Source organism: Pinus tabuliformis, chromosome 6 (assembly GCF_031772625.1).
Source record: "Pinus tabuliformis cultivar Carrire ecotype Pingquan chromosome 6, CPIR1, whole genome shotgun sequence".
Classification (NCBI taxonomy): Eukaryota; Viridiplantae; Streptophyta; class Pinopsida; order Pinales; family Pinaceae; genus Pinus; species Pinus tabuliformis.
In genome coordinates, this window is record NC_142292.1 from 1,784,416,739 (window position 1) to 1,784,705,096 (window position 288,358).

Genomic DNA, 288,358 nt, shown 5'->3' on the forward strand with positions numbered 1-288,358 from the left:
TTTTGATATAGTAATCCATATGGATTGACTAAAACATATTATAATACTTTTATAAAAAAAATTAAATCATAACATAGTTTTAACATTTTCTCCTTTTCGTGTAGTTTAACTACCTCTTATAATTTAGTTTTTAAATTAACAATGCGATATTGCAGATGCAAGTTACTTTATTTCAAGGAAAATGGCATTATCTAGAATGATTAATTAGATGTTTATAAATGGTTACTGATTAATTAGATGTTTATAAATGGTTATTGCCAAATATTTCTAAAAACTAAATTAACAATGCGATATTGCAGATGCAAGTTACTTTATTTCAAGGAAAATGGCATCATCAAGAATGATTAATTAGATGTTTATAAATGGTTATTGCCAAATATTTCTAAGTTTTAGGTTGTTAAATTGTTTCACATTTACTTAAAAAAAAAAACAAAAATAACTTTAAATAATATTTCAATTTCAAAAAATTTTTTTAGCATATTTGAAATATCTATACAATTCTATTAAATTTATGTATGCAAAAATTATGTTTTAAAAAATATTAAAAAATCATTTTTTTATCTCAAATAAATAAATAAAATAAAATTATGTTTTAAAAAATATTAAAAAATCAATTTTCTATATATAACTGGGTATCTTTAAGTCGATTGCAGATTCCCGGAATATTCGGGAATCAGACAGACATATGTCAGTCCCATTCCTGAATATAACTTGGAAAAAATTGCTATAAAACTTGGAAAAAAATGTTATGAGGCTCGTGTCCACCCTGTGAATTCATAGGTAATGTTTTTGGTAAACTCTATGGCCGTTAATAATCATCCTAGAAATCCCAACGAAGTCACCAAGCAACGTTAGCAGTCGTCAGTTGTTTGATTTATTTTTGGCTCCTCTTTCCATTCATTGGATGGACGGTCTCTCATGTAATAAATTTCACCCAATTTCTTGGAAATTTGAGGAAATTGAGCTTAGGGGGTTGAAAGCCACAATTGTAATTATTCATCTAGGCAATTCCAGACCTATAAGTGGCTAAAATTATGGATTTGCAAACGACCCTTGTGAGACAAAAATTCCACCTAATTTCTTGGAAATTTGAGGAAAATGAGCTTAAGGGGTTAAAATCCCCAATTGCAATTATTTGTCTAGGCAATTTCAAGCCTATAAGTGACTAAAATTGTGAATTTTTAGATGGCCATGGCAAGGAAAATTTACAAAGGAAAAAATTTCAAAGCATGTCTGCAAGTTATTTGAAATTATTACATGTGACAAATTCCACCCAATTTCTTGGAAATTTGAGGAAATCAAGCTCAAATGGTTGAAATCCCCAATTAAAATTATTCTTATAGGAAATTTTAAGCATGTAAGTGGCTAATATTGTGAATTTGCAGATAACCATGGTGAATTTGGGAGAAAACCCCAAAAAGATTTATGCGTATTTTTTTCATATTCATTCCCAAGGAGGACCAAATGGTTTGAAATTTAGGTACAAAGGAAAAATGTGATGCATGCGAGTTTGAAATGGGTCGAAGGGAAAAAAATAAGATGTATTGATGGAGTTGGAAAATTGGAAAAAACTTGAACTTTTAAATTTTCTCACCAGTGACATTAGTGATGATGTGGAGATGCCAAGTGGTAGTTGATTCAACACATGGAGTAACACATGTGTCATCACGAAGCTCATTGAAGGTGGTATGATTTTTTTTATTGGATGAGCATTTCACAATCCAAATTGAATGTGGATTGGAGATCACAATCATGTTATACCATTACGTTTTTCGGAAATAAGATAGTTCATTATTAGGTGATCAACTATAATTCTAAATCAAATATGGGCTATTGGATTGGATGAATCTCCATTGTTCAATTTTTCAGAGTCAAGTTGCATGGTTAATATCTTATCATCTTTAGGTCCAAATTTAATCTACATCATTCGATCGAATCAGTATCAACCATAAAATATTTCAGAGGCAAGTTGCTTGGTTATGGATCAAACACTTTTGAATCCAAAAATGATTACAATTTTGTTATCTATCCTAGATCATAACTATCATATGTCATGGGTGTATAAGTTGTGTTCCAGTGGATAAAATTGCAAGGTGGGATCCACCCCCCGTTGTAGTTAGTGATTGTGTGCAAATTGGATTGATTCTAAAGGAGATTGGACCCTCACATCTCATCAAGGATTAGAAATGTGTCACATAGACTATAGGACCCAAGTGGGGCTGAAAGAAAAGAAAATAAAATGTGGGAAATATGGCTACATAGGTGGCATGTATCAAAGGGAACATGCATACAAAGGTTGATGGAATTAGTCAAAACCGCCATTCAACCCTTCCTCTATCATAGTTTACAATTCCATGCACTATGCCATTCTTATATACCCGTAATCTGTTGTTGAACTAAGTGGAAGTAAGCTGAAATCAATGAAGTATATGTGGGATTGTATTCCACATAAGATGCCATATCATGCGTTAGATTTGTAGTATTATTATAATTCTTTCATGATTTTCTAGGTCCTAAACATATGGGGTTGTTTTGAGGCCGCATACAATGGTTTTCTGGAAATTTCAGGACCTATGTGTAGTATTATCACACCCATGCCATGTTATTAAAATGAAAGTGCTTAGTGAGATCTTTCTGATAACCTTTTCTTAGCTTAAAATAGAGTTATTATGCAAAAGTTACACCTATAATAATGTAGGGAGAGAAATGAGGTGTCAACTTACTTATAGGAGGCATAGGCTTCGTGCGTAGAACTTAAAATGGAGCATGGAAGAAACCAATAGAAATATTTTGGATAGGAGAATCCAACCATGGAATAAGAATTGGATTATGATCATCCTTAGCATAAAAATAACTAGTGAATTTAAATGGAAAAATTAGGTAAATTGACAAAACTTCAAAAGGTCATAACTTTTAAATCGCAACAAAGAATGAGGCATATGAATATTCAACAGAAAGCTTATGAAGGCATAATCCAATGGTCTACCAAGAGTTTGAAATTAATTAGCATAACTCTTTAATAAATTGAGAGAAACCATCTTATGGCTAATCAAATGGCAAGATAATGAAGCCTACAAAGGTTGAAACTTTGATTAAGAAAATTAACCAAAACTCAAAAATAAAAATGAAGTAACCTCAAAAAATATGGTTGAATTTTCAAATAAAAGAAAATCTATTGCATAAATACAAAAATAATAAACACTAATAATTACTATATAAATACTTTAGACAAATAAGGCTTTTTTTTTCCAATAGAAAAAACACTTTCATTAAGATGAATTAAGAAAGCACAGATATCCAACATGACATGCCTATCTTAATTGGAATACAGGAACAAAGGTCATTTCAAGATCGTCTTCAAATGTCTTATGTCTTTACAAAATAAGAAACAAAAACAGAAGGGAAACAAAGAGATGTCAATTTAATAAAACAGAGTTGCATTGCAAAACATCAAGATTCCCCTGATTGTCATCTATCAAATTATTTTCGGTTCCAGGTGATGCATTGAGGAGCACAGGAGAAATCTGAGAAGGGTCTTAAGAGCACGAATGTCAATACTCAATTGTAGGAGAAGGCTCTACTATAGAAGAAGTTCTCAAATGTCAATGTGTCTAGATTATGAAGGAACACCCGAGACAAAGGATTGAAAAAGGATTTGTCCAAGAGAAGCGTTGCAACCAGATATGGAAAGAGCATCAGCCTCGCCATTCTAGGACCTGTAGATGTGGGATATGGAGAGAGAACTGAAAACTTGCATCATGGAACAAATTCTTTGTTTCTAATTTGAGAGTGAAGGGGCATCTAATTTGAAAATTCCATTGGCCCATTTAATCAATAGATTTAGAGTCTCCAAAAACCATGAAATCTCTAATACCAAGCCATATAGAAAAATGTAGAACTCCCCAAAGAGCTAGGAGTTACGCCCGAGAATTAGAGCCCAAACCACAGAGCTAGTGAAATCTGAAGTAAACTTCAGGACCCAAGTTTATAGCCATTCCACAACCACAAAGATCGAAGGAGGAATCTCCATCGAAGAATCCCACTAGAAAGTTGGACCAAATGTTTTTTGAAGGGTGGGGGAGTTTAGGGCAACAAATGGGGGAAGAGAAGAATTCCTTGTAGTAAGCAAAGATCCTATTGCTAGTCCTCCAGATATCAGTTGGAGTCTGTTCAAAGATGAGATCATTTCTAGCATACCAGATACCCCAAAATATTGTCCAAGGTCAACTGATGAAGGCAAGTTACAATGTCAGACCAGTCCCAGACCACTTGAAGTTGAAGAGAATAAAGCATGGAGAGCCAAACTGATACAACAAATGGACAATGTAAAAACAGATGATGGATGTTTTCAGGTAGTGTCTAGCACAAAGCACACCTATTGGGCCCCTAGAATCCCCACTTTGAAAGATTGTCCCAAGACAACACTCGGTTGTGCGCCACCAACCAGATAAAGCAATTGATTTTTAGAAGGGTATTTCATTTCCACGATCGTGATAGCCAAGGAAGATGAGAGGGTGTTTCATATGGAACAGACAAATAAAGCTTTATTAGGAATCAAAACAAAAACACAAAATATTTGAGAGGTATCATCACTTTCATCAAAGGAGCCTCTCACGTTGCTTTTTTTTAAATAATTATATTTTTAAATTCTAAATGTTAAATAAATAAACACACATAATCTGACTTTGAAAGCCAAAAATATTTGGCCTAGGTCCAGACCAGCCTAGATCCATCTAACTCCAAATTTACCATGCGCGGATCTTTTTGGAATGTAGAATATATTAATTAATTAATAAATTAAATTATTTGTAAATAATTTACAAATAATTTATAAAATTATTATTAAATTTATATTTATATTACTTAATTATAATAAATTATTAATATTTAATAATAATTTATTTTTTAATTAATGTTATTAATGACATTAATAATTAATTAGCATTAATATTTTAAATAATAATGAAAATGTTATTGAATGAATAATGACATGAGGGATCATATTCCAGGTTAAGATCCATAATAGCTCCATTACTAAATACCGATAAAAGATAAATATTTCAAATGGTTAATTATGGAAAAATAAATTATTAAAATTGAAATAATAATTAATTATCTAAAATCATGAGATATTTATTTTTAATGGTAAATAATTCAGTTTATTCCCATAAATATGATTATATATATATATATATATATATATATAAATAATTACATATAATTCTAATAAACATTTGTTTTTATATATATTTTATAATAACATGTGTCAACTTCAAACAAAATTATATATCACTCCTTATACTAAAATCTCATTATACTAAAATGTAAAATGCAACTCAATGCAATCAAACAAAAACATAGTTGATTTTTTGGCTGCTCTTCGTATTATGTAAGACGAATCAATATACCCTTACCTTTAAGCTGAGCTTACAAAACTTACCAAGATGTCTACAATGTTGAGGCTATGTGCATTTTCTGCTTCAAACCTAGGCTTCTTTTTGTTCTAGTTTTGATAAGATTATGTTGTGATGATTGAATACATTAATAGAAACCCCCATAGGTTTTCAAGCTTCTTAACACCAAATTGTTCCCCAGAGATGACCATTCTTTTTGGACATGTTAAGGATGGATTTTTTATGTGTTAAGAGGTCTATGTCAACACCAAATTGTTCTCCAGAGAGCAACCTTTTTTTTTTTTTTGGATATGTGAAAGATGGATTTGTTATGTATTAAGAGGTTAATTTTAAGTATAGATTATTATTATTATATTAAGTATATTAAATAATTTAAATCTAAAAAAAATTAGGTTTTTAATAATATTAATTATTAAAATTATATTAAATAAAGATTATAAAAAATGGGGTTTTAAATAATATTAAAAAAAAAATTGAAGTTTTTATAATATTTTAGTTACTTGTTTCACTGTTTTCTAATGGCTAGTTTTCAATAGCTAACCTGGGGCAATGATGCATCTTTACTATTTATTCCTAAAGATTGTACGATTCCTTTCACCTTGTCCTGAGGATGAACCACATTGGTTGGTTTGAAACATCGACCAAATCCTAATGATATGATTATTCCGAAAGACATTTATCTACAATATGGATCACAAAATTCTTAGATCTAACATGCGGTTAAAAAATCAAATCTCTTCACATGTAAACATCTTTTAGAGTGTAATATTTGGATAAAAATAATTGTATATTTCTCATCTCTTGATAAATCCTAATGAATTTGTAGTGGTTTTCTATATATATATATATATATATATATATATATATCTATATATAATGTGTAATTTTTCATTGTTTAAATTGTATTTTTTAATACTATATAAAGTACATAACTTAAACTTGTAAGTCCAAAAAATTCTTGTTATATTTCAAGAAAAATTGACACACACACACATATATATAGACTACTTCAAATGTTTTAACCATAAAAAGATATTATTCCAATTACTATAGAGAGTGTGTGTGTTTACATCAAAATATTTTACGTAACTTTTGCATTGAGACATTTTATTTATGGACATTATCCACATTAAAATGATTTTTTGTTATTAATATATTTTTAAATATACTTTAACATTACTTAATAGTGCATATTAAAATATTTTATTTTATTAATGACTCATATTTTTTTTTTTTTTTTTTTTTTCTGAATATGTCTACTCATATATTGATACAAAAAATATTTACATAGAGGCAGCGGCCTCGAGAAGTCTAGCCCAGAGAGGCGGCATACTCACATTACATAGTTGAAAATTGACCAAAAAGACTTGTTGTAAACTGACTAGAAGAGCTTCTAGGACCAGGACCATGATTAGTACATGGACATAGAAAACAACATTGTCAAAACTGTAGATTAACCAGAGGTAATTCAGGGACCAAAACGGATTGTCTGGGCTTATGCATATAAGCAAGGAAGCGTTGCCCAGGTCAAAACTGTTATCTGATCCAAAATGCAACTATACTTGTAACTTTGAGCAACAGGGAAACAAAAACCAAAGAGTGCAGACCTGTTTATGCTTCGTGAGTGGTGGAAGGCGACTCTTCGACAATACAACACCCATAAGTGAAGGGATCATCATCATCAGAGGGATGGCCCTCTTTACCTGAAGAACCGCCAACAGTCGGGACACTCGGACCAGCTTGAGTTTGCGTTTCCTAGGTAGCAGTACCACCTGGAACCGTATTCTGTTTGTTGTGAAGCTGAAAAGTGTCAGGTGAGTCTTCTGCCCTCATCTCCATAGTCGCTCCTAGAGTTGCGGCCACCAGACCCACAGTACCCTCGCACAGCTCAATTGTGACAGAAGCAATGAAAGAGTGATTACTGAGAGTGCAGGGGAATTGAAAACGAGCAATGCAAGAGTGAGAGTTGTGAGAGCTCGATGCTAATCCATGTTGCCCACGACCTCGTCCACGACCGCTCCTGGTAGCGGGATTGCAATCAGAGCCGAAGCCCAAGGAGTACGACGAGGAATCCGTGGTAGAGGACGAGGGTTGGCGAATAACTCGCCCGCGAGGGCTTCCCCTTCTGCAGCCCATTCTTTGGCGCAATTTAGGCATGTTGAAAAGAGCAGTAGAAGCTAAACTGGCGGCAGGATTATGCAGGTCGGGGGAGACTAAAAGGGGTAGAGCTTCAGCACGCAGAGGAGCGTTGAGAGTGACAGAGGCCGAGTGACACTTAAAATTGCAGGAAGGACTTTGGAAAGCATGAAATCTCAGCTAAGAATCAACACTACAATCTTGAGCATAGCGATTACCTGGACTGGACCGAGAGCAGGGCTTCGTGGCAGCGAGGGAGCAATACATTCACAGGGGAGGAGCATTGAGGAAATGGAGGAGCGCCATATCAAAAGGACGAGAAGGCAAGTATGGAGGAACAAGCTGCAATAACGCAACATTGAAGGAGCTTGCAGAGAGTATAAAGGCCGGCAGCACGCGAGGCCAGATGGCGGTGGGAATGAGCCACGCGCCATCCCACCAAGTCGCCTTCATACCATATGCAGTACTATACACCCGCATCTGGGAACTCATATTAAAAAGGTTATTATTATGATTATTTTTAAATGTTACACATATTTTATATGAAGAATTGAATAAATTACACATTTTCTCTTTATTTTCTTTTTATGGCATATATACTATTTTTTTTTTTTTTTTTAACTTTCAATTATATTTTTAAGCATTGAATATTTTATTATACACAACATTAAAATATTTTTTATTCGTTTTCTAATTATAAATATATATGAAGTTAATATCTACATAAATAAGTTAAAATATATCTTCAAAATAGTTTTTCTTTCAAGATTAAATATTTTATCATATACAACATTAAAATATTTTATTTTAGTGTTTTTTTAGTTGATATCTATATAAATTAGTTAACGTGGATTTTCAAATAATTTATTTAAACCATTAGAATGTTTTTCAAAATATAAATGTTCATCTTACTCACACTTTTTTTAACTTCTAACTCCTTTAGTTTTTTTAAAGTTGATGTGAAATTATATTATAGACATGGAAATATTTGAGAGTGAATAAAATATTTTTATCACATTGACTACAATGAGTTTGGGATTATTAATGGTCTATGATATTTTTAATTAAAACTAATCAAACATACATATTCATTTTTGTTTTCTATGATAGTAAAGACTGCTTTTTATTGACATAATATTTTATTTTCATTTTAAGAGAAACATCTATATTGAAAAAAACAAACTCACATATTATATCATTTTTAGCTGTAAAATTTATCTCTCTATGCAATTATAAAAAACTAATAAATATAACAAACTTAGAATTATTGAATTTTACAATATATTTAATTAAAACTAACTTAAACATGCATATTAAAATTTTTTTTTTAATTATGAACAACATTATTTTTTATTTACAAAATATATTTTATATTGACTCTCGATACCACGTTTCATGAACAAAAATCAAATTTTGCAAACTCGCAAGGCGAGTCTCGAACGTACTATTTTCTGCTTAGAAACAGATTTTACAGGCACCGTTATATTCGGTTGATTATTTGTATTTTTTATTATTATTAGGTTGTTATATCAACTGTCTGTGGCAAACCAGTAGTTAACAAACTCGAAGTGGACGTGCCGGAGTGGTTATCGGGCATGACTAGAAATCATGTGGGCTTTGCCCGCGCAGGTTCGAATCCTGCCGTCCACGGTTAGTTTCGCCGTTTTACCAGCCAGATTTAGATGGCACATTTTGCAAGTAGGATAGTCACTGCATATATCTCATGTTCACCGCCCTAGGATCCTCACACTGTTCACCGGGATTATATATATTTCATGTTCACCCCCGACGTCATGAATATCTAGCGGGGATAGCTCAGTTGGGAGAGCGTCAGACTGAAGATCTGAAGGTCGCGTGTTCGATCCACGCTCACCGCAACTGTACGTTGGTGGAATGAAATCTTGGTTGATAAAGGGAAACCTTAGAGGGTTTAAGAGACTTGGGGAGTTGTGTCGATAATAGACAATATGGAGTTTCGATTGACTAAACTCCATATGATTTTATGTGTTCGATCCACGCTCACCGCAACTGTACGCTGGTGGAATGAAATCTTGTTGATAAAGGGAAACCTTAGAGGGTTTAAGAGACCGGGGAGTTGTGTCGATAATAGACCATATGGAGTTTCGATTGACTAAACTCCATATGATTTTAGCTAAATAGATTACGGTTTTTTCTGTTTAATACATTCTCGCTTTTGGCATGGTATCCAAGATGATGTGGGCAACCTTTCATAACATTTTCTACAAGTTTGACAGTGCTTTTGGGGTTCTTATGAACAAGGGCAAATCGGTCTTACTATTTGGGGAGGGACAACAAGAGGATATTAAACATATCGCAAACCTATTTGGTGCGGAAGCTAAACCAATCAGCGCTTGATTGAAATATTTGAGCTTTAGTATCAAGCTAAATAATTACAGCGTCAATGATTGGGTATGGATTGTTGACAGATTTCACATAGATGCTTAACTCTTGGAGGTAGACTCACCCTCACACAGTGGGTTTTGCAGCAATTAGTAGTGTATTGGGCACATCTTTACTACCTCCCTACCACTATCATTTCGAAAATAAATAGGATTATGGCTAAGTTTATTTGGGTAGGATCTGGAAAATCTTACAAATTTCACCTCACCAAGATTGAAAAGATCACTAGGCCTAAGTGTCTCGGGGGATGGGTTATGTTGAATATAACACTGTTTGGTTGGGCTCTTCTGATTAAATCATTATGGCGAGGATTATTCGATAATGTCTATGGGTTGATATCATCATATCCAAATACAACGTAACCAACATCAAATCAAGTAGTAGAGAAGAAAATCTCAAGAACCTACATTGAGAAGATATTTTGCTCCTAGAGATAATCCTGATAGATCTGTAAGATTTCAAAGGAATCAAAGTCCTTTTGTTCCTTTTGTGCATAATGTAGAATGTTACGATTGTCACAATTTTGGGCATTTTGCAGCAAATTGTTAGGGCAAATCGTACAGACCATATCAATAGAGATTCCAGTAATTCCATCCTCCAAGGAGAATGGCTAATAGGTATAATTATTCTGCTTATGGTTATTGTAACTTATGTCACATGTTTAGCCATAAGGAAATAGATTGCAGGTCCAACCGTTGGAGGAGAGACACATTTCATGCATGGTTTAGATCTGGCATGAGCTAAAGAAGAGTTGATCCTCTTAGCCACGTGGAGTGTTATATTTTCCATAGATTTGGACATATGGAAAGAGATTGCTTGTTGCCCCATTATTCAAGTGAAAATCGTCAAAGGCAACAAAAACCAAGAGGATCTAGCACTAAACCTGTGAAGCAAGAGAAGAAGCAAATGAAGGATGAGAAGAAGTAGCCCAAAATCGTGTGGAGAAAAAAGGAGCAGTGACTCTTCATCTAGTGAAGAGCATGCCCTCCTATATTCCATGATTATTCATGCCTATTTATAGAGGACTATAGATCATGAGAGGTGCATAACCTCAAGGGGAGCATATGATGGAGTTTGCAGCACCATTGATGAGTTCATTTCAACCTTCATGCACTTTCAGGTCCACGGGATTAGCCTACCTCTTGGAGGTATGTTGAGCTCAATGGGAGCTATGCATGGTATGAAGACTCATGATTTGTTTTGTCTCTTTCACTCTTTTTTTTATCATGTGATTGTAGCAATTTTATATGTCTTTCATCAATATAAAGATGATCACATTTTCAGCCATGTATATGCTTTTGGTTTCCACTAACAACTGGTTGAAAAGATGTGCAACCATGAATAGATTTTGATCATAACTTGGGATGTATTGTGATGACATGTGACAAGGACCATCCATGTATAGATTGTTATATGATGATTACTACAATCGTTTATTTCCTATTGTTTTGTCATTATGTATTGGTTGAGAGTCCAGTGAATAGTTATTGAGTCATCTTGATGATAGGTTTGTTTTGGAGGAGTCTTATGGAGTCATTTTGCAGTAGCATGTATGAGCTAATGATGATGCAATTGTCATGATGTATCATGTATTTGATTCATTGGTCCATAGGAGATGATCATAGCAGGCATGTATTTCATCATATGGTCATGTAATAATCATCTATGAGGTCTTATGTCACTGCTAAAACCTTGTATTTATCATCTATATGTCATTTGATTCATGGTCATGTGGAGTCTTGGTCCGTATGGTGCTTTTATTTGTCAAAGGAAGCATTTTATGCAGTGGAAGCGGTCATTTCAACCCAACAATCGGTATCTCTACTACTTGGAGATGGCATGTGTTCAGGGGTGCAATTATTTGTTCCTATTTACTTAAGTCATACATTATTGGCATTATGATTCACTTGGAGGTGTTCATGCTATGCCTCATACTATGCTATGGCATTGGGGTTCTTGGTCTCATGTGATGAGATATTTTGGTAGTTGTTGCTATGTAGTTATGGGGGAGATTGTGTGTGGTTACCTCATATGATGGTGCATTTTATGATGTTGCTATGAGGAGGAGTGATGGTTTGATGCTTATGTGCATATTGATGCATGCACTTGATGTTTCTCATAGTTTCTATTATGATGATGTTGTTCATGGTTGTCTTTATGTTGGCATGTTATCCCTTGCTGCTAGAGGTGTTGGTGGTATATTACTCTGAATGTTGTTTGGATATATTTTTTCTACTTATTGTTACTGATATGTGGAGAGATAAAGGATGATTGTTATATATGTTGCTTGTTTCTTATATGGAGGCATGGATGATTTTTTATGCATTATATTTCAGCCATGTAGAGACGTACGCTCCAGTATTTGCTTCAGTTATTGGTACCTAATCATATGGAGTTTACCTTTTGCCATTGATGTCAAAGGGGGAGAGAACTTGGAGAGATTTGGATGGATAGAGTGCAGCTTCATTTTTTGGAGAGTGTATGGAAATTAGCCTCACATGTTGATGAGGTTGACATCAATGCCAAAGGCAGAGTTTGTTGGCATTGATGTCAACAAGGTCATGGTCATGGTCATGGTCATGGTCATACTTGTCACATGCATGTGTGATGGATATTTGACTTGGGGGTCCTATTGGTTTGCTTTTATGTATTGACAGTGAGATGGTTGTGTTGGTGTTGATGCAACACTTAAGGTCGTGCACTTCAACCTCATGATGATGCATATTGATGGACCATGGTGTATGTTTGCATGTGTTGGAATGTACATTGATGGACATGTCATGATGATTGTTTATGTTGTTATAGGTAGCTGGTGATGTTACAGTTGATCATGTTGATCTACATGTGTTAGATATGGTTGATGGCACACTAATTGAGTTTTCAACTAGTTCCTCAGTAGGTCTTCATGTCTATGCCTATGAGGATGACTTGTAGTAGTGATGTGATGACCTCATGATGTGATATTGATGTTTCATAGGTCCTTCAGATGTGTTGCATCTTGCTCAGAGGTATGATGGAGAGTGGAGGATTTGTTGGCACACTTGTCAACCTTGTTTGTTACCCTTCTAGGTTAACTTGGAAGTGAAACTTGGGAGGCTTGTTTTATCCACTTGCAGATGTGTCATATGCCATGTTAGGGGTCTCGAGGCATGTACGGGAGCTGAAGAAGATCATCCAACAAGTGGCAGAGGTTCTAAGACGAAGTCATGATGCTTTCCCTCAATTTTAGCCATAGTCACATGCATATAAGCCTATGGGAGAGGTTGGGAACCTATAGCCGCATGGAGACAGGCTCAAGGGAGCAGTGATACCCCAGTGGATTTCAGATAGTGTCAAGGGAGCGACTACAAGATTTCACGAGATTTCCTCCGCATTCATCGCATTTTTTGGAAGAAAATTAGATTGGAAATTCCTAGAGGAATCTAGAAAAAGTGAAAAAGGTCAGAAATGGTTTGAAAATGTCCTCTCATGATGTGAATGCATTTAATGCACTAGTAGTGACCTTAGTGGATTTATTTGGTCCAATTTGTGCACCTTTGATCCTAGCCCCAAGCTCAATTTCACCCTACATGTTTTACATACTTCATCTTGGTGCTAAGGATTGATTGAGGATGGATGGATGTGAGTGAGAAGGTTACAGAGAGGTAGTGTATGCTTCAGGCCTAGTGGAGAGCATAGATGTTTCAGTCTATGAGTGTTATTGACTGAATAGTGAGTAGATATGAAGCATGATTCAATATAGATCAGAATTGGAGTTTTCGATGTAGAGATTGATTGAAGAGTGTTGTATGTTATTGGTTAGAGTTTTTTGGAGACTCTCACACTTGTTTTTGCAGGAGTTGTTATTACTTTTGGTGCATAGCCTTAGTGTTGTATGTTTCTAATTGTAGTATGTAGTAGTTAAATTCTGATGTGAGGGTTTGATATCAGATTTGTGTGGCCATCGTTTTTCTCTTAGAGAGCACATGTTTTGTGCATTGTTTTTATTTTGATTTGATGATGAGATCTTGCTTCTGAGATCATGTATGCAGAGATGATTTATGGTTGAGCATAGTGTCTTGGGATCCATTTTGGAAATAGATTAAAGGAGGTATGCATGGTGGTGAGGAGCAGTGACTTAATGGAGGTGGAGAAGTGATATCAAAGCTTCAGTGAAAGCAAGAAGTTTCTCAATTCAATGGTGGTTGGATAGTCCAATGGTAGTTGGGTGAGGATCAACTAATCGTGGTGGCCTTCAGTAGATGGTAGTCCATAGAGATTATAGAGAACAAATTTTTCTGAGTTGATCAGTAGTATTCAGTCTCCTAGCCAATGGGAGTTGGAATTATGTATATGGCATGGAGTCTCCATGGTGATGGGAGTCTCCACACTATGTAAAAGATAAATTACTTGACATAATAGAAATTCAGAGTAGAGTAGCAGCAACAAGGGTTGTTTTTCTCCCAGAAGGGTTTCCACCAGAAATCTTGTGTCTCATGTGTGATGATGTGATTGTGTGCATTGTTTATTTTTTATGTTGCTCACATGGTTTATGATTTAGCTTCTTATATGTTTATACATGGATTATCTAATGATTTGTTGGTGCATATATGTGTGATTCAATAAGTGAATTTAATAAAAGGAAAAAATCATATATAGATCACACTACTAATTCACCCCCCCCCCCTCAGTAGTGCTCAAAGGTTTCTAACGATTGCGTTGCAGGCGTATAGTTGTATGTTGTTGAGCCTCATTGATGATATAGTGTTATATTGATGAGGAGGATTGTTGAAGCAATATGTATATGTTTCTACCACTGTACAATTCTATTTGTGTTGCTGCTACTAGATCAAATTATTATATTGTATAGGTTTATGTTGAATATGGTGGTTTTTTGCAAAAGTTTTGACCCAGTATATTGTGGTAGTGTCATGGTATTCATGGTATTTCTTCAGAGGAATAATCACTACTATTGATTGGTTTGATATGTTGTTGATATGATTTTTGTATCAGTATTGTTTGTTGTTGTGTTTTAGTGGCTTGTGAGGGTTGCATATGGAAAAGAACCTTCATTGATATCTTGTTTGTATGCTACTATAAGCCTCCAATTATTGCCATGTATTTGATGCTAAACCCTTGTAATATGTTACTACTGAGAACTTAGACTATGGCCTAGGTGTTGAGATTCTGCCATGTGATATCATCTGCTATGCATTGTCATTATATTGAAATATTGTGAAAAGCACATATTGGTGCTTATTCCTACCTTGTATTTCTACCAAGCCATGAAAAGCTAAGTGGAGTTTAGAGCATGTGAAAGTAGACAAGTTGTTATTGTTGGGATGGATTCCTTGTGGAGTTTTTAGATAGAGATGATCGAGTATGTTGTTAGAATGTTGGTTGCTAATCAATGATTTTGCAGCTGAATGTTGGCATATTTAGTATGACTCATAGAGTGTTCCCTTTTTCCATTGATGTTAAAGGGGGGAGAGAAAGAATAGATGACCTAGTGTTTGTAGGAGGTTGTCATCAATGTTAAAGGGGGAGATTGTTGACATTATGGTTGGTTGGCATGTTGGCATTGATGTCAACCTAGTGTTGGATCGTGGTCTTGATGAATTGTTCATTGTAAGAGGCTAAAATGATGTGTTCTGGTGTTATTGTAGGTGCTAGACAATAGTTGGAGGCTCTGGAGTTGATTTATGAAGCTAGAAGTTGGTCTGGGCAAAGAAGGTTAAAGTTTTGCAACTATACAAAGACTGTTGTGGTCTTAGCACTCTCACAGGGTGGAACTGCCTTACTATCATGCTCTTGCTTTGTCATGCACGTGACAATTATTGAATTTGCTCAACCAATGCAAGTGACACTACACGTAGGTGAAGAAACAAAAAAACCTCATGATTAACTAGTGAAATTGCCCATGGATTTGGTATCAATATCAACTTTTGATCTAGTCATGTGTAATTAATGATGTGATCATTGGTGAGTGGGTTGATTTAGTCCTAATTTATTATTCAATTTAATCCATCAATCTGGGCACGAAGTAGTGTGTGAATTGGTCCAAATCCTCCAACTAGGCGTAATGGAGTTAATACATTGTGCATCGATTTGGTCTCGTTGTTATGACTTGATCGATTCTAACCTGAACATTGAGAAAATAGTTTAAATGGGCCAAAGTATTGAATCATAAAGAGGTTAGATAAAGTGAATATCATTTTAAAATGTGCATGGGTAGAGTATATGGTTATAAAGTGTGTTGGTTAATTTGTCAGAAAACATGTGGAAATCTAATTAATGGGAGAATGATGAGTGTAATGAAGCAAAGGCAATGATATGTAATGTTTTTGTGATTTTACAGAGATAGATGAAGTAGAGAGTGTTATGCACACATGAAATGACATAGTAATGTGAAATGGTGATTAGAGTACATACATCCCTGTAGTGGGTGCGATTGCAAAACTTGGTGCAATTGCAAAACCTTGAAGAGATCAATGCATTGGCATGGTTGTGAATAGCTCGTACGATGTGTAGAAGAGTGTGTTCGATCATATGGACATCATAGCAAATATAGCGAATAATAGAATCCTCATATTTATGGAGATCGATGTGTAGTTGGTCTACCTATAGCAGAGATTATGACTTGATTTGTGCATGAATCAGTTATACTAAAAGTTGTGCACAAGTGCATTGAAGAATTGTATGCAAAGATCATTGAAAGAATATGGGCAGAGATTGATAGTTGGGAATTGTGCTAATAGTTTGTGTTTTCATATGTGTTGATGTGCCAGGGTTTATGTTGATGTGATGTATGGTTGAGTGTGGAAGTTTGTGTGAGGTTCATGACAAAGTTTATGCTTGAGTTGTTGATGTGTTGCAGAGATTGTGTGTGTTAGAAAGAGAGAGATTATTTGTGTCAGAGGGAGAATTGGTATTGCAGTGGTGTTTTATGTTGAGTTGATTGTATTTGGGTCCAGTATAAATATTGATGAAAGGGTAGCCCATAGTGATTGAGGAGGTTGGTACATTCGGCAAGTTATGGCTTCCCAAGATAGGGAGTTAGGGCTTCCTAGATGGTAGTGTCCAACAAATAGTTGATAGGGAATTTGGGATTCCTAACTGATAGTGACCAACAAACTATTGTAGGGGTGGTGACTTCTTGTTGGTAGTGGCCAACATAATTCATATAGTGGAGTAGTGGCTCCTAGCTAGTTGGGGCTAGCATATATTGTAAAAGAGATTGATTGATAATAAGAGAAGAAAGCGGAAGAGCAGCAGGGTGGTTTTTCTCCCCCTGAAGGTTTCCACGAGAATTACTTGTGTCCTATGTGTTCGATTATCATGTTTCTTATGTGTTGATTCCCATGTTGTATTTACATCTTCTAATCATTGATTATATGTTGTGTATTGATTGTGTAATGAATTGGAAAAAAGGTTTGAAATTGTATAATTGTTACCACTACTGATTCACCCCCCTCTCATTAGTTATATGGTTCCAATAGTTACAGAGGTTGTGTCGTTATACTATTGGTACAACAAGCTATAAGAATAGATTGTGAAAATAAAAGTGCAATCTTCGTAGTAAAGAATCTAACATATTATTATAAGAAAATGCATATTGTTGTTGCAATACCACTTTGGGAGTGATATGATTGAAGATAAAAAGGTGTTGCTAGTGAAGGTGGACACTTTGAAGAATGTTGTAGATTCATTAACAAAACATGTGAGCACTAAGAAGTTAATTTGAAGTAATAAAAAATGGGAATTATTTCTCAAGATTGTTGATGTTGTATTTTTGTGGCCCCTTATGTACAAAGAAAACAACAAGTGGAAGAATGTAAGGTATATGTTATATTCTTTGCACGACTACCTCCACGTGTTGTACATTGCAGTGGGCGTAAAAGGGGATCATGGGCAAGTGAATCCACCCTTGCTTGGGTGATTTGGGGATAGTGCCCTAGGAAGAAGAAAAAAATTGAGTGATTTTTTGCATCTGTTTTTAGTGGTTTTCCCCTTTTCCCCTTTAGTCGTTTTGTTGCGCATAGTGGTTTACCCCATTGTTTTGTAGTTTCAATTAAGGAACTATATTTGTATACTAATATGGACTAAATTGATTGGATATTTATGGAGGTTTATATATATATATATATACTATAATGAAGAGTATATTGAAAAATCTTTTAGTTTTTTATGGTTTAGGTTTCGAGGGTAAAATCTTGTGTTAATGTGTGTGTTTGATATTGCATCTTTTTTGTTTCATTAAGAATTTATTTAAAACAATTAAATGTACAAGGTTAAAATATACACATCAAAGATAGAGGTTGTAACTCTAGGCTTGCATGGGCCAAAACCACCATGTCGCAACAAAATTTATAGAGGTAAAACTTCCAGAACATGTATGAAATCTATTTGAAAAGATCTCATATTCCACCCAATTTCTTGTAAATTTGAGGAAATTTAGCTTAGGGGATTGAAGCCACAATTGTAATTATTCATCTAGGCAATTCCAGACCTATAAGTGGCTAAAATTATGGATTTGCAAACGACCATTGTGAGACAAAAATTCCACCTAATTTCTTGGAAATTTGAGGAAAATGAGCTTAAGGGGTTAAAAGCCCCAATTGTAATTATTCATCTAGGCAATTTCAAGTCTGTAAGTGACTAAAATTGTGAATTTTTAGATGGCCATGGCAAGGAAAATTACGAAGGAAAAATTTTCAAAGCATGTCTACAAGTTATTTGAAATTATTACATGTGACAAATTCCACCCAATTTCTTGGAAATTTGAGGAAATCAAGCTCAAAGGGTTGAAATCGCCAATTAAAATTATTCATATATGAATTTTTAAGCATGTAAGTGGCTAAAATTGTGAATTTGTAGATAAACATGGTGAATTTGGGAGAAAACCCCAAAAATATAATTATGAATTTGCAGATAAACATGGTGAATTTGGGAGAAAACCCCAAAAATATTTATGCGTATTTTTTTCATATTCATTCGCAAGGAGGACCAAATGGTTTGAAATTTAGGTACAAAGGAAAAATGTGATGCATGCAAGTTTGAAATTGGTCGAAGGGAAAAAAAATAGGATTTATTGATAGAGTTGGAAAATTGGAAAAAACTTGAAATTTTAAATTTTCTCACCATTGACATTAGTGATGATGTGGAGATGCCAAGTGGTATTTGATTCAACACATGGAGTAATACATGTGTCATCACGAAGTTCATCGAAGGTGGTATGAATTTGTTATTGGATGAGGATTTCACAATCCAAATTGAATGTGGATTGGAGATCACAATCACGCTATACCATTACGTTTTTCGGAAATAAGGTAGTTTGTTATGAGGTGATCAACTATAAGTCGGAATCAAATCTGGGCTATTGGATTGGATGAATCTTCATTATTCAATTTTTCACAGTCAAGTTGCATGGTTAATCTCTTATCTTTTTAGGTCCAAATTTAATCTCCATCATTCGATCAAATCAATATCAACCATAAAATATTTCAGAGGCAAGTTGTTTGCTTACGAATCAAACACTTGGGAATCCAAGAATGATTACATTTCAGTTATCTATGTTAGATCTAACTATCATATCTCATGGGCGTGTAAGTTGTGTTCCAGAGGATAAAAGTGCAAGGTGGGATCCACCCCCATTGTAGCTAGTGACTGGGTGCCAATTGGATTGATTCTAAAGGAGATTTGACCCTCACATCTCATCGAGGTTTAGAAATGGGTCACAAAGACTATAGGGCCCAAGTGGGGCCAAAATAAAAGAAAAGAAAACGTGGGAAATATGTCTACATAGGTGGCATGTGTCAAAGGGAACACACATACAAAGGTCAATGGAATTAGTGAAAACCACCATTCAACCCTTCCTCTATCATAGTTTACAATTCCATGCACTATGCCATTATTATATACCCGTATGTTGTTGTTGAACTAAGTGGAAATAAGCATAACTCAATGAAGTATCATGTGGGCTTGTATTCCACATAAGATGCTATATCATGCGCTAGATTCGTAGTATTATTATAATTCTTTCATGGTTTTCTAGGTCCTAAACATATGGGGTTGTTTTAAGGCCTCATACAATGGTTTTTTGGAAACTTCAGAACCTATGTGTAGTATTATCACACCCATGCCATGTTATTAAAATGAAAGTGCTTAGTTAGGTATTTCCAATAACTTGATTTTAGCATAAAATAAAGTTACTATGCAAAAGTTACACCTAGAATAATGTAGGGAGAGAAATGAGGTATCAACTTACTTCTAGGAGGCATAGGCTTCGTGCATAGAGTTTAAAATGGAGCATGGAAGAAACCAATAAAAATCTTTTGGATAGGAGAATCCAACCACGGAATAAGAATTGGATTATGATCATACTTAGCATAAAAATATCTAGTGAAATTAAAGGGAAAAAATAGGTAAATTGACAAAACTTCAAAAGGTCATAACTTTCAAATTGCAACAAAGAATGGGGCATATGAATATTCAATGGAAATCTTATGAAGGCATAATCCAATGGTCTACCAAGAATTTGAAATTGATTAGCATAACTCTTTAAGAAATTGAGAGAAACCATCTTATGGCTAATCAAATGGAAAGAGAATGAAGCCTACAAAGGTTGAAACTTTGATTAAGAAATTTAACCAAAACTCAAAATAAAAATGAAGTAACCTAAAAAAATATGGTTGAATTTTCAAATAAAAGAAAATCTATTGTATAAATACAAAAATAATAAACACTAACGATTACTATATAAATACTTTAGACAAATAAGGTTTTTTTTTCCAACAAAAAAAACACTTTCATTAAGATGAATTAAGAAAGTACAGATATCCAACATGACAAGCATATCCTGATTGGAATACAAGAATAGAGGGCATTTCAAGATCGTCATTATATGTCTTACGTCTTTACAAAAGAAGAAACAAAAACAGAAGGGAAACAAAGAGATGTCAATTTAATAAAACAGAGTTGCATTGCAAAACATCAAGATTCCCCCGATTGTCATCTATCAAAGTATTTCACGTTCCAGGTGATGCATTGAGGAGCACACGAGAAATTTGAGAAGGGTCTCAAGAGCACAAATGTCAATACTCAATTGTAGGAGAAGGCTCTAGTGTAGAAGAAGTGCTCAAATGTCGATGTGTCCAGATTTTGAAGGAACGCCTTGGACAAAGGACTGGAAAAGGATCTGTCCAAGAGCACCACTGTAACCAGATTTGGAAAGAGCATCAGCCTTGCCATTATGGGACCTGTAGATGTGGGAGATGGAGAGAGAACCAAAGACTTACATCAGGGCATGAATTCTCTGTTTCCAATTTGAGAGTGAAGGGGTGTCCAATTTGAAAATTCCATTGCCTCATTTAATGATAGATTTAGAGTCTCCAAAAACCACGAAATATCTAATACCAAGCAAGATAGAAAAATGTAGAACTCCCCAAAGAGCCAGGAGTTATGCCCGAGTATTAGAGCCCGAACTGCAAAACCAGTGAAATCTGAAGTAAACTTCGAGATCCAAGTGTATAGCCTTTCCACAAGCCCAAAGATCGAAGGAGGAAGCTCCATTGAAGAATCCCACTGGAAAGTTGGACCAAATGTTTTTTGAATGATGGGGGAGTTTAGGGCAACAAATGGGGGAAGAGAAGAATTCTTGTAATAAGCAGAGATCTTACTACTAGTCCTCCAAATATCGGTTGGAGTTTGTTCAAAGGTGAGAGCATTTCTAGCAAGTCAAATACCCCAAAGGACATAAAAAGGAAAAGTTCGATGATGAATATTGTCCAAGGTCCACTGATGAAGGCAAGTTACAATGTCAGATCGGTCCCAGACTGCTTGAAATTGAAGAGAATGAAGCACGGAGAGCCAAACTGGGACGACAAATGGACAATGTAAAAACAGATGATGGATGTTTTCAGGTAGTGTTTGGCACAAAGCACACCTATTGGGCCCCTGGAATCCCCGCTTTGAAAGATTGTCCCGAGTCAACACTTGGTAGTGCGCCACCAACCAGATAAAGCAATTGAGTTTTAGAAGGCTATTCCATTTCCAGGATCGTGATAGCCAAGGAAGATGAGAGGGTGTTCCATATGGAACAGATAAATAAGGCTTTATTAGGAATCAAAACAAAAACACAAAATATTTGAGAGGTATGATCACTTTCACCAAAGGAGCCTCTCACATTGCCTTTTTAAATAATTATATTTTTAAATTATAAATGTTAAATAAATACACACACATAATCTGTCTTTGAAAGCCAAGAATATTTGGCCTAGGTCTAGATCAACCTAGATCCATCTAACTCCAAATTTATCATGCGCCGATTTTTTTGGAATGTAGAATATATTAATTAATTAATAAATTAAATTATTTGTACATAATTTATAATATTATTATTAAATTAATATTTATATTAATTAATTATAATAAATTTATTAATTTTTAATAATAACTTATTTTTTAATTAATGTTATTAATGATATTAATAATTAATTAGCATTAGTTATTTTAAATAATAATGATAATGTTATTTGATGAATAATAAGATGATTGAGGGATCATATTCTAGTTTAAAATCTATAATAGCTCCATATACTAAATACCGATGAAAGATAAATATTTCAAGTAATTAATTATTAAAAATAAATTATTAAAATTTAAATAATTATTAATTATTTAAAATCCGTAAATCTTTATTTCTAGTGGTAAATAATTCATTTTGTTCTAGCAAACATTGTTTATATATATATGAATTACCCTTACCCTTTAAGCTAAGCTTACAAAACTTACCAAGATGTCTACAATTTTGAGGCTATGTGCATTTTCTGTTTGAAACTTTTACATATCAGTTAGGCTTCTTTTTCTTCTATTTTTGCTAAAACCCCTCGAGTAACCAATATTTAAAGTGATAAGTTTATGTTGTGATCATTGAATACACTAATAGAAACCCCCATAGGTTGTCAAGCTTCTTAACACCAAATTGTTCTCCATAGAGCAACCATCTTTTTGGGATATGTGAAGGATGGATTTGTTATGTGTTAAGATGTTAATTTTAAGTACAGATTTAAGATGTGTTATAGATTAGATGGATTATAGATGTGTTATAGATTAGAGTGTAATATTGAGATAAAAATAATCGTATATTTCTTATTTCTTAATAAATTTTAATGAATTTGTAGTGATTTATATATATATATATATATATACAATGTATAATTTTTCATTGTTTAAATTGTATTTTTGAACACTATATAAAGTATATAACTTAAATTTGTAAGTCCAAAAAATCTTGTTATATTTCAAGGAAAATTGACACACAGGCACACATATATAAACTATTTCCAATATTTTAACCATGAAAAAATATTATTTCCAATTATTAGAGAGTGTGTTTACATCAAAATATTTTACATAACTTTTGCATTGAGACATTTTATCTATGGACATTATCCAAATTAAAATGATTTTTTTGTTATTAATATATTTTTAAATATACTTTAACATTACTTAATAGTGCATATTAAAATATTTTATTTTATTAATGACTCGTATTAAAAAAATTGTTATTGTCGAATTGAGGCTTTTGTGATCCATATCAAATTTATGAGAGATTTTTCGGCGTAAATCACATGATATTTCATTTGTCGACGCATTTCGAACCAACCAGTGTGGTTCATCGTCAGGACAAGTTGAAGAATCAGATCAAGCATTGCATGTTAAATAGTCCCAGCAGAACCTCCAATGGCTATAATTCTTGACCAGGCAACGACTATATTGACTAATGGCTAAATATGACTGTGGGACAGTTAGACGGACCATGGGCATAAAAATAAGTTAATTATATTATTATTAAATTAAAAGTCAAAGGGACATATGAATTTTCTTAGGGGTTTTAAATATATATATAAATTAATTAATTTTAAATGATTATTAAGTAGATAGTTAGTATTAACTATCTAATAAAAATATATAGTATAAATACTAGAATAAGTCAAGTGTTAGAAAAAATAAGATTTTAAATAATCAGATTTAATTAATTGTTTCTCTAATTGTCACATTAACCTAGAGGTATTAACTAATTTAATTGTTTATATGAATTTACCTAAAGGTTGTTACTATTTTATAAATATATATATATATATATATATATATATATATATATATATATATATAATTTTTTTATTGAAATATATCATTCATATATATATATAATTTATTAAGATAATAGTTAGTTATAAACAAAAATATATTGATAGACTAAGTCAAGTGTTGGAAAGAAAATAGTATAATTAATCGCTTATCTTAATTGTTAAATTAACAAATGATTAAAGTGAAAAAAAAAAAACAGGCCAAAGGATACGGGAAAACAAGAACAAGCCAAAAAACGAGGGAGGGGAGGGAAGAAAACGATTAGGAAGAGAGTGTTGGGACCCAACAACTACTAATCTTCCAGCCATCTTCTCTATTTAGATTGCTCGGCCTTTTTTCAATCTCAAAGGCTTCCCTAAATTTCCGATGGTGGAATTGAGAAACTCTAGCAATCACACTAGCCTCCTCAATACACACATGATGCTTGGTTCTTTCCACATGTTCAGCTAAAGCGGAAGACTTGTTTCTCCTATGTTTAAGGTCTGTTGCATGCTCACTAATCCTTTGATTAATGGAGCGATCAGTGTCACCACTATAGGGGGTCCCACAGGAACAAAGGATAATATATACCCCTTTCATATCCTTAGGGTCGATAGGATCCTTCATTGATCTGAGGGACTTACGAATGGTGTTAAGGGGCCTAAAGGTTGCGGGGACATTATGCTTTTTAAGAATCCTTGCAATCTTATCAGTGTTCCCCTGAACATACGAAAGATGGACACCTGGAATCTGCTCCTTCGGTTCTCTTTTAGTTAGTGAATTATTGGCAACTTTGAGGAAAGCTTTCTGACCCAAGAATCTACTATAACCATTCTTGACAAAGACATCAAGGAGATGGGATTTCTCTCTCTCGAAGCTCTATTCATTATAGATCCTTAAGGCACGAGTAGCAAGGGTGTTGAGAACACCCATCTTCTAAGTCGAGAAATGGTGGGAACTAGCAGGAAGATACTGCTTCGTATATGTTTTCTTCCGAAACACCTGGTGGGAGAGGGAACCATCACTATTCTTAGAAATAAGAATATCAAGGAAAGGGAGGCAACCATCGACTTATTGTTCCTTAGTGAACTTAATGGCCGAGGATTGATTGTTGAGATGAGCGAAGAAGATATCTAACTCCTCTTGGCCTTGAGACCAGATGACATTGGTGTCATCTACATACCTTTTCTAAAGTTTGGGCAGGAGGCGGGCTGAGTTTAGAGCCTTGGATTCGAAATCTTCCATAAAAAGATTTGCAACGACGGGGGAAAGGGGTGAGCCCATGGAAACCCCACAGGTTTACTCAAAGAACTCCCCCTCAAAATTGAAAAAGGTGGAAGTGAGGCAGATCTCAACTAACCGAGCGGTGTCAGGATCTGTTAGGCGGTTAATTACCTCCATGGCCTCATTTATAAGGATGCAAGTGTACAGGGAAACTACATCAAAACTAACAAGAATGTCTTCAGAGTCAAGTTTAATGCCCTTGAGCTCATCAATAAAGGAAGTAGAGTCTTTTACGAAGGACTCTGTACAGCCAACTAAGGGCTTAATCCTTAACGCAAGGAATTTTGCAAGAAGGTAGGTAGGACCTCCAATGGTGTTGACAATGGGCCTTAGGGGAGCTCCTTCTTTGTGAATTTTAGGGATCCCATAGATTCTAGGAGTAATGGGGTTGCTCTCAATGAGTTTATGGTGCAGGGGACTCACTGAGCTACTGGATTTAATGGAAAGAGCCACATTCCTAGAAATCTTTTTTAACGGGTTTTTGGGAAGCTTCTTATAACTTCCACTATTATGAAGATGATCCAACATCTTATTGTAGTAATCTACCCTATTAAGAATGATGGCTGCTCCACCTTTGTCAGCTTTTAGAACAACGATATCTTTGTTTTGGTTTAAGGATCTGAGGGCAACAGATTCTTCCTTGCTCAAGTTGCTCTTAGGGGGCTTCGCCTTTCTCAAGACAACGACACAATCCTACCTAATAGGTTAAGAACACTACCAAGAGGAGTTAGATCTCTTCTTCGATCATCTCAACAATCAATCCTCGGCCATTAAGTTCACTAAGGAACAAGAAGTCGATGGTTGCCTCCCTTTCCTTGATATTCTTATTTCTAAGAATAGTGATGGTTCCCTCTCCCACCAGGTGTTTCGGAAGAAAACACATACGGAGCAGTATCTTCATGCTAGTTCCCACCATTTCCCGGCTCAGAAGATGGGTGTTCTCAACACCCTTGCTACTCGTGCCCTAAGGATCTCTGATGAAAAGAGCTTCGAGAGGGAGAAATCCCATCTCCTTGATGTCTTTGTCGAGAATGGTTATAGTAGATTCTTGGGTCAGAAAGCTTTCCTCAAAGCTACCAAGAATTCACTAACTAAAAGAGAACTGAAGGAGCGGATTCCAGGTGTCCATCTTCCATATGTTCAGGGGACCACTGATAAGATTGCAAGGATTCTTAAAAAGCATAATGTCCCCGCGACCTTTAGGCCCCTTAACACCATTCGTAAGTCCCTTAGATCAGTGAAGGATCCTATCGACCTTAAGGATATGAAAGGGGTATATATTATCCCTTATTCCTGTGGGACCCCCTATATTGGTGAGACTGGTCACTCCATTAATCAAAGGATTAGTGAGCATGAAGCAGACCTTAAATATAGGAGAACCAAGTCTTCCGCTTTAGCTGAACATGCGAAAGAACCAAGCATCATGTGTGTATTGAGGAGGCTAGTGTGATTGCTAGAGTTTCTCAATTCCATCATCGGAAATTTAGGGAAGCCCTTGAGATTGAAAAAAGGCCAAGCAATCTCAATAGAGAAGATGGCTATAAGATTAGTAGTTGCTGGATCCCAACATTCTCTTCCTAATCATTTTCTTCCCTCCCCTCCCTCGTTTTTTGGCTTGTTCTTGTTTTCCCATATCTTTTGGCCTGTTTTTTTTTTCATTTGTTAATTTAACAATTAAGATAAGCGATTAATTATACTATTTTCTTTCCAACACTTGATTTAGTCTATCAATATATTTTTGTTTATAGCTAACTCTTATCTTAATAAATTTATACTATTATATATATATATATATATATATATATATATATATAATAAAATAGTAACAATTTTTAGGTAAATTCATATAAACAATTAAATTAGTTAATACCTCTAGGTTAATGTGACAATTAGAGAAGCAATTATTTAAAATCTTATTTTTTCTAACACTTAACTTATTCTAACATTTATATTATATATTTTTATTAAATAGTTAATACTAACTATCTACTTAATAATCATTTAAAATTAATTAATTTATATATATCTATATATTTAAAACCCCTAAGAAAATTCATATGTCCCTTTGACTTTTAATTTAATAATAATATAATTAACTTATTTTTATGCCCCTGGTTAGTCTAACAGTCCCCCAATCATATTTAGCCGTTAGTCAATATAGTCGTTGCCTGGTCAAGAATTATAGTTGTTGGAGGTTCTGCTGAGACTATTTAACATGTAATGCTTGATCTGATTCTTCAACTTGTCCTGACGATGAACCACACTGGTTAGTTCGAAACGCGTCGACAAATGAAATATCATGTGATTTACGCCGAAAAATCTCTCATAAAGTTATTATTAGGATTGTTTTTAAATGTTACATATTAATTTTATATGAAGAATTGAATAAATTATACATTTCCATTTTATTTTCTTATTATGACTTACATGATATTTTTTATTTTATTTTTTAATTTTCAATTATATTTTTAAACATTGAATATTTTATTATATATAACATTAAAATATTTTTTTATTTGTTTTTTAATTATAAATATATATGAAGTTAATATCTACATAAATAAGTTAAAATATATCAAATAGTTTTTCTTTCAACATTAAATATTTTATTATATACAACATTAAATATTTTATTTTAGTGTTTTTTTAAGTTGATATTTACATAAATTAGTTAACGTGGAATTTCAAATAATTTATTTAAACCATGTGTTAAAATGTTTTTAAAAATATAAATGTTCATCTTACTTACACTTTTTTTAACTTCTAACTATTTTATTTTTTTTTAAAGTTGATGTGAAATTATATTATAGACATGGAAATATTTGAGAGTGAGTAAATAATTTTTATCACATTAACTACATTGAGTTTGGGATTATTGATAGTTTATGATATTTTTATTTAAAACTAATGAAATAAACATATTCATTTTTGTTTTCTATTATAGTAAATATTGTTTTCTATTTACACAATATTTTATTTTTATATTAAGAGATGTCTATGTTGAACAAGAACAAATTCACATATCATGTCATTTTGAGCTCTATAATATATCTTTTGGTGCAATTCACATATCATGTCATTATAAGCATTAGCTATAGAATATATCTCTGGGTGCAATTCACATATCATGTCATTTTGAAGATGAGCCGTAGAATTCACATATCATGTTATTTTAAACTACAGAATATATCTCTTAATACAATTATAAAAAACTAATGAACATAATAAATTTGAAATTATTAAATTTTACAATATTTTTAATTAAAACTAAATTAAACATGCATATTAATTTTTATTTTTATTTTTTAATTATGATCAACATTATTTTTCTATTTACAAAGTATATTTTATATTAGCTATAGATACCACGTTTCATGAACAAAAATCAATTTTTGCAAACTCGCAAGGCGAGTCTCGAACGTACTATTTTCTGCTTAGAAACAGATTTTACGGGCACCGTTATATTAGGTTTCTATTTGTATTTTTTATTATTATTACGTTGATATATAGACTGTCGTGTGACAAACCAGTTCTTAAAAAGCCGAAGTGGACGTGCCGGAGTGGTTATCGGGCATGACTAGAAATCATGTGGGCTCTGCCCGCGCAGGTTCGAATCCTGCCGTCCACGGTCAACTTTTTCCAGTTTTGTACTCGGATTTAGATTGCAAATTATGCAAGTAGAATCGTCACTGCATATATGTCATGTTCACCGCTCCAGGATCCTCACACTGTTCACCGTAACTACATATATATCATGTTCACCGCCGATGTTATGAATATCTAGCGGGGAGAGCGTCAGACTGAAGATCTGAAGGTCGCGTGTTCGATCCACGCTCACCGCAACTGTATGTTGGTGGAATGAAATCTTGGTTGAAGGGAAACCTCAAAGGAACTAAGAGACCGGAGTATGGTGTCGATCATTCTGAATGAAATGCCATTCTTGAGGGAATGGCCTCTTTTTAATGCTTACATCAGTGCAATTTCCAAGCACTCATTGTCGATTGGGGAATTAGGATCTTACACGGCATCTCATCTTTGTTGATGATATTCTCATTTTTGACATGATATCCAGGGTGATGTGAGCAACCTTACATAACATTTTCTACAGGTTTGGCAACATTTCTAGGCTTCTTATGAACAAGGGCAAATCGGTCCTACTATTTGGGGAGGGACAATAGGAAGATATTGAACATAAACCTATTTGGTGTGGAAGCTAAACTGATCAGCACTGGACTGAAATATTTAGGTTTCAATATCAACCCAAATAACTACAGGGTCAATGACTGGTTATGTATTGTTGACAGATTTCACAAAAGGATATCTGGATGGGAACATAGAGTCACCCTCACACATTCGTTTCTATAGCAATTAGTAGTGTATTGGGCACATCTTTACTACCTCCCTGCCACTATCATTTCGAAAATAAATAGGATTTTGGCTAAGTTTATTTGGGCAGGATTTGGAAAATCTTACAAATTTCACCTCACCAAGATTGAAAAGATCACTAGGCCTAAGTGTCTGGGGTGCTGGGGTATGCTGAATATAACACTGTTTGGTTGGGCTGCTCTGATTAAATCATTATGGAGAGGATTATTCGGTAAATGCCTATGAGTTGATATTATCATATCCAAATACCTCAAAGGAATTAAGATCATACATTGGATGAGAGAGGGTCTTGTTGGTAAAATGATTGGTTCCACCATCTAGGCTAGCTTCAATAAGGTCAAATTTTGGTTTTTTAAAAGGCCTTGTTGGATATTTGGAACGGGAAGGAGATTATCATTGGCGGGGATCGCATCCTTGGAAATGGGATTGAGATGTATTACTCTGATGATCTCACATGCGCCCTTAACTCCAGAGGATACGTTTACTTTGATCAGGCTCTCAGAACATGGTCGGGCATCACTCCAGTATGGAAGAGGGTAGAGGAAATCGGATTGACATGGGACGTGGTCAGGGCCTAGAAAAATATACTCGAAGCGCTGTGTAATTTTGGTATTTGCAAAGTTGAGCATGACGATCAAATTGGGTGGGATGGGAAGTTGAAGAGAGAATCTATCTCAGTGTCAGATACCTATCTTTTCATTTGCAGCTATATACATAACACTTAGAACTATTGTTGGTTTACAAGATTCTGGAAGGTACAAATCCCAATCAAGATCATTTTATACACCTGGCTTGTATGGAAGAACAAGACACTGACCTGGGAGAATCTGAGGAAGAGAGGCATGCTTGGACCAGGTTTATGCGTATTCTGCAAGCAGGAGGAGGCGAGCAATTCATACATTCTATTAGCTTGCCCGGTCATTGTACAGGTTTGGAAAAAGATTAATGTTTTACTCTCTTTCACTCATATTGATCATGTGTCTATTGAAGCTTCCTTGATATGGTGGAGTACACAAGTCAAATATAGGGTGGCCATTCCCCTTGTGACATCTTGGGAAATCTGGAAAGCAAGAAATTACATCATTTTTTAGGACAAAACCTCAATATGGATCAAATTATCAATAATATTCTCACATGGACGAGACCTCTGCTTCTGTCCTATTCTGATCGACATTTGGTCTCACATAGAACATTTGGCACAGACATATCCTTTCCAATGGTTTCTTTGATGGTGTTAAGCAAGGGGTTATATGTGGATGCAAGGTATGGATTCGCATTGATCAAAACCAACAATATAGGATCCATTGGTGAGGTGGCAAAGGGACTAAAATGAAAGTTGAAGCTATTGCACTTTAGGGGTTATTATGGTTCGCTAGTTTCCTGGATATACAAAATCTGAACATCTATGGAGACTCCCAAGCCATCGTCAACCATGTGTTGGGAATCTCCACTATTTAACTTCCACACCTACAGGGTTGGCTCCAGAACATCATTCATCTCAAGGGCACACTTCAAGAGGTCACCATTCAGCACATACACAAGGAACACAATACAATAGCAAATGCCATGTCAAAGTTGGGTCTTATGGTATCCAATGAAGGTTTGCATATCACTCTGGAGGTGGATGGTTGTTCCATCGATGATGGATAATTTCCATTCCCCTAACGATGGACTTCTGCCAGTATCTCCATTGTTGTTTATGCTTTTCTAACAATGTAGGTTCATATATGCCATTGTTCTCTTTTTTTGGATATGCTCTTTCCATTTCTGTTTATGGACTTACGATGGACTATCTGTTGTTTTTGGTTTCGTTTCTAGTTTCTTGGGCTTATATTTGGGGTTCATACACCAGCCTAAGGACTTGATGGGCCTACTCTATGGTTGATATTGTTATTTCGGTTTTGGTTGCAGTTCTTACATGTGGTGTTCTCATATATGATGATCTTGATGATGTTTCCTAATGAACTAGATGTACTGGTTTTCGCATAATTCAATAAAACTAGCATTTTTTTCTTACTAAAAAAAGGCTTCATATGATTTTAGTTACAAGGGATTTAGAGAATAGAAATGGCTTCTTTAGGGAATGACCTAGTTTTGTTTTTGGTAAGAGTAGAATAGAAATGGCCTCTTTAGGGAATGGCCTCCTTTTTCTTTTGGTAAGAGTAGAATAGAAATGGCTTTTTTAGGGAATGGCCTCCTTTTGCTTTTGGTAAGAGTAACTTCTTCCATGAAGCCAAAGAAAAGCTTTTTTTTTAATATCTTAGACAATATTAATTTATAGCATAGCCACCTTATAACTTCCAAAACTACATTAGATATCCATGCTAATGACATCAGGTTTACTGGATCCACATTCACTGCAATTGTATGTGCGTAAATTGAAATTCTAGTTAATGTCTCATACACAAGAACTTAGAGGATAATTTGTGAGATTTGTTGAAATTTTGGGAATATGCATAGAATGAAATTTTGATTTTATGTCTTTGTTTTTAAATTACTTCATCTTCATGGCCAACTAGATTCCACAAGCAATATTGTTTTTTTTATTAATTTTTTTAAACCATGGTGACTTGTTGCAATAATTTGGGCAACACCCAATATCAAACTTAGTAGCTGCCACTATAACACAATGGTTTGTTGTTTTTAAATAACTACCTAAATTCATCATATGTCCGTTCTTTTTGCAATGTATCTGAAGTAGGTGTCCTACTCTTTAAAATTAAAGACATAAAAACTTTGGATTTTGATAGGCTCTAAATAACACTTGTTGATATTTGATGGTCAAGATATCTATCCTAATATCAATAAAAGGTGAAAATGTGAAATTGGGAAACACTTTTTGCAGTGTAAGGATAAATCAAGTTGTCATTTATGAGTTTCTTAGCCAAAAAAAGCCAACAAATTTTCTCCTTACAAAAAAAAACTCCTTTCAAAGTTTTACAATGTTTTCGTATGAGAGTTTGGTCTAGTTAATGCCAAGATTAAAAACTCTTAGACGAGAGTTTGACAAGTTTTCGACCAAAAAGTTTGGTAAAAAAATTATCGGACACAAACTCTCACTCGAGGGTTTAGATTCTATTTATAACTCTCGGTCGAAATTTTAGATTCCATTTAAAACTCTCGACCAAGAATCTAGATTCTAATTAAAACTCTCACCCAAAAGTTTGGATGGTATAAATAGAAAAAATAAAATCTCGCCTGCCATTTCTGTCGCGACAAAACTGGCCCGCAAATGCAATTTGTTGAGTACCCTTTCTCGCGATAGGAATTGCTCTGCAAAAGAGACTTGTCAAGTGAATTGCCCCACGAAAGTGACTTGCCGAGCAAATTTCCCCACAACAACGACATGCCAAGCAAATTAGCCCGCAAAGGCAACCTGCATAGCACCCTCCCGTGCGAGTAAGTGCCCAGAATCAACCTAGGTATGTGAATTTATTTACCACTCTTAGAGTTTAAATGGTTTTTAGTTTTACATTTATAACCAATTTGGTTTTAATGGCTTCCAAATGGAAATGAATGTGTGCCTAGTGTTCTACCCATCGTCTCTTGCACCAATTCACTGAATTATATACACAATTATGTGGGGTAGGGTTCATTAGTTAGGTTTCATGGCCAGTTTTTTATTTTTGTGGCTTCCAAATGAAAAGGAATATGTGCCTGATGTTCTACCGATCGTACCTTGCCCGATGTTCTTCTAGCCTCTATTTTTGTCTTTATCACCTTGAAACTAATATCAAATATTTTTCTTAAAAAACAAAAAAAAAACAACCTCGGTTTTTGTCTTTAGCACCCATAATTTCATGTTGATGGAAAGAAATTCAATGCACATATGGTTTTTTTCAAGTTTACAATGTTACCACATTCGCCAGCTTTTTGATAATTCAATACTTTTATTTGAACATCCTTAGCAAGTGCATATGAAAATCCATTCACCAATTGGGTAATTATAGACACAAAAGAAGAACTTCTGCATAAAACTCAAGCAAATATTCCAACAGTCACCTTTCTAATGTTACTTTCTTTATTTTGCCAAATTAAGAAAAAAATAGCTTAACATCATTTTCATTCATTTTTAGAGATAAATTATGGATATATGATATGTAATAATCCATAACAGAAATTGTTAACACTTGGGGGAATTGTTTTTCTATGATGCACGGAGACCTCTTAGGTTACCTCGTATCGTTCTCCTTAAGGAGATAGGGAGGAATTCATCATTATGCACACGGTTATGTGATGGAAAAAGAACAAGTTGAAGGGCATATCAAAAGCATATCTATTGATCGATTGCATCACCTAGGCTATGGATTTGTCTTCTTCTTGTGCATCATGATTATTGTTCTCAATTTCTTCTACAAAAAAAATATGTTATTAGTAGGAAGCATCGTTTCTTTGCATAGTATTTGTTTATGAGGCAAAATCTATTGTCTATTTAGATTCTCATATGGTGTATAAGGGATTGCCCCAAACGGAAAGCAATCATCCAATGCAAGTTTTACTACCTTTCCATAATTAAATCCTAGAAAAAACCTTTAAATTTCTTACTATGGGTATTTGAGGAAATAATTTATTGCAGTGAGTATGGTCTCATTGTTCTTGGCCATGGCAATGAAAATGTTGACATAGAACCACATATAGCTAAAGATTAAACAAAATATGGTAATATATACATAAATTTTGATATATTTACCATGGATAAAGCTTTCACAATATGCTTGACGAAATGTTATTACAAATTCCCTAAGGCTCTTGAACAAATCTATAAATAGGAAATTCATGTTCACGTAATATTTATGGGGGAGACATTGTTGTTTTTATTATTATAAAATTAAATGTTGCATCAACTCCTTCATGTCTAAATATTTCCCCATCATAGATATGTTCCTAGACTACATTTTCAAAATCATAAGCAACATGGAGTATTGTTGTAACATTTCCTCCCACCCCCTTGAACTATTTTGGGTTGTGGAGGCACCTTACCCTAATCTCCATGATCAAGTATGAAAATGGGGTTATGAAAAATGTTCCTATGATTTTTAGTATGGTCTCTTTCTTACAAAAAGTTGTGTTAAACAAATGCTAAGTTGTTGACATATCATGATCTCATTGTCATATTATCATCTTCAACAAAAAATTCCTCATACAAATAAGCACACTCATCTCACACATAAAAACTAAGATATTAATATATGAATTGAATAATTGTATTTTTCATTTTTATAAATTATAATTATATTCATCTTCTTTTCTTTATGAAATGAAACCATTGTCAAATTTACTCAAAACAATCTTCTTTTAATTATATGTAATATTAAGTTAAACAATAACTTATCCCAAAGTAAAAGTATCTTCCTATTCTTAGAGGATTCCACCAATAACTTTATATTAATTATATGTAATATTAAGTTAAACGATAACTTATCCCAAAGTAAAAGTATCTTCCTATTGTTAGAGGATTCCATCAATAACTTTATAGAAGCATAAATTTCCATCCATCAACCTGAAATTCCAACAACACGTGAGATATCTTCATTTTTTTACATTTTTAATTTTGCATCCTTGATTTTAGATATTTAATTCATTTATAGCTTGATTGTAGCCCAATAAGTCCATCAAACTAACAATCAAAATTGCTTGCCTCCTAACAATGTGCTTAATGAAACCATCAAGGTTGTCTTAAACTAAGTCTCCACTTTTATTTTACTATCTTCCCGGTATGCTTATTAAGGCCATTTGAAACTTTAAGGAATATTAAACACTTATCTTCAAAATATACCAAAGCCATATCGACAACTTCTAAAATTTATTTCACAAGTTTTTCAAATTTCACATGATAGTCTCATTCTAGATATTTTAAATGTTCTTTCAATTTCCCTTGATTTTTGTCTCAATAAACCCATTGAAGCACTCTAGAATTACGTGAATTACTGATGTTCATTTTTTAATTTCATTCACAAGTGAAAGTTCAATCCCTTAACATTAATTTCACAACAATGTTGATATCAAGAAGATTGTGAATCCTCGAGGTAAATGCATAGCCTCTTTCATGTTTAATAATTTGGTTGTGTATTACACTTGTTCCCATGGTTAGAGTGGTCGTTAACCAATCATTATGTAAGAGAATTTTCCTACATAAAATATTATCATGAAATCATTCATGACTAGTATGAAGAAGCCATAACTTTCAAACTAAAAGTTTCCAAGATTTGATGAACCTATGTTGAAATCCATAGAAATTGTGTTTTAAATTGAACAAATATATCTTATTACATTTTGGAAATGCATGTGTGCTTCTTCATTTTGTTCTCTTGTCCATATTTTCCTCAAGGTAAGTCACTCTACCCAACTCGACCCCATTATAACATGTTGAATTAAAACATTGTATTTATTGTTCTCTTGTCCATCTTAATTAAAACATTGTATTTATTGTTATCTGGCCCATCTTTTCCTGAAGGTAAGTCACTCCATCCAACACCACCACATTGTATCATGTTGAATCTCATTATAACATTGTATAATATCTTGGAATTAACACCACACTAGCGAAATATGTTTGATGTGTGCACCACAAGGTGTCCAACAAATAGAAGGTGGTTCAACTTGAGACTCTCTGCCATGCATTCTCCTTCAATTCATGCTTCCAAATCCTTTTGTTATTTTCATCCTTTCCTTTGTTGTTTTACAAATCAAAAAGTGGTTGCATTAAATGTAAACAAATGTCCCATGTAGGTATTTATATAACAACTCTTTTGTTATTTTAGAAATTAACATGTAGTTGCATTTAATATATAGTTTAATATATGTTATGTGGCTTAATATATGTATGATTTTAATACCATAAAATATGTTTTAATATATGGTTTCTTTACACCACATGTTATATATTTGATAAACCATGTCTGTGTTATGAGACTTGATACCTTAATGAAAACCTGCACCCAAACTGAAGTTGACCTTGACCTGTCGACTTAAATGTCATATGTTGAGTAGTAAAAATGCGACATGCATTGATTCCTCACAAACTTCAACAAGCAGTTTCTCATTCATCTAAAAGCCAAATGCACCCGTTCAAGTTGCGTTGGAGTTGTTTCTGCGATCTCTACGGAATGGTGTTGCTTCCACTTGAATCCAGTAACTTTGACTTTTAGGTTTTTTCTAGATCCTTGATCATCCATTGATCAATTTCAGATCAGCATATTTTTTATCCCTTAGATCAAATGTAATGTAACATTGTGTTAATGATTGTCGCATTGCGACAATGCTTGTCACACTACAATGTTGGATAAATTTTCATACCATTCCAACATCACAATATTAAACACTAATATTAAACCAAATATAATAAATCCTAATATTAATATATTAAATCCTAAGTTTAATATATTAAACCCTAGGATTATAACCCCTAAGATTGATATTATAAACCACAAGATTAATATCATAAACCCTAGGATTAATACAATAAACCATAATATTAAACCACAATATTATAAACCCTATTACTAAACCCTAATTTTGTAATATCGCAATGCGACATTGAATAAATTGCAATATAATGTAAGATTGTGACATTGATTGTCAAATTGATTGTCAAATTGATTATCACATTGAGACAATGTTTGTCACAATGTGTCGTTGGATAGATTTTTGTACCATTCAAATGTCACAATAGTAAACCCTAATATTAAACCAATTGTTATAAAACCTAACATTATAAAACCCTACATTATAAACCCTAAGACTATAGACCCTAATTTTAATATATTAAACTCTATGATCATTAAACCCTAAGATTAAACCCTACATTAACATATTAAACCATATTAAATTTTAGTTTAATATTATATATTAATGTAATAAAGCATAGATTAATTTTATAGAATGATATAATAAACCCTAGCTTAATATTATATATTCATATAATAAACCCTAAGATTACAAACCCTTAGAATAATATTATAAACCATAAGCTTAATATTAAACCCTAGGATTAATATTATAAACCGCAGGAATATAAATCCCAAGATTAATATTATAAATCTTAAGATTAATATTACAAGCCCTGGGATTAATATCAAACCCTATAATAGATATTAAAAACCATAGGATTAATATTATAAACCCTAGGATTATAAAATCTATGATAAATATTATAAACCCTAATATTATTATATTAAACCCTAAGTTTGATATACTAAACCCTAGGATTATTAAACTTGAGATTAATATTATAAAGCCTAATATTTTAAACCCTAACATTAATATTAAACCCTATGATTAATATTATAAACACTGGGATTTTAAACAATAGGATTAATATTATAAATCTTAGAATTAGTATTAAATCCTAGGATAAATTTATCAAACCTAAGACTATAAGCCTTGAGATTAATATATTAAACCCCAATTTTGATATATTAAACCCTAAGATTATGAACTCTTAGTTTAATATATTAAATCTTTAGATTAATATCATAAACTCTAAGATTAATATTATAAGTTCCCTAACACTAATATTAAATCTTGAGATTAATACTATAACCCCTAGGATTAATATTATAAACCCTAGCATTAATATTATAAACTTTGGGAATTATAAACCTAAAGATTAATATTATAAACACATGATTAATATTTTAAACTTTAAGTTTAATATATTAAACCCTAGAATCATAAATCCTAAGATTAATATTTAACCCTAAAACAATCATCTATATCAACAACAAAAATTCAATAAAATAATGATATTACATTAATGTGATTTGTCTTAGAAAGAAGTTGTATCATATATTAAGCACAAAATTTTAAAAATAAAAATAAAAAGAATTAATCATTATTGTTTTAAGGTGGAAGAGGTATCTATATTAAATATGTATTTTACTCATGCTTTTACATTTACAGTGCACATTGATATTTAGTATTTTTATTTTTTATTATTATATAACAAATATATATATATATATATATTTTAATAATTTTTTTTTTTATTTTTTTTATTTTTTAATTTTAATAAATAATTTAATAATTATGGTTTTAAAGATGAGAGATGGTATAATAAGATATTGAAGGATACCAAGATGAGATCTTTAAAATGGGAAGATTTATCCTCATTCCTCATCTCCACAAGCTTCTCAATTTGGTGGTAAAGCATGGCTTCCGTAAGATTTGGACACAAAGCCTTATTGTGCCTATCTTTAAAAATGGGGGCAAAAGCATTCCCTCTAACTACATGACCTTTATAATCAGCCACATCCTAGCCAATCTATATGCGCTCATTTTGGAAAAGAAGCTTAGCCTTTGGCTTGAAAACCATGGTAAAAGAGTTAAAGGGCAAGCTAGTTTTAGGAGGCATCACTTAAGTATCGAACACATTATCACTCTCGGGATCATTGCAGAGGAATGTTGCAATAGGAAATTCGATCTCCTCTATTGTTTTGTGCACTTTAGAAAATCTTTCGAAATTGTTCCTTAAGATAAGCTCTAGGAGAGACTTGAAGAGATCATGGTTCCTCCCGAATTGAGGATTGTTGCGATATGCCTCTACGAGACTGTCATTGCCAAGATTAAGACAAAAGAAGGGTGGTCTAAAGATATTAAGTGCAATATCGAGGTTAAGCAAGGGTGTCCCTTATCCCCTACCCTTTTTGGCATTTACATTGATAAACTAGAGGAGTGTCTGGAAACTGCAGGTTGCAAGGGCACCGAGCTTGTTGGTATAATCATAACTCTTCTCCTTTATGCTAATGATATTGTTCTTCTTGCAAAAAGGCATGATGACCTAGACAAGCAGCTTAAGACTCTTCATGTATACTGCTCCATGATGGGTATGACAGTCAATATCGACAAGACTAAAGTCATGATCATCAAATCCAAAAAGATCACCTTTGGTAGTTTCGTCTAATAATGCTAACCATTACTTAGAGCAGGTTTCTTCTTATAAATATTTGGGTATTGAATTTCCTCATCAGCTCAACTGGAATTATAGCATCGAGAAAAGGATTATTGGAGGCTGGAAAGCTTATTATGAGCTTGAAAACAATTGTAAGTCAATCGATCTTTTCATTTGGAGTAAAAAAAGGTTCCTCTTTGAGAATCTTGTCACCACTATTGTCTTATACGGATGTGAAGTTTGGGGTTGTAGTATATCAGAGAGTCGTGGAGAAAGATTGAGATGATTCAAAAGCAATTCATAACCTGTAACCTCAAGATCAATGGAAATACTCCCTATCCTATCCTCTTGATCAAAGTTGGCCTATCCCCCATTGAAAGTACGGTTATGTTTAGATATCTGATGTATAAGAAGAAGCTTTACAACATGGAACCCAAGAGACTCCAAAAAATTGCTTCTAACTTTAGTCAAAACCCCCACCTTTGCCTTAAGCACAGGTGGCATAAGGATGCCCAGTCTTGGCTCAACCATTGGGGGATTAAGGAGGAGATCATCATGGGAAGCAAGGATAGTGTCAAAGATACTATTACCTCCAATTTTAAGGACAAGTTGTGGGATGTGTCACGCGGAAAGAGTCGTTAGTGCGGACAAACCAACCTTCCTAGAAAGCCTAAGACTCTCTAATGACAAACAAGACAAATAAGAGCAATCCTTCTCTAAATATGCTTTTACAATATGAGAAATCAAGTGTTTAGATCCTACCTGTAATCCAACGCTGTTGTAGTAGTCCAGCTTCATTGATCCGGATGAGCTCCTCCTTCCCTTCGAAACCTGCATTCACCAACAATCAAACGATTAAATAGCACCTGAATATCACATAAAATAAAACATATTTAACATATAGACCAAGGAGTATATGAAACAACTCATTAATAACAAATTGTTGAGAAGAATGGACTAATTTGTATTAAAAGGTAACAAAAGGAACCATTACAACCTGAGCCTTGGTGTTGTGCAAACTCCTCCCAGGGTCCACAAGAGTTCCCCCTTACTCTGATCAGCTCACCCACCTCCCTATGGAAACAAGTAAAGATGGTAATCTCTCCTCACAAGCTTCTACAAGGAAGTCCTAATTCCAGCAGCATCTACCCTTAGGAATGTTCAGCTTTCAACCTCTCCTCCCTTTGTCCCAATGCCTGTATTTATAGTGCTCTAGAGGAAGTTATTCAGGTCCACCATCAATGGGATAAGTCCCTCTTTGGATGGGATAGCTCCCCTATTGATGGGATAAGTTCCTCTTTGGTAGGGATACATGAACCATCTGGAGGCGCTTCATACACGTCAAACATACTTCTAGAAGACTCTAGAAATGACCATAAGTAACTTTTTTGGAGTGAAACTTGCGCCTTTTGACCTTTACAGGAGTACGCACCCACCCCTTTACATACAGAGCGTACAAGTACGCAGGTATTGTGAACTTGGATTGCGTACCCGCAGGTAAGGTAAGAGAAACTGCGTACCAGAGATAATTGACTTTAAATGACTTTTCTCTCTTTCTTGAAGTTTGACATGGAGAGCAGAGGCATGAGACTTGCCAAGGAGGATAGTATGACAGTGGATGGAGCCATACTAACTGCAAATAGTCATGGTGACATTTTTTAGTGTAACAGATTGCCCCCTAAAGTGCGAAGCCTGTAGTAGATTAGGGTTTTTATGATCTAGGAAGGGTGAAGTACTTTATCATTTCAAGGAGTATCTTGCGGAGGACCTGGTCAGAACCTGCAAATTTTCAACACAAAATACATATATAAGATGATATCATCGCTGAGGTAGGCATTCCCATACTCAGATTGAAAACTTTAACTAACAATCTAACTACTGCTCTGATACAAGAATGATTTTGCAGTACATTACAATTATAGACTTTTGTAGACACAGTATGGACGCAGCCATCTGTTTATGATTAGTCTACTGTATAATGAATACAAAACTCCTCGCAGCCTGGATGGTGGAAACTAGATCCAGGGTCTTCATTTCTACTTCCCGAATTGGTACGATTCTATCCATGCGAATAAATGAGTTGATGTCGAGCATGGTAGAAACCACTTGATTACCAGTCAATGATGTAAGCTGTTAACAAGTGTGAGAGAGACCACCAGTGATGTCAATGGTTCTCAAAGTACCCAGTACAATCCATGAAATGTGAATGAATGAGTTGATGTCGAACACGTCACGGAATCCTTCGATCGAAAGTCAATGATGTAAACTGTCGTCAAAGGCGAGAAACCTGCCATTGATGCATGCAGACTTCAAGGTACTGTCGATTTCTAAGTCAACTTTCTAGATAATGTGCTGATGTCGACAGAAAGTGACTCGTTGCAGGCAAGCCCACAACACGAAATCATTGTTCAAGTTGAAGAAATGTTGCTGTAAGGACTGACTCAGGGATGGTCAAATAGATGACAAGTATTTTGCATATGAATGGTTTATTTGCAGAGACCTCTTGAACACATAACGACACGACAGATGGCTTGGTGACGATTGACCCAAAGTTAATACCCGGAAACGGTTGAAGACTTTCAAAGTGGTTTGATCAACTCTTAAGGCAAAGGATTTCCCAACCCAGGTGAATGAAAAGTGTCGTGTTCAAGAGCGGTGATAAGGTTCTTCTGTAACAAAGGATGACAAATTGGTTCATTCTTCTCTCTTTTCCCCCACCATTTCTGGCAAGTACCTCTTTATTTTTTACAAGCTTGAGGAGGATAACATATGCTTGATTATAAGCTCATCCTTTGGATGAGTCCAACTTAGTTTAGATTCGGACCCTAAGAAGGAGTGGTCCGTTCCTGTTTGTAATCGAACAGGTCCTTTACTGTGAAATTTTAACGAGTCCAGTATAGGAGAAACTCGGTGTTTTTCATTTTTAGAGAGTCTGAAAAAACTAAAGAAGACTCCACGGTGAACTTTTTCGTAAATTTGTGTCTCCCAAGCCCGAAAAAGTATAAAATAATACCTGAGAGAACCGCTTGATCTCGCGACCAAGGAGTACTTTCGTGATTAGTGTCTTTGACCTGAAAAGTAAAAAGCGATCAAGGACACGTCGTTTTATTTCCGTATCGAGTTTGAAACGACAAAAACCCGGCAATCTTTTCCTGTTTTTACGGTCAGAAAAGATCTATAAGGGGACCGTCTTTTAGTTCCGTTTTAACGAGTGTAAAAGAAATGCTCGGCAATCTTTTCATGTTTTAGGAGTCAGAAAAGAGCTTAAAAGATGACTCTGATGTTTTGGTTCGTGAAAAATGATGATTTTACTCTAAAGTCCTTTTGTCCTGCACCAAAACGACACATTACTCATACCTGTTTAAGATGGGTAAAAATACATTGAAAAATGTCCTTTCATGGTGAAAAATAAACAAACTGAGCATTTATTCATCCAAAAAACCTATAAAAAGACTTTTTACCATGTCATTTTTACCATTTTATTGCTGAGGTTGAGAAAAGGGCTTTTGACAAGAAAACTTCCTGTGGACTTTGCGAAGAATCCGACCGTCAGAATCGAGCGCCGTCTCTTTCAGGTATTTCACAACATCCTCCTCTTCAATTTCATCCGTTTAGAATTTCATTTCAAGTTTTAGTTTGATTTTTTGGAGGGTTTAGGGTTTTAAAATGCGTTTCTCGGGGGACGCAGGTGCCCCATGGGCGAACTGCGTACCCCGACTTTTTCGTATATGGGAAAAAGGTCGGGGTACGCAGCCCGCCTTCAGGACAGCTGCGTACCGCCGCTCTGTCTTCTGAACGCGGGGTGCGTACCCCGTGAAACGCGGTTTTTGAAAACCCAAACCTCAATTTTAACCAATCAAAATTTGTTTAATGAATTCTAACTATTGCTTTTTGGTGTGTAGGTCACTCACCATGCTAGATTGGCGTGAAAGAGAGCACGAAGACGTTGATTTGGCCGCAATAGGTCATCAACCTTCTATTGATGCGTTAAAGGCATGCGGTCTCTATAAGTACTGGGTTATACCTGGCATGAGGGCCCAGGTGCCATTCTTAGAGTGGCTGGTTGAAAGGTGGAATATTCAGGATCAATGTTTTTACATCGGAGAAAACCAGCTCGAGATAGAGTCCTCCGACATATACTTTCTCACTGGCTTGCCTAACAGGGGCGAGCAACTCTCTCTATTCGGGACTAGGCCAGGTGACCAATCCCTTGCTAGTCTCCGACTAGAGTGGTGCAACAATCAAAACCAGGAGAAGGGGATAGAAATCAAATATATATCCCGACCTGAACTCATGGTAATTGCCTTTACAGTTACCAGACTTTGCGGCGCTGCCGCTTTGCACATAGCCACTGGTTCCCAAATGCGGATGGCTATAGATTGCTTCCAAAGCACCATTTTCAACTGGTGCGATGCTGTGTTGGCCAATATGAAGGGCCAACTAACCAGGGCAAAGAGAGGACAACTGAAGACCTTTGGATATGGGCCTTTAGTTGTGAGCTTTGCCCTAGAGAGAGTTCCAATGCTGATCCCCCAGCATCTTACAGTTCCAGTTGGGGCTCCTCGGGAGCCTAAGTTGACGAGATGGGTCGCGGTAATGGCCCGACATCCTGACGAGGGAGCAGCAGTTGTTCGATTTCCTGATGGTTACTTTCACTGGCTGGAGGGCCAGGTCTTTGCGATTCAGGATTTTCCGTATGCCGGAATGGATTTTCGCAATGATCCGGACATGGTTCTTCCACAGGGAGAACAATGGGACGACAGAGGTATTTCATTTTTCACAAGTTTTTAAATTATGTATTTTTTTGTTTTTTATATATCGCCTCAAAACTGATAGCACAAATTTTCAAAATGCAGATGTAGGTCCACGGCGTCCGGCCAACCTCCGGGCTTTTGAGAGGAGAGTACCAGCTGTACCAGCACCAGCCCCACAGGATGCGGCCGCAGAGACCTTAGCCGAGCTGGAACAGGATCTAGAGCGTCTGACGGCGGATATACCAGAGACCACTATAGATGACATTCCTATCCGACTTCAGCGCTACGTGGTCGCAGTCCCAGGACCTTTCAGGAGGTTCCTGTGTAGGGTAGCGCGAGCAGTGGTCTCGTATAGAGAGCACCACCAGTGATTGGCTAGTCACTTTTGTAGACACATATGACATTTTTGGTTTTTGTACTTATCATTTTTGCCGATCATAAGGTGTTTTTCAACATATGATCGAAGACGATGTATATTTTTGACACACTCCTATCTATATATATCATTATTACCGGCTTATTTTGTTAAACATGTGTGATGAAATGTTTATAAATTTACATTTATGATTGTTACAAATGTCTATTTAACATTCGAGACGCCATTGCATCTGCTAATGTATTTAAAGACCTTGGAATATGCTGATATTCAATGTAATCAAATTCACGTTCCAAGAGACACACCCTCAAAAATAATCTTAATAACACTGGATTTCTAATGGCATAGACTCTATTAAGCTGTAATACAACGAGTTCAGAATCTAACCTCACTATCAAACTCCGAATCCCAAATGAAATAGATTCAGATAATAATTCAATCACTGCACTGTATTCTGCAATGTTGTTTGTTGTTTGACCGAGGCTCACCCCATGCATAGAAACTAACTCGTCAGAGGGCGAATAGATAACCCAAGCTGCGGAAGAGATATTCCGTGTACTACGACAAGCACCATCAGCAAATCCAATGTATGTTTGGAGAGGCGTCGACATCTGCAATATCAAGAGTAAAGCCAAGATAAGCCAGAATAACGACCAAAACACACTCTTTAAACTAAGCACACAGCCTAAACTAAGCAAACATACCAGCTAAAAAGAAAATTAACCTAACTAGAACTAACTAAATCTCCATACCCACCATTTAAGCATAATACCTCTTTAGGTAAAGTCCATTTCTGGGCTTACCCAAAGAGTCCCCATCAAAATCTACCAGCTCATAGGCCCCTTTTGCCAGCTTTCGCTTGAAAATGTAGGGCCCATGCCACATGGGAACGAATTTTCCAGCACCCAATTTATCGTTAGCTTGATCATATAATAGCACTAGGTCTCCTTCCGAAAAATTACGAGGGGTCACGTTACGATCATACTGAGCTTTCATCCTTTTTGCGTGAGTCTCGATTGCCAAAGCAGCATCACGTCGAGTCTCATCTAATTTAGCTAAGTATAACAGACGCTTCTCCTCTTCAGAAGTAGCTGGGAGTAATTCGATAGCCATTTTAAGTGATGGGATTTCGCATTCAATGGGCAACACTGCTTCCAAACCATAAACTAGCTGGAAAGGAGTGAACCCTGTTGATGTTTTTACTGAGGTTCGATACACCCAAAGCGCTGAGAATAACATGTTGTGCCAATTCGACCGATGAATACCAATGATTCGTCGAATCATGATAACTAGAACTTTGTTGATGGATTCAACCAAACCGTTTGCTTGAGGATAATAAGGAGTAGAACTGTCATGGCGTAAACCAAGCTGGCTTGTAAGTTCTGTCATCATAATGTTTCGAAAATGGCGCCCATGGTCAGTGATGATCGCTTGTGGGACACCAAATCTAGCAATAATATGATTGAATACGAAAATCGCTGATGTTTTGCCGCTTGCCTCGAATGTAGGCATCGCCTCGGCCCATTTAGTAAAATAATCAACCGCAAGGATGATATACGCATGCCCCCCGGCCGAGTGAGGGTTACAAGTAATAAAATCGATACCCCATTTAGCAAAAGGACCAACGGCAATTATAGGGTGGAGAGGAGCAGGTGGTGCGCGCATCTTGCGATCAAACACTTGACAGTTGTGGCATTTTCGGACCGCAATGATACAATCTTTAAACATGGACGGCCAAAAATAGCCAGCACGCAACACCTTCTGGGCTGTGGCATACCTAGACATATGACCGCCACATGCTCCAGAATGACAGTCATTCAAAACCCTTTATGCCTCTTCATGAGTTAAGCAACGACGAGAAACCAAGTCCGCCCCACGACGATAAAGAGTATCTCCAATAATTCTGTATTGTTGGGACTGGAATCGAATTTTCCGGCGTTCCGACTTTGAAGCTTCGGGCCGAAAGGATTGGGTTTGGAGATAGACGATTATATCCCCATACCACGGATCTAAAGTGCTGATAAGAAACAGAGATTCGTCCGCAATGGGTTCCTCTGCCACAGTTTCCGTGTCAGCACGCGGGAAGTCACACATTAATTCCGCAAAAACTAAGGATTTCTTAGACTTGGACTTCTCAAACTCCAAATCGAACTCCTGCAGGTTAACAATCCATTTGGAGTACTTGCCCCCTAGCAATTGTTTTGTCAAAATATAGATCATAGGGTTGCAATCCGAAATCACTGTAGTTTTACGGAGGAGAATGTAATGACGAAAACGCTGAACAACCTGAACAGCTGCCAGGGCCAATTTCTCCACATGCGAATATTTTAGCTCAGTGGGATTTAACGTCCTACTAAGATAATATATCACATGTTTCGTTCCGAATTCATCTTCCTGAACTAAGACCATTCCAATGGTGGAGTGGGAGGCGGCGAGATACAAAAAGTAATCCTGGTTGTAGTTGGGAGGATGCAGCAACGGTGCATGGGTCAACGCGTGCTTAAGTGCATCAAAAGATTTCTGAGCTATCTCATCCCAAGAAAATTGAGCGTTTTGTTTCAACAACCGGGTGAAACCCTTTGTAACCTCGGCGTAGTTAGGAATGAATCGACGTAAAAAGTTTGCTTTCCCTTGCAAACTTTGGAGTTGGCGCAAACTCGAAGGAGGAGGTAATTTGATGATGGCTTCGACCTTCGAGGGATCGACGCAGATACCGGCTTTTGAAACGACAAATCCTAGCAATCGTCCCACTTTTATGCAGAAGACACATTTGTGTGGGTTCAACCGAATTCGATAATGCCGACACCTCCTAAAAATAGCGCGTAAGTGGACAAGGTGATCAGCTCGATGTAAAGAATGAGCAGGCAAATCATCGAGATACGGTTGCACAATGTGCTTGATGTCGTGAAATGCGTAAGACATTGCCCGTTGGAAAGTGGCTCCGACATTCTTAAGTCCGAAAGGTAATTTGCAATAAGCAAATGTCCCCCAAGGACAAATGAAAGCCGTTTTTGGTTGATCGGCAGGTAGAATATTGATTTGGTTGTAACCGGAAAAACCGTCCATAAAGGAAAATATTTCACTGCCGACACAATCATCAATTATTTGATCGATATAGGGTGTAGGATAGTTGTCTTTGGGACAAGCACGATTTATATCCCTATAGTCGATACATATTCTTATTGTTCCTTGTTTCTTGTTAACCGGAACAATATTCGATACCCAATCCGTTAACGGGATCGGATAAATGAAACCTGCTTTCAATAGCTTCTCGACTTCTGCTTTAATCGCAGCCGCTTTCCTAGGGTGTATCTGACGCAGACGTTGCCGAACGGGTTTAGCGTCGGGTAGGTCTTGATTTCATGAACAACAATGGAGGGATCAATTCCTGGCATTTCTTCATACGACCAGGCAAACACGTCGCGGAATTCTTGAAATAGGACCTTGTATGTTTGAATTTCGTTATCTGTACACGAGGCACCTATATGAATGTTTTCAATAACTCCGGTTTTGACTGAAATGTCGATGGCAATAGTTTGGGAAATGTTTCCCAAATTCAACTCTGAATCAGGATGTTTCATGGGATTCTGAACGTCCTTGACATATTCAGATGTAAAAATTGATGAAAAATCATTTTCAAAGTCATCAGCCTCAGGTAAAAACGAAGATCTATGATGAAGATCTTCCCATGGTATATCGTCTACACTTAGGATTTCACGAAGTTGTTCGTCAGATGACACAACTTCGGGAAACGCTATCCGTTCTGAGGTTGATGTGAAAAGTGATTCCTCACGGACCACATTCATTTGGTCAAATTGGGTTGAACTGGAGTCAGAAAAAGACTGCACGGCCTCATAAGCAATTTCATATGGACTCAAAGGCATTGCATTACCGAAGGAGTCTATTTCAGATTCAGATGGGACAATCCAAGGATCATCGTAAATAATAGTGTCTGAAGTAATCATATGAATGGATGCGAATGAAGGGTCTGCATTGATCGAAGGAAAGGGAAAAGTTCCCAGTAAACCGGAATCTTTAACCAATCCTACACCAACATCCTTGTAAGGGATAGTCGTTTTACCGACATGCTGGATACTCTCTGAAGAGGCTGGGTCGGATGAAAAGTAAGCCAGCTGGTCTATCGTCACGATCTTACCATTATGTGGAAACTTTATAACTCTGAAGACCGATAACACAACCGCTGTCATAGCGTAAGACCAACTGCGACCCAAAAGAAGGTTGTAGTCTAGAGGGGCATCAACCACCTCCACATCCAGACTAACGGTTTTCCCTTCAACCCCTATAGGCAAATCCTGTAGAATGCCAAACGGATGGAACCCACGGCCATCAAAGGCCTTAAGAATCGTCGGGGATTGGTTCAGTGAAGGAGAACCAAGCGATCTCCAACACTGAATCGACATAATACACGTAGAAGCTCCTTCATCAATTACAGTCCGATGAATAGGCCTGTTTTTGACTATCACTGGAATCTGGAAAGCCATTTGATGAGGGAGACGCGGTGTACTATTTTCTAGATCAAAGATTATCAGGTTCGGGTCCTGAATATCAACAGCTCCTATAGCCGACAAGAGTAATTTTCGTTGTGCTGGGCATGATTGCAGCACTTCCAAAGCCGACATTGCTGAGGGTGAAACAGCTAAATCCTCAACAATGTTATAATTCTGAGCTGCTCTCGCATGTGGATTGAAAGCAGACTTTCGAAGTATACCCTTGGCGGGCGGTTTAATTACCAAGTCCGGGTTAGGTTTCTCGATCTGTAGTGGATCGGAACCGGGAGCTGAGGTTGATGGATTAGAATGAGAAGATTCTGCTTCTTTACCATCAACAGGATTCTTACTACCATAATCTTGCGATCGAGTCGCAATCCGTACATGAGACATCATCAATATGGGTTCTTCACTGGCACTCGAGGAAGAACCTATCATTTTACTCTCCTGCTTCGGAAATGGATCTTTCAAAACAGCAGGAGTTGGGGAACCCTTAACGATTTTCACAACCTCTGCCCGATGAGGGCAATCTCTTGTGAAATGATCTTCTTCACAAATTAAACAAGGATAGTGAGGTTTGCGCTTTTCGTCATTAGATTCCGACTTCTCTTTTTTCTCCTTTGGAGCCTTGTCTGCTTTATCCTTCTTCTTGCCTTTCTTCTTACCACCGTTTTTTGATTTAGCCGTAGATGACTCTACAGCATGAATATCGGCAGTAATTTCAGGAGAAGATTCTCCTGTCGGGGAGTCCGGTAAGGTTATTATTGGAGAAGAATTCTTTGAGGATTTCTTCTTACTTTTAGTATTCACCGTACCAATCATGCCATCAGCAGCATGAGACCACGAAGGAGCAGCAGCAATTTGATTCGACTTAGGAAGATCTGGGATCTTCTCGTGCAATGTACCCGACTGAGTGTAAACTAAGTCAAGGTACTGGGCTTGAGCAATGACTTGCTCCTCAGTAACTACTCCGGCCTTAGCTACATCTTCAGTAATCTTCGGTAATAATGATTTTACAAACCATTCAGCTAAGATTTGGTCCGGGATAAAAACTTTCACTAAACGTCTTCGACGTCTCCATTCATGAATATGATCGGAAATGTAGGTGGAGGTCCACTGTTTTAATGAAGTTAATAGCTCCGTGCCATTATCGTATCTGACCGGCAATTGAAAATGAGTTAGGAACGAGGTAGCTAACTGGCTAAAATTGTAAAAAGAGGCCCGTGGTAACTCAATGTACCACTTGGCCGCGAGACCAATGAGCGTACGTTGGAAAAGACGTAAGCGGATCGAATCATCCGAGATAGAATTGGAAGCACACCAGAGGTGGTAAGTCATCACGTGATTGGACGGATCCTCTCCAGACTTACCTTCGAACTTGGGTATATCACTGGGCAACTTATTTGGCATTGGCGGCCAGAACGAAAGATATTGAATTGGATCGTTCGTTAGGCGCGTCAAGTCTGGTAAATCCAAAGTTGCGATAAACGGTAACTGCCGGTTAGGATCTCTAAAACTCTGGGTCACAAGACCAGTCCCAGGAAGAGGATATCCAGGATAACTAGGAACAGGAATCGCATTAGGGATATTATATCCTCCTGGAAAACCAGGATTAACCGGACCGTACTGGGGTTGTTGAGGTTGTTGATAAGTGTACCCAGGATACGGTTGATACTGGTAAACCGGTTGTTGGACAGCAGGACCGACTTGGTACTATCCCTGGTACTGTTGGTGGGTAAATTGAGGTTGACTTGTTACAACAGTACTTAAACCAGGCTGCTCTACAGGCATCTGGACCGTAGTTTGAATCGTAGATCCGGACAACGGTAAAGATGTCTGAGGAGTGGTTGCAGAGACAGTGGAAACCGGAGCTGTCGATACTCCAGAAGTAAGTGCGGTAGATGTTGCGGTAGTTGCAGCAACCGTTTGAGATGGAGTACTAGGTGCAATTGGCGGCTGAGTAACTACCGAAGTTACAGAAGTTTGAACATTTGACTAGACAGGTTGCGGTTGCTGGGGTGAAACAGAAACTACGGGCTGCCCAGTTTGAGGTAACAACTGTATACTTGGCTGCAACACCTGTTGACCCTGTGATGGATCCCACACTATCATTCCGGGGTATTGACCCGTAACAGGTTGAGGATACTGAGATCCATAACCGGATTGAGGATAGGATTGATAACTGAAAGGCATAGTTCCCATACCTTGAACATATGACTGACCTTGAGGTGGTTGATAACCTTGACTCGAGTATTGACCTTGAGGTTGATAACCTTGGGGTAAATACTGATACTGGGGTTGACCTTGACCTTGAGGTTGATACCCTTGAGGTTGATACCCTTGAGGTAAATATTGATACTAAGGTTGACCCTGGGGTACATATTGAGGCTGGGGTTGACCTTGAGGCATGTATTGTACCATGGGTACATACTGACCTTAAAGCTGCCCCCCAGACACAATTTACCTTGAGGTTTCCCCCCAGGCGTTAATTGAGGCTGCCCCCCAGGCGGTAATTGACCACCCTGAGGTTGAGAAACGGGAACTGAACCTAACATCATGTAGATGTCCCCTACACCCAACGGTTTATTACCATTGTTTCCAGCTAATAACCCATGATCAATGGGTTGAGGAGATGCCCCCGCAAAGGTACCAGAAAGTGACTGATACCCGGTGGGAACAGAAGGACCGCCGTGTAAGAAAGATTCAGGAGATTGAGTAAACACGGACGACTAACCAGACATATTTACAGGAGTATAAATACCTCCAGGTGGAAAAGGATTACGAGGTGGAGAAAAACCTACCCCGGAGTTGTCTAAATAATTGGTTAACGAAAGGTACCAAGTAGTACTTCTAGGAGGACTGTAAAATATAGATTCACGCTCCCTTAGATCAATAGTAGGTTGATCTTCAAGGGTAGATATGCCTAATTCTTCCTCTGGAGCAAGTTCTTCAATAGCTATCAAACCAGTAGGAAGATTTTCGGTGATGACTCTTTCTACCCTAGGTGAATCTGGTACACTAGAAGTTGGAGTAACAGGTTCAGATATTTCAGGTTCTTCGCCTATATCACTAGTAGATGAAAAACTACCAGCAAGCTCAGAAACTTCAACTGCTTCAGGATTATAACCTGTTTCTAGACTTTGGTAATCTTTATGGACTACCAACGAAGACTCTCCTTCTTCTGGTGAACCTACTCTACTGCCGCTAGGAGGAGTTACAAGGACCTTTAAACCTTCGTAATGACTTGGGACCTCTTGAGGAGATTCACCCCGAAGTCTACGGGATCTTCTCAACAATTCGGCCACAGAAACAACCTCAGGAGACTTGCCCCGAAGTCTACGGGACTGTCTCGGTAATTCCGCCACAGTTAAAAACTTTTAACTACTGCACACGCAAACAAAGTAAAATCTCAAAGCAAACCACCTAAAGTCTCTAAAGAACCAAACAAATTTGAATCATACGCCTAAAGAATCTAGGGCGTCAAACCAAGCACAAACAGTAGCCTTCCAGACCGAAAACGCTAGTTGGAGATGAAACCCAACATCGCCGGATTCAGTACAGAAGTGGCGGGTGGAACAGTTACCCCGGCAACCTGCTTAATGAATAGACCGGCACAAGTTCCTCCACTTTAACCGTCTCGAGTGAAGTGAACCCCCCGGAAAATCCAAGTGAGTCTAGCCGACGTCTGCTCCAGGTACAGTGGGATCTTCCCTCCACCGTCACCTCGATAGAATCCTAAAGATAATGGTCACTAAGGTTACCAACCGCAACAAATGCACCTGGGGGAACAGTTTACACTCTGACAGCACGCAAGGGCAGAGTATCAAGCTCAATCCCCTTGCCAGTTCCTTGACAAAAATCCAAGGTTTACCGACAAGTGACCCTTGGCTCCTCGACAATGGTTAATCCGAGGTTTACCGTTTGTAATACGTGAGTGTCTGGCGTCGTTCCCAACGAGGGAGGATTGATCCCCTCACTGGTTCGGACACGAGCTCGTGCTTCTCCTTTAAGAGGAGCTTTCCCATAGTACAAATGAGACAATTTGATTTATTCTATCACAAGATAAGCTACTTGTTTGGTTTTGTTGTCTTGGAGAGTTAATTACTCTCCTACTCCAAGACACTAGCCTGATCTAAATTGGTGTTTCAGAGCCCTAGTAAATAAAAGTTACTACGTTGATTTTACTTTAAGCGTTAATTTTATGGTTTTTCTTAAAGACAAAAAGGTGATGGAGATGAAACTGGTGGTGTGTAGACTCGCAACCACTACAAAGATGCACCTAAGATGATTTACACTACTTTTCCTTTTCAATGAATCTCCTAACTAAGAGAGTTGGAAAATGCAAATTTTATAGAAAACATCTTTCTTAGTAAAGACAATCAAAGAAACAATTCTCTTTATCTTTTCAAAACACACAACTCATGACCACTAATTACTCTACGAAATTTCCTTTTTCTCTCAAAAGTCTACAAATGCTACCAAAACAAACTTTTTCCAAAAGAATTTTTGTGTTTTTTCTATGTTAATAAAGCATATAAAACTATTTTATCAAATCGAATTTAACAAATCTAAGACAATCAAATCAAATTCACTCAAAAGCAAATTAAAAGGAATTTTACCTAAAAGTAAAAATAATGAGGACAAAAGCCTACAAGAATGATTCCCGGATGTTTTACTTAGTCAAAATGCAACTAAGGATTAGTTCATGCAGAATCATAAACTAACCAAAAAACAAAATCGAAATCTTTTTGTTCTTTTTCCTCAAGAATGGAATTCAAAGCTTTAACCAACAAACTTTTCGAGATTCGCAAAGAGAAGACACAAAGGTAGGTCTCTCACTAGGGTGACTTCTATGACAGGTCCGACTCCTAAGAGGACTGATCAAAACCAGGGAGATCCAAAGTTTGACAACCTCTAACGCCAAAGTCACTACAAGACCAGTTAAAAATCAAACCCTAAGGCAAAATCCCTATGAATTCCACTAAAACCCTCGACACTAACGAGACAAGTTCAGGTGAAGATCTTTGACAGTGAACTGATGGATCTGGGCAGTAAAAACAAATTGAAAACAAAATCTAAAGAGCAAACAAGCAAAAATTGAAATTTTCTCAAAATTGACAGGGGTACGCAGGTCATCTGTTCACATAGGCGCGGGTACGCACTGTGCGCAAAGACGCAGTGCGTACAAGTACGCACTGTGTTAAACCCAGAGACTGCGTACTGCTGGCAAGGCTAAGAAAAATAAAAAACTAAATTGACTCTGAGCTAACCCACCCAAATACACAGCTAGACAACCAAAAATCAAAAAACAAGCAATTTTTCTCAGACCAAAATATCAAATCAAAAAGAACTCAAACACATTCATGGATTCCCCAGTGGAGTCGCCATTTTGTCACGCGGAAAGAGTCATTAGTGCGGACACAACCGACCTTCCTAGAAAGCCTAAGACTCTCTAATGACAAACAAGACAAATAAGAGCAATCCTTCTCTAAATATGCTTTTACAATATGAGAAATCAAGTGTTTAGATCCTACCTGTAATCCAATGCTGTTGTAGTAGTCCAGCTTCGTTGATCCGGATGAGCTCCTCCTTCCCTTCGAAACCTGCATTCACCAACAATTAAACGATTAAATAGCACCTGAATATCACATAAAATAAAACATATTTACCATATAGACCAAGGAGTATATGAAACAACTCATTAATAACAAATCGTTGAGAAGAATGGACTAATTTGTATTAAAAGGTAACAAAAGGAACCATTACAACCTGAGCCTTGGTGTTGTGCAAGCTCCTCCCAGGGTCCACAAGAGTTCCCCCTTACTCTGATCAGCTCACCCACCTCCCTATGGAAACAAGTAAAGATGGTAATCTCTCCTCACAAGCTTCTACAAGGAAGTCCTAATTCCAGCAGCATATACCCTTAGGAATGTTCAGCTTTCAACCTCTCCTCCCTTTGGCCCAATGCCTGTATTTATAGTGCTCTAGAGGAAGTTATTCAGGTCCACCATCAATGGGATAAGTCCCTCTTTGGATGGGATAGCTCCCCTATTGATGGGATAAGTTCCTCTTTGGTAGGGATACATGAACCATCTGGAGGCGCTTCATACACGTCAAACATACTTCTAGAAGACTCTAGAAATGACCACAAGTAACTTTTTTGGAGTGAAACTTGCGCCTTTTGACCTTTACAGGAGTACGCACCCACCCCTTTACATACAGAGCGTACAAGTACGCAGGTATTGTGAACTTGGATTGCGTACCCGCAGGTAAGGCTAAGAGAAACTGTGTACCAGAGATAATTGACTTTAAATGACTTTTCTCTCTTTCTTGAAGTTTGACATGGAGAGCAGAGGCATGAGACTTGCCAAGGAGGATAGTATGACAGTGGATGGAGCCATACTAACTGCAAATAGTCATGGTGACATTTTTTAGTGTAACAGGATGATAAGGGGTTGGAGGGTAAAAGGAAGCTAAGATACTATAAGGAGGTGATCAACCCAACCTTTGATAACCATAATTATCTATCTGTGTTGACCAACACTAAGAAAAAAATGAACATTGCTAGGATAAGAACTAATTCGCACGAGCTTCAAAGTGAAACTAGGCGGTGGTATAATCCCATGATTCCCTGGGACGATAGAATCTATCATATTTGCGATACTAAGAAGGTGGAAGATGAAAAACACTTCCTTTTAGATTGCCCGACTCTTACTCACATTCACTCTTAAGTCCCTAACGTCTGCCACACTTCCAATCTTCTTGACTTATTAAGCTAGTCCAACTATAACGATCTTGGAGCCCTTCTTTCCCCTCTTTTTGATCATAGAAACAAGATTTTGAAGAATCACAATTAAATTCGTTTTCTTTTCTTAAGGTCTGATAGACTGCATTGGTCTTAGTGAACATTAATCATCATCATCATTACATTTTTATTTTTATTGATTCACTTGTATAACCCATAATAACATTTGACTATGGTTTTAAAGATGAGAGATACTATGAATATAAATTATTTTTTATTGATTTACTTTTGTAACCCATAATAACATTTGACTTTATTATTATTATTATTATATCATTATAAATTTATTATTATCCCTGCCGCAAGGCAGGTATTACGCATTCAATATGCGTTGAATTTGAAATAATTTTGCTTTGACCAAAAAATCAAACCAAAATTTGTAAAGTTAACTTTATGAAAGAAAAAAACAATTTATTTTATTTATTATATTAATTTTATTTTTTCTGAATTATGATTGGTTAAGAAAGCTTGGATCTTATTTTGTAATGATGTTGTAGCTGCCGGGAGATTGTTTGTAGTACGTCGTACTTTATTGCCAAGACAAGTTTAGTATAACTTGTAAAGAAAGTTACTAGTGCAACTAAAAATAAGATAGTTATTGTGATCATGAAATTTTTTCTTATTCATGTGTTTTATGAGCCCAAAACTCTTTGCATCGTGTATCTTTATGTGCAAAATACAATTATAGCTCAAGATGGGTATGATGTTCGCTACTGCCACAATTATAGCTCTTTGCTCAAACTTTCCAAAAAAATCCAAAATTTAATAAATATATAAACATCAGTGTGAAAAAAATCGATACCAACTATCAGATCTAATTAATATGCATTGCTACTATGGCTAAATCTTTACTTCGGAAGTTGTACGTTTTTAACACTCGTTTCATATCAGTTTTAAATGCGGTCTTCCAGTACCACGAATAATCTACCAAAAAAAACTTGGAGTTCGTTAAGACAATTATAATATTGTTCAAGTTGAATTTGAACAAAATTAAGAGAGTTCAATAATACGCAACCAGTTTAGAAACTAACCATGTGTCTATGTTGTGCCCCATGCCTAATATATCAAAGAATCTAACCAAGAAAGCTTATTTTATTAATACATTCTAGTTGTCAACTAAATGTGGCCTGTTCTATTAATGCATTCTAGTTGTCAACTAAATGTAGCCTATTTCTTGATGTTTCCCTAGTTGTCGACCTTGGGGTGGCAATGAAGGAATAATGATTTTTTTATAAAAGGTTGTTTCTATTGTTGTTTTTTAGACAGCCCCTATGTAATATATATTCTTATTAGTGTGATAGTAATAATAAGATTTATCATAATTAAAAATAATATTTTTTTTCTTCAGTTAAATAATAATATTTTTTTGGAAAGAGTTAATATTTAGTGTAATTAATTATTATTGATAAATGTAATAAGGCATAGTTTCAATCTTATCATATATTATAGAATTTGAATAATTCAATGGATTTTAAATAATTCAAATTATTTGTAGTTTTTAAATGTAAGATAAGAGATCTTTTTGGAATAAAATTGCCATTATAATCTTGAGACATTGATATTATTTGTTTTAAGGAGAATTCCACCTATGCACAACTTATAAACCTCTAAAGTTTAGTGTTTTTTTTCCTTTTTGGTTGAAGTAGTTCTATTAAATGCAAGGAGAGAATCACGAGAAGACTGAGATAATTTTCATTATTTTATTAATGGATTTTTTTATTTTTAATTTTAATTTTATAATATATTAAAGTCTAACTAAAATTAAATGATGGTGAAGACATAAAATTAAATTAGTTATCACCATTCAACATCAATAGCCTAGTATGATTGTTCTAAAAGTTCCTCTCCATCTATGCATAATCTTCCATTCACATGCATGGATGGAGTTGCTAATGAAAACCTTGAATTCTATGAGACATTTATCAATTGCAATATTTTATTTTATTATCTTTAACTTTAATCAAGAATATTGTACAAATTATTAATAAAAATAATATATTTATCAATAACATATATTTTAATTTAATTATATTTAAACTAAGTTAATTTAATTATTTTAATTTAACATCACACAACCTTCTTTTCCCATGAGAGTGTTTCTAGAAGGCAATTGTACATTTAAATGAACACATATGATATTAAAGTTTATAAAAAATCATCCACAAATAGAGTTCTTATTATCTCTATGTAGCGAGAAATAATGCAATCATGAATTATCTTGTTATTTCAATTGTAAATTTTATTAATATAAAGTTGTATGTCTCTATTGTTTTATTACTCTAATTTAATTATATTTAAACTAAGCTAGAGTAGCTACTTTGTAGCCCTTGTTCAAATATGAGAATTAGTTCATACCTTTCAAAACGCAATAATTAAACTAAGCAACAGGGAACGCTAACTATGCGGCCTTGTTATTATATCATTATAAATTTTCATTGTGAAATTTGTAATGTAAACTATATATATGTTTTATTTTTAAATTTGATTAATTTAACTTCATACATTGCTATAAAATCTTTCCATTTGACTTTTCTGATATCGCATGTGAGATCACATGCCAAAGGAAGCGCAATAATGATGGATTTGTCTTGTAGAATACAACTCAGGGAACCATGGATGTAGCCATTAATCCAATATTTCATTTGGTTTAGGTCCTCCTTAGGAATTTTACCTTTTTTAGGGTTGAAATTTCAATGCTTTATAATGTCATTATATATCTTGTGGCTAGCAGTGTTAGGTGCGAACATTACAAAAATAATCAAAATACTATTGTGTAGCCTAATATTTTTGTTTCAAATTCCTTAGGCTTCCAATGGACTTGTGGGGACCCACCCAGACTTCTTTATGAACAATTTTGCACCCATATGGTGTTAACATTTTTTTTGGCTCACAACATCTAGATTAGTTTATTTTTTATAGTATAGTCTATATTTCATTTTATTTGCTCAATCCAAAGAACATCACACTTCTAATGCAAATACCAATTATTGTTCTCATTAGAAGTTGAGTTGTTGTCCCAATTACTAAACATGATTTCATTTTAGTTTGTTAATTCACATTTAGCTAAGGTCTTAAAAATCGACTTCCCTTTTTTATTTGGTTCCTAAAACCCATGTCCTTTTCATCTTGTACATTTTTTTAATATGTATATTTCAATTCTTAAATTAATTTCATTTCATATTGTTTATTACAATTAATAGAATCTTAAATATCAAACTCATAAATCCTTAGATAAGGAATTTTTCATCAAATAAATTCTCCTAAACAATGCTTGAGTGAGATATACATCTTATATAAAATATTGAAGTTAAACATAACTTTGTGACTTGATTAAGGTAATGAGCTCTTTTAGTGAGAAGCCTCGACCTCTTATCTTTCATTAATATGTTATTAATTCCATATATTTTTCATTTTGTACATTTTTGTTTATTTTTAAACAAAAATATGTACATTTTAACAGTTAGATTAATTTTCAGTTGCTAGAGGTTCATGGCGATTCACAGGTTGTCATTCAATGTATCAAAAAGTTGTTAAATGGGCACCCTACTGACAAAACGGTGCACAGTTGGCACCTAGAGGATGTGGTTTCTAATATTAAACATTTATTACCCAAGTTCGATTATATTATTGTTCAACACACTTATCGGGAAGGGAATAGGGTGGCGAACGAACTGGCTAATTAGGGGTGCCAATATTGAAACCTTACCTTGGACGAAGAATGATTGATTTTTTATATCAGGGATGAAGTACAATGTATTCAACAATGGGTGGAGTGCGATGAAGCTTCCTGGGAAGACAATATCCCCGATGGGGTTGACATTAAAGACCCATGTAATTGCATATTATAATTAATTAACATGTTGCAGATGCGAGTGGAGCATGCGTTGGTGGCCTTCGAAAAGAGTGGCACACCCTACACTTGTCAACTCCTTGTTGTCGCATGGCATAGCCTCTGTTCCCAAGGTTGGGGTCATCTACCTCAATCCCGTCATGTTAAATGCCTGCAGGTGGTAGCATTTGGGGAGAAGTGCGATGCTTTGTTTAGCAATCTTGTTTATCATTCTGCAATTAATATGGATTGGTTTTCGCAGGGTGGATTGCCCATTGTCTCGGGACACCCCGACATACAGTTTTGTGAGCCCATTAATGAGTGCATGGTCTACGGGAGTAATGTGGGTTTTAAGTGTGTGTCAGGCCTTACACATGTCCATTCATGGACCTTGCATATTGTGGTAAATGCCTTCAAACGCTAGGTCATAAGACATCATCCCTCCATTATAAATGCATGAGATTTTTACCAGAGTGCCGACATTGTAACATTATGTGGGGTGGTGAAGAGGGTCTCTCCTCACCGAGCTACTCTTGGTTTCCATCTTTGGTATTCTCTGGATGTGAGGGAGGTTTGTTTCCTTACCTTGGTCAAATTCTTATTAGCTCTTGTTCCTTTGTCAAGGCGCCAATCATTTGGTCTTATTCCTTCAGTTTTTGGAGTATAGGTGAGGGTCAATGTTTTTCGTATTGTTTCTTCATAACACAGGGACTAGTCCAACATTTGAACTAGTGGTAGTTTTACCCACCTCGTCGCTTCAATGTTTTGATTCCGCATGTGTTTCCTTTAATTTCCTGATTCTAGTTTGTGGGGTCTGGTATCCAAGTACTTTCTCCATCTGGTTTTAAAGTTGATAATTTTCCTTCTAGTTTCATAATACGTTATAGCTCTTGGGTCATCCTTTTCATTTGCATCATTCAAATCAGGATTTATTCAGTGTTTGGGTTTGGGGGTGTGTTAAAGTTCTGGGGACATCTCTTATTTCACATTCCTCGAAAGCCTTCAAAATTCAAGACAATGGTTTACTTAAACTTTCGATGGGGGTTCTATAATTGAACGCCACATGTATCAGTCTATATCAAAGGGTGCTCAGTCATAGGTAGTTGGCCAGTCTCCAATGTTCTGCAAAAGCTTTCCTAGTGTATAGTGTCGGTGATGATGCTCTCTTGGTTGTGATGAGTATTCTTGACTTGAGAGTTTGCCTCCTTTTTTCTTCGCTTGAGTTTTGTGTTTATCTGTTGTGTGAGTTTTACTTGTTCCCCTCTATCATTATGGCTCCTTGGCAGAAAATGCCAATTCATAGAGGAGGCGAGTGGTTGATCTTTTCATCGTCGTTGGTTGTTTGGGTGGGAGTCTATGGCAAACTACTTTGATTATGTCGATCTAAAAGTTACGAAGGAAATTCTCCACCTAGAGTGAAAGGAGTTTGGAGATCAGTCATATTTATTTGATTAAGAGGTAGGAGCTGTGTGCCTCAAATGGATACCTAACATGTGGAGATTTACAAAGTGCAAACTCCATTTTCTTCATTCACTTGCAATGCACCAACAAATGGAAACCCTCCTTCGCATGGTCCTTAGAGATAAGTAGGTAGATAATTACAAAATGTTTGTAAGTCAAGAAGATATCAAGGACATTCTCTGGAAGATCCACTTTTTCTTGTATGACATTGTGTGCAGATTAACAAGGGCAAAGAAATATGTGGTTTCCGACTCGGACACTAAGTCAGGGGAGCTTATTGACTCTCTTGTGGTCATAAATGCTCCCCTAGCTATTGTATCTCCTCTTGCCATTGTTTCTCCATAAGTAAATTCCTCTACTCTCTCTAGCCATCATCTCAGACTAATGTGGGATTGATTGCTTTAGTACTCTCCTTTTAAGGCGGTCGTAGGCATAGACATCTTGGAAGCTATCGTTATTCTCTCAAACATCTCGATGATCAACACTTTAATGTTTTTTTGCCGTATGAATCGTGTTTCTGCTTACATAAGGATGGCATATGATGATCCCTCACTTCTTATCACTCTCCAATGTACTCAGTGATTTGCAAGTCCAATAGCGTATGGTTATACTCTTGTCATACTCTTTTGTAATTTGTAAAGCTTATTGGCGGTGACCAGGAATAGATATGGTTGATATAGTTTTTACCCTGCGTCTTAGTAAAGTTTTGTTTCCAAATTTTAAACTAGTAGAAATGGTAGTTCTTTAAACGTACCTGGTTAAAAAATGGTTCTCAAAATTATCTTTTTAGAGTGTGGAGAACTTTATGTACTCATTGTAATACCTCTTTTTATTAATGAAAATCATTTACAAAAAGTTAAAAAACAATTATTACATTAATTTCATTTCATATTATTTATTACACTGAATAAAATCTTAAATATCAAACTCATAAATCATTAGACACATAATTCTTCATCAAATGATTTCTCCTCATTATTACTAAAGTGAGATATATATCTTATATAAAAAATTGAAGTTAATCACTAAAGTGAGATATATATCTTATATAAAAAGTTGAAGTTAATCACCTTTTAAAGTAAAAGCTTTGTGAATTGAGTAAAGTAATGATCTCCTTTAAATATCAAAGTCATAAATCATTAAACACATAATCCTTCATCGAATGAATTCTTCTCATTATTACTTAAGTGAGATATATATCTTATATAAAAAGTTCAGGTTAACCACCTTTCAAAGTAAAAGTGACTTAGTAAAGTAATGATATCCTTTAGAGGGAAGTTAGGAGCTATTTTCTTTCATTAATATTCTATTTATTTTGAAAAGATCATGAAAATCAATAAAATGTTAAATAAATTAATGCAATTCTTTTAAGTGATTTTGGTCTCTTTTTTAAAATGTATAGGATTTTATTTATTTATGTTTAACTTAAATATGGCTAAATAATAACTTGGTATGACGTGAATAAAATGAAATTACTTTAAAACTAATGTGGTTAAATTTATGTAAAGGCGAGAATCTTGAGGTCTAAGCAATCAACCAATATTAGATGGAGTCTTTTTTCCAAAAGTTCCCCTCTGCATTGAAAGATGAAGATGTTGGTAAGATGACCGAAAGAGTTCAAACCCTCCTCTTCTTCCCATTCCTATTCAGATGTGCTTAAAAATTAATGTTGTTCCCCAACAATAACAACAACAAAAAAGATCACAATAATAAAACACTCAAGTCCTGAAATCTATCTTGCATCTCAATTTCGTCTTCTAGCTATTTATAAAAATATTATGTTCATTCTTTGTGTAAGTAATTTGTTAAAATTTACTCCTCTCATAAAACATTAAGAATAAATATTTGAAGATTTAATTTTGGACCTTTGCATTTTTAACTCTTTCAAAATTTTGTTAAACAAAAACAATATAAATCCTGCCACGTCCAAAGATATATTTTCAATATAATCTACCTATTAGTTTTATTTAAATTAAAATAAAATTAAAACAAAATTAAAAAAATAAAATAAAATAATCTTTTCAACAATATAAATCCTGCCACGTCCAAAGACATATTTTCAATATAATCTACCTATTAGTTTTATTTAAATTAAAATAAAATTAAAACAAAATTAAAAAAATAAAATAAAATAATCTTTTCAATGAGAAATACAAGAAAAAGAAAGATGGGGACACTTGTGTTTGTTAAGCCGACCAATGTTGCACCAAATCAATTTAATTAAATTGAAACGAAACATCCTTTATCTTTTTGTCTCCCGGAACAACAAAAGCGAGGATGAACGTGACTTTCAAATTTCCACGAGCCCCTTAAAATACTACAAATTTTCATCGAACTTCCCAATAATTTATAAAAATAAAATAAAATAAAATAAAAATATTTTTTTTGTTTTTATTATTATTTTTCTTTATTTTTATTTGATTTTATCACGTTTTTATATATTTTTATTTGATTTTATTATTTTTCTCTATATACTTGTTTATCTACTTAAAGTCATTTCAAGTAAAATGGTGTATCCAATTCATATAGCTTGGTTTTTTCATAAGAAATTACAGGTTCAAAATTAGAGGGGTGGAGTATGTATCTCTTTATAGATTTAGCAGTCAAATTTTTGAGCGAAAATGGGTTTGGGAAGTGGGTCCCTTGTCTCACAAACAAAAAAGTCTCCTACACCAATTTAGTATTGAGTTGTCTTTAGTGCGACTTTTCAGAAGCTTTTTTGGTGGATTTTTCCGGTCTAATTTCTCTAAAATCCGGCATGAATTCATTGAAATCACATGTTTGATGAGTAACCTCTGCACAATAGAAGTGCCCTAAGAGTTTTTCAGGGTGTTGATCTGTATATACACTCAAAAAACTAGTTTAAATAATACAAATTAAGAAACCACAAATTTAAACTTAAAATTCTGACACCAAAATTCCAAAAATCACACTAAAAACAACTCCATTAAATATCTAACTTAATCATAACCTTAAAATTAAATAATAATAAAAAATATCATACTTATCCCACCTAAAAAAACATACCTAAATTTGCTAAAATTTTCTTGTTATTTTCGTATGATGTTGTTTTATGATATGGGTAGGAGAGAAAGTTCACCTCAACTTCAATTTGTATAAATGCGTGTTTCGTGATGGAAGATTTTTCAATGGGATGGTGAGCAAACATTGTGAACTTTGGAAATAAAAGCTTCACATAAATTTTTATTTAATTTACAATTTAATTACTAGATAAAAATCAACAATATTTTGATTTTGAAAATATGGATAATGAAATTCATTTAAGATTGATAAATGTAACATCTTTACGATTTTCCTAATAGAAATTCATCCATTTCAAATAAAATTATTAATATTAATGTTGAAATTTTTATTTTAATGTTATATTTATATAAAAGTTAAATATTTACTTAAAAATAATCTTGGTCATAAAATTTATATATTATTAATATTGATATTTGAACAAAATTATTAATATTAATATTGAAATTTTTATTTTAATGTTATATTTATATATAAGTGTTAAATATTTACTTAAAAAATGATAAGATGATGAAATTCATTCAATATTCTAATGTTTGTTAAAGAAAAATTAAACATGTAAAAGTTAATTTATTATAATATAATATTGGTTTATAATATTTTTTAAATGATTGTATCATAAAATTTATTTAATATTCAAATGTTTATAAATGATGTTTAGTTAATATATGAGAATGGTTATAGTAGATACCTGGATCAGAAAGCTTTCTTCAAAGCTGCGAAATATTCATTAATTAAAAGAGAACCTAAAGAACGGGTCCCAAGTGTCCATCTTCCATTTGTGCAGGGGACTACTGATAAGATTGCAAGGATTCTTAAGAAGCATAATGTCCCCTCAACCTTTAGACCCCTCAACACCATTCGTAAGTCTCTGTGAAGGATCTTATCGACCCTAAAGACATGAAAGGGGTATATATTATTCCTTGTTCCTGTGGGACCCCCTATATTGGTGAGATTGGATGCTCCATTAGTCAAAGGATTAGTGAGCACGCAGTTGACCTCAAGCATAGGAGAACCAAGTCCTATGCTTTAGCAGAGCATGTGGAGAATACCAAACATCATGTTTGTATGAGGAGGCCAGTGTTATTGCTAGAGTTTTGCACTTCCATCACCGCAAATTTAGGGAAGCCCTTGAGATTGAAAAAAGACCGAGCAATCTCAATAGAAAGGACGGATGGAAGATGAGCAGTTGCTGGATCCCAACCCTCTCTTCCTAGTCATTTTCTTCCCTTCCTCCTCTCCCTCTTTTTTAGCTTGTTCTTGGTTTAATATAAGTTAGTTTCCCCTTGTTATCATGTATCCTTCCCTGTAGTCTATGGTGAGTTGTTTATATAATTGAGATATTGTACTAGTTATATTCTAATAATTTTAACTTAATTAATAAAAACAAAATTTATTACTTTTAAATTGATGGAAGATAATATTTTATTAATTTATAATTAAAATAGTTAAACAATTCATCGATTAATTAAACAACTAAATAAATCTATGAATTTAATATATTATAGTTTTATTCTATATATATATATATATATAAAATAATAATAAAAAATTAATATAAATATAAAATAGTTAATAGTATAACTAATTATTAATTTAATTTAATATTTATATATTTGTATATATATTTATAATAAAGATTAAATTAATTATAAAATTATTAATTTTTTTATGTAAATTCATATCTCTCTTTAATTGACTTATTTTAATTTTTAATTTAATATAGTTATACCCCGGGTCCTATCTAACTAGCCATTTCCCAGTCAAAATTAACGGTTAGTCAATAAATCTATAAATTTAATATATTATAGTTTTATTCTATATAATACTTAAATTATTTTATTTTAATATTTATAGGAACACAAATTAAAATAATTATAAAATAGTTAATACCTCTTATGTATAACTAACTATTAATTTAATAATCATTTAATTTAATTTAATATTTATATATTTATATATTTGTATATATATTTATAATAAAAATTAAATTAATTATAAAATTATTAAAACTTTTATGTAAATTTATAAGTCTCTTTAATTGACTTATTTTGATTTTTAATTTAATATATTTATACCCGGGGTCTTATCTAACTAGCCGTTTCCCACTCAAGTTAGTCGTTAGTCATTATAGCCATTGCCTGGTCAAAGATTATAGCCGTTGGATGTTTTGCATACTGGATCTGATTCTTCAACTTGTCGTGACTATGAACCACACTCGCGGGCTTGAAACGCATGGACAAATGAAATTTCATGTGATTTACGTCAAAAAATTTCTCATAAAGTTGATATGGGTCATAGAAGCCTCAATTCAACAAATGTTTATACAATTAAATTGATAATGATGTTTATTGATATTTATTATTTAATTAATATTACTATCTAAAATGATGATATCATGAAGTTCATCAAAGAGATTTAGAACAGTCGCAGTGCTGTTAAGGTGCTCCGTAAGCAAAATGTCACCGGTTCTAGTCTGGCCGATACCAAAAAATCTAGCAAGGTTTCCATTGGTGCAGTTCAGGCCGGGTGCAATCCCCGAATGACTTTGACGGCTTAGATGCCCTTGAGTCGTAGCCTCTGAGCCACAGGGTAAGAGTGATTTTCAAGATTCACCCACTTATCAACCAAAAAGAAAAATGATATCATGAAATTCATTCAATATTCAAATGTTTATGAATTTATTATTACGCTCTATTAATATTGATATATAAATATTTTTTTAATTAATAAATGAAAAATATTTATATAATTAAAATTGAAAGTAAATAATATGTCTCAAATATTAATGTAAATACTAATATTACACTCAAAATATTATTATTAAAATAAATCTAAATATTAGACTCCAAATATTTTAGTCCAGTAATCTTACATTAATATTGATTTACCGGTAATAAATATTACACTCATATTTGCAACATTGAAAAATCTCGACTTACGTCGCACCTTCCTACCCAGAAGTCTGTCCACTGCAGTGTGACATACGCTCACAGTAATAAAAGAAGCTTATCCGTGTCAGGTGCAGAGTTCGAATCCATCAAAGTGAGGTAATAAAATTTCTGCCCCTTGCTAGGTTTAGAGCTCAAATCTACTGGGGACGCACTGATATCTGTAGCACTCTAACCATGGAAGTCGACTCGAAGATTCACCCGTTTCTTTCTTACGTTCTATCTCGGAGGCCCCTGCGGCAGCCATTAAAGCTGAGCTCCAAACCCTCGTTTTCGAGCGCCATTAAAGTGGATTTTGAAGCGAATGAACCTCATGGCGAGGATCTGCTTAAAGAGATGCCCATGCTCCGGGAGCCGAAGCTCGTGGCTAAAATGACGGCCGTTGTTTCCGACGTCGTTCAGACAAGATCCGTGCTGCAGTCCCTGGGAGAGCGTCCGGATTACGAGGCCGTCGATAAAGCCCGTTTCCGCGTGGCAGAGATCGAGCGCGAACTTTCCAGGCGACTGGAAGAAATTTTTGCTGTGAAAACCCCGGAAGGATCCGAATGGAGGTCTCTGCAGGTTAGTTACTATTATTGCTTCCAAGAATATTCTAGCGCCTGGTTTAAACCGTAATATTAAAAAAAAGACTTAAACACTCTTAGATTTCTTGAAAAAAAGATTTAATCACTCTTATAGTTAGATTTCTTGCATAATTTTGGCCAGATTTTGATGAGAAATTTCCTGTCCTAACTAATTTAAAATCCTGGTTACAGGTTCAGTCTTTTGATTGGCCATAAATCCTTGAGGGTACTTAATCTATTTTCATTAAAAAATAAATAAATTTAAACAGTCTTATAGTTAGATTTCTTGAAAAAAAACTTCAACACTCTTATGGTTGTTGGATTTCTTGAAAAAAAGACTTAAACACTCTTATAGTAAAGATTTCTTGCATAATTTTGGCCAGATTCTGATGAGAAATGTCCTGTCCTAGCTAATTTGTGACGTTGAAAAAACACTTAAACGCTTCCATAATTAAATTTCCTACAGAATTTTCATCCATTTTTAATGAGAAATTTGCTTTCCTAACAAATTTGTGGCCTCAGACAGCGCCTTTTTTTCTCAGGTTCGCTTTTATGTGTTCGGCTCGATGGTGATTTTAAAGATTTCTTGGTATTGCAGGTGCAGAAGGAGAAAGAGGCGCGGGCTGCGGCCGAAAAGGCGAAATTGCCACACAAGACGGTTGTTCAGCTGTATGATATGCATGTGGCCTATGGGGATTTGTTGCAGGAGGCCGAAGAGCGGCTTGTGAAGATATATCGGGCGGCCGAGAGCGGGTCGGAGATCGTGGATTGGACTGATGAGGCCGATAACGAGATGGACGAGGAAGTCGTGCGAATATTGCAGGAAGCTTCTCAGAAAGTCATTCACAGAGTGGAGCTTACGGGGAGGAGGCTCCATTTTTTTCCCGAGGGGTTTTGCAAAATGACCACGCTCGTTTCAGTGTACCTCTCCGACAACAAAATCCAAGTAAATCTTCCCATTTTTATTTTAAATATGCTTTCGTTGTTTTAAAGTGGTATGATAAATATGCGTCATAAAGAATTTTATTTTATATATATATATATATATATATTATAAAGTTTAGCGAGATAACGTTAACTTTGCTTATCAACTCTTCAACAATATTTTAGGGATTTCACTATCAACTTATTTCAACCACTAAATCACATAAAAATTACAAAACTGACCTTGCAACTTAAAATTAGAAAGATATAGTAATCATATCGCTAGAAAGAATTGGTAATGAACGTTATAAAAGTTCTTTTAACCTTGAAGCTTAAAATTATAGGAATATAACAATCATAGGGCTAGAAAAAGGTGGTGATGAACTTTATCAACCCTTCAACCGTGTTTTAGAGATTTCATTATCAACTTAATTCAACTATTAAATCACATAAAAAATACACAATTAACCTTGAAAGATTTCATTATCAACTTAATTCAACTATTAAATCACATAAAAAATACACAACTAACCTTGAAACTTAAAATTATAAGGATATGATAATCATATCACTAGAGTTGGTGATGAACTTTGTAAAAGGGTTTTTAACCTTGAAGTTTAAATTATAGGAATATAATAATCATATGGCTAGAAAGAGTTGGGGATGAACTTTGTAAAAGTAATGGGTTTAATATTATGCTATACGTTAGTCCTTTTTATATAAATTTGTGTATCTCAACATGTTTCAAGTAGATTTTAGGGATCTTCTCAATAATTTTCAAGGGTGTTTCAAGTATATTTCAACTATTTTCTAGTTAAATTTGAGAGATAATTTAGGTATATATTTTCATTTTCAATAATTATAGATGTGGATGATTGGACACTCTCATTATTTTTCTAATTCACTGTTTTGTATTGTATTTTCTTAATTTGTTGTATGATGGATTTTAATTTGGATTTTTAGTGATTTAAATATTGTATTTTTAGCAATAAAATTACAACAAGCAAAGCATTCATGTCAAGAAAACATGACATTTTAGAGGGTTGACCTTTGTGGTTATTGTTCTAATTTTTTTGTGTCATCTTAGCTTTTACTTATTGTACATGGGTTTCTAAAAGTCATTAAAGTCTAGTGCTTCCACCATCCCAACCTCGAACATTGTGAAAACAATTAGATATTAGTGACCCTGATTGGGTAATAAATGATTGAATAAGTTCTTTTCAATAACCTTTTTAATCTAGAACATGTATATAATCTCTTTACAAAACCAACGTGTTGAAAGTATATAATCTCTTTACAAAACCAACGTGTTTTATTTTCAACACGTTAGTAAAAGTTCGCAAAATCTATTGAAAAGGGAATGTCTTTTACATTTTAACATAATCTTCATTATCAAAAGACATGACAAAGAAATGCTACTGTAAAAGATTGTTCTTTGTTTTGTAGAATCTTCATGGACCTTACTGGAAATTGTATGTAGTTTCACTTAAGTTTCCTAATGCTACATTGTATTTTGCTCATGTATAGTGGCCAATAAGGGGGTGCCACTCAACTTTTTCTAAATTGCTCTAGATTTTTCAAAATTGACAAGTGTAGAGGTTGTGCATAATACCATATAGTATTGCTTGTTTTATGTACAATATTGAAGCAACTTACAAGCTTGAAGCAACTATAAATGTTAATAATGAATTATGACTGTTTAATATATATGATCAAGGAGGATCCCTAATGACCCAAAAATCAGAGTCCTTGAATCGCAACAAAAATAGGACCAGATCGAAGAGCTCGCCACACAGAACTCAAAGACGCAAATGACATTTCAATCCGACTTCGTAAGCAGAAGTTATGTTCAGTCAAAGATTTGGTCAAATTTGGCAAAAAGACAAGATTTAGTTGTTGCTAGATAAATTTGGAGCAATTCTAGTTGGGCAGTCTCACCAAAACAGTGGTTAAATTTGGCAGAGGTCCAATAAAATTAGTGAAGGTTTTAACTAGAGTTAAAGTTGGCAGAAACGCTAAATATAATGGCATCTCACTAAATTTGGGGCAAGTGAAGTGACCCAATAACATGGGGCTACGTGGCCAAATCAGATGGTGCCACATGGCACCCAGCAAGTGGTCAAATTGCCCTGATCCAACTAAAATCGATGGTTTCTAGTTTTGGCAGTAGATGAACTATTCGACGGTGAAATTTATATACAACAATTTGTAAAACTGATCTAGTGGCTTCATAACCGTTAGTGGACAATTTCGATGGGTCAACATATATATTAAACTACAAATATAATTGGCGGTCAATTTTATGTTTCAACGATGACGGTTATATATATAACATTTGATGGTTATATGACGAAGCGACGATTATTGTTAAACAGTCACATTTTAAAGTGCGAGTTCAACACACTGTTTGTATGTAATAACAGTTGGCGACAATATATATACGGCGACAGTTTAAATGGTGCCAACAATATATATATATATACAATGTGGGATTTGACCTCGGGTCACGACCCAACAAACATTCTATATACATGTTGTTAACTAACCCACCAACTAGCAAGACTTTGTTAAGTCTGTTGGCTTGGCGCTATTTAAACTTGCTTGTTCCCATTCACTGTGGAGGAGGGTTGAGCGAAACTTAGTGTATTGGAACTAGTACGAGGGACGGAACAGAGAACAAAACTAGGAGTCAGAATCGCGTGGTGCGTAAATCGAGGTGGGTATATTCTAGGGGAACATTCCTTAGAATATTTCCTAAATGGATTAAACATTGTTGTGGAATCTGAAGATTCTCTGGGGGTCCAGAGATAACAGTGGCAGAATATAGTTGAGTTTATACTCATTTTACTTAGAATTTCGCAATGATTTCATTGGTGTAGTCAGATTTAGGATTTGAGCAGCGGATCTTAAAGCTCATGACAAAAGCCCACATACTTCATTAATTGCTTGGCACAGAGTTTGAGACAACAATGCATCTTTCAGAAGTGGGTCATGTTTACAGTCGAAAATCTCATGAGGACGAGACAAACGTGTTGGTGCTTTGATTGTTGTGTTTTGAGCAATGGAATTCCAAGTCATTCCCAGGATTGGAAGTATACTGATGTATTTTTCCATGTACTCATTTTCATTTTTGCTGAGATGAATGAAGTGGCTTCCCCATTATTGAAGCAGGACCCAGAGACATAGTTCACATTAGGCGAACTTTGTTATCAAACTTTTGTGTGCATTGTCTTTACGGCGTCCTTTATGTTGTTTATTCTTTAAGTGTTTGCACATATGGTTTTTACATGTTCTTACATGCAATTATGCTAAGATCAACCTAAGAAAAGATCTTGGATCATGCTGGTATCATAGACATACCATATATATATATATATATATATAACCTCCCTAACCTGTCATCCCTTGGATATTTTGGGGGTGCTCTTTGGTCATCCTGGGGACACATCCTCCATCTGCTCCTCCCTAAAACTAGTGCAACATAGGTTTAATGATTAAAAAATGTGTTTCTTTTGGAAGTTATAAGTTCAAATCATGGAGTAAGGTGTATATACTTCATAAACTATAATAATCAAGTCTATTGGAAGAGAGTCCCTTATCCAACAAACAAGAGGACCTCATATACTTTATTAGATTATTAATATTATAATTATTATGTAGGATCCTTTGTTATATGGGAAAATCTTATGATGTCAATTTGATCCTACAATTTAATGTAAATCAAAATTAAATGGTGGATAAATTCATTTATTTTTTTCAAAGTTTTTGTTTACCTTTTAATTCATTCATAGATGTAAAAAAAAAAATTAAATAGCGGATGAACTTAATTTTTTTTTTTTTTTTTATAAATTCATTTTCTGCCTTATAACTCATTCCTATATATTACTTTGATATGTGATTATGATTTAAATTTTAAAGTTAAACATTGGTTAAACCCATTTATTTTAGAAAAAGATTGAGTTGAGTCAACATTGTTTGTTTTCTAACTTTACCTTTATTACATTCTTAAATGTGGTTTAATTTCTCTAAGTCAAACAAAAGTGAATGTGAAATGGATTTGATTCTTTTGGGTCTCAAACACACTTAACCATGGATTTGTGATAAATTTTACTACAATTGATTTGCAATAAGGGCCTATAAGACTCTGTACATTCCATGACACTATTTTTGTTACAAACTTATAAGATTGAAGTCCATTATTTTCATATCTTCATGACTTTCCATGGAGTTGAAAGGGTTCATGGAGATCATATTCTACATTTTAGGCGGGAACCAATAGTTTAGAATTATGTTCCTTGGTTTCTTTTGGGAATCTTGAACCATAAGAGTCCTTTGGGATGCATCTAGACTCGAGAGTGGAGACCACACATTATGCTCACCTCGCCCACCAAGAGGTAGTGGGTTGGGAATTGTCATTGGAATTTGTAATGGCTACATGGCTCATGGGCTTCTTTTAAGATGGGCCAAAGCCATATTGAAAGGTTAGTTGGGTTGCTAACATTGGGGAGTTTTTGTTTTCTTAAGAGCCTTTAATCGTCCTTCATTATCAATATGGGGCAAGGCTCATTGGGCCTAACCTTGAACATCAACACCTTTGTTAGTAGTATTGTCATTTTTCGTTAGAAGGGGGGCAACCATTGATCCGATCATTTGGCCTCTAAAATAAGTGTTAGGGAGAATGAGATACTAGATTTGTTGATGGATGAATTTCCATGATCTTGAATATACACATGTAAATATCCAATTTGGGATAGATCCTTTGTTGAGGATGTGGTTTAAAGGACCACATTAATTCATGATAGATGAATATGCACAGTGGCACATAAATACACACTATAAATTCGTAGTATTCAATGGGAACTCCAAGTAACTCTACCCATACTACACAATCAAGTTGAGATGCTTCTTTAGCCAAAAGTTATTCACACCATTCAATGAGGACAATCAAAGTGTTTCGACACATCCATGAACTATAAGAATTCATGTCATGACAACGAGTGTTTTTAACAAAGGTAAATTGGGAAAAAAAACCTTACTTAGGATTCAAATTGTTGTGCAAATTCACTCTTAAGACTCTGTTGACGGTGTTGGACCAGCCAACATTCAAGGATGTAATGGTGTCTTCGAAAAGAAAGAAGGTGTGCCTGGTGAGTGTTCAGTTGTAAATGTGTCAAGGTTCTTCTACTGCGGAGAGGGGATAAAAGTGAGCCTCTAAGTGAGAGGTAGTAGTACCACCCAAGAAGAGACACACATGAACTAGAAGGATCCGTCTAACATCCAACAAAATAGTCCACAGAGGATGTGACGGTCGTTACAACCAACAAATGAAGAAATATATGTCTAATATCCTGCGGAATAATCCACAAGGATGGGACAACAATAACAACCATTACAACACATTCTCAATAAGGTAAGTACTAAAATAATTAAAATAGTTCAACTATCTTAACACATGTGAAAGCAAACATGAAATACAAACATCTGCAGAATAGTTTTACAAACATTCATAATCCATGCATGAAGAACGTGTTGGCCTTGAAGGCTTATGTTATTAAGTAAAAGTTCCAAGACACATGTTTACAATGTACATCACTAGCTCCAGTAGTGGAGCATTGGAGCCACTCCTTACTCCTCAAAGAACTAGCTTATCTATCTAATTCCTTGCGGGAGGAGCCAAGGTGAAAAGTCCTTTGCTCATACAATGAGGAGTATATATAACGACCTTTTGACTACCCTCATGACTGTTTGACTTCCTATGACTTTTCAACTTACATGACTTTTTACATTCCATGTGTGTCCTTTGGACTTCCACTTTACAACACATTTTGAATACAATATACATGATCCACAATCGTGATGTGGCATATGACCACTCATGACATCATGACATGGCATGACATGACACTACTGACGTGCATTGTTTGATGATGTGGCAATGTCAAGCTACTGTTGCTGCTAAGTGTTGGATGTCTTCTTGAAGATGCTTTCTTTTCACCTCTGCATGGCTTGGTGATAAGGAATCTTCAGCGGTCTCAAGTCTTGGATAGTGGTCACAAACTAACGTCCCTTCGGTCTCTCTTGATCGATCAACTTGTAGGTTCAACTACAAGAGAGTCTTTAAGAATGCTTCCCTCCTCCTTCTCTTTCTCCATCATCTTGCCATGACATGATAAGGTACTTGCTCCTGCAATTCACTCATGATGAGACGACATCAATTTGAAAATCCCCTAGTCAAAGATGATGCATTTTGATCCATCGACTAAGCCCAGAACAAGTGACAGGTTGGGAGAGGGACTCAGTGACTGCACAGTGCACAGTTCCAGTAGCCAAGGGAAAATCTTGAGCTCTGAGACTATGCAGTGCGCAGCTTAGGTAGGTTTGAGGGACGTGACTGTGCAATTTTCGAAGCCAGTGGGACATGCTGAGGAAATGGGCGATAGGAGAGTTAAATGCACAGTTCTAGGAGTCAAGGAAGGTTGGGCTACTGCACATTTGCGCAATTCAAGGGTTCAGGGGATGATCTTGAGTCTTAAGGATGCAAAGTGCGTAGTTTAAGCTAGGCTAGGGACATGATTGCGTAATTATGGAGGTCAAGGTCAGATCTTGGGCATAGAAACTATGCAGTGCAACAGTCCTTGGAGGTAGGAACTACGCATTGCGCAGTGCTAAGCAGCAAGGTCACAGATAGAGGACTAAGACTACGCAATGCGCAGCTCAAGAGAGGCACAGTGAAGCTAGGTTGCTAGGTCGGTAAGTTTTTTCCGAAAATGGTTGTGTGGGATCAGCGAGCTTGGTGTGAATGGTGATGAACTTTGGCTAGGATCACACACTTACAATATTTTGGCGACACAATAACATAGATCATCTGAACACATAAACAAAGCATTTCCCTCCGTTCGACAACTTTATGGCAAGTTACGACAAGTGCCACACTTAAGATAGACTTTGAGACAACCGTGATGACACTTGTGCAACAATGCTCAGAACTTTGTGTATGAGTGCGACAGATGTTTACATTGTTAGGACAACTCATATACAAAAATACAGACCCTTAAAACTATAAGAATAGGCTTGTACACATTATGCGATAGCCAAATATGCCAAAAGATGACAATTTACCCAACATGCAAAAGGGAATAAAACACTTCAAGAAAGGTCATGAAATAAGCTTCGGTGTTTGCGACAACAATGTACAAGACCAAGGAAGGCTCTGAAATTGAGCGTAAGCCAAAATTTCGGAGGGTGTTGTAGCATCTACAACACTTGGCGACACACTGGTCGAATTCCAACTTCTCTATCTCGGTCAACTTTTTTTGTGCAGGACCTCGGTTCTTCAGGGAGTATTGATTCCTCGTGTAGATTACTTTGGTCTTCAAACTTGCCCCATGAATAGACATGGTCCCCTTTATGCCTTCTTGGTTGAACACTACATGAGATTCAACGATATCACAATGTTTCGAGTCGGGAAGGGTATAATGTAGTTCATGAGCTTAAGATTTTTAGAGTATGACTTTTCATCTCTGGTGTTGCTCTGTTTCCAGCAAGCTTGAACAGTACCCTAATGGAGTCATGTAGGAACACAAACATTGTTCTGTTGGCAACGAGCCTAGACAATACTCTAGCGAAGTTGCTTACTTAACCTCTCTGCGCCAGAAGCCTTTCTCGTCTTTCGCCTTTATTTATTTATTTTAAAGAGAACTTTGCATCGACACTTATTTATTTTGAGATGGAAGAGGGATCATGGCTTATTGAGAGTAGAAGACGTTGTTACTTCAAAGAAGCATATAGAGACCTCTGATTTAGGTTTGTTCGTTTAGATTTTCCCCTTCTCTACTTCTACTAATTGGATAAGCATGAAGACACCGAAACATAAAGACCAAGTGTAGGCATGAGGTTTCTGGAATAGACATGGGTTCATGGTTGGACCAAAACTCTCCTTATAGACGAATCGTATTTTCCGTCAGAACTTCATCAGCCAAAAGATATAACCAACACAAGGAAGATGGACAAAAGGTTAGCCAAATGTTGAAGTGTCACAAGACTCTTTAGAGTTCGGCCACACACATACTTAGAAGCCACAACATGTACATGCACAACACTTATTCACATGATGAAAATAAAACAAAATTCAAGCAAACAAGAAAGAAAAGACTATGTACACAGTGTAGGGCACAACCCCAGATCTTCATTGGAAGTAATGTTTTAAGTCTTGGCCATTGATAGGGAGAGTCAATCTTCCCATCAAGTGATTGAAGATGATAAGTGTGTTGGCCAAGCCTTTCGTGTACTGTGAATGACCCAATCCACAGGGACTGAAACTTAGTGTGTTTTTCTTTGTCCTCGTGGGCTTTATCCCACTTCAAGACTAAGTCACCCACACTGAAGTTGTTCTTCCCTGCAGACTTCTTGTCAAACCACCTCTTGATACGATTCTGGTGAAGTGAATTTTTTTTCTTTTGCTTTCAACCTTTCTTCTTGTAGCTTGCAAGGGTGTCCATCTTACGCTGCACTGATAAACACGACTTGCCTTGGGGATTCTTGTGAGATTTGGAGAGAAAACAAGTAGATGTTGGGCAGGAGGATGGCTTCTTTTTCGTATACCAGGAAGTAAGGGGAGGTGTTCAGGGAAGGCTTCGACATGACTCGGTCAGCCCATAAGGCATTTACCAAAGCAGAGTGCCTTTTTTGTTGCTTAGAGAATATGGTCTTTTTATTATGCGGATTAGGTTCTTATTTGTGGATTCAACAAGACCATTCCCCTGCGGATAATAATTAGCTGAATGTTTCAATATAATACCATTTTACAATGCAAATTAGTAAAGTCTTAGTGATGAGAAGTATGTTGCATTATCGAAAACAAGTGAAGTAGGAATGTTGAACTTGGAAATGATGTTTTGTTGTATAAAGCTAATGACTTCCTAATCATTCACTTGTTTGAGCGGAATTGCTTCTGTCCACTGCGTGAAGTAATATGTGGCAGTAAGGATGTAGTGGTGCTGCTTTGATGAATGCGGAAATATTTCTCCAATAACATCCAAGCTCTAATGTTGAAAAGGTGTTTCCATTGCAATGGGCTGTAATGGGGCGGCTGACTTCTTGTTTTTGTCGACACACCTCTAACGGACCGGACACTTGCGGGGGTAAGCATGAGCATCTCTAAATAATGTAGGCCAGTAAAAGCCGGCCTGCATGATCTTATGTGCCGTTGTGTTGCCTGCAAAGTGTCCCTCGACTGGTCCGTTGTGGAGATCACACAATACCTTTTCCGAATCATGTGCTTCCAAACACCTAAGCAGTACGCCATGGGGGTGCTTTCTGAAAAGCACCCCATGCACCAACTGATAGGATAATTCTTTAAGTTTGAGTGCCCTCTTCTACCGTGCAGAAAAGTGGGAGGGCATGGTGTCGTGCTCAAGGTATTGGCACACATCAGCGTACCAAGAGTTTGTGCTAGTAGTGGGGGAGGCTCACTTGACGTTGTACATCTCAATTTCTTGCTCCCATCCTGAAATATCTTCTTCTTCTTCCTTTGCGTTCACTACTTCTGCTGCTAGTCGACAAAGACCATGGCCCTTGATTGTGTGAACTGGATTGATCTCTAGATTATATTCTTACAGCCCAGTCATCTAGTTCGCTCTCCTTTCACCCATCTCTTGTTGAACGAGCAATGATCCTATTATTGGGTGCGAAACAAAGATAATGCAATGATTTTTCAATAGATAGGGCCGAAAGTGCTTTACTGCTTTGTATACCGCATAAGCTTGTTTATCCATGGTGGGGTAGTTAATTTCAGGTCTTTGTAGACTCCCGCTCATGAAAGAGATAAGCCACTTGTTGTTCAAATCACCTTTTTGGATGAGTACAACGGTGAGAGAAGGTTAGAAGAAAAGGTTTAGAACAAGAAATTATTATTGAAATTTGGGTTGTACAATGCGGGTGCTTCTGCGATAGCCTGTTTAATACAAGAAAACACATCCTTTTTCCTTTTATCCCATTTATAAATTGCATCCTTCTTCGTCATCTCTTCTATCAACTTAACAATTTGAGCGTAGTCGAAGATGAACTTGCGGAGGAAGTTGATTTTCCCCAAGAAGGACTGCATGGCCTTTTTGTTCACTTGGAAGGGAATTTGCGTGATTGTTTTGACCCTATCGGGGTCTAACATAGTTATCGATCAAACGAGAAAATTACCTAGTATCTGTTTTTTTGAGGTAGCAAAAAATCACTCGATTTTGAAAAATGGTAATTCAGAATACACATTTTTTAGGAGCATATTTTTATGTATCAAGTATGCACATTTTTTTTTTTAAATGTTAGTGATTTTCACGCTGATTTTGAAAAGTGTTGATGAAGCATCAACACATTTTTTTAGAGGGTTTATTTTTGATACTTCAAATTTTATTTTTATTTTTATTTTTATTTTTATAATTTTTTTTTTCTATGTATCAAGTATGAACAATTTTTTTTCATTAGTGATTTTCATCTTAATTTTGAAAAGTGCTAATGGACATCAACCTTTTTTTGTTTAGAGGACTTATTTTTTACACTTTAAATTTTCTAATGTATTAAGTGTGGATAATTTTTTTTAAATGTTGATGATTTTTTGTTTGTATATATATATATATATATATATATGAAAAAAAACATAAAAATGTAAAAAAAAACCAAAATCAACTTGTAAAAATAAAAATAAAAATAATAAAAAATTAACCAAAAATAAATAAATAAATAATAAAAAAATGAAATTAAAATATATATATATATATACAAGTTAAGAAAAAAAATTTGAACCAAAAAAAGAAAATCTAAAACCAATTTTTTTATGTTAAAAATATAAAAAATAAAAGCTTCATATATATATATATATATATATATATATATATAAATTTAAAATATAAAATAAAAACAATTCAAAACCATTAAAAGAATAAAAATAAATAAAAAAATAAAATAAAATAAAAAAATAAAATAAAATAAATAAATTTGAAATTAAATAAATAAACAAAAATAAAAAATAGAAATGAAATTAAAAAAAATCGCTGCCCCACCGCGCCCTTCGTTACACCTGGACCTACCTCCTTTCCCATGACCGCGCCCCTCCCTCCATACCTCTCCACCGCACTCCACTCCACCCCTCCCTTGCACCTCCCTCCCCATCCATCGCTCTTTCCCCCTAACCCCACTCTATCCTCCCTCCGAGCCCACCTTGCGGCCCAATTGACCCGGGGTGGCGAGGGGCCGATTCCCGGAACCAGCCCTTTGGGGTGGAATCAGCCCCTTGCCGCCCCAAATCGGTTGGTTCGCAAGGTAGACACGCAGCTCCCTCCTCGCCTACCCTGCGGCCGAATCAACCCCTTGCCACCCAGGGTCTGTTGGGCCGCGGGGTAGGTGGGGAGGGAACATTCAGGGGATCTCCCCGATGTGAAGTCTCAATTAGACCTCACACCATTTGGTGTAGGAGTCTCATATGGTATAAAGGCCCAATTGCCGAATCCTTAAAGATTTTCCTTGGCTCTAACTGTCAACAAGAGAGAGGGATGCAATGGTGCCTTCGAAAAACAAGAAGGTGTGCCTAGTGAGTGCTCAATTGTAAATGTGTCAAGGTTCTTCTACTGTGGAGAGGGGAGAAAAATGAGCCTCTAAGTGAGAGGTAGTAACACCACCCAAGGAGAGACACACATAAACTATAAGGATCTGTCTAAGATCCAGTGGAATAGTCCACAGAGGATGCGACAATCGTTATAACCAAAAAATGAAGAAAGATCTGTCTAATATCCTGTGGAATAGTCCACAAGGATGGGACCACAATAACAACTAGTACAACATATTCTCAATAAGATTACTAAAATAATTGAAATAATTCAACTATCTTAGCACATGTGAAAGCAAACATGATGTTAGGGTCCTATAATTTATAGGATCTCAAGGTGATCAAGTATTTCATATTAGGAATATTACATTGTAAATAATTGTCAATTTGTAAACGATTTCTAAATAAAAGAAAAATAGAATAAAAAATGAAAAGAGAGTTAAAAAAAAATGAAAAAAAAAAGGAAAACAAAAACATTGAAAAAAGAAAAAGAAAAAAAGATTGAACCTCGCCAAAAGAAAGAAAAACAAAAAAATAATATTGAAAGTGTTGCAAGTCTAAATGCCATTACTGATAGATAGTTTTCTTCATCATTGATAAATAAAGGTTGTGTGCAACTTGTTTAAAATGCCACAATAACTAGTTATTTTTTTAATCATACAGTATAATCATGGTTAAACATGTTTAAATTTCTGTTAATTGGATTAGAGAATACGGATTTGCCAAACAGTTTAAACTTGGTAAATCAATAGTTAGGTAGAAAATGACAATGATTCAACTGCTTAATCTGAATCAATAGGAGAAATAAGTGATATGATTTAGATAGTTTTCTATTTTTCATAAAAGAAAATAATGTGGGTTTGCTAGTCTAAGCGCAACCCTTAGAAAAATAAAATACTGGCTTAGTTAAAAGGTAGGTAGGAATAGTTCATTTCATAAATATGCCTATGTGCCATTTTATCCTAAGTTTTAATGACATTGTGAAAAAGCAAAAAGGCACGAATGGATAAAGTGTTTTTATATATTTCATTTTTCTTAACTTCATCCTAAGTTCAAAAGCAAGAAATAAAGGTACATATGGACAAAGGTTTCTTTGTCATATTTGGTTAAAGGACACCGATGTCAGAACATCAGGATTCTCCACCCCTCACAATCCACGGACCTCATTCATTTTCGCCCCCACCCCCCCTCCATCCTACCTTTATTGGGGGTGGGGACGGGTCCGAAAAGGTAATTTCTCTCGCCGGGCCCCATCCATACGTGGTGCCATCTCCTTATTTCGCACTCCCCTCGGTTGATACTGCTTACCACCCTCCACCCCCTCTGAAACCGCCTTCCCCTCATCCGCGTGATCGTGTCCCTACCACGACACCCCCGCCACTCACCTCCTGCCATGCCGCATATTTGTTACCCAATTAATTGCTCTCCTGGCAAAATTACCATTCGACACTCAATTTGCCTTCCTAGGTAACCGTTCAAACTTTAACGGTCCCACGCCACCTCCAATGGAAATTACCTCTCTGCCTTTAAAAGATTTCGAACCATAGTTTTTCTCCCTTTCACTACTTATTCTCTATAATTCATAGTTTCCATAAGCAACCAGTCTCAAAGCATTTGTTCAACCTGAACCGGAGTAGAATTGTCAGCACTGTGTCTCTTTTTTTCCTGACAATTTCATTTACCTCAAATTGTTCTCGGTAAGTTGTTCTGTCACTTACTGTTACTTTTCGTTAATCTAATCATGCCTCCAAAGAGAAAACACAGGACAAACCTGCCAATCCATTGATCCCTCCCTCCGTAAATTTAGATCACATTCCTTTAGCCAACAGGAATTATCGGATCAGTGAAACCAAGTGTGACTGTGACTTTTTAGAGCTCTACTGTTGGTTGGAAGACAAACATGCCGATAAAATCGATGAAATTGTATTCTGGGAGTCCAATCTTTCTCATTATATCTTCCCTCTGATCTTCCATGCCCTTGAATTTACCAGAAAATGTCAAGCCTGTTATGTCCCTAGCTAAAGAGCTATTATGGCCCCATTTGGTGACATCCTGTTTACCATTACTGCCAAGTCTATAAACCAAATGATGCTGGCTCCCTCTATGGAAAACAATGCCTCATTTTCCTTAGAAGCCCTCAACCAGCTTTATCAGAAGCCTGATTTTGCTACAAGAGCCAAAATCTTTGAGATCTTCTTACCTGAAAATGCTCAATTACCCAAGAAGAACCCTCCATACCCTTCCTCAATCTTCCTTGATCAAACTAAACAGATTATAACCATTATTTCATATATTTTGGTTTTTTTTTTTATTATTGGGTAGATGAACCCATTTTAGGCTTCCTTTCTATTTTTTCCACAGACAACAAACCATCCATTTTGTTTTAACTTCAGTTAATTCTTGGCTGATAACATTCATGAACAATTTCTAAAATTTCTAATAGAGCAGGTATTTAATTAGACTTCCATTTTAATCTACATGTTTCTTTATTATCAAGCAGAGATGTTCAGTTTTGCAATGCAGAAGCTAGATGATGAGGGAAACCAGCAGCCTCTGATTTTTTGGACTTCATTGGTTATGAAGGAGTGGCAAGAATTCTCATACAAATAGTTTATTGAGGAATTTATTCACCCAACTATGAACATCCTTAACAGTTCCATATATCCCAAAATCAGTGAAGATATCAAAAGGATTTTACATCTAACAGATCAGGCCAAGACTGGGGATTGGTATTTATACCAAAACTATACAAAACTTAGAGTTTATGGATGCGATTTAGCACCATATAGACTCCCTAAATACCTCCCCATGATGATTTTTGCCCTGGAATACATCAGACAAATGCTAAATTCTGATGACATTCATTTTGTGGTGGCAAAGAAGAAGTTGTTGAAAATAGTAACAAGAAATGCTAAAAATAGCACTACTATAAATAACATTTCGGGATGCATTCCAATTTTAGTTAGTCCCTAAACTAAAATTGAGAATTAAAATTCGAATTTGATCTTAGCAACTATTTGTAAAATAATTAATTAATTCATCTTGAGTTAATTAGTTGTAGAAAATCAAACATGAAGTCTATGTGAAGACATGCAATAGTTTCTCCATTGATTGAGGAAGTTATCCCTTGATTAAAGGAGATCAGGATGAGTTGTACTTTGAGTTGTAATTAGTCAGCTCAATTAACTGAGTTAAGTCTAGTTAGATTAGTTCAAATAGTTTGTTGAACTAATTGTGAGTTCAGTTAGTTAATGCATGCATGCATGTAACTGCTGCACTTCAAATAACTGAATATTCTCTCATAAATAACTCATGCATGTCAATTCAGACAGAGACCAAGTTGAGATCAGATGATGGGACATTGTACTATCAGTTGCAGGAATATTCCATGGAGGATATCTCTCGCATGCAGAAGGAATTCATTCCTTGGAGATTGCATAGTTACTTTTGAGATTGATGAGTGTGTGATGAGGCCAATTCACACAGGTGGCAGCATTGGACCCCAAGAGAAACTGCGCAAGGAAATAGGAGGCTTGGAGAGCTGAGGGAAGGCATATCTTGTGTCTATTCAGAGTGTGAGCTGTATTGTTGGATTGTACTGAGAGCATGATAGCTTGTGAGCTAATGCTTTGTGTAATCTGAACATATTTCCACTTGTATGATAATACAGAGATCAGGGTTTTTAGCTGAGGCTTTCCCTAGAGTATTCTTCTGTGTTCATGTGCGATTGCTTTCTCATCTCAGTTATATGTGTTCTATTTGATCTTGCTCAAAATCGATTCAGCTTCCGCAAGTTTGTTGTAGAAGTATATCTTGTATTTTGCTTTAGTATATTGCATAATCTGTTGATGTACAGTGGGAAATTCTACATTGTTGTAGATCTGATCCAAAGATATTATGATAATAGACTAAACCCAAGAAATAACAAGATAGAAATAGATAGAAATGCTTCTTTATTATCAAAACCCTTACGGTAGGGCAACACCATACATTCACTCCTTAAGGAAGGAGAACACTCCACAAGCCATATGCCTGTTCATACAATAATCCTTCACTCTCTCCCATGTGGAGTCTCTAGCCTCTATATAGGCCTCATACATACAATACCATGGGTCATTACCATGGTTCCCTCATACCATCAACTAATACCATGGGCCCATTATATTATTATTAACTACTTGTGGTCCCTTACATGACATGGGTTAACCACCTTATTTATTACTATGGCCCATCCCATTATTACATTATTACCTTGGGTACCTCCCTTGGTACCCCATATTATCCCCCCTAGGTATATAACATAAAATAAGCCTCCTTAATTGCAAATTTTATGGCAGCTTTCTTCAGTCTAGCAATTTCAAAGTTGGCCGATTCCAATCTCTTTTTCAAGTCTTCCACACTACCTTCTTCTTGAGTAGCAATTGTTTTGCCTTTATCCTTTCTTTCATGAGGCCGTGTCACCTCCCCTGTTTCATTTGCTCTTGGCGGTACCTCCTGTACTTGTTTGAACTTCCTCGTTATGGGTCTCCTGGGCTTAAAAACAAATTGATCAACTTGATCATCAAACTTGAGTTTCTTTGAGGCTTTGACTCTCTTAGCCTTCTCTTTTCCTGACTGTATCAAATCAGCTTGAACTAGTGGGGACTCTTCAATGTCAATTGCTTGCAATAAATCATTTAAGTCTCCCTTTGAAACAGGGCTTTCTTCAATACTCATTGACTTACCTTTTTCTTTAGCCACCTGGCTCCTAGTCCTTCTTCTTTGAACTCCTTTACCTATGCTTGATTCATGTGCAGTTTCTTTGACCTGAGTTTTCTCTTTAATGGATTGCTGGGGTCTATCCTGAATAGTCAGTGGCCTTGTAGATTCCCTTACTTGTTTCCTTGCCTTTAACTTTGAAAACCTCTGGGATCTTGTTTCTGCCTGAGGACCGGATGTTGTTGAAAGATCTTTTGCAGCTTGAGGGCTGAGACCAGTCTTGCTCTTGAAACCAGACATGAATATGAATGTGTCCCAGTCTCCGCCTACCCTCTGGAGTTCATGCAGAACAATCAACTTAATCAAGCCATGGTGGAATAATGAAGTCTCACAGGCTTCTTTTCTTAGTTGCACCTTGTCACACATTTTACTTAAGCTGCGGAATAAGTAAAAAGGTAGATCAATAGATGTCTTCCCTGTGAAATGCAACAAAAGTTTAAAATGGTATGAATACACTTTGTTATATCTCCCTTCACAGGTCAGGTACTTCTGTATACAGGTAAGCAAATGGGCATATGATTCTTTGACATAACTTCTAGGAACAGACTTGCTTAAATCTGAGTTAATGAACTCCTGCTTTAGAAATTCTTTGCATGGGTTCATATCAAACTTGAAATTATTGAACCAACTTTCTTGCCCTCTTGGAATCTCCGTAACTATGGATATCATGTCTGGTGAGACATGCAATTCCAACATACCAACCTTTGAGTTTAGTCCTGTGAAATTCAGGGCAAATTCCTTAGTAACTTGCGCATGACCTCCCTGGAGCTTCTTGCAAAAATTCCAACATCCAGCTTGTTTAAATGCATGTTCGACTTCTTTGTTCTTCAAGGTTATGTCTAAACCTTCAGGCTCATTTCTCAAACATTTGCTTGATCTGTGGTCTTTCCTTTCTGCTGATCCCTCCATGAAGATTCAGTGTAATGAAGGCTGGAAATGCTAGCGCTGCTCAAACTCCAATCTCTGCCTCGCTTGATAGCTGCCTCGCTTGATGACAATGTTTTCAAATTGAAATATTGCAGACTTTTTTCTCATGCAAGGCATACAATCATCATTAAGACTGTGCATGCTTGGCTTTTCTTGGAACTTGTAATCCGTGTGTATCAACATACCTAGTGGTTGTAATAATGGAGATAAGCGATTGGACGTGATATGTGGAGTGCATAAACTGACAATGAATGACGCAACCATAGATTAACTTGACATATTTGACAGTTGGGAAAGATTCGCTGCGGAATGCACAAATCTCCGATTTCGCAGTGCGGTCAGTGTAAATTTTGAATTATGCGCTGCGAAATCACCTAAAGGACTTTTGCGCTGCGAAACTGCTAAAAGGATTTATGCGCTGCAAAAACACTTCAAAATGGTTACATGCGCTACGAAATCACCTAAAAGGCTTTGTGGCACATAGTAATTTTCAAACCAAACTGACACATGGCTATGAGACCGATGATGAATGAGAATGACTAGTAATGGAAGAGAATGCATACTTGACCCAAGACCCCCTAAGACTCAGACTCTAAGGAAAAACAAAATCAAACTTAGACTAGCACCGACCTTTATCATCAAGCTAGTATGAGAAATTTTAGCATTAGAATTCTTAAGTGATAACACCTAGAGCGAGTTCACACAGATGTTTGTGGACCTTTCTTTACAGCCTCCACCGCTAAACAAAGGTACTATGTTATTTTTATTGATGATTTTTCTCGTAGATGTTGGATCTACTTTATGCAAAAGAAAGATCAGACCTTCTTAAGGTTTTGTGAGTTTAAAGCCTTGGCAGAGAAAGAATCTAGAAAGAAAATAAAAGCCTTGCATAGCGACAAGGGTGGAGAGTATGTCTCCCAACATTTTAAGGACTTCTGCGTTGTAGAAGGAATTAAACGGGAGTTGACGGCACCCCATAACCCACGGCAGAATGGGGTGGCCGAAAGGAAGAACAGATTGATTGTGGGAGTAGCTCGGGCGATGTTGCATGACCAAAGCCTACCACTTCATTTGTGAGCTGAGGCATGCAATACAACAGTATGCTTGCAGAACAAAAGCCCGCACCATATACTGGGGATGAAGACACCTATGGAGGCCTTTTCTGGGAAGCGACCAGATGTGAGTCACTTCAGGATCTTTGGATCATCAGTTTATTGCCATGTGACCAAAGATGCCTGGAAGAAGCTAGATCCAACAGCTGAGTTGGGGATACTTGTGGGGTACACTGATACACCCCACAACTATCGAGTGTTCCTGCCTACCAGTCAGAGGACAATGGTACGCAAAGATCTGAAGTTCAACGAGCAGAAAGCCATGTGAGTATCACTTGAGAGGGAGCTCAAGTTGCATGCAAAGGAGGAACTTTCAGTTCCTAAGGAGGAGGAGCCTCAGATTGATGTGGAGTAGCCGCATGCAGAGGATCTGGGAGTGGAGACATCCACTCATGTTGAGTCTTTTAGAGATGGGCGGAAACGCTTAAGGGAAGCTGACAGGTTGATGATGGATGCGAGAGAATGTGGGACAACCATCTCCTCAACGTAGACAGAGGAGGTCACCCGAGCGGTACACTGGTTACATGGCCCTGGTTAGGGAATGTGTAGAGACCGAACCTTCTTCATTCGAGGAGGCAGTGCAGCAACAAGTCTGGTTTGATGCAATGGTAAAGGAGTACGACTATATCATTCAGAACGGTGTGTGAGATGTTGTCCCAAGACCTTAGGACAAGTTAGTGGTGAGTTCCAGATGGCTTTACAAGGTAAAGCAGGCAGCTGATGGTAGTGTTGAGAAACATAAGGCAAGATTTGTTGCCCGTGGTTTCTCACAGGTCGAGGGGATCGACTACGATGAGACCTTTTCTCTTGTAGCAAGGTACTCATCTATCAGATCGATGTTGGCACTATTAGCTCAGATGGGTTGGAAGATCCATCAGATGGATGTGAAGACAACGTTCCTCAATGGGAAGATTGAGGAAGAACTGTACATTGAGCAGCCGGAAGGTTTTGAGACCTTCGATCATGAGTTGCATGTGTTCCGACTCAAGAGGGCTTTGTATGGGTTGAAGCAAGCACCTTGTGCTTGGTACACTAGGATCGACAACTATTTCCCCGAGTTGGGCTTTACCAAGAGTGAAGCAGATGCAAACCTTTACCACATCATGGTAGAAGGTAAGCCATTGATCATTGTTCTTTATGTGGATGATCTTATTTTGACAAGTGATGATCAGTTGATCAAGTCTTGCAAGGAGGACCTTGCAAGAGAGTTTGAAATGAAAGACATGGGTCTGATGCACTACTTTCTAGGCATGGAAGTGTGGCAGAAAGATGGGGAATTATTTGTGTCTCAAGGCAAGTATGCCAATGAGATACTCAGGCACTTCTACATGGAGAAGTGCAAGCCCATGCAGACTCCTCTATCTGGGAATTGGAGGAAGGAGGATGCTACTTCAGGTGAGGTAGTAGCTGCTATTGTTTATCGGCAGCTTGTGGGTTCACTAATGTATCTAGTGAACACATGACCAGACTTATGCTTTGCGGTGAACCAGCCGAGTCAAGCTATGGTTCAACCTATCAAGTTGTTTTGGAAGGCAACGAAGCATGTGCTGAGATACCTTAGAGGCACATCTCAGTATGGATTGTGGTACAGATGGATAGAGGGAGTGAAGCTTTAGGGCTTCACAGATGCAGATTGGGTAGGGAGTCCATCAGATCAGAAGAGCACTTCTGGAGGAATCTTCAACCTTGGTTCAACTGCAGTTTCCTGGTACAACAGGAAACAGAGGTCAGTTGCACTTAGCTCAGCAGAGGCTGAATACATGGCTGCCAGTCAGGCAGCATGTGAGGCCATTTGGATGCGGAAGATTCTAGTGGGATTGTTTGGTCAGAGGATGGATCCAACTGTGATCTACTGCGATAATCAGAGTTGTATCAAACTCTCTGAAAATCCAGTATTTCATGATAGGTCCAAGCACATCGATATCCGGTACCATCATCTTCGAAATTGTGTGGTGAAGAGGATCATGTTGTCGCTGTATGTGTCGACCAAGGAACAAGATGCAAATATTTTGACCAAGGCATTGTCAAAATGCAAGTTCGAGTTCCACAGAGACAGGATTGGAATGACTGATAATCCCTTTCTTGTTGAGAGGGAGTGTTGAAAATAGCAACAAGAAATGCTAAAAATAGAAGTGCTAAAAATAACACTACTATAAATAGCATTTTGGGATACATTCCAATTTTAGTTAGTCCCTAAATTAAAATTGAGAATTAAAATTCGAATTTGATCTTAACAGTTGTTTGTAAAATAATTAATTAATTCATCTTGAGTTAATTAGTTGTAGAAAATCAAACATGAAGTCTATGTGAAGACATGCAACAGTTTCTCCATTGGTTGAGGAAGTTATCCCTTGATTAAAGGAGATCAGGATGAGTTGTAATTGGTTAGCTGAGTTAACTGAGTTAAGTTCAGTTAGATTAGTTCAAATAGTTTGTTGAACTAATTGTGAGTTCAATTTGTTAATGCATTCATGCATGTAACTGCTGAACTGAGTTAAGCTCAGTTAGATTAGTTCAAATAGTTTGTTGAACTAATTGTGAGTTCAATTAGTTAATGCATTCATGCATGTAACTGCTGCACTTCAGATAACTGAATATTTTCTCATAAATAAATCATGCATGTCAGTTCAGACAAAGATCCAATTGAGATCAGATGATGGGACAATGTACTATCAGTTGCAGGAATATTCCATGGAGGATATCTCTTGCATGCAGAAGGAATTCATTCCTTGGAGATTGTGCAATTACTTTTGAGTTTGATGAGTGTGTGATGAGGCCAATTCACACAGGTGGCACCGTTGGACCCCAAGAGAAACTACACAAGGAAATAGGAGGCTTGGAGGGTTGAGGGAAGGCATATCTTATGTCTATTCAGTCTGTGAGTTGTATTGTTGGATTGTACTGAGAGCAGGATAGCTTGTGAGCTAATGCTTTGTGTAATCTGAACATATTTCCACTTGTATGATAATACAAAGATCGGGGTTTTTAGCTGAGGCTTTCCCTAGAGTATTCGTTTGTGTTCATGTGTGATTGCTTTCTCATTCTTAGTTATATGTGTTCTATTTGATCTTACTCAAAATCGATTAAGCTTTCGAAAGTTTGTTGTAGAAGTAGATCTTGTATTTTGCTTTAGTATATTGCATAATCTGTTGATGTACAGTGGGAAATTCTACAGAAGTCACAATTTCGCATTAAGACACAGGTGAGCCCATTCATATGCAATACCAGGACAACAGGAGAAGAGGCAGACAAAATGCTTAAATAAATGAAATTCAACCTGAGTTTTACATGGTCTTATGACCCTTGGGGTATTATTTCAAAGCTCAAAGTAGAAAATAAAACTACTCCCTATATTCATACCTCAAGACCTAAGATAGAAAAGTATGCAAATTAGTTGGAATGGGTAGAGAATACTTTGTAGGAAGCTGAATAACAACTGTTTTCTACTTCAAGTCTACAGACTCCCACTCCTCAGGAGAAAACAAGTAAGAGACATAGAGAGGAGGGATCATCATCAACAACATGAAGTGAAGCTAAAGAGTTCAGAATCAGTTACAGGAAAATGGCAAAAGTGACTCCTAGGACTGATGTTGAAAAGGAGACAGAAGACCATGCTGCCATCATAATTATAGATTCACCACCTACAAGCAACAAATTTGTTACATCTCCTATTGGAACTTCAGCATCACAAGGTTAGAAAGAAACCGAGCTAGATTCACAGAATGTCCAAGAAGAGAAGGAAAACACTGTTTTTGATAGGTACAGAGAAATTAAACTTAAGAATGAAACTTCAAGCTCACAAAGCATATTACTATTAGTTTTTTATATAGAGCAAGGAAAGATGCAGATGGTCGTCCTTGAGGCCCAAATTCCACATCCAAAAACATCAACAGATTACAAGAGTACTACCTCTGAGTTCAGCACCAAAGATATCCATCCTATCGATCAAATGGAGATGCATAAGCAGACTGGTGAGATGATTTCTTCTACATTAACTAACACTGCCATGTCATTGCCTAAGTTGCAGGTTTCATATGCCAATATTCAGTCCCAGTTGAAAATGGAAAAAGTATCCTCCTTAGCAAAGGATAATAGGATCAAATCCTTGGAAGATTTGGTAGTCAAGATAGGATATGATCCTAAAGATGTAAATGTTGTAGAGGAGATCATTAAGAAGAAAAATCTGGATATTGCAGCATTGAGAAAGCAGCTGAAGCTGCCAGCCACAGAGGATCCCTTAACCAAAGACATTGAAGAAAATGAGGCACAAAAGGCTAACATGATGAAGTTGATCATAGAGTAGAATATACAGATCAAACAGATGGAGGCAGAAATGGAAAAAATGATCAAGGAGAAGGAACAGAGTCAGAAGATGGCCATAGTCCCCTTGGATTCCATACCCATCACTCAGCTCCCAACAACAAGAACAACCACTGTAACTACTTCTTCCACTCATACTACAAGTGCTAAACAAGTGACAAAAACCCTGGAGAATATGTCAATCCAGTCCGAAGAGATCAAGGCATTGCAGGGACAGCTCAAAGCTCTGCAAGAACAAAAAACAAGAACTAAAGCCTCTCATATGGCCGAAGTACCTAAATCATAGAGATTGTTGGAGAGGTTGTAGAAGGTAGAAAAATATACATCATTTGGTTAGACCTTGGCCCAAGCCAAGGAAACGATTTGAATAGGTATTCTGGACTCTATGAATGAGATTTGGCCATGTATCCAAATAATTTTTGAACGGAAAGAGTTGATAGAGAAGGCCACATAAACCATTGTTCAGGTAAGGGAAAAGTTGGGAGATATGCCCACATAAACCTCCAATATCACCAAATTCCTGAAATCGAAGACTAAGTATGAACTTGAAGAACTAGGAATTAGTGATAGGACTGCCATTATTTTGGAAGTCAAGAAAGTTTTTACTAAAAGGAATCTCATTGATGAGTTGGAAGAAAGGTGTGAAACATTAGAGCTGGGAGTGAACATGTTTACCAACAAAATTAAAACATTAATCCAGAAAGGATTGCCCAACGTATATGTAATTAATGATAAATTAATCACTCAAGAAGATTATGCTCTGAAAATGAAGGAAGTGGCTAGAAGCAGTGTCAAGTTGAGTGGTATAAAGGGCAGTATGATAACAAGAGAATTTTCAGAAACCATGGTAAACGACTTCTATATCCAGAATGAAATGAAACATGTTTTTACAGTAAAACCAACATTTGCCAAATACACTGAGGTTGATGAGATTTACCAGAGGGTAATTAAATTAACCATACCACATCAAAAAATATGGGAAGAATTATGTGATTTATTGGATTAAAGGGCAATTTGAATGCAGTGAAACAACATCCAACACATTAGTGCACACAGTTTCGACGTTGATTCATCAACTGAATCCACCAAAACAGAGCCACCTTTCCATGCAGTTGTCTACGTGGCTTATATTTTCTGCCAAAGACAAATTTTATTGTTTAGAGTTAGGCTAATAATACATTGTCGCTTGAGACAATGATTTTGTAATTATTTGTATAAATACTTCACTGTTTGAAGTATTAAGGGTTGATTTCTGAATATAATTTCTGCTGGAAAATTGTAATTTCTCAAAGTCGCTGGAGCATCAATAATACAAGGACATTTTCACAGGATTCATGTGGTGTACCAAATGGTTATGTTTTTCTTCAATTTATGTGTTTAAACATTGTTTTCCTTTCTCAGTTATTTACGAAAATCTCAATTACTTAACAGAAACTGTGATGAATATGACATGTTACATAGAGCACCCTATACTGGCTATTAGTAATTTTCATGTTTTCTACTGAAGTCAAATTAAGGAATTATTCATTGCTCCTTATTTTCTACCGAATCTTACATTTCTTTTGTTTCATAATCCATTTAAAATTATGAAAGATCCAACTAGTTCAACCTAGCTTGCCCTGTGAAACTCCTTCAAAATTTAATGCAGATCCAGTTAATCTTTAGACTCCATAGCCCAATGGAATTATAGCAATTTAATCAACCAAGCAATCCAATAAAAAACAATCAGTACAGTCATAACTAGCCTAAAATTTACACCAAAACATGGCTAAATTTTATAGAGAGATCCCTCTGTAAAGCTGGAAGGGCTAGATCCCAGCTTCCAAAGTGGTTTTGATGTTGTCCTATGTGTTTACTCCCCCAACCTCAAAAATACAGAATGACAACACATGAAATACAAACATCCGTAGAATAGTATTACAAACATTCATAATCCATGCATGAAAAACGTGTTGGCCTTGAAGGCTTCTGCTATTAAGTAAAAGTTCCAAGACGCGTGTTTACAATGTACATCACTAACTCCAGTAGTGGAACATTGGAACCATTCCTTGCTCCTCAAAGAACTAACTTATCTCTCTAATGCCTTGCAGGAGGAGCCAAGGTGAAAAGTCTTTTGCTCATACAATGAGGGAGTATATATAACGGTCTTTTGACTACCCTCATGATTGTTTGACTTCCTATGAATTTTCAACTTACATGACTCTTTACATTCCATGTGTGTCCTTTGGACTTCCACTTTACAATACATTTTGAATACAATATACATGATCCACAATAGTGATGTGGCATATGACCACTCATGACATGACATGACATGACACTGCTGACATGGACTGCTTAATGATGTGGCAATGTCAAGCCACTGCTGTTGTTGAGAGCTAGATGTTTTCTTGAAGATGCTTTATTTTCACCTCTGCATGGCTTGGTGATAAGGAATCTTCAATGGTCTCAAGTCTTGGATAGTGGTCGCAAACTAGTGTCCCTTCACTTTCTCTTGATCGATCAACTTGTAAGTTCAGCTACAAGAGAGTCTTTAAGCATGCTTCCCTTCGTCTTCTCCTTCTGCATCATCTTGCCATGACATGATAAGGTATTTGTTCCTGCAATTCACTCATGATGAGACAACATCAATTCAAAAACCCCCTAGTCCATGATGATGCATTCTGATCCATCCACTGAGCCTGGAACAAGTGACAGGCTGGGGAGAGGGACTCAGTGACTGCGCAATGTGCAATTCCAACAACTAGGGGAAAGGCTTGAGCTCTAAGATTGCGTAGTGTGTAACTCAGGCAGGTTTGAGGGACAAGACTGCGCAGTTTCTGGAGCCAGTGGGACAAGCTAAGGGATTGGGCACTGGGAGAGTTAACTGCATAGTTTTGGGAGTTAAGAAAGGTTGGGCTACTGTGTAACTACGTAGTTTAAGGGTTCAGGGGATGAGCTTGAGGCTTGAGGATGCGAAGTGCGCAGCTTAAGCCAGGTTAGTGACATGATTGCGCAATTCTGGAGGTTAAGGCAGGAGCTTGGGCACAATGCAACAATCCTAGGAGGAAGGAACCACACATTGTGCATTGCCAAGCAGCAAGGTCACAACTAGAGGACTGATACTACACAGTGCGTAGCTCAGGAGAGGCCTGGTGAAGCTAGGTTGCTTGGTCATGAAGTTTTTCTGAAAATGGATAAGTATGGGATCAGTGGGTTCAGTGTGAATGATGATGAACTTTCGCTGGGATCACACACTTAGAATATTTTGGTGACATGACAACATAGATCATTCGAACACATGAACAAAACATTTCCCTCTGTGCGACAACTTTATGGCAAGTTACGACAAGTGCGACACTTAAGATAGACTTTGGGATGACTGTGATGACACTTGTGCAACAGTGTTTAGAACTTTGTGAATGAGTGTGGCAGATGTTTACATAGTTAGGACAACTCATATACACAAAGACATACCCTTAAAACCATCAGAATATGCTTTGTACACATTGTGTGATAGCCAAACATGCCAAAATACGACAGTTTACTCAACATGCAAAAGGGAACAAAACACTTTAAGAAAGGTCATGAAATAAGCTTCGGTGTTTACCAAGACCAAGGAAGGTTTTGAAATTGAGCGTAAGCCAAAATTTTGGAGGGTGTTGTAGCAGTTACAACAAACTCCCAAAGTGTTGGGTGTTGAGCCTGATTATCTTATGTATTCAAAGGTATTGCAATATTCGCTACAGGGGGGGTCCGGGGGGGGCAGTGGCGACCTTTGGGAGCTCCCCCATGGGGGGATCGGGGGCAACGCCCCCGAAGCTAAGAATAGATGTAAAATTGCCTTGTAAAATGTTGTAATTTCATAGTCAATCTGGGCCATTCATTAGGCGGAGATCTGACGGTAGAAGTTATGTTTAATTTAGGTTTTTTGCCCTAGAAGGCAACTGCTTGCTATATATGAGGGAATTGTATTGCATCTATGTACATCTGTATTCTGAGTGAGGAAGAGAGAGGAGATTGAGAGCGAAGAGGGAGTTACAGCAGATCTGTTGTAGGTTGTATCTCTTCAAGTTGCTGGATAATATAAAAACAAGGATTGGTTGTTTCTCCGTGGATGTAGCCCAAACTGGGTGAACCACGTATATCTGTGTCACTCTTGTTTTAAGCGTTTTCTGTGTTTATATTTCTGCAATATTTTATGTGTTCCATTGCTCTGTAATATATAATTTTCTAACACAAAGATCCCTAACCTAAAACTTAATTGCATCGAGAGGTGTATTCTATGTTGAGAAATGGCAGCAAGAAATTCCAATTTAATTTTTCCTTGAATTAAACTGAGAATTAAAATCGAATTCTATTCTCATAACAACTTGTAAATACCTAATTAAGTTTAATTGACTTAATTAGCTTAGGAATTTCAAGTTGGAAGTCTTTCTGTAGTCATGTATATGTTCTCCCTAAATTTTAGGGGTCTAGGATGAGTTTATTTGAGTTGTAATTAGATAACTCAATCTGAGTTATGGGCAGTTAAACTAGTTTTAACTATTTTTAGAACTAATAGAGGTCTAGTAGTGAGTTGGTGTGCATCCTCAGTGCTACTCTAGTTAACTGAATATTCCCTCATGAGAAACTCATGCATGTCAGTTCAGAGAAAGACCCAATTGAGACTAGAGTGTAGGGGACAATGTACTATCAATTGTATGATTTTCCGAGTTATACAAATCATGCATGCAATCAGTTGTAGACCTATTTTTGGATTGCACAATTTTGGAAGCATGATTTCCCAATTAATATGGGTTGATCCTCCAAGGAGTTGCGCAAAGAAATTGTTAGGGTCAAACACTAACCCCCTTATTTATGTAATAGGATCAAGTCATAGTTATAGTTAAGTAAAGAGTCAATAAAGCCCATATTAATAATTGTAAGTGGTTAACCCGCATTTAATGAAGGGACCACTGTTAGTTGCAAATGGGCTATGGTATTAGATAGATGGTATTAATAAGAACCATGGTATTGCATGTATGAATCCTATATAAAGGATAGAGACTCCCCTCGAGGAGCATTGTGTCTTATTTTGTAATTGAGCTCAGCTTTATTGGAGGTTGCCCCCTCGAAGAAGCAAGTGAACATTGGTTTCTGAATAATAAAATACTTGCTGTTATTTCTCATTTTTCTATGTTTTGGGTATATTTCTTCGCATATTTGGTATTCTGGTATCGTCTTGCAGGTTAAGAGCATAACAAGTGGTATCAGAGCGCTTTCCAGGGCCGGTGGGATCTCCAATTTTTAGCAATTTTTTTTTTGGCTAGAGACGTGTTTCGGCATCTTTAAACTACGGGATTTGTTGTTGAGCGCATAAACCTGCGGATTTGGGGAGGCATGCACGCAGGAAATACAAGAGGTGGTCACGCTTGTTGGACTCCCTTGTAACCCTTGTGGGTACCCCTTCGAGTAGTAGCGCATTAGACAGAACTGCGAATGGACTGTCTTCCAAGTACCCTTTGGGTATATCGGATGCCCCCTAGCTTCCTTGAAACCTCGCCATAGATAAACCGTCGGCCGTCTTGTTGCTAGAGTACAACAATAACAACACTCGGAGAAATTACTCGCGCATACGATAGGGTAGTCAGGTTGTAAGGCTAAGGGTACGGTTGATCCTCCTTGGTTAGTGCCCTGAAAAATTGGGCCGAGTACTACTGTCAGACCCTTATGTATATTGCAATCTGTAGTACCTCACACCCTTGGAGACCATAGTTTCCTTCTCTATCTTGGGATCACGCATAATCTTTGTCAGATCAGATCTTGCAGGTGGGGTTTTGTTGCAGCAGCAATAATCAGTTCTGTCATTCAGATCTATCAGATCAGCCATTAAGATCTCTCAGATCCATCAGATCCGCCATCCAGATCTAGCAGATTGGGCTTTGTAGCCATCGCAACAATCAGATCAGCCATTTAGATCTGACTAACTGTGTGGGTTCCTATACCTGGGCGTGATTTTTGCATGACTTTGGGTAGCATTGACATTTCTGGGATTCGGCTACTGCAGTATTCCAAAGCAAGGAGTAAAACTCCATTCGGAGTAAAAAAAAATAAAAGAAGTCAGAGACCTCCCGAGACGCTTATTGGTGACTTAGCCCATATGAATTAGGTTGACGAGCTAAGCAAGGTGGTACCATTCAATTGTTAGTGCCAAAAATTTCGGGCGGTTCCAAATTTCAAGTACATCAGATCGATGCATGGTACAAACTAGAGCTCAAGCTATGGCCAATGAGAGGATTGACAAACTTGAATCACAATTGAACGATGTCATTTTGCAGCTGAAGAACTTAAATGAAACACTCTCTAAGGGCAAGGTGGAGGAACGCGCGGAGGCATATATTGGCAATGAAAACATGGAGGGCGAGTCTAGCCAGTCTCTTCACCTCTTTGGCACCCACCAACAATCCCATCCGCGACCACCCAAGCTGGACATGTATAAATTTGATGGCTCTCACCCGGCTGCATGGATAGCACAAATGGAGCAATATTTCACACTGAATTACATCTTGGATGATGTGACTCAGCTAAGTGTGGGTATCATGTACTTGGACGATGAAAGATGGCAATGGTGGCAATGGTATCAATGTTACTATGGAAGGCCCTTGACTTGGCAGACATTCAAAAAAACTCTTACGGATGGCTTTGACCATGAATCTGATTTTTTTGGGTCGTCTCACTGAGCTCCGACAGACAAGAATAGTGAACGAATATATTACAGCATTTGAAGCCTTAGCTTTCTGCACTGGAGGTCTACACGGTGAGTTCTACGTGGAATGTTTTGTCAGTGGTCTCAAAGATTCCATATAAGCCCACGTCCGACTGCACCACCCTAGATCATGGTTGCATGCTTGCAGGATAGCTCGTGAAGTAGAACGTGCGTTAGCGGCCCAGTCCAATCACCCAAATTTCATCGCCAAGGGTTGCCCTACACAGGCTCAAAGCACTACCCAAACACTCAACGTTCAAAAGGTGTCACCAATAGAAATGGCGGAAAGAAGAAAGCAAGGATTGTGTTACTACTGTGATGAGAAATACTCCCTCGGGCATAAATGCAAGGAGCCCAAATTCTTTCAAATTGATGCTATTGATCACAGTTCATCGAAGGAAGCCCCACCACTTGAGGAACCAGAGGAAGAAAAAGAGGACAACTAACAGGGCAATGTACCTGAAGAACTAGTTATCTCGCTGCATGCTTTGGCAGGGATTTCTTCTCCCCAAACTCTCAAAATCAGAGGTTTTATTAAGCATCGCCCAGTAGTAGTCTTGATTGATAGTGGCAGTACACATAATTTTATCCATCAAAGAGTCGCAAAAGCAGTGCATTGCTTTGTCCGAGCAGTTTCTAACTTCCAGGTCCAAATTGCTAATGGGGGGGCCATGAAATGTGAAGGCTGCTGTGAAAATGTCAAATTTCAAATGGGGGATTATCAATTAAAGACCCACATGTTTACCATACACATGGGAGGGTGTGACATTGTCCTAGGTGCTAAATGGCTTCGCACACTTGGCCTAATCACAATGGATTTCCAGGAGTTATATATGAGCTTTAAGCAGAACAACCACACACATATCCTCCGCGGACTCCAGGCGGGAGCTCCCTCTATCATCAGCTCATATCGGATGGAAAAATTGTTAAAAAAGGGCCACCATGGAGTTATAGCCCAATTTAATGCCATCCAGGCCTTCAAACCCAATTCTCTTCATATTCATCCTGAGATGCAACAGATCTTAAACAACTATCTGCCAGTCTTTGACAAGCCTCATGAGCTTCCACCCTCGAGAGGGGAACATGATCATAGCATTACTTTGGTCCCAAGGACCCAACCATGAAATGTGCGCCCATATAGGTATCCATTCACCCAAAAGAATGAAATTGAAAAAATAACCAAGGAACTCTTGGAAGCAGGCGTCATTCGTCCCAGCTGTTAGCCTCCTGTTGCAACAGGTGTTCATATTTCATGATTGACAGTTTTACATGCCAAGTATGTCATACTTTGCATGCTGCAATGCTCCATATTTCCTAAAGAGGCCAAAAAAAAGGCCATGAGAGTGTGCCAGTCTAAATGCCACTGTTTTATTCCAATTTTGATGGCTTAACCATTTTTGAAGAATGTTCTGTAAAAGGGAAGGCCAAACAGCTTAATCTTGGCCTCCCTAGGTTTCAATTTCTTGCTTTAGAAATATAGAATGAATATCTGTCCAAACAGCTTAATCTTGGCAGATTTGTAGATAGGTAGAGAATCAAAGGAGCCCAACTGCTTAATCTGGGCCCTTGGCAGAAATAAGTGTAGATCTAGATAGGAGGGCAGTCAAAAAAAAAATTGTAAAGCAGGGTTTGCAAGTCTAAGTGCACCCAAACCAAAAAGAAGAAAAAATGCTAGGTAAGTAGGCTGGGTAGGTAGTTTTTGAGGTTGCAGAATGTTGATATGTGATCAATTTTGTGTTTTAAAGTGATATTGTACTTCAGATCACAAGTTGGAGGTAGTTTTCCATTTGGAGGAGCTCAAACTGGACATCTCTAACCTCCCCTTCTTCCTCTTCCCCCAAATCACTTACTAACTTCCCTGAAGAGGTCAAGATCTGCTTGATAACTCTTGAGCTCATCATCTTCCATTATATTTGCTTAAGTAAAGGTCCTCTTTGCTTAGGAGCACTGTGGTTTCACTCTGTGAGTCTTGTTCCCTTTCAAATAGCCTAAGGTCTCTCACCTTAGCGCTTTCTTGTCATTTTCACATTAACTCCTAACTCTATTATTTAGCTCCCTAAATCATTTCCCTATCCCCTAATATGTAAAAATATATAAAAAATCCCAAAAAAAATAATGAATACCCCCTTCCCGGCATTATAGCTATATTTTCCTAAGTCTGGGAAATAACAGTCCATCTAGGGTTGTTTTTAGCCCATCTGTGTTCTAGCTGGAGTTAGTCTGATATCTGGTCAGACTAACAACCTTTTCCCCTAACCCTAGCCCTACAAAACCCATGTTTCGCCCTTATTCCAAAGTCTCAAATGTAAAATATTTAACCCGCTCACTCATAAATCCATAAAACCCACCTTTCCTAAGTTTTAAACCCCCCGCAGCGCTGTATAAAAATTCGGATATTCACCGCGGGCCCGGTCCTTTATTCCTCCGCCGCCTTGTTTGCTTTGCCAGCCATCCGATTGCCCGCGCCGTAGATCAACGGTGGGCGGGTCTTTCCATCCGCCGATCTGCCGATGGTTAGCGCTCGGGAGATGGGCGGTTTTGCCATCGTACTCCTGCCACGCGTCACCTCCTCGGCTGTGGCGGAGCCCCCTCCTCCGAAACCACTTCTGCTCTAAGGCGGTGCGCCCGAAACCGTAAACCACCTTCCCCCCTCCTGCGTCAGCACCACGTCACCGCTGACATCACCATCCCGCGTCGGCCCCCTGCCACCATGTCCTTGCCACGTAGCTGCCACCGTACTACCACGTCACCCCGCTGACGTCACCCTGCCACGTCACCGCCGTATTGGGACCCGCCTGCTGATGTCATGCTGACGTCACCGTCAAAAAGTGCGAAAGGCGCAAATCACAGCCTAGGAAGCCCGGAATCAGAATCTGAGGCAGTTTTTCATGCGCGATTAACGCCTATGGGAAATAGGCCAAAATGGAAAGCCCCTTCGTGACTCGGCCTCCAGCATGCCCGAAAGGCGCAAAATGACCATATTTTCTTCGCGAAGCGTTCAGAAAGGGGCAAACACAGTTTTTAAAGCAACAGAGGGCCGAACAACTGCCATAAAGGTCGATGGGACAGTCTAAAGCACTCAGAAGACATTAAAGAGGCCAGGTTCAGCGCCAAAGAGTATCAGGAAGCGGCAAAGAGTATTAGTTCAGCAACATCAAAGCAGGTGAAAATTAAAAACCTTCATCGAAGTCAGCAAATCATTTAAGGCCATTTAAAAACTTATCTGGTCGGGATTAGTGCACATTAATGCCACCAAACAGCAGCAGAACCAAGTTAGAGGTGGAGGTAAAAGACAAATCACAGTTATTACAGAAAGACTGTACCAAGCCACCCAGGACAGACATTAACTCAGTTTGATACAGCTGCCCTCAGTGCAGCTCAAAGATATTTTCATGCATTTATTTTTGGATAAGATTAGGTTAAAGTAATCATTTTCTTTTAGACCTGTTTAGGTCGGCTGTAATAGATTAATTCTGGATAATTTTTCCTATTTATACGACCCTCTGCATTGTTAAGGGGGTTGGTTGGTTGATAATCTTCATTAGAGACTCGCATTGGATATCTGAGATGTTTTACTTAATCAAAGATTGCTGAAAAGATTTGGAGGAAAGACTGTCTACTCTGTGTCTAATGGTTTGAAGAATTGAATGTGGAATTCTTGTGCTGCAGTATGAATCAATAAGTGTTCCTTACTTCTGTTATTTCAATTTCACATATACTCAAGTCACTGAAAAAAGGATTGGTTTAGAATTTGCTTAGCTGCACTCTATGCTCAGTTTCTGTGGCTTCTTAATGTTTTCCTCTTGATTTAGGCATAAATATGAATTCTGTTATGGCTCATGTTTGATGTATTCCACATATAAATGACTGTTATCTAGGAATTCTTAACTGCTCCTAGATAGGGCTCATTTATCTTCCTTCTGCTAACCTGAATGAGAGATTCTTAATTGCCCCTGATTCCTTAGCCTTTAATCCATCTCTTTACCTTGAATGATTGTTTCATATGCAGCTGTCTTGCTCCATAATTCCCTCTTGTGACCAAGAAAACGCACCAGCAGTCCTACTCCTTGACTCCACGCCCAATGGTTCTAAAACTTTCATGTTATCCCTGCCTTTTTACTTGAAAGCATCATCCTTCCCACCAAAATCAAAACAAAACCCCTTGAATTCAATAACTAGCCTAAAACCATATCAACAAAGCTAAATCAGAAAGAGAGAGCCCTCTCTGATTGCAGGTGGGCTAGAACTTGCAGTCCAAAGATTGGTCTGTGGTTACCTCGGCCATATCCTTTTGAGATGACCAGAAGGACAACCTGAGTGATAACACCAGTGTTAGTCCTTATTCATTGCCGGTGGTCATGGTGCTCAAGAAAGATGGGGAATGACATATGTGTCCAGACTTCAAGGCCCTCAATAAGTTGATGGTCAAAGATAAATTTCCCATCCTGGTTGTCGATAATTTGCTGGATGAACTAAACGAGGCTCAATTCTTTACTAAGCTAGACCTTCGCTCGGGCTACCACCAAATTCGCATGAAAGAAGTAGACATTCCAAACACTGCTTTCCGAACTCATGAAGGCCATTATGAGTTCCTGGTCATGCCATTTGGTCTTTGTAATGCCCCATCCACTTTTCAGAGCCTTATGAACCACCTGCTCAAACTAGATCTCAGAAAATTTTTCCTTGTTTTCTTTGATGACATCCTCATCTACAGTTGCACCTGGGCCACACATCTTCAACATGTAGATCTGCTCTTACAACTGCTCCGCACGCATAAATTATTTGTCAAGATGTCCAAGTGCTCGTTTGGCATGGAAGAAGTTGAGTATTTGGGCCACATTGTGGGGCGTGAAGGTGTTAGGGTGGACCCCAAAAAGATCCAGGCAATGTAGGATTGGCCTCAACCAAAGACCTTGAAGAGCTCGAGAGGATTTTTGGGTCTCACAGGCTACTATCGCAAATTTGTCCGCAATTATGGTCGTATTGCTAGGCCCCTCACTCAACTCCTCAAGAAAAATTCATTCTTCTTGAATGATGAAGCACAACAGGCCTTTACAGCTCTCAAACATGCCATGTGTTCCACTCTAGTCTTAGCACTACCCGACTTCACCAAATCTTTTGTGATTGAATGTGATGCTTCTGGTACGGGTATTGGGGCGGTCTTAATCCAGGAAGGTCGACCCTTGGCCTTCACGAGCCAACAACTAAGTGGGAAGAATCTGGGACAATCTACCTATGAGAAGGAGATGATGGCCATCTTACATGCAGTAGATACTTGGCAACCATACTTATTGGGGCGACGTTTTCAAATCTGCACAAACCATCAAAGCCTTAAATATTTTTTGGAGCAACACCTATCCTCACCACAACAAAATAAATGGCTCGCCAAAATGCTCGGATATGATTATGAGATAATTTACAAGAAAGGGCACGAAAATATTGTAGCAGATGTGTTATCCCGCCAATTTGAGGAAGAAAGTACCCTGCTTGCAATTTCCCTTCCCATTCCAGAATGGATTGAAGAGGCTTGCAAGGAATGGTTTTCACATCCGTGGCTCTCCCAACTCATTAATCAATTGCAAACGGATCCAAATTCAACAGCAGGCTACTCGTGGCAAGATGAGATTCTTCGCTACAAGGACAGAGTCGTAATATCACCAACATCCACCCTCAAAAGCCGCGTTTTGGCGGAGTTGCACTCATCTCCCACTGCAGGACATTCAGGCTTTCAGAAGATGTATGCTCGCACTCGAAGATCATTTTTTTGGACAAGCATGAAAAAGGACATTCTTATTTTTGTAGCTGAATGCGACGTTTGTCAGCGCCACAAAGGAGAAACAGTCAAATCCCCAGGCATATTACAACCATTGCCCATCCCGACCTCAATCTGGACGGAGGTTTTTATGGATTTCATTACGGGTCTTCCAAAGTCAGGAACAAGTCAGTGATCATGGTGGTTGTGGACAGACTTTCTAAGTATACTCATTTTTGCGCCCTACCCCACCCTTTTACACCGACTTTGGTTGCTCAATATTTCATGGATCAGATCTTCAAATTGCATGGCATGCCCACTTCCATTGTGTCTGATCGTGATCCGATCTTCACCAGTGACTTTTGGTAGGAACTCTTCCAACTACAAGGTACCCAACTACAACTCAGTACTTTCTATCAACCACAAACTGATGGTCAAATTGAAGCAGTCAACAAATGTCTGGAGACCTATCTTAGGTGTTTCACTTCAGAAAAGCAACATCTTTGGGTACAATGGTTACCTCTAGCCAAATGGTGGTATAACACCAACTATCATGCCACCACCAAAATGACTCCACATGAATCCGTTTATGGTCAACTCCCTCCTTCCCCTACTTCTTATATCAAGGGATGCTCGAAGGTACAAGCAGTGGATCAACTCCTACATAACTGCACAACCATGCTGGCCCACCTTAGAGAGAATCTTCATCAAGCCCAAAACCGCATGAAGCAACAGGCAGATCAACATCGCTCAAAACGCCAATTTCAAGAAGGGGATCAGGTATTTTTGAGGCTACAACCATATAAGCAAACATCACTCAAAGACAAGGGTTGTCAGAAATTATCTCCAAAATTCTACAGACTGTATCAAGTACTTCAGCGCATTGGAGAAGTTTCCTACAAGCTAGCTTTGCCACCCACTGCAAAAATCCATCCAGTCTTCCATGTCTCATGCCTCAAGAAAGTGATTGGGAACCATTGCAGAATTCAAACCAGTCTACCTGAAGTGGATGAAGAAGGGTCAATCTGGCTCCAACCTGAACAGGTTCTTGACACACGAGAACGGCACCTACGTGGCCGCACGATCAAGGAAGTCCTCATCAAGTGGAAAGACACCTCTCCGGAAGATGCAACCTGGGAACCAGCCACTATCCTTCAGCAGTTTCCACAGCTTTAGCCTTGAGGACAAGGCTATTCTTATGGGGGAGGGCATGTTAGGGTCCAACCCTAACCCCCTTATTTATGTAATAGGATCGAGTCATAGTTATAGTTAAGTAAAAAGTCAATAAAGCCCATAATAATAATTGTAAGTGGTTAACCCGCATTTAATGAAGGGACCACAGTGAGTTGCAAATGGGCCATGGTATTAGATAGATGGTATTAATAAGAATCATGGTATTGCCCCATGGTATTGCATGTATGAATCCTATATAAAGGATAAAGACTCCCCTCGAGGAGCATCATGTCTTATTTTGTAATTGAGCTCAGCGCTATTGGAGGTTGCCCCCTCGAAGAGGCAAGTGAACATTGCTTTCTGAATAATAAAATACTTGCTGTTATTTCTCATTGTTCTATGTTCTGGATATATTTCTTTGCATATTTGGTATTCTGGTATCGTCTTGCAGGTTAAGAGCATAACAGAAATAGGGGCTTGGTAGGCAGCAGAATTGGCTAAGTGTTGGTTAGAGCGAGCTTGTGAGGTAGAGAGTTGATCATACTTATGCACAAATTGTTCTAGTGAGAAAAAACTTTGTATTATCACTCAAATTTCTGATTAATGCAATATAAATAATCAGGGTTTTTGAGTAGTAAGCTTTCCCCATAGAAATATTGTGTTATGAGCCATTGATTATCTTCCTCTTGTTGATTATTGTTTTCAATCTATTGATTTCTGCTATTGAAGAAGTAGAGTAGATTTTGTCTTGTGTTTTAGCACATTACATGAGCTGAGAATCTACAGGAAAATCTACATGGTACAAAGCAGAAAACAATATACTAGAGGAGATTTCAAAGTTTTGAGTTTTGGGTTACAGGAGAAATTTGAATTTGCAATACATACTTCAGGATTGACAGATGGCGTTCTACGGTTTGCGGCTTGAGTATGCTTTGGAATGCACCTCAAATTATATGGCTTGGAAGGACATGATGGAGGTTGTGTTGGAGGACATGGCTTGAAGGAATTCATTAATTAAGACATACCTAAGCCACCAACACCGGATGCAAAAGATTTGGCTGAATGGAAGAAGTATGTGGCGAAGGCGAGGTGGATAATCCTTGAGGGAGTTCGAGACCACATTGTCTCGAGTCTCCATGGAAAGGAAACATTGTATGCTATGTGGAAAGCATTGACGGATCTGTTCCAGAACAACAGTGGCCATATGAAATTGGCACTGAAATACAAACTTCAAAAAATCAAAATGGAGAAAGGCGAGACCATTCCAAAATACTTGACCAAGTTTACTCACTGTCGTGATGAACTTGGAAGTGTTGGAATAATTGTTGTCGATGATGATATGGTGAGCCTAGCTCTCCTAGGCCTTCCCAAGAGTTGGAATAGCTATCAGGACTCTGTCAATGGGAGGAAGAAGATGTCGGATTGGGAACGATTGTGGTCGGATTTGATGCAGGAGGAGATCAGAAGAAACACCAGAGATGGTTCCTCATCAAAGACTGATGATGAGGAAAATTGTGCCTTGGCGAGTAAGGCAAGGAGAGGGAAAGGGAAAAAGTCCCATTCCAAATCGGATTCTTGCCATGGATGTAAGAAGAAATACATGTCGAAAGTTAAGTGCTTTCATTGTCACGAGCTTGTCCATTTTACTACAAATTGTCCACTCAAGAAGTCCAAGAAGACGTCCTCAGGAGGCGCGGTGGGTGAGGCTTTGGCCTCTCAATTCGATTTGGACTTTACCCTCATTGCATGCATGGTGTCATCAATGATGGGTAGTGTATGTTACCTTGACAGTGGAGCTTCATTCCACATCACTGGTGACAAAGAGTTGTTCAGTGACCTAGAGGAGAAAGGTCTCCAGATGCACATTGAGATGGGCGACGGGAGGTATAGTGCTACTGGATTGGGCACGATTACTTTTCAGAGGGAGCAGGGTGCTCCTCTCACCTTGAGAGATGTGATATATGTGCCCGGGTTGAAGAAGAACTTAGTATTAGTTGCCATGCTTGAGGATAGAGGCTATGATCTGATTTTCTTGAAAGGAAAGACGTTCCTTCGACACCGTAAAGAAGATAGGGATTCGAGTTAAGAATCCCTATAAGCTAGAGGTAGAGGATTGTGTTGCTTTGAGCATAAAATCAGAAAGGGGGCAAAGCTGAGACATTGGCGAGTTGTGGCACATGCAATTAGGCCACTTGCATCATGGGGCTTTGAATAGATTGCAACAGATCTCTACCTGTCTTCCCAAAGGTACGCTTGAGCAAATTGATACATGCAAGGGATGTACTTTGGGAAAATACACCAAGGTTTCCTTTCACGACAAAGACAATTGAGCAGAAGCGATATTGGAGTGAGTCCATTCAGATGTGTGTGGACCATTCTCGACAACATCCATGACCAAACAAAGGTATTATGTTATCTTTGTTGACGAATTTTCTCGTAAATGTTAGATATTTTTCATGCAGAAGAAGGATCAAACTTTCACCAAGTTTTGTGAATTTAAAGCATTGGTTGAGAAAGAGTCCGATAAGAAGGTTAATGCTCTGAGGAGTGATAATGGTGGTGAATATGTCTCAAATGAGTTTAAGAACTTATGTGCATAAGAAGGGATTAAACGGGAGTTGACAACACCCCATAACCCACAACAGAATGGGGTGGCCGAGAGGAAGAACAAAAGCATTGTAGGGGAAACACAGACGATGTTGCATGATCAGGGCCTACCACTACACTTGTGGGTTGAGGCATGCAACACAACGGTTTATTTGCAGAACCGAAGCCCGCATTAGATTCTTTGGATGAAGACACCAGAAGAGGCTTATTCCGGTAAGAGACCAGATGTTGGTCGCATAAGGATTTTTGGGTCATTGATATATTGCCATGTGACCAAAGATGCATGGAAGAAGCTTGAGCTGACAATAGAGTTGGGGATATTTGTGGGGTACACTGATACACCCCACAACTCTTGGGTGTACTTGCCAACTAGTAGGATGACAGTGGTTCACATGGATATCAAATTCGATGAGGAGAAGGCCATGCGAGTTTCCCTTGAGAGGGAGATTGAGCTACATGCGATTGAGGAGCTCTTAGCTCCTAAGGTTGAGGAGCCTTAGATTGATGTGGAGCAACCACATGCAGAGGATTCGGGAGTGGAGGGAACCACTCAGGTAGAGTCTTTCAGAGAGGGGAGAAAGCGCACTAGAGACGCTGACAGATTGTTGCATGATGCATAGAAGAATGTGGGAGAACCCACATCTCAACGTAGACAGAGGAGGTTATCAGAGAGGTACATTGGATACATGACTCTTATGAGCGGATGTGTTGACAAATAGCCATCTTCCTTTGAGGAGGTACTACAACAACCAATGTGGGTTGATGCCATGGTGGAGGAGTATGACTCCATAATTCGTAACAGTGTTTGGGATGTGGTCCCGAGACCGAAGGAAAAGTCAGTGGTGAGCTCCCAATGGATTTACAAGGTAAAGCAAGTTGCAGATGGTAGTGTGGAGAAGCATAAGGCCAGGTTCGTGGCCCGTGGCTTTTCACAGGTAGAGGGGATTGACTATAATGAGACCTTTGCTCTTGTTGCAAGGTACTCATCGATCAAATCTATATTAGCACTATCAATGCAGATGAGTTGGAAAATACATCAGATGGATGTAAGGACAACCTTCCTTAATGACAAGCTTGAGGAAGATGTGTACATAGAGTAGCCTGAAGGTTTTGAGACCTTTGACCATGAGTCGCATGTGTGCCAACTTAAGAGAGTGTTGTATGGGCTAAAGCAAGGACCCTGTGCTTGGCACACTAGGATAAATAGCTACTTCACTGGGTTGGGCTTCACCAGAAGTGAAGTGGATGTGAACCTGTACCACATAATCGTGGAAGGTAAATTGTTGATCATTGTGTTATATGTCGACGGTTTGATTTTGATAGGTGATGATCAACTAATCAAGTCTTGTAAGGAGTATCTCGTAAGAGAGTTTGAGATGAAGGACATGGGGCTCATGCATTACTTCCTAGGCATGGAAGTATAGCAGGGTGACTGGGAATTGTTTGTGTCTCAGGGCAAGTATGCCAACGATATACTTTGGAAGTTTCGCATGGAGAACAACAAACCCATGTAGATTCCTCTAGCAGGTAACTGAAGGAAGGAGGATGCTACTTCAGGGGAAGTAGTGGAAGCTGTTGGTTACAGACAACTTGTGGGTTCACTCATGTATTTGGTGAACACACGACCAAATATGTGCTATGCATTCAACTAGCTTAGTCAAGCGATGGTTAGGCCTACCAAGCTGTATTGGAAGGCGACAAAGCATGTGTTGAGATACCTCAGGGGCACTACTCAGTATGGATTATGGTACAGATAGACAGAGGGAGTGAAGCTTCAAGACTTCACCGATGCAGATTGGGTAGGGAGTCCATCCAACAAGAAGAGCACATCATGAGGGATCTTCAGTATTTGGTCAACAACTGTTTCTTGGTACAATAGGAAAGAAAGATCAGTTGCACTCAATTCGTCAGAGGCATAGTACATGGCAGCTAGTCAGGAAACATGTGAGGCCATTTGGGTGAGGAAGATCCTAGTTGGGTTGTTTGGCCAGCAGATGGATCCCACTGTGATTTACTGCGATAATCAAAGTTGTATCAAAATCCAATTTTTCATGGTCGGTCCAAGCATATTGATATTTGATATCATCATCTTCGAGATTGTGTGTTGAAGCAGATTATGTTGTTGGAGTACATTCCCACAGAGGAGAAGGATGCTGACATTTTGACAAAGGTATTGTCAATATGTAAATTCGAATTTCACAGAGATGGGATTGGGGTAGCTGATAATCCCTTTCTTGTTGAGAGGGAGTGTTGAGAAATGGCAACAAGAAATTCCAGTTTAATTTGTCCTTGAATTAAACTAAGAATTAAAATCAAATTCTATTCCCATAGAAACTTGTAAATAGTTAATTAAGTTTAATTGACTTAATTACCTTAGGAATTTCGAGTTGGAAGTCTTTTTGTAGTCATGTATATGTTCTCCCTAAATTTTAGAGGTCCAGGATGAGTTTATTTGAGTTGTAATTAGATAACTCAGTTTGACTGAGTTATGGGCAGTGAAACTAGTTCTAACTGTTTTTAGAACTAATAGAGGTCTAGTAGTGAGTTGGTGCACCCTCAATGCTACTCCAGTTAACTGAAGATTCCCTCATGAGAAACTCATGCATGTCAATTCAGAGAAAAACCCAGTGAAGACTAGAGTGCAGGGACAATATACTATGAGTTGTATGATTTTCCGAGTTGTACAAATCATGCATGCAATCAGTTGTATGATTTTCCGAGTTGTACATATCATGCATGCAATCAGTTGTTGACCTAGTTTTGGATTGCAAAATTTTGAAAGCATGATTTCCCAATTAATATGAGTTGATCCTCCAAGGAATTGCGCAAGGAAATCTGGGCTTGGCAAGCATCATAACTGGATAAGTGTTGGCTAGAGCAGGCTTGTGAGGCAGAGAGTTGATCGTACTTGTGCAGGAATTGTTCTTGTAAGAACAAGCTTTGTATTATCACTTAGATTTCTAATTAATGTTATATAGATAGTTGGGGTTTTAAGTCGTAAACTTTCCCTAGAGAAATATTGTGTTATGAGCCATTGATTATCTTCCTCTTGTTGATTATTGTTTTCAATCTATTGATTTCCGCTGTTGAAGAAGTAGAGTAGATTTTGTCTTGTGTTTTAGTACATTACATGAGCCGAGAATCTACAGGAAAATCTACATTCTATAGCCCAGTTTGAGGGTGATGTGTGATTCTATTTTTGTTCAAGATAGAGTTGACATGTGTCCCTATTGAAATAAAAGTAAATTATTCTCTAAATAGAAAAACAATGTGGGCTATAATGGAAAACAAAATGAATATGCATGTTTAGTTAGTTTTAATTAAAAACATTATAAAACATCAACAATTTCAATCCCACTATGGTCGTTTTATTTGTTGTTAATATTACAATCCAATGTGATAAAAGTATTTAACTCACTTTGAGTCATAAATAAAATATTCCAATGTCCACATGATGTAAAAATAGATAAAGTAATTAGAAGTAAAATAAAGTGTGAGTAAGATGTTTAAACCTTATACTTTTAAAAAAATATTTCAATACATGATTTAAATAAACTATTAGAAGATCTATGTTAACTAATTTATGTCAATATCAATTTTATAGATAGAAAGAAAATGTTAAAAGAAATATTTTAATGTTGTATATAGTAAAATATTCAATGTCCAAAGAAAATAATAATTGATATATATATATATATATATATATTCCCAATAAGAATAATAAGAGAGAGACATGTCATTCATTCAATTCTTAATATGAAATTAATATGTGACATTTAAAAATAGGCATAATAATTAAAAAATTCAATCTAAATCTTCAATAAAATATTTTAATATGTAGGATTAAGTAATATTGACATATGCTTATCCCGGGTGTGGGTGTACGCCAAGACTGATCTGATGGTAGAGGAATGGGACGGCAAGTGGCATAGCCACATGGCCACCCATAAGCCCACACACAAAGCAATTAAACCGTTTCGCAGCAGTAGTAAATGCCATTCAATTCGGCACTCGAATCAACTCACCAATGCCATCACGCCTCGGCTCTGCATCATGGAGCCCTCAGGTAATATTCGACCCACCTCCTCTGTTTCAACTCCTCTGCCTCTGAGTTGCAAGTGCCCCCTGGCTGTAGTGGAGCCAAGTACACGCACTGCAACAGGCAGGCGATGCAACATTCTCTGCTGCATAGAGTTTGGACAGGGCAACCATTACTCTCAGAGCTTGATCTGCAACCTGACTTTCGATTCTAAGCTTTCTGAGCCTTCCACCTCAGAGCTCCACTCAGTGCCGACCTCTCACAGGCAGTCTCTTCATCCCCACACCATCATGCCCAGACTGCGCCATCGAATGCGAAGCAGGAGGGGTAGTAGCAGAGGTAGACTGCCCCGTTCTATGCCCTCAACAGTCTTAGACTCCTCTTCCCCCTCGACAAATTACGCCTCAGCCCATTATCCTGATACTCGCAGTGATAGAGGCCGCATACACGCTGTCCACTCCCAGCCTTTGCAAACAACCATTCCAGCTACTGATATCCCTTCAAGCTCTCAGCAATCCAACCATTCGGCCCAATTCATCTACCATTGCTCTCTGAATCGACCACTCATCAAAGCTACCATCACAGTCACCTTCCACGAGGAGCCATCCAGCGACGAAGGACAGCCCACCAGCGCAATGGAGAAGAGGGATAATGCTCAGGGCAAGCCTTCTGCAGCGGAGCGAAATCGAGAAGAACCTCTGACGAAGGATGACATGGGTGCGCTGCAGAAAGACGAGGACGACCTCGACGCCTACAGATGTTTCATTATTGAAGAACACCCGTCAGCACCAAATGACACATAATTCACCACGCGTCTTCAGATTTCAGGTTCCTGGCAACCAAGTCTATGGGTTTACTTTTGAATTTTTGAGCAAAATAGTTAGTCTTGAAACTGAAGTCAATAGAATATTGCTCCATGTTCATATGCTGGTTTCCCCTGCGCGGGCAGCAAACTTATTTTGGACTGGACTGGTTTCCCACCTCTGGGCAGTCTTAATTTTGTTTTTGTTGCATTATGCCATGAACCTTGGCTCAGAACTGCAGAGGCCACAACCTCCTTGTATCATTTTGTTATAGTAATAGATCTTAGACTTATTTAAAAAATATATATATTGACATATGCTTAAAAATATATTAATAACAAAAAAAAATCATTCTAATGTGTACAATATAGTCCATAGATAAAATGTCTTAATTCACATGTTAAGTAAAATATTTTAATGCCAACTATTTATATATATTATATATTGTTTAATTTTTTATGTATATATCATATAAAGCAAGGAAACAAATAAGTTTTTATTGTGCAACATTCTCCAGTCCATTATAGTTGAGATGTTGACATGTTTTGTTAAACATTGTAATGTCATGTTAAACATTTTAACTTAGTTAAAATAAAATTAAAAATAAAATAACATGAAAATGTCTTGTTTAACATTTTCACTAAGTCATGCTAAAAATGCAGAATCTGGACACTAAGCAAACGTTTTGCCTCTTCAACGTTTACTCTCCAGTCAACGTTGGGGAAAAAAAAGATTGTTGGGACTCTCTAAGACAGCAAGCAGATCTGACAGATTTGGAGAACATAATAATTGCTGGCGATTTCAATCTTACCCTTCACCCATCAGAAAAAAGGGGAGGCAGCATAGTCAGAGATCCGGCTAGAGAATGGGTTGAGGACATAGTGCAAGACTGGGATATGCTGGACATTAAACCCTCCTCAGGTAAGTACTCTTGGACTAATAAAAGATTGGGCCCTGGCCACATTGCTGCCAGGCTAGATAGGTTTATAATTCAAAGCTCCTTTCTGCTGCTAGGATTAGAGCCTAGAATGCATATACTTGCCAACAACACCTCTGATCATAAGCCCATTATGTTAGACTTGGTAGCTCATCATGATCTGGGCCCCATTCCATTTAGGTTCAGTCCTCTTTGGGTAAAGGAGAATGAATTCATGCAAATAGTCAAGGAATGTTGGAATTATCCGGTCAATGGATCGCCATTTTATATTTGGGAGGAAAAACTCAGAAGGATGAAAAGAGTCCTAAAAAGATGGGCCAAAACGCTGCCCAGCCCAACCACAACAAGGAAAACCATTAAAGCAGCTCTTACTTCTCACCAATCTGGTATGGAAAACGCAGTACTTACTAAGGACTCAGTAGAACAAGAAACCCATCTACAACAACAATACCACAAGGCCTGTTTAGCTGAAGAAGAGTATTGGAGAATGAAATCTCGAAACCTCTGGCTCAAAGCAGGGGATAGGAACACTGCTTATTTTCATAAGAAAGCCCAGGCAAGGAAATGCTTCAATACTATCTCAGAAATTAAAGAGGAGGGAGATATCCATAAGGACTTCGAGCATATAAAGAGAGCTGCATTTACTCACTTTCAGAATTTATATAGTGAAGACAAGGACCCAAGTCATTCTCCGGAGATATTGCATAATATACCCTCTGTAATTTCTCAGCGAATCAATGAATTGCTGGAGACCAAAGTCACAAAAGAGGAGGTGAAAAAGGCGCTCTTCGACATGGATCCGGACAAGGCCCCTGGACCGGATGGTTTCTCAGCTAGATTCCTCCAAACGTGCTGGCCAATTATTGAAAAAGATCTTCTCAAAATGGTACAAAAATCCCAAAACACTCAGAAAATCGGAGGCGGTACAAATTCTGCGTTTTTAACACTCATACCCAAAGAAAAAGGGGCCAACAACTTCAACAGATTTCGGCCAATTTCTCTATGTAATACAGGGTACAAGTTGATCACCAAAGTAATTGCAAATAGATTGAAGTTTATCCTCCCCAAAATAATCCCAGAGAACCAAGGAGGTTTCATCTATGGGAGGCAGATCGTTGACAATTTTCTCCTGGTCCAAGAAGCAATACACTCGAGCCAACTCTGCAAAGAACAAGGTATGGTGATCAAACTTGATTTAGCAAATGCTTTTGATCGAGTCAATCATAGCTTTCTATTGAATGTCATGTGTAAGCTAGTTTTGGAACAAACTTCATTAATTGGATCCGCGTTTGCATTTCGGAGCCATGGATAGCTCCACTTGTTAAAGGAAGAGCCACTGACTTCTTTAAAGCCTCGAGAGGACTCAGGCAGGGGTGCCATCTATCCCCCCTGCTCTTTGTCGTCCAGGCCTCAGCGCTCAGCTTCCTGCTTGATAAAAAGCTACAGGACCAAGAGATCAATGGACTGCGCATTGCAAGAGGAACCAAAAATATCAATCATGCTTTATTTGCAGATGACACATTGCTGCTAGGTCCTGCGTCTGCCCTTCTGCTACAAAGTTTAAAGAGGTGCTGGATGAATTTAGTGAAGCTTCAGGCAGTGTGGTAAACAAAAGCAAATGTCATATTTTCAGTTGGAACACTTCGCCTAGGCTGCTATCTGCCTTATCAAGATGCTTGGGTTTCAAAGCTTCCTCCACCTGGTCAACCTTCAAATACCTGGGCCTACCAATATCTCAAAAGAGACCTACCAGCAAAGATTGGCTTCCACAGTTAGAAGAGTTCAAGGCAAAGATCCAAGCCTGGGGTTACTCCTGGCTGAATGTTGCAGGCAAAACAGTGTTAATCAAATCAGTTCTCAATAGCTTGCCCTTATTCCAATTTGCAGGTCTCCTCGCTCCAGCATCTATCCTAAACAAAATGGAGGATTACATAAGGAGATTTTTTTGGAAGGGAGGGAAACAAAATGAAAAAAAATCCCTCTTGTCAGCTGGGATACCATATCCAAGCCACTGTGGGATCATCGCCCCCAATCCTGGCTGGGCTCAAAAGGTGATCTGGAAAAAATATTTCAGAGGACCAAGATTAAGATGCTTAAAAAATGTGATCCGCCTGGCTAATTTGACATTCCTCAAAATTTATGACAGAGCCGCATCTCTAATCATCGACCACTCCTTTTGGATACTAGGCAACGGTAAAAAAATCAATATCTGGTATGACAGAATCATGAACAAAGAGCCAATTGAAGCCAGAGCCTCCATTAACTCGCTGCGTTGTTGGATGGACAGAGAAGGAATGAAATCTTTGTGGGATATTTCATGTTGGAGCAATCTGATTTGGGCAGGCTGGAAGCGACTAAATGTGTCAGACAATCTGAAAGCTGAGTGGAGCACGCTGTTAGACGCCCTCCAAGGATTGGCTCCAACGCAATTGAAGAAGAGAGACTGTTTAGTCAATTTAGTGTTCCTAAATTGATATCATTAATTGTCAACCCGGGGCTCGTAAGCTGATGAAGTGAAGGTGTACTATATGTACTTAAGCAACCTCTTAGAGCTTTTTGTCGTTTGGGGTGTTGTTTGTGGTTAATTTATCTTCCTAAAATGGAGTGGTGATTTATAAACAGATGAGTGATGGTGTGTGTAAAGTGAATTCTAGATGAGTGAGAGTGTGTGATTAGTGATTTCTAACTACTTGCTGAAAAGGAAAAGCTTGAAGGAAATAAATAACTTGAAATAACTTGAAAGCAAAGAACCACTTTCTAATGGCATTAGACACCGTTCATGCTGCTGCAAATAAAAGGTAAGAAAATCACTTAAAAGACCAATGATAAAGTTTATCTCTTCCTAACTCTCTGCCTCTAACACATAGTACTGTGTAAGACACGATTAGGAAGTAGCTAAAGATAAGTCTAAGAAATGATAAAAATGAGAAAAATTTACTTTAAAGACTAGTTATGATGTTCAGCTCTCTCTAACTCTCTGCCTCTAACACATAGTACTGTGTAAGACACGATTAGAAAGTAGTTAAAGATTAGTCTAAAAAGCACCCAAAGCCAGCTGCAAGTTATTAGTATTCTGATCTCTAAAAGATAGACAATTTATAATAAAGAGACCATTCATATGTTAGCAAACCACTTTGAGAAATAAAACTAAAAAATCAGCTATGAAAATAAAGTAAAGGCAGCAACTTAGAATCTGTCAACTGAAACTACCACTAGATATAAAGCAAATACACAAACACAAAATCAATCCCGGGTTAAAAACCTGCAAAAGAACAATGCTGATCAGCTTAAAATAAAGGCTGGAAATGAAATAACAAGAAAGTAAATTACGCTGTACATGTTTCAAGAAAAGGAAATGCTGAACATAAAATACATAAAATACTATACAAGGCTAACATGAACAGGGGCCCTCCATTCATATCATCCAAAGAAGACTCAGAGAATTGTAAACTTCAGAACAACACTGCTTCTATTACTCCATGTGCAGAAAAATACAGTCAAGAGTGCTAGAACAGCACTATAAAAACAGAGTCTTCGAATGCACTAAAATGATAACAAGTTTATAAAATGCAGCAACTAAAAAGTAACATTAAGCGTATGCAAACGCTAGTTTTTATAGGCATCTGAAGGACGGCCTAATGCGTACAGCTAAAACTGAAAAACAACTAACTGTCATGCGTAATTAAGGTTCATAACACGTCATAAGTCTGCGTGGATGAGCTGGAGGTTCTGGTCATTATGGGCATTGAATCCAGAGTTGGATTATGTCCCCCACGGCCTGCATAAGACGGACAAGTCACCGTTTGAACTGACGTGACCCAACAGCTTACGTATCACCGTTAAGCTGCCTTTGTTGACCGTAACTTGACCCTCGTTGACCGGAGGTACAGATGACGTGGATGGCTGAACAGATAGCACAGGAACCTCGAGCACCTTGATTCCTAAGTGCCCATGTGGCTCATTTGGCAAAATGACACGTGGAACCTTGAGATGAACAAAAAGGCTGCGGGATCATCAGATGGCTGCGGAATCAGCAGATGGCTGCGGAATCCCTGTAAATATGTCAAAATCTAAACAAAACAGTCACACATTAGCAAAATTCCTTAATCATGCTTAAAGTCATATAATGTAATGATCTGGGTTGGTTTGCAAGGAAAATGAGGCAAAAGTGAGAGATGAATGAGGGAAAACTGTAGGTAATGGTGGATAATCAAGTGTAAAGTAGAGGCTCTACATACCCCCACTACGAGGGTATTGCATGTCCTCATGCAATCAAAAACATTGCTCAGTCCACCTGCTGGGATGCCTCTGCCAAGACATCCAACCTTCTCTTCTTTCTCTGTGTGGCCACATTGACTCTTGGTCTTTTCATCAAACACCTGAATTTCAGATTGATTAAAGCTCTGTTTAATTTTCTGCATCTCTTCTTGAGCTTTTTGTTTTCCTTTTGCCACAGGCCCATATGAAGCATGGTGTTATCTTGGACCATCTTGTCCACATTGCCCTGTATCTTCAGTTTTTCATTTTCTTGTTTGATGTGGCGATTTAGTACCTCCAGTTCAAATATTTCCTGCTTCAGTGATTGGACTTGCTGCTCCAAAGGTTGAGCAGTGCTTGGCCCAGCCACTGCTTGTTCTAGCGTCTCCAGGTAATTATAAACTTTCTGTTGATCAGGGTCAACCTCTGGTGACCGCCTTGGGCTAGGTTCATACTGAAATTCGGATCCATGTTCAAATTCAGGCTCATGCTCAAAAGGACTTTCCTCACGTGGAGGACTGGTCTCTACATACTCAGCGTGTGAAGGACTTTTCTCCAAGTCAGGACTTGTAGCACCTTTTTGAGGTGTGCTCAAGTCAATAAAGAATGACTGTTTACCCTTTGTGGCCCCTACTTTTCTGTTTTGTAATCTGCTGCTCCTTCTCACGGAGGTGGTACTCTGTTTTTCTTTTTGTACTTTTTGTTTTTGTTTTTCCACCTTCTTGGAAAGGGCAGTTTCATGGAGTTTGGCCATTCTTTGTGCTAAGGGCTGAGTATCTTCTTCACTAGAGTTCTCAGGAGTAGCGTAAGTTTCTTGAGCTACAGCTTTGCCTTTATCTTTCTTTTGTTTCATCCTACTCTCTTTTCTCTTTTGAGCAACTTCTTGGGCAAGTTCTGAGAGGGTTTCTGTGATGATTCCTTGAGCTGTTTGATCAGTGTCCACAGCAGGCTCAGGATCAATTTCATGTTCAGAATGATGTACATCAGTTTCTTCTTCAATCTGTTCTTGGACAGTTTCCTCTTGGACAACAGTTTCAGGGGTAGCCTCTTTTCTTTTTCTTCTACTCTTTCTAGGCACAGAGGTTTCTCCTGCTTCTTCAAAATGGTTTCTCACAAGAAATTTCTCCCAGGTATCTCTTTTTGCTTTCCACTGTTCCTCAACTAGCATCTTAACAAGACCATGATGGTACAGATGTGGTTCAATGTTTGTTGGGTTCCTTTGGGCAATTGAACACATTTTTCTAAGACTTGAGACTAGAAAATATGGAAGGTTAATATCATCTCCTAAGAAATGCATCATGACTTTGGCATGGTAAACATATAAAACTCCAAACCTTCCCTCACAAGTAAAGAATTTTTGTACTAATAACAGTAAAGTTGTCCATTCTTCCTTGACATAAGTAACAGGAATCCCTTTTGTAAAAATGCTGGTATCCATACCTGGGTTCTTCAAGATTTGCTTCCACTGTTGGTCTTGTACTGATCGGTTTTTAAACCATCTTTCTCCAGTTTGTGGGAGTGAAGTGGCCTGTGCTATACTGCTCTCAGTGACTGTAAACTTCAGGTCCCCTATCTCCACTTGATTGTCTTTGTCTCTGAAGGAACGTGCAAAGGCCTTCGTAACCTCTTTGTGGTAACCTCTGAATTTCTGGATGCATTGGAGCCAGTTTGCTTTCTGCAAAGCGTCTTTAACTTGAGGATATCCCTCCAGAAATTTTGAACCCTCGGGTTCTACTCTCAAGAGTTTACCCATTGGCTCTACGGCTCTGTTCTTAAAATTTTTGGAAAAGGGAGGTTACACGGCTTCAACAGTGGCCTTTACACAGTGAATTTACGGCTCTGTTCTAAATCAAAAGGCTACACGGCTTCAACAGTGGTCTTAACACCGTAAATTTACGGCTCTAATGTAACAGCCGTAACACTGATAACCAGAATTAGCAGAGAGAAAGACGTAAAACAGAGTATGGCTAAGGTAGCAGCGTAGTGAGCACAGCGGAATAAGGGAAATATGGAAATGAAACAGCGTGAATGGAATGATATGAGCGTATGAGGGTTATGAAATGATGGGTAGAAACGGTTAGGTCCTTAGGTTTCGGTCATGGGTTTACACTTGGCTGCGGGAATTATGACACAGAGAGACGTAGTACAGTAGTCTACGTCACTTAGGTACGAAACCCTTAATGGAAGAGCAGCCGCAATCGAGTTTCAAAATCGTGATGAATCATGACCGATGAGTGGGAAGAATACGTGGATTTTTGGTCGAATGATGGGAAAAACTGGTTATCATTACATTAAATGGCAAGAAACATAATCCCGGAAACTTTGCAAAATGAGATAACCGTAAGTTTAAGATTTAGATCATACCTCAGATCCGCGCTTGAATTGCCTTTGATTATTTTCCACTAACCCTTCGTTGTTTTATTGCTGTTGCATGACCCTTTTCCACTTATTGTTGATGACTTCTGAACTGTAAATTTCTTTTCAAACAGACTGTTTTTTTTTATGCAGGTGCAGAGAGCTGCGGAATCATTAGATGGCTGCAGAATCTCCAGAGGGCTGCGGAATCTGCAGTGGTACCCTTCGGCTGCACAAAATAACTTTAGTTGTCTAAAAAAAATGACTTTATTGATGAAATGAAATGTAATGAATGGATTAATGAATGGATGGATGGATGGAAAGAAATGAGGTGAGGTGAGAGTGATTAAATGAATGAGATGGTGAATGAGGTGGATGAAATGGCGAAATGAGATGGAAGAGAGAAAATTTTTTTTGGAAAACATGAGGTGTCAGGTGACCCTGATTTTCACCTTAGGTTTTCTGCATGAGACTGCCAATCAGAGATTGGTTTTCAGGCTCATACATTTATTCCTTTTTTTTTTTTTTTCAAAAACCAAAGATTAGGCTGATGGAGGAGAAGAATCCTTCTCCACCAACCTGATTGCAGAATCTTCTTTAAACAACTTGACAAACTCTTCTTTTGAGAATGGCTTTTGATAGATTTTCAAGCGGTGGCCATTCACAATAAGAGGAGTATGAAATTCATCAATAGTTTTCACTCGAACTGCTCCATTGCTAAAGACTTCATCAATCTCATATGGCCCAAGCCAATGAGTTTGAAACTTTCCTTTGAAGTCTTTGAACTTTGAATCAAACAATAGAGCCCAATCTCCTTTCTGAAACTTTCTTTCTTTGATATGACGATCATGCCATTTAGATCTTTGGTGCTGAACTAGATCGGTCCTTAGAATTGCATCTTGTCTTATTTCATCTAGCTCATTTAGCTGGTCCATTCTGTGTCTTTGAGCTTCTGAGAGGCTCATTCCCAATTGGACTGCCATCTTGAAGGTCTTGATTTGGAACTCAATGGGGAGCAGGACTTCCTTCCCATAAACAAGTTCATAGGGAGAATGTCCTGTTGTGTTCTTCCATGTAGTCCTATAGGCCCATAAGGCTTCAGGGAGTCTTTCCGCCCAATCTCTTCTATGAAGATGAACAGTCTTGGTGATAATGCCTTCAAGAACTTTATTGGTAGATTCCACTTGGCTGTTGGATTGCGGATGGTAGGGAGTGGATGTTCTGTGCTTGATCTTATATTCCTCCATCAGCTTATCCATCAGTTTAGATGTAAACTGGCTGCCCTGATCTGTCACAATTTCCCTTGGGACACCAAAACGAGTGAAAATATCCTCAAAAAGAAATTGAACAACTGAATTTTCAGTGGCAGAAGGCAATGCTTTTGCTTCTACCCACTTAGTAACATAATCAGTACAAACCAGTATATACTTCTTTTGCTTTGATGGTGGATTAATTGGTCCAACGAAATCTAGAGCCCATTTCTCAAAGGGTTCGATGCATACCTGAGGTTGTAGAGGCATTTCATTTGAAGGAGTTGGTTTCCCAACTCTTTGGCAGTTGTCACACCTTTTAACATACTGCTTTGCATCTTTAAAGAGAGAAGGCCAATAATATCCTAGAGAAAGGATTTTATAGGCTGTCCTCTTGTCAGCAAAGTGCCCGCCGCATGGTTCATCATGACATGTCTTAAGGATGTTAGGCATTTCATCTTCCCGAACACACCTTCTGATTATACAATCTGGCCCTGTTTTGAACAATTCATTAGAAATCCAAGAATAATGTGCACTCTCCTGAATGATTTTCCTTTTCTCATTAGGAAATAAGTGTAGAGGAAGCTTCCCTGTAACAAGATAATTAGCCATATCTGCATACCAAGGAGTCTTGGTAGTCACTGCAAACAAGTATTCATCTGGAAACTTATCTTCTACTGGAGAATTCTCATTAGTGTTTTGGATTCTAGACAAGAAATCAGCTACTGTGTTTTGTTTTCCAGGTCTATCTAACACAGTAATGTTGAATTCTTGTAAGAGTAAAAGCCATCTTGTAACTCTACCATTAGTGACAGGTTTGTTCATTAAATATCTTATGGCAGAGTGATCAGTGTGGACAAAGGTTTCATAGCCGGTTATGTAGTGTCTAAACTTGTTGATTGCATGTACCACAGCTAAGAACTCTTTTTCTGTAACAGTATAATTTAACTCAGTAGGAGTCAAATTCTTACTTGTGTAATAAATGGCATAAGGGATCAAATCCTTTTGTCCCAAAACAGCTCCTAGAGCTGTATCTGAAGCATCAGTAGAAATGTGGAAAGGGAGTTTCCAGTTTGGCCCCCTTAAGATGGGTGCTTCAGATATTCTAGACTTTAAAGCTTCAAAGGCAGATTGACACTCGAGATCCCATTTGAACTCACAGTCCTTGGTAAGCAATTTGAAAAGAGGGGATGCTATCTTAGTGAAGTTTTCAATAAATCTTCTGTAATACCCAGTGAACCCAAGAAAACTTCTAACATCCTTCTGGCAATTTGGAACAGGTAACTTAGAGATGACTTCAACTTTGGATCTATCAACCTTAATCCCATCTCCTGAAATATGATGTCCTAAAACAATCCCTTCAGTAAACATCATAAAACACTTTTCATGACTTAAAGAAAGATTTGTTTCCTTACATCTTACCAGTACTTTTTCCAAATTTTCCAAAGCTTCTTCAAATGTGTTACCATAAACTGTGAAATCGTCCATGTATACCTCTACACAATCATGAATCAGGTCTGAAAAGATTCCTAATACAGCCCTTTGAAATGTAGCGGGTGCATTGCACAATCCAAAAGGGAGTACTCGGTAGGCAAAAGTTCCCCAAGGACAAGTAAATGTGGTTTTGTCTTGATCTTCAGGTGCTACCTGAATTTGATTATACCCACTAAAACCATCCAAGAATGAGAAATACTTTTTACCCGCTAAAGTGTCTAGTACCTGATCAATAAAAGGTAGAGGGAAATGATCCTTTAAGGTTCACTTGTTCAATTCTCGATAATCAATGCAAACTCTCCATTTACCATTCTTTTTGGGCACTATAACCAAGGGAGAAACCCATTGGCTATCTAAAATGGGGTAAATGAAGTTTACCTTGAGCAATTTCTGGAGTTCTTCTTTCACGATTTCCCTAAGGTTTGGATTCATCCTTCTTTGTGGTTGCCTAATAGGTCTGCTATTTTCTTCAATATAGATGTGATGAATACAAGTCTTAGGATCGATTCCTTTCATGTCAGTGTATTCCCATGCAAAGGCAGTGGAATGTTTTTGCAACAGTTTAGTTAATTCTTCTTGTTGTGGTCTTCCCAAGTTTTTGTTAATGTTCAATGTTTTTCCTGGAAGGATTTCAACTGTAGAACTACCAAACTCTTCCATTGAGAAGAGAGACATCTGTCTAGAGGAGAGATATTCAATATCTGCATCTATCTGAAAATGTGTAGAGTCATATTCTAGAGATACTTCAAAATTTTCTAATGTATTTAGAATTTGACTGTCTTCACTAATCTCAGAGATGGTTAGAACAGGTTGAATAGTATCTTCATCCTCTACCCATTCATCTTCTCCTATTTCTGTTATAGCTTTTGTTGGGGGATACAAGTTGAATTTCTTGGTGGAATTACCATCTGATATATACATGTCCCCAGACCTACAGCTTATGAAAGCATCAGCTGTGGCCAGCCAAGGTCTTCCTAAAATAAGAGGATGTCCTCCTAGATTGTTCTTGGGAGTTAAAATCATAAAATCAACTGGATATTCCCAAGAATCTAGAGAGACTGGAATATCTTCCAATACACCATCAGGTTTAATGATTGATCTATCTGCAAGCTGCAGCAAAGTAGGTGTAAAGAGAAGGTTAGGAAGCTTTAACTGATCCATGGTCTGTCTACTCATGATGTTGATCGCGGCTCCTAAGTCAATCAAAGTATTTGGGATTTCAACCCCATTAATATGAGTTTTGACAATAGGGCTACCGGGATCTACATATTTTTGCATGGTAATCTTACCCATCATTATGTCTGCAATTTTTCCAACTAGATGTATCCTTTTAGTATCTCTGGTTCTTTTTCCTGTTTTTTTCAAACTCAACTCCTTTATTGTCTTCGCTAGAATGGGAATTTCTTTAATGGCTTGTAACAAGGGAATCTTGATACAGACATTCTTCAATTCATCTAGGAAACTATAGTCAGGCACCCATATCTGCTTTTCCACTCCTTTGTCAATTTGCAATCTTTCAGGAAAAGGAGGTGTAGCTAAAGGTGTAGGTTGCTCAACTATGGGAGTTGTAGAGGTTGATTCTTTTTCTTTTTCTTTTTGGATATTTTGGTTTTGAAGTGATACTTCAGAACCTTTATTGACTTTGAGAGATTCTTCCTCAGAAATGCTTGGTTGTTGAATACTTGTAGAAGGTTGATCTAAGATTCTACCTGATCTGAGTTGTACTTCATTGAGAGGAACAACCATATAGGTAGGGAATGGTTGACCTTCCATCATGTAAGCATTTTGAGGGTTCCTATTATTTGGATTTGGTAATGGCTGAGAGGGAAGTTGATTTGATTTCTGCTGGGATTGAAGTGATAGTTGAGAATTTTGATTTTGTGGAGGAGGTTGTTGTTGTTGAGGGTATGGCAATGATAGTTGTTGACCTTGGTTTGGAAGTTGTGGAGCTTGCTGATTCTGAAATGATGGAGGATATTGATAGAATTGAGCAAATCTCCTATAAGGATTTTGCATGCTCTGCATCCATGCTTGAAAAGCATTTTGAGGTTGAGGCCAAGGTTGTTGCCAAGGATTCCAATTTGGTTGGGATTGAGAATTCATAGAGTTGTTAAACCCTTGATTCTGTTGTCCTTGCCAAGGTCTCCTTGCAATAAAACAGAGAGATTCAAGTGTATCTGGATCCTCTTGAAACACTGCTTTGAGGCCAGGAATTGAAGGACAATCCTTGGTCTCATGAGTTTCTGAGCAAATTACACATGTTTCTACAACGTGTGCATCTAAGGGACATTCCCTTAAAGCATGTTTCTTTCTGCACTTTGGGCAAAAGATAGCCAAAGCCTCAGCTTCTGCTTTTTGTTTATTGTGAATCTTAAGGGTATCAAGTTGTTCACTAAGACTCCCTAAGATGTCAGTTTTAAATTCATCAAGCATACTGCCGATTTCAGCCCTACTCACTGATCCTGTTGCAGATTTATTTGCCCTAAGGAGAGAAGGATCTCTAGGCCCTTTTTGAGTTTTTGATTTGCCCCTTGAGAGATGGATACAAAGTTCTGCTATATCATTGAGAGAAAGTTGAGAAATATCCCCTTTCCCCATCATGTTTAAGATGTCTATCCATTCATCCCTAATGGCTTTTAATAAGAGGGCTTTTAAGGTCTCTTCATCCAAGGTATTCATTTTTGCTCTTTTCAAGTTATATTGAAATCTTTCAAGTAAATCTTCTAGGCTCTCATCTTCTTTTTGTATCATTTTAAAAACCTCATCCTTGTGATTAGTAGGCATACAATAGTCTAAATACCTATCCAAAAATGTCTGTTTCATCTCATCCCAAGTCCTAATGGATTGAGTGAGTAACCCCATGAACCATTTCAAGGCTTGATCCTTCAGTGTTGAAGGGAACAATTTGAGTTTCTGGGAGTCATCCAGGTAGTCATAAGTTCGACACACCACTTCAAACTCAAATAAGAATGTTTCGGGGTCCTCAGTCCTTAACCCATGGAAGTTAGGGACGACAGATGGTGATATGTTTTTCATAGTGGCTCGGGAATCCTCATTAACAATGGGAAACCCAAATGAATTATCCCCATTTCTATTTCCTCCTCCAAGGGGACCTCTTCCTCCATTATTGTTATTGTTGTTTCCTCCTCCTCCTCTACCTCTACCTCTACCACCTCCTTCTTCCTCTGCCATGATGATTCTCCTAGGGATTTCAAAATCTTCTGGTTCCTCTACAAAAGGTGAATGAGAAGAGATTTCTCCTTCTTCTTCAGATGATTCCAATTCCTCAATTACAATTGGTCTTCCTGTAGGAGAAAGAGAAGAGTCTCTTCCTGGTTCAAACTCAATAGAAGGTGTGGGAGAGTCAACTCTTGGCTCTTGAATTCCAGGAATTCTAGGACTAGGAGTTTCGGTTGGAGATAAGGGGGGTGTCTCTTGTCTATTCGAGCTCTAGCTAAAAACCTTCCTCTAGAATCTCTAGCTCTATGCATGTCATTTTTTTTTATTATTTTTCTTCAAGTCAAGTTAATAGTTCTTTTTCTGATCTTCCAGTTCACTCTAGGTGCAAGAAGAGAGCATACTCAAGAAACTACCAAATCAATAACTTTCTCTTTTCTGATCCTCCAGATCACCTTGCAGTGCAAGAGGAGAGCATACTTTGATAGGTTATCAACTTCTTTCCTTGAAATTTTATGTTTTTTTTTTCTAAGAATATGGTTACTTAATTTCACTTCCCCGGCAACGGCGCCAAAATGTTTAGTCAATTTAGTGTTCCTAAATTGATGTCATTAATTGTCAACCCGGGGCTCGTAAGCTGATGAAGTGAAGGTGTACTATATGTACTTAAGCAACCTCTTAGAGCTTTTTGTCGTTTGGGGTGTTGTTTGTGTTTAATTTATCTTCCTAAAATGGAGTGGTGATTTATAAACAGATGAGTGATGGTGTGTGTAAAGTGAATTCTAGATGAGTGAGAGTGTGTGATTAGTGATTTCTAACTACTTGCTGAAAAGAAAAAGCTTGAAGGAAATAAATAACTTGAAATAACTTGAAAGCAAAGAACTACTTTCTAATGGCATTAGACACCGTTCATGCTGCTGCAAATAAAAGGTAAGAAAATCACTTAAAAGACCAATGATAAAGTTTATCTCTTCCTAACTCTCTGCCTCTAACACATAGTACTGTGTAAGACACGATTAGGAAGTAGCTAAAGATAAGTCTAAGAAATGATAAAAATGAGAAAAATCTACTTTAAAGACTAGTTATGATGTTCAGCTCTCTCTAACTCTCTGCCTCTAACACATAGTACTGTGTAAGACACGATTAGAAAGTAGTTAAAGATTAGTCTAAAAAGCACCCAAAGCCAGCTGCAAGTTATTAGTATTCTGATCTCTAAAAGATAGACAATTTATAATAAAGAGACCATTCATATGTTAGCAAACCACTTTGAGAAATAAAACTAAAAAATCAGCTATGAAAATAAAGTAAAGGCAGCAACTTAGAATCTGTCAACTGAAACTACCACTAGATATAAAGCAAATACACAAACACAAAATCAATCCCGGGTTAAAAACCTGCAAAAGAACAATGCTGATCAGCTTAAAATAAAGGCTGGAAATGAAATAACAAGAAAGTAAATTACGCTGTACATGTTTCAAGAAAAGGAAATGCTGAACATAAAATACATAAAATACTATACAAGGCTAACATGAACAGGGGCCCTCCATTCATATCATCCAAAGAAGACTCAGAGAATTGTAAACTTCAGAACAGCACTGCTTCTATTACTCCATGTGCAGAAAAATACAGTCAAGAGTGCTAGAATAGCACTATAAAAACAGAGTCTTCGAATGCACTAAAATGATAACAAGTTTATAAAATGCAGCAACTAAAAAGTAACCTTAAGCGTATGCAAACGCTAGTTTTTATAGGCATCTGAAGGACGGCCTAATGCGTACAGCGAAAACTGAAAAACAACTAACTGTCATGCGTAATTAAGGTTCATAACACGTCATAAGTCTGCGTGGATGAGCTGGAGGTTCTGGTCGTTATGGGCATTGAATCCAGAGTTGGATTATGTCCCCCACGGCCTGCATAAGACGGACAAGTCACCATTTGAATTGACGTGACCCAACAGCGTACGTATCACCGTTAAGCTGCCTTTGTTGACCGTAACTTGACCCTCGTTGACCGGAGGTACAGATGACGTGGATGGCTGAACAGATAGCACAGGAACCTCGAGCACCTTGATTCCTAAGTGCCCATGTGGCTCATTTGGCAAAATGACACGTGGAACCTTAAGATGAACAAAAAGGCCGCGGGATCATCAGATGGCTGCGGAATCAGCAAATGGCTGCGGAATTCCTGTAAATATGTCAAAATCTAAACAAAACAGTCACACATTAGCAAAATTCCTTAATCATGCTTAAAGTCATATAATGTAATGATCTGGGTTGGTTTGCAAGGAAAATGAGGCAAAAGTGAAAGATGAATGAGGGAAAACTGTAGGTAATGGTGGATAATCAAGTGTAAAGTAGAGGCTCTACAAAGACGAGATGGGCTGGGGATCAAACATCAAAGGCTATGCCAAATTGATTGAGAAACCTCACGTCCCTCAGAATCCAGCCCCGTGGCAAAGCGTTTGGCGTCAGCCCTCATGGCCCAAGGTCGATTTCTTTGCCTGGGCATTCTGTCGCGGGAAAATATTAACGTATGACAATCTGCAGGAAAAAGGCTTCCACGACCCTTCCATGTGCCCTCTGTGTAATGAAAGTGTTGAGACAGTAAATCATCTAATGTTAGAATGTAATTTCTCTAGGCAGATTTGGTCCCATTTTACTCACGAGTTGGATCCAAATTTCGCTGTCCCTTGCTCCTCTTACGATCTTTTCGCTGAATGGTCAAACAGATTCCCAGGTCCTCCCCCCAAAAATCTGATTATCAAGGCAACATGGGCTTTCCTTCCAAAAATCATCTGTTGGCAGCTGTGGATAGAGCGAAACAAAAGAATCTTTAGAGACACAAAGTAGAATGACAAAGCCCTGGAAGCCAAAATAAAAAGCCATATAAAGGAATGCCTAATGGATATAAAAGATGACAGTAACCTCAGACAACAGGACATAGCATGGGGATCACAGCTTGAACTCCAATTTCAGCCAGCAGTAAAAAAAGTCCCCACCCTCAAAGAATGGCAAATAAGAAAACCTGAGAATGACTTTCAAGAGTGGCTAAAATCGCAAGCAAGGCACTTCCTTTTCTTTGACGGAGCAGCTAAGAGAAATCCGGGCAAAGCAGGTGCAGGAGGTGTTGTCCTAAATCAATCCAGGGAAAAAATTCACTTCTACGCCTGGGGACTAGATTACACTACCAGCATCCAAGCTGAAGCCTTGGCCCTATTCCAAGGTCTCAAGATCCTCAAAGCACTGGACATAAAGGAAGTAATCGTCATAGGTGACTCTCAAGTCATTATAAATGCAATGATTACCAACACCCCAGTACAGGGCCTCAATCTTGCAAGGCTGATTATCAAGATCAAAGATATGGAAAAAAGCTTCCAGGATTTAAAATACTATCACGTGTTAAGAATCCATAATAAAAAGGCGGACATCGAAGCCAATAAAGCTGTCCTCCTTTCTGCTGGGACCAAAAAGAAAGAGGATGAAGAATCATGGGAGCCCATTCCGTAAATAATTTGCTGTCATGTTCTACTGTCTGCTCCTAAACCAATTTGTTTGTATTTTCAAGTGGGGAAAAATCTCTGAAATCAACTCAGTAGGGGTCTACCTTAGGAAGAAAATTGTAAGCTACAGCTACATTCTTAGCAAAGAAATGCAGCAGGACAAAGAAGCTCAAAGTGTAATCAGAATTTGGCATTTCGCCTAAGATTAATATAAAGCATCATAACCGTTCCTGTAAAAGAAATAAAAAAAAAAAATAAACAAACATTTTCACTAAGTCAAAATAAAATAAAATTAAAATATTTATAAAAAAGAGATTTGATCCCTTTAGGTCCTTGGCAATCTAGAGTTAAGATGGATTTAGGTTGGTGGTTAAAACTTTTGAAGTAGTTTCACTAATTTACATTTTGGTCTCATTTTTAAGGTTTTTTTTTTTGGGTAAGTTTTCCCTTAAACCTAACAAATATTGTTTGGACTTACAAGTTTAAGTTATGTACTCTATATAATATTCAAAAATACAATTTAAACAATGAAAAATTACACATTATATACATATAGATAGAATTACTACAAATTTATTGAGATTTATCAATAAATGAGAAAAATGCAATTTATTTTTATTTTATTCTTAATTTTAGATTTAAAATAAAATTACACTTGAAAAAATTCGATCTATGTTTCAAATTCGATCCATTTTATTACATGTTAGATCCATGATTCAAATAAATATATACTAATTATATCATAAAATAAAAGACATCTAAACCATATATATTTTAAATTATTAAAATAAACATAAAATATTATAAAACATTCATTAAAATACTTTTAAGCAGATCTTTCATAAAACCTTTGGTGCTAAATCCTTAATTGCAAACTCTATGCATAATAACCAAAATTAAATCACGAGTTGTGGTGATGATATCAGTGCCCACCCATTGCCTTCAAAGTGCAACGCAATAATCATTGTAACAGAAAATCCTAACCGACCTTAGATGTGATAATCATATAAGCTTAATTTTGTAATAACTCCAACTTTAATCATTTTATGATAAGTAGAGCTGATGTTTGATAATCATTGTAACAGAAAATCCTAACCGACCTTGGATGAGATAATTATATAAGCTTAATTTTGTAATAACTCCAACTTTAATCATTTTATGACAAGTAGAGCTGATGTTTGAGATGATTAATTGGAAAAGGTTAAGATGCATTTAGTATTTCTAGTATGGTTTTTTTTTAATTATCTCGTCCTAACTCTAATGGCTCCACTCTTGCGCTAAGGATCATGATCATGGCCCTCTCATTAATTATTACTCTGTTTTTAAGATATTTAGTTCATTAGTGAGTTTTATTTATTTTAGATGGGAGGTTTTTGTGATTTATGATTTAAGTATTTTTTTTTAGAGAAATCACATAGATATTTTTGGATCGACGCGTTTCAAAGTTTTATTGATGGCAAAGTTGGAGAGCAAAATCAACAAATTAAATATTTATATAAAAAATACAACGGTAAATTTTTAACAATAAAAAAGATAAATAATATAAAATAAAACGAAACATTATAAGATTGAAATAAATAATTAAAATAAGTAATTTATTAATTAATGCATTAATGAATTATTTATTTATTATTATTTTAATCTAATATTCTTATATGACTTTGACAAACATTAACACTTATTTATAACTACTACTAATAATAACAATAATAAAAATAAAAATTAATAAAAAACAAAATTTAAAATAAAATCACAATAAAAATAAACTAAACTAAAATCAAATCAAAATAACAAACATATAAAAATAAGGAGAATACAAAAAAAAATTATTAAAAAAGAAACCAAGGAGGGGAGAAAAACAAATGTGGGCTTTGGAATAAAGGGAAGGGACCCACTAACTGCTGATCTTCCATCCATCGTCTCTATTAAGAGTATTAATTCTCTTCTCAATTTCGATGACTTCTCTTAATTTATGGTGATGGAAATGATCAACCCACTGAGGACCTTAGAGTCCTCTAAACATATATGGCGTTTCATCAATTCAGCATGTTCCGCTAAAGCAGAGGAGTGAGTCCTACAGTGTCTAAGGTCTGCTGCGTGCTCTTGAATTCTCTAAAATATGGAATGACCAATCTCTCCAATGTAGGGGGTTCCACAAGAACATGGAATCAAATAAACACCCTTCATGTTTTTGGGATCCACAAGGTCTTTGATGGATCTTAAAGAGCCACAAATGGTTTTTAATGGTCTAAAGGTGGAAACCACCTTGTGCCTCCTAAGGATCCTAGCAATCTTGTTAGTAGTCCCTTGGATAAAGGGAAGTTGGACACTAGAGCCCCTCTCAATCGACTCTTTCTTAGTCATAGGCCCCTGGCTAACTTTTAAAAAGACTCGGATACCTTGGAACCTATTATAACCAGTCTTCTTAAAAACATTAAGGAGATGGGTTTTCTCATTAACAAGATGGTCTTCATCAGAAACCCTTAAAGCCTGAGTTGCTAGTGTGTTGAGAACACCTAGCTTTTGGGCTGGATAGTGATTGGATTTTGCATGTAAATATTGTTTAGTGTGGGTTTTCTTACGAAAGACATGGTGAGAGAAAAAATCATCATCTTTTTTTGAGATAATCACATCAAGGAAGGGCAAGCTCCCATCAACTTTAGATTCCATGGTAAATTTGATGGAACTGGATTGATTGTTGAGATGCTGGAAAAATAAATCTAATTTCTCATGACCATGGGGCCATAAGATGAAGGTATCATCAACAAATATTTTCCATACTTTTGGCTTAAATTGAGTCGAAGCTAAAGCTTTAGATTTGAAATCCTCCATAAAAAAAGTTTGCAACAACGGGAGAGAGGGGAGAACCCATCACTACCCTGCACGTTTTCTCATAGAATTCGCCTTCAAAACTAAAGAAGGTCGAGGTAAGGCAAATCTCTACAAGCTTGGTAGTATCAGGATCAATTATGTGATTGATATCTACAACCTCCCTAATAGGGAAGCCAATGTAAAGAGAAACAATATCAAAACTAACCATAAAATCCCCAGGCTTAGATTTAACCTCTTTTAACTCATTCACAAAAGAGAAAGAATCCTTAACAAAAGAACTAGACTTACCAACCAAAAGCTTAAGCTTTCAAGCTAAATATTTAGCAAAGAGATACATAGGCCAACATATGTTATTGACAATAAGTCTAAAAAGAACCTCTTCCTTATGAATCTTAAAAAACCCATAAATCACTTTCTATAAACTTATGACTTATTAGACTCACAAATTTATTAAATTTAATATTCAAAGCAACAACTTTTGAAACCTTTTTAAAGGGATTCTTATCCGGCTCTCTATAGCTCGCACTTTTACACTAGTTTCATTTATTCTTTGTTTTTCTTGTGCCTTGTTAAAGGAAAATAGTTAACACATAGATGCAATATAATATTTTGTCTTTTTTAGAATCCCTAAATTTGCTGTACTAGTCGCATTTTAAATTTTTTAGAAGGTGGCTATAAAATTAAGGTCATAAGCCATTTTCAAAATAGGCTTTGCCACTTTATCATGTCTTATTCCGTATAGTTTTTTATTTTATTTTATGTTAATTTATTTTATATGCCATTTTATCATGTATTTGGTGTAGGGTTCTTATTCGTATTTTGCCTGCTTTTTTATGTTATGTTAACTTATTTTATATTCAAAATTTATTAGATTTATGTTTGGTTGTTAACTTAAAATTTATTAGATTTTAATTATTATATATGATTTTGTTTTTAATTAAATGATATTAGTGAAAATTGCATTTTTTTTAGATATACAAACTATGTGTATTTAGATATCCAAAAATACCAAAGAAAAATAAGTATCTGTGAGAGCTCAAAGAAAAGAGGGTCTTGTTATGAAGTAGGGATTGTGGTCATTGACAGTTATCCATGATGGATCTTCTTTTTTTATTCAGGATTTCAGTATCAAGGGAATGTGACTCCTTTCTATTGCTTAGAAAGCCAGTTCATTGATCTTCAGCACCATAGAAATGTGACTTATTGTGTTTTAATTCCTGTTCTCAGAAGGTGTAGTAACTTTTGAATACATGTGTAGTTTTTTTGTCTCTGTTTTCCCTGAAACTGTCAAATCCGTTCCATGCATTGTGTTGGTTATGGACAGCTCTCACTGTCCCGAAACAATGTAATGCAGATCTTTATATCATCTTAATATAAATTTATAATGATTTTTTCTGTCGAAAAAAAAGCCCCTGTCATTTGTGAGTCTAATTACATGCTAAAACATCAGAAAGTTTGCTGATAAATAGATAGAAATACAGTTTTTTTTGTGGCAGCCAAATAGGCCATAAAAAAACTAGTTGAAAAACACGCCCATCATAGAGTATGATGAGTAGAAAATATACACTGATTATGATGTTGCTAATCGCTGGAAAATGTCCCTGTAGGGCTGGTGATGAAGTTTAAAAATTTGATCATCTTTGTGTTCTACAATGTTGAGCCCTCCTTTGACAATATGTCAGTTGTTGTATTTCTGTCTCTGTGGATATAGTGACATGAGAAACGAGAGAATGAACTAATGATACACATGATTTCTTCCATTATTGACATACAGATGATATTTCTGCAGGTTTGAGAATTGTTTAAATAATTTATAATGAGCATTGAATTCCCAAAAATCTAGATTTGTGTGCAACATTTCCCAGGCAAATAATAAAAGAAATTTGCAGCTAGGAATTATGCCGGGTTGTTGAATCATTATGTATGAATATTTATAAAGTTATGGAAATTTATTATTTATTAAGTAAATTAGAGTTATAAATATAAAATTAGAGGCAAACATTGAAATCATATACTAAATATTATTAGTAATATTGAGAATTATCTCGAGACCTACGTGTAGGAGTTCCATCACACGCAATGCAATGCCACCGTTTAACCCCACTTGTAAAGAAGTTGATGTGCAACATCCGAGTTTTCCTCACTCGCATGAATTTCGGGGGTTAAAAAATGAGCAAAGAACCTATCCCATGTCTTAAATAGAGGCGTATATGCTTCAAAGTGTTGTCGGTGAGTGTTCATACCAAGTAATATTTTCTCATGCCTATCCTTTTGACATTAGAAAAGGATAATGAAGTGTGAGTCACTTGTCATGATCTACTAATATTTTATTAGGCATTTGTCGCACCATTGTATACTAACATGTACTTATTAAATATTTGACATTTGTCATACATCATGGTGCATTGATTGGATGTTTGACATGTGTTATGAGTTGAGTAGGTTCTCATGATTGATCTTATCTATGAGCTGAGTAGGTTCTCATGATTGATCTTATCTCTAGTTTGTACTTCTCACATTATGGTCCTTTCTCTCTCATGGATATTGATGTTTTATTTGTTTTTTATCATTTACTTATCCAATTTAAATGATAGGAATTTTTTAAATTTACCACACCATCAATAATGAGGCTTTCAACTTAATTTTTTATTAAATTATGTATATGCAAATATTAAATCATGATAATGTTTTTTTTAAGTTTTCATCACATTTTTCTCTTTCTATTTTTTTAACACAATGAGAAAACTTATCATAACTCAGTTGTCAAACTAGCAGTAGCACTGGCTACTACCCGCAAATGCACGCTGATTTATCATTGTTATTCAAGGAAAACCATGTCACCTGGAACTACCCGCGGGTGATTCATAAGGGGGCATGCCTTAACTCTTACCAAATGTCTATGTGTCATTGGCCCTTAACCTGTTTCCATACGTCCAAAGAAGACAAGCTCTTAGCTAAACAAAAACAATTTCATGGCATACTTTAGTCACTTAAAGTCCTCACGATCTACAAAACAAAATAAATTTTTAATATTCCCAAAATTTAATATTCATATTGTTAATATTATATATATTGGCATCTAAATAAGGTATTATAAATATATTAATATTTTTCAAAATACATTATTATTATTATTATTATATATATATATATATATTTGTTATTTTTAAAAATAAAATAAAATAATTAATGAATAAAAAAAACTAATGATATTTATGATATTAATTATAAATCTACAAAATTCTAGTTATAGAAAAATATATCATTTCAAATTTTCATCATCTTTATTATCTTACATCTGGGGTTATGACACATTTAGAAAACTATGTAAAAATCTTAAGTAAATCTATAAACATTTTATAATTTACAATTGTAAAATTAAAAACAATATTTTCTTCATAAAAGTTGATCTTCCCCATTACAAGTATAGATATAAACAAGTATTTAATGTAAAATGGAAAACAAATACAATGAAAAGACAATAGACTTTTAGCACTTAAAGTCCTCACGATCTACAAAACAAAATAAATTTTTAATATTCCCAAAATTTAATATTCATATTGTTAATATTATATATATTGGCATCTAAATAAGGTATTATAAATATATTAATATTTTTCAAAATACATTATTATTATTATTATTATATATATATATATATTTGTTATTTTTAAAAATAAAATAAAATAATTAATGAATAAAAAAAACTAATGATATTTATGATATTAATTATAAATCTACAAAATTCTAGTTATAGAAAAATATATCATTTCAAATTTTCATCATCTTTATTATCTTACATCTGGGGTTATGACACATTTAGAAAACTATGTAAAAATCTTAAGTAAATCTATAAACATTTTATAATTTACAATTGTAAAATTAAAAACAATATTTTCTTCATAAAAGTTGATCTTCCCCATTACAAGTATAGATATAAACAAGTATTTAATGTAAAATGGAAAACAAATACAATGAAAAGACAATAGACTTTCTAAAATTGCTTTAAATTTCTCTAATCAAAGCCCTTTACAAATTGAGATGGGTTGAAATAAAGATGTTGACTCTTGTTAAAATATTAAAGAATGAAGGAAGAGATCACTATGTAAATAATTAATAAATCATATTTAAATTTAATGACAAATTATGATAAAATAGATATAATTATATAAGAATGAAGAAAAAGATTACTATGTAAATAATTAATAAATTACATCTAAATTTAATAAAAATTTATAACATAATAAATATAATTATATGATAAAAAAATATATATATTATAAAAATATCATTAATCTTACTTTGAAAAATAAAAAATAAATTTGTTTATTATAATTAAAAGAAAAATGTTATATTTTTATTTCAAAATATTTCTAACCATATCAATTTCCCTGAACCTATATTATATTATATTATATATCAATTTAGTTGAATTTATAATATAATAATATATAATAATTTATTTTATATTATATTATATATCAATTTCATTGAATTTACATTATATTATATTATAATATAATATATTATATAACATTATAATATAATAATTTATTTTATATTATATTATATTATAATATAATAATATATATTAGGAAAATTTATATTATATTTATATACATAAAAATTAAGAAAACAAATATATACATTATTTTATTATTATATATATTAAATTACCATTATTATTAATAATATTAAAATAATACTTTAATCTATTAAAATATTATGTAAATAAAATAAAATATGATCACCATTAAAATATAAATAATTGTGTGTACACACAACCTTGTATCAGGTGAGTAGGGAAGACTTAAAGGCACTGCCACTTTGCGCAATCATAGCGAGTGACATGCCCTTATCTTATGTTAATACTAGAACGGTGCAATTACTGTTTAGGCCAACTCATTGGAGGTTAACACAACTCACATGAAGGTTTGTGAGGATGGCAATGTCCATTACTCGTCCCTCAGCATTACTGAAGCACTTCAAGCTCTCCGCTCTTACTTTTGTCTCACTCGATTACAAGCGGTGGTCATTTGTATTCTTGATCATGAAGAATGTGTGGTTTCCTTCCTCCACATTGTTGTTTTCCTCTTCCCCATCGCTCGCTTACAATCTTGGTTGTGAGCTCTCTCTGCCTCGCCTCATAGTGAGTAAGGGAGAGCATTCACCTTTGAAGTGTCTTCTTTGCATTCTTTTGAGTCTGCACGATATAGTTTACTGGCTACCAAGTCCTGGTGTTTGATGCAGTCTAGCATGGTTAGGCAATGAGCTTGTGTTGATGTGGCAATAGTAGCCGAGGGGAGGAGGGGAGTTTGTTTGCTTGTTTATGGGAAAAAGCCTCCCCTTAGGTGTATGTTGAAATAGATTTGAGAGATGGTTCATGAGGAGTTGTGGGAGATGGAGGTGATTGTGGCAGTGGATCGTGCTTGCACTTCTGACTCAGAGGTCATGGCTGATATTTCAGACTGGGTTCCATACTTAGGGCACACATGGGGAAGATATTGGTCTCCTTACCATTGATCTCTGTTGGAAGTTAAACATGTTGTTGGAAAAGGTCATCATGGACAGAAATGAAGCCAAAGAGGAGATGTTGCTCATGTTGGACAAAGTAGAACTGAACTAGAAGGAGATGAGGCTTCACCTTAAGCATATTTAAGAACAACTTCCTCATGGCCCTAGTCCAAGTGGTGACAATTGTTAGTTTCTGTAGCATCAGATGGTGTTCTAGTTTCGACGGTTGTCGGAGAGGCTAAGAAACACTAGGACTCTAGAACCTAGAAAAGGTTTCACGAAAATCCACCTAGAGATGCCTTAATTAAGTTAATTAATTAGTAATTAATTTTTTCCTAAGTCTAACTTAGAAAAACTGATTAATTAACAAGAATTAATTGAGGAAAGTGAGATTTCTCTACAAACTCACACGGATCGACTTGGAGATGATCTCAGCAATTGATTAAGTTTTAATCTTGATCGTTGGAGTCCTAATTGGAGATTATAAGAAGAAGTCGATGGGTAGATGGAGGAACACACTATAGATTGATTTCCTTGGGCAGTTCGATTTTCCAGAGAGCAATAACAATTGTTGTAAGAGATCGAGCCAGAGAAGGGAAGCATAGACAAGGAGGGGCAAAGACAGTGAGTCCAAAGGAATTTTTCCAGTTCTGGAGAGTCAGAAAGAGAAGGCCGAATTTTCTCTAGGAAGCAGCGTAGGGACTACATAGTTGCTTTAGAAGAGCAATTCGATCCAACTGAAGAGGAAGACGTTTTCAGTTCCAGAGGTCAGGAAGAGGTTCCAGAGGGCCGAAGAAGCATTTTCCCAGTCAACATTAGGTAGGATGGCTAGATTGACAGTTGTTTCAAGAAGTGCATTTGGCAGGCAACAGTAGGGTGGCACAAACCACTTGGAGGGCTCGCTTTTTCAGAGGTCAGACATTGCAGAGATTACTCAGAGAGAGGGTAAAATCCCTCAAAATTTTTTTGATAGTATTTCTCTTGGATAGATTCGCTAGTTTGAAGATATTTATTGTACTCAGCAATTCTCACTGCTGCTTAATAATAAAAATCTTCAGCTGCTACACTGGTTTTCCCAAGTTGGGTATTTGCAGGGACATTTGTCGAAAAATAACTATCATTTTTATGTGTGTGTCAATATTTTCTCAATTTCCAATTTATCTTCTACAACATTTTATTTGTGAAGATTGCAGTATGATTAATTCATTGTTACCATAGCAATAAGATGCATAATTATTTTTTACAGTTAGAAGAATTAATTCCAGTCGCCACAATAGAAATTTCATAGAAATTTTCACAACGACAAGGAGTGCCACAACTCAAATGAGGTGGATGCTACAAATTCTCAATAATGTTCATGGCTTTGTTTACTTAGTTTTGTTGGTTCCTTAGTTTAGGTAGACATAGATGTTATGCTAAAAAGGGCTACTTATCAAGCTTTCTATAGACTTCACTAGGCTTAGTTTCTTTTTTGTTTTATACTGCATGCAACTTTGTCAATAAATAACTCATTGTCTCAAACTCGAAGTCTATTTTGACATAAATCCTTTACTACTTAATGGTCTAATTTTCCATATATATATAATGCTAAATTCTTATTTTTAAAAATAAACTAATCTAAGGGAAATGTGACATTTTTGAAAACCTTCCCATGGATTTATCGAAACCTTGGTTAAAGGCATTGTTGGTAATTTTTAGATTGATTTTTTTTTTTAACATCATCCTTGGTGTTTCAGATTTCCATTCTTCCTTGGAACAACATAGGAACATCATCCTTCATTTCATATTCTATTTCCCAGGTGGCATCCTCAAGCCCAAAGTGCTTCCATTGCACTTTAACTTGGGTGATGGCTCGATTCCAGAGTGCAGTTTCTCTTTGGTACAAAATTTGTAGAGGCTTGACCTGAAACTCTCCTTCTAGTTCGACCTGGACAACATTTCAATCAATTATATGAGTAAGATCACACACACACACACACACACACACACACACATATATATATATATATTTTTCTTCAAAAGACAAACAAATCATTTTCAATCTAAAAATTACAATAATTTAGCATTTAGTTTTTATTGCAGTGTTAACATGATTCTTGGATTCAAAAGAAGTAAACAAATATATTAAAAAAATAAGATATGTATGATGAGGATGACGATTATAGTTTTTCAGTGTAGTGTTCAATTTCTCCATTAATTGTGTATATATATATATATATATATATTTTTTTTTATTTTTTATTTTATTTTTTTTTAATTTTTTATATGAGTTATCAAAATCATTTAATAAAGAAAGGTATTTTTTGTTTTTTTCTTTTTTTTTTTTTCTTAAGGAAAATTCAGGTAGATCGACTTGAAGGGATCACATTTTGCCAACCAAACTAGGAAAACCTAGCCTCAAGGGTGTCAAGGAGAATTAACTCCATGGCCTCCCATTGACGACCTACTTTAACAACGAGAACTCAACCACTTGAGCTAACCCTGTCGGTTCGTATTTACATGATATGAGGTTGATTTCGACCACTACCACTATAACCCCTAGGTGCCTAAGTATGCCCCTTCTGTAGACATGGCCAAGTTATGGAGAATATGAACCTCAAATATCTTAATACACTAACATTGATCCATCTCAAGTACAAATCTAACATGAGCCCAGAGGGATCAAATTTTTTCACGTGCAAACTTCTTTAGACTGCAAAATACAACGTTATTTTTCATTGTTTAAATTGTATTTTGGAAGCTAAATAAAATATATATAAGACCAAATAATTTTTTTAGCCATAAAACTTATTTTTTTCATGATATGTACATATTTTTTAAAAAATGATATATAATATATACATAATCGACATTAAAATATTTTGTACTTAAAAACATTTTATTACCCAAATTAAAATGATTATTTATTATTAATGTGTTTTTAAATATATGTCAATATTAATTCATATTAAAATATTTTATTGATAACCCACATTGAATATTTTTTTATATATAACATTAAAATATTGGATTTTAACATTTTTTTTTCTATATATAGATATATATCAAGTTTATATCGACATAAATTAGTTAACATATATATTCAAATAATTTATTTAAATCTCTAGTTGAAATATTTTTGAAAAGTGAGATTAAAACGTTTTACTCACACATTTTTTTTTACTTCGAGTTACTTTATAACATTTTTTTAGCCAATATTATTTTTTATTTAGAACATATTTTTTATTTTTTATTTTTATCTTGAAGGGGAACAAACAGACAAACTTACACATCCCCTCATACTAGGTTGTAATTTTTTTTTTATTTAGAACATATTTTTTATTTTTTATTTTTATTTTAAAGGGGAACAAACAGACAAACTTACACACCACCTCATACTAAGTTGTAAAATGAGCCTCTCGGCTCAATAACACTTCATTTTCATGGTTTTTGCCAATTGAGTTGCCCTATGAAGGCTATAATTTTTTTTTAATGATGTAGATAAATTTACAATTTAACAAGTGACTCCAAAATGTATAGAAATTTGTCAAATGGGTTTTTGCCAAATTTGTGGTTAGAGAGAACTCCTTTTTAAGGAAATTAACCTACTTCTTATTGATATATCACTAACCAAGTCTATTGACAATAGTATATTGTCAATTTTTATCTCAATAAATGTGTAATGTTGGGTACAAGTTTGTGTTAATGTAAAAGCCTTGGTAGGTCATGACACTTACGCAATGATGATAGGTTCATGCAGGTTGTGGTCTCAATTTAGTTTAGATCTATCTTAAGACTAGATCTATTTAGTATTAAGAAGGATCAAATTTCTCTAGATACAAAAATAGATCTTTAAACCGTAATAAAGATTTGTACCTTGAGAAATTTGAATCAACCTTCAAATCTTAATAGAGATATACACTTTGAAAAATTTGAACCCTAATTGTGTTTAAAAAAACAAGATTAAAATACATTAAAGTGAGTATACTAACTCTATTTTTTAATTTTAACTTAATATATATTTTCGTGTTATTATCTTATTACTTTGTGACCCATTTTGACACCTCAACATGAATTATTAAAATAGGCATCTTCATACCATTCATAAATTATTGGAATCTGGGCAATCGAAGGAATCTACTCGTCGTCTTATCTCGAGCCTGACCCGAAGGGTGTCGAGGAGATTTGACTCCGTGACCTCCCAATTGGAAATGTATTTAGCACCGGGAATTCGACCAATTGAACTATCCCTTGGGGCTAATGCAAAATTAGACTAATGCAACCTCTTTTATATATGTAAATAGTGAAATTATCCAATATATATATATATATAATCTCAGTTTCACAATCTTTGTAACAATAATGACCTTCCTAGCCTCTTACAATGTCAAAATTATAGTGAGCTCGGGAGGCTTCTCTCCAAGCTTTTTGAGTATAGGAATAAAATCTTAAATCAAAATAAATAATTTGTTTCTTTAGGTCGATAGACCATTGTTTGGTCTCAACAGACATTAACTACCACCACCATCATCATCATCATATATATATTTTAAATTTAATATATATAACAATTATATTTTTAAAATTAAAATTAAATTATATATAATCTCAGTTTCACAATCTTTGTAACAATAATGACCTTCCTAGCCTCTTACAATGTCAAAATTATAGTGAGCTCGGGAGGCTTCTCTCCAAGCTTTTTGAGTATAGGAATAAAATCTTAAATCAAAATAAATAATTTGTTTCTTTAGGTCCGATAGACCATTGTTTGGTCTCAACAGACATTAACCACCACCACCATCATCATCATCATATATATATTTTAAATTTAATATATATAACAATTATATTTTTAAAATTAAAATTAAATTATTATTATTATAATATAAACATCCATAATCCAACATCAAACTACTTTGTAATTCCAACACCAAACCACCTTGTTAGGAAGACCTTGTTAGGAAGATGTAAATTATGTTAACAAATATTGGCTAGCCACCACCTAGGGTCAACATAGCCACCCAAAAAAACAAATAATCCTCTTCAACAAATTCCACTTCTCAACCATTCACGAGGAACGTATCTTTTAAATTGAAAACCGTGTCCAAAATACCTCAACACTCCCTTCCATCAAATTCACACAAACTTAAAACTCCATATAACTAATTTTATGGCCACCATATACATAATTGTTTTCCCGTCATTAAAAACTCATTTTTCTTTTTTCCATCTTATATAATTGTTTTTCTGGCATTAAAAACTTATTTTTCTTTTTCCTATCTCATATAGAGGTATAATCTGATTTATAAACAAAATGACATTTTTACGATATGTTTTTGGTTAGTTTTAATCAAAATTTGACAATTTTTTTAAAAACTTTGTTCAATATACAGAATTCAAATGTTTTAAGGTTTCCAAAGTGCTAAAATTTATTTAGCAAAAAATCATATACTTTTATCAAAAAAAAATTTGACGTAAATCACAATCAGAAAATTATTGTTGACGCGTTTCGAACTAACTAATGTAGTTCATTGTCAAAACTAGTTTCTTCTGATAATTATTATGGATACCAAAAACTTAAACTATATATATGATATTTTTTTTAGGTTTTAGATGAAATTTACAATGATGAAGAATATAAATACTTTTCAAACCCTCGATACATGCAACATTATATTGAAATATTTTTTTAGTTATTATTATTATTTTTTAAAAACATTACCGTTATCCATTTAAATGCATTCCAGGCATCTTCCCGAATGTTGTTGCGTGGCACTTCTCGTGGGGACAATTTTTTTTTTTAATTTTAATTCCATTAAAATATATAGATTTATTGATTTAACATTTAACTAAGTCGTTCCGTCCGGTCCCTTGTCTTCTCGTCCTTTCGAAAACAAAACCCGTGGGCTACTTACTACCCTGCCCGTTAGCCGAGATAAAGGGCCGTTGATTCTTCTGCAGGTTTCTGATCGATACCCGTGGGCTACTTTTTACCTTCCCGTCAAACCAAGAGCTGGTGAACACCTGTGGAATTGTCTGGCTTATTACGCTCGAAATATTAAAATGCTTTTGCCCTCACTAGGTTTAGATTTCGAATCCTTTGAAGTCCGTTAGAGGAATAAAAGCTTCTGCCCTTTGTTAGAATCGATTGAATTTGTGAATGCATGTACTGAGATCTGTAGGAATCTAAGTAATCATGGAAGTCGATTCGAAGGCTCATCCGTTTCTTTCGTACATTCTCTCTTTGAGGCCTCTGCGGCAGCCATTGATGCTGGCCTCCAAGCCCTCGTCTTCGAACGCCATTGAAGTGGATCTCGAAGCCAATGAGCGGCATGGCGAGGCTCTGGTTAGAGAGATGCCTAAGCTTCTGCAGCCGGAGCTCGTGGCTAAAATGACCGGCGCTGTTTCCGATGTTATGCAGACCAGATCCGTTCTACAGTCCCTTGGAGATCGGCCGGATCACGAGGCTGTGGACGAAGCCCGTCGACGCGTTGCAGAGATCGAGCGCAATCTTTCTAGCCGATTGGAAGAAATTGCCATGGAGGAGCCCCCGGAAGGCTACGATCGGGGGGCATGGCTGTCATTGCAGGTTAGTTTAGCTGGACTGCCTGCTATGGCCGCGTTCAATATTTTAATATTTTAATAGGGTTTATATTTTTTGCGTTCGGCTCGATAGTGATTTTAAGGGTTTGTTCGTATTGCAGGCGCAGAAGGAGAAAGACGCCCGGAAGGCGGCCGATAAGGAGAAATTCCCATTTAAGTCAGTTGTTCATCTTTATGAGATGCACGTTGCGTACGAGGATTTGTTGCAGGCGGCCGAAGAGAGGCTGACGAATATATATCGAGAGGCCGAGAACGGGTCACAGACGGTCCTATCCGATGATGGGAATGATGATGGTGGTGATGAGATGGATGAGGAAGTCGTACGAATACTGCTAGAGGCCACAGAAAAAAGGCTCGACCGAGTGGAGTTGAAGAGAAGGGGGCTCAATCTCTTTCCTGAGGGATTCTGCAAGATCACCACACTCGTTTTAGTTAATCTCTCCGATAATAAAATCCAGGTAACTTTCCATCTCTTACCTACTGCATTACAGGGCCGTCAAACTGGCCAATGCATACACTGTCATTGGGCTCTATGCGTGTATAGGTTTATTCCGGTTGGGTTTGAACTTGGGTTGATAATGGCAATTCCGCATCTCAATCACCCTTCCAAAGTATACAAACTCAGTTTTTGTGGTGAGTTTATTTTTTTTGGACGAGGTAAATTCCACCTTTAGCCACTCCTTTTATTTTATTTGTTTTTAATTCCAATAAGATGGGTCTCTTAAAATGGGACAAAATACCTAGGGGAAAAGTCTATGGTTGAGATTCCATCATGGAATTATTACTTCCAGCAAAATTCTTGTCAGATTTGGAGAAGAATTCCCTTGGAAAGAGAGTGAGTTTTCCTAGGTAATTAACTTATTCTCTACTTTAATAATAATAATAATAATAATAATAAAGAACCATGGTATTCATGTGATTCATGTGAAATATAATAATAATAATAATAATAGAACCATGGTATTCATGTGATTCATGTGAAATATAATCTATTTAAGGGGTAAATTAAACTAGATTAGATCCATCTTAGTTTGATGTTATACCTATATACATAATTATTAATTAGTTGTAGAAAATGATGGTGTTGAATCCATGTAGCTTGTAAAGGCAAAACATTTTTATGGATATGTTTATGTTGGGAATTTGTATGGATAAGTTTGGTGGCCCTATGTCTTTTTGTATGCTTTGTTTCTATCATTGAATGGGTGAATACATAATGTGCATAAATGTGTAGAAGCTTTAGAGCTTTGCATTTCATTTGTTGGTCAGGACCCTTCACCCGACCTTGGGAACTTGCTGCTTAAAATTCTACGCTCGCTGTAACGACTTTATGTCATAGATATTAGGTTCTAGGGTTACAAACTCAAAGGTCTTAGCTGGATTCATTATTTTAAGTTATGTAGGGTCCTGAGTAGCAGATCAGGCCCGAGAGCTTCAATTGTATGCATTAGCAAGAGGCTTGAGATGAGAGAATACATCAAACATCCTTGCGAGAGTTGTCCTTCCCTTGGCTGAGAGTAACATGTGAGTAGTTTGAAACCAAAGTTCGAATTGTTGTATTGTTGGGGTTTCGTTCAAGGTTATTCAGATGTTTTAATATAATATTTCCTCCAATTTTATAGAGTTGATTCACTAGCAAGATCAGGAATATGTGAAGAGAATAGTATATGATTCCTGACAGATGATTTATGCTATTTGTGAAAATTTCTGAATCTAACAAACTAGAAATCCTACTACAGTAAACTGATTTGCATTACCTACTTGTGTTCTTCAGTTTAACAAGTCATTTTTAGAATATATTAATGCAAATACATTGCAACTTACACCATTATACAGATCAAGTATTGAAAAATAAATGAGACAACCACACAAAGGACACACTTATTTTTGGACTAGACGTCCCTGGAAAAACTCAATGTAGGAAAACCAGTGCAACAGATATGAGTGTTTTATTATTAAGCAAATTTCTGAATACAACTAGGGTGCCAAATCCGACTCACCCAATAGAGAATAAACTTAGCAAAAGTACCTCTATCTGGAGACAGATATTTTGGTGAATCCAGCAATTGGATGAACAAACCCCACAGGTGACTGCGTTGTCCCCAGTGCTGTGCAGCGATGGATGCTCCCAGCTCTGCGCTGGAATTGCGTCACCCTTCCAGTGAGCCTTCCCGGCTCAGAAATCGATCTACTGAACTGTTGCCTGATCTGCCTCATAGAAACCCCAGCACTGCCTCTAAGTGACTGTGTCAGCAACCTCTAGCCTCTACATCACCCTTTTGGAGCTGCTCTGTCTCTCTGTGGTGCTGTGTTGCCTCTCTACTATGTATTTTCGACCTTGCACTGAAGTCCCTTTGCTGAATTGCCCCCCTTTGCACTAGAAGCTCGCTTCGAAATTCTTAGTAAACCACGCCCTAGAATTTAGATTTAGCTTAAGCGCTGCTCTCACTGTGTGTTCTCCAACTAGCCTCAAGCTTTCCTTTGTACTTTTCCTGTTGAGAAATCAACATCCGTGATCTAATCTCTAATCAATGGCTAAGATTAAATTAGACTTGATCTTCGTTTCTTAGAAGCTTTCCCCCCATATTTTCATTAATACCCATTAATATTTTAATTTTCATAAGTTTAGACTTAGGGACCCCATTAAAAATATTAATTATTTTAATAAATACAATCTGGGTGGAGTTTCTCCAAACAATTTCTGGGTCTTGGAGATCACATGTGTTCTTGTGCCTCCACAAAATTTCAGAGCTATAGCACATCCAATGCTACCCAAAAAATCAACACTCCCTCTTAGCGAGGATTGTGCTCTAGCAATACTTCCCAGCAGAAATATCACACCGATCCATGACATCAGTTCTCTGCGCTGTTGATGCTCGGCCTGCTGCCCTTCATCCATTGCATTGCTGCAATCTGTATGTTGCCTGTGACACTGCCACTGTCACTGTTGCATTTGTACTGCACCTTCCTCTCAAGATGCTGCATCATGCTACCCATAACACTGCCATTGCTAACTGTTGCACTGCAACTTAGTTGTTGAGATGACGCTTGACGCTAAAGCTACCTCTGCTGCTAATCTGTGCTAACCCTTTGATGTTATTGCGTTATGCCTTCCACACTACTGCAACAATCTACTGCGTTGCTTCAGACTTTGGCACTCTAGCTCTACCACTGTTGCTCCATCATCCCTTGCACCAAATGACTCCCATCATTCTGTTACTGTCATTAAGGGCTCCCTTAGCTGTATGTGATCCAAGAGTTTGGGCACCTCAAGGATCCTGGCTTACATGTAGTCCTCCTGACTACAACTCAATATTGCCCCACCTCCTCTAGAGGTGCATGAGCACTCATGGTGCAATCATCATTGTCCTCGTTGTTAGCTTAATGGAGCAGCGTTTGAGTCAGATTTCTCTTCTTTGCCCTTCATCCGAGGGCACTGTGTGGCGAAATGACCCATTTCTCCACATCTGAAGCATATGACTTTGGATATGTCCTCCTTCTTTGATTTCTGCTGCCCTTGTTGTCCTGATGCGAGAGCCACATCCTCCTCTTCCTCCTTGATTTTGATCCCTTTGTTGCTGCTTTCCGCCTTGGTCAACCGTTGATCTCTTCTTGTAGAAGAGTTGCCCACATTTACTATCAACTGGGAAGAGAAGCCTTGCCCAAGATACTTTGGACAAAGGTTTCCTAGTCTTCATTGGTTGCATTTAGGGCAGTCCTGACCATAAAATCAACATCTGGTGTAGACCCTACGAAAGTTAGTTGGTCACAGATCCTTTGTAATATGAGAAGGAAGGGATTGATTTCTTCTCCTTTCTGCATTTGAATTTGTCTCAGTTGACTCTCAAGCAACATCTTCTCCTGAACGGAATTTCCCTCGTACAATGTGGTCAAGGGCTCTCACATTTCCCTTGCTGTGTCTTTCTCAGCAATATGTGGGATCACATGATCCTTGACCTTGTCCAAGATCATGCACTTTGCTTTTGCCTGAGCCTCCTCGTACTTCTTGAGAGGATCAACATCATCCGGAACGACAACCGTCCTCAAGGCATAAGCCTTGTTGCGATTTTTATCTAAAATTGCTGGGATCTTGGCCTTCCATATGATGAAGTTGGATGCTCCATCCAACTTGTCCTGGTCCCTCAGTTCGTTAACGACCAACTTTGCTCAAATGAATGTCGAATTGGTTTTCTTCTCCATCTTTCGCTGCTACCCCAACAAAACTTGGATTTGGATTTCTTTGGCTCTAGAAATCCTCTAAGGAACAAGCTCCCTTTGAATTTTGATTTCCTTCACAGAAATCCTTCTGCCAATCACTGTCGAACCACCCCTCATTGATCTCTCATTGCTGTTGCTCAGCACTGGATCTAGATTTCTTGGCAAAAAATCTTTTGAGGAACTGATTCCCTCTACTTTGCTTCTGCCCATAGTTTTAAAACTCCGACTTCGACTCCGACTCCGACTCCGACTCGGCCGAGGATCGACTCCGACTCCGACTCCGAAACGGTAATGACTCGGCCGGTTCGATTTCAATGACTCGGTCGTTGTAAAAAATACATTAAATATTTATTTTTTTTTATAAAAAAACATAATTTTAAAGATTTTCATTCATGTTTCCAAACACACAGCATTATAATATAGATGGAAGACAACATATGATCAAAGTAGGCTCATGAACCAATCCATTATATCAAAATGGTACCCAATGGCAATACATAGTCAACTGTCATACATGATCGAAGACTCAAAACAAAAAACACATAACCAAGGAGGCTAAAAATGGCCTCTACAACAAAAGTAAACTGTGACCAGACTCCAGTACTAGTACTACAGCTACTGCCAGAGGAGCCAAGATCATGTTGATCAATCTTTGGATTATCATCAGAGTCAGATAGGGGGCCCCATGGCTCCTCCTCATCATCATCATCTCCAACTGCAGCTGTAGAAGTGGTACCACTAGCAGGCTGTGCAACTGCAGCAGATGCAAGCTGAGATAGAGTAGATATGCGGCTGTGCTTCTGTCATGGCTGAGCAGAGGAAGCACCTACAACTGGAGTCCTCGCTGGCTGTGAGACTGAGGCTGGTGGATTGGGATCTGCATTAAACTGAACAACATGTTCAAGTTCAACTGATGTCTCAATATCTAAATCTAAATCAAGATCCTCATCAGGATCAAACTCTGCTGGACGACTCTCCACTACCCAATGTGATGTTGGATCAATGTCTTCCAACACAATGGGATCTGAATCAGGTCTTTTGTTCAACAAATGGTTTCATCTGAGCCGGAGGTTGTATTGGACATAAACTAGATCATTTAACCGTTTTTGATCCAAACGGTTTCTCTTCTTTGTGTTACTTGGGAGCAGGAGCGACATTTTCAGAAGCTCCTGGTTTGGGAGCGAATCCCAGAGGAGTTCGACAACCAATGTCACTAACATCAAGGTACATAGAGGGATTGGTGCTCTTGATTAAATACGAGTTCCATACCCTAATACATGACAAAATTCAATGGAAACATTGCAATCCTCCAATCTTGAAATCTTGAAAAACTGATAAGTCTGCTGGATTTTGAATGAAATCTAAAATTCTACTTTCTTCATATGAAATCCAATGAGGCCGAAACCACTCTCAAACATCCTGAGTCATTTCATGGTAATGTTAAAAATTTAAGTAAAAGGATGAAAATGAAGATTAAGGAGAATGTCACTTTTACTTTAAGAATTTAATATTACCATGAAATTTGAATAGCATATCAATAGTAGAGAGCATTTGAGTGTGTTAAATAGGGTTTGGGAGGGGGGAATGGACCCCAAATAACATTTAACTAATTCATAAAACACATTGGAGTTCAAACCAATCAGCAAACACTTCAAAATGTCATTAAAAAAATGTCAAATCGCTGTTTTGATGGGGTTACAGGCCACTGGTTATGACTCGGCCGAGTCAATACAGAAACGGCCGAGTTGGCCGAGTCAGCCATGACTCGGCCTACTGAACCGTTTCCTCCACCGAGTCACATTTTTGGGCAATGAAACGGATCAACTCGGCCATTTCCGTTTCGAATCGGCCGAATTTTAAAACTATGCTTCTGCCCCAATAAGTATTTTTTTCACCAACAGAATCAACAACGCGGTAGCAACTCCAGATGAAATCTGCACTGCACCTCTAGCCACGAAAATCAGAAAAACGAGACTCAACAGTCTCTGCGTTGGCCCAATAACCACTGCGTTGCCCTCTGCAGCAACAATGTCACCCAATCAGGCTGACGCAGGTCTGTGTGAGCCTCCCTTGGTGACTGCGTCACCCCTCCTTTGCTCTCTTGGCAAGAAATTGCACCTTCTCTTGGGACACCTGTCTTCACACACAGATATTCCTCTGTCCTTTCGCCGATGGCTTTAGTCCTCCTTGATCTGCAATCGCTTTGATACCATGTGAAAATTTCCGAATCTAACAAACTAGAAATCCTATCGTAGTACATTGATTTGCATTACCTACTTGTGTTTTTAATTTAACAAGCTATTTTTAGAATATGTTAATGCAAAAACACTGCAGCCTACACCAATATATAGATTAAGTATTTAAAAATAAATGAGACAACCACACAAAGGGCACTTATTTTTGGACAAAATGTCCTCGAAAAAACCTAATGCGGGAAAACTGGTGTAACAGATATGAGGGGTTTATTCTTAAGCAGATTTCTGAATACAACTAGGGTGCCAAATCAGGCTCACCCAACAGAGAATAAACCCCCGACAAAAGTACCTCTATTCGGAGACAGATATTTTGGTGAATCCAGCAACTAGATGAACAAGCTCCACAGGTGACTGCTTTGTCCCGAATGCTGTACAAAGAACGTTGTTCCCAGCTCTGTGCTGGAGCTGCGTCACCCTTCAAGTGAGCCTTTCCCGCTCAGAAATTGATCTGCTGAACTGTTGCTTGATTTGCCACACAAAAACCCTAGCGTTGCCTCTAAGTGACTATGTCAACTCCTCTAGCCTCTGCGTCACCCTTCTGGAGCTGCGCTACCTCTCCCTAGGGCTGTGTTGCCTCTCTGCTATGTATTCTCGACCTTAGACTGAAGTCCCTCTGTTACACTGCCCCTCTCTGCACTAGATGCTCACTTCGAAATTCTCAGCAAACCACGCCCCAAAATTTTGATTTATCTCAAGTGCTACTCTCATTGTGCGTGTTCTCCAACTAACCCCAAGCCTTCCCTTATACTTTTCTTGTTGAGAAATCAACGGTCGTGATCTAATCTCTAATCAACGACTAAGATTAAATTAGACTTGATCCTTGTCTCTTAGAAGATTCTCAGTCATATTTTCATTGATACTCATTAATATTTTAATTTTCCTAAGTTTAGACTTTAGGAACCCCATTAAAAATATTAATTATTTTAATAAAATACAATCTGGGTGGAATTTCTCCAAATGATTTCTAGGTCTTGGAGATCTCATGTGTTCTAGCCCCTCCACAAAATTTCGGAGCTAGAGCACATTTGATGCTACCTAGAAAATCAACACTATTGTGTATCCCCACATTGTCCATGAGAATGTGAGTTGTTTGTACATTATTTGATGCAGCTACTGCATGGACTTGATTTGGGGTTAGCTCCTGTGTTTTCCATGTGATTGTGGCGGGCGAAGAGAGGATGAAGGGCTACAGATGGATGTGGCTTACCATAAATGGCTTGGCATACTCGTCGCACTCCTAGAGGCTATTCAATGATTGATGAAGGTGTTTTTAAGAAGAGTAGGGTTAAGCAGGATTGTGTAACTTACAAAACAATAGTTGCTTCTTCATTCTAATGGCTTCTTTGATAATCACTTTAATATAATATTTGTAATATATTCTCTTAATTCATGTGTAATAATGGTTCTATAGAGATTTGATGGATCTAGGATGGTAAGCTTAGAAATGAATAAACTACTATGAAAGTGAGCTAGGATGAGGGGAGGATGTGGGGAAAATATTAGATAAAATTTAATTGTTACATTTTATTTAATATTTTTTTGAATACCTCCATCCACTCTTTACTAGGTTATATTGGATAGAATATAACTCTATAATATTACATTTTATCGGATATTTCCCCTCAACTGGTCCACTTCTTATTTTAATTTTTCCATACATTTGAAGTTTAAAAGTAAACAAACTCAACTATAAAATTAACAAGGGTGAGGGGAAATATTGACTAAAATGTAATATTTAGGTTGGGGGGTGACCAGAAATATTAGGTAAAATGTAATAACATTACATTTTAATTAGTATTTCCCCCCACCCTTTGCCACTTTTTATTGGGTTAGGGGTGTAGTAATAAATATTGGTTAACATATAATACTATAACATTATATTTTATCCAAGATTTCCCCTCACCCGATCCACTTTTTATTAAATTCTTTTCGTTATATTCGAGGTTCATAAGTAAACTTAAGTCCTATGTAAATATTTGATCCTAGTATGGTAGAGATGTAACCTTTAAAATTTTGACTTGGTAAAAATAAACTAAATAAAATAAAGTTAAAAAAGCATAAAGTTGATAATTATATTTATATTTATAATTAATAATTAAAACAACCCAGATCCGTCTTAACTCCAGATCTACCAAGCATTGAGAGGGATCAAATTTCTTGCGATGCAAACCTCTTGTAAAGTGAAAAGGGATTTGATCCCTCTTGGCGCTTGGTAGATTCAGAGTTAAGATGGGTCTAGGTTGGCTTGATTTTTCATCGTGTATTCTAAGTTAGAAAACTCAGTGTATTTGCAATTGAGATTTCCAGTGTACCAGCTGTTCATATTTCTAGGTTTACACTTGGAGAATTACGAATTAGTCACTGGGTTTTAAGGAAATCTAACATGGTATCAAACCAAGGTTTTGATTGAAGACCAAACACAATTTTTATCTTTAAGAGCACGTTTTGCGATTCAGAGGGAGCGAGCTTATCAGATTGATTTGGTCGCTAGGTCGCTAGGCTTTTTGGAGTAGTGCTTATTGCTTCTAGGAAGTGTGATTTGGCAGTATGGCGTATCAACGTCTCAAATTGAAGAACAAATTAGACAGTGCATCCAACTTTTGTTCTTGGCGTGAGAGGGTAGCAATGGTGCTCATTCCTCACTTGATTGGGAAGAAGACAACCAAAGCGATGTGGACAACCATCATTGGTCTATATTAGTGTTTGAGCAATGCCAAAAAGTTGGAGGAGCAAGACCAAAAATTTGGAGGTAGCAATGGTGCTCGAGGAGCAAGGGCTGTGGGAATTTGTTGATAATGCCCCAACGCCATCCATTGACGCTTAACAGATGGCTCATTAGAAGAATCATCTTGGAGGGAGTCAAAGACCACATTATTCCTCACTTGACTGGGAAGAAGACAACCAAAGCGATGTGGACAACCGTCATTGGTCTATATTAGTGTTCGAGCAATGCCAAAAAGTCGGTGTTAAAGGACAATAAAAAATATAAAAAATGTCCAAGTCAGATTCTATGGTGTCTTACCTCACCAAGTTTACCCAAGTAAGGGAAGAGTTGGTTAGTGGGGAAAGACAATTCCATATAGAGATTTGGTAAATTTTGCTCTGTTGGGTTTCACCAAGTCTTGGCAAGCCTTCACGGATGGGATTTGTGCTACAAAAATGCTTCTAGATTGGGAGCGATTGTGGGGTGACAACATCCAAGAGGGGATTCACAGATAAGTTGGGTCTCGTGTTAAGATCGAGGATGATGAAGAATTTTTTTTCCCTAGCCAACAAAGGGGGCAAGGCAAAGGGCAAAAAGAGCAGTTGTGGTGGAGAGCTGAGCTCCAAGGGTGAGAAGAAGAAGAAGGATCTCAGCAAGATCAAATGCTTTTTGTGCCACTAGTTTGGGGATAATGCTACTAAATGCCCTAATAGGAAGAAGGGTTCCAAGAAGGACTAAGTAGCAACCTTTGTAGAGATAGATGATTTCTCCTCTAATTTTGAGAAGGAGTTTTCACTCATTGCTTGCATGGCAAGCTCAGTGGCTACCGGTTTATGATATGTAGATAGTGGTGCATCTTGTCATACGATGGGAAACAAGAAGAATTTCAGCAAATTGTTAGAAAGGGACATGCAACTGAACATTGAGATGGGAGATGATGGAAAGTACCAGGTTGAGGGCATTGGTACAATTCGATTTGAGAGGGAGTTAGGAAACCCTTTGTATCTCAGAGATGTCCTTTATGTACTTGGGCTCAGAAAGAATCTTGTTTCAGTTTCAACATTAGAGGATAAGGGGTACGAGATAACTTTTAGTAAGGGTAGGGTTTTTATAAAATCCTTAACTCTAAGTTGGCTAAGAAGATTGGGGTTAGGCACAAGAGACTGTACAGGTTACAGTCTGAGACAGTTGCAATATTAACCAACAGAGAGAGTCGTGACTCAAGCAAGGAGCTTGGGGAATTGTGGCATAAGCTCATGGGGCATTTTCACCAGAGTGCATTGAAGATTCTTAAGGAGATAGCGACAAGACTGCCATAGTGCAGTGTGGATCGACATGAGGTGTGCAAGGGTTGCACACTTGGAAAGTATGCCAAATCCTCTATTCCCAACAAATATAACAAGGCCAAGGGTATCTTGGACCTTGTTCATTATGATGTTTGTGGTCCTTTCTCTACAGTGTCCCTTAGTGGGTACAAGTATTATTCACCCTCATAGATGATCACTCGAGGAAGACCTAGATGTTTTTTGATGAAAAATAAGGATGAGGTCTTTTCGAAGTTTTTGGAGTTTAAGACCCTAGTTAAGAACTAGACTGATAGGAAAATCAAGGCGTCGAGGTTTGATAATGGTGAGTACACCTCAAATGCATTTCGGGAGTTGTGTGCCAAGGAGGAGATTAGGAGGGAGCTGAGTACACCATATAATCCTCAATAGGATGGGGTGGCAGAGCGCAAGAACAAGGCCATAGTTGGAGCGACCAAAGCCATGTTGCATGACTAGGGGCTACCCAAGTTTCTTTGGGTCGAGGCATGCAATACTGCAGTTTTCTTGCAAAATCAAAGCCCACACAGAGTGCTGGGGTGAGTCACACCAGAGGAGGCTTTTATAGGGAAGAAACTAGATGTCACATTTCTAAATATTTAGCAGCTTGGTGTACTGTCATGTGTACCAACAGAGAAAAGGAAGAAGTTTGAGCCCACTATAGAGAAGGGCATTTTTGTGGGCTACAATGAGACATCCAAGGCGTACATGTTGTATATACCAGCACTTAGGAAGACATTCATAAGGAGAGATGTAAAGTTTGAAGAGGGAAGGGCTTTGAGCAAGTCATTAGAGCGTGAGCAGGCTACAGTGCAGGAGGAGGAGAAACAGGTTCCTAGGCAAGAGGCTCAACCAACACCTCAGATTACATCTCTGTACATGTTGATGGGTAGGTTGAGCAACATAAGGACAAGGGGGACATGCAGTTGGAGGAGAGAGTAGAGCCCACTCAAGTTGTGACTCCTAGCACAGGGAGAAGGAGAGTGAGATGTGCATATTAGCTAATCTAAGAAGTGCAAGAGCAAGTTGGTGCTCCCAGCACATCAATTCGATAGAGTAGACTACCACAAAGGTACACAAGATAAATGGCACTTATGACGAAGTTATTGGATGTTGAGCCTTCCAGTTATTAGGAGGCATACATTCAACATGTGTGGATAGATGCCATGTTGGAGGAATTTGGCTCCATCATGAAGAATGATGTTTGGGAGGTGGCACTGAGGCTAGAGGACAAATTTGTGGTGGGCTCTTGCTGGGTCGACAAGATCAAGCATAGGGCTGATGGGAGCATCGAGAAATATAAGGCAAGATTTGTGGCAAAGGGGTTCTCGCAGGTAGAGGTGATCGATTATGACAAGACCTTTGCCGTACTGGCCAAAATTTGTCTCACAAGGCTATTGTAGTGTAGATGAGGTGGAGGATCCACTAGATGGACGCTAAAACAACATTGCTCAATGGGGTTGTTGAGGAGGAGATTTACATTGAGCAACCGAAGGGATTCATGACATGTAGTAGGGATACTCACATTTGTAGACTTGAGAGAGACTTGTACAGGCTCAAATAGGCTCCAAGGGCATGGTATGCTCGGATAGACAATTACCTTTAGGGATTAGGCTTCACCAAGAGTGAAGCGGATCCGAACCTCTACTACATTGTTGTTGGAGGTGAACCACTTATTTTGGTGCTATATGTGGACAATCTGATTTGAGAGGTGCATATAAGCTCATCTAGGAGTACAAGTGAGATCTTGCAGGCGAGTTTGAGATGAAGGATATGGGGCTGATGCACTATTTCGTTGGACTTGAAGTTTGGTAGGGTGATGGCGAGATCTGCTTGTGGCAAGGCAAGTACGCTCTGAAGATTCTAAGGAGGTTTCACATGCAGGATTGCAAGCCCATGACCACGCCTCCAATCACAAACTGGAGGAAGGTAGATACATCCAAATTGGAGCAAGTAGATGCTTCACTTTACTAGTATTTGGGTCACTGATGTATTTGGTAAACACACGGCTAGACATGTTTTGTATTTAACTCTTTGAGCCATTTTATGGTCGAGCCTACCAGAGTGCATTGGGTTGCTGCTAAGCATGTGTTGAGATATCTCAGGGGAACAATAGATTACAGATTGTTGTATAGACAAGTTGATGAGATGAGTCTTGAAAACTTCACGGATTCAAATTGGGCAGGGAGCTCCACAGATAGGAAGAGCACATGGGATTGCACATTCAATGTTGGATCAACAACTGTTCCTTGGTTTACCTGGAAGTAAAAACTTCAGTTGCATTGAGCTTAGTTGAAGCCAAGTACATGGTTGCCAGTTTTGGCAGGATGCGAAGCTTTTTGGTTGCCAGTTTGGCAGGATGTGAAGCTTTTTGGTTGACAAAGTTTCTCATGGGCTTGTTTGGACAGGATTTGGAGCCCACCATGATCCCTTGTGACAACCAGAGCTGCATCAAGCTTTCTGAGAATTAAGTATTTCACAATTGCTTAAAGCACATTGCCATATGTTATCATCACATCATGGACATTGTTCAGAGAGGTATAGTTACACTCCAGTACGCACAAACAAAGCAGACAACAAACATTTTGACCAAGGCTTTGCCAGGGACCAGATTTGTTTACCTCAGGGAGAAGTTGGGTGTAGTGCAGAACGCCTTCTTCTTTAAGAGGGAGTGTTGATTGGAATAGGGCAGTAAGGGTTTCTGCTTGACTAAGTGCTAAGGCTAGCAGAGGGACCCACAATACAACAACTTTAGCAGAATATTAATTTATTTAACTATTTCCTAAAGTTTGACTTAGGAAAAATAAAAAATTCCTAAGTTAACTTATGATTTAATCTTATCCCTTCATCAAGATCTAATCTCAGCCGTTGAGAGTGATATTAAGGTTGAGGTCAAAATTATAAGAGGAGATAGAGCAAGTGGCCAGTTCTATGAGCACCAAGGGTGTGTGATTGGCTCAACAAGAGAAGGGTTTTCAGCACTCAGTGAGCAGATCAGGGATTGAGAGGCAAGAAGGAAGAGACCAAACAGCCTTAGTGCAGCTCAAAACCTATGCGGTTGTGCAACAATTTGCAATGTGCAAGGAGAGATTGACTTGTTGGGCCATACAAGGATTTGCAGTGCACAAGGAGAGTTCGACCTGCACGGCCATACAAGTATTTGCAGTGTGCAAGGAGAGATCGACCTGTGTGGCATCTGTGCACAGAAGAGGAGATCTGCACAAACATTGTTCAGGGGTTGCCTTGATTTTGATTCAGATAAGTTATTGAGTGGAGTTTGCTGCAGAAGGGAAGCATTCCCTTGCTGTATAAATCTCTGGAAATTTTATTATTTGCTTAGCTAATAGAAAACACTTGCAGTTGTAGGTTTTCCTCGGAGTTGGGGTTTTTTGGGTATATGTTGTGTTTTATGTGATTGAATGTGTTTGTCTTCAGATTTATTTTATTTTCCGTTGTGTATGCTAAGTTAGAAGACTCAGTGTATTTGTAATTTAAGATTCCAGTACAGCAGTTGTTTGTATTTCTGGTTTTACACTTAGAGAATTGTGAATCAGTTACTGGGTTTTAAGGAAAATCTAACAGATATTCACCTGTGCTAATGAATTCTCTGAATTTGATAATGGATGTTGTTATCTAGAGTTAAAAGCGAAAACAGTTATTATCTCTAGGCAACTCCTGGGTTCGATTCGTTGACTGCCCGGCATTTTACACAGATAATTATTATCTTTAGCTGCCCTAGCCAAGCTCTGGATTCGACTCCTAGTCAGTCCAGTTTCAACCATAGTTACCAGGATTGCGAGTTAAACTCATGATTTGCTGAGTTTGACTCTGACCAGATCTGAATTGAGTTTTTCCTCAACTTCCTGAGTCAAACTCGGTTTGAATAAGTTTGACGTGGTCCACGTGAATTTGATGCATGATTAATTGTGAATCTAACTTTGATTCATGATTTATTGTCAATCAAATTCAGTTTGACTGATTTGACTTGCTCAATCTAACGTCTGCTGGTTGCATGTCAAAATATACATATATCTTTTTATTTTTGGACTAGCGGAATTTTTCTAGTTCAAGTCAAGCTATTGTCTCTTTTGCCTTGCAGAGATTTGGCTAATTCTGAATCTGGTGACATTATCAATGCCAGTGGCAGAATGAATGTTTCTTTTTAGAGCTAGGACAGTTATCACCTACATCAAACACCATTTACCATCATTTTCATGCATGCTTTCAATTTATGTCTATTATCTTGATTATAGCTCAGTTACTTGACATGGAATCATCGTACTTTTTATTAATTTTGCAGTGACTGTTAAAAATTGCACAGAATGCATTTATTGTTTCCATGCAAGATTTTAATGGCTGTTTATTTGCGTGATTGTATTCTCAGTCAGTCAATCTGAAATCAATGACCTTCTCATTAGTTCTGCAGTGACTGTAAAAAGCTGAGCAGCAATGCTTCCTTATCAAACTTTCAGCTGTCTAGACCAACATTGTGTTGTTTCCTTGATGATTTATTCCTTTGTCTGATTATTGCATCTATGTAAAACTACAGGCTGTTACGGATTCAATTGCTGGTCTTGTAAACCTGGAAACACTGGATTTGAGTGGCAACGTCCTGGTCTCTTTGCCAGATTCACTTGGACTTCTGAAAAGATTAAAATTCTTGAATGTTTCAGGAAATAAACTAAAATGTTTACCAGATAGCATTTCGATGTGCAGGTAATGTCCACTTATACTCCGAAGTTGAAGTTTCATGTCATAACTTAGGCTTCTGTGACTCTTGTTGTTGTATGTATCTGTTTGTGTATATTTTCTAGGGATCCTACTTAAAATTTAGTTTGGCATTGGTGCTAACACATGCTGTGATGGCAGTGAGTTGATTGAGCTGGATGCCAGCTACAACCAGTTGATCTATTTGCCAACCAACTTCGGTTATCAGCTTGCCAACCTCCAGAAACTATTGGTTCAATTAAACAAGTTAAGGTCTTTGCCGTCTTCTTTCTGTGAACTGAAATCTCTAAGGTACTTGGACGTTCATTTCAATGAGCTACGATCTTTACCAGATGCCCTTGGAGACTTGAAAAATCTTGAGGTCCTGAATGCTAGCAGCAACTTCAGTGATTTAGTAAGTTTACCAGAATCAATTGGTGAATTAACAAACCTTGTTGAGTTGGATGTCAGCAACAATCAAATCAAGGAACTGCCATATTCATTTGGAAGTTTACAGAATTTGAAGAAGCTCAACCTGGATCAAAACCCCCTCATGACACCACCAAATGAGATTGTTGTACAGGGTGTGGAGGCTGTAAAGGAGTACATGGCCAAAAGATGGTTGGATTATTTGCTGGAAGAGGAACAAAAAAGCATGTCAGCCAATAGCAATAATCAAACAAATAATGGTTGGGTGCAATGGGGCAGTTCTGTGCTTGGAGGTTTGATTTCAGGAACGAAGGAAAGCATCAGAGGATATCTAGGGGCACCAAACAAACGTCAACTGGATCCTTACCTGGAACAGCAGTACTGAATTACTTGCCCATTAACACTTTTAATAGTTTTTATACCACACAACTTTGCATATTAACTAGTTCTTTCTTTCTCACAGTTCTACTGTTGAGAAGACAGGAGGATACAATCGTTTTGGGATCTACTCAATTCACCAATGTGTTTGCATCTGATTTCCAGAGTGAGGTAGAATTAACTTGTGGTGCTTGATATAGCATGCAGCTTGAATTCAGAATTTACATTTGCTCGTGCAAGCAGACAAAAATGATCTTTGGGTGTTCTAGGCCATGCACTTGTATACTGAAACAATATATGTATGCATTGCGAGGAAGCAGTAGGATATGATGCCCAATGACTACCCTGTCAATGCATGCACAATAGGTCTAATGACCGCATGAATCTCCTGCCATTAACTTGTGCTTGGGTTAGCCTTGTCAACGATTAATAAGGAGTGCTGATTGACAGTTTGATATTCAATGGGGATCTAAGGCGTCCATGATGTTAAAAATTGTTCATATTTGGTTAAAGTTGCAGATCAATGAATCGTGCTTTTGGGCAGCTAATGTTGAATATTTTGAATTAGGTTTTTTGAGAAAACGGGTTAGTAATAGAGATAAATAGGGAAAACCAAAATTAGGGTCTTTGCAATGACTTTCACCTAATTGAGTTATATTTGATTCAGGAGCTTTGTAGTTGGAATAATTTTCCTGCAGTCTTTATTATTCTACTCAAGAAATCTTCACAAACAATGGTAATGCGAAAGCATTGATCTACCTCTTGGGAGGAACACGCAATCGCTGCGTTCATCTTTATCATTCTCCGGAACCGTTGTATTAGAACAGTGCTCTAGCTTATGGAAGCAGTTTGGTTTCTAAGCACAACTGTTTCTTCCTGTGAGAGGATAACTGCAACATCAGTTTTTCGGTCGGTTGTAGATACTAAATCAGCAGGTATAGTGGAATTATGAACGTTTTGTACTATGTTGTAGATACTAATTCAGCAGGTATAGTGGAATTATGAACGTTTTGTACTATGTTGCAGAAATAATCAAAGCAATGTAAAGGTGTTTTGGACTTAATATTCTCTCTTGGGATTTTATCTTTTGACTCGCTATACAAGTCAGACCAAATTAGTTTCCTGAATTCACTCTTTGCCGTTGTTGAATTTGCCAATGAATATAATCTATCATTGCTATCAATTTAATCTATTCCTAACTATTTGAAAAAATGTTTAAGGAAACTAACTAGAAGCCAACTACTCATTTCACCCTCCAGCTTGTAAAGGTAAGATATATTTTGTGGTTAATGCTTCAATTGATGGGTAAGATGTTTTTAACAGTTCATTCATTAAGAATGAACATAGTCACAATTAAAAGTTGAAGATGGATATGGTGGATAACCATTCTTCCTTTCAACGATCAATGGATAGTCCTTTCGATGATCGATGCTATCCACACGTGATCTAGTTGACACATATTTCTTCCACTATAATTTATATATATATATAAATTTTCAATGTTGACACGAATATATTTCGTCCGTTTTAGAAATATATTTATTTTGATTTTTTATTTAAACTTAAAATTATTTTCAAAAATTTTACATAAATTTCAATACATATATATATTAAAATGAAATAATGTCCCTAAAATGAATTTTTCTATATCTTTAGAACCATTGTTGAAAGGTTTATTTGGTTATTTCAATACATATATATATATATAAAAACTATTTGGTTATTTCAATACATATATATATATATAAAAACGAAATAATGTCCGTAAAATGAATTTTTCTATATATTAGACCCATTGTTGAAAGGTTTATTTGGTTGGATATGAGTTACTTTATAAAAAATATGGTCAGAAAATTTGTTTTTATTTCTAACAACAAAATCAATTATCTAATATTTTCAACTTTAATTCAACAAAACTAAATATTAACTTTAACTCAACAATACTATGGTGATTTGAGAATTTTTTTTTTCCACTTCTTTTTAAGCATAGAAATAGAATTCTAATTAATCTCATAAGATTTAGAAATTTAATCTTTATTAATGTCCTAAGATCTAGGGAAAGTTAATCATCATCATTTTTTAAAAAATGAGCGGTTATAAAAAATTGGTTTGAAGGCCATATCATTTTACATCTAGTTCCCTACTACTAATGCAGTTCATCCAAAATGAGATTTTATTGGGTTTTCTTTTGATACTATTTACTATTCTAAATAGAGTGTTGAAAATTCTCCAAGAAACACCTAGAACTTGGTATTTACATAACATGTGCTAATATAGATCAATATTGTTCCATCTCACCCAGGGTGAGGTGACCTTGATTCCTTCATTAATTATCCACTTCCTATGCGATGGGTCTAGATCCAAATGTCCATTAACGATGCCTTCATTCTTCTCCCGTGCTTTTTCCTTGCACTGTACCACGAGGGTCTCTTGGTTGTTGCCATGTTCCTCCTCTGCATTTGGGATAGGCACCATTGTGTCCATTTGTAGATCTAACAAATCCTTTGCTAGTGACTCTCCAGTTGGATCTTAGTTATATCTAGCTTTTGCTTCATCAACTCGTAGTGAGCCCTGGGCTCAGACAAGATCATGTCCAAGTGCTTCAAGAGTAACGAGATGATGGACTTCTGAATTTAGGTTATTTGATCCATATTACATTACAAAGAGTCTTTTCAGTAGAAATCACATAGGAGAAAATTTTGCTGACGCGTTTTGAACCAGCTAGTGTGGTTCATCATCAGGACTAGATGATGAACTCCGACATATCCGCCATAACCATCATCTTCTTAGCATTCTTATCTCTTAATCATTATTAAATTTAGTGAAAGTAAACATCATCATTGAATGTGGAACTTTGATGGGTACCTTGAACATCCTAACCAAGCCTTTTTCCATCCATAGAAGCAAGAAAACCTAAAATGAGTTCTCCACGAAATGCCCAATCAAAGCTATTTTCTAAGCAGTGTAATGTCCTTCATGACTACATCCTCAACCAATACAAAACTCATCTTATCCTTACACATTCTGATACACTTCCTCTTCCTTCAACTCTTAAAGCAACTTACAGTAGTTAGGTTTTTTTCCTCTTAATTACTTTCTCACCACTGCCTACTAATTTTGCATGGGATAAGGGTCTAAACCCTTCCTGTGGAAAAGATTGTTCATTGATTGGTGACACCTATCCTATCTCCAAGTTTTGAGCCTTTAAATCCCATTGTTTGGGAATAATCTTCACTTCTTGTCGAGTGGCAATAATAATGGAAACCCCATCTTAGGCCATTCAAAATTTACTCCCTCTTTAGCATTTGGTTGTTATACATTCTTTGACAATGATTCGGATTATCCCTTAACAACATTATCAATGGCCATTCAAAATTTACTCCGTCTTTGGCATTTGGTTATACAGTGTTTGACAATGATTTGGATTATCCCTTCACAACATTATCAATGGACTTTTCATCTGGCACATAATAAAGGTTTCATACCTTGAATGCTTTTGAATCATTTGATAAAAAAATTACATTTGAAAAAATTGGGTTACTTTTGGCATGTTTTTGTCCCACTTTTTGGTGTTTTTCAGCCATGGTATCACATCCCATTGTAATATAATTTTAGAGAAATAATCTAATCTAGGGTACCCTCTTTGGCATTTGGTTATACATCTTTGACAATGATTTGGATGATCCCTTCACAACATTATTAATGGACTTTTCATGTGGCACATAATAAAGGTTTCATACCTTGAACGCTTTTGAATCATTCCACAAAAAAATTACATTTGAAAAAATTGGGTTATTTTTGGCATGTTTTTGTCCCACTTGTATCACACCCTGATTTTAGAGAAATAATCTAATCTAGGGTACCATATTAGGTTCTGGATGCAACATGATCTTATATATTGTATTGTGAATGAAGTAAATACATTAAGAATTAAGGGTATTGTTGTGAGTGTGAGTTAAATATTTCCATAGTAAATTTTAAAGTATTATATATGCAACTTACTATTTACTTTTATGAAGAATTTGTGTGTGCATTATTTTACTTTAAAATTTTAAAACTCTTCACATATTTCAAAAATAATTGAACTTTAAATTAAAGATAGATTTCAAAATTACCTCCTTATTCTCACAATAATTGAGTACTTTCCTTCTTCAAAATATCCTTATAAAATAGATATATATAAAATTAAAAATATCTTACAAACCAATTTAATTAAAGAACTTTTTAGTAAATTTTAAAGTATTATATATGCAACTTACTATTTACTTTTTGGTTTTGAAAGAATTTGTGTGTGCATTATTTTAGTTTAAAATTTTAAAACTTTACACATTTAAAATTTTTTTAACTTTAAACTGAAGATAGATTTCATTTTTGTTGTTGGTCAAAAAAACTTTTATTAAGTTTTCAAAAGAGTACATCTTGCAGTCTAGATCATCCTTGCTCTCCCGACGTCACTCGGACCAGATTTGTTAGTCAGGAGAGAGATACAAAAACACAAAATATATTGTCAAGTTTCAAACGAGCTATATAGAGAAAAAGGTCTAAAATTCCAAAATACTAATAACACCAAGAAGCAACATGTGTATAACATTTATAGGATCAGGTGCTTGAACAACACCATCGCTCGCTGGGCGACCCAAGTCTTCATGAACATGGAAATCGATATGGGCTAGATGAGCTTCAATTTCGTCCAGCCACTCGGTTCTATGCTGACTCTGGAGAATCAAGGCGAGCTACTTCAAATTTTCCCCTTGGATGAATTGCAGATCATTAATATACGCAATGAGTTCATTACAATCTTCGTACCTTTGCTCCTATAGAATGTTTAGGCTAGCCACCATGCCTCGCTACTACTCAACAATTGAAGCGAGCGAGGGCTCTTGCTCCACCCTCCTCGGTCACTGGGCATGGATGTGGGTAACCTCACCCTCCTCGGTGATTGGGCATGGATGTGGGAAACCTCGCCCTCCTCGGTGACAGGGCATGGATGTGGGCAACCTTGCCCTACTCATCGACTCTTTCTTCCTCCAAGACTGTTTAGTCTCGCCACCCCTCCATGCATGACCCTGCTGGTGGTTCATCCATGCAATGGGCACACTACACCATAAGTGCCGGGAGACCAGTACACCGAAGCCACTCCGACTCGACCAACCAGCGTAATACCACCACTAGGGTAGTCAACCACTTGACTCCCACAATTACAACGTCTGCTTCCAACCACAAACTGGCCACTGGGGTAGGAAAGTTCCCGAATAGCCTAACATAAGACCCCCAAACGCCACAAATTCTCCAAAAACAGAGCTTAGCAAAGCAATTGACACGCCTCCTGCGATTTAAATTGTCGCCACCTTTCAGAGTGTCAGAAATAACAAAGCCGTAAATGGAAGAGGCACGCACAGAACCTCCTCCCTTAACACCCAAACCGAGCCAATGGCTAAAAAAAATTGAATCCAGACGACCCAGTTACCCAAAACAACCAAGTACCAACACAAGGACAAGGCCACGACCACTGACCAAAAGCATAGGACGAGAGGTAGTAAAATCATAGGTGAGAACTATCACTTACCCCAATTCCAAACATAATTTGAGACGTAGGGTTGCAAATGAACACCACACTTCGAATTGAACCAATAATAAGAGCTTTGGACACCGCGAACTTGGTCTATAGACAACCTTGACACCCTTCTCCTAGATCCCACATTATCTTACGGAACCCCCAGTGAAGATGTCCATTGCACACAAACCATATTTCTCCATCAACGAGTGAACTCAAAGAACCTGGCCTAGAGGGCATGCATATGTCGCAGGCTTGTGCATACTTTGTCTCATTAAAACTGCTTAACCTCCCTCCCATAACCAACTAGTGAAAACGCCAATGGTGTTCACCCACTGACCTATATAACAACCTTGCCCCTTTTCGATGGTTTCGACATTCCCCTGCTGCATGTATTGACTACCGCCAAAGCTCCTAGCATGCGTCATGTTGAGTGAGATCACTTGTCGAAAACTGTCTCGTAATATCCATTCACTCACCCCATCAGGTACAATAAATTTCAAAATTAATATAATATTAAATTAAAATATGCACTTACATATACCTATTAATTGTAATATTTAATACATGTATCTATTGTAGTATTTAGTACATATACTAAGCTTCTAGTATTCGTCATGTTGAGTGAGATCGCTTGTCGAAAACTATGTCTCGTACCATCCGTTCACTCACCCCATCGAGTACAATAAATTTCAAAATTAATATAATATTAAATCAAAATATGCACTTACATATACCTAATATTTAATACATGTATCTATTGTAATATTTAGTACATATACTAAACTCCTAGTATGTATCATGTTGAGTGAGATCGACCATCGAAAATTATGATGTCATGTAGTATCCCATTCAACCACCCCATCCACCCCATCCGGACAATAAATTTCAAAATTAATATAATATTAAATTAAAATATGCACTTACATGTATTTATTAATTGTAATATTTAATACATATACCTATTTTTACTAATTGTAATATTTAATACATACACCTATTTTTACATTCTTGTCCATTATAATATTTAGTACATATATTAAGCTCCTAACATGCATCATGTTGAATGAGATGGCCATTCACCCAACCCAACCCCATCAGATATTAAGCTCCTAGCATGCATCATGTTGAGTGAGATAGCCATTCGGCCACCCCAACCCAACCCAACCCAACCCCACCCCATCGGATATAATAAATTTCAAAATTAATATAATATTAAATTAAAATATGCACTTACCTAGCATGCATCATGTTCAGTGAGATCGCCATTCACCCACCTCAACCCCATCGGATATAATAAATTTCAAAATTAATATAATATTAAATTAAAATATGCACTTATATATATCTAAATATCTAATACATATAACTATTTTTACATTTTTGTCCATTGTAGTAATATTTGTAGTAATATTTAATACATGTAAATATTTTTTTGGTTTGTTTGTACATTTATTTTTATAAGTTTTTTTTGTTTTGTTTTGTTTTTCATTAGTATTGGAATAATTATTATTGGCTATTAAATTAGTAGTGGGATAATTATTGTTAATTGTTATTTGTGAACGCAAATTGATTCATCATTTTTTTGTTTGGGGTTATTAACTTGTTTCTCTAAGCCCAAGAAATACCAATGCATGGCTAAGGAAAAACAATTTTAGGACATACTCCAAGCCTAATTTTTAGTGCAAAATTACAATATAGTAATGTTATAATGCCTTCTACAACCTAGTATGGGGTAGGGTTGTACGGAGAAACAATTTCAAGACATACTCCAAGCCTAATTTTTAGTGCAATATTACAATATAGTAATGTTATAATGCGTTCTACAATCTAGTATGGGGTAGATCTTATGTAAACTTTGACACTTAACTTTTAACTTTTTTTAATCTAATGATGTATGATAAATAAATAAAAATATAAATAAACTAGAAGTATTGTAAATAAATAAAACCTCTTTTTATATTTACTCCATAAACCTCTTTATATTTAGAATAACTCAAAAAAAAGATTGCTAGTGGTTTTTAACGGGTCTAGGGCCATTAACTTGTTTCCTTAAGTCAGAGAAATACCATACCATTGCTTGGCCCATTGCTTAGCCAAGCAGTAACAATTTCGGGGTTGGGGTCATTAACTTGTTTCCTTAAGTCCGAGAAATACCATTGCTTGGCCAAGTAGAAACAATTTCAGGACATACTCCTGGCCTAATTTTTAGTACAAAGTTACAATATAGTAATGCTATAATGCGCTCTACAACCCAGTATGGGGTAGATCTTATGTAACCATAAACATGTAAACATAAACGTAAACATTTAACATGTAATGTTTAACATTTAACTTTTAACATTTTTAATCTAATGATGCATGGTAAATAAATAAAAATATAAATAAACTAAAGGTATGGTAAATAAATAAAACCTCTTTTTATATTTACTCCATAAACCTCTTTATATTTAAGATAACTAAAAAAAATGTTCTATTTAGGTGAAGATGGGCCAAATACCATTTTAACACCACTGGCTAAATACCATGAGCCAAATACCATATTTATAAAAGAGGTATGAACCTAAATAAATAAATATAAAAGAGGTATACATAGGTATGGTAAATAAATAAAAATATATCAAATAGGATAAATACCATGAGCCAAATACCATATTTTTAAAAGAAGTATGAACCTAAATAAATAAATAAGAGGTATACATAGGTATGTTAAATAAATAAAAATATATCAAATAGGATTATAAATCAACATCTAATTATATACCAAGCCTATGGGCCAAATACCATAGTAAATAAAAAATGTATGGTAAATAAATAAAAATATAAATAAACCAAAAATATGAAAAATATATCAAATTTCTTTTTATATTTTTTTTTTACACAAGATCGTTTACTCATATATTAAAAAACTGTAGAAAGCCAGAGCTATTACATAGGATTCAAGAAGAGCGGGCACAAATGAAGTCCAAAACCGGGACGCAGCCCGTGACTTCTGTGAGATTAAGTTGAAAAGAAATTGCTGGAAAAGATGCCTACTATACTGCCTTACAAACAAACCGTCTATTAGCTTTACTTTGCTGTTCATTTGACTAACACCAGAATTAGTTTACTGTGTCTTCCATCTGAACATCCCTCTGTTCATCCTTTTGGTGCCTTAAGTCACTCGATTTCCTTTCTCTGTTTTATCAGCTTCTTTCTTTTTGAGCGGCTGTCTAATTCAAAATCGTCCCTCAGCTCTTTGTGGTGTTTAACAAAACGAGCAATCATGAAAACGTGCTCTTTACAAAGTGTGCAGGTATCATTCCCTATCACCCTGTCCAGGGGATTCCCTTGACGCGTTGCGCCCTCCTGTGCTGCTGGCTGCTGCCTGTTCTCTGCCATGGCTTGAAAGGAGCGGATTAGCAAACAAAAATCTGAGAAATAGTTTGATTTATACCTGAGGACGGCTTGAATGGCTTGAACACCGAATCTCTGATTGGTAACATGCTTTGTGCTGAGAAGGAAAGGGGAACTCAAAGTTCTGGGCGCGCTCTGGACAGTATCACTCCCTTGAACAACTATTCTAACCTCAATGCTCCATACTCTTTTTTGCTGTAACTGGGGCTGCAAAGCTTGATTGAGGAAATCGCGCAGGGGAGCAGATATATAAAGGGAAGGAGAGAGCCATACTAGACGATAGAGCGGGATATTTAAACCTGTGAGCACTGTATGCATAACTTGTTGCGGATTCGAGGTGCACTGTCCGGGAGGCTTGAAGAGACATTTGCCTACCAAACCAGAGGGGATAACACGGGAGGGGCTGGGATCAAGAAGAGAGAGGGAAGACGGAGGAGTGTAAGGTAAGGGATGATCATTCGATGACAGGCTGATGGGATGAATATTGATCTGGCAAGGTTCAGAGGGGCTTTTCTGATGAGCTAGATGACGGCTTGACTGATTAGGGGATCTCTTTTTCATAGATTTTTTCATTTTCACTAACCTGTCCCTGCTGTCGGTTCACCGCCTTGCTGGCAAGGGAGTCAGCTTCTGCGTTGTGTTCCCTCAGCACATGCCTGAAGGTGACTTCCCCCAAACTTCTTGTGTTCTCTGTGATTCTCTTCCTTATGTTATTAAGACCTTCTTTGTTGAAGTCTTTATCGCTGATCATGGCTGAAATTATGATAGCCGAGTCCCCAATTATAATTGGGTTCTTTAGTCCCAATTTGGATAACATTGTGGTGCCAAGGAGGAGACTGTAAGCTTCTGCTGCGTTGTTCGATGTCCTTCCCAGTCCCCATTCATAACTGCAAATGTGGTTTCCTTCATGGTCTTTTATTATGCCTCCTGCTCCCGCTGCTCCTGGGTTGTTCTTTGATGCGCCGTCAAAGAACAGGAGGGGGCGGTCTTGTTTGCTGATCCATTGTCTTATTTCTTCTTTAGTTCCCCTGAGCTTCCATTTGGGCTGCTTCTGGTTGGCTTTATTCTGTGGAGGAGGATTCTGAGAGTGGCTTACATTGAAGTTACTGTACCAGTCCCTTTCCTCTTGGGCCCAACTCTTCTGGTCTGGGAAGGCTATGAAGTTTGCACTGACCGCTTCCGAGATGTTTGCTATAGTTTTGGCTATTACACTGTCCATGTTAGGCCTTTTGTTTTTGAAAACGTAGTTGTTCCTAGCTAGCCAGAGGTTCCAGCATAGAGTAGCAGGGATACACTTCCAAATTCTGTTGATATTATTCTTGCCCTTCTTAGGGTGTGGAAAAACTCTTTTCCAGTTCTTCTGGAGATTGTGCATCTGATCAGGGAATCCTCTGATGTCCAAGGGGCTTGTTATCCTTTTCCAACACCTTTGAGCAAACGGGCAAAGAAGGAAAGAGTGCTGAATTGACTCCTCCTCTGCCCAACAGAAGCAGCAGATCGAAGGTCCTTGTATTCCTTTCTTTCTAAGGTTCTCCGCTGTAAGGATTTTCCCTTTTAAAAGGGTCCAGTTGAAGTGCTTTACCTTTGGGAGGCTTTCTGACTTCCAGGCAGCTGAGTAAAGGTCCCAGTTTGCTTTGGGGGTTGAATTTTGGAGAGATTTGTACCCTTCTTTAACCGTGAAGGATCCTCCCCCTATGTCCCAGATATATCTGTCCTCGTCGTCCCTTTTTGTTGGAGCTAGTCCAGATAATGAGAGCTTCAGATTGTGCCACAGAGCTTTTAGATCCGGAGGTAGATTCAGGTCTTTCCAAGCCTGCCATCTATTTTGATTCCATAAGGATATGTCATGCAGGGTGATTATTCTCCTTTCCTCCATCCAGTCTTGCAAAGGTCTGAACTCTTGAAGAAGGGTTCTTGGATTGGAATTCATTATTCTGTCAGTCCATATGTTGATGCTTTGTCCGTTGCCTAGGAGCTTGGAGACATTTTCTTTGAAGTGTGGCAGAACTTTCTTGACTATATGCCACATCGGAGTGCAAGGCTTGTCTGCTATTGGGTCGTTGAGGATATTGGAGTTTAGGCCTCTAAGGTATTTTCTTTTGATTGTCTCCACCCACCACGAGCCAGCTCCTGTGAGAATCCTCCAGATCAGTTTGAGCCCCAGCGCCTGGTTGGAGAGGCTTGGAATTTTTATGGATAGGCCTCCTTTTTCATAAGGAAGAGTTACTTGGTCCCAGCTAACCAGACTGAATTTTTTTGTGTCCTGTTTACCTCCTTGCCAGAGAAAGCTTCTCATTATGAGCTCCATGTGTTTGTGGATACTAGCAGGAGCCATAATGATTGCATATTGATAAATTGGGAGTCCGGAGAGGACAGCCTTTATAAGAATGGTTCTGCCTGCTAGATTAAGCCAAGAGACGCCCCAGTTTTGGAGATGGCCTCTCATTTTTTCAATGTGGTTTGTCCAGACCTCTGCTTTAATGTGTTCCTTTGCCAGAGGCAGGCCCAGATAAGGGAAAGAGCTCCAATTTTTTTGAAGAGGGATATCCAGGATTTGGGATATTCTTTGCTGAATCTGATGAGGCACATTCCAAGTGTAAAGCTTGCATTTTCTGTTATTCAGTTTGCCTCCTGAGGCTTGGAGGAAGGCGTCCAGAACTTTTTTGAACCTCCTTGCCATTAAACTGGAGGCTCCCCCAATTAATAATGTGTCATCCACGAACAGTGAATGGTTTATTTCCTTTATTCCTCTTTCAATGCGGATGCCTGTGATTTCTCTTTTGCTGCGAAGATTTTCTAGATGGATGCTGAGGGATTCCGCCATGATAATGAAAAGGAAAGGGGAGAGGGGGCAGCCCTGCCTCAACCCTCTGGAACTTCTGAAAAAGTTGCTGGGTCTACCATTAATCAGTGGGGCGGTCCAGGAGTCGAAGATACAAGCTCTGATCATATTAATAAAATTGGGAGAGAAGCCGAAATTTTTTAAGACCGCACATAGGAAGGAGTGATCTACTCGATCAAATGCGTTGGCCATGTCCAGTTTGATGATCATTCCACGCTCTCCTCTGTTGTGGCTGCTATGTATTGCTTCCTGGATTAAAATAACATTGTCTATGATCTGCCTCTTTGGGACAAAGCCTCCCTGATTCTCTGAAATTATGAGAGGAAGGAGATTCTTTATCCTATTTGCAATTATTTTTGTTATGATTTTATATGAGACATTACAAAGCGAGATGGGCCGGAATCTATCAAAGGATTTGGGGTTGGCTTCCTTGGGGATCAAAGCTATATGTGAAGACTTCGTATTGTCCCCCAGTTTGTGTTTTCTAAAAGCATTTTTAACCATTCTTACAAAGTCCTTCTTTATAGTTTCCCAATGCTGTTTATAGAATGCAACTGTGAATCCGTCCGGCCCTGGGGCCTTATCTTGCTGCATACCGAAGGTAGCCTCTTTGATTTCTTCTGCTGTAGGTTCTTGCTCCAGCTTGTTGTTGTGTGCCTCTGTTATCTTACTTTTGATTATACTTAGAAAATCATCGCTGCCATGGTGCTGGGGATCCGCCGAAAGGAGTGCTTTAAAGTGCTCATGTGCTGCGTTTTTTTATGTCTTCTTGATCCTTCAATTCTCTCCCGTCGACTTCAATTTTGTCTATCTGATTGATTGCTCTTCTGATCTTGACATTGTTGTGGAAGAAAGAGGTGTTTTTGTCCCCAGCTCTCAACCAAAGACAGCGAGATTTTATTCTTTGCTCCTCTTCCTCCATGCGGTTCTGCCGATATAGCTCTTTGTACAGATTTTTTTCCTTGTCTAGGTCCTCTGCTGTGTATTGCACTTGTTCTTTTTCTTTATGCCATCTCTCCATTTCTAATAGCAGCTCTGTTTTCTTTTTCTTTTTAGAAATTGCCTTTTCCCTTGCCCATTGCTTTATAGCTGTCCTAAGGTGCTTTAGCTTTGATTCCCACACGAAATGGGGTGAGCCAAGGACTTCAATCGTCCATTGTTCCCTTACAAGGGTGCGAAAATCCTCATGGGAGTCCCAGGCTCTGTTATATTTAAAAGGGAGAGGGCCCAGATTTTCTCCTTTGTCCATGGAGAGGACCACGGCCTTGTGATCCGAGGTTGTGCCATGGATTATGTGGCTCCTGATTACTTGGTAATTTTCTGCTACTCCTTCCTGGACTAGGAACCTGTCTAGCCTCTCTTTTATGTTGTGTATTCCTGCCCTTCTGTTGGTCCATGTGTATTTGCCATTTGACAAAGGGGGATCAATCAGCTTGAAGTGTTGGATAATGGATTCTATCTTATCTCTGGACGGGTCGGCATGGTAATTTCCCCCATGTTTTTCATCTACCTGCCTTATTAGATTCAGGTCTCCTCCAAGGATTACCTAGCTGCTGTGAATGGTGCTGAGGTCCGTTTCTAAAGTGTTCCAACAGCTTGCTTTATCTCTGTAGTGGTTAGGAGCATAAATGTTGTAGATGTGATGAGTCTCCCGGGTGCTTTTATTCTTTAGATCTGTTCGGATCCACCAGTTGCAAAGCTGGGAGCTAGTAATTTCCCACTTATTTGTATTCCATAGTGTTCCTATACCTCCTGATGCTCCGGATGAGCCTTTTGATATACCTAGGTAGTTTCTGAATCTTTGAGTTTGAAGAAGGAAGTCCTGCTTGGTGGTTTTGGTCTCCTGGATTAGGAGGATATCTGGCTTTTCCTGGTTTATGAGATCCTTGATTGCTTTCAGCTTTACGGGTGAGCCGAGCCCCCTACAGTTCCAAGAGACCAAATTCATTATTTACCAGTGTTGGGGTGGGGTCCTGATTTCTCCTTGGCCTTCTCACCACTTCCTTTTGACTTGCCTAGGAAGGAGTCCATTGGCTGTTGGGTGCCAGTTGCCATTTCCTTTGCTGCTGTTTCATCTCTTAGCTCTTTATTCGTCTTGCGGCCGACTTTTCTCGGAGGGTCAGATGGCTGATTTGTTTCTTTAGCTTTGTTCCTTGTGAGGATTCTTTCAATGGTGGGAGGGGGGGAGGGTGGAGGGTTAGAGCAAGGAGAGGCAGGACGAGGGGAATGGGGAGGGGAGGCCGGAACTTCTTCTGTTAGGGATTCGAAAGGGTTGGAAGAAGATGGGAAGGTTGAAGAGGGAGGAGGAGGAGGGGGGGGTTGTTTTGATACTGGAGGGGCAGTGGTACTGATGCCCGGGTTCGAAGAGGACTTTTTTCTTTTTACTTGTTCCCATGAACCTTCAGCGTGTTCCTCATTTTGTGCAACCTCATTTTCTTTTAGTTTACTGCATCTATTAGCAAAGTGGCCGTATTCATGACATACCTTGCATTTGAAGGGCAGCTGTTCGTAGTCCAGCTGTTGAATGTGCATCCATTGATCCACTTTTAGCTTTATGGCTTCCGGCAGTCCTTTCCCAAGATCAACTTCAACGCAGATCCTAGCGCATGCATGCATATTCTCCCTTGGTTCCGATCTGTCTATGTATTTTCCGACTGCATTGCCGATCGCCTTGACCGATTCATCCCCCCAGCAATGCAAAGGCAGATGAGGGAGGCGCACCCAAACTGGGACTGCTTTGGGTATATCCATTTCCGGATCGAAGTCCGGGGTCCATCGGTTCAGGTATAGACCTCTTGTGTCCATGAAATAAGGCCCGTTGCGAAAGATGAGGTGCTTGTCTTCTTTGGTCTCGAATAAGAAGGTGTAGTATCCACGCCCGCAGAATTTGATGGCAATCTTCCCTTGAATCATTGTGCTCTAGTTACGCTCCACCCATTTTTGGACAGTTCTTGGAGAAGGCCAGAGGCCTGTGAACTGCCCTACCAGACCTCTTTCTGAAAGTGCTATTGCCGATTTCCTGGGAAGAGATGGGGGTAGATTGACTTCAGGGATCTCATCCAGCTTCTTTATGAACTTTGATAGGGAGGGCCGGGTTCTGGCTTCTGAAGGATTTGTCAGGAGGGCAGCGAAGGTTTCTTCTGGGCTCTCAGAGACCGCGGGGGGTGGGGGAGGCGGATCCTGCCATTGCAGGCCCGCTGCGCACAGCAGAGGGGCAAACCGTCCAGAGGTGGGAACCCCGAAAGCGAGGTCTGCGCTAGTCGAAAGGGGGCAGGAAGAGCAGGGAGGGCCCGGCCAGGCAGAGCCTGGGGGCAAGGGCGAGGACACGGGGTTCAGGCGGGCAGGGCTGCCGCGTCGCAGAGCTCAAGAGTCGTCCGTCTCGTTTTCCTTTTTTAATGTGTATTCATATTCTCTATATAAATTTCTTTTTATATTTACTCCATAATGCCCTTTATATTTACGAACACTAAAAAAAAAGTTTTATCTAGTGAAAGCCTATAGACCAAATACCTTGGGTCAAATTATTATTAATATCATGTAAAAAAAAAAAATTATTAACCCTAATATTAATATTAAAATTATTATTATTATTAACCTTTACATATACCTAATAATATTTAATACATGTAAATATTTTTATACTCTAATCTATAATCATTTTTAATACATATACTAACTTAACCCATTGTAATATTAATACATATATCTACTTAGTCATGTTAATGAATGATAACTCATTTTTGTTGAAAGACGAGATACAGTGGTATAAGCTATGAAGTTTGTCTCTCTTTTTCCTTCTTTTTTTAATAAGTAGAGAGTGCATTGTAAAATTTAATACATATATCTACTTACTCACTCATTTGTATGGAATGATAATTCATTTTTTTTAAAGATGGGATATAGTAATCCAAATAATTATGAAGTTATTTTCTTATAAAAAAATTGAAGTGTAAAAAATTATTATAATTTAGTTGTTAAATTAGTAGTGTGATATTTCTTGTTGGTTGTTATTTGTGAATGTAAATTGATTCATCAATTGTTATTTAAAGAAAACAATGCCACCCAGAACTGTTAGTGATTTTTAAGAAAGATTTGTTTGGGGCTATGTCACATACCCGTGTCTACATAAAAAAAAATTTCTTTTACATACATATATATATGGTCTGGTAATAACACCTTACCTTTGTTGACTTGACTTCGCATGATTATGCGTATGATTTACATATATAATTATGCAATGAATATATATATATATATATATATATATATATATATATATATATATATATATATATCGCTGACTTAATTACACATGGACTCGTGTATGACTACACATATGCTTATATATGAATGCGCACATAAATATTATGGTGCAATCTTTACTGTAGGCTAATTGATTCATAGTGCGTGAACCTTTATGTTGCACACCTTATGACCGATGAGGACTAAGGTTATTTGGATGATTTTTAATTCGAGGCAAGTCTCCATATGTGCCTCGGCGTTGCCAATTTAGCAACCCAAGTGTTGCCGCCGGCGTTTCTGCAATAACAGGTGTACTCCGCATTCATTCCGCCTGCTCCGTTCACGTGAAGGGGAGATGGGTTGACATTAACCCTTTCGGCTACCCCTTTGCCGCCTTATTCCAATGGTGCCGATGGCTCGAGGTAAATCCAAGGGCTGAGACGCCCCCAGGTGTCCCTCTCCGGGTAATGGCGGTATAAGGTTGATCTTCTCGACTGTTCGGCTTATTGTGAGCTTTGGCAACTCTCTGCCATCCTCTGCGCCACCTTGCTGCAGTCTCTGAGAAACTCTCAATGCGCCGAGCGCACATTTCTCCGCCGAGCATGTATCCGGACGCCGAACTCCCGCGCTGCTCACCATATATATTCTTCCGAACTGTTGAGGTAAGACACAGGTGGTATCCCACCGGCTTCATCTCTTCTGGTTTCATGCTATGCATTGTGCTGTTTTTTGTTTGTTTTCAAGTCGCACAATGTATTCCACTTGAACGATACTAATGGCCCTTGCCGTGGGTGTGCATGCAGTGGATCTCACTTCGGGTTCGATGTGGATGAGGAGCCCCTTCCTCTTCGAGGCTATGGTGCTTCCGGTCTCGCGATGGTTGTGTTCTTCACAGACCTAAGGTGCGCAGATTTGAATGGGGTTCTATTTCTCTTCCTTTGTTTGGCCTGTCGGCAGAGGGTTTCCCTTACGCCGCACCGTAGCCCACCTAACCCTGCTGTGATTGGTCGCAGGTGGCTACGGAAGGCCCTCCTCTGCCTTATTCCGAGACCTTCTGCTGCTGGCTATGGGTTCCCTCAACCCTAGCGCGTTCGATATTGAGGCTGGAAGTCGATGGAACTTTTGGGGACTGTGTTCGCATCCTTCGTTCAATATGATTTGCATTGTTTACTGTTTACTATTTGTATTCTAACAATGTTTCAGGCCACGACCTACTGCATACAATTGATGGGCACGAGCCCTTTTGCTTCATTTGTATGAATGATTACCGCCGTGCGGTTTGTCTGAGTTTTGGCAACATATATATATATATATATCTGGTTCTGTGTTATGTCAGCTACGAGTTCTCTTTTTATATTAAGGGTGGCATGGGTTCTGTCGACCCGATGCTGATTAATCTTGCAACACAACTCGGTTAATATTTGCGTTATGGTTATTTGATTATGGTAGAGGTTTTATACATATTCATATTGTCGCAGATATTCGGAATCTCCCGTTATTATTTAGTTTTGTTCCACGGCTGTCCTTGGGCGGAGTAAATGGCTCGGTTACCCGGCCCTGTGTTTACTCTGGAAAGGAACCAGCCGAGATTTGCTCTTGCCAAGAGCCATAATGGTTACTTGTTTCATAACTCGGTTTTCTGCTATTATTGTGCATCAAAACCGAGTGGATAGCCAAACACGGCTTGGCTTTAATTTCACAGTTCTGTTTGTTAACATGCTTAGATTCCGGTTCTCTCGCTCTGAGTTAGCATATTTACATGTGCTCTGAGGTTCTCAAGTGGTTTGCAGTGTTAAATATTTCTTTTAACAATATTCTTGGCCGCAGGGCTAACCCCCACCACAGGATTTACGTTGCTTTAGTTATGTTACATTCTTTTCTTCCCGTGATATATATTCTGTATTATATTCTGTAACATATTCTGTTCATGGATTCAAAGTGAGATTTATGAGACAGGGTCAGCCCGCATCACAGGGGTTACCCGATGCAAATGTTTATGCTTTCTTTTATCTGCTATATATATTTACATGTTCGTTTTCCAAGTTTATAAGCTAAGCTCGAAAGAGGTATTATGTCGGCCAGCAATATGCCGAGGTTATGGTTTTAATGCTTTGCATAGATATACATATAACCCTTAATCTCTTTATTTGGCCGACTCTCTTCCCCGTTTATCTGTTCGGGAAGTTAGGGTCGCTAGCCTCTCTGTTACCACCGACTTTCATTTACCCTTGCTCGGGTTACCCTGACAGCGAGACCCTCAAACTACTCTGTTTGGTCCCTGTCCAAACCCAGGATACGGGTTCCTAAGTTTACACACTTAGGTTCTGTCCGGAAGCAGGACGCCGATTCCTAGGCTTATATGCTTGGGTTTCTGTCCCACTCTAGCATCATCAGACAGTAGCAGTGGTAATCCCCCAAACAAATAAGAGATACATATGAGTCATACAATTACTTGCGTGGTTTAACACAAATGATTTACAGGTATTTGCAGAAAGTAATTTAAGAGTTCAGTCTTACTTACCTGGTCTCTGCCAGCCTTAAGTCCTTAGTAGGTCACCTGCAAATTCATGCATATCGATTTACCGCCCATCCATGAGACTCGTCTTTCGAGACCAGAGTCTCCCCCCTAGCTCCCTCTTGTCGGATCTCTATCCTCAGCAAGGTTGCACTGTGTGCTTGACTGTCTGGTCCTTACCAGACTTAGTCTTTCAATCACTTCCTCGTTTTTTCTCTATTCTCTGCCTGTCTCTACAACACAGATTTTTGCCAACCCTCCCTCCCTTTTCCCTGGGAACTTTTCCAGTTAGGGAGGGTGGTTAAAGTCAGTTCCAATAACCGACTTTTCTTGTCAACTCCCTCCCAGGAGTTGCCAACACAATCATGAGTATTCTTTATTAAACCTTTTCAATGCATTTGAAAAATAAAAGAAATACTCATAAGATCCTTTTCTTTTAAAACAAAATAATAAGATAGTCTTGCAATGTCATTTTTACTTCAGTCTTTTACCGTAGTGAAATTTAAATATTTACATTCTCCTGGGGTCATCACATCTCCCCCTCCTGAGATTGGACATCGTCCCGATGTCTGCTGTTCAAAAACAGCCCCGGATAAGCTTCCTTAAGAAGCTCTTCATCTTCCCAGGTGGCCTCATCAGGCCCATAGTGCTGCCACTGCACTTTAACTTGGGTAATAATTCGTTTCCGCAGCTACACTTCTCTCCGGTCGAGAATGCTCAGCGGTTCGACCAGGACCTCTCCTTCCGGTTCGACCTGCAATCAACAACCGTATCAGTCAATTTTCATTTCCAAAAATACATACCAAATAGTTCAACTGAAATCAGTTCTTACCCGTATGTCTTGCCATTTGATCACATGCTTAGGGTCGTAAATGTATTTTTTAAGCATGGAAACATGGAATACATTATGAATTCTAATATGGCTTGGCAAAGCAAGCTGGTAGGCTACCGGCCCAACCCTTGCTAAGACCTGAAAAGGTCCAAAATAGCGGGGTGCGAGTTTAGCGCAACCACTCCATTGCAAGGTACTTTTCCGGGCTTGTATTCTTACATAAACATGGTCGCCCACCTGATACTCTTTGAACCTTCGCTTCCGATCTGCAAAATTCTTTTGCCGATCCTGGGCAGCCTTTAAATTAGACCGTACTCTTTTTACCATGTCCTCCATTTCCTTGAGCATTTCTGGCCCCAACCTTAATTTATCTTCCGGCCCACTCCAGCTTGAGGGCGTACGACATTTCCGTCCGTACAAAACTTCAAATGGAGACATCTGGATCGAGGTGTGGTATCCGTTGTTGTACGCGAACTCTACCAAGTGTAAATAATCCTCCCATTGCGTTGGTTTTTGCATGACACATGCTCTCAACATGTCCTCAACAATCTGATTTACTCGTTCTGTCTGTCCGTCAGTCTAGGGATGGTAAGCTGTACTGAAATTCAGCTTCATACCCAGTTCTGTAAACAATGCTTTCCAAAAGGCAGATGTAAATTTTACATCTCGGTCTGATATTATCGTCTTTGGAAGCCCATGCAGTTTGAACACGTTTTGCATAAAAATGTGTGCAACCTGTACTGCTTTGTAGGTAGACTGCACGGGTATAAAGTGTGTTGCCTTACTTAGCTTGTCTACTACAACCATAATAGAGTCATTATTCCTCCTTGTTCTAGGCAGTCCAATTATGAAATCCATGGATATGATCTCCCATTTCCATTCCGGAATGGGCAAGGGCTGCAATAACCCTGCTGGATGTAGGTGTTCTGCCTTAATCTACTGACATTCCAAACACCGCGCTAAATACTCAGCCACGTGCTTTTTCATACCAGGCCAATAGTATTCCCTTCGAAGCGCAGTAAGCATCTTCTGGTATCTAGGATGACCTGCATAGTGGCTGGTATGAAATTCATCCAAAATCAGATTTTTAAGATTGTTGTCGTTAGGTACAAACAACCTCTTTTTATAGAGCAGCATTCCATCCTCACCTACTTCATACCCCTGCTGACTTTCCTTGCTGGAAAGTGGTATTTGCTGTTTCATTTGCTGATATACTGCATCTTGGTCTGCTGCTGTTCTTATCATTTCTTGCAAGGAATTCTTCCATTTACTGAGCGTAACTTCATATAAGCATTGCACCTTTCGACTCAGTGCGTCAGCCACGCGATTTTCCTTTCCTTTCAGATGTTTAATGTCGAAATCAAATCCACTTAAGAAATCTGCCCAACGGGCTTGCCTTGCATTCAGGGTGAGCTGACTGAAATAGTTTGTCAAGCTATGATGGTCTGTTAACAACAGAAATTTCCTTCCTAGTAGATAATGCCGCCACATTTTAAGTGCATGTATGACGGCTGCCAATTCTAAGTCGTAGGCAGAATATTTCTGCTCATGCTCCTTCAACTTTCTCGACTCATAGGCGATCACTTTTCCTTCTTGCATTAACACACCGCCCACGCCTTCCCGACTTGCATCGGTACATACCACATAATCCTTATCAGGATCGGCTATACTCAAGATGGGAGCAGAGGTGAGCAAATGCTTAAGTCGTTCAAAGCTTTGCTGACATTCCGGGGTCCATTTGAATGTTCTTCCTTTCTTCTGCAAGGAAGTGATAGGATATGCTACCCTTGAGAAGCCTTCCACGAATCTTCTATAATAGCCGGCCAGTCCCATGAAGGACCTGATATCCGCCACATCCTTAGGTACAGGCCAATCCATTATGGTCTTTATTTTCTCAGGGTCCACTGCAATCCCTTTCTTTGTAATTACATGGCCTAAATACTGAATCTCTTCTTTGTAGAAGTCGCACTTGCTGAGTTTAGCATACAACTGATGCTCTCTAAGAGTTTGCAGTACCAATCGGAGGTGTTCCTTGTGCTCCTCCTTTGAACGAGAATAAATCAAAATATCATCAATAAATATCAGCACAAATTTGTCTAGAAATTGATGGAACACACTGTTCATTAAGCACATGAAGGTGGCGGGTGCATTAGTCAACCCGAAAGGTAACACTACAAATTCGTAGTGTCCATACCGGGTTCTGAAAGCTGTTTTTGCGATATCCTCCTCTTTAATTCTGATCTGATGGTAACCAGATCGCAAATCAATCTTAGAAAATACTGTTGCCCCTTTGACTTGATCAAAAAGCTCATCGATCTGGGGTAAGGGGTACTTGTTTTTGATTGTGAGTTTGTTTAACTGTCGGTAATCAATACACATACGGAGGGTTCCGTCTTTCTTCCAGACGAATAGCACCGGAGCTCCCCATGGTGACACACTAGGACGGATGTAATTTTTGTCTGGCAATTCCTGTAATTGCATTTTCAATTCGGTTAACTCAGGTACACTCATTCTGTAAGGTGCCCGCAAAACTGGGGCAGCCCCCGGTAGCAATTCAATGGTGAAGTCAATATCTCTTTTAGGAGGTAACCCCGGGATCTCTTCCGGGAACACATCTGCGAATTCTTTTATCATCGGAATATTGTCCAGTGCGGCCGTTTTATCCTTGGTTTCTGCATATCCCACCTGAATGGCATATATCTGGCACCGTTTTCTGATGCACTTTACTAGCTGGGATGCGGTGATTGGTCGGACCTGAACTGGTCGCTTAATCCCTTGCATCTCTTGTTCTTTTCCAAAATCATCTTTGTAGCGAATGATTTTCGTCTTGCAGTTCACTATTGCCCAATGCTTTTCCAGCCAGTCCATTCTGATTAGGACATCATATGAGCCAAGTGGAAGCATATTCAGATCTGCTACCACTGGCTGTCCTACTATTGTTAGGGGACAGTTATTAATCTTTGCCATTACTCTCCTTTTAGCCCCCATAGCTAGTTGTACCAGCCAAGGGTTCCTGAATTTTTTAGGTTGTAATTTACACTGTTCAACTATCTTTGGGCTAATATAACTTAAAGTAGCTCCTGGATCTATTAGAACAGTGATTGAAAGCTCTGAGATTTTACCTTCAAATTCGACCATGGTGGGCTGGTATTCCGCCTGGCGATTGTCCAGGGCTGCATTTATCCTTGGCACACTTCGTCCCACATCGTCGACAGTTGACGCCTCATGAATCTGGGATATCTGATCAGTTCCCTTCCGTTGCGGGCAGTTCTTGATGTAATGCGGTCCGCCACAACCCCAGCACTGCACTGGAGGTCTGGTTATTCCTTCATTGTCCAGCTTGGCAGATTTCTCACCCATTCTGGTTTCGCCGATTGTCTTAGTTCTGAACGAACCTCTGGGTGCTGCTCTATTGTTCTGCCCTTTACTGCTTCCTTTAACTCCGCTTCCTCGACCTCCTTTACTGTTTCCAGCAGTTTTGCTATTCTTTTTCTCACTCCATTTCCTATTGGAAATGTCTCATTTCTGTTTGTTCTGCTGATAACAGATTCTGGCCTTGCGAATAGCTTCATCCATTGTTCTAGGATTGTCAAATTCAATCCTTTCTCTCATATACATGGGTAAACTGCTAACAAATCTTTGCACTTTGGCCTTTTCTTCCTTCAGGTAAGGCACATAACGAAGCAGGGAAGTAAAACGATTAATAAACTCATCCATGGTCTGCTGTCCTAATCGCAGATCATGGAACTCCTTCGCCTTTTCATCATAAAAGCGCTCCGTCAAGTATCTCTCTTTAAAATACTTCTGAAACTTTTCCCACGTTATGGTTCGTTCACTTACCCCTTTAACAATTTTGACTTCCTCCCACCACAGGGTTGCCTTCCCTTGCAGCTGGAAGATAGCCAATCGTGCCTTCAAATTATGGTCGTACTCATATAGCTGGAAATATTTGTTCATATTAATTAACCATGCTTCAACCGCCTCCTCTTGTTCTCCATCGAAGTGTGGGGGTTTGATTTTCCGAAATTCTCCTTGCAGTTCTACCCTTTGACGTTTTGAGGTCTGCAGCTCGGATGCATTGCCATATCGATCCTCACCTTCTGCCGAACTTTCAGGTTCCACTTGATCGTGCTGTTCCTCCGTCATCCTCTGCTGTTCTGCACTAGGATTGGCCAGCGATGGGTTCTGCCTTTCAGACAGACTTTTCAAAATTCTTTCTTGCTCCATTGTCAATCGCGCATTATCCTCCCGCAACCGGGCCATCTCATTTTTCAAGTCCTGGACTGTCTCCAATATAGCCAGGTTCGTGCTCCGTGTTTCCTCACCAAGCTGTACCCACAGCTCTGGATTATCTCTAGGATTGGTTGCAGGTCCCTGTTCTGTTGGGGACCTGTGCGGGGCACCGCTAGCTCTCTGCATACTGGCTGTTACTATCTAGTGTCTTCTGTTGCTCTTCTTTCTTCTTTCCTGGTATAAAATTAAGGAAATATTAGCACTGTAAGTTACTTACACAGTTTAGCTACAAAAAATACAACACTATGATCACCTCCCATTTAGCAGGTTAGGCTCGTTCCCAGAGGTCACAGTATGGGAACCTCTGCTCTAATACCAATTTGTCACATACCCGTGTCTACATAAAAAAAAATTCTTTTACATACATATATATATGGTCTGGTAATAACACCTTACCTTTGTTGACTTGACTTCGCATGTGTTATGAACTAGCTCAAGAAAAGATAGAAAAGAAAGATCAACGCCTTAGAATTCAACCTCTTCGAGGGGGCAACCTCCTTTACATTACATAAATGAACAATTCTTGGATGATACAAATGACAAAACCTCCTTTCTATATATAGGAGTCTAAGGAGTCACAATATAATCCAGCCGACCTAACAATAATAATATAAAGCCACAAAAATAATAATAGAGGGATTCTATGGGGCACAGAAATAACAATATGTGGGTAATAGGGGCACAACAATATAAATAAGGGGTATAACTACAATAGTAATGGGGTAATCACTAGTATTATAGGGACCCAACATGCCCCTCTCCTTCAAAAAAAGTGTTGTCCTCAACGCTTGAGCAGTTCTGGATACTTCTGCATAAAATTCTCATCCTCCCATGTGGAATCTTCAGCGGATAAGTTCTTCCACTTGATAAGATACTCTGAAATTGATCGATTTCGTAGCTGTCGAGTTCTTGTTTCTGTGACTGCTTCCGGTTCCAATATAATTTTTCCTTCCTCGTCAAGTTCTGGCAATATTGTTTGAACTGGGAGCTTGTCGCCTATAACCTTCTTTAAACATGAAACATGGAAAACTGGGTGCAATCGAGAAGCTGCAGGAAGCTCCAATTTGTATGCCATAGTACCAATCTTTTCCAACACCTTGTACGGACCATAATACTTTGGTGATAATTTATTATCCTTCTTAGCTTGCTTTAGGGACATTTGCTTATATGGTTGTAGCCGTAGGAATACCCAATCACCTACATCAAAACTTCTTTCACTGCGATGTTGATCTGCCTGTTGTTTCATTCTATTTTGTGCCAACACGAGGTTATCCTTTAAGAGTTGGAGGACTTGTTGTTGATGTTCGATGTGATGTTCCACTGCTTGAACCTTAGAATTTTCTCTTAAATATGATGTGATTGATGGTGGTTGATACCCATAAAGTGCCATAAATGGGGTCATTTTTGTTGCTGTATGGAAGGAAGTGTTATACCACCATTCAGCCAGAGGCAACCATTTGACCCATTGTGTCTGTTTATCAGATACAAAGCAACGAAGATATCCTTCCAAACATTTGTTTACTATCTCAGTTTGCCCATCAGATTGAGGATGATAAGATGAGCTATGAGCTAACTGAGTACCAAGACAAGAAAATAATTCTGTCCAAAAATTTCCAGTGAAAATGGGATCTCTGTCACTTACAATAATCTTTGGGTTTCCATGTAGCTTTTGAACTGTTTCCATAAATGCAGTAGAAACTGTACTGGCTTTAAATGGATGTGATAATGCACAAAAGTGTGCATACTTGGTAAGTCTGTCAACTACCACCATGATGACACTCTTTCCCTCAGACTTGGGTAAACCTGTGATAAAATCCATTGAAACCTCCTCCCAACGTTGGCTTGGAATGGATAAAGGTTGTAATAGACCCGGTGTCTTAATTGTTTCAACTTTATTTTGTTGGCAAACCAAACATTCCGCCACAAACTTTTGAATATCTGATTTAAGGCCATCCCAAAAAAATTCCTTCTTAACCCTGTGGTAAGTTTTTAAAAATCCTGAGTGCCCTCCTAAGGGAGAAGTGTGCAATTCCATAAGAATCTTTTGTTTTAGCTGGGAATTCTTACAGAGGTATAAGCGATCTTTGTACCATAACGAATCATTTTTCCAGCTAAATGTATCAGAAGTACTGGAATCTTGTTGTAGCTTTCGAATAAGTGCCCACACTTCTTCGTCATTCTTCCATTCCTCCTTTGCTTCGTTTATCCAATCTGGTTGGATAATAGAAATGGCACACAACAATGCTTCCATATCCTCATCCTTTCTTGAGAGTGCATCTGCCACCACATTTTGCTTCCCTTTTTTGTAGATGATTTCAAAGTCATAACCCAACATCTTTGTGACCCACTTTTGTTGCTCTTCAGAGGATAATCTTTGTTCTAAAAAGTATTTAAGGCTATCATGATCCGTTTTTACCTTGAAGTGTCTTCCCATTAGGTAGGGTCGCCATTTCTTAAGTGCATGGAGTATTGCCAACATTTCCTTCTCATAAATAGCTTTGCTTAAAAACTTTCCCTTGATTGGACGACTTTCAAAAGCAATGGGTCTTTCATCTTGCATTAGAACAGCACCAATTCCATTTCCTGAAGCATCACATTCCACAATAAAGGTTTTTGTGAAGTCCGGTGTAGCTAAGACCGGTGCTTGGCACATTGCCTCTTTAAGATGTTTAAAGGCCTTTGTTGCTTCCGGAGTCCATGAAAATGAATCTTTCTTCAATAATGTTGTTAGAGGTGCTGCTATTCTCCCATAATTCTTAACAAACTTGCGATAATACCCTGTCAACCCAAGAAATCCTCGCAGATGCTTTATGGATGTGGGGATTTTCCATTCCTTAATGGCTTTAATTTTGCTAGGGTCTACCTTAACTCCTTCATGAGATACAATATGACCCAAATATTCCACCTCCTGGACTCCAAAGAAACATTTGGATCTTTTTGCATATAATTGTTTCTCCTCCAATAGTTGTAGCACCTTGTCAACATGTTCAACATGATCCTTCCAAGACTTGCTGTAGATTAGTATATCATCAAAAAATACTAACACAAATTTTCTAAGGAATGGTTTGAAAATTGAATTCATCAAACCTTGAAATGTTGAAGGTGCATTGGTAAGGCCAAAAGGCATGACCAAAAATTCATAATGACCCTCATGAGTTCTAAATGCCGTTTTCGGAATGTCTTCAATCTTCATTCTGATTTGATGATATCCCGAACGAAGATCCAACTTGGTGAAGTAAATTGATCCATGCAATTCATCCAGTAATTCATCAATGACAGGAATGGGGAACTTATCTTTAATAGTGAGCTTGTTGAGCTCCCTATAATCTGGACACATGCGCCATGATCCATCCTTCTTGTGCACCAATACTACTGGAGCTGAGAAAGAACTTTGACTCGGTTGAATTATACCAGCCTCTAGCATTTCTGCAACCATACGTTCAATTTCACTTTTTTGGACATATGGATATCTGTACGGCCTGATGTTTGGAGGAACACTTCCTGGAATCAGATGAATAGCATGATCATGATCACGCATAGGTGGGAGACCTTTGGGAGTCTCAAATACCTTGGAATGATTGTCCAGGACTTTTTGGAGATCTGGAGAAATAGATGATTCCAATGTGGAAACATCTAGCGAACATAATTGTGCAATTACACCTCTTTGCTCCTTTTTTAGAAGCTTTGTCATGCCATTAGAGCTGATTATCTTTCCTGGTTTCCCTGCAATACCCCTTAATTCAACTTCCTTTCCTTCCACAGAAAATTTCATGAAAAGTTCTTGAAAATTAAAAGCTATTGTACCCAAGGATTGTAGCCATTGGACTCCTAGTACAACATCAGCACCTCCCATTGGAATGGAAAGCATTGGGCTAGTCAATACATATTCTCCCATGGATAGCTTGATATTATGGCACTTTCCAGAACAATTTATTGTTCCTCCATTTGCAATCATCACTTGACACTCTGGTGCTGGATATAGGAAGCAATTCAATTCTTTTGCTACCCTACAATGAATAAAATTGTGGGTGCTTCCTGAATCAATCAACACTATTACCTTTTTCTTCTTGATTTGTCCTTCTATCTTGATGGTTTGAGGAGTGGTAATTCCCGCCAATGCATTACAAGATATGGTCGGATTTATTTGTTCTTCATCTAGGCTTTGTTCCTGGAATATATCCTCTTCTTTTGACCTTTCTTGCTCCTTTTCTTCTTCCTCTTCACAATCTATGTAGAATAATTTCTTCTCAGCACACTTATGACCTTTTGTGTATTTGCTATCACAATTGTAACAAAGCCCTTTTGCTCTTTTTTCTTCCAATTGTTGTGGTGTCAACCTTGTAGGTTGTGGAAGACTATGGGCAACAACACTTCCGTCTTTATAGTTGTGAATGGTATGCTTCCTAGTTGCCATAATTTTGCTTTCCATTTTTCTTGCTAACCTGAATGCCTTCTCTAATGAATCAGGTTCCCAAAGGCGCACATCATGTTGGATATTATCCTTTAAAGACCCTATGAACACATCAATCCTATGCTCCTCTGGAATATCTTTTACCCTTATGTTCAATTTTTGGAACTCCTCAATGTGCTCCATTATTGAACCCTTTTGTTTGAGACTTATCAATTGGCTAAAAAAAGTGTTGCTTTTTGTATCCTCATAATGTGCTATCAATTCTTCCGTAAAAATTGCCCAAGTGATAAATTGTTTACGAGAACAAAGCCATTGATACCATACAAACTGATTTGGTTCCAAATATAAAGTTGCCATACGTACCTTTTGTGTGTTTTGCACATTATTGAGATCGAAGAATTGCTCCATCTGTAATATCCATGTGGCGGGATCCTTGCCATCAAACTTCCTCATATCGATTTTTGGAACATGGTGAGTCTTCGATCCAACATTAGAGTCTATGGAATCATGATTAACATTTCTTTTGTTCTCATCATGAGTTTCCTTTAGTACTCTTTCACCCTTAGTGACCATTTCTTGTAGCAACTTATCCATCTTATCATCCATGCCATCAATTTTAGCGTCCATGCCATTCACCTTAGCTTCCATGCCATCCATCTTAGCTTCTACACCTTTCTTTAAACCATCCATCTTAGCTTCTACATCTTTCCTTAAACCATCCATTTTAGATTCTGTTGCTTTTTGTGCAAGTGACACTTGTTGCACTTGTTCTTGTAATTTTGATATATCATGTAGCATTTCTTCTTCTTCTTCATGAGTCATGCTAGAGCTTTCAGGTTCCTTACTAGGTGTTTGCATTTTCTTTCCTCGGGGCATCAGTTACCGATAATAATTCTCTAATATGCCCTTTGAATTCCTTCAAAATAAATTTTCAAACCAAGCTTAAGCAAAAATTAAAGAAAATCTACACACCTTTTTTCACTTTGTAGGAGCTCGATATTGCCTCTGATGTATCTCTGTACTTTCTGATTATCTAGTTCTGAATTTGTGACCTGTAGTAGCCCTCTGTGTCCTCTTTCCAATGCCACAAGTCTAACCCAAATTGGATTCTCCAAGGAAGAGTTATGCGAAATCTCCCACAGTGACTTGATTATAGACTAGTTCAGTAGAACGAACTTGTACTACATGCCACGTGTCACTGTTTCAACCTTTGACTCTGAAAACTATATAAAAGAAAACTACAGTCCGTCCTCTTTCTGTAACTTCTTACGAAATTTCAATCCGATGCTCAGAAAGAAAGTTATGACGATTTTCCCCAGGTCACCTGTTTTGAGTGTAATTCAGGAGTCTGCAAAAAGACCAACTTCCTCAGATCATATCTCCGAAAATATCGCGCGAAAAACTCTGAAATTCGGACCCAAGGTTCAGCGCGATTTCTTCTCAAATGGGTTTTTTTTTGCGACTTCTGAAACGTCACAGAAAAAAAAGTTATAGCGAAAATGCCACTATGACCTGTTTGGAGCAGCGAAACCCTAGAATCCAAAGCTCTGATACCAAATGTTATGAAACCAGCTCAAGAAAAGATAGAAAAGAAAGATCAACGCCTTAGAATTCAGCCTCTTCGAGGGGGCAACCTCCTTTACATTACATAAATGAACAATTCTTGGATGATACAAATGACAAAACCTCCTTTCTATATATAGGAGTCTGAGGAGTCACAATATAATCCAGCCAACCTAGCAATAATAATATAAAGCCACAAAAATAATAATAGAGGGATTCTATGGGGCACAGAAATAACAATATGTGGGCAATAGGGGCACAACAATATAAATAAGGGGTATAACTACAATAGTAATGGGGTAATCACTAGTATTATAGGGACCCAACAGCATGATTATGCGTATGATTTACATATATAATTATGCAATGAATATATATATATATATATCGCTGACTTAATTACACATGGACTCGTGTATGACTACACATATGTTTATATATGAATGCGCACATAAATATTATGGTGCAATCTTTACTGTAGGCTAATTGATTCATAGTGCGTGAACCTTTATGTTGCACACCTTATGACCGATGAGGACTAAGGTTATTTGGATGATTTTTGGAATGTTTGATTAATTCGAGGCAAGTCTCCGTATGTGCCTCGGCGTTGCCAATTTAGCAACCCAAGTGTTGCCACTGGCGTTTCTGCAATAACAGGTGTACTCCGCATTCATTCCGCCTGATCTGCTCACGTGAAGGGGAGATGGGTTGACATTAACCCTTTCGGCTACCCCTTTGCCGCCTTATTCCAACGGTGTCGATGGCTCGAGGTAAATCCAAGGGCTGAGACGCCCCCAGGTGTCCCTCTCCGGGTAATGGCGGTATAAGGTTGATCTTCTCGACTATTCGGCTTATTATGAGCTTTGGAAACTCTCTGCCATCCTCCGCGCCACCTTGCTGCAGTCTCTAAGAAACTCTCAATGCGCCGAGCACACATTTCTCCGCCGAGCATGTATCCGGACGCCGAACTCCCACGCTGCTCACCATATACATTCTGCCGAACTGTTGAGGTAAGACACAGGTGGTATCCCACCGGCTTCATCTCTTCTGGTTTCATGCTATGCATTGTGCTGTTTTTTTTTGTTTTCAAGTCGCACAATGTATTCCACTTGAACGATACTAATGGCCCTTGCCGTGGGTGTGCATGCAGTGGATCTCACTTCGGGTTCGATGTGGATGAGGAGCCCCTTCCTCTTCGAGGCTATGGTGCTTCCGGTCTCGCGATGGTTGTGTTCTTCACAGACCTAAGGTGCGCAGATTTGAATGGGGTTCTATTTCTCTTCCTTTGTTTGGCCTGCCGGCAAAGGGTTTCCCTTACGCCGCACCGTAGCCCACCTAACCCTGCTGTGATTGGTTGCAGGTGGCTACGGAAGGCCCTCCTCTGCCTTATTCCGAGACCTTCTGCTGCCGGCTATGGGTTCCCTCAACCCTAGCGCGTTCGATATTGAGGCTGGAAGTCGATGGAACTTTTGGGGACTGTGTTCGCATCCTTCGTTCAATATGATTTGCATTGTTTACTGTTTACTATTTGTATTCTAACAGTGTTTCAGGCCACGGCCTACTGCATACAATTGATGGGCACGGGCCCTTTTGCTTCATTTGTATGAATGATTACCGCCGTGCGGTTTGTCTGAGTTTTGGCAACATATATATATATATATATATCTGGTTCTGTGTTATGTCAACTACGAGTTCTCTTTTTATATTAAGGGTGGCATGGGTTTTGTCGACCCGATGCTGATTAATCTTGCAACACAACTCGGTTAATATTTGCGTTATGGTTATTTGATTATGGTAGAGGTTTTATACATATTCATATTGTCGCAGATATTCAGAATCTCCCGTTATTGTTTAGTTTTGTTCCACGGCTGTCCTTGGGCGGAGTAAATGGCTCGGTTACCCGGCCCTGTGTTTACTCTGGAAAGGAACCAGCCGAGATTTGCTCTTGCCAAGAGCCATAATGGTTACTTGTTTCATAACTCGGTTTTCTGCTATTATTGTGCATTAAAATCGAGTGGATAGCCGAACACGGCTTGACTTTAATTTCACAGTTCTGTTTGTTAACATGCTTAGATTCCGGTTCTCTCGCTCTGAGTTAGCAGATTTACATGTGCTCTGAGGTTCTCAAGTGGTTTGCAGTGTTAAATATTTCTTTTAACAATATTCTTGGCCGCAGGGCTAACCCGCACCACAGGAGTTACGTTGCTTTAGTTATGTTACATTCTTTTCTTCCTGTGATATATATTCTGTATTATATTCTGTAACATATTATGTTCATGGATTCAAAGTGAGATTTATGAGACAGGGTCAGCCCGCATCACAGGGGTTACCCGATGCAAATGTTTATGCTTTCTTTTATCTGCTATATATATTTACATGTTCATTTTCCAAGTTTATAAGCTAAGCTCGAAAGAGGTATTATGTCGGCCAGCAATATGTCGAGGTTATGGTTTTAATGCTTTGCATAGATATACATATAACCCTTAATCTCTTTATTTGGCCGACTCTCTTCCCCGTTTATCTGTTCGGGAAGTTAGGGTCGCTAGCCTCTCTGTTACCACCGGCTTTCATTTACCCTTGCTCGGGTTACCCTGACAGGGAGACCCTCAAACTACTCTGTTTGGTCCCTGTCCAAACCCAGGATACGGGTTCCTAAGTTTACACGCTTAGGTTCTGTCCGGAAGCAGGACGTCGATTCCTAGGCTTATATGCTTGGGTTTCTGTCCCACTCTAGCATCATCAGACAGTAGCAGTGGTAATCCCCCAAACAAATAAGAGATACATATGAGTCATACAATTACTTGCGTGGTTTAACACAAATGATTTACAGGTATTTGCAGAAAGTAATTTAAGAGTTCAGTCTTACTTATCTGGTCTCTGCCAGCCTTAAGTCCTTAGTAGGTCACCTGCAAATTCATGCATATCGATTTACCGCCCATCCATGAGACATGTCTTTCGAGACCAGAGTCTCCCCCCTAGCTCCCTCTTGCCGGATCTCTATCCTCAGCAAGGTTGCACTGTGTGCTTGACTATCTGGTCCTTACCAGACTTAGTCTTTCAATCACTTCCTCGTTTTTTCTCTATTCTCTGCCTGTCTCTACAGCACAGATTTTTGCCAACCCCCCCTCCCTTTTCCCTGGGAACTTTTCCAGTTAGGGAGGGTGGTTAAAGTCAGTTCCAATAACCGACTTTTCTTGCCAACTCCCTCCCAGGAGTTGCCAACACAATCATGAGTATTCTTTATTAAACCTTTTCAATGCATTTGAAAAATAAAAGAAATACTCATAAGATCCTTTTCTTTTAAAACAAAATAATAAGATAGTCTTGCAATGTCATTTTTACTTCAGTCTTTTACCGTAGTGAAATTTAAATATTTACATTCTCCTGGGGTCATCACAGGCTATTAACTTGTTTCCTTAAGTCCTAGAAACAATTTCAGGGTATACTCCAAGCCCCATTTTTAGTACAGAGTTACAATATAGTAATGTTATAATGGGCTCTACAATGTAGTATGGGGGTAGATTTTATGTAAACGTTAACATGTAAACTTAAACGTAAATGTAAACATAACGTAAACATGTAAACATAAATGTAAATGTAAACGTAAACATTTAACATGTAATGTTTAACATTTAACTTTTTACATTTTTAATCTAATGATGTATGGTAAATAACTAAAAATATAAATAAACTAGAGGTATGGTAAATAAATAAAACCTTTTTTTATATTTACTCCATAAACCTCTTTATATTTATGATACCTCAAAAAAGAGGTTTTTATTTAGGTGAAACTTATGGGCCAAATACCATTTTAACACCATGAGCTAAATAACATGGGCCAAATACCATATTTATAAAAAAGGTATGGTAAATAAATAAATATAAAAGAGGTATATAGAGATATGGTAAATACATAAAAATATATCAAATAAGATTAGAAATCAACATCTAATTATATACCAAGCTTATGGGCCAAATACCATGGTAAATAAAGGAGGTATGGTAAATACATAAAAGCTCTTTTATATTTACTTCATAATCCACTTTATATTTACGAACACTTAAAAAAAAGGTTTTATTTAAATGAAGCCTATGGGCCAAATTATTATTAATACTATGCAAAAAATATTATTAACCCTAATATTAATATTAAAAGATTAATATTATTATTATTAAATCTAATATAACATTAATATATTATAATATTAATGTTATTAAATTTAATAACTTTGGATTAGTACAATATTAAATTTGTTATAATTTAATATTATAATATACTTTAGTATATTATGATATATATTAACTCTAGATATATATGGGAGGGAAGAACAAAGACATAGAGTGATAAAGGTGGAGAGATAGCGGGAGTGACAAGGGACAAAAAGAGATAAAATGAATGAGAGGGGAAAGGAGGAATAAAGAGAGAGAGGGAGAGGTTTGATTTGCACCTCCAGAGATTTGATCCCTCTCGGCGGTGCAGAGTCAAGATGGATCTAGACTGGTTCAATTTTAAAGTTATACTTAAGTTAAATAATAAATTGGTGTTATTTGTAAGATTAAAAAATGGCATTATGTTAATTGAGTTTTTTTAGGTGGTTGTAAAGAATGATTATCATCCTCTTTACATGTGATTGATTTCTACCACTACCAAGGATCAAATTTGAAGGGTAGTGTTATATTTCAATTTGAAGGATTAACTTCATTTTGACTTTTCAGTATTGACAAGTTAAAATAAAGTATTTTCTTCATTTGAAAATGAAACATAATTTTAAATTTCATGTATTTTTGAGTCATCTCTCCATATACACTTGGACAAATACACATAGTATTAAATATATATAGAAATCATATAGAGAGAATTTAATAGGACCATTTACTTACACTTTATATATGAATCACATAGAGAGAATTCAATTGGATCATTTACTTATAATGTAAATAAGAATCATATGGAGGGGATACAGTGGGACCATTTACCCTTATATTTCATGGATTTTTATTTATTTATTTATTTTTTAAAATATAATGAACTTGTTTTTCTTTCTTATATGGTAACTAGCCAAATCATTTAAACAATATTTTTTTTTTAAACAATCAAAATATAATATTGATTTATGAATCTCATTGTAATTTCCAGTAAAGAAAAATGCAACAAAAACTATTTAAAACCTCCAGCAACACAAATTTCCATAAAGAACTATAATTTACAAGAACATTTTTCCATAAAAATTATAGGCATAATCGTGCATTATGATGTGGTACGCCATCCGCAAAAGAACATAGAAATAACAATAGTTTTTGTCAACAAAAATGAATGCAAACTACTTATTTAGCATTGAATTTCTTATAATGAGGAAACATACTTCTATTGAAACAATTTGATCCCAGTGTGAGTTGTTGTGTCTTGGTAATAAGTAGGCATAAAGAACACATGCAAATGATATTCATAAATGCAAGTAGTAAATATAAACAAGCGAACTAGGCAATAAAGGTGAAGTAGGAAGTAAGAAGATTTGTTGATGGAGCCATAGAAGGCACCATTTGTAAATCCAAGCAAGAGGATGGGGAGTTGATCCAAATTTGAGTTGATTTCAATTGGAATTGTTTCTTCTGTTTGAGAAGCAAAAAAAATCACCACAACTAAAACTTTTGATCTTCATTATCCACTACTAAGATATAATTTCCATAAATAGGTGATACATGGATGCATGAGCTCCATAACAATAGAATTATATTATATAAAAGTGATAACATTTGTTTTTTGGAATGATCATGACATGTTAACATTCCTTTTTTAAATTGTATGACATATAGAAAAAAACTAATTAAAAAAAAAACAATAAAAATAATGATAAGTACAAACATATTATGAAAAGTTTGCTTACCTTTTAATTAAAAAAATAAGAAACAATTTTCATTTCAAATTTGACAACTGATTTTTTACTCTATTTTCGTTTGCATGGGAAATAGTCTAAAGCCTTTCTTCAACGGTGATTACAACTTCAAAACTAAACCCTCACCAATGCCATTATAATTTTTAAGTTGAGGTCAATCCACTATAACTATAATCTTAATTGATTTTGATTGACACTATTATAATTTTTAGTTAAGGTCTCACTACCACCACCATAAACTCCTGTTCAAGTTAATTGCTACCACTCTAATTTTTAATTAAATAAGTGAGACATTTATAAAATTTCAAAATTTATAAAATATACCTTAACAATACACCTAGCTACAAATTTACGAAAAATATCTTAACAATATGTTCATTCACAATTATTCTACCCTATATAAAAATTATATATATTATGATAATAATATAATTTTTCATATTATTACCCATCAAATAATCAAAAAGTTAAAGAAAAATATTAATTATTATAGTTATTATTTAAAAAAAACCGTTTCTCATCAAAACTGAATCTGTTGAGAAACACTAAATTATTATGGAAATAGAGTGTCAATTTTTTTCAAATTTTATTTTTAGTATGTTCAGAATGTTTATGGTAAAAGTAGGATCATAATATTGCTCACTCCTTTCTTTTCTTAAATTAATTAGGATAAAGGCGTTTTCTGGGAATGCGTTTTCTACAGAGGTGTTGGCATCTTTGAAAAAACAGTTTTTATTTTATTATTTATTTGTATATATTGTTATAGTAATTTCTATTATTGATGATTAAAAAGGTATATTTTTTTAATTTTTTTAATCCAATCAAATAATAAATTGAAAATTTATTTTAAATAACAATTAAGATGAATAATTTTACAATTTTTATTTTGAAATATAATTTTTGTGAAGTGTTTTCTAACCCAATATAAAAGAGAGGTGTGTAAACATTTTAATTTAGTGAAATTAAAAATAAAAATAAAATAAAATAAAATAAAAAATAAATAAAGAAAAATAAAATAAATAATTATTCATAATTAAATTAGTGTTGGCATTATGATGCATGTGTTGTACTTGATGGCAACCCATTTTGAGTAGAACAACTCACTTGTATATGGTAACTAGATGAATCTACATAACTAGATGAATATACATGAGAGATATCAGATGTGACAGAATGCATGCAGTTGTGTTTACAGATGTGACAAAATGGAGGGCAGTTCAAAGAAATCATTTCAGAAGTAATATGGAAAATTACAATGTAACAGGTCTATTCAGAGGTAATAGGGCATTGGTACAAAAGAACAGGTAGATGGAACTGAGGTCTACTGATCAGAATAAAGAAGGTAAAAGAAAATGTTGATGTAAAGCAGTTTAAAAAGTATATGCAGGTCCACTTAGTCAAAACAACGTATACACGCTGGTCAACAAAACAAAAAGAGCGTATACGTATACACTCACTCCCACAAGAGGAAAAGCGCGTATATGTTGGAAAACCAAGGTTTTGGTCCAAGGTATTTTGACCCTAGGTCTTTGGTTCAACGTATTGGTCATAAGTGGTTTTGGTATGAGGCATTGACAAAGGATCTAAGTATATAAGGAGGAACAGATCAAAGGGCTGAGCACACAAGCAATGAATATCTTATGAGGTGTTAGATCAAAACTAATGTGCAAGTGAATAAGATTCTAAGGAATAGTTATATCTGAAGTATATTTTACGTTGCAGGGTTATGTTTGGGACTAGATCTAAAATATTTATGTGCACGTTGAGTTCAATATTGGATCAGGATCATGAGACTTGAAATGACTTATTCTTGAATGATCTGATATTGGTTGAGACTAGATCTGATGTTTTGCGTTTGTTTTATTCGTTATTTATCATGATCTGGGTTTGTCTGAAGTCTGGAATTGCAACAAAGTTCTGAGTCAATATTTGCAGATCTATACGCAGGTTCGTCTCGCAAAAAGAGCGTATACATGCAGGTTCTGTTCTTTCAAGTATCGTATACAAAAAAAAGGCTTGATGTTAAGAGATGACTGATCTATCAGATTAGTATTGTTGATTTATTGCTGCTGCTATTTTACTGTTGTCTATCAATGAAGTCTTCTTAGATCTGAATGTAAATCTAAATGCATAAGGAGGATGATATTTGATTGATTGTATAAGTGAGAAGAAGTGTTTTCTGTTGCCTGCCAGTGTAAAGTTCTGTAAGTTGACAGTAGATGTTCAGTGCACTACTGGTTGGTACAGTTTGTAATTTAAAGATTTTATGATTCAGAATCTTTAGAGGTATAGGCAGGTTGGGCTGAAGGAAATAGCATATACACACAGGTTTTCTTCATTGAAGTAGCGTATACAGTCCGACACATGCATTTTTGAGGTTTCACTTGGTTCTGAATGTTGATATAGGTTTCTCGGTTCAACACAATGTTTTGATGACAATGATATGATTGTTTCATGTTAACTGCATATTGGTTAATGAAGTTTGAGTTCCTAAATTTCTAATGGATTATTGATGAGTCAAGGTCTTCATATGTCTTGATATGTGCGAGGAGCATCCACTCTGAAAATTCATGAAATGTGGTCCCTGGTGGAAGAGTGGAATTTTCTGTAGGCTGACACCTACGTACTAGTAAACATATTGGCTAGTAAAGGAGCTAGGGGGTTATAGCTCCCTTCCAGTAGAAGCTGGAGAATGAGAGAAGGTTGTAACCTTCTATAGGTAGAAGCCTGCGTACTGGTATGAGTCTACACCAGTACAAGATTGTAAACAGATTTTCTTATTATTAAAAGAAGACAGAGACGACAATAGTAGGTGGTTTTCACCTACATTAGGTTTCCACTTTAAATCTTGGTGTTCATGTGTGTTACTTATGTGTGATGGTTTATTCTGTTATTACTGCACATGGTTACTGTTTAAATGTTTAATAAAGTATTGATGCACTGATTAAAGATCAACATATGATGAATTAAATGAATCATAAGTTCACTAGATATACATTGGTTTCCTTAAGAACAGTTGCTTGCACATGCGAATTCCCTTCACTGAAGTAGAGTATATAAATCTGATTATAGAAATGGAAAAATGATTGGTTTGTAAACACTCATTCACCCCCCCTCTTAGTATTATTTCCAACAATTGGTATAAGAGTAGGGCCTTTAGAAGAAGTTTGATCGCTTGAAGGAAAATCCATCAAGATGAATAATCACGAAAGCATGGGATCCATTAAAGCACCAATCTTCGATGGGAGAAACTTTGTTTATTGGAAAATAAGAACCACAACCTATCTACAATCTCTTGGAACAGATGTCTGGTAAATTGTGGAAGGAGAATATAAATTTCCAGCAAGAATTCCTACAGACACGACAGGTAAAAAGCAATATGAAACTAATGCCAAAGCTGTTAATACTTTATTGGGAAGTTTGTCACAATCAGAGTTTGTCAAAGTCATGCAACTCAAATCAGCCAAAGAGATATGGGACAAAATCGTTCAGAGCTATGAGGGAGACTATCAGGTAAAACGTGTTAAGCTTCAAATTCTCAGAATTCAATATGAAACTCTTAAGATGCATAGTGATGAGAGTATAACTAGTTACTTCTTATGTATAGATGAAGTTGTTAATTGTATGAAGAATCTGGGTGAAGAAATAAAGGAAGTTACCTTAGTTGAGAAAATTTTGAGATCCTTGTCTACTAAATTTGAATCAAAAGTGTCTGCCATAGAAGAAAAAGGGGATCTACAGAATATCACTATGACACAGCTTCACATAATCCTAAGTGCTTTTGAGATGAGAAAAGGAGGTCCATCAGATATGAGAGACTCTGCATTTAAAACTTCAGCAAAAGTAAAAGAAAAGGAAGAACACAATGAATCAGGACACATTTCAGAAAAAGAAGATGAGGTAAATTTTGTCAAGAAGCTTCAACAGGGTTCTGGAAGGTTCAGAGGTAAGCTACCTTTCAAATGCTTTGCTTGTGGTAGAGTTGGTCATTATGTTGCCAGATGTCCTCATAAAGATAAATATGAAAAAGGAAAGGAATATGCAAAAGGGAATAGGAAACAAGTTGTGAATAGAAGGAGTTACTATACTCATGAAGATAGAGATGGTTTATCTAATAGTGATGAAGAGGAAACTGGTCAAGATTATAGACTTCTCATGGCTTATGATAGCGATGATTTTTGGGATAGTTTAGAAGAGGATAGTGATGGTTTATCTAATAGTGATGATTATAGACTTCTCATGGCTTATGACAACAATGATTTTTGGGATGCTTTAGAAGAGGAAATTTTTCATGAAGAAATCTCTAAACTCAAAATTTGTTTAGAAGAAAGAATATGATTATAAATACCTTGACATAATGACTTGCTGAAAAAGAAAAATACAATGAAAAACTAGAATGTGAAATTTTGGGTCTAAGAAAAGATCTTGAGAAAACAAAATCTCTCAATCTTAGTTTTGCTAAAGGATCAGAAACTTTAAATGAAATTATCAAAGTTCAGTGTTCTCTTCTGATAAAGATAGGTTTTGGATATTGTTAGGTCCCTATAATACTAGTGATTACCCCATTACTATTGTAGTTGTATCCCTTATTAATATTGTTGTGCCCCCATTGTCCACATATTGTTATTACTGTGCCCCATAGAATCCCTCTACTGTTATTTTTGTGGCTTTATATTATTATTGTTAGGTCGGCTGGGTTATATTGTGAATCCTTAGACTCCTATATATAGAAAGGAGGTTTCGTCATTTGAATCATCCAAGAATTGTTCATTTATGTAATGTAAAGGATGTTTCCCCCTCAAAGAGGCTGAATTCTAAGGCGTTGATCTATCCATTCTATCTTTTTTTGAGCTGGTTTCATAACATTTGGTATCAGAGCTTTGGATTCTAGGGTTTTGCTGCTCCAAATAGGTGATCGTGGCATTTTCGCTATAACTTTTGTCTTGCGATGTTTCAGAAGCTAAAAAAAACCCATTTGAGAAGAAATTCACGTTGAACTTTGGGTCCAGATTTAAGAGCTTTTCGCGCTATATTTGCGGAGATATGATCTGAGGAATTTGGTCTTTTTGCAAACTCCTGAATTACATTCCAAATAGGTGACCTAGGGAAAATCGTCATAACTTTCTATCTGAGCATCGGATTGAAATTTCGTAACAAGGTACAGAAAGAGAATGGATTGTAGTTTCTTGTATATTATTTTTCAGAGAAAAAGGTCGAAACAGTGACTCATGGCACGTCGTACAAGTTCGCTCTACTGAACTAGTCTATAATCAGGTCACTGTGGGAGATTTGGCATAAATCTTCCTTGGAGAATCCAATTTGGATCAGACTGGTGGCATTGGAAAGAGGACACAAAGGGCTACTGCAGGTCGCAATTTTAGAACTAGATGATCCGAAAGTACAGAGATATATCAGAGGCGATATTGAGCTCCTACAAAGTAAAAAAATGTGTGTAGATTTAAAATAAAATAAAATTTAAGCTTGGTTTGAAAAATTATTTTGAAGAATTCAAAGGGCATAATAGAGCATTATTATTGGTAACTGATGCCTCGAGGAAAGAAAATGCAAAAACCTAGTAAGCAACCTGAAAGCGCTAGCATGGCTCATGAAGAAGAGTAAGAAATGCTACATGATATATCAAAATTACAAGACCAAGTGCAACAAATGTCACTCTCACAAAAGCTAACAGAAGCTAAGATAAATGGCGTGGAATCTAAGATAAAGGGCGTGGAAGCTAAGATGAATGGCATGGAAGCTAAGATGGACGATTTGAAGATATATTTGAAGACAAGCATGGAAGATTTGAAGACAGATTTGACGAAGTTTCTACAAGAAATGCTTACTAATGATGAAAGGGTAGTAAAGGAAACTCATGATGAGAACAAAAGAAATGTTAATCATGATTTCATAGACTCTAATGTTGGACCGAAGACCCACCATATTCCAAAAATCGATATGAGGAAGTTTGATGGCAAGGATCCCGCAACATGGATATTACAAATGGAGCAATTTTTTGATCTCAATAATGTGCAAAACACACAAAAGGTACGTATTGCAACTTTATATTTGGAACCAAATCAGTTTGTATGGTATTAATGGCTTTGCTCTCGTAAACAAATTATCACTTAGGCAATTTTTACGGAAGAATTGACAACACATTATGAGGATACAAAAAGCAACACTTTTTTTAGCCAATTGATAAGTCTCAGACAAAATGGTTCAATAATGAAGCACATTGAGGAGTTCCAAAAATTGAACATAAGGGTAAAAAATATTCCAGAGGAGCATAGGATTGATGTGTTCATAGGGACTTTAAAGGATAATATCCAACATGATGCTCGCCTTTGGGAACCTGATTCATTAGAGAAGGCATTCAGGTTAGCAAGAAAAATGGAAAGCAAAATTATGGCAACCAGGAAGCATGCCACTCACAACTATAAAGATGGAAGTGTTGTTGCCGCTAGTCTTCCACAACCTATAAGGTTGACACCACAACAATTGGAAAAAAAAAGAGCAAAAGGGCTTTGTTACAGTTGTGATAGCAAATACTCTAAAGGTCATAAGTGTGCTGAGAAGAAATTATTCTACATCGATTGTGAAGAGGAAGAAGAAAATGAGCAAGAAAGGTCAAAAGAAGAGAATATACTCCAGGAAAAAAGCCTAGATAAGAAGAAATGAATCCGACCATATCTTGTAATGCATTGGCTGGAATTACCACTCTTCAAACCATCAAGATAAAATGATAAATCAAGAAGAAAAGGGTAATAGTGTTGATTGATTCAGGAAGTACCCACAATTTTATTCATTGTAAGATAGCAAAAGAATTGAATTGCTTTCTATATCTAGCATCAGAGTGTCAAGTGATGGTTGAAAATGGAGGAACGATAAATTGCTCTGGAAAGTGCCATAATATCAAGCTATCCATGGGAGAATATGTATTGACTAGCCCAATGCTTTCCATTCCAATGGGAGGTGCTGATGTTGTACTAGGAGTCTAATGGCCACAATCCTTGGGTATAATAGCTTTTAATTCTCAAGAACTTTTCATGAAATTTTCTATGGAAGGAAATGAAGTTGAATTAAGGGGTATTGCAGGGAAACCGGGAAAGATAATCAGCTCTAACGGTATGACAAAGTTTCTAAAAAAAGGAACAAAGAGGTGTAATTGCACAATTATGTTTGCTAGATGTTTCCACATTGGAATCATCTATTTCTCCAGATCTCCAAAAAGTCTTGGACAATCATTCGAAGGTATTTGAGACTCCCAAAGGTCTCCCACCTATTCGTGATCATGATCATGCTATTCATCTGATTCTAGGAAGTGTTCCTCCAAACATTAGGCCGTACAGATATCCCTAGGCCCAAAAGAGTGAAATTGAACGTATGGTTGCAGAAATGCTAGAGGCTGGTATAATTCAACCTAGTCAAAGTTTTTTCTCTGCTCCAGTAGTATTGGTGCACAAGAAGGATGGATCATGGCGCATGTGTCCGGATTATAGGGAGCTCAACAAGCTCACTATTAAAGATAAGTTTCCCATTCCTGTCATTGATGAATTACTGGATGAATTGCATGGATCAATTTACTTCACCAAGTTGGATCTTCGTTCAGGATATCATCAAATCAGAATGAAGATTGAAGACATTCTGAAAACAACATTTAGAACTCATGAGGGTCATTATGAATTTTTGGTCATGCCTTTGGTCTTACCAATGCACCTTCTATATTTCAAGGTTTGATGAATTCCATTTTTAAACCCTTCCTTCGAAAATTTGTGTTAGTATTTTTTGATGATATACTAATCTACAACAAGTCTTGGAAGGATCATGTTGAACATGTTGACAGGGTGCTACAACTATTGGAGGAGAAACAATTATATGCAAAAAGATCCAAATGCTTCTTTGGAGTATAAGAGGTGGAATATCTAGGTCATATTGTATCTCATGAAGGAGTTAAGGTAGACCCTAGCAAAATTAAAGCCATTAAGGAATGGAAAATCCCCACATCCATAAAGCATCTGCGAGGATTTCTCGGGTTGACAGGGTATTATCGAAAGTTTGTTAAGAATTATGGGATAATAGCAACACCTCTAACACATTATTGAAGAAAGATGCATTTTCATGAACTCCAGAAGCAACAAAGGCCTTCAAACATCTTAAAGAGGCAATATGCCAAGCACCGGTCTTAGCTACACTGGACTTCACAAAAACCTTTATTGTGGAATGTGAGGCTTCAGGAAATGGAATTGGTGCTGTTTTAATGCAAGATGAAAGACCCATTGATCTTGAAAGTCGTCCAATTAAGGGAAAGTTTTTACACAAAGCTATTTATGAGAAGGAAATGTTGGCAATACTCCATGCACTTAAGAAATGGCGACCCTACCTAATGGACTCACAAATCGTAGTCTCCCTAGTTCATAACCTGAAAAATGGTACCTTACCTGACAAAGTATCTTCAAGATGGAGACTTGAGCTACTTATTGAGAGAATCTGATCAATGTTCCTGTCTTTTGTTTATATAATCACAAAACACACTCTATGAAAAGCGAACTAGGCGGTAGACAAACTAGCAAACTAGGGATGTGAACACCGGGCTCAGGAATTACTTCAAGATTGGTCGACCAACTTTCAGAATTCCTAATTAAAGGACTTGGAGCAAATTGTATAACATGAGCTGCTCTCCACGATGGGGGTGTAGGATCGTGAGGCAACAAGAGTTGGGCATGCTCTTCCCGCGTGGTTGCATGCATAACGAGATACATCGAGGTGAGGGGATGGAAGGCGAGCCACCCGCTCACATAGAGTACAAGGTAAATGTAGTAGTCAATGCGTGTGAAGTAATGTTGCATTTACAGTGGTGGAAGTGGGGAGATAGAGCGTTTATGGCTCTAAAAGGGACTTAATCGACACCTCCTCTACATGTTAGTCTGACTGGGTGGAGAGCAGGTCTGCTTAGTGTTTTTCGATGGGTCCGAACTAGGAAATGGTATGTTTGCAGGTTGAGATGATGCCGTTCAATTTTATGGTGATGGTGGCAATTTGCGTTGCCTGACTGAGAACCCAAAGTTTTTAGTGGGTAAGAGGGTCATGTTAATTTGTGGTTTCCTTTTATGTATGCTTCATGGTCATCCTTTTGGCTCCTATTTGATTTCTTGGCTTTTGGGCTTTCCTACAATGTAAGCCAGAGCCTTGTGGGAAAACGACCTCCTGTGCTCGGGGTCTTATCTTTCATAGGGAACTCCTTATTGTGGTGGTCAGTAAATGGACTCCTCTGGGGGTGTTTCATTTATCTCTGTTTGCATTTTATGTATGTGAGTAGTCTTGTTCTCGAGAGAACATGGTGGAAAGTGGCTCTCTATGTACCTGGGTCTTCGATTGCTATTGAAATTAGGTTCTCCTTTCTGGTCTTGGTTTGGGGTTTTATTAACTCTTCTTCTGGGGATATTCTCTGGTTTTGGTGGTGGTGCTCTGGGCTGAGTGGGCTAAGAGCTTTGAAGTGTTTATTGTGGTTAGTATAGACGGTCGGGTGGATATTAGTTTTATTTTTATGATAAATTTTTTGTTTAATTAAATTATATATAAATTAAACTGGCGTAACTACTCTATAACCCATATTTTATAAAAAAAAAATTTAAATTATAAATTGTTTTTCCATTTTATAACGATGCGACTTTTTAATCCTGCCTAAAATTTTAAAATAAAAATAAAAATCAAAACAAAATTTTGAAAAATAAAAGTAATCCATATTCACCTAAAATGAAAAATAATTAAAATATAATTAAGATAGGGAGATTATCCACCCAAAAACAAACTGAGCTTATCCACTTTAGAAAGTCACTCGTCATGATTATGATTTTGACCTTCTTGACCGAAACCCCCCAATGAAGCAATCAGATATATAAATGCTGATGGAAGGCTGAAGTTAGTAATGTTTTCCGCATTACAGAAACATTATATTTTTCCTTGCAGAAGCCGAAAGTGAATTGGGGAGCCTTTCGCATGTTAAGATGGTTCTGGTTGTGAAGGTAAGCAATTTTTTTTCACAGGGTTTTGGTTATTTCCTTTAATCTAGGGATTTCTATTACCATTCAGGTCTGGCAAGGGTTTTGAGTGACGATTTAAAGTTGCACTTCCAGGTTAAGTACCAGGGTATCCTTCGGCGTTTAACATTTCAACTCAGGGAAGAATATGTTCCAGAAATAAATTTCGATGTTCTCAAATCCAAAATCCGCGAGCTCTTCAAATTAAACCCTAACGCAGACATTTCCATCACATACACAGATGAAGACGGTGACGTGGTCACCATGGCAGACGATGTGGATTTCTTAGACGCTGCCCGTCAGGGTTTAAACCCTTTGCGTCTCGACGTTTCATTGGCAACGAAGCCGTCGAATTCAGAGAGATCTTCAGCCCCCGCGGAGCAGAGGTATGAAGGGATGGAACCGTTATTGGAGGCGTTGAGAAAGGTTTCTGATCCTACATATCATTTGAGGGCATTCTCAGAGGTTCCTGTTCTTAATTCTGTGTTCTCATCTCCAGCAGTGGCTGAACTCATGAGGTTGGGTACTGCAAATTTTGGGTCGCTTTTCGATGCCCAATCTCGTTCAGGGCAGAACAGTGAAACTCCTAATGGGAGGGAATAGATCCAATTCCATTGTGAACTGCGTTTTTTTTCTGTACTGTAATTCTGTTATGTAATTAGGGTTTAATAAACTTTCTCTTTCGAAGCTTGCACTTTGAAATATATTCGGGAAGCACTTATATAGGCTTTGAAAGTTTTGAATTGTGAAAAATTTGGAAGTCATATTTCTCTGTCCGCAAAATTATCTTGCCAAGGGGTTAAGTATGTATATGTTGTTTTATGAAGAACAGTTGAACGTGATCATGGTCATATGATATATATCATATTGAATTTACTGAAGATGGAGTTAATTGCGTTTTATGCTTGCAGTATTTTGGGATCTTCTGCAATCATCTATGTCTATCTCAATCATACTGGATTTGCTATAACATGGGAAATTTCGGCGAATTTGTTTGGATGCAAACTCTAGAGAATCAAATTTCCTTTTGCTAATATTCATACAAATATATTGCCTGTTAAAATGTGAGTTTTGGACAGTTCTGTAACGGATCCGTAGACAAAAATATTGGAAGTTACAGATCCATACTCTAATTTGTTTTCGATGTTCCAATGTGTCCCAAAAAATGGATCCAGGTTAGATCTGGTGCCAGCAAATTAGGGGTGGGGCAAATCAGTGCAACTATAAGACGGAGCATGGAAACGAGAGTAGATATTTAGAAATTTGCTGAAAGGTAGACCGTAGGATAACCTTCATATTCTTTTATTTTTTGGAACTTGGCTGTCTGGTTCAAAGCTTGCTAATTGCAGGACATTTATTGAGATGCTATAAATTCATGTCCATCGGTTTTAAAGATTCTTCCTACAAGATGTATATATGGAAAATAGTGAGACAGTGAAACAGGCTTCTTTGAGAAATGCTTGATGTTGGTTACCACACATGACCTTTGGAGAAGTTGCCAGCATTGCATTGGCAAGGGATTTTAACTTGATAGATTATGTAACTCTAATCTTTGTTAATATATTATGGGATTTCTACGATATTTATCCCCACTTTCAAGTTGAAAATGTCAGAAATGCTAATCCAGATTTTATGCTGATTTTTTTTTTGGTTTTATTTTATTTTTATTTTTTTATTTTTTATATGATGGAAGTTGGTATGTTTTAAACGCAGTTTTTCATTTGGCCTTCCCTTCACATAGGAAAATAAGGTTGCCATCTGTGTAAATGATAGAACTCTGAAGAGATGGGAATCAAGTGTGAATATACAATTGATTTTTCTTGGCTTACAGTGCAGCAAAACTTTGTGCGTTGCATTTACTATGGTGAAATGTAAATTGGGACAAGCCTTGATCAGTTACTGGTCTTCAGCGCTCAACTAGTTCTTTCTTTTTAAATATCTACTCGTGTCAAGAGTTCATCTGCTATATTTTTGTTGTGTTGTTTGATGGATGATGACTATATCCTTTTTGGTTTGCCATCCCCACCTGTATAAAGCCTGCATGAATGTGACGAGTTTTATGAAATAAATTGTCTCCTCTGCACCCTAGCAACCAAGATGGTGATTTTTCTTTGCTTGGTTTGGCACTTTTGCATTTCATGTTTCAACGTCACTTTTTTTATGTAGTAAATTAGTTATTTATGCCTGTGATATGATATTTTTTAATAAATCATTATTTGGTAGTTGGCATGGTGGTTTTTCTGGTTACAGATTTTAGATTATATTATATGATAACTTGATAAGTATAAGGTTATCCACGTGTATTTGTTAGTTTGAGACCCATCTGTATTAACATGCATGCATATGATGACCTTTGGAGAGGCTGCTAAGACAGCATTCGTAGGGAATTTAAGCTTCATAGATTATATAACTCGAATGTTCGTCAATCCCTGTCATGGGGTGTCTACTAGATTTGTCCCCAGTTTCACTCAAAAATGTTAAGTATACTGATCCAGATTTTATGTTGAAACCTTTCCACTTTTCTTATATGATGGAAATTGGTATGTGTGCTAAACAACACCATTTGCCTGGTTCTCTATTGACAATTTCATACTGCCAAAAAGGTTTCATCTGTGTAATAGATAAGTCTCTGAATGGATAGGAAAAAGTGTGAATATACAATTGATTATCCTTTGCCTACAATGGAGCAAACTTATGCAGGATATTTACTTTTGGGATCTAAATTGGGCTTGGGCTTCGATCTGTTATTGATCTTAAATGCTTTATCTGCTGTATTAAATTTTGATTGATGACTGACTATATTTGTTAGTGTGAGATCCATCTGTATAAACATGGGTATGATGTATTTTATGAAATGAATTGTTTCCTTAGCACCCTAGCAACCACCAAGATAGCGATTTTAACTATGCACTCTTGCATTTCATGTTTCACAGCTTTTATAAGTGATATTTTTAGCACATTTTTAAAACTGCAAAACATTTCTCTGACGACATGGTCCTCCTTACTTCATCTTTAGAAGGATTACGGAGGCAGTTGGATGCCTTAGCTTTGTTTTGCGATCTTCGACAGTCGACGGTCAACCTGGGTAAAACCAAGGTTATGATCTTCAATGTGTTGAAGAAAACTTTGGACCGTCACTTCCTATTTAGAGGGGAGGAGGTTGAGGCCACCAACACATATACATACTTGCGGGTGCAATTCTCAGGTCCCCGCTTCAGTTTGCGACCAGCGCTTTAGCCACGGATCAACAAAGGATATGGATCCTTAGCCCTTCTCGAGAGACAATGCTTTCGACATCACTTCTAGGACATCTCGTCCAAGATGAGTTTCGTGGACACCTTGATTCGTCCCACTGTTCTATATGGCTCATAGATTTGGGGACTGTCTTTACTTGAGTTAGATTGGGCTTTAGTTGAGAGAGTCCAGACTTTTCTTCTCCACCACATCATTAGATGGAAACAGAGAATACCTTAGCACATCATCCTTGCAGAGTTTGGAGCTCAACCCTTTTGGCTTGAGACAATCTTTAGTTTGTTCTCATTCTTGCATCGTGTCCGGGGATTTGCAAATTCGATAAAGAGTAGAGACCGTTACCCTAACTTGGCATATTGCTTTTATGAGAATATTGCTTGTTCTACTCCCTCGGGCTAGGCTAGATGTTGGTTTACAGGAGTTTCAGATCTCTTAGAGTTAGCGGGCATTCAGTTGGATCATCTCGCTCCTTTCTGATATTCCTTGGATGCTCCTAGTCACCTTCTACCTACTAGACAAGAGTTGAACAAGATCAAGGAGAACATCTACAGGCAGTTCGTCTAGGTCCCCTGGGTCAATCCTCCGGGAGGGTTGCGCCCAAAGATGGCCTCCTTCTACACTGAGCACTTCTTGGAGTTGAGAGACGGGCTCATTATTTGACCCCAGTATACGTTTCACCACTGGATGCATGCTCTTTGCATTCCTCTAGGCCAATTCAGAGTAGGTTCTCATAGACTTCGGGTAGAGACGGACCACCAGATTAATAGGCCACACAGAATTGGTCAGGAATGTCATTTATAGGAAGTAGAGACCGAGGTGCACTTCATTTTTGGATGCCCTATCTACAACGAGATCAAAGGAAGGTTCCATTGCTTGTTCAGAGAATTTCAAACTTTCACATGCTTTTTCAGGTATCCTGATCAGAGATGTTTAGCCCTATATATGTAGGAGGCTCTTAGGTTCCAAGCGCATATTCTTCAGCCTCCCATCAAACCAGACTGCACACAGAGGATCATGACATTGTTTAGGGTACTACCTTCAGACAAGGGCACAAAGAGAACGATTGATACCGTTTCTTATCCAAACTCTAGACCAATGAGGATCTATGGGACCTCACCCGCCACACGAGACCCTAGCCGTTAAACTGTCTCAGATCTGTCCCTAGAAGATGGACTATGTCCTCCAGACCTCAGTAGTGCACAAACTCCCACAGACAACGAGTTAGTGGACAGTCCGTACCTCCCACTGACCCCTCATCAAGCCAGCAAACTTTGTGGAATTTTTTTTAGTGCTCTTCAGTGAGTCTCAGATGTTAGGAGAGATGGGTCTGATCCTCTTCGTCTAGACATTCCATACATTGTATCTTTTATGTTCCTGCATTGTACCGTTTATATTTATGCATTGTATTTTTTATAGGAGACTTTTTGGTTCCCCGCATTTTATGGGCATCATTGTACTCAACAGGCCCTTTGACCTACTTTGTGGTCATTAGTTGGACATAAATACAATTATCTTATTTTATCTTATCTGGATACTTCTGCAATCAGTTATGCATTAAATCTGTGACTCTTATTTAATGTGGCTCGCACAAAGAACCTTTCAGAAGGGTGTTTCTACTGTGCACCTATAACAAAATTTGGATTCATGGCAGATTCAGTATTGATACTTCACGGGTGGAGGCAAAACAAAAATTTGGATTCAGGGCAGATTCAGTACTGATACTTCACGGGTGGAGGCAAAACAAAAATTTGGATTCAGGGCAGATTCAGTACTGATACTTCACGGGTGGAGGCAAAACAAAAATTTGGATTCAGGGCAGATTCAGTATTGATACTTCACGGGTGGAGGCAAAACAGTGCATTTATGATATGTAGGCTAGAAATAAAAGTAGATATTGACACATAGCCGAAAGGTGAGATAACCGTCATTGTTCGCAACGATTCACCCTTTTAAAGATGAATGAAAGTAGATATTGACACAGCCGAAGATATGTGTCAATATTTGTATGTAATTCTATTGCTTCATTGCATGTGTGAATGTTGTTTGTACGCTTATTTTCGAAAGTCAATTCTCTGTTCAAAGATTGCGAAGAAAAGAAATTTATTTAATTGCTCAAAAATCATGGTTATTGTTGTTTGGGATTCTTCTTACAAGGTCTAAATATGGAAAAAAGAAATATGTTTAAGATTCCTCTTATAAGGTTCGTTAATGGAAAATAATGTGATAGTGAAATACGCTTGCTTTAAGCATTTTTGATGTTGGTTCACACTAATACTCTTTGTAGAGATGTCTGAAATTGCATTGATAGGGAATTTAAGCTTGACTTTTATAGAGATGTCTGAAATTGCATTGGTAGGGAATTTAAGCTTGACTTTTATAGAGATGTCTGAAATTGCATTGGTAGGGAATTTAAGCTTGATTTTTTAGGCTTGATTGTAGGCAATTGGGTTGGTCTTGTATGGGTCAATTTTGTCACATAGTTACATCATATTTAATTTAAAATGTGGACGTAAAGAAATTTCGAATAAAAAACCTCAATCTTTATATAAAATACTTTGCCTGATTTGAATAAAAAAACTCATAACGTAAAGATACTTTGCCAAGTTATCTAGACTTTGGGGGTGGAATATTTTTTCTTCTCATTTACTATGATAGTTGGTATTTTCAAAATAGTGTCATTCACTTGGTTCAGCCAAGAAAATTCAAGCAAGAACATTGCCATCTGTGTAATAGAAAAATCTTTAAGATTGGCACCAAGTGTGAATGGGCAAATGATTTTTCCTCGCTGATAGCAAGGGAAACTTGTTTATGACATTTAGTTCTGGGACCCTAAAATGCGTGCGAACCGTCATAGTTATGTCTTATTTGCTCTGTCTATGACTTAACTTTTTCAACCTTCAACGTTTTGCGGAGGGTTTATCTGCAAATTAAAGTTCTCTTCTACCGTGAATTATGCATTAAACCTGTGATTCTATTTTAATGTAGCCCCTCAGAGAATCTCTTGAAAGCACGTTGAATTTTTGGTGAATCAAAGGATGGAAACACAAGAGAATCAAATATCTTCCTATTAATTTACATTCAGATGTGTTGCAGAGGGTAAAATTGTGAGATTGGGATTATTCTGTTATGGATCGACTGACCCAAAAATAGATCTGATGTCAGATTTTTTTATATCTGTTTCGGGAAAGCAGATTTGTACCAAAAATTTGCATCCGTTCTGAATTGTGCGGATCTGCTTTTGGTATGTAGATTTGTTAAAAAAAAAAAAAGGATTCAGAGCACATCCACTACAGGTACTTTGTAAGGGTAAGGCAAAACAGTGCATCCATGAGATGGAAATAACATTACATATGAAAACATATGTAGGTAAGATTACATTTTCATTCTGGAAGGATTTATCTTTTTAGAGATGATGTGGTGTGTAGGGTTAATATTGAGAAATAGCTATCCTTTGTGTGTCAATGTTTGCATGTAACTGTGTTAGCCACATTGCATTACTGGTTTGAAAGATTGCTAAGATAAGGGATTTAGATACTTGTTCAGAAACATTGCTATGGTTGTTTTATATATAGAGATGCTATGGTTGTTTTATATATAGAGATGGTGTGATAGTGAAAATATTCTCCTTACAAGGTTAGGTTTATATATTGAGAATAGTGTGAGGGTGAAATGGGATTTTTGTTGTTGGCTTTGATTATGATTCTCAAAGATGTTGATATTGTATTGATAAGGAATTTAAATTTGATAGATTATTTAATTTAGTTATGTAAATTTATACCTTGTGGGGTTAGAAATCTTATAAAAAGATACAAAATCTATTGAATACTTGTTGTTCATGTTAAAAGGTGTCAAAATTAACAAAAAAAAAAAAAAATCAATTAAATTTATTAATCATGTTATTTTAAAATTCTTATCATATTATGAAATAACAACATTAAAATATTGAGTAACTCTAATTCATTTCTTAAATGTTTATAGCTAGATGGCACTATTCCTCTTGATTTATATAGCAATTTATGATCATAACAACATCGAGCCCCAAATATAAAGGAGCATGAAAATTTGATGTTAGTTGAAACAACCTAATGCATGACCCTTCTTATGATTTAGAACAACATCGAGCCCCAAATATAAAGGAGCATGACAATTTGATGTTAGTTGAAACAACCTAATGCATGACCCTTATGATTTAGAATGCTCAAGTGAATAAACATGGATCTTTCTATACCACTACTAAAACATTGAATATCTCTCACGGACCCTTAAAATGTTTATAGCTTAGATAACACTTCGTATTGATTAATCTAGCACTTTAGAATCATAAACAACAACGAACTCCAAATAAAAGAGTTTGAAATTGGATGTTAATTGAAACAATCTAGGGTATTAACACGAGTAAAGAGCACTAATTACCATAAAAAAGGGTTAAGGCATCTAAGTACAAATAATTGATGGGTGCAATAATAGTGTTGCTGTTGGTAATTTTTTTTAAAGAATGAATCCCATTGTTTATCAAACTATTGGTGGTTTGATAAAGATGGAAACAATTTTTCAACGAGAAAGATTAGGAGGTGGGCAAGGAGAGGTGCATGTGTTTAGGGTTAGGGAATAGATTTGGTAGCAAAGTAGCTTAGAGTTTAGAGTAGGGGGCTACAATTTTGCTCATGCTCAATGGTAGTGGTGGTCTTACTCATGCCTGATCGCAATAGGCATCCAAGCATCCAAGCAGACTTTGTAAACAAGTTGTTCAAAGATGTAGTCACATGGTTGTAGAACTTGAGCCATGTTGAAATTGAAATGGAGTGGGGGTAGGAAAATAACCTAGTTTCAATCCCATATCTTATAATCTATTCAAGTGACTTTATGGATAGAGGAGTTAAAAATCCTCAAGGAAGGAAAATTAAAATATTTTTAGCCTAATAGTTAGATCAATGTACCCATTATTTATTCAACTTAAGAAGAAGTTGAAGTCCTCATTTAAATAAACATGGGATAAACCCTCTCCATAGTATATCAAAATCAACTTTGATGGTGCCTCCAAGGGAAACTTGGGGCCATTAGGGATGGGAGGAGATTTTAGAGATTCCCCGGTAGCATTCTCTCCATCTTTTCTTTGCACATTGATAACAACACCAACAATGGTGTAGAATTAATGTGATTATTGGAAGGATTGAAACTAGGGATTCAATTATGCTTTAAAAAACTTGTCATAAATGGTGATTCACAATTGCTCATCCCAACTTTAACTCAAATCTTACATGGTAGAAACCCTGTTAAAGTATCTATTAACTCTTGCTTGTTAGCAAGGTTACCACAAGTATTAGAGATGATTAAATATATTTAAGGTATTATCTCCTCCCATGTTTAGTGGAAAGCCAATGTATTGACTAATAGAATGGTTAATGAAGGAGTGAATGAAGTGACTCCAAATAGGCTATGAAATTGGAATGATGTTATTCCTAACTAGCTCAAAGATGAATGCTCTCAAGTAAACATCAAATATAGCGAGCATCTAGATGAAGTGATTTAAATTGATAGCATGACACCTTGTTGACGGTGCTGGACCCGCAACCATTTAAGGGGTCTCCCTGATATGTGGTCCCAATTAGACTTCACCCTGTTTGGGATAGGAGCCCCATCCATAATATGGTTCATTTGTTGTTTTCTTAAAGGTTTTCCTTGGCTATAATTGTTAGTAAGAGAGAGGAGTGCAAATGTGCCTTTGAAAAAAAAGTTAGTGTGCTTGATAAGTGTTTAGTTGTAGGTGTGTCAAAGTTCTTCTACTATGGAGGGAGGAAGAAAAGTGAGCCTCTATGGGAGAGGTAATAGTACCACCCTAGGAGAGATAAGGGACACTTGGAAACATACTGGTGGTATGACCCTAGAAGCTGGACTCCTTGATGACATGGCAATGTCAAGCCATTATTTTTTCTCCTTACTATGTGCCTTATTCTGAATGCTCTTCTGTCCACCTCCATATGGCTTAGAAGCAAGGAGTCTTCAATGATATTAAGTCTTTAACTGCGGTCATACACTGGTGTCCCTTCGCTTTCTCCTGATTGATCAACTTGCATAATCAACTACAAATATGTATTTCAACATGTTTCCCTTCTCCATATCTTTCTTCATCATCCTTTCATGGTATGATAGAGTATCCGCATCTACAATTCACTCATGAAAAGACAACATCAATATGATAAATCCATAGTCTAAGATGCTGCATGATGATCCACTATTTGAGACCAAACCAGGTGGTACGCCGAGGGAGAGGCTCAGTGAATACACAATTGTGCATCTCAGGCAATCAAGGGTGAAGCTTGAGCCTTGAGACTGTGCAATCCGCAGTTTAGGCTGGGCTGAGCAAGAATATTGCACAAGTTGGGAGTTCAGTGAGCCTGACTGAGGGGTTGAATAATGATTCTTCCTATTGTGCAGTTCTAGAAGGTAAAGCAGGTCAGGCGACTGCACAATTGTTCAACTCATGAGTTCAAGGGTTTGGCTTGAGGTTTGAGACTGCATAATGCGTAGTTGAGGCCAAGCTGGAGGGTGTGATTGCAGAGTTTTGGAGGTAAAGGTCTGGGATTGAGAACTGAGACTGCATAGTGTGCAGTCCTGGGAAGCAAGAACTGTGCATTGTGTAGTGTCAAGAGGTAGGGTTGCAACTTGAGGGCTGAGACTGCTCAATGTGCATTTTAGGAGGGTTAGATGAGGCTAAGTTGCTTGATTGGAAAGTTTTCTGAATTTAGCTAAGTGTGGGATCAAAAAACTGATGTGAATAGTGATAAGATTTGAATGTGATCACACACTTAGAACACTTGACGGAACAACATACTTCCCTCAGTGCGACAACTTTGCGATGACTTACAACAAGTGCGACACCAAATATACACTTTGCGGCGACCGTCACAACACTTGTGCAACAATGTCTAGAACTTTGGGAATGAGTGCGAAGGATGTTTACATGGTAAGATCAATTCATTTACACAAATATAACCCCTTGAAACCACCAAAACAAGCTTATATACATCGTGCAACACTTAACATGCGAAAATAAGACATTTTTCTTTTCTTGAAAAAGGGACCAAAACACTTAGAGAAAGAACATACAATGAGTTTCAATGTTTGTGATGGCAATATGAAAGACCAAGGTGGGCTCCGAAATTTGGTGCGGGCCAAAATTGTGGAGGGTGTTGTAGCAACGACAATACATGGCGACATACTTGTAGAATTCCAGCTTCTCTGTCATGGTTGAATATTTTGTGTAGGGTCTTAGTTCTTTAGGGAGTATTGCTTCACTGTGTCGATCACTTTTTCTTCCCCACTTACCCCATGAATATACATGTTACCCTTCTTATCTTCTCGATTGAACACAAACATAAAATCCACAATATCACAATGTTTCGAATCAGAAAGGCTAGTGTAGTTCGCGAGCTTTAGATTTTCAGAGTACAATTTTTCATCTCTAGTGTTGATCCGCTACTAGAAGGCCTAGACAATACCTTGACAGAGTCACTACAAGAACACAAAAATTGTTCTGCTTCCAGCGAGCCTGGACAATACCCCGATATAGTTGCTTGCTTCACCTCTATGTGCATGCAACCTTTCTCTTCTTTCGCCTTTATTTATAAATTTAAATAGGACTGTGCATTGACACTTATTCATTTTATGGCTGGAAAAGGGATCCCGACTTATTGAGAGCAGGAGAGGTTGTTCTTTCAGAGAATCATATAAAGACCTTTGATTTAGGTTTGCTCATTTATATTTTCCCCCTTTTTCCTCCTCTACTGATTGGATAAGTGTGAAGACACCGAAACATGAATAACTAAGTGTGGGCATAAGGTTTCCAAAATAGACACAAGTATCATGGTTCGACCAAAACTCTCCTTATGAACAGATTGTATTTTCCATCAGAACATCATTGAACAAAGATGTAATCAACACAAAGAATGAAGATATGAGCTTAACCAAATGTTATAGTGTCACAAGACCCTTTTCAACTTAGCCACACACAAAGAAGCAAGAAAACACGTTCACACATGATTCTTATTTATATAAAGAACAAAACACAAGACCAAACAATTAAACAAGAAAATAAACTATGTACATAGTGCAAGGCACAACCCCATATCATCATTGAAAATATTGTTTCAATTCTTGGCCATTAACAGGAAGATAGTCAATCTTCTTGTCTAGTGATTAAAGACGATATGTGTGTTGGCCAAACTTTTCGTGTATTGTGAATGGTCCGATCCACAAAGATTGGAACTTAGTGTGTTTTCCTTTTTCGTCGTGGGCTTTGTCCCACTTTAATACTAGGTTACCCACACTGAATTCATTTTTCCATGCAGACTTCTTGTCAAACCTCCTCTTGATACGACTTTGGTGAAGAGAAAATTTTCTTTTGCCTTTTGTCTTTCTTCTTGCAGCTTGTGAACTTGGGTTTCTATCCTACTCTCAACCAATAAGCCTGACTTGCCCTGGGATTCTTGTGAAAGTTGAAGGGTGGGAAAATAGATGTTCGCGGGTAGGATGGTTTCTTTTTTGTACACTAAGAAGTAAGGAGACATATTCAGAGAAGGTTTTGGCACAACTCGGTCAACCCATAGGGCATTCACTAAAGTGGAGTTCTTGTTCCTCTGTTAAGAGAAAACGATCTTCTTAATGATACAGATAAGGTTCTTGTTTATATACTCAACAAGACCATTTCCCAACGGATAATAATTAGTTGAATGTTTCAATACAATTCCATTTTATAATGAAAAATCATATAATATTAATGATGAAAAATATGTTGCATTGTAAAAAACAAGTGAAGTCGGAACGCCAAACTTGGAAATGATATTCTTCTTAAGGAAGTTGATGACTTCCTAATCATTCACTCGCTTTAGTGGAACTGCTTCTTCCCACAACGTGAAGTATTATGTAGTAGTGAGAATGTAGCGGTGCTAATTTGATGAGTTCAGAGAAATCTCACCAATCACATCTAGGCCCCATTGCTGAAATTGTTCTTCGACTGCAATAGATTGCAACGGGGCGACTGGCTTCTTTCCTTGGTTGACACACTTTTTACAGAATGGACACTTGCAGGCATAGGCATCAACATATTTGAATAATGAGGGCCAACAGAAACCAATCCACATGACTTTATGCACTGTTGTGTCACCCACAAAGTGCCCCTTGACTAGTCCATTGTGGAGATTGTTAGAGTCAGTCTTCGCAGCTTGTCACCAGGGATCAACAGGAGCTCTTACTATGTTTGGTTTGGTTAGATGTTTTGCACTTTATCTTCAGCACAAAACATGTCATAAGTTTGTTCATCAGGAGAAGCTCGAAAATATATCTCCAACAGTATATTACACTCCAAAAACTGGCTCCCGGATCAAAATATATGACCGAGTAAGTGATTGACTCAAAGACCCTCCCGTGCAGCAGTTCAGGTATTGAAATATCTAGAGGAAGCTAGGAAATTTCAGTGTCTGGTTTTGTGGCTGGACTGTGATAGAAAAGAAGAGAACATAGCATTTGAGGTCTATTACCATGCTGTTAATCCTCATCTCAACATATGGCGAGCCCATTTCTCTGCTTTGATTCAAAGAGATATCCGACACAAAAGTGGCATGTCAACATAAAAGGGAAGAATCTCTTTGCTCTGCTTTTTGAAAACTCGCTGGAGATTCCCATTGTTTGGTCTAATGGTAGGGTCAGTGGAGAGGTTCACATTTGTTTTTCAAAGGGTAAAAATTTCCCCACTTACATGGGCAAATTGGTGTGAGAGGATTGGAGTTTCAAATTTTGGATGCACCTTCATTCTTTTCTGCTATAAATGGAAGCCTATGCTTTCGTGGCCAGAGAATATTTTTACATAATGCTCGTTGCTTCTTTGGTAAAGTGTCGTTGGTGAAGTGGCAGCTATGTTTAACAAGCAAGGGAGTTTTGACTCAGCTGCAAAACTATATGAAAAGGTTTGTGCTCTGTATGCAGGTGAAGAGTGGTAGTCATCACTGGCAGAGGTGCTTCCTAATTTAGCTGACTGCCGAAAACAACTTGAAGACCAAGCTAGATATCTTACATCTTGTGAGAGATTGCTATTATTAGAAAAGGGCTTACTGCTAAAAACAGAATGACAGGCGTTGCAATCAGAGGTGGCCAGACTTGCTCATAGTGAAATGAAAAATTCTGTATCACTTGATGTGTCATCCTTAATCATCTTCTCTAGAAAGTAAGGACCACCACTTGATTTATGTGAGGGTGACCAAAGCACTCTACCAGTAACAGTCTGGAGTGGCTTCCCTGATGAAATTTTCCTAGAATCATTAAGTCTCACCCTAATAGCAACATTCAGTGCAGATGAAGGTGTTAAGGTTGTAAAATGCTTGAAAGATCCTTTGATAAAGCCAAGAGAAAATGATATTATGATGTCCTTACCTCCTCAAAGGGCAGGGTCTTATGTGTTAGGTGTTCTAACTGGCCAGATAGGTTAGTTGAGATTTAGGTCACGTGCTTTCTCAAAGGGTGGTCCTCCAGACAATAATGATTTTATGAGTTTTGAGAGAACACTGAAGCCTATTTTGAAGGTCTCCAAGCCAAGGGCATTGGTTGACATCACTGCAGCTGTTGCATCTGGATTGCTGATGGGGGAACTCCAATGGTTGGGACTGGTTATCACGCCCATTGACTACTCTCTTAAAGGCACTCTTTTACACATCGATACAGGTCCTGGTTTACAAATTGAGAATTCTCACAATATTGAGTTGGAGACCTGTGCTAAAGCATATCACAGTTGGTCTGAAAACAGTTTCTCACCAACTTCAAACTCTGTTAGTTCACATGATATCTGTTTCTCTGGGAAAAGCAACAGGATTGATATGGAGGCAACTGCTGCTTAAGATATTGAAGAATTGCAAAAGAGATGGAAATTAGTAAGATATAGGAATCTATTGCGAAAACAATTGAAGAGAAGAGGAGTGGCGAACAACGTCGCTACCTTTTGAATGAGAAACTCAAAGCAATAAAGAAGTAACTTGGTTTGGAGACAGATGACAAAGCAGCTCTCTCTGCGAAATTTAGAGAGAGACTTGGACTAAATAAGGAGAGGTGCCCAGCACATGTTCTGCAAGTGATTGAAGAAGAGCTTACGAAGTTACAGCTATTAGAAGCTAGTTCTAGTGAGTTCAATGTGACTAGAAACTATATGGATTGGCTGACCTCTCTACCAAGTCATTACAACGAGGAAAAATTCGATGTACAATGCGCTCAACAGATTTAGACCATTATGGTTTATCCGATGTAAAAGAATGATAGAAGAGAGGGGCAACAGGTAGATCTCAAAGCTTTGCTCAGTAATAGCTTGCGTTGACAGGTCTGCACTAAAAAGGAACAGGATACGTTCAGGGCAATGCATAGTCATGTTATTCAAATATTCAATGATGATACTACAAAGTTCAAATAGTTTCCTGTTGCTCAAAATATGAAGATCACTCTGCAAAAAGGATATTAGAATGTGGTTGTTGATAGCTCGCGACAAAAGCAGTTGGAGATGTTTTTGGGTATGCGGTGCTGCGCTCCTGGGGCTGAGGCGCTGTGCTCCTGGGTTCAGCACTGCACATAGAGGAATGGGTTGTTATCATCATGGTAGATCTAGGGCTTGAAAGAGAACAAGAAAATGTGTTCTAGAGCAGAATTATCTCGATGAGATTAATAGGCCTTGTGCCAAGAGAGGTTGACTACGCTGATGCTGCCCTTTGTAGAGGGGACTTCACTCATCACAATATTGATATAACAGGCAATTTGCTCGAAATCCGTGGGTGTTTCTTGCATCGTTCACCTAAAACAATCATATGCATGACAAACATGTTAGAAATAATGATGCAACTGAAAAATGTGAAAATCTTGATGCTCGACACAGTACATTAATTGAGAATGCTTATTATCTTTGTAAGCCTCCTGAAAAATCTGCCAGGGTTTCTAAAGTTCGGCCTCCTTTGCATCAGTATGTGCCAACCATATGTCTTGAAGTAAATGAAGCAGACTTCTCAAAACTTTATATTCATAAGATACTCATTGGTACCTCTGAGGATAAACTGCAGAATCTTTTTCCAAAGAAATTGTCAGTTGAATTTCAGGCATTCTCTCCTGTGAAGAACAAATATTGTACAACATTTGTTGTTTTCAAGACTGTGGAAGATTTGGTAACAAGTGAGATATTTTAGGATCAAAATCATCGAATGATCAAGTCCTAGATTCGAAAAAATGGAGGTCATCTTTTGAATGAGGAAAAGTAATGGTGAAAATTGAAGTGTCAAAGTTGCCAGGCACAAATCCAGCAGTGGTTGAGGAAAATCTCAGATTTTAAGGCTTAATATCAACAGTCAAAGATTGAAACAACAGTACAAGGACAGATTTTATGGAATTCCACCCTTAAAGGAAGCAGATCTTGACCAAAATTCACTAATTTTGGTTTTCAAAACAACTCTATTTACCATAGCTCACAAGAGCTTTATTGAATATTGTTTAGTTTTGATATTGTTTTAGGATTTTAATATTAATTGTATTTTTTTTTCCTATGTTGAGGAAATAAAAATAGATTTGTAATTTAATATATATAGGATTAGTTTTGAAAATGTAAGGGTTCGATTTTTGCAACAGGAAGAAACATTTGGACTGTGTAAAGTTTTATTTGAATATCATAATAAAGTAGTTTTTTTCCAGTGTTTAAATGTCCGGTATGTTTTTCTCATAAATTCATTTATACATTATGTCTTTCTACTATTTTGTGTTGCAACATTCTCTAAGATATATGTTAGGAATTCATCTGTAACGATGCTCCTTTCATGATGATTTTGCTGTTAGTTGTAATGGTTGTCTTAGCAGAATTCATCCTTTGCTAGATGTTCTGTTGAGCAACCTCGCTATTCTCTTTCATCTAAAGTTGCTACTACAGATCCATCCTTTGTTTGATGCCTGCAGGGCAATGGGCTTTCTCCCCTATGCTACTCACATTCACAATATTTATCTGGCTGAACATGGCACTTAATTTGCCCCAAGTTCGCTGGCAGAAACTGGTATTGTCTCCATAGCCCAATCATCCTTTCTCTTGCTGTTTCGACCCAAAAAATTTCAAACAAAACCCCACACTCCATAGCTAGCATAAAATTTCTTTTATTGCAGCCACATCTTGTTGGCAAAGAGAGAGCCCTCTCTGATCTGGCAGGGCTAGATGCCAGATTGAAGCTTGGTCTGTGGTTACCTCAGAATTTGCTTTCTCAGCCTTAAGGTTAATTATGAGTGATAACATATTGGCACCGCTGCCGGGGACGAGGTGACAGATCTTCTCTGGGAAAGATCATTCAAGTTGCAGATCTGATTGTTGATGGTGGACAACAGTCAGATACATATGAAGGTTGAAATCAGCTACCTGATGACTCCAATGTTCAGATCCCGAGCTTCGACTTCACTACCAAAGAATCTAGTTTTAAGAACGTTGATGTTAATCACCGATGACAGGGTATGTGGAAAATCCTTTATCTAGTGAGATGTTGTTGATTTTAAGGGATGAGTTAGCAAAATTTCAGATTGATCAGAGTTTTTTAACATCATTGTTTCTTAGCTTGAAATCCAGCTGACTCACACCTAAGAATAAATATTGTTTTCTTGGCTTAGTGGTTGAAAGATTAGAAAATGAAATTGAACTATTGGATGTTCAAATTAAATCACATGAATTCCAAGACCATAAACAGTTCTTGGAAACTCTCCCTCCTAAAGAAGAAAAGATAAGGTTGCCCTTAGATGGTTGGATGGAAGGATGTTATGATTTACAGTGAGGATGTGACAATCTCCAGCCAAGAGCATATGTTAATGAGCTGGGGTAGCATATAGAATCTGGTTTCTATGATCCTATAGCAGCATATATGGAATATATTTTTAAGTTGAAAGAAAAACCAGGTTGCCCTTTACAGAGCCAGAGGTACTATGGGTATATATTGCTGGTAGGATTTCCAACTATGTTTTGGTTCAAACACTATCAAACAACAATATCCTTGTCATTGTTACTTGATTGGTTGATATGGCATTACAACATCACTTGATCTATTGGTTTTGCAACAAAGTAGGGTAGATTTGTAAATAAATAAGCTGCCTCAGTTTCCGGTATTTGTTTATGTACATGTTGCAGTATGTATTTGTTTTTGGATTGGTATGAGTTGTTTTGAGTTTGTAGTTTGACCGTATTGCCCAATGGATGCGGCACTTGGTCTACAATGTTCTTGACACCTCCAAGGAGCTGCCATCCCCAATGGAGCCGACGTTAGAGTCAGTGTTCGCAGCCTGTCACTAGGGATCAACAGGAGCTCTTACTATGTTTGGTTTGGTTAGATGTTTTGCACATGATCTTCAACACAAAACATGTCATAAGTTTGTTCATTAGGAGAAGCTCGGAAAGAGATTTCCAATGGTATATTACACTCCAAAAACCGGCTCCAGGATCAAAAGATATGATCACTCGATTGACTCAATGACCCTCTCGTGCAGCGATTCAGGTATTGAAATATCCAGAGGAAGCTAGGAAATGTCAGTGTCTAGTTTTGTGGCTGGATTGTGATAGAAAAGAAGAGAACATAGCATTTGAGGTCTTTTACCGTGCTGCTAATCCTCATCTCAACAAATGGCAAGCTAATTTCTCTGCTTTGAGTAAAAGATATATCCTGTGCAAACGACACAGAAGTGGCATGTCAACATAAAAGGGAAGAATCTCTTTGCTCCGCTTTTTGAAAACTTGCTAGAGATTCCCATTGTTTAGTGTAATGGTAGGGCCAGAGGAGAGGTTAACATTTTTTTGTCAAAGGGTGAAAATTTTCCCCACTTGCATGGGCAAATTGATGTGAGAGGATTGGAGTTTCAAATTTTGATGCACCTTCATCCTTTTCTGCTATAAATGGAAGCCTATGCTTTCATGGCCAGAGAATATTTTTGAATAATGCTCGTTGCTTCTTTGGTAAAGTGCCATTCGTGAAGTGGCAGCCATGTTTTACAGACAAGGGAGTTTTGACTCAGCTGCAAAATTGTATGAAAAGTTTTGTACTCTTTACGCATGTGAAGAGTGGTAGTCATTACTGGCAGAGGTGCTTCCTAATTTAGTTGACTGCCAAAATCAACTTGAAGACCAAGTTGGATACCTTACATCTTGTGTGAGATTGCTATCATTAGAAAAGGGATTACTACTAAAGACAGAACGACAGGCGTTGCAATCAGAGGTGGCCAGACTTGCTCATAGTGAAATGAAAAATCCTGTATCACTTGATGTGTCATCCTTAATCACCTTCTCTGGAAAGTCAGGACCACCACTTGATTTATGTGAGGGTGACCCAGGAAATCTACCAGTAACAGTCTGGAGTGGCTTCCCTGATGAAATTTTCCTAGAATCATTAAGCCTCACTCTAATAGCAACATTCAGTGTAGATGAAGGTGTTAAGGTTGTAAAATGCTCGAAAGGTCCTTTGCTAAAGCTAGGAGCAAATGATATTATGATTTCCTTACCTCCTCAACGGGTAGGGTCTTATGTGTTAGGTGTTCTAACTGGTTAGATAGGGCAGTTGAGATTTAGGTCACATGCTTTCTCAAAGGGTGGTCCTCTAGATAGTAATGATTTTATGAGTTTTGAGAGAACGCTGAACCCTGTTTTGAAGGTCTCTAAAGCCAAGGGCATTGGTTGACATCACTGTAGCTGTTTCATCTGGATTGCTAATGGGGGAACTCCAATGGTTGGGACTAGTTATCAGGCCCATTGAATACTCTCTTAAAGGTGCTCTTGTACACATCGATATAGGTCATGGTTTACAAATTGAGACTTCTCACAATATTGAGTTGGAGACCTGTGCTAAAGCATATCACAGTTGGTCTGAAAACAGTTTCTCACCAACTTCAAACTCTGTTAGTTCACATGATATCCGTTTCTCTGGGAAAAGCAACAAGATTGATATGGAGGCAACTGTTGCTCAAAATAATGAAGAATTGCAAAAGAGATGGAAATTAGTAAGATATAGGAATCTATTGCAAAAACAATTGAAGAGAAGAGGAGTGGCGACAACGTCGCTACCTTTTGAATGAGCAGCTCAAAACAGTAAAGAAGGAAGTCGGTTTGAAGACAAATGATAAACAACTCTCTCTGCAAAATTTAGGGAGAGACTTGGACCAAATAAGGAGAGGTGCCCAACACATGTTTTGCAGGTGATTGAAGAAGAGCTTACAAAGTTACATCCATTAGAAGCTAGTTCTAGTGAGTTCAATGTGACTAGAAACTATCTGGATTGGCTGACCTCTCTACCAGGTCATTACAACGAGGAAAACTTCGATGTATAGCGCGCTCAATAGATTCAGACCATTATGGTTTATCCGATGTAAAGGAATGGTAGAAGAGAGGGGCAACATGTATATCTCAAAGCTTTTCTCAGCAATAGCTTGCGTTGACAGGTCTGCACTAGAAAGGAACAGGATACGTTCAGGGCAATGCACTAGAAAGGAACAGGATATGTTCAGGGCAATGCATAGTCATGTTATTCAAATATTCAATGATGATGCTACAAAGTTCAAACAGTTTCCTGCTGCTCAAAATATGAAGATCACTCTGCAAAAAGGATATTAGAATGTGGTTGTTGATAGCCTGCGACAAAAGAAGTTGGATACGTTTTTGGGTATGCGGTGCTGTGCTTCTGGGAGCGTGGTGCTGCGCTGCTGGGGTTGAGGTGCTGTGCTCCTAGGTTCAGCACTGTGCATAGAGGAATGGGTTGTTATCATCGTGGGTAGATCCAAGGCTTGAAAGAGAACAAGAAAACATGTTCTAGAGTAGAATTATCTCGATGAGATTAATAGGCCTTGTGCCAAGAGAGGTTGACTACACTGATGCTGCCCTTCGTAGAGGGGACTTCACTCATCACAATATTGACGTAGTAGGCAATTTTCTCAAAACCTGTGGGCGTTTCTTGCATCGTTCACCTGAAACAATCATACACATGGAAAACATGTTAGAAATAATGATGCAACTAAAAAATGTGAAAATATTGATGCTCCACACAGTACATTAATTGAGAATGCTTATTATCTTTGCAAGCCTCTTGAAAAATCTGCCAGTGTTTCTAAAGTTCGGCCTCCTTTGCATCAGTATGTGCCAACCATATGTCTTGAGGTAAATGAAGCAGACTTCTCAAAACTTTATATTCATAAGATACTCGTTGGTACCTTTGAGGATAAACTGCAGAATATTTTTCCAAAGAAATTGTCAGTTGAATTTCAAGCATTCTCTCTTGTGAAGAACAAATATTGCACAACATTTGTTGTTTTCAAGATTGTGGAAGATTTGGTAATAAGTGAGATATTTTATGATTAAAATCATCGAATGATCAAGTCCCAGATTCGAAAAAATGGAGGTCATATTTTGAACACGGAAAAATAATGGTGAAAACTGAAGTGTCAAAATTGCCAGACACAAAGCTAGCAGTGGTTGAGGAAAATCTCAGATTTTAAGGCTTAATATCAGCAGTCAAAGATTGAAACAACAGTACAAGGGCAGATTTTGTGGAATTCCACCCTTAAAGGAAGCAGATTTTGACCAAAATTCACTAATTTTGGTTGTCAAAAGAACTCTATTTGCCATAGCTCACGAGAGTTTTATTGAATATTGTTTAGTTTTGATATTGTTTTAGGATTTTAATATTAATTGTATTTTTTTATTTTTTATTTTTTTTTCCTATGTTGAGGAAATAAAAATATATTTGTAATTTAGTATATATAGGATTAGTTTTGAAAATGTAAGGGTTCGATTTTTACAACAGGAGGAAGCATTTGGACTGTGTAAAGTTTTATTGAATATCATAATAAAGCAGTATTTTTCCCTTTAGGCCTGGGATCCATCACGATGTTTAAATGTCCAGTATGTTTTTCTCATAAATTCATTTATACATTATGTCTTTCTACTATTTTGTGTTGCAGCATTCTCTAAGAGATATGTTAGGAATTCATCTGTAACGATGCTCATTTCATGATGATTTTGCTGTTAGTTGTAATGGCTGTCTTAGATGAATTCATCCTCTGATAGATGCTCTGTTGAGCAACCTTGTTATTCTATTTCATCTAAAGTTGTTGCTTCAGATCCATCCTTTGTTTGATGCCTGCAGGGCAACGAACTTTCTCCCCTATGCTACTCACATTCACAATCTTTATCTGGCTGAACATGGCACTTAATTTGCCCCAAGTTTGCCGGCAGAAACTGGTATCGACTCCATAGCCTAATCATCCTTTCTCTTGTTGTTTCGATCCAAAAACTTTCAAACAAAACCCTGCACTCCATAGCTAGCCTAAAATTTCATTTATTGCAACCACATCTTGTTGGCAAAGAGAGAGCCCTCTCTGATCTGGCAGGGCTAGATGCCAGATCGAAGCTTGGTTTGTGGTTACCTCAGAATTGCCTTTCTCAGCCTTAAGGTTAATTCTGAGTGATAACAGAGATCACACAACACTTTCTTCGAATTGTGTGCTTCGAAGCATCTGAGCAGTACTCCATTATGGTGCTTTCTGAAAATCACCCCATTCACCATCTGATAAGATAATTCTTTTAGTATGAGTGCCCTCTTCTACCATGTGGATAAGTGTGAGGGAAATGTGTCGTGCTGAAGGTACTGACGCACATCAATGTACCAAGAGTTTGCGATAGTAGTGGGGAAAGCTCACTCAATGTTATACATTTAGATTTCTTGCTCCCATCCAAATGGATCTTCTTATTTTCCTTCCATCGCTTCTCCTGCTAGCCAATATATACCATGGCCCTTGATGTTGTGAACTAGTTTTAATTAAAAGTCACTCTTGTACATCTGTTATCTAGTTCGCTCTTCTCTCATCCAACTCTTGTTGAACAAACAATGATATGATTTTTGGGTGCAGAACAAAGATTATGCAATGGTTCTTCAAGAGATAGGGCTTGAAGTGCTTCACCGCCCTGTAGACTACATACACTTTCTTATCAATGGAGGGATAGTTGAGTTCAAGTCTTTGTAGGCTGGCACTCATGAAATATATTGGCCACTCATTCTTTTGATCATCCTTTTGTGTAAGTCAATGACAAGAGAAGTATCAAAAGCGAAAGTGTAGAGCAGAAAATATTTCTTGAAATCTGGGTGTACAAGGCTGGTGCTTCTAAAATAACTTACTTGATATGGAAAAACACATCCTTTTCCCTTTTTTCCCACTTGTATAATGCATCCTTCTTTACCATCTCCTGCATAGATTTTACAATTTGTGTGTAATCAGAGATGAACTTGTGGAGAAACTTAATCTTCCCCAAGAAGGACTACATAGCTTTCTTATTCACTGGGAAGGGAATCTGCGTAATAGCTCTGACCCTCTCAAGGTTTACTTTAATCCCACTTTTCACGATAATGTTGCCCAATATGTTACCCTTGGACACTGCAAAAAATACCCTTCTTGGGATTAAGGGATATCCCGTACTTCCGACATCGTACGAAGATTTTCTTCAAATGGCGTAAGTGGTCGGATCTCTTCTTAGAAAATACTATTACATCATCGAGATGCGCCACTATGCTCTGCCCGATCAGTCCATGAAATGAGATGTCCATTGCACGTTGAAATGTTACACCTGCATTGACTAGCCGAAATGACATTCTTATGAATGCGAACATGCCCCACTTTGTTCAAAATGTTGTTTTTAGTCTGTCAAGGTTTGAGACCAAAACTTGGTTGTAGCCTGAATAACCATCGAGCAAGGAGAACATCTCTGACCCCGATACTGTCTACAATATATGTTCCATAGATGACACATGGTAGTTGCTTTTGTCTGAGGTGTGGTTAAGATTTCAGAAATCGACACAAAATGTGGACTTAAAGAAATTGGGATTTGAATAAAAAGCCTCATAATGTAAAGATACTTTGCCAAATTACCTAGAATTTGGAGGTGGAATATTTTTTATTTTAATTTATTATGATAGTTGGTATTTTCAAAATAGTATCATTCACTTGGTTCAGCCAACAAAAGTAAACCAAGAAGATTGCCCTCTGTGTAATAGGAAAATATTTAAGATTGGCACCAAGTGTGAATGGACAACTAATTTTTCCTTGTTGATAGCAAGGGAAACTTGTTTATGAAATTTAGTTCCAGGAGCCTAAAATGCGTGTGAGCCTTCATAGTTATTTGTCTTATGTGCTCAGTCTATGACTTTATTTTTCAACATTCTATGTTTTGCAAGGGTTTATTTGAAAAAGAAAGTTCTATTCTACCATCAATTATGCATTAAAATTGTGATTCTATTTTAATGTAACTGTAGAAATTTTGAATAATAAACACTTATTCACAGAGATTATCCCGATTATACAGTATTGCGGAATACATGCATAATACATAACCTCCTCTACGTTGATCATCAATTTTGCAGTATTAAAAAAAATGAAACATCAATCGCATGCACACATAAACACAGTATGTAACCTGGGGAAAGCATACAGCTGAAAACCCCAAACTATCTATATATTATAATGATAGAGAACATGTAACAATACATAGTATAATACTCCTCGCAAGTACTCAGTACTATCTCCACCTGTTACACACAAACTAGCTCAGATCTGAATCAATCACAGGTTCAAATCTCCTCCGCTGCTTGCCTGCCTCCACTGCGCAATCCTGCATGAGAATAGATGAGAATGGCTGATCCAAACTCGTATTTACCTTGGTTGAAGCATGCAATCCTCATTGGCAATACTCAATCCATTGATTGTGCAAGATCTCATGCACAACTATAGTCACAACTGATAGCAATCTCAACCTCTAACACCTGTCTCCACTGAACTGTACATGCACTGAGTTAACTGATGTATTCTTTAGTTGCTTTATTAGTTAATAATTAGTGAATTAATTAATAATTAATTCACACAACTCATCACTAGTGTATTCTGCAGTTAGACTAAATACAACTAGTTTAACCAAGTCAAACTGAACACAACTCCATCAACTCCACAATCAACTCCACCAAACTCAACCACATGAGTTCTAACTGAAGTCTTGCATGCAATAGCTCAACTGACTCACAAGAAAAGCGTATTTCCTTCTGACAGCTGCATGTGCCACATCTGTAGCTCAAACTGAAGTGCTCCAAGTGGATAAGATAATGTTTATAGTCCAAATATTATTATGAGCTAATAATATTCGAATGTTCTATTTTTAGCCTGGTAGTCTAAAAATAGACTCCGCCCATATGTCTAAAAATAGAAGTCCATCTATTTTTACCAACATGAACAATCATCCACAAATAGCATCCTGCAACTCATAGACCATGATCCATATGTCTAAAAATAGACATAGTCTAAAAATAGACTTTGCGCCAAAAATAGCCTACGGGCCCACTTAGTGAAGGCGACTCCTTTCCACTAAGCTCCATCATCTTGTTGTATTTTCAACAGCAGCCCCTTAGGTAATCTCTCGAAAGTATGTTGAATTTTTGGTGAATCAAAAGATGGAAACACAACATAATCAAATATCTTTCTATTAATTTTCATTCAGATGTGTTGTATGGCAAAATTGTGACACTGGGATTGTTTTGTTATGGATCGACTGACCCAAAATGGATCCGATGTTAGATTTGTTTAGATTTGTTTCAGGAAAGTAGATTTGTACCAAAAATTTGCATCCATTCTGAATTTTTTGCGGATCTTCTTTTGGTGTGTAGATTTGTACCAAAAAAAATAGATTCAGAGCACATCCACTACAGGTACTTTGTAAGGGTGAGGAAAAACAATGCATTTATGAGATGGAAACAACATTATATATGAAAACATAGATGAAGGTAAGATAAAATTTTCATTTTCGAAGGATTTATGTTTTTATAAATGATGTGGTATGTAGTCCTAATATTGAGAAATGATTATACTGCACAATAGTTGTAAAGGACATGTTTTCTTGTAGAAAATATGGTGCATGTTAACCCGATAATGCAATATAAATCAAAGCAGAATACTATAACCTACTTCTACTATCAATTTGCGGAAGCTTAAAGATCGAGCTGAACAATATAACCAGAAGAAGAAGAATCAATGCACAATACACATGAAAATACTTTGGGGAAAGCCTAGGCTAAAAACCCACTATCTTTATTATCATACAAGGTGGAAATACATAGGAATTATACAAAGCCTTAGCTCTCATAGCTAGCCAGCTCTCAGTGCAATCCTCACAGATGCTCACAAGCAATATTGGCTTCTCTCAAGCCTTCTCCTCTACCCTCCAAGCTCCTATTTCCTTGCGCTGTTCCTTGTGGATGATATTCACCTCACCAAGTGGAAAACCCTCTCACACACTGTCAGAGCTATGCAATCCTCAAGTAATGATGCCTTGACTACATGCATGAGTTTTATTATAAGAAAACACATGCAACTGATAGTACGCTCTCCTTGAATTTAATCTCAACTGGGTCTTTCTTAGAATAGATATGCATGACTTTCTGATGAGGGAATCTTTAGTTAATTGGAGTAGCACTAGTTGGATGCATGCATGCATCAACTGACTATTAACTCACCATTAGTTCCTCAAACAGTTTGGAACTAATTTAACTGGACTTAACTCAGTAAACTGAGTTAACTAATTACAACTCAAATATAACTCAATCTTATATCCTTAATTTAAGGGATAACTCTTGCATGACTTCAGAAAGACTTCTAACTTGAATTTCTCCAACTAATTAATTCAAATAAAATTAATTAATTATTTCTAAGTAGATGTTAAGACTAAATTTGATTTTAATTCATAATTTAGTTCAAGGACAAATTAAATTGGAATATTCTTATTGCCACATTTCAACACTCCCTCTCAACAAGAAAGGGATTATCTGCCACCTTGATCCTATCTCTATGGAACTCGAATTTACACTTTGACAATTCCTTTGTCAAAATGTCAACATCTTGCTTCTCTGTCGAAATAAACTGTAGCAACATGATCCTCCCATCATTAGTAGCTTTCTTTACCTTGTAAAGCCAATGAGAACTCAGAATTGACTTGTTCTCCGGTCTTGGAACCATGTCCCAAACACTGTTACGAACTATGGAGTCATACTCCTCCACCATAGCATCAACCCAAATCAGCTGCTGCACTGCTTCCTCAAAGGAAGATAGATCAGTATCAACACATTCCCCAGCAAGGGCCATGTATCCAATGTACCTCTCAGGTGACTTCCTTTGTCTGCGCTGAGAAGATGGTGCTCCCACATTATCTCTCGCATCCTCCAACAATCTATCAAATTCTCTTATGCATTTCCATCCATCTCTGGAAGACTCTGTTTGAGTGGATGTCTCCACTCTTAGAACCTCTGCATGCATTTGCTCTGCATTAATCTGAGGCTCCTCCTCCTAAGGAACCAACAGTTCCTCCACAGCCTGTAGTTGGAGCTCCCTCTCAAGGGAAACTCGCATGGCCTTTTGCTCATCAAACTTGAGATCTATGCGAACCATTGTCCTCTGACTGGTAGGTAAGTACACCTGATAGTTATGAGGTGTATCAGTGTACCCCACAAGTATCCCCAACTCTGATGTCGACTCAAGCTTCTTCCGTGCATCCTTTGTCCCACAAAAATATACCGATGAGCAAAAAATCCTGAAGTGACCCACATCTGGTCTCTTACCAGAGAAAGATTCCTCTGGTGTCTTCATCCCAAGTATGCGATGCTAGCTTCTATTATTCAAATAGATCACTGTGTTGCATGCCTTAGCCCACAAGTGAAGTGGTAGGCCTTGGTCATGCAACATTGCCCATGCTTCCCCTGACAATAGTTCTGTTCTTCCTCTCAGCCACCGCATTTTGCTGTGGGCTATGAGGTGCCGTTAACTCTCGTTTGATTCCTTCCGCTACACAGAAGTCCTTGAACTCTTGAGAGACATATTCTCCACCATTGTTGCTTCTCAAGGCCTTGATCTTCTTCCCCAATTCTTTCTCGACCAAAGCTTTGAACTCACAAAACTTTGTGAAAGTTTGGTCCTTCTTCTGCATGAAATAAATCCAACATTTACGAGAATAGTAATCAATGAAAATCACATAATACCTTTGCTTCACTGTGGATGCCGTCGAGAATGGTCCACACACATCAGTATGAAATCACTCTAAGATAGCATTTGCTCGACTATATCGATCATGAAAGGAAGACTCAGTGTACTTTCCCAAGGTACAACCTTTGCATGTGTCAACTTACTCAAGTTTACCTTTGGGAAGTCCTGTAGATATCTGCGGCATTATCTTCAAAGCCCCATGATGCAAATGACCCAACCGTCTATGCCACAACTCGCCAATGTCTTGGATTTGCACCAATTCTGCTTTCGTACTCAATGTTGCACAATCATCTACCTCTAGTTTATAGAGATTCTTCACTTGAATCCCTATCCTCTTAGTCTGACCCGTGGCTATGTATCTTAGGAATGCCTTTCCTTTACTGAAGATAACATTGTAGCCTTTGTCCTTCAACATCGCAACCGATACCAAGTTCTTCTTCAATCCATGCACATACATCACATATGTCAAGGTGATAGGAGCTCCATGCTCCCTCTGAAAAGCAACCGTGTCCACTCATGAAACACTATACCTTCTATCGTCACCCATCTCTATGCACATCTTGAGGTCTTTCTCCTCCAAGGCATTGAATAAACTTTTATCACCGGTCATGTGGAATGAGGCTCCATTGTCAAGATACCAAACACAACCCATCATCGATGATACCATGCATGCGATGAGGGTAAAGTCCATTTCGAACTGAGAGGCTAATGCCTCACCTTCCGATCCTTCTGAGGATCCCTTCTTGGACTTATTCGATGGGAATTTAGTCACATAATGTCCCATCTTGTGACAATTAAAGCATCTCACTTTAGACTTGTCACCCTTCTTCCCTCCATGAGAAGAATTCGATTTGGAATGGGAAGCCTTCCCCTTCCTTTTCCTTGCCTTACTGGCTAAGGCTACATTTTCTTCATCATCATTCTTGGATGAAGAACCATCTCGTGTGCTCCTCCTTATCTCCTCCTGCATAAGATTCGACCACAGTCATTCCCAATCTGACAATTTCTCCTTTCCATTCACAGAGTCCTGGTAGCTATTCCAACTCTTTGGAAGGCCAAGGAGAGCGAGGCTCACCATATCTTCTTCGACAGTAGTTATTCCCACACTGCCAAGCTCATCTCTGCAGGTGGTGAGCTTGTTTAGATATGTGGAAATAGTATTGCCCTTCTCAATCTTGATTCTTCGAAGCTTATCCTTGAGCACCAATTTTTCTGGTAGAGGTCCTTCAATGTCTTCCACATTGAAAATGGAGTATCCTTCCCATGGAGACTCGAGACAATATGGTCTCGAACTCCCTCAAAGATGATCTATCTCGCCTTCGCGATACACTTCTTCCACTCAGCGAACTCTTGTGCATTAGTTGAAGCTGGCTTTGGAATTTCTTGATCAATGAATTCCTTCAAGCCATTGTCTTCTAATATAGCCTCCATTTATCTTTCCATGCTATGTAATTCGAGCTACCTTCCAAGGCATACTCGAGTCTCAAGCCATAGAACGCCATTGGCCAAACTTGAAGTATGATATGAATTCAATTTGCACCTGCAATCCCGAACTTCAAACTTAAAATTCTCTTCTCAGTATACTGTTCACAGCTCCTATACCCCATAGAAAATTTCTACATATCTAGCTCTAATACCATGTAGAAAATTTCTACAAATCTAGCTCTGATACCATGTAGAAAATTTCTACAAATCTAGCTCTGGTACCATGTAGAAAATTTCTACAAATCCAGCTCTGATACCATGTAAAAAATTTCTACAAATTTAGCTCTGATACCATGTAGAAAATTTGTATGTAGGTTAACCCAATAATGCAATATAAATCAAAGAAAAATACTATAACCTACTTCTACTATCAATTTGCAGAAGCTTAAAGATCGAGCTGAATAATATAACCAGAAGAAGAAGAATCAATGCACAATACACATGAAAATACTTTGCAGAAAGCCTCAGCTAAAAACCCCACTATTTGTATTATCATACAAGGTGGAAATACATAGGAATTATACAAAGCCTTAGCTCTCACAGCTAGCCAGCTCTCAGTACAATCCTCACAGATGCTCACAAGCAACTTTGGCTTCTTTCAAGCCTTCTCCTATGCCCTCCAAGCTCCTATTTCCTTGTGATGTTCCTTGTGGATGATCTTCACCTCACCAAGTGGAAAACCCTCTCACACACTGTCAGAACTACGCAATAACTGGAGTAGCACTAGTTTGATGCATGCATGCATCAACTAACTGTTAGCTCACCATTAGTTCCTCAAACAGTTTGGAACTAATTTAACTAGACTTAACTTAGTAAATTGAGTTAACTAATTACAAGTCAAATATAACTCAATCTTATCTCCTTAATTTAAGGGATAACTCTTGCATGAGTTCAGAAAGACTTCTAACTTGAATTTCTCCAATTAATTAATTCAAATCGAATTAATTAATTATTTCCAAGTAGCTGTTAAGACTAAATTTGATTTTAATTCACAATTTAATTCAAGGACAAATTAAATTGGAATATTCTTGTTGCCACATTTCAACATTTCCCCCTTACGAAGTCATTAGTACAATTTATGTTTAACTTTTATGTGTCAGTGTTTGCATGTAACTGTGTTAGCCACATCACATTATTGGTTTGAAAGATTGCTAAGATAAGGGACTTAGTTAATGTTTCAGAAACATTTTTATTGTTGTTTTATATATAGAGATGGTGTGATAGTGAAAAAATTCTCCTTATAAGGTTAGGTTTATAAATGGAGAATAGTGTGATAGTGAAATGGGATTTTTGTTTCTATGTTTGATGTTGGTTTTGATTATGATTCCTGAAGATGTTGATTATAAGATTATTTAATTTAGTTATGTAAATTGTAGTAGCTTAGGCATTGTTGTTTAGACTAGGGAAATTTATACCACGTGGGGTCAAAAATCTTATAAAAAGATACAAAATCATTTGAATATTTATTGTTCATGTTTTTTTTTTTTAATAGAATCAGGTAGTGGATATATTAGATACTTGGCCTTAATGCCAAAAATTGGATTACAAAAGGTGAGTCTAATTTCACAAGTACCGTGTAACCATGCAAGGCCATGACATTTATGCTTAGCTCACATATCTTTTTGGCTACTACTATGAGGTCAATTTCAGAGATTTTTCCAAGTTTATGTATACATACGAACTGGTTTAAAAAAAATCAGTAAAACATGACAGCTATCTAAATTAAGGAATTGGTTCCTATGTTTCCTGTCCGCCTCTGAGCTCTAAGTAAGGCTCCAGCCTTAAGGAGGGCTGTTTTGTTGGCTTCAATGCTTTCCTCCTTATTATTAGCTCTCAACACATGGTAGAAATTCAAATTCTGGAAAGAGTCTCCAAGGTCTGTTATTATAAAGATCAGCCTTGAAAGCCTTAGATCCGTTGGCTTAGAATGTGTCACCATAGAGTTGATGATGACCTGAGAGTCCCCAAATACATTAGCCTCCCTGATGTTCAACACTTTCAACAACTTGAGCCCTTGGAAAAGAGCCAAAGACTCAGCTTGAATGTTAGAAGTAATGCCCAAACCCCAGGCGAAACTGTGTATTCTTATGCCATCTGGGTTCAATATGATGCCTCCTGCACCAACTCTTCTAGGATTGGCCTTTGCAGCCCCATCAAAAAAGAGAGAGTATCTCTGCTGATTTGTATTCCAATCCTGGAATTATTTTGCTGAAACTCTTATTTTCCAATATTTGGGGAGGGATATGCTATTTGCAATATTTTGGAACTGAAGGTCGAGAGAGGAGCCCCAATTTATATCTTGCTGGCTGAGATTTAAATCATCTTTATGGTCTCTCAGACACTCTTTTATCTGGCATTTAATCTTAACTACCACAAGCTTAGCATCCTGTTCGTAGTTTCTGAAAATTCTTTTATTTCGCTCAAGCCAAACCTACCAACAAATTATTTTAGGAAGAGCAGACCAAGCAGCTTTGATAATTTTGTTTTTTGGGGGAGGTCCAGGATACCTTTGCAACCATTTAGAAAAAAGTTCGGGGATGGAGGAAGGCAACACAAAGCTGGAACTCAAAGTTCCCAACAAGTCTGTCCAAATCTGCAAAGTGAAGGTGCATTCAAGCATCAGATGAGTGACGCTTTCCTGATTTACCTTACAAAGGCTGCACCTTGAAGGACCGTGGAAACCACGCTTCTAAAGATTTTCATTAGTCAAGATTTTGGAGTGACATAGCAGCCAATTGAAGAAATCAATTTTAGGCAAGGAGGGATAATGCCAAATCCCTTTCCACGACTCAAGGTTCGTGGCCACGTGAGGGCGCTCACATAGCTTGGTGTAACCTTGATCAATGGTATATCCACTAGCTAGTGTAACCCAACCTCTTGAGTCTCATTTTCGATCCAGCAATGGAGCCAATCTGTGGAGCTTGGAAAGTAGGATCTCGCGCTCCATAGATAAATATGGGGGCATTTGAAGATTCCAACCAGCCCAGCGTGAATTTTTCCAAACTGAAATGTCCCACAGAGTACGCATTACAGCCTCATTCATCCATCTGTGCAACGCTTGAAGCGAGCGACAGTCTCCCAACGGCTCATTGTTCAATATCTTGTCTGTCCAAAGATTGATCCTTTTTCCATTACCGGGAACCCAGAAGGCATGAGCGTTGATGAGAGAGAAGGCTTTGTTGCAAAGCTTCAGAAAGGGCGTATTTGGATGCGTCCTAGGGTGATCTAGGCAGCGAGACCACTGGCCTTTGAAGTATTTTTTCCAAAGAGCTAGTTGCGCCCAGCCAGGATTAGGAGCAATAATTCTCCAGATTAATTTAGCTCCCATTGCAATATTATAATACCCAAGGTTTTTGAAATTTAAGCCTCCTTCCAGCAGCGGTTTGGAGATGGATTCCCAGCTAACTAGCGGAATCGTTTTCTCATTCTGCTTGCCCCCCTTCCAAAAAAATTTCCGAATGATCTCCTCCATTTTTCTGAGAATACCAGAGGGAGCAAGAAGGACAGAAAACTAGAGTAAGGGAAGACTGGAAAGAACAGATTTAATGAGGACAGACTTACCGGCAATGTTAAGCCAGGAAAAGCCCCAGGCAAGCAACTTTTTCTTGTATTTCTCTAATTGGGGGAGCCAATCTCTGCTGTAGGCTCTTTTGAGGAAAACCGGGAGGCCCAAGTACTTGAAGGAGGTCCAGTTTGAGGATGCGGCAAAACCAAAGGTTCTGGAAATGGAGTTAAGCAAGTTGGAAGTGGTGTTCCAGCAATAGATATGACATTTGCCATTGTTTAGACTACTTCTGAAACCATGCAAAACTCATCCAAAGCTATTTTAAATCTGGAGGCCATAAGCACAAAAGCTGCTCCCAATAACAAGGTGTCATCCGCAAAGAGGGCATGATTTATGTTTTTAACACCTCTTGCAATACAGAGTCCAGTGATACCCTGATCTGCCCTTTTCTAATCTAGGTATAAACTGAGGATAGAGGCTTGAAGAACAAATAGAAGGGGTGAGAGAGGGCACCCCTGCCTAAGCCCTCTTGTGGCTTTGAAAAAATCAGCAGCTCTGCCATTTACTAAAGGGGCAATCCAAGGCTCCAAGATGCAAGCCTGAATCCAATTTATAAAATTCTCTCCAAATCCAAGCTTGTGTAAGACTTTCAGCAGAAAGCTATGCCTAACTCTATCAAAAGCATTTGCTAAATCAAGTTTGACAACCATACCTTTTTCATTGCGCCTCAGGCTTGAGTGGATTGCCTCTTAGACCAAAATGAAATTGTCCACAATCTATCTACCTTGGATGAAGCCTCCTTGACTTTCCGGTATGATTTTGGGGAGGATGTGCTTCAGTCTATTAGCGATAACTTTGGTGATCAATTTGTAACCAATATTGCAGAGTGAAATCGGGTGAAACCTGTTAAAGGAGCTAGCCCCCTTCTCTTTGGGAATGAGAGCAAGAAAAGCAGAGTTCGTGCTGCCTCTGATTTTTTGGCAAACTTGGGATTTTAGAACCATTTTGTAGAGATCTTTTCCACAATAGGCCAAAAAATTTGGAGGAATCTGGCTGAGAAACCGTCCAGCCCGGGGGCTTTGTTTGGGTCCATGGCAAAAAAGGCATCCTTGACTTCATTCTTGGTGACTTTAGCTTCAAGGAGGTGATTCATTTCAGCAAAAATCAAGGAGGGGACCACATCCATCATATTTGAATTTTGATCCAGAATTATATCTTCACTATACAGGCTTTTAAAATGAAGGGAGGCTACTTTTTTGATGTCTGCATTATCCTTGTGAATGATAGTACCATCTTTGATTTATGAAATGGAATTGGTACATTTCCTAGCCTGAGATTGCTTGTGAAAGAAAGAAGAATTCCTGTCCCCTGCTTTAAGCCAGAGACTACGAGATTTAAGTCTCTAGTATTCTTCCTCAGCTAGACAAGCCTTGTGATAGTTTTGTTGAAACATGGCTTCTTTATCTAGAATCTCTTTTGTTATGTCAGCTGTTTCAGCTTGAAGATGGTGAATTTGCAAAGCGCATTGAATATTTTTTCTTTTGTTGGCTGGATTGGGTAGAGATTTGACCCAGCTTTTTAACGCCCTTTTCACTCTTTTGAGCTTCTCTTCCCAGACAAAAATGGGGAGCCTTTGACTGGATGAAGCCAAATGCCCTTAACTAATTGCATTAAGTCCATTTCCTTAGCCCAGAGTGGGCCGAATCTGAAGGGAATAGGTCCAAGGTCAAGCTGAAACATGAGTTCCAGCTTGATGGGTTTATGATCTGAAGTACTGCAAGGGAGAATATGGACTCTAGCCTCTAATCCAAGAAGAAGAAAAGAGCTTTGAATAAAGAATCTGTCCAACCTAGCAGCTATGTGGCTAGGACCAATTCTTTTATTAGTCCAAGTGAACTTACCTGAGGTTGGATTGATGTCCAACAAGTCCCAATCCTGCATAACGTCCTTTGCCCATTCCCTAGCCGGATCACAAATAACGTTGCCTCCTGTCTTATCTGCTGATAAGAGAGTGAGGTTGAGGTCTTTGACAATGATGATATTCTCGAGAATAATTAGATCTGCTTGGTTTCTTAAGGAGTCTCAGCATGCCTTTTTTTCCCCGGCGTTCACAGGAACGTACATGTTGAAGAGACTAAAAATATGATTTGTTTCTACATGCTGCAATTTTAAGAACAACCAATGAGAGTTGAGGATCTTAGGAATGACTGAGAATTTTTTAGTGTTCCAAAGGGTGCTCACCCCATCGGAAGACCCCCGGGCTGAGATTGCTTTCGCCTCACATTTATTCCAGAGTTTCTTACTTACCTGAAGGAAGGTGGGTTCCTCCAGTTTGGTCTCCTAGATGAGAAGTATGTCTGGAGCTTCTGTCCTGATTAAACTTTTGATGGCTTCTTCTTTGATTCTGATCCCCATACCTCTACAGTTCCAGGCGACAATCTTCATCATTTGTATTTTTGGTTGGCTCCCTTGGAGCCTTGGGGTTGATTTATTGCCATCTTAGGTTTTGTCGCTAATAGCTTCTCAAGAGTTGGCTGGCTGCCTTGGAGCTTGTCTTTGAAAGTTTCCAGCTCTCTTTTTTCCCGATCTGTTTTGCGGCCTCTTGTGGATCTCCTTGTCGAGGCTTGTGATTCTCCTATTTCACCTTCTTCCTCCGAGCCTTCAGATTCTTGCTCAACTTCCTCGACTTCTACAGTGTTTCCTTTGGAACTCTCAGCAAGGCTTGCCCCCTTGGGAGAAGAGGGTGTATCTTTTGTCAGGGGGGTTGATTTTTGGATGTCTGCTTCCTGTGTTTCCTCTATTTGTGAGCTTAGAGGGGCGAATTTATTTTCTTGCTCCATTCTGACAAGGGGTTGCTGAGGGCCTCTTTCAGCTGTACCAACATGTTTTTGGGTTTTCTTGGCATGCTTAGCCTGATTCCAGCCTTCTTCTTTACCCTTATTTGGATCAACATTAGATGGGCATCCTCTGGCGAAGTGGCTGTAGACATGGCATTTTTGGCACTTGAAGGGCAATTGCTCATAGTCAAGCTTCTGTAAATGAGTCCAACTTCCTACTTTGATTTTGATGGCTTATGGGAGTCCCATCTCAAGATCTACTTCTACGCAGATTCGGGCATAGTCATATTGATCTTTTTTGTTTGCCTGATCTATGAATTTCCCAAGGGTGTTGCCGATGTGCTTCAATGAGTCCCACTTCCAGCAATGCACTGGGAGATTTGGAAGCTTGACCCACACCGAAACAGCCATAGGAACGTCAATTGCAAGGTCGAAATCTAACATCCATTTGTTGAGATAGGGGCCCTGGGGGCCCATGAAATAGGGGCCATTTTGGAAGATTAGATCCTTGTCTTCTTTAGAGGTGAATTCAAAGAGAAAAAACCCTCATCCTAAGAAATAAGATGTGATGCTATTCTTGATCAAAGGAGCCCAGTTCTTGTTGACCCAGTTCTCAGTGGACTTAGGAGAAGGCCATAGTCCGATGAACTGGCCGACAAGTGCTCTCTCAGCCAAGGACAGGGTGACTTGGATCAGATTCTCTAGTGGTAGGGAGATTTCAGGAATATCTTCGAGCCTTTTGACGAATTTGGCAGCTTCATTCTTTTTCTTTTGCGGCAGACTGGCTAAGAGTCGAGAGAAGGCTTCGACAGAAGAATAAGATGGAGGAGGGGGGAGGGGGGCTGCCTGGGGCGAGCCTGGGACCTCCATGGACGCGAACTCCTCCCAGCGGCAAACAAACCACACAACAGGCTCTTAGCTGAAAAGCGTAGGAAAGCAAGCCCAAGGCCTCGGGGTCGGAGGGCAGGGGGACGCAGGCGCCGAAGCGCAGACAACAAATTAGGGTTTCGCTACCAGGTCAAAAAAACTCCCAATCAAGAGCCCATATTTGTTGTTCATGTTAAAAGGTGTTAAAATTAAAAAAAAAAATCATTTGAATGTATTAATCATGTTATTTTAAAATTCATATCATAATATGAAATAACAACATTAAAACAGTGAGCAACCCTAATTTATTTATAAATTATTTAGAAACTTTAATCCATTTCTTAAATGTTTATCACTAGATGACACTATTCCTCTTGATTGATATAGCAATTTATGACCATAGACAACATCGAGCCCCAAATATAAAGGAGCATGAAAATTTGATGTTAGTTGAAACAACCTAATGCATGACCCCTCTTATGATTTAGAATGGTCAAGTGAATAAATATGGAGCTTTCATTACCACTACTAAAACATTGAACATATCTCACTCATCTTTAAAATGTTTATAGCTAGATAACACTTCGTATTGATCAATCTAGCACTTTAGAATCATAAACGACATCAAAAACCAAATAAAAGAGTTTGAAATTCGATGTTAATTGGAACAATATAGGGTATTCACATGAGTAAAGAACACTAAATACCATCTAAAAGGGTAGAGGCACCTAAGCACAAATCATTGTTGGGTGCAATAATAGTGTTTTTGTTGGTAAAATATTTTTAAAGAATGAATCTCATTGTTTATCAAACTATTGGTGGTTTGATAAAGATGGAAACAAATTTTCATCGAGAAAGATTAAGAGGTGAGAAAGTAGAGGTGCATGTGTTTAGGGTTAGGGAATAGAGTTGGTAACAAAGTAGCTTAGAGTTCAGAGTAAGGGGCTAAAATTTTACTCATGCTTGATGGCAGTGGTGGTCTTACTCATGCCTGATCAAAATAGGTATCTAAGCAGACTTTGTAAACAATCTATTCAAAGATGTAGTCACATGGAGCCATGTTGAAGTTGAAATGGAGTGGGGATAGGAAAAAAACCAATGGAAAATAACACTTTTGACAAATAGTACTCGTAGAAGAAAATTATAGAAAATAGGCTGTAGACTGGATGCTTGGTTAAAACTAAAGAAAATGCAAGGTATGAAGTTACTTCTTTTAGCATTAGTCATTATATGCAGAGTATGCAATATCGCTAGTCATATGCAAACTTATGGGCATTTGGCCCTCTATGAAGGCTTTCTTACGATTGGTTAAATCTAAATGGAAACCTGAAGGGCAAGTTGATCTAAAACTAGAAGGATTATTTATTGCCATATTTGCTTATATTGAAGATAAAGACAATACTTTTGAATTCTGTGGGTTTACATTTGCATTGTTGGACATAACAATTTTCTCCCAAGAAGGAAGAATTCACAAAAGCATAGGTAAGGATTCACATACATTCCTTATCTCAAGAGTTACCCTAGAGGTCACCAAGTATGGTAGATATACCTGCTATGAAATAATATGTGCCGATATAAATATCTCATTGTCTTTACCATAATATTGGATTTTGAACACATTCCCTTTAGATGTAAAAAGTGCCATGAACATGCTCACTTGCACAGAGGACAAGTCTACAAGGATAAAAGATATGAGTATAGAGAATAACACATGGAAATTCTTAGAGGATGATTATAATATATATGACATGGATTTAGAGTAAATGAAGACAAATATCCTAGTTTTGATAGGAATGCATAGAGACCAACATCTACATTTTTTTTTTCTTCAGAAAGCTTAACTCCAATAGCTCCAAGGAGATCTAATGAAAGGAAAGATGAAGCTTGGTAACACATTCCAAAGCCATAACATAGTAGGTGGGTTGACTCTTAAACACACAAATACAAAACACAAAAAATGCAGTATCAAAGGAGAAGAAATGGGGAAGGAAAAAAACACAACAAATGTTGGAGGCAGGGGGCTATGCTAGTTGTCTGAGGTCAAGCCAAAGTCTTTTCCTAGAGCACAATAGAATTGAATGTTTGATCTAAACATCATCTCATGAGAATATTAATTGACAAGGAAAAACCTTGAATGGTTATGGTTCAACAAACTAAATGCGATGGAGAGACCATGACAACTATAGCTTAGAAATGTTGGAAATGATGTAAGGTCTCAGTGGTGGCTGTGAAAGGGTTTTTTGGGGAATTGGTGCTTTTATGGGACCTTAACCATATCACCTTCGAAGTAATGATGGAAACCATTAGAGTCATATTAGCTAAATACATTGTAGTAAGTGTTCAAAATCAGGGACATATCATTAATGCTTAAGGCTTTCTTAACCATACCCTAAAAAATTCCTTTTTGGACTTTCTCAATATGCCATGATTAACTATACAAAGGTAGCACTGGATCATCGAAGGATACTTTTAAATGATCACATCCTTGTAGGAGAAGAGACGAGGCTAAGATAGGTTGAATGTTAACAATATGGTGTTCAAGGAAACCATAAAGAAACTATAGTTAGTTAGCATACAAATGAGCGATGGATGCCACACATGGAACGATAAAAGAGTGAGAGCATAACAATTTGTAGTTAGTTTGGATATATTTCTAGTATCAGGGTCACAATTCCAAATGAATATTTATATTTCAATAGACATCCTACCATTCCCAAGTTTAGATCATTGTGTTGGAAAATCAAAGTAATTTTACTAGGGTTGATTCTCCTTTCTTGATAATTACTTGTGAGTGTGTTAGCTTCTTTTTATTTTTTATTATCTTATCTTTCATCAAGAAATGACCATATTATGTTTGTATGATGACCAAAAAACAAGAGGCACAAGATATAGGCACATGCCACGGAAAAACCCCCCTCGAGGGGAAAACCGAGTTAAGATAATTCTTCCTTTCAATAGTATTATTTGAGACTCTCTACCCTAGACGAAGACTAGAATTTCCCTCCACACCAAGTCAGCCTCCCAGATCTTTGAACCCTTCCAGCAACTTTGGCTAGGCAAAAACTTCCGACAACAACAAAATCTTATGATACTTCGATCTCCCAACCCAGACCACAAAACAAAGAGAGAGAGGCACCAAAATCTCGCTTTTCTTCCTTTATATAGAATTCCCCAAACTCACACTTCTTTCAACCTCTCGGAAACAGACTTCTCACTTCTCCAGCTCTTCTTGAGATATCAAACTTTCTTGAGAGTGAATGCTTCAAATGAATTCGTCCTCCTTGTATATATAGGCTTTTTGAGGGCCGAAATAGGGTCCTTAGGTCAACATGATGTGGAGGGTACATAATTCATATTTGACTTGATACAAAACCTTTTTACATGATTCAAAAGCCCAAGAAGGGTCTCTTTGAATGTACAATGACTCTATAAACTCAATATCAATCCTAGGAGTCCAAAATGGGGAATTTGACTAATATAATGATGACCCAAGCATGAAACCCATACTTTAATAAGTCATTGTTGCAATTGTAAAAATTATTTTCTTTATTCTTTCTACAAGTACATTACATAATGACTCAAATACATTATTGAAGACCAAACATAGTTACATTTTATAACACCCCTTCTTAACTAGGTAGGTATTCATAATGTACACATACAATGGAATATCTCAAACTATATGAAACATGAAGAACTTTTAGGCACTGCAATGCCATGGACTAAATTCCTTACCAGGGCAATATATCCAATCAATCACTCAAATTTTAGGCACTGCAATTCCATGGAATAGATTCCTAACGAGGGAAATCTATCCAATTGTGAATAAGGTGGACTCAAGCTTTCAACCCCTCTCAGTACCATCAGGCTTACTTGCTAACCACAACCCAAAAATACATGTGTATCCAAAACATAGCTGAATAATCAACACCATATTTTCAACTTTGAGATTCAAACATCAATAGAGAGTGCTGACCAAATGTCTCCCCAGACAATGCTTCAATCACAAAGCCTCAACAAATCTCTTCCATTTCCTTATCATCAATAGAATCACCAATATCTACCAAACCCAAGAGCTTCCTTAGATATTCGAACTTCTTATTGGGAAGAGCCTTTGTGAGTATGTTTGCTACCTGTTCATTTAACGGTACATACTCTAACTTCACGATCCCATCCTGCACCAAGTTCATAATAAAGTGGAGCTTATTATTGATATGTTTTGTCCTCAAATGAAATACAGGATCTCCATAATTCTTGATACAACTTTGATTGTCACAATTAATCACAGTAGGACCTAGAGACTTCTCGAACAAATCTTTCATAAGCTTCCTTAACCAAACAACCTCTTTTCTACTTCACATGAAACCACATATTTTGCCTCGGCACTACTCAATGCAATGAGATCTTTCTTCCTACTTATCCATGAGAGCATAACAACTCCCAGAATAAAGCATCCTTTAGTAGTGCTTCTTCCATCAGTCTCACTGTCACCCCAATCAAAGTCCGTGAAGCCAATTAGCTTGACTTTTTTATTATCATACTTTATGTAGTAATGTATAATGCCACGAAGATAGCTCAATACATGTTTGGAAACTATCTAGTGATCATGACAAGGCTCCAACTGAAACTAACTAAGAATGCCCACTGCAAAATATATATCTAGCTTAGTATTCACAGGATACATCAGGAAACCTACCAACTACCGATATGAGGTAGGATCCATAGGAATAGAGTTAGAGCTCCTCAACTTCTTGAGGTTGGTGATAATAGGACTAGTCATCGACTTGGAATCCATCACCCAAAATTTATGTAATAACTTGATGATGTACTTTCCTTGCACCAAATATATTTCCCCAGGTCTCTTCCATTCTTTTAGACCTAGGTAACAATGCACAAGTCCTAGATATTTCATCTCAAATTTAGCTGCCAAAATTTTCTTGCATTCTTGAATTCATCATTATACACCTGTGATGAATATATCATCCACATATAGTAGAATAATGATAGGCTCATTGTTCACGACCTTGATTTAGAGATTCGAATCAACACAACTCTTCACGAACCCAATTCTAAGTAAATATTCATCCATCCTTGCATACCATGCCCTTGGTGCTTCCTTCAAACCATATAGGGAGTTCTTAAGTCTGTAAACATGAAAGTCCCTGCTATTCAATTCAAATCCATTAGGTTTTTCTATGTACACTTCCTCATCAATGGTCCCAATTAGAAATGTGGTATTAACATACATTTGATGGATATTCCAACCCATTGTAGAAACCAATGAAACCGCCGATCTAATGGTAGTGTACCTTGCTGTAGGTGCCAAGGTTTATTCATAGTCAATACCTTCCTTTTGAGAGAAACCCCTTGCAACGCACCTTGATTTGTAATTTTCTATACTTCCATCAACAACATGTTTGATCTTATAAATACACTTCAATGTGACAACATATTTGTCACTAGGTCTAAGAATGATCTCCCAAACCCCATTCTTCATAATGGATTGATATGATTCCTACATAGCTTTCTTCCAAACCTCTTCACGCTCAACTTCCTTGAATGTAGGTGGTTCGTCTTCAATTAACTTTGTCATATATGCAACATAGCCATAATATCTCTCTGGTTTCTTACTTTCCCTAGAGGAACCTTTTAGGTTCATTTCCTTCAACATCTTCTAATGTAGCTTTCAACCAATGTGGCCTCTTCCTTGTGGTTGGGATAACCACTGATTGAACAGGCTCACTTGGTCCTTCTTCTTCGACATTTGTATTAGAGTTCTCATGATGAAATTCTTATTTTTAAAATATGGTAACTTCTTTGTCATCCGAATCAATAGGAATATCCTTTGATTTATTGTAAGATTGATTTTCATCGAATATGAAATCCCTGCTTACTTCAATGTGTCTTCCTTCCTTTATGTAAATTATGTATGCTTTTGAGGAAATACTATAACCAATCAATATTCACTTGATACTTTTCAAGTCCAATTTATTTCGCTTGTCTTTTAGAACATGGAAATATGTTGGACTTCCAAAGATTCAGAGATGATCCACACTTGGCTTCTTCCCCGTGAATACTTCTTCAGGGGGTAGTATTATCAAGACTCTTATGTGGACTTCTATTTTGAATGTATACGACAGTCATCGTTACTTCACCCCATAAGAACTTTCGTAGATCTTGATCAAGAAGCATAGTTCAATTGACTTCTTCAATTGACCTATTATTCCTTTCAACCACGCCATTTTGTTCAGGATAATAGGGAAAAATGAGCTCCCTCTTAATACCTGCATCCTTATAATATGAAATCAACTCCTTAGAAGTGTATTCCCCACCATTTTTAGACCTCAGGGTTTTTATCTTTCTTTCGGTTAGGGTTTCCACTTCAACCCTAAACTCCTTGAAATTATCAAATACTTCATATTTATTTCTGAGTAGGTAGAGCCATGTATTCCTAGAATGGTCATCAATGAATGTCACATAGTAAATATGAAATCCAAGGGATTTGTCAAACATGGGTCCACACACATCAGAATGGATGAGGTCTAATATCTCTTTAGACCTAGTTTCACTATTATGAAATGGATTTCTAGTATGTTTCCCTAAAGATCATCCCTTGCATACACCTTCATGATCTAATTTCTTATTAGGAATGCCATGAATCATTTGACTAAGAGTAGGGATGACCTTGTGATGAATATGACCATACCTCCTATTCCATAGCTCAATGAGAATTATTTCCATATGAACCAAAGCTTGAGGAGATGGTGTAATAACCTAGTAAAGACTTCATGAACTCCAATAACCCTAAATTTGTCAATGCTAGAGTATTCCCCCAAACCAATACTTTTCCATCAACAAAATAATTTCTTTCCCCTTCATATTCTAAACAACAAATAGAAAGTAAATATTTTTTAAACCTGGAACATAGAGAATGTTGTTGAGATGCAACTTCCATCCATTATCCATCTTCAATGATGTTGATCGCATGCCTCTAACAACATATATTTTGTTGTCACCCAATTCCACTACATGAGAGGATGACTCCTTTGATAGTGTATGAATTTTATTTCTTTCACCTATCATGTGCCTCGATGCTCCACTATCAATGATCGATGCATTGTCATCAATAAGAGAACTTGTAAGGGCAACCATGAATCCTTGACTCTTCTTGATACAACTTTACACAGTGTTGTAACCCAATATTATGTAGTTCAACATAGAGGGAGAATCCATGCCAACAAAGTGATCTTCGACTTCTCTTGACCTTAGCTCTGATTCCATGTTGGAAAATCAAAGTAATTATATTATGGTTTGACTCTCCTTTCTTGATAATTTCTTATGAGTTTGTTGGCTTCTTTTTCTTATTTATTAAATTATCTTTCATCAAGAAGTTACCATATTATGTGTGTATGAAGATCACAAAACAAGAGACAAAAGATATAGGCACATGGCAGGTCAAAACCCCCCTTGAGGGGAAAACCCAGTCAAGATAATTCTTCCTTTCAATATCGTTATTTGAGAATCTTTACTCTAGACCAAGACCAAAATTTCCCTCCACACCAAGTCAGACTCCCAGATCTTCGATGCCTTCCAACAAATTCGACTAGGTAGCAACTTCTGACAACAATGAAATTTTAGGAGGCTTTGATCTCCCAACCCAGACCATGAAACAGAGAGAGAGAGGCACCAAAATATCGATTTTCTTCCTCTCTAAAGACTTCCCCAAACTTGCACTTATTTCGACCTCCTGACAACATACTTCACACTTGTCTAGCTCTTATTGAGATATTGAACTTGCTTGAGAGTGAATGCTTCAAATGAATTAGACCTCCTTGTATATATATGCTTCTTGTAGGTCGAATTAGGGTCCTTAGGACGACATGATGTGAAGGGTACATAATTCTTATTTGACTTGATACAAAACCCTTTTACATGATTCAAAAGCCCAAGAAGGGTCTCTTTGTATGTACAATGACTCTATAAACTCAATATTAATCCTAGGAGTCCACAATGGGGACTTTGACTAATATAATGATGACCCAAGCATGAAAACCATGCTTTAACGAGTCATTGTTGCAATAATAAAAATTCTTTTCTTTATTCTTTTGACAAGTACATTACATAATGAATGAAATACATTATTGAAGACTGAACATAGTTAAATTTTATAATGCATTGGCTTATTATTCTGTCATGGGAAATTAATCTTATCACCAAATCAAAACCTTTCGTGCTTGAAAGGTTTTAGCACAACCATTTTAATTTCATGGAAAACATAGGGAAGGGGTGAAAGGAAGTAGGTACTATTTGGGGCTAAAAATTGTACCAATTTCAAAAGAAACTAAAGTACATTAAGTAAAGAATCAATTTATGGAATAAAAAAACCTTTGGCAACATTTTTAGGCAAAATTTCCAGTGGAAAAAGACATGGAGAACCTATAGATGATTATTACTCAAGTAGGGTTGTAAAAATAACTAGCATCCCAAGAAACCCATCTCCACAATGAGATAAACATGAGATATGATCAAGAATAATTCCTTTGGAAATAAGAATCAAGGATTAGGTAGTTAAAAGGTGGTAAAATACAATATTTTCTAATAATTCTCTGATAAACAAAAGATAATCAAATTATTACCCTCAAATCAACTTATGGGGAAAAGCTTGAGAAGCATGATGACATTGAGAGTCACTTTAGTTAGCTATTACTTGAGCCTCCTAATGACTGTCGAGCAACAATCTAATCAAACACAAGTTCACTCCCTCCCATTATCTCACATGAGAAAAACTTAACTTTGATGTGACCCATATTTTAGGAGGAAGTCATTCAAATAGTAAAATAAATGGTAGTAGGTAAATCATTGCGACCTGATGGATTCACTATAGATTTCTTCAAAACATTCTATTTCATGATAGGAAAAGAGGAATGGGATGTAGGTTTTAACCCGTTACATAAATTACCTGCATAAGAATTATAAAACACAGAAAATAAACAATGTGAGAGCATAACACATAAAGCTCATATACATAGAGATTTTCCCCTGGATCCCAAAACCAGGAATACCAGCTTGATTTTTCATTATGTTCCTTTCATTGTTACAATACATATTATACATGCCGAAGCATCCAATACCATGGACTGAAAACTATCACGTCCAAAACCATGGACCAAAAACCATGTGCGAAAATCATGCACAAAACCATAGGTAGGTTCGCCCAACCTAATATAGGATCCAAAAACAAAATTTTCCGGGGCGCTGCCCCGGACCCCATAGAGTGGGGTTACATGCACCCCTCAAACCCCTGTGACCCCCCCACTATGCAATCAACGCAACAAAGGGGGGGGCTCCACCCCCCTTCTAACCCCCTGGTTAACTACGTGGGCTAGTCGTGGAAAGAATATCACACAACCCAACATGGGAGCTTGTTGGTGAGTCTAGAATATTGTAAATGATTCCTAAAGATTTAAATTCTAATTTTCTCACTCCAATCCCCAAATATTATGTTGCCAACTCAATTGATAAGTTCCGCCCCATTTCTCTTTATAAATTTTTTACAAAATCGTTACCAAAGTCATTAATAATAGATTGGGGGATCCTATTGTTTGGGAAGCCTATGCCATCAAGGTTATTCTACTAACCTTTATGTTAGCATTTAGAACCATGATCAACTAAAGAAAATCCCTAATCTTTTTCTTCAATCCCTCTTGTTTATCAAATGCAACAAACTAGGATACTCAATTTCTAGGGGAGATCACTAACCTCAAGTATTTTAGATCCCCATTGCTTGAGAGTGTAATGCCTTAGGAAACATGTCATGGGAGGGTCTTTTATCAAAGTTTTAGGATAAAATAAATTGTTGGACTTATAGGTTTTTTAATCTCCATAATAGAATTACTCTTGATAAAATTGGATTTCTAGTCCTTTCCCTATACCTCTTTTCATTTTGGCAACTCCAACCAAGATCACCAAAGTTATTTGGAGCCTTTAGAGGGATTTCCTATGGGGTGGGCCAAAAAAGGGGAAAAAATTGACATTGGTGGTGTGGGATTAGATTGGTATACTTAAATGGGTAGGTGGATTGGGTATCAAACCTCCACTTACAATGGGGAAGTCTATGGAGGAGAAAACAAGGTAAGGAGGATATGTGGTCCGAAATATGAAAGGTGAAATATGTTGACATCATCTTCAAGAAAATACTTATGAATGGAGGGGGGATGATATGTATCACTAATATGGAATAGTACATGGAACAACACTCTTAATGAAACTCCTTTGGTATGATGCATGGTAGCAAGAGAATATGCTGGGTGTGTAAGGAAGCCTTAATCAAGCCAAACTTCCCTCTTAGCTATGGGTTGGAACATTGTGAAACACTATAAGGAAGAAATCATAAGCCCCAAACCTTACTCTTATATATATTGGATTCCAAGCTACAAATGGATGGTTGAGTTAGATAGTACATGCTTAGGTGGGGACATAAGGGAGATAGTAACTTCAGAGTTAATCAGACACATGCCATTGAAGAAAAACATGTCAATCTAGACAAAAAGGGCATCTAGGAAATTTTTTGAAATCCAGAGATGTGGCCTAAGATATCATCCTTCCCGTGGCTCTTAGTTATATGAAAGACACTAACATAGGAAAAAATTGTTAGAAGGTTACAAAGGACCCTTCTAATTTATGTGTCAATTAGAAGGATAAACAATAGAGCATATTTTCAATGAGTGTTCATAAATGAAAGAATTGTGGGACAAAGGGGCAACTATATTTTGAGAGTTAGATAAGGTGAGATGAGACATTATCCAAACTCTTGAACACTAGAGATCCACCCCTTCTAAAAAGATGATCCTAAATAGAGTTTGGAATATCTTCCCTAGTTTTTTGCTTTCATATATTTGGAAGGAATGAAATCATCACCTCTTTATGAAACACAAAAAGAGTAGTGAAACCATTTGGAACAAATTTCAATCCCATATCTTATAATCTATTCAAGTGAATTTATAATGGCTAGAGGAAGTTAAAAATCCATAAGGAAGCAAAATGAAAATCATTTTAGCCTAACAGTTGGATCAATGTAACCATTTTTTCATTCAACTTAAGCACAACCTGATGTCCTAATCTAAGGAAACATGGGATAAACCCTCTCCCTAGTTTATCAAAATCAAACTTTATGGGGCCTGCAAGGGAAACTTGGGGCCATTAGGGATGGGAGAAGATTTTAGAGATTCCCCAGGTACCATTCTCTCCATCTTTTCTTTGCACATTGATAACGACACCAACAATGGTGTAGAATTAGAGTGATTATTGGAAGGAATGAAACTTGGGATTTAATTAGGCTTCAATAAAATTGTCATAGATGGTGATGCACAATTTCTCATCCCAAATTTAACTCAAATATTACATGGTGGAAACCTTGTTAAAATATCTATTAGCTGATGCTTTCCAGAAAGGTTACCACAAGTATTAGAGATGATTAAATATAATTAAGGTATAATCTCCTCCCATGTATAGAGGAAAGCCAATGTCTTGGCTAATAGAATGGTTAATGAAAGAGTGAATGAAGTGACTTAAAATGGGCTATGGAATTGGAATGATGCTATTCCTAAATATCTCAAAGATTGTTAGAAAATTACATATTACAGAGCAATGGAACACATAAAATATTGCAGAAATATAAACACAGAAAACGCATAAAACAAGAGAGACACAGATATATGTGGTTCACCCAGTTTGGGCTACGTCCACCCCGAACAACCAGTCCTTCCTTTCTATTATCCAACAAAATGAAGAGACACAACTTACAACAGATCCGCTATAATATCCTATGTTTTCTCTCACACTCTCACCTCTCTGTTTCTCGCTCGAAGAATACACATCTATTACACAACCTCAAATACAATGCCCTCATACAAAGAGAGGGGTTGCCTTCTAGGGAAAAAAACCCTAAACTAAACATAAGTTCTACCGTCAGATCATCCGCCCAATGAACAGCCTAGATTGACTAGAAATTACTATACTTTTACAAGGCAATTTTACATCTGTTTTTAGCTTCAGGGGTGCTGCCCCCGAAACCCCCGCCGGGGGATCGCTAGTCCCTGGACCCCCCATCTAGGGGGGATCGGCCCCCCCAGACCCCCGCGGGGGGGGAAATTCCCCCTCGCACTCCCCTGCGTGGAGGGATGTACTTCCTGGGGTATACATCTGGTTGAAACAAAGACCTCTGAACAATCATGCTCCACACTCAACAAAGATTAATGTTGCCATTAAACATAAAAGATAATTTTTGAATTTTTGTCCGGAGAATCCACAGTAATAGAATTTTTACACCAACGTTTCGAATCCCAAATGGGATCCATCATCAGGGAAAGAGAAAGATGATAAAAGAAGAGCGAGATGGAAGAAATAAATACTCATGAGGGAAGGAATATTTAAAGGAACAGCACAGGTCGGCAAGAAAGATTTATAATGAAACCTAAAATTAATTTTAATTTTTATATTTTTATAAATTAATATCATTTATTTAATTTTTATAAATTAATATCATATATTTAATATCTATAAACCAAAAACTTTAAACTAAAAACAATATTAATATTAATATCTAAAAACTAAAAACTAAAAAATATATTAATATTAAAATCATAAATCTATGTGTAACCTAAAATCTATATTAGTATTAAAAATCTATAAAAACTAATATATATATTAATATTAAAATCATAAATCTTAATATCTATATAACATTAATACTTATATAACCTAATGACTATCTAACTTAATATTTATGGAACTTAATCACTATATAACTTAATATTTATATAACCTAAAATATATATAACTTAATATATATAAAAGTATTAATATCAATAAAACCTAATATCTATATTAATATCTAAAAAACTAATATAAATATTAATATTAATATCATAAACCTTTATATAACCTACAATCTAAATTAATATTAATATCTAAAGACTAATATAAATATTAATATCATAAAACCTAAAAACTATATAACATTAATATTTAAATAACCTAATGACTATAAAACTTAAAATTTTTATAAAACTAGATCACTATATAACTTAAATGCTTAAATAACCTAAAATCTATATAACTTAATATATTAATACCAATGAAACCTAATATATATCAATATCTAAATAAATTAATATTAAAATAACTAAATAAATTAATATTAAAATAACCTAAATTCTATATTAAATTTTATATTAAAATCTAAACTACATTAAAACCTACATTAATGTCTAAATTATATTAAAATCTATGCTTGAAATTATATTAAAAAGTAGATTTTTAATAGAATCTAAATGACCTAATAACAAAATTAATATTAAAATCGAAACTATGCTAATATCTATAATAATATTTATATCCATATGTAAACTAATATTAATATCTAAATTAATAACAATCTTACCTATTCGACAACTTACCTGGGGCCGGGCAGACGCTTCTTGATTTCACTGATCAGGGGAAGCCAGCTTCCGCTAATCTCCAAACCGCTGTCTCTGTTCAGATTACAAGGATGCTTCAGGATCTTGAGGGCTTCTCTGATTTTCCGTCTCTGATGCTGCTCTTCTCTTGCGATAATTGATGCGTTTTCTAAGCAGATGTGGTGTTTAGTCTTCGAGGAGTGCTCTGCCAAGGCTGAGGTACGGGATCTTCCATTCCTGATGTCAGCGCCATGTTCTTTCAGTCTTGTCTGGAGGGAGCGACCAGTTTCACCTATGTAGCTTTTTCCACACGAACAGTCTATTTTATAGACTCCTTTAAGCTGTTGCTTGTCAATATCATCCTTAACAGATTTTAAACTTTGTCTGATGGTACCGGGAGCTGAGAATTGAGTTATAATGTTTTTCTTTCTTAGGATCTTTGCCATTTTATCTGTGACCCCATGGATATAAGGTAGAAAAACCTTACCACCTTGAGGTTGATCCTCCTCTTTAGGTTTGGGAGATGACAGCCTCATTTCAGCTCTCTTTATGGCTTTCTTAATCTCATGATCCTTGTAGCCTATATTTTTGAAAGTTGAAACTAAGTGCCTCTTCTCTTCATTTATATGTTCTGAGTCAGAAATTCGGAGGGCTCTAATGGCAAGAGTGTTCAGAACGCCAAGCTTTTGGGCTGGGTGATGGTGGGAATCCGCATGAAGGTAGCTCTCCGTGTGAGTTGACTTCCTGAAAACCTTATGGCCCAAAGAGCCATCCTCTTTTCTGATGATAAGAATGTCCAAGAAAGGGATGCTCTTATTTTCTTCAAGCTCCATAGTGAATTTTATATCAGGGGAGATGGAGTTTAGGTGATTAAAAAACTTGTCGAGTTCTGTTTTACCATGGGTCCATTTTATATTGGTGTCATCGACAAAACGCTTCCACCAAGCTGGTTTTAAAGGATAAGATTCCAAGGCCTTCTTCTCAAAATATTCCATGTATAGGTTGGCCACAATTGGCGATAGGGGTGATCCCATTGCTACACCAGATGTCTGTTCATAAAATGTTCCTTGGAATGTGAATACAGTTGACCTTAAGCAGACTTCAGCCAGCTTTGCGGTCTCTGGATCAGTGACACCTCTTATAACCTGAATGGCTTCATCAAGAGGAATCTTCGTGAATAAGGAAACCACGTCAAAGCTCACAAGGATGTCATCCTTTTCCATTCTTTCATTTCTAATAAGATTCACAAAGTCGTGCGAGTCTTTAATGAAGGAGTCAGTATTTCCAACCAGGGGTTTTAGAATCTTGGCAACATATTTAGCAAGTTCATATGTTGGGGAGCCAATAGTATTAACTATCGGTCTAAGGGGGACCCCCTCCTTATGGATCTTGGGTAATCCATAGATTCTAGGGATGGTTTCACAAGAGGGGGTTAATTTCTTCTTCAATTTTTCGTCAAGGCTGGAATCTGAGATAATCTTTTTTACATCCTTCATAATTTTGGCCATGGGATTGTTGTTCAGCTTCTTATAACTGCCACATCCAATATCTTATCCCTGTACAGAGGGGATACTTGGAGTGACCTGATGGTGGATCCCATTTGGGATTTGAAACGTTGGTGTAAAAAAAGCTCAAACCACAGATCTCTAAAATCCAATAAAAGATAATGAGAATCTAGATGAAGTGATTTAAATCGATAGCATGACTTTAGTATAGGTGAAAACAAACATGAATCATAAACATTCACAAAACAATCTTACAAATATTCATAATTCATACATGAAGAACGTGTTGTCCATCAGGATTTATATATTAAGTAAAATGCCTAAGACACATGTATACATTGAACACTTATAGCTCCAATAGTGGAGTGTCGGAGCCACCACTTGGTCCTCAAAAGAACTAACTTGTCTCTCTAATGCCTTGCAGGAGGAACCAAGGTGAAAAGTGTTTTTCCCATACAACGAGGGTGTATATATAACCAATGGGGTGATGCTTCACCTTCTTTGTCACTCTTTGACTACCCTCATGACTATTTGAATTCTTATGACTTTTCAACTTTACATGACTCTTCATATTCTGTATATGTCTTTTGGACTTTGACTTTACAATAAATTTTGGAATAAGAAATTACATAATCTACAAGAATGATGTGGCATATGATGACTCATGACATGACACTACTAAGATAGAATCCTTGATGACATTGAAATTTCAAGGCATTCTTGTTGCTCCTTACTATGTGTCTTCTTGTGAATTCTCTTCTGTAATGTCCATATGGCTTAGAGGTAAGGAGTCTTCAGTGATATCAAGTCTTGAGTTGCGGTCGAAAACTGCTATCCCTTCGTTTTAATAAACTACAAATATTTCTTCCAACATGTTTCCCTACTCCATATCAATCTTCATCATCCTTCATGGTATGAGAGAGTACATGCATCTACAATTCACTCATGAAAAGAAAATATCAATATGATAAATCCCTAGTCTAAGATGTTTCATGATGATGCACTGTCTGAGACATAACCAGGTGGTAGATTGAGGGAGAGGATTAGTGACTATAGAATTGTGTAGCTCAGGTAGTCAGGGTTGAAGCTTGATCCTTGAGACTACACAATTTGCAGTTCATGATGGGATGAGCAAAAAAAATGCGCAGTATAGGAGCTCAGTAAGCCCAACTAAGGGGTTGAATAATGATTCTACCTACTGCACAATTCTAGAAGGGAAAATAGGCCAAGTGACTGTGCAATTGCGCATATCAGAAGCTCAAGGCCTAGGATTGAGGTATGAGATTGTGCAATGAGCAGTTGAGGCAAGGCTGTAGGTTATGATTGCACAATTTTGGAAGTCAAGGTCTGACTTTGAGCACTGATACTACGCAATGTGCAGTCCTGGGAGGAAAGAACTACACATTGTGCAGTGTCAAGAGGTAGGATTGCAACTTGAGGGCTGAGATTGTGCAATGTGCAGTTCAGGAGGGATGAATGAGGCTAAGTTGCTTGGTCGGAATGTTTTCTGAATTTTTCTAAGTGTGGGATCAACAAAGATGATGTGAACAATGATAATACTTGATTGTGACCACACACTTAGAACACTTTTCGACACAACATATATAATATAGAACACATGAACAACATACTTCTCTCAGTATGACAACTTTGTGATGACTTATGACAAGTGCGACACCAAAGATACACTTTGCAATGACCATGGCAACACTTGTACGACAATGCTTAAAACTTTGGAAGTGAGTGTGACGGATGTTTACATGGTAAGATCAACTCATTTACACAAAGATAACCCCTTGAAACCACCAAAACAAGCTTATATACATCATGCAACACTTAAACATGCGAAAATATGACATTTTAATTTTCTTGCAAAAGGGACCAAAACACTTAGAGAAAGCACATACAATGGGTTTCAATGTTTGCAACGACAATATGTAAGACCAAGGTGGGCTCCTAAATTTGGTGCAGGCCATTTGGAGGCTGTTGTAGTAGCGACAACACTTGACGACATCCTGGTAAACTTCTAGCTTCTCTATCTTGGTTGACTGTTTTTTGCAGGGTCTTTGTTCTTCAGGGAGTATTGATTAATCGTGTAGATCAATTTGGCTTCCCCACTTACCCCATGAATAAACATGGCCCCCTTTGTACCTTCTCGGTTGAACATAAACATAAAATCCGCGATATCACAATGTTTCAAATCAGAAAGTGTAATGTAGTTCACGAGATTTAGATTTTCAGAGTATAGTTTTTCATCTCTGGGCTTGCTCCATTGCTAGTAGGCCTAGAAAGTACCCCGACAGAGTCACTTCAGGAATACAAGCATTGCTCCGTTGTCAGCGAGCCTGGACAGTACCCCGATGGTGTTGCTTGCTTCACCTATCTTTGCATGAAGCCTTTCTCTTCTTTCACTTTTATTTATATGTTTAAATAGGATTGTGCTTTGACACTTATTTATTTTAGGAGTGAAAGATGGATCCAAACCTATTAAGAGCAGGAGAGATTGTTCCTTCAGAGAAGCATATAAAGACCTATGATCTAAATTTTCTCATTTAGATTTTCCCTATTCCCCCTCTACTGATTGGATAAGCATGAAAACATTGAAACATGAAGAACCGAGTGTGGGAATAAGGTTTCCAAAATAGATACAAGTATCATGGTTCAATCACAACTCTCCTTATGGATGGATCATATTTTCCATCAGAACATCATTGACCAAAAGATGTAACCAACACAAAGAAGGAGGATAGGAAGTTAACCAAATGTTGTAATGTCACAAGACTCTTTTTAACTCAGCCACACACAAAGAAGAGAAAAGACACATTCACACACGATGCTTATTTACATAAGGAAAAAAAATAATACCAAACACACAAATAAGAAAATAAACTATGTACATAGGGCCCCAGATCATCATTGAAAATATTAGTTCAAGTCGTGGCCATTAATAGGAAGAGAGTCAATCTTCTCGTCTAGTGATTGAAGATGAGATGTGTGTTGGCCAAGATTTTCATGTATAGTGAATTGTTGGATCCACGAAGATTGGAACTTATTGTGTTTTCGTTTGTCCTTGTGTGCTTTGTCCCACTTTATGACTAGGTCACCCACACTGAATTCATTTTTCCTTGTAGACTTCTTGTCAAACCACCTCTTGATATGACTCTGGTGAAGAGAGACTTTTTCTTTTTCCTTTTGTTTTTATTCCTATAGCTTGCAAAGGGTGTATATCCTACTCTGAATCAATAAGCTTGGCTTACCCTGGGATTCGTGTGAAAGTTGAAGGGTAGGAAAATAGATGTTTGGGGGTAGGATGGATTGTTTTTCGTACACTAGGAAGTAAGTAGACGTATTCAGAGAAGGTTTTGGTGTGATTTGGTAAGCCCATATGGCATTCACCAAAGCGGAGTGCTAGTTCCTTTGTTCAGAGAAAACGGTCTTCATAATGATACATATAAGGTTCTTGTTTGTAGACTCAACAAGACCATTTCCCTGTAGATAATAATTAGTTGAATGTTTCAACATAATTCCATTTTCTAATGCAAAATAAGATAATCTTAACGATGGAAATTATCTCGCATTATAAAAAACAAGTGAAGTTAGAATGTCAAACCTGGAAATGATATTCCGCTTAAGGAATTTGATGAATTCTTGATCATTCACTTGTTTTAGTGGAACTGCTTCTGCCCATCACATGAATTAGTCTATAGATTTGAGAATATAGTGGTGCTGATTTGATGAGGGCGTAAAAATATCACCAATCACATCTAGGCCCCATTTTTGAAATGGTTCTTCCACTGTAATAGGCTACAACTAGGTGACTGACTTCTTTCCTTGACCAACACACTTCTAACGGATCAGACACTTGCAGGCATAGGCGTGAAGATCCTTGAATAATGTGGGGGAATAGAAACCAATTCACATAACTTTATGCTCTATTGTGTCACCCAAAAAGTGTCCCATGACTGGTCCATCGTGGAGATCACACAACACTTTCTCTGAATCGTGTGGTTCCAAGCATCTGAGCAGTACTCCATTATGGTGCTTTTTGAAAAGCACCCCATGCACTAATTAATAAGATAATGCTTTTAGTACGAGTTCCCTCTTCTACCGTGTGGATAACTGTGAGGGAAATGTGTCGTGCTCAATATACTGGTGCACATCAACATACCAAGAGTTTGCGATAATAGTGGGGGAAGCTCGCTCAATGTTATACATTTCGATTTCCTGCTCCCATCCAAATGGATCTTCTTCTTTTGCATCCACTGCTTCTGCTGCTAGCCGACATAAACCATGGACCTCTTTTTGAACAAACAATGATCTGATTGCTGGGTGCGAAACAAAGATGATGCAATGATTCTTCAAGAGATAGGGTCAGAAGTGCTTGACTGCCTTGTAGTATGAATACACTTCCTTATAAATGGTGGGATAGTTAAGTTTAGGTCCTTGTAGGTTGGAACTTATGAAATATACTGGACATTCATTCTTTTTATCATACTTTTGTGTAAGTACAATGACAAGAGAAGTATCATAAGCGAAAGTGTAGAGCAGAAAACATTTCTTCAAATATGGGCTATACACCAGTTCTTCTGTGATAACATGCTTGATATAGAAAAAACACGTGATTTTCCCTTTTGTACCACTTGTATAATGCATCCTTCTTTACCATCTCATGCATATGTTTTACAATTTGAGCGTAATCAGAGATGAACTTGCAGAGAAAGTTAATCTTCCCCAAGAAGGAATGCATAAATTTCTTATTCACCGGGAAGGGAATCTGTGTAATAGATCTGACTCTCTCAGGGCCTACTTCAATCCCACTTTTCATGATAATGTGGCTCAAAGGATTACCCTCAGACATTGCAAAAAATACTCTTCTTGGCATTTAGGGATATCCCATACTTCCGACATCGCTCGAAGATTTTCTTCGAATGGTGTAAGTGGTCAGATCTCTTCTTAGATAACACTGTGACATCATCGAGATACACCACTATGTTGGACTGTCTGATCAGTACGTGAAATGCGATGTCCTTTGCACATTGAAATATTGCACCTGCATTGACTAGCCCAAGTGACATTCTTCTGAATGCAAATGTGTGCCACTTTGTTCGGAATGTTGTTTTTAGTTTGTCAGGTTCTGAGGCCAGAACCTAGTTGTAGCTTGAATAACCATAGAGCAAGGAGAACATCTATGACCTCGATATTGTCTATAGTATATGTTCCATATGTGGCACAAGGTAGTTTTCTTTATCCGAGGCATGGTTAAGATTTTAGAAATCGACACACTAGCAAAAACGACTTCCTTACTATGACCAGATTATATACCCAGGTTGAATATCACACTTTATAGATGATGCAAGCATCTAACAACTTCCTTAACTCCTATTGAATCAGACGCTTAAGCCTCAGATGCACCTTTCACAATTTTTGTGAAAGGGCTTGGCCCCTCCCTTAATTGGGATAACATGCTGAATTATTCACATGTCCTAAGTTTTGAGCTCATCATATGTCCACACAAAAACATCTCATTACTACTTAAATAGGTTAATGAATGCTTGCCTCACTTGTCGTGTACATAAAATATCGAGATTGACAAACTTCATATGCTTTTCTGTTCCAAGATTTATCTGTTTGTGTGACAACATTGAACTGTGGGTTTTTGTGTTGACTGACCCTCGAAAGTGATTTTGAAAATCATATAGATTCTCCAATTATACGATGCCCTTTGAAATGGGGCTTTCATTATTTGCGCGAGCACAACCTTGCAACATTTTTTCAAGCTCGTCTTTATCGATACCTGCATCTTTGAATATACCAATGTTCACCATGAAGAGAAGTATCCGTTGGTCATCATTAAAAATGTGTAAATTAGTATCATTATCAGGGACAGATGGCTTATAAATAATTTCAACATAAAATCCATCCCTAACCGGTGATAACCTAGCAACAACATTTTCTAATGCATCCACATATGCGTTACACATTATAGGAACACATACAATATTAAAATCTTGGAAATGAGAAATCAAATGCCATACCTCTTGTTGATAACCTTTTAGATGAGGCGACACACAATGAATAATATTGCGTACCTATTGTACGATGATTTCATAGTCACCTATTGCTTTGAGAGCTCCCATATTGAGGTCAATGGACTTCTGTAAGCCCAAGATGAGTGCTTCATTTTTTTCCATGTTATTTGTGCACTCAAATTCCAAGTGGCTTGAGATTAGGTGTTTCCTCTGTTGTGGGTATTCTAAAATACAACCAGATCTAGAGCCCTCATGCGTCTTTGACCCGTCAAAATAAAAATCCAAACATCATATGTACAAGGGCTAGACCCTACACTAGTAGTAGTAGTACTACTCCTATCGACTGCACAAAGGTAATTTGCGATAATTGGACTAGGAAGGATATCCAACTATGTGTTTGGTGGGAATGGGGATGGCTGAGCAAGGTATTACCCCATATCAGTTTCTAAAAAGTAATTTCCAAAGATTAGATATGTGAAAGCAACTGAATCATTCTTTCCCTCGAAGGGTGTGACACTATGCTTCATGCAAGGTTGTGAGTCTACCCAAATTCAGTTGTTTCTACCCTTATACAGAAACCATAAATGTGACCATTCCATAGAAAAATATCCCTGTAGTTTGCTGGACCAATCCCTTCTCAACAATACACCATATGCTTTCGAGATGTCCATAATTACTATATTTATAAACTGGTGAACTCGTTGGTTGGATGATAGGTGAATAAGCACATTTATGAGTTATCGAATAGCATGGACAAGAGTCTTTTCAAGCTAAATGATCCATGCATCTATTTTATCCCATTTTGTATTAATTTTATTTGCTAAAAATAGTGGAATTACGTTTACAGATGCACCAGAATCAACTGAGAAATTGTGTACATTGTAATTAAAAATTTCAAATGTTAACAAAAACGGAGGGCAGAGTGTATTTGCATCTAATGTTAAATCATTAAGCACAAATTTTAGGGGAATATAAGACTTACCAGATCCCTTTTGCGAAGAAGCATTGTTACCTGAGGCAGTCTGTTCAAGGGTGCGAAAAAGTAGTTCCCAACGGCTTGCGATCCATGTAGGTTCGAAGAGTGAAATGTTAGCGCGACATTTCTTCATTTCTTCATGTCTTCAATGATGTTATAATCTAGTGTGAGAGACATTTCCGAACTGTCTGAAGGAGTAAATTTATCTACTGCTTCTGGAATGGTGGACTCGCTTTTACTATTTGTGAAAGTACTTTTTGTTGTGGCCATGTTTCCAGACTTTCTCTGAGTGTTCTTGGATGGGTTGAAAGGTAGAGTAATTTTCCTTAGCAAATGCTTTTTCAATTTATGCTTTTTTAACTCTTGTCTGGAGACCGACCCTTGAATTCTCAAGTTGTATCAATTGTTTTTCTTTTGGGCGGGGTCCTCACTTAGTGGCTGTTCTATGACACTTTTCTTTTCAGATGTGTAAGCACAACTGAATGTATATGTCGTGTGACCAACACTTGTAGTTTCTTTAGTTGCAACAATTTCTTCCTTCTCTTCTATTGACTCAGTCTGCTCATCGGAAAATACTATATTAATGATATGCGTAGCAAGATCGTTCATGTTGTGGTTCCATTTTGGGCATGTTTTCTCTGATCGATATTCTTGATGGAATGAACAATATTGATCCATGCCCATTCTCTCAAAATTCAACATAACGTTCAAGCTTTATGCAAACTTGGCTGGCTGGTTGCTGTTGCTGTAGGAGTTGAAATCCCTTCTCAGAATGTTGAATCTAGGAGGCTTGCTTCTTACGATGGTCTCTCTTGACCTCTGTTTTAACTCTGCCATTTCATTGGACAAAGACTTGATGGTGCGTGTCAAGCTCTCAAGATTAGTAGATTCATTTTCCTTGGCCTTGGTTGAAGAGGCCTAAGAACTTTTCCTGTGTCTTTGGAGTCCTTGGATGGTTCATCGTCAATGATGACCCCAATCGTACGCAGGTCCTTTTCAACTGCAATTGCTTCTTCATAATTTTCTACTAAATTTTCTTTCACATTTCTTTTCACGAATTGCACGATGCTTGTCGGTAAGGTAGATGTATAGTAATCAATAGTGATGGAGTCATGAGGTTTCATATTTGTAGGGAATTTATTCAATATGAAGTTAAACCTATGATTAAAATCTTTCACTTTCTCTTTCTGCTCGATCTTAAGATTTCCTAGCTCTCTTAACAACATGGCAGGGGTTTTGTCATCAACAAACTTTTCAAGAAAGACCTTTTTAAACCTCTTCTAATTCAAGATAGACTTTAGAGGAAGACTGTGGTACCATACAACTAGTCTTCCATCTAAGGTACATGGAAAAAGTCTACATGCAACATCATCATAACGCACCTCCAACATTTGCAGATGTAGGTAGAAGTTGTCCAAATGGTCCTTCAATTTCACTGCTTTATCAGGGTCATACTTCGTTAACAACTTTTCAAGGTGTCTTAGCATCTTGTGTAGAACACCCAACAATGCAAGTGAGCCCTGAGACATCTAATCCAGATCTTTGTCTACCATATCTTCATCTCTATGTTCCTCCTCTTCATCAAAATATGATGTATCTTCTTCTTCTTCATCACCACCTATCCCACAGAGAGCATCGTTTTAGAGTACAATGTTTTCTCCGTCACCATTGTTATAAGATGGAGGCTGCATTAGTTTCTCTATGTTTTATGTAGACTATGCTAACTCTTCAAGGGCGATTAGGACAAAATCTTCAATTGTCAAAACAACTATCCCAATAGGAGTGATTAGGTTCTTCTTTGGGATATAAGGAATATTGTGCACTCCCAGAATCAATCCAATAGCTCTTGCAAACTTACGAATTATAGGATGAATGGCCTAGATTTGATCGTAAGATATTTCACAAGTTTGTACAAGTTCGAGATAAGAATATCCACCAACTTCAAGAATATGAATAGGGGAGGTTCTGGGAATATTTCTTCCTTGAAAGAAAGAAGTAGGATTAGAGTGGGTGAAGTTATCATCCATAAAAATCTAGCTGCCTCTTTCTACAGCCAAAAATGTTGACGGTGCTAGAACCGCTAACATTCAAGGGGTTTCCCCCATATGTGGTCCCAAGTAGACACCACACCGTCTAGGATTGGAGCCTCATCCATAATATGGCCCGATTTCTATTTTCTTAAAGGTGTGACTTGGCTCTAACTGTCAACAAGAGAGAGGAGTGAAAATGTGCCTTTGAAAAGCAAATAAGTGTGCCTGGTGAGTGTTCAATTGTAGGTGTGTCAAGGTTCTTCTACTGTGGAGGGAGGAAGAGAAGTGAGCCTCTAAGAGAGAGGTAATAATACTACCCTAGGAGAGACACACATGGCTAAAAGGATCCGTCTATGGCATTCATCGGAATAGTCCACAAAGATGCAATGATCATTGCAACCATTACAACACATTCTCAATATGATAAACACTAAAATAACTGAAATAGTTTAACTACTTTAGTACAGGTGAAAACAAACATGAATCATAAACGTTCACATAATAGTCTTACAAATATTCATAATTCATGCATGAAGAATGTGTTGGCCATCAAACTTCATATATTAAGTAAACGTCCCAAGACACATCTATACATCGAACACCACTAGCTCCAATAGTGGAGCGTTGAAGCCACCACTTGCTGTTAAAAAGAATTAGATTCTCTCTCTAATGCCTTGTGGGAGGAGCCAAGGTGAAAAGTATTTTTCCCATACAATGAGGGTGTATATATAACTAATGGGGTGATGCTTCACCTCCCTTGTGACTCTTTCACTACCCTCATGATTGCTTGAATTCCTATGACTTTTCAACTTTACATGACTCTTCATCTTCACCTGTCCTTTGGACTTCCACTTTACAATACATTTTGGAATAAGAAATTACATAATCCATAAGAATGATGTGGCATATGACGACTCATGACATGCCATGAAATGAAACTGCTGACATGGACTCCTTGATGACATGGAAATGTCAAGACATTCTTGTTGCTCCTTACTATGTGTCTTCTTGAGAACACTCTTCTGTCCACCTCCATATGGCTTAGAGGCAAGGAGTCTTTAGTGATATCAAGTCTTGAGCCACGGTCATAAACTAGTGTCCCTTCGCTTTCTCCTGACTGATAATCTTACATAATCAACTACTAAGATGTTTTTCAACATGTTTCTCTTCTCCATCTCCTTCTTCATCATCCTGTCATGGTATGATAGAGTACCTGCACATGAAATTCACTCATGATAAGACGACATCATTCTGATAAACCCCTAGTCTGAGATGCTGCATGATGATTCATTGTCTGAACTATAATTGGGTGGTAGGCTGAGGGAGAGGCTCAATGACTTCGCAATTGTGTAGCTCATGCAGTCAGGAGTGAAGCCTGACCCTTGAGACTGTGCAATGTGTAGTTCAGGCTGGGCTGAACAAGAATATTGTGTAGTTTGGGAGCTCAAGGAGCCCGACTGAGGGGTTGAACAATGATTCTGCCTACTGTGCAGTTTTGGAAGGCAAAGCAAGCCAGGTGCTGAGCAATTGCGCAACTCAGGAGCTCAAGGGCTGGGCTTGAGGTCTGAGACTGTGAAATGCGTAGTCATTGTAGGAAATTTCAGCCTAAAGTGCCCATGATTTTTTCATGTAATTTCCATGTCATAATATATAGACTAATCAAAACCCTTTAAATTTAAAAAGAGGTACATGTCCTAAATAATTTTAAATTGTTTAATTTGGGTATCTGTGAAATATTTTATTATTAATTTGGGTATTCGTGAAATATTTTATTAATGTTATTTACCTACCTTACCCATATGAATTAGAATATCGAAAAAATAATTAATGCAATGTAAATCTTGATATTAGTGAAAAATATAAATAAAAATTTCAGGCCCATTTGACATTAATAACCATGCCCCAAAAAAACACTAAAAAAAGTTAAATACACAAAATATATAAAGATTTATATAGTTAAATAGTTAAATAGTTAAAAAAAATTCAAGAATGGGAAAATTACCATCAAAAAATATATAAAATATATAGTTAAATAGTTATTTTTTTTTAATATATAAAATAGTAAAAAAAAAATATTTAAATATAAAATAGTTAAGAAACGTATTTCAAAAAGGACAAATTACCGGATTCTGCCAAAAATGTAAAATATATAGTTAAATAGTTAAAAAATGTATTCCATAAAGGACAAATTACCGGATTTCGACCAAAAACTACATTCCGGGCAAAAGTGTGGCTTCAATAGACAATGTCATTAAAAAAACAAACAATTAATATAGGAAAAATGAACACAAAGAATTAATAAGAAGCCAACAAGTTCACAAATAATTATCAAGCTAGGAAAATCAACATTAATCTACAAAATCAGTGATTTTCCAACAAAAAGTGGTGTATAGGCCTCAAGGCCCAAAAACGAAGATGCCAAAATTTTGTATAACAGGAAAATCATAGTTTGTAAAAGGTCAGGACCCAGGTGGGACTCGGGGCTAGGTGGCAATGATGTGGGTCCTTGGGCTAACATGGCGCCATGTAGGATGTCATGTGGTAGTCAAATTCAACCCTTCAGACGGGCCAAGTGGGACAAAAATTGATGGCATGTGGTTCTCCGGAAGGAGGCCACATGGACTATGTGACATAAGCATTATGCCACCTTATGTTGACATCACCCTGATAGTTTTCAAAGGATCCCAGCTAGAAAACCCCAAGGAATTTATGTCTCGAAGAAAAAATAGTTTCCCAGCAACTAACGAAGAAGGGGGATTTTTTCCCAGGGATTTGGTAAGGTGATGTCAACATGATGCCACCCTGGGATGATGTCAACCCAATGATTTCAGGAGGAGAACGACAAGGATACCCCGAGAATTTATGTTCTAGGAATCAGAGATATTCTTGGCCTACGATGGAGATATTCTCGACATTTAATGGAAGGAGTTATGTCCCAAATTTTTTGGCAAGATATTATCAAAATGATGCCATCGTGGAATGATGTCACCCCAAATGTTTTGTGCACACACCCTTGAGTTTGTGCTGGGGAAAAAGGGTTGGAGTTAGGTGGCATGGCACAAGGGTGCACCATGACAACACCTTAAGCACACCAATATGATATGGACCAGTCAAGGTATGACATGGCGGCCATATAAAGTACCATGTGGGCACTATATGGGGAGCACATGGGTGTCACGTGGAAAAATGTGGCGACATAGTAAGAGATCATTGGCCAAATATTTAAATGACCATATACTTTGATCCAGGAGTCAAATTTGGGAAAATTTTATATCACCAGAAATATTTTGATGAGAAAAACAAAATGGGGATGTTTATTTTTGGTTTTGAGGAGTTTGAAAATTGACAAAATTTTATGATCCTGTTTCCATAATAAGACATTGGAGGTCGGTTAAATGATAGTAATGCCTCCTTCTACCCCTAATATTGGCTAAGGATGGAAAGGGGTATGTTACATAGCGATATAACAACAAATCTTCAACACTAGACCTTTGGAAATAAGATAGGGCTCTAGAACATGTGATAGGTCTAAAGCTTGGTTGCCTTATGCATTGATGATATGTGATGCTTGTAACTATATTGCTTGTGTCATATGCATATATTATGTTAGTACTAATTTTGACATGATTTTTTATTATTGGATGTTCTAACATGAGGAATAATTTTTAATCTAGCCTTCCACTGACAAACTCACAGTAACAAGCCAAGGTGATGATTTATATTATGCACTTATATTTTGTTTAATCTAAAAATTATGTTCCCATCAAGAATACATTAAGAGGCAGGTTCCCATGATTGGGTGGATACATTGAGAAGCTTAAGGGCTGAAATAAGGAGTTGTAAGGTTGATAATGAAAGGCTAGTCAGGGCACAGGAAAGGCAAGCTGAGGTGAATGTCGTCATACTGCAAAACCTCTCAGACTTACATAGACAAAAGCAACATGAGTTGTGAGCTAGCCACAATATCAGGTAGAGCTCCTGAGGACAAGAAGAAAATACTAATGGAGAAAATGATAGTAGATCCAGAAAAAGGCACACGTTGTAAAGCGAGGACATAGTGAGGGGAGATACTCTATTGGATACTCTAGAGGGAAGGACAAGCACCCATGCGAAGAAATATAGTGATACTAATAGAAGACACCATTCATAGGAGGATGGAGAAGAGCATATGCCTGAAGGGTTCAAGAAAGCCAAGCCTCTTGCATAGGCCAAGCCTCCTACATAGGCCAACCCTCCTACATTTGATGGTGAGGTGAAGAAAGCAAAGGATGTTGAGGCATAGTTTCTTGGAATGAATAATTTATTCAGTGTCGACAACTAATTTAAGAACATGAAGGCAAAGGTGGCTACCTTTAGCTTGCAGGGAGGATCTGAAGAGTGTGAAAGATATAAGGGAGGAAGAACTATCCTGAAAGGATTTTAAGGGATACTTCATGGAAAAATACCTTTATGAGAGGCATTTTGACAATACTTAAAATAAAAATGCGGCAAATTTTAGATGAGGAGTACACCACCAAATTCATGGAGCTGCTAAGATATGTGCCCTACCTCAAGGATGAGAAGGAAAAAGTTCAGAGCTACATCAGTGGACTGCCATAGTAATTTAGAGACAAAATTGAGTTTGATGAGATATGGACGATTGAGAACGCGATCATGAAATTAAAACACTATTATGACTAGTCACGATGTAGGTTGAAGTTTAATATTGATTGGAAGACAAAAGACTGTCTCAAATTCAAAGGAAAGAGGCATGGAATTGTAGGACTGTGTCTTGAAGGAAAGAAAAGAAGCTTCACCACCACAGATAGAGGTGAGACCTAATATAAATTTAACCTTATAAAATAAAGGCCACATTACACAACCCGCAGGAGAACAAGGTAGAGGTGACGGAAGAGAACCCCTAAAATGTTGGACTTGAGAGGAGAACCATCGGAAAAGGGACTATCCCTAGCAAAGGAACACTAGCTCGAGAATTTTTAGTGCATGAGAAGCTCATACTATGAGGGATATGACCTAGAGAATGCCCATAATTTATGCAATGGTGGATAATAGACAAGATGACCACCACATATCCATTATCGAAATGGAAGGTACGATCTGTGATTAAACCTTCTTTGTTTTAGTTGATCTAGTATTTAATTATGGCTACATTATCCCAACAATAATTGAAAAATGTTATTTAGCCAAGGAGGCACATAAGGAATCATGGCTGGTCCAATTAGCCACAAGAACAAAAAGGAGAGTAGAGTATTGGGTCAAATCCCGCCCCTTTATATTGAGCAGTATGCATAGGGTTGCCAATTTTAATGTACTTCCATTGGGTGCCTATGATGCATTATTAGGAATGAAATGGTTCGCCCTTCATAGAATGAAGTTTGATTTTTTAGAGAATTTGATTGGATGCATTAATGGGGCTGGAGAAAGAAGAAAATTCTAAGGGAAATTTAAACCGATATAAGTGAGGCTAATTATAGCTATGTAGACCAAGAGGAGTTACAGAAGGCGGTGCACAATGTTTTTAGTTCAAATTTACAACAATGTTGAAGTTAATAGTAGTGTTGAGGATGATGGTCATGACAATCTATTGGAGCAACCGATATTGAAACAATTTTAATATGTGTTTCTAGAGGAGATCATTAATTTCCTCCCCAAAGAGATGTAGATTTTTCCATTGAGATCTTACTAAGGGAAACATTGACATCCAAGGCTCCATATAGAATGCGAAATCCATAATTAATTAAGCTGAAGCTACAACTCAAAGAAATGTTAGACAAAGGGTACATAAGATTGATTGCATCACCTTGGGAGAACTGATATTGTTCTCAAAGAAAAAGGATGTCACACTTAGGTTGTGCATAGATTACCGACAACTTAACAAGGTCACCATCAAGAATAGATACCCTTTTCCATAAATTGATCACTTAGTCAATCAATTGTGGGGAGCATAAATATTTTCAAAGATTGATATGAGGTCTGGTTATCACTAGGTGTGTATTAAATATGATGAAATTTGTAAGAAAACATTCCAAATAAGGTATGGGAATTATGAATTCATGGTTGTGCCATTTGGGCTTATGAATTCACTTGGCACTTTTATGTGTCTGTTGAAAAATGTTTTGCATCCTTACTTAGACAAGTTTTTAGTGGTGTTTTTTGATGATATATTGGTTTACTTAAAATCCAAGGAGGAGCACGAAGAACACTTGGCTGTGGTGTTGAAATGGTTGAGAAAGCACAAGTTATACACAAAACTTAGCAAGTGTGAGTTCTTCCAGTCACAAATTCACTATTTGGGACACATTTTCTCAAAGGAGGGAGTGGTTTTCGACCCAGAAAATATTAAGGACACCATGGAGTGGCCATCACCAAGAAACTTGGCTAAAATAAGATTAGTTATGGGGCTGGAAGATTATTACAGGAGGTTCATCAAGAAATTTTCTAAGATTGGCTATCCAATCACAACGTTGCAAAAGAAAGGGAAGAAATTTGAATGGACAACTGTATGTACTGCAAGCTTTGAGTAATTGAACATTCACTCACCCATGCACTAGTCTTGAGAATAACATACCTAAATAAATATTTTGTGGTTTGCACAGATGCCTGCAAAGAAGGAATTGGTGGAGTCTTGATGCAGGAAGGCCAAGTATTTTTTCATGAATAAAAAAAATCGAATGAGCATGAGAAAAACTATGTAACTCATGATCTAGAGCTAGCAATAATCATTCATGAATTGAAGATGTGGAGACAATATCTCCTTGGAAGGAAGATCACTTTGATGAGATACCATGAGGAATGAAGTATTTTTTCGATCAACCCAAAATAGATGATAGACAAGCTATATGGATGGCTACACTCAATGAATTTGACTTTGAGATCAAATACATTAAGGGAAAAGAAAACAAGGTTGTTGATGCACTCAACAATAAGGTGTAATGTGCCACTTATCGACCATAAGTTATTATAGGATTGATCTCAAGGAAATAATGGAATTAGATGGTTAAGAAGATGAACAATGCCGACAACTAAAATAAAAGTTACAATAAGAACTAGGAAGGGGAAGGACAATTATTTAACTTTCTCTGGGGATGGATTGGTAAGATTTAAAAGTAGGGGGTATGTTCCGAATAAGAGTTACTTGAGGAAGCTCATATTAAAATAATTCCATACAAAGACATATTCTGGTCACCTAAGCTACCATAAGGCACTAACATCCATCAAAATGTTTTATTATTGGCTTGATTTAAAAAGGGAAATGGTTGATTTAATATCAAAATACATATAATTTCAACAAGTGAAGGCCAAGTACAAGCACCCAGCTATACTGTTACAACCTATTCCCATTCCAAAGTGGAAATGGGAAATGATATGCATGGATTTTATCACAAGGTTTTAATGGAAAATTAAGAAACACAGTACCATCACGGTCGTGGTAGAAAAATTGAGAAAGATTGCTCACTTTGTAGCTGTGAAATCCACTCATATGAAAAGTGATATGGTTCAAGTATTTATAGAAGAGATCATGAGATTGCATGGAGTACCCAAGAAAATCATCTCAGATCAAGAGTTCAAGTTCACTTCCAAGTTTTGGAAGGAGTTGTTTGCTGTCCTAGGGAAAATGTTGGCTTTTTACACAACACACCATGCATAGACCTGTGATAAGACCAAGAGAATGAATATAATACTTGAGGACGTGATTAGAATGTATGTGATGCACCAGCCAAGGAAGTGGGAATATTAAATTTCACTTGTGGAGTTTTCTTACAATAATGGTTACCAAGAATCATTGAAATTGAGTCCATTTGAGGCTCTCTTTCAGAGAAAGTGTAACACCCCTATCAACTAGAGTGATATAGTGAATAGGGTTCATATTGGGCTTTATATGTAAAAGAGATGGAACAAGAAATGGTAACATTAGGAAAAATTTAAAATTTTCTCAAGGCAAGAAAAGGATATATGCAAACCAACATAGAGTGCATAAATATTTCAAAGTTGGGGAGCATGTCTATTTACGAGTTAGACCTAATAAGAGCTCTCTAAATTTTGGGTCATGTGTGAAGCTAGCACCACAATTTTGTGGGCCATTTCAAGTGATCGAAAGGATAGGGGCAGTGGCCTATAGGATGGCCTCACCACCAACAGTAAAATTTCATGATGTTTTCATGTTTCTTTGCTTAAAATATATGTACATGATACTAATCATGTGATTGATTGGTCTGTGCTATAGGTAGAGCCAGAGGGAGAGTTCCAACCAGAACTTATATGCATCATATATCGAAGAAAAGTCACGCTCAAAAATAGGGTAATCGAGCAACTCAAAGTGTATTGGAGGCACTTTGGGCCTAAGGAATCCACATGGGAGATGGATGAACAAATGTAGGAAACATATGGTGAGCACCAGTATTGCAGCAATAATGATGCAACTCCTAGGGCTTCCTACTTTACTTTTATCAATTCGGTAGTTCGTAACAAACTTGGAAGCGATGGTGCTGTACGCACAAGTACTAGCTCTTACTGCAGGCTGTCACTTGGTCAGCTGGCTCAAGTTTGCTAGGAGCTTAAGCCAACTTCTATGAATTCCCAGAAGAAGCCTTTAACTGTGATGAAAGAAAGCTAACTCTACAGAGGCTATTCTATTTGCAGAAAGAGAAGGAAAACTGAAATGTAACGCAAACCCTAGCAAACCTCAATTTACCTATTAACCCTACTTTTGCAAGGAAAGAGATGAAAACTGATGAAATGGGTGCCATTGACTACTGAAAAGGTAGATTACATTTATTCAAGCTATTTCTGAAAATAAATGAGGAGAAAACATATTTTTGTGCTTTTGAGTGTCTTTATGTGAAATTATTATGCTTGTGATTTATCTGGTTGTGATTGTGCAGAGTTTTGGTGGTGAAGGAAGATGGAATTGGCTTTTGAAGAGGTGGAGGGAGGTGTGGATAGGTCCTAAGAAGCCCCTAGTACCCTTCTGAAGACTTTCACAGTGATCGAACTTCAAAAAATCACTCAGGAAATTCTACAAGAGGCTGTAGGGGATCTACAGGAGGTCCATCTACAGGAGGAGGCCGAGAGCTATTTTTGGAGTTTTGATAGTAGAAAAATGATGGGAAAGGGTAACTGAAGGCTAGATGAAGGTGTTGAGGTGTTTGAAGCTTGTCAAGGAAGATCAAGAACGGACATGATGGTTGGATTTGTTCAAATGGCAAGAGGGAAGCTTATGGAGAAAAACACAGAAATTAGGGTAGATTGGCGAAATGTTGTGAATGACTTGGGAAATCTGAGAGAAGTGAGCTGGTGCTAGCTGCCTTAGGGATGTATGGTGAGCTGAGGTGTCCTACAAGATATCTGCACATCTACTTACCAAAAATGATCAAAGAAAGAACTAACTATACCATGAAAACATAAATTTCTCTAGCTTGACCTAATTTTTGACCTACAAACAGAAAATTCTGAACAGTAACCTTCGAACAGAAAAGTATGCAGAGAGATATATTCTAAAATAATAGGAAATGATCAAGGCAACTAAATCTGAACCAATATATCAATCTTTCCAAATCAAGTCATCACACTAGCAGTTGCATGGAAGAGCAAAACTGTGTCTTTGGTGGCAGCAGTAGTACCTTGACCTCAAATCATAGTCCCAGGAAGGGAGAAAGGAGATCAGGGCCTACTATTGGCCTTTTTGAATCTTATCCTGTCACTGTAGTAACCTACTTGAGCAACTGAAACAAAAACAACTATGTGAACCATCAAAAGAAACCTAATCTAAACAAAGTAAAATGAATCTATGTAATAGAAATTAACTCATAAACTGAAGCAAAAACATATAAGTACAAAGCAAGAGGTGTTGGGTAGCTTGGGTTGGGCCCTAACCCAAGAGCTTCAGATTTGTGAAAGAGATCAATGCTGGCTCAAAAACTGTTTCATCTTCATTACCAAAAATAATAGTCACATTACATGAACTTTTCTAAAAAAGGAACTCGAAAATAAGCTGAACAAGTACTGCACAAAGTGTGAAATTCTACTAATTACTGGCTAACCTACTAAGGCTCTAAGCCCCCTTATTTATACAAATGGAGTCTCCCAACAGTCCTCCTAAAATCAAGGAGCTCGGCCTCCTAGGACTAGAGATAAATAACAATCCTTCTTTACTTGCTCAGCTGCCCCTTGGAATGTGGACCTTTGTGCTCTGAGTTGCTGATGGAGGATTCAAGGAAAGGGGTCATAAATGAAGGAGACACCCCTCTACAAATCCTCTTCCCTGTTTTCCTCATTTTTTGGCTGCCATTGGCTCATAAATCCCTTGACTTTGTCCAAAATTGACCAAAAAATCTACATAAAGCACACATTAGACTACATGGCAAAATGACTAACCCAATTCACTCTATTAGCATAAATATATTCAAAAACATGCAATAAAATAATGAGAATGGTGGATTAAGTCGAAATAAAGGCAAAATGAGCCCATATAATTACCCATTTCTGGGTCTCATCATCACCCCCTACTGAATGTGTTGCTCATCCTCTGAGCAACTAGTCTAACTCTTCATCCTTGATGGCTCTGACAGATTTCCTGACATCCCATGATTCTGATGTGATATATTCCTCTTTATCCTGGAATCCTGCCTTCCTATCCACCTCTTCCCACCGTTTCTGTTCTTCCTCCTCTTTTACTCCTTCCAGTAGTCCTAGCAGCAGTGGAGGATTGAATTTGAGGCCAATCCAATTGGCCTTCAAACTTTGCATATAGTGCTTATTCAGTGGCACTCTCCTCATGGCTTCCCTCATCCTGTTTGGGGAGTGATACTCCCTGATGCGTAGGCTATGTGGCAATGTGTTCCACCTTCTCATGCAGGCATGAATGTAGTCATCTCCAAACAATCTCTCAATGTCCTCAAAATGAGCAATATCTAGGGCCTGCTTATCAACATAGTTAGGGACAACTTGAGGATTAGCTGCAAGGTGTTGGTGGGCATAGATGAGAGCCATGGGTTTTTCTAGTTATTCTCTAATCATCAGGGGTTCATTCAGCTATTTTGCCATTATTTTTTGGATTTCTACTGCCCTTTGTTCTTCATGGTTCATCCAAGATGCCATGGCCATCAGTTGCAAGTCTCCCAACGCAGCATTTGGATCCCATAAGTTCATGTTAGTAAGTGCCATGTTGTGCAAGTAAAACTCTGCTAGCTTCGCTTTGTCCTCAGCTGAACTGTGATCACATAGCTACATGAATTGGCCATAATCCTGAAAAGGTATTGTGCCCCTCTATGCCAGTGTATTGATCTGAAATTGGAGCCACTGATTCTTGAGGTACATTGCATATGATTTGGCTGGCTGCCTGCACTGTAATGCCTCCATAGCCCAGCTGGCCATGTAGTCTAATTGGGATTCCTTTTCCTATAGCCGCCTTCTCAAGATCAACAGCTCATTTTTTTCCTGGGATTCCCTTTCCTGTTGCTGTCTTATTACTGTCTCACTGTCTGCCCGGGGTTCCTCTTCTTGTTGCTATCTTTTTAAGATTGACAGCTCATTTCCTCCTTGAGGTTCCCTTTCTTGCAGCTGCTTCTTTAACATTTCATTTTTTGCCTCCAATTGATCTCTTCTGATGCTTTCTGTATGCTTGACCATGCTCAATTCTTTGCCTATTTCCCTCAGTTTGTTTTCCATGTGCCCAATGTATTCCACCCCTTTTGATTTTACAATATGCATCCATGTATGGGTCCTGACTTTTTCCTTTTCCAGCTCGAAGAAAAGAGGGACTGCAAACTTTTGTGGGATGATCTCCCCCCCTTCTAGAAGGTTGTAGTAGGAACCTAAGTTAGGCTGAGGTCTAGGCTCTAGTATCTCTTTTTCCTTGTCTTCCTCCTTGGTCTGTTCTTCTGCCTTCTTTTCAAGTTTTTCAGTCTCTTGGAGCTTTGCCAATGTCTCTTGTAGAGAGGTTTGCGCCTCCTGTAGGACTGTTTTAGAGTCCATTAGTTTGATCCTTTCTTTCCAAGTAGAGGTCTTAGGACTTCCTCTTTCGTAAGTGATGGGGGTTTTGGAGGGAGATTCCTCCCTTGTTGCAGTAGGGACATCCTCAATGATGATGGGCTCCTTTGAAGGTGGCTGAGGCTTCCCCATCTTGATTCTGGTGCTCTTTCGAGCCTTGAAGTACATAGATGGTTGTCTCTTCCTTTTCCCTTTGGGCTTGGCTGGAGTACTAAGTGCAGCAAGAACAACTGCTGCCTCTCTTGCTAGTGTCTCAGGAGACACTTCTTCTTGTTGTGCTTCTTCTTCTTCATCTATTGTTTTGCCTGTTTCTGCTGGTTTTGTGTCTGCTGTCTCTGATTTTGTTTTCTCCTTTGCTTGTTTAGTTTCTACCTTTCCTGTGGCAACCTTTTTCTAAACTTTCTTAGGCTTCTTCTTTTTAGTTCTTGTCCTCTTCTTTTTCTCTGCTGTGGTTTTCCCTTTTTCTGTTTTTGACTCTGTCTTCTTCTCTGCTTTAGGCTCATCTATGGTGGTGTCATGTTTCTTCTCTCCTCTCTATTTTTCTTCTTTTTCTATGCGAGGTTCCTCTTCTTCCAATTGAATGTTCTGTTCTTCTTCATGGATTTCCTTCTCAGCTTCCTCTTTTTGTTCCTCCTCTTCACTTCTAGATGGACTAAGGTCATTAGTGAGAGTTTTTATATCATCTTCTTTAGTCATGGTCCTGAAAATCTCCCAGGTTATGGGGATTGTGTAAGTGTGGAGGGAATCCTCCACCAGCAATTTAGTTAGCCCATGGTGAGCCAATTGGTTTGGAACCCCTGCCTTCAATTGGGTGCTAGACTCTATCAAGGATTGGAGGAGAAAATATGGAATACTGAGTTTTCTGGATGCAGGAAGGTCCATATATCTTAGTTCATGTAATAGTCTGAAATGATAACCATAGACTATGCTGTATCTTCCTTCACAGGAGATATATTTCATGATCTAATAATTGACCTCACCCCATGGATGAGGTATATTTGTCCTCCTGATGCCATTCTTATCCTCCACAGGATGTTCATTAGGCTGGAAAAAGGTCTTCTTGGCTACTTGGCCCAGTTGTTTTTCTTCCTTGCTCCAGGGGAGTCCAAGTGGGAGACTTATAATCCTGCTGATGAACTCCGATGTAAGTTCTATGGTTAGACCCCTAAAAATGACTGTGGAATGGGTTTTTGAGTGAGGTTTTAAAGATAATAAAAATTCCTCTATGACTTCCTCATCATACCCATGAAATTTTTCAAAGAAAGGCATCCAATTTCCTTGGTAAAGAGGGCTACCACTTCTAGATGTTCATGCAGTTTAGTTGAATTCAGAGGCTCCTTCCTCATAAAACCCCCTGTCATGATATTCAGAGATTGCTGAAAATTCTCAGGTGAGGAGGAAGGCAACAAATTTCAAACCCGGAAATAGAGGAACAGTTGAGGTTTTCTTTTCTAGAACCAGAGAGAGTTTTTCGTGTTCCTCCTTTTTAACAAAAACCAATTGCAACTTTCCTTCCCTTCAAACTCTATTCTTAAACTTAATTTACTTCTCGATCTATTTGAGGGAAACAATATCTTTAAAAACACAGAGAGTGTATAGTACAATGTTTTTTCCTTTCACAAGATAAGCAGACTACCCAATGCAAATTCACTTTTTTACAGGCTTAATTTTCCAGGGTTGCATCATCTCTTTACATAGGAGAATAACACAGAGGAGAATGAGACAGTTTTTCAGTGCAAAGAGCAAATGGAGAAACTATATATATATATATTTAAAAAAAACACAGGCAGACTCTATTCTCACTTTTCCCTTCTTTTCAACTCAATACTTCGCTTCAAATCCCACCACCTTTTGTATATATATGGAAATGCAGAGTGGGTTTTACGGAGCCTACCTTTTCGAGATCGAATTTGCCATCAAATCCCGAGGTTTACTCTGTGATGCTGCTCACTGGCCCTCCTATAGAAGGGCTCCTGTAGGACTGTGTTTCTGCTCCTGTAGAGTCCTATAATGCTCCTGTAGAGCCCGATAAGCAGAAGGGTTCTGAAACTGATAGAGAGCGACTGTTTTGAGGTTCTGAAGGTTGTAGGTAGGTTGCTACAGCCGAGATATTGTCAATACAAATGAAAAAAAAGGTGGTGGAGGTAGTCGACTGCAGTGTACTTAAGCTTACAGGAGTGTTTTGCGGTGATGAGGTGAAGTGACAGGAAGGGTACGCTATCCCCATCCAAACCGTTGGTCCCTACTTCAGTGCCATTATGAAACTTCATGCCGCTTGCCCACAGTCACTTCCATCATTCTCGTTATACGCCGCCACTACCTGTTTTGAGTTTTTTTCTTGAGTTGACTGAACACACGTGCCGATTGCACCCACTGAGTGTTGTTTGAACTAGAAGAGGGTGGCCAGTTAGCTGGCCACTGATCTCGTTTAATCTCAACCATCTCACTTGTCCATGTAGTTTTTAAATTATACTCATGCAACAGAGGAATGGGTTTAGTCACTTACATGTTAGTCGCTACCGTGCTGTTGCATGCTCAGATTTTGGCGTTCTGTTCATGGACTGCTACTGCTGGTGCTCGTGGCTTCTGAATTGGTGGCTTGGCTACCTCATGCTAGTGATCTTTAATCAGGACTGGTCCCTTACGTGTTTTTATCATCTGTGGCTACACTGAACCTACCTCTGGAGCTCGATTTTTAAGGGGGTTAGCTGTTACAGGAATCCTGCAGGATTTCCTGTAACTGCTTCTCCCTCTAAAATTTTTGGCCGAGGCTTGAGTAGGGACTGGAGAGATAGTTAAGGAAGGTTCTGTCATTCAAGGAAAAGTTGCTGGTATGCACTACGTAAGAGTTAAGTTAAGGGTGTTGTTGGTTTATTCTTCATTTTTTTTTTTAAACAAAAGAAACAGGATTCTGTATTTTCTGTGCAGGGAGGAAAGAAGTGAGTGGAAATGCAGGGGTGCAAGTATGGAATGGAGAGTTAGGAGGATGAATGGTGGTAGGGGGGTCCATAGGTCTTTTGGACAAGTTTCTAGCCCTCTGAGCCTTTTCTGGACTTGATTTCGAGCCCTCTGTGATTTCTACAAGAGCCTCTTGTAGAATGCACAGAGCCTCCTGTAGGATGCATAATTTTCCAGAACGAGCGAGACCAGGGACTAGGAAAAGACAATAACGATGGAGAGATGGTCTATCAGGGGTGTATTCAACTTGGCCATGTCCCTGTTTCTTCTGTGGTCTTATTGCAATCTACAATGCATGCAAAAGAAGTTAATTTTCTGCTCTTGTTTATTTTTTTTAATGAGAAAGTTGGGGCACCTCCAGGAGGTTTTCACTCTCATTGCCTGCCCTGGGTGCCTCCAAGGGGAGGTTTTCACCCAGGGATTTTTTATTCTCCTTTATTTATTTGTTTATTTATTTATTATTATTATTATTTGTTTTTGGGTGTGGGTGGAGTGGAGGCAGAGACTTTCTCCACTACCAATACTGTTTTACTCAGATCCTCAATGAATTCTTGCTTGGAGAGAGGCTTCCTGTAGATTTTCAACCTATGCCCATTGACAAGCATGGGGATGGCTTCTTCATCGATGGTCCTGATTAGAACTGAACTATTGTCATTGCACCTTTCTACTGTGTAGGGTCCCAACCATCTTGTCCTCAGTTTTCCCTTGAAATCTTTATACCTTGAATCATAAAACAACACCCAATCTCCTTCCTGGAATTGTTTCTATTTGAGGTGTATGTCATGCCATATTTTCCTTTGAAGCTAGACTACCTCTGAGTGGAGAAGGGCCTGCAATCTTTGTTCATCCAATCCATTTAGCTAAAGTAACCTTTTCTTTTGTGCATGGCTTAGATATAGGTCCAGCTGAGCTACCATCCTTAGTGTGTTATATTAAAATTCTATTGACAACAAAGCCTTCTTTCCATAGACTAGCTCATAAGGTGTGAACCTTGTGGTGGTCTTCCAGGTGGTGTTATAGGCCCAGGTGGCCTCAACTACTCGATTTGCCCAATATTTTCTGCTACTTCTCACTACCTTGGTCAAAATCCATTCCAAAGCTCTGTTAGTGACTTCCACCTGTCCATTTGCTTGCGGCTGATAAGGGGTGGAAGTTCTGTGCTTAATTTTGTGATGTGTGAGTAGGTCTTCAATCAGATTGGAGGTAAATTGACTCCCTTGATATGTGACTAACTCTCTTGGATATCCAAACTTGTAGAATATATTCTCTCTCAAAAACTTAGCTACTTTTTCTTCTGTTGCTGCCTTGATCACCTTTGTTTCTGCCCATTTTGTCAGATAATCAGTGCACACAATGATGTAATATTTTTGCTTTGAAGGAGGATTGACAAGACCCGCAAAGTCCATGCCCCACTTCTCAAATGGCTCGAAAGTCACTTGAGGTTGCAGGGGCATCTCATCCCTTGGAGTAGGTTTCCCCATCCTTTGACATCGGTCACATTGGCTGATATATCTCCTTACATCTTGATGAAGAGTGGGCAAATAGTAACCCGCTTGCAGGATTTTGAAGGTAGTCCTCTTTGCTGCAAAATGGCCCCCACAGGGCCCATCATGACAGGTTAGGAGAATGTCAAAAACTTCCTCCTCCCTGATACATCTCCTCAAAACCTGATCTGTGCCAAGTTTGAAGAGATTTCCTCCAATCTAGGTTAAAGGGGCACTTTTCCTCACGATCTTGATCTTCTCTTTTGAGGACAGGTGTGGCGGAAACTGTGCGGAAACCAAGTAATTTGCTATATCAGCAAACCATGGAGAGAGGACTGAGATAGGAAATAGGTGTTCATCTAGCATTTGATCATCTACCATTCCTTCTTCACCTACAGGCATATCTATTCTAGATAGAAAATCAACAACAACATTTTCCTTACCCAGCTTATCAACCATGGTTAAATCAAATTGCTGCAATAAAAGTAACCATCTAATAATATGAGCATTTACATCAGGTTTTTTCATTAAATATCTAATTGCAGCATGATCAATGTGCACAAATGTTTGATAACCAGTGATGTAGTGTCTGAACTTATTTAGGGAATGGACTATAGGTAGGAGCTCCTTTTCAATTACAGTGTAATTTAATTCTGCCTTTGACAAGTTTTTACTTACAAAATATATGGCATAAGGCAGCTTCTCATCAACTTGCCCTAAGGATACTCCTATCACTTTGTTCAAGGCATTTGTATGAATGTGGAAAGGTAGGGTCCAATTTGGACCTCTCAAAATTGGGGTAGTCGCCAATTTACTTTTCAAGGTATCCAGAGCCTCTTGACAGTTGTCAGTGTATATGAACTCAACATCTTTTCCCAGAAGACCAAACAATGGAGAGGCTAGCTTACTGAAATCCTTAATTTATCTTCTATAATACCCTGCTAAACCTAGGAAACTTTGAACATCTCTTACCTTTTGAGGAGGTGGGACCCTTTGGATGATGGCAATTTTTTTGGGGTCCACTTGTAATCCTTGCTGAGAGATTGCATGACCTAGCATGGTCCCTTCAGTCATCAGGATCTCACATTTTTCAGGACTGAAGGACAGGTTCATCTCAATACACTTGTCCAAAACCTTTCCCAGGTTAGACAAAGCTTCCTGGAAGTTAGAACCATAAGAGGTAAAGTCATCCATATAGATTTCCACTGCATCATGAACCAGTTCAGCATATATACTCAATACTGCTCTTTGGAAAGTGGCGAGAGCATTACACAATCCAAAAGGAAGGACCCGGTATGCGAAGGCACCCCAAGGACAAGTGAAAGTGGTCATCTCCTGGTCTTCTGGGCTGATTTGGATCTGGTTGTACCTGCTAAACCCATCTAGGAAGGAGAAAAACTTCTTCCCTGATAGGCCATCTAACACTTGATCTATGAAAGGCAAAGGAAAATGGTCCTTCTTGGTGGCCTTGTTTAGTTCTCGATAATCGACACGGATTCTCCACTTCCCATTTTTCTTTGGCACTAGCACCAAAGGAGAGACCCATTCACTATCAAAGATAGGGTAGATGAATCCTGCATCCAGTAACTTTTGCAGTTCTTCTTTGACAATGTCCTTAAGGGCTGGATTCATCCTCCTTTGAGGCTGCCTGATTGCTTTGCAATCTTCCTTAATGTAAATTTGATGAGTACAGACTGAAGGGTGCACTCCCTTCATCTCCTTATAGCTCTAAGCAAAGGCATCCAAATGGTTTCTCAATAAGATACACAGTTCTTTCCCCTGAGAGGAGGATAGGGATGAGTTGATCTTCAAGGTTCTTTCTGGGCTGAATTCCACATTCTTAACTCGGAGAGAGGTCGGGTCAGCCACACAGAGATCAACTAACAGATTGGCTTGGGTTTCTTCCACCAACTCTTGTAATGGAAACACACTAGGGGGTGGATTCTGAATCAAGTTTTCAATAACATCATCCTCGGTTTGTGCCCCACCCCCCCATGGTAGCTTCCACTGCACATAGTGGTGTGGAATAGACTTCATCCTCTTCTTCATCCTCCAACCAGAGACGTAAATCATGTTCTAACAAAGGTTGGGTAGGAGGATATAGGACTAGCTGCTTAGACATATGCCCATTCTTGATTGTCATGTTCCCAGCTCGACAACTGATGTAGGCATCTGCAGTAGCCAACCAGGGTCTTCCCAGGATGAGAGGATACCAAATGAGCTTTGCCTTTGCTTGTAGAACTAGGAAATCAGCAGGGTACTCCCAAGAATCGATGGAGACCATTACATCTTCCACAATCCCTTCAGGGGTCATGGTGGAACGGTCTGCTAACTGTAGTACTGTTGTGGTCTTTCTCAGGGAGCCCTGAAAGTTGAGCTTGAGCATAGTTTCCTTGGTCATCACATTAATGGCAGCTCCTAGATCGATCAAGGTATGGGGGATTATGGTGCCATTGATGTGGACATCGACTACATGGCTTCCAGGGTCTAGATATTTCAGACAGATTACCTGCCCCAACATCAGGTTGAATAGTTGCCCGATGACATTGATAGTTGGAGAATCTCTCCTGCACCTGCTTGGGTGCCTGAAGCACTTCTCCTTGATCATCTTATTATATATAGGCACATCCTTTATGGCCTGGAGAAGTTATATCTTTACACATAACTGTTTCAATTCTCCCAGAAGTTTAGTTTCTTCTGGGTAGGTTGTGTTATTCCAAATAATCTCTCAGGAAAGGGTGGAATGGATTTTGGTTCACTTTCCTCTTTTTCTTCCTCATCCTCCTTAGGGGGAGGATGGTTATCTGGGAGAACCTTCTTAGATCATAGGTTAATCTCCTAAATCTCCACAGCATAGGTCGGGCATGATGTTTCCCCACTATATACCTGCTGGGCTTGTTTGTTATTCGGGTTCGGGTTCGGTTGAGCAGGTATTTGAAGTTGCCTTAGTGGAGCAGGAGGCAATGGTTGTGGTTGAGTAGGTGGTGGAGGAAAAATAGTGGGAGGAGAGTTGTACTGGGGCCTCCACCCCTGATGAGGTGCATTCCACTGAGGCTATGGTTGAGCATAAGAGTGAAATGAATGAGCAGTTGGTTGAGCATGGTATTGAGATGGATATGACCAAGGAGGGGGTGTGGACCAGGATGGATGAGTAGGGCGACCCCAAGAAGGCATGGAAGTGGCTTGATTGGGGTTGTAATATGTCTGGGATGTCCCTTGCATCCCCTACTGGTAAGGTCTGGGCCCATGTGGCCTCCTTTGGTTCATGAAATAGAGTTGTTCAGTGGCTCCTTCGCCCCCCTGGTATGTAGCTTTAAGTTCAGGAAAGGAGGGGCACTAATTCATAGAATGGTCTTCTTCACAGACTGAACACACTTCTATAGAGTTCAATGGACATTCGTTCCTAGGATGACTTCTTGTGCACCTAGGAAAAAAGATGGCCAAAGCCCTCTCTGCTTCCTCTTGTTTTCTTTTGATATGCAAGGTATTCATTTGCATGGCAAGAGTCTGCCTCATCTCGCTCTTAAAATCTTCTAGCAGATTTTCAAATTCACCTCTACGGGATGAACTGGATGAGGATGTACTAGCTAAGGGTTGACTTCCCCTACCTCTATTTCTAGCTGTCCTAGAATTGTTTCTAAACACAATCTTTATGTCATCATAAGGTAGTTGGTAGATGTCCCCCACAACCAGCAAATGGAGGGTATCTAGAAGGTCTTTCGGGACCCCTCTGAGCAGGACCAACTTCAGAGATTCAGGGTCAAGTGTGCACCTGGCCCTTTTATAACTGAGTTGAAACCTCTCTTCATAATCTTCCAAGGATTCATCGCTTCCCATGGTCATTTAGAAGATTTATTCCTTGGTATCCTTTGACCTACAATAGTCCCAGTATTTGTTATTAAAGGCTTGCTGCATCTGAGCCCAAGTTGTGATGTTGTTGCCAGGTAACCCCATGAACCAACGCAATGCTGCATCCTTGAGGGTAGAAGGGAACAGTTTCAACTTCTACTCATCTTTTGCATAGTCATAGGTTCGACAAATAACAACAAATTCAAACAAAAAGGTATCAAGATCTTCGGTAGTCAACCCAAGGAAGTGAGGTAAGGCTAAAGGACTTATGTTCTCCATTTTAGTGTCCCCATTGGTCTCTCGGATAGGAAAGGTACTCTTTACTGTTTCCCCATTTCCTCTAACGTTTCTGTTTTCAGCCATGGTCTTAGGAGGAATGGTTTCTTGCTCTTCTTTTGCTATAGGATCTTCGTATATCTCTGGTGGTTCACCTATAGGTTCTTCTGGATCATTGCCACCGAAGAAGATAGAAGGGTGACTTTGTGATGTGGTGGGGGTGTTGGGTAGGATTTTTCCTGAATTATCTCTGTTTTTATTTTTATTTTATCTATTTATTTATTTTTCTACTTGTACCTGCAAAACTGAAATGGATTGAACAACAAATTGCAACTAACTGAAATGAACTTTCTGAAATGAAATTGTAGAATTGAAATGAAAGCAAGGTAATGAATAATATACTTTTGCTGAAACAGAAATTGCAGAATTGAAAAGCAGGAAACACCTAATCTACTTTGCTGAAATGGAAATTGCATAATTGAAAGGGCTAATCTACTTTTGCTGAAATGAAAATTGCAGAATTGAAATGAAAGCAGGAAATTCCTAATCTACTTTTGCAGAAATGAAATTGAAAAATTGAAATGAAACAACTACTTTACTTTTGCTGAAATAACTATTTAGTAGAAGGTTGCAGTAGAAAATAGAAGAAAAGTAGTAATCAAAAAATAATCTGACGCTTCCCGACAACGACACCAAAAAGTGGTGAGCACTAGTATTGCAACAATAATGTTGCAACTCCTGGGGCTTCCTACTTTACTTTTATCAACCCGGTAGTTCGTAACAAACTTGGAAGCGATGGTACTGTATGCACAAGTACTAGCTCTTACTGCAAGCTGTCACTTGGTCAGCTGGCGCAAGTTTGCTAGCAGCTTATGCCAACTTCTATGAATTCTCAGAAGAAGCTTTTAACTGTTGTTATCGGGAAATCTAGTGTCTATGCAGAGCTGCTAGTCCCACTAAGACGGGTAGCTATCTTAGAAACAAACAGATTAAAGTTACTTTCGTTTTCCTCGATGAGAAGTAGATAGGAGAGGATCAAAGAGTACCAACCTCTATCTTTCGCTTGGTTCTTTGCTTGTTCCTTCTCCTCACCGACAGGTCTTTGCCGCTTCTCCCTTGACCACTCTGCTTCAAAGAGTACCTGTAAAGTCAAAGCAGCATAATACCTTCAAAGTGCAGAGATCTACAATTATAAGCAATATAGGACCAGATATATATTGACCACACAAATGCATATACTATCAGACATACAAGAATGTGGAGGAAAACTTGAATAGCTTTATTGATATAAGGATTAGAAGAGAGGATTACAACCCATTGATTTGACCCAGCGTCATCCTCCCAGCATGAAAGCCCTTCTTCACCTCATGAAAAGCTTAGATCACCCAACACTATGATGTTCCACCAGGAAACCAACAACACTTCCTTACAAGATACAAAATTCTAGCCCCTGGATCTCTGGGATGAGGGATCCATATATAGATGATTGCAGGGAGGTGAGTCAACTTCTGGGATTTTTATTAGTTTCTTCTCTCTGATATTTCTTGATTCCACTTGGAGATCGATGATCTCTTACTCATCCCTAGGCGAATTCAGAGAGGCAAGTGTCACAGGAGAAGTTTCT

General features: G+C 37.5%; 3 protein-coding genes and 3 non-coding genes across 7 annotated transcripts; 5 read left to right on the plus strand and 1 right to left on the minus strand.

The window, feature by feature from the left end:
• The first annotated feature begins 9,118 nt into the window (after positions 1-9,118).
• Positions 9,119-9,200, plus strand: TRNAS-AGA (transfer RNA serine (anticodon AGA)). Its single transcript has one exon. It is a non-coding gene; the product is annotated as a tRNA-Ser (tRNA).
• Positions 9,201-9,354: 154 nt separating this feature from the next.
• On the plus strand, positions 9,355-9,427 carry TRNAF-GAA (transfer RNA phenylalanine (anticodon GAA)). Its single transcript has one exon. It is a non-coding gene; the product is annotated as a tRNA-Phe (tRNA).
• Positions 9,428-28,910: 19,483 nt separating this feature from the next.
• TRNAS-AGA (transfer RNA serine (anticodon AGA)) lies at positions 28,911-28,992 on the plus strand. Its single transcript has one exon. It is a non-coding gene; the product is annotated as a tRNA-Ser (tRNA).
• Positions 28,993-67,357: 38,365 nt separating this feature from the next.
• On the plus strand, positions 67,358-161,072 carry LOC149266137 (plant intracellular Ras-group-related LRR protein 1-like). Of its 2 annotated transcripts, none has more exons than XM_089430057.1 (4): positions 67,358-67,926; positions 68,527-68,874; positions 159,606-159,772; positions 159,926-161,072. In XM_089430057.1, exons 1-4 carry the CDS (start codon positions 67,543-67,545, stop codon positions 160,575-160,577), a joined length of 1,551 nt encoding a protein of 516 aa, XP_089286183.1. In that variant the 5' UTR covers positions 67,358-67,542; the 3' UTR covers positions 160,578-161,072. The 2 variants fall into 2 exon arrangements, with proteins under 2 accessions (XP_089286183.1, XP_089286180.1); XM_089430054.1 differs by lacking the exons at positions 67,358-67,926; positions 68,527-68,874 and adding exons at positions 143,845-144,543; positions 144,659-145,015.
• A 19,815-nt stretch (positions 161,073-180,887) lies between these two features.
• On the minus strand, positions 180,888-184,370 carry LOC149266138 (uncharacterized). The gene is made up of 5 exons (XM_089407256.1): positions 183,568-184,370; positions 183,074-183,456; positions 182,232-182,881; positions 181,559-181,994; positions 180,888-181,396 (listed from the first exon to the last, which is right to left on the minus strand). Exons 1-5 carry the CDS (start codon positions 184,368-184,370, stop codon positions 180,888-180,890), a joined length of 2,781 nt encoding a protein of 926 aa, XP_089263382.1.
• A 21,606-nt stretch (positions 184,371-205,976) lies between these two features.
• On the plus strand, positions 205,977-207,030 carry LOC149266139 (protein NBR1 homolog). Its single transcript, XM_089430060.1, has 2 exons — positions 205,977-206,134; positions 206,246-207,030. Exons 1-2 carry the CDS (start codon positions 206,117-206,119, stop codon positions 206,750-206,752), a joined length of 525 nt encoding a protein of 174 aa, XP_089286186.1. The 5' UTR covers positions 205,977-206,116; the 3' UTR covers positions 206,753-207,030.
• Positions 207,031-288,358: the final 81,328 nt, after the last annotated feature.

Coding starts and splice junctions, on each gene's coding strand:
- LOC149266137 (XM_089430054.1), top strand. CDS start 144,151: ATGGAAGTCGATTCGAAGGCTCATCCGTTTCTTTCGTACATTCTCTCT. Junction 144,544..144,658: donor GGGCATGGCTGTCATTGCAG/GTTAGTTTAGCT, acceptor TTCGTATTGCAG/GCGCAGAAGGAGAAAGACGC. Junction 159,773..159,925: donor GATAGCATTTCGATGTGCAG/GTAATGTCCACT, acceptor CTGTGATGGCAG/TGAGTTGATTGAGCTGGATG.
- LOC149266138 (XM_089407256.1), bottom strand. CDS start 184,370: ATGCAGAGAGCTAGCGGTGCCCCGCACAGGTCCCCAACAGAACAGGGA. Junction 183,457..183,567: donor TTTGTTAGCAGTTTACCCAT/GTATATGAGAGA, acceptor CATTTCCAATAG/GAAATGGAGTGAGAAAAAGA. Junction 181,397..181,558: donor AAGTCGGGAAGGCGTGGGCG/GTGTGTTAATGC, acceptor TGTTGTTAACAG/ACCATCATAGCTTGACAAAC.